Below are 272,697 nucleotides of genomic sequence, written 5' to 3' on the forward strand. Positions count from 1 at the left end.
AATATGCTGTGGCTATCTGTTGTGATTGCAGCTTACCGATGTCTAACTTTCGTGTTGTGTCTGTTCGTACTTTGTTTGCTACGTTTAAGCGGGTGTGTACCTTTGCTGCAACAAGGTAGTGGTCCGAATCAATGTTTGCGCCTCGGAACGATCGTACATCCAACACGCTCGATGAATGTCTTCCATCTATCACAACATGATCAATTTGGTTTCTTGTTTTCTGATCTGCAGACAGCCAGGTGCCCTTATGAATATCGAGATGATTAAATCTGGTACTCCTAACTACCATGTTTTTTGCAGCTGCAAAGTCTATCAGCCTCATACCATTGTCAGATGTTTCGCTGTGGAGACTGAATTTCCCGACAGTTGGGCCAAAGATATTCTCCTTTCCAATTTTGGCATTAAAATCGCCTAGAATGATTTTAATGAGATGGGCAGGGCAACGGTCATATGTTTCTTCTAAGCGCTCGTAAAATATATCTTTGGTCTGTTCCTACTACAAATAGTATATGTAAATTCAACAAATAAAAACCAAAATTAAAAATTAAAACATTTTATTTTTTTTCATGTGAAGAGAAAAAATATAATCATGACTCATATTTTTTTTATAAATAGGGGATTAATCTAATATAAAAGCTAGTTTAGCAAAAAGTGAGCAAACAGCGATGTCTAATTTCAATTTAATTGATTTGTTCAACTTCTTTAAACGTAAAAGAATAACTAGGATAAAGGACTTGGTGGAAAAACATGATTATTTAATCAGTGAAGCATACAAAACCATGACCAAATATGGAGAAAGAATTATATATATTATATACCTACCCGAAAAGTTTATGTCACTTGGAGATGAACATGTTCGAGAATTAGGTTCTGGTGGATATTGCATAACAAAGTTACCATTGCGAAATGATAGTTTGTAAGTAGAGCTCATGCTAGAAAGATGTCTTGTCTTAACAGAGAAGATGCACGCGTGAAATCTTTTAATAATTGGCCATTACCGTATCCAGATACTAAAACCATGGCTGCGGTTGGACTTTTTTTGTACCGGAGTAGCAGATGTAACCAGATGTTATTTTCGTAAAGTTGATATTCATCGTTGGAAGCAAACAGATTGTCCAGTAGCAGAACATTTACGTTTGTCATACCAGTGTACCTTAATGAACGGCGTATCCAACAATATTCTCATTGAACAAAAAGTTTTAGATTTTTTACTTCCTGAATTTCCACAAGATGTTTGTCGTAGTAAAACTGTGAATCCCATTGCGACAATTTTCATGCTGTGTTTTACATTTACTACCTGTAATTCCATAAATAAAATTTTTAAAAAATAAAACAATTGTTTTTTTATTTATAATTATTTATTTATTTCATAATATATGATAAATACAATGATTTTAAATAGATTATTTAAAGCACATCTAAAATTAAAGTCTCTATGTATAGAACATTTAGTATAATAATTTTGGAAATCATTTAAAATCATTTTAGACTCTAAATTTATAACATAGGAATTGATATATTTTTCTAAAAATATTTTCTTGGCTCGCCCAACAACAAAAATATATACAGTGGAGTGAGAATATCCTCAACTTCATTGTAGTCGTCATTTCCATCGTTCCAATCTAAGCCATTTATGTGTTTCTTACAATAACAATTTGTGTTCCTTGCTCGCCCTTTAAGTCCTTTTTCGTTGAAAGGTTGACGGAACAAAAAATAATTTAGAAGAACAGATGCACCACATATGTTATACATATGCCAGCTGCTTTATGAATATACTCTTATAGTTTCCATGAAGGTATTGAAAATCAAACAATGCAATTTGTGTCATCATCTTGGACGCTTAAAATTCGACTGGATGGAGTTTATGCTTTACATCTCAAATTTATTGTCCACGCTTACTTATCTCAATCAAAAATTTTAAACAAAGGTGTCCACAATTGTATGTGGAAAATTGATCTCTTTTATAATTATATGTTAGGTTTGTACCCAAATAGTCAATCACTTTCAATGGTAGTTGAAGATTCCCAAAACTATCATAATATTCAATATTATAATTATTTTTGTAATATGCCACCCAATGTGTTCCAGATCCACTGTTGTCATCTAAATTTATAATGCCGCACTCTTTGCCATAGGGGTTTTTAGGTAATGTATTCCGCAAAAACACACCCCTAAAGTGAGGTATATATTTTTTCCAAAATCATAAATATGTATATTAGTGGACCTTTGCGTAGCTGCTTTATCAGTTTTTTTGGAGTATCATTCACATAAATACCATAACCTTTTTTGTATGGTTTTAGTAGAGTCCTTTACCCACTGCTATGGCTTCAACTGTTCTGTTATGTCAAGTTTGCTCGCCCAATTGTTGTTTTGCTTTTTTAACATTTATAACCGCATTAGCAACTGATGAACTACCCGATGCTAATGCACGCAATGCTCCTAGCCCAGTTAGAAACGGTATAAGGGGGAGAAATCCACCAGTTTTAGGAACTTTAATTACTCTTGGTATGACTACCTTCGACTTCTTTCCTCGGAATGTTTTTTGAATTTTTTTGCTAGTTTAACAGAAGCATTAATATCAGTTGGCTTTGTACTTTTTAGAGCTGTTGCAGCATTTTTAAAAATCTTTTGACCTGCAATTTCTTTTATGTTTTTATTTTTCAACCCCATACCAAGTTTTGTTTTAGCCTTCTTGGCGTTTGTAACGAGATATGCGCTAAGTTTTTCACCAAAGCTACTATATTTTGCTTTCACTCTTTCCCAAGCTCTCTCAGCCAATTCACGATAATCGTAATGTCTTTATTTAACATCTTTGTTTTGTTCATAAGCAATATCATGCGTTCTACATTCAGCATCCAATGGATTTATTCCTTTGTCTCCCCTTTCCAGTCGTTTGGTAAGTTTTGTTCCAGGTCCACAGAATGGTAGCCAGGTAGATGAAGTTCTATGGGTAAAGAATTTATTATCTTATTTACAAGCCCTTTTCCTTTATTATAAACATACATTTGGTACTTTTTTGCTAGCACTAAACAAAAAATAAAAGATTGAAATAAATATTCATTGTTTATAGAATTATCTGTTAGTAGTGAAAATGCGATTAATTAAACAACACGCTAAAATTTCTGTACAAAATGTTGATTTTATACAAAAGAAAGCCTCCGGACATAGTACTTTACTACCAAACACTATACTCGCCTTAATTGTGGGACCCTCAAATTGCGGAAAGACTAATGTAATGCTTAGCTTGATAGAGATCCGTAATGGATTAAAATTTGAAAATATCTATATTTACTCAAAATCTCTATATCAGCCAAAGTATGAATATCTAAAGAAATTAATCACATCTGTAAAGGGGATGGGATTGTATAATTCACCAACATTGATGATGTAGTACAACCTGAAGAAATAAAATCAAATTCAATTATGATATTCGACGATGTTGCTTGCGATAAACAAAATAATATCAAAATTTTGTGTTTTTGCTGATGGCTTTTTGGTCAGTTTTGATTAAATGATAATAAAAAACTAGGATTTTATTTCATTTTCCAACCGACGTTTCGTTGGCTTTTTTCCAACTTTCTCAAGAGTGTGTATTGAAGGAATTCTGGTAACATTAAAAAAATAACATTCATTTAACATATTTTTTATAATTTCTGTAAATATTGTAATAGTTTTAACTTACATTATTCTAAATCATATTATTTTTATTTATTTTGTATATAAAAAACGGGACTGCACGCACAAAAATTAATATAGCTGCTTAAGCTTATATAAAAGGCCTTGATGCCAAACTCTGTTTAACATCCAGGAATACTGCAGAGCAATATTGTTTATTCTCCAAACATTCTGTAATTACTTTTACTATCCTATGGCTCAGGGGTACCATGCTTCTCTCTGAAACCGAACTGGTGTTCAGGTATAATATTGATATCTTCAAGAATTGGTAGAAACCTCTTTTACGTACGTGGTTTTCGGGTTTACCTTCGTAGAGTCGTGGACTTTACCTAATGAATCCTACGATATTCCTGGATTCACAGTTATGCCCAGAATGAGATTAGATTCCACTGATCATAGCAATCGCAGATGCAAAGGTGGCTTAATAGTGTTTTGTTAAAAATGAATTCTCTGGAGTTACTGAATATAAGTTCCATAAAAATTACATGATCACAATAAAACATTGGAACTTTTGGTATTTAAAATAAGAGATATTAATTAGCCCTGTATCGCAACAAGAATTATACTGTTCATTGTATGCATGATGATCTCAGCAATCCGACTTTGGTCTTTTCCTTACTGGTTTTTATTTTTTAGTCAATATAATTTCCTAACGTTGTGAAATACATGGACACTTGAATCAGTCGAAATGTAATTGACCTTTTTTTTTACAATGTTTACATGCCGTGGCGTTTATAAATTGGGCTAGATGTTTCCTTTGATCCCTAGCCGTAGGAGAATTTCGGAAATTTGCGATTGTGTTTTGTCATCCCATTTACTTTGAAGTTGCGTTGTGATCATATTTTTGATCCATAACCACTTTATGTATGGTTGTTATCTAAATATGTCTTATCTTTAAATTTTAAAAAATATAGTATATATGTATTGATTTACCGTTACACATGTTATTCCTGATATTTGGTTTTGACCTGCATTAGTTGGGTTGAATTCCTTAGGATTTTTCAAAAAGGATAATTATATAAAAGATGAACATGACTTGAAAACTATATTCAGTTTCAAAAAATCCATCAAAGTATCAAAAGTGAAATTAATCCTTAATTAAAAAAAAAAGAAAAAATAAAAACGACATAACGCATTCAAAAACAAGTAAAAAAGCATTAAGTTCGGCCGGGCCGAACTTTTCATACCCTACACCATAAAATATTCTGAACTAAAATGGAATAATTACTTTTCATTCCTGTCCCCAACTTTAAGTGGGTACGTTAAAATGTCAGATAATGTTTATGTACATTTATGCTTCATTCGGGAGGCCCTTTTTTATGGTGCCTATATCTAACTATGTATGTTGACAATTTTTGGTGGGCTAGAAATTGGGAGGTACTGTTATATAGGGGTTATAATAAAACACGGGCCTATGTTGACAGTTTTTGATGGGAGCCTTTCATGTCAAATAACTCCTAATTCGGTTAAAAAATTTAGCTAGAATCTTCAAAATATCGAAAATCGGTACATAACGTGGGAACTTCAAATGTCATTAACAGCTAGTTCGGAGGTATCTGGGCTATACGAAAATATGAACTTAAATGAACCGTTATATAAGGGCTATACCAAAACGTGGACCTATGTCCACAAGTTTTGTCATATAAGTTTATTGACATTTAAGAACTTTAAATGTCAAATTATAGCTACATCGATCTGAAAATGTAGCTACAAACGACAAAACACCGCAAATCGGGGGTACCGTTATATGGGGGCTATACCAAAACGTGGACCTATGTCCACAAGTTTTGTTATATAAGTTTATTGACACTTAAGAACCCTAAGTGTCAAAATATAGCTAAATCGGTCGGAAAATGTAGCTAAAACTGTCAAAATACCGTAAATCTGGGGGTACCGTTATATGGGGGCTATACCGAAACGTGGATCTATGTCCACAACTTTTGTTATATAAGTTTATTGACATTTAAGAACCCTAAATGCCAAATTATAGCTACATCGGTCTGAAAATGTAGCTAAAAATGTCAAAATACCGCAAATCGGAGGGTACCGTTATATGGGGGCTATACCAAAACGTGGACCTATATCCACAACTATTGTTATATAAGTTTATTGACACTTAAGAACCCTAAGTGTCAAAATATAGCTAAATCGGTCTGAAAATGTAGCTAAAACTGTCAAAATACCGTAAATCGGGAGGTACCGTTATATGGGGGCTATACCAAAACGTGGACCTATGTCCACAACTTTTGTTATATAAGTTTATTGACACTTAAGAACCCTAAATGTCAAATTATAGCTATATCGGTCTGAAAATGTAGCTAAAAACATCAAAAAACCGTAAATTGGGGGGTACCGTTATATGGGGGCTATACCAAAACGTGGACCTATGTCCACAACTTTTGTTATATAAGTTCATTGATACTTAAGAACCCTAAATGTCAAGTTATAGCTAAATCGGTCTGAAAATGTAGCTAAAAACGTCAAAATACCGCAAATCGGGGGGTACCGTTATATGGGGGCTATACCAAAACGTGGACCGATATATCCCATCTTCGAACTTGATCTTCCGACGGCTAAAAAAATGGTATTCCCCAATTTTCAGCGAAATTGGTCAACAAATGCGACCTGTACGTTGCGAACGGACGGACGGACGGACGGACATGCATAAATCGACTCAGAAAGTGATTCTATGTATATCCCTAGAAGAAACTATGGGTCTATCTCGCTTGCTTTTGTATGTTACATACAAATGCACTAACACATAATACCCCTTACCACATAGTGGTGTAGGGTATAAATATTGAACTTGATATGGACGTCGATTTTGAAATGGAGTGTGTTGAAGCTGCTGAGGAAGTAGAATTGGAGCTGGAGGAGGAAGCAGCATGTGTTGAAGCAGCATGTGTTGAAGTAGTGAATAACTTTGATGCCGATTTAGAGTTAGAGAGGGCAGCTAACTATGCCATAGAAGAACTAGGTCAAGACATGGAGGATGTTGATATGGATGAAATGGGAAATTACTCTGACGAAAATGTGGAGACTGAGTCAACAACGTTGGACGAGGAAGAATATGACATTGATGCCATAAGACGGAGTCTACCAGAGCGAGCTGAAATAATATCCGTTGAAAATGTTATAATAATAACATAACAATTTCTGTACGAAATGGAGTATATTATAAGTAGTAATATATTAGAATTAATTAGAATACTTGATAACTCGGAAAATACAACAGAAAATATAAAAAAGTAAAATGTACTCTTACTTTTAAGAGAATTTTTAAATCTTTTAAATAAAAACCAAAATAAAAAATAAAAACTTTTTCTTTTATTTATTGGGTATTACTGAGGGAAGAAGGGAGGGGTGGTAGGAGAAACATCAATTTTCAAAAATATTTAAAGTAAATTCAATAAATAAAGGACCAAAGAAACAAACAAAAACTTTTTCTTTTATTTTGGGGTTTCGTAAGCGATTGGTGGGTATGAAGGGAGGGAGTGGTATCTTTCCTACTACAAATAGTATGTATATGTAAATTCAACAAATAAAAACCAAAGAATAAAATTAAAACATTTTTCTTTTTTTCATGCGAAGTATGTGAAGAGAATAAATATAATCATGACTCATATTTTTTTATATAAATAGGGGAATAATCTAATATAAAAGCTAGTTTAGAAAAAAGTGTGCAAGCAGCGATGTCTAATTCCAATTTACTTGATTTGTTCAACTCCTTTAACCATAAAAGAATAATAAGGATAAATGACTTGGTGGAAAAACAGGATTATTTAATCAGTGAAGCATACAAACCATGACCAAATATGGAGCAAGAATTATATATATTATATACCTACCCGAAAAGTTTATGTCACTTGGAGATGAACATGTTCGAGAATTAGGTTCTGTTGGATATTGCATAACAAGTCACCATTGCGAAATTATAGTTTGTGAGTAGAGCTCATGCTAGAAAGATGTCTCGTCTTAACAGAGAAGATGCACGAGTGAAATCTTTTAATAATTGGCCATTACCGTATCCAGTGTCCCTTAATGAGAAGGCGTATCCCCAAAAATATTCCCATTGAACCTAAAGTTTTAGATTTGTTACTTCCTGAATTTTCTCAAGATGTTTGTCGTAGTAAAACTGTAATTCCATTATTACCTGTAATTCCATAAATAAAATTTTTAAAAAGTAAAACAATTGTTTTTATTTATAATTATTTATTTCATCATATATGATAAATACAAAGATTTAAATAGATTATTTAAAGCACATCTAAACTTAAAGTCTCTATGTATAGAACATTTAGTACAATAATTTTGGAAATCATTTTAGATTCTAAATTTTTTAACATAGGAATTGATATATTTTTCTAAAAATATTTTCTTGGTTCGCCCAACAACAAAAATATATACATATGTAATCCTTCAGTGGAGTGAAAATATCCTCAACTGCATTGTAGTCGTCATTTCCATCGTTCCAATCTAAGCCATTTATGTGTTTCTTACAATAACAATTTGTGTTCCTTGCTCGTCCTTTAAGTTCTTTTTCGTTGAGAGGTTGACGGAACAAAAAATAATTTGGAAGAACAGATGCACCACATATGTTATTCATATGCCAGCTGCTTTATGAATATACTCTTATAGTTTCCATGAAGGTATTGAAAATCAACCATTGCAATTTGTGTTCTATTAATTTCATACTGGACTGGATGGAGTTTATGCGTTACATCTCAAATTTATTGCCACCGCTTACTTATCTCAATCAAAAATGTTCATTTTCCTTTAATAACGTTCTTTTTATTATAAACATACATTTTGATACTTTTTTGCTAGCACTAAACAAAAAAATAAAAGATTGAAATAAATATTCATTGTTTATAGAATTATCCGTTAGTAGTGAAAATGCGATTAACTAAACAACACGCTAAAATTTCTGTACAAAATGTTGATTTTATACAAAAGAAAGCCTCCAGACATAGTACTTTACTACCAAACACTATACTCGCCTTAATTGTGGGACCCTCAAATTGCGGAAAGACTAATGTAATGCTTAGCTTGATAGAGGATTAATATTTGAAAATATCTATATTTACTCAAAATCTCTATATCAGCCAAAGTATGAATATCTAAAGAAATTAATCTCATCTGTAAAGGGGATGGGATTGTATACATTCACCAACAATGATGATGTAGTACAACCTGAAGAAATAAAATCAAATTCAATTATGATATTCCACGATGTTGCTTGCGATAAACAAAATAATATCAAAATTTTACTCTTTTCTTTGTCACTCAGCAGAATGACTTATTGTTGTGTTTTTGCTGATGGCTTTTTGGTCAGTTTTGATTAAATGATAATAAAAAAAAAACTAGGATTTTATTTCATTTTCCACCCGACGTTTCGTTGGCTTTTTTCCAACTTTCTCATGAGTGTGTATTGAAGGAATTCTGGTAACAACATTAAAAAATAACGTTCATTTAACATCTTTTTAATAATTTCTGTAAATATTGTAATAGTTTTAACTTACATTATTCTAAATCATATTATTTTTATTTATTTTGTATATAAAAAACGGGACTGCACGCACAAAAATTAATATAGCTGCTTAAGCTTATATAAAAGGCCTTGATGCCAAACTCTGTCAAAAGCCTGTTTAACATCCAGGAATACTGCAGAGCAATATTGTTTATTCTCCAAACATTCTGTAATTACTTTTACTATCCTATGGCATTGCTCAGGGGTGCCATGCTTTTCTCTGAAACCGAACTGGTGTTCAGGTATAATATTGATATCTTCAAGAATTGGTAGAAACCTCTTTTACGTACGTGGTTTTCGTGTTTACCTTCGTAGAGCCGTGGACTTTACCTAATGAATCCTACGATATTCCTGGATACACAGTTATGCCCAGAATGAGATTAGATTCCACTGATCAATCGCAGATGCAAACGTGACTTAATAGTGTTTTTTTTTAATTAATTCTCTGGAGTTACTGAATATAAGTTCCATAAAAAATTACATGATCACAATAAAACATTGGAACTTTTGGTATTTAAAATAAGAGATATTAACATATTAGCCCTGTATCGCAACAAGAATTATACTGTTCATTGTATGCATGATGATCTTAGCAATCCGACTTTGGTCTTTTCCTTACTGGTTTTTATTTTTTAGTCAATATAATTTCCTAACGTTGTGAAATACATGGACACTTGAATCAGTCGAAATGTAATTTTGAAGCAGTTTTCCGTCTAAGGTTATACCCAATGTCCATTAAAACGAAGAGTATTGCTGTTTAAATGATGTTTTATTTAACTTTGTACTTTGGTTGGTATCTTCCACTTGGTTTCTCAACTAGTGCAATGTCCGAAACTTATTAAAAGCTGGTTGACTAGTTGGTTTCTCAAAGGTTGTTATTCATTTTTATTCTACTAAGGTACTTGGTATGAGAAGCGCAAAAGTCGTCTAGACTTACATAGATGTGTATTTTAGTAGTAAATACAATGTTGTAATGAAATATTATGATAATAGAAATATGTACAGTGTTGCATAGAAACCGTTAAAATTTTAAAACATAGAAAATGTAAACAGATTTGTATGGAATATGTACAAACTTACATACTAAACATTGAATTCAAATGAGAAGATAAACTAAATAAGATAATTCATAAAATATAAATAATGGTTTGCTTCAGTCTCCCCCTCTGATGCTGAAATCGTCCCGATGATGCATCAGGAATGATGTGCTGTTGATTTCATCTGAAGGCTCCCCCTAGAGTAGACCTTCATCAGGGTTGATGGGTTGTTAAATTCTTCTGAGGCTCCCCCTAGAGTGTAGATACATATGTCGACGGAAAACAATGGCATGAAGACTGAGTCCAAATAATCATCTTGCTCCTTTTTGCTTATCTTAACAGGCGGTCCAAATAGTCTGGATGTGTTTCCGGGCGTTGTTTCATTTGGTGGAATCGCTCCTCGGAATATGCTCTGTATAGAGTGCGGTGAATAATCATTTGTTTTGTCAGTAGTGGTCGTCGTATTGGTTTTGTTGGAATTGGATCATCACAATTCATTTTATGTGGGGGTGGAAACAAGTCGGATACCAGCTGCGGGGTACTCTCTCCAGAATGCAAAGCTCCATGAAACACTTGTTGTATGGTATGCGGGGAGTAGTCGTTCGGTGGTACTACTGGAGTTGCTGGCAAGGGTGATACCAGATTCTTCGTCTCCACAAATTCTATGAATTTTGACATACCAGTCATAGCTTTATTGGCTGGTGAGTTCTCATAACCAATCACATCCAAAGAAAACAAACTCATTTCCAATGGGTTGGTATTCCTTCTTGGTTTATCGGCAAAATACCAAAGGCGCTGCGGCGCCTTTACCGGCTTTCTCCAAGAAATCTGTACCAAGCAACGTACGATTTCTGGTTGCGTTTGGTAAACAAACAAACCGTATCTTCTTCTCGCGGCCTCCAATGTTTACGTTACACATGGTGGATTTCACAACACATGTTGTAACTAAGCCGTCTGCCAAACACACATCTGCACACACATTCTCGAACACACATCCATTTTCTTCCAAAATGTTTTTCAAATTCAAACTCGCGACGTTTGCTTTTGCACCCGTGTCAAACACTGCTTCACCCAACAAACCAAAGATCTCTATCTATGTTGTTGGTAGAGTGCGACCGATGAGCGTTGGCGAAAATGAATTGAGTGAAAGGTTCTGTGGGCTACCTGCGTTGTTGTTGCTACAATTTGAGCAATTCGACCTGAAAACACCAGGCGCGCCACAACCATAGCAAGCAATTGTTGGTTTCCTCAATAATGGTTGTTGTTGTGTGTCGGTTGACCGTTGTGCATTGTCTTGTTGCTGTTTTGTGTGTGGTTGTTGTTGTACATCATTGCGCTGTACTTGTTGTTGTTCGCCCTCATTTTCTTCTTCCAGCACTTTGCAGTTTCATGTTTAAAAGTGCGGCACATTGTACATCGAGTAGTCTTAGCTTCTGCCTTCGTTTCAGCAATGGGTGTTGTTGTTGTCGTTTCATCATACTCAGCCAGCGATAGTTCAGCTTCTCTGCAGGCGGATAGCAACTCCTCAAACGAGGTAATGCTCTCTCGTTTTACGCGTTCTCTAATGTTCTGCCGGAGTAGACCGAATATCAAATTAAGTTGGATTTCTTCGTCAACTGCTGACTTGAGCTGGGAGAACAGCAACCGCTTCTTACAGATGAAAGTGTCTGTGTGTTCTGTTCTCTGCTGCTTGTGCTCGTAAATTTGTGTAAATAACCGCCAGTCTGGTACGGGAGGGGAAAATGTTTTTTTGATTAATGTTTTTGCTTGCTCGAAGGTGGTGACATTCTTCTTAACGCCAATCCACCAATTTGCTGCATAACCTTCTAGTAGTAACTGCAATTCTGTTACAGCATCGGCGTCGGAGATATTCTCGATGTCTTTAAACACGGTGATGGCAGTTAGGAATTCCTCAACAGCAGCAGGTTCTCTCTGTCCTCTAAACCGCGCAGTGCAATGGGCAAACGATCCAATACGCTTGTTGTTGTTTATTGCCTGGATGAGTTTCTGGAACTGAGCCTCACTAAGCTGTGCCATTTCTTCTCCTGAATCGTACTCGTCGCTGTTGGATGTTGCGTTGTTATCAGGTTCTTCTTCTTTGTGGTCGTGTTCCGTGGCCACTAAGTTGGGCGTCAATGAAGCAGTTCTCCGTCTAAGGTTATACCCAATGTTCATTAAAACGAAGAGTATTGCTGTTTAAATGATGTTTTATTTAACTTTGTACTTTGGTTGGTATCTTCCACTTGGTTTCTCAACTAGTGCAATGTCCGAAACTTATTAAACGCTGGTTGACTAGTTGGTTTCTCAAAGGTTGATCTCAAAGTGATTTTATTCATTTTTTATTCTACTAAGGTACTTGGTTTGAGAAGCGCAAAAGTCGTCTAGACTTACATAGATGTGTATTTTAGTAGTAAATACAATGTTGTAATGAAATATTATGATAATAGAAATATATACAGTGTTGCATAGAAACCGTTAAAATTTTAAAACATAGAAAATGTAAACAGATTTGTATGGAATATGTACAAACTTACATACTAAACATTGAATTCAAATGAGAAGATAAACTAAATAAGATAATTCATAAAATATAAATAATGGTTTGGTTCAATTTACCTTTTTTTACAATGTTTACATGCGGTGGCGTTTATAAATTGGGCTAGATGTTTCCTTTGATCCATAGCCGTAGGAGAATTTCGGAAATTTGCGATTGTGTTTTGTCAACCCATTTACTTTGAAGTTGCGTTGTGATCATATTTTTCATCCATAACCACTTTATGTATGTTGGTTATCTAAATATGTCTTATCTTTAAATTTTAAAAAATATAGTATATATGTATTGATTTACCGTTACACATGTTATTCCTGATATTTGGTTTTGACCTGCATTAGTTGGGTTGAATTCCTTAGGACTTTTCAAAAAGGATAATTATATAAAAGATGAACATGACTTGAAAACTATATTCAGTTTCAAAAAATCCATCAAAGGATTAAAAGTGAAATTAATCCTTAATTTAAAAAAAAAAAGAAAAAATAAAAACGACATAATGCATTCAAAAAATATTGAATTTGATATGGACGTCGATTTTGAAATGGAGTGTGTTGAAGCTGCCGAGGAAGTAGAATTGGAGCAGGAGGAGGAAGTAGTATGTGTTGAAGTAGTGAATAACTTTGATGCCGATTTAGAGTTCGAGAGGGCAGCTAACTATGCCATAGAAGAACTAGGTCAAGACATGGAGGATGTTGATATGGATGAAATGGGAAATTACTCTGACGAAAATGTGGAGACTGAGTCAACAACGTTGAACGAGGAAGAATATGACATTGATGCCATAAGACGGAGTCTACCAGAGCGAGCTGAAACATAACAATTTCTGTACGAAATGGAGTATATTATAAGTAGTAATATATTAGAATTAATTAGAATACTTGATAACTCGGAAAATACAACAGAAAATATAAAAAAGTAAAAAGTACTCTTACTTTTAAGAGAATTTTTAAATCTTTTAAATAAAAACCAAAATAAAAAATAAAAACTTTTTCTTTTATTTATTGGGTATTACTGAGGGAAGAAGGGAGGGGTGGTAGGAGAAACATCAATTTTCAAAAATATTTAAAGTAAATTCAATAAATAAAGGACCAAAGAAACAAACAAAAACTTTTTCTTTTATTTTGGGGTTTCGTAAGCGATTGGTGGGTATGAAGGGAGGGAGTGGTATCTTTCCTACTACAAATAGTATATGTAAATTCAACAAATAAAAACCAAGGAAAAAAATTAAAAAATTTTTCTTTTTTTCATGTGAAGAATTTGAAGAGAACAAATATAATCATGACTCATATTTTTTATATAAATAGGGGAATAATCTAATATAAAAGCTTGTTTAGAAAAAAGTGTGCAAACAGCAATGTCTAATTCCAATTTAATTGATTTGTTCAACTCCTTTAACCATAAAATAATAATAAGGATGAAGGACTTGGTGGAAAAACAGGATTATTTAATCAGTGAAGCATACAAAACCATGACCAGTTTGTAAGTAGAGCTCATGCTAGAAAGATGTCTCGTCTTAACATAGAAGATGCACGCGTGAAATCTTTTAATAATTGGCCATTACCGTATCCAGATACTAAAACCATGGCTGCGGTTGGACTTTTTTATACCGGAGTAGCAGATGTAACCAGATGTTATTTTTGTAAAGTTGATATTCATCGTTGGGAGCAAACAGATTTCCCAGTAGCAGAACATTTACGTTTGTCATACCAGTGTCCCTTAATGAGAAGGCGTATCCCCAACAATATTCCCATTAAACCTAAAGTTTTAGATTTGTTACTTCCTGAATTTTCTCAAGATGTTTGTCGTAGTAAAACTGTGAATCCCATTGCGACAATTTTCATGCTGTGTTTTACATTTATTACCTGTAATTCCATAAATAAAATTTTTAAAAAATAAAACAATTGTTTTTTATTTATAATTATTTATTTATTTCATCATATATGATAAATACAAAGATTTTAAATAGATTATTTAAAGCACATCTAAGCTTAAAGTTTCTATGTATAGAACATTTAGTACAATAATTTTGGAAATCATTTAAAATCATTTTAGATTCTAAATTTATTACATAGGAATTGATATAACAACAAAAATATATACAGTGGAGTGAGAATATCCTCAACTGCATTGTAGTCGTCATTTCCATCGTTCCAATCTAAGCCATTTATGTGTTTCTTGCAGTAACAATTTGTGTTCCTTGCTCGCCCTTTAAGTTCTTTTTCGTTGAAAGGTTGACGGAACAAAAAATAATTTGGATGAACAGATGCACCTCATATGTTATACATATGCCACCTGCTTTATGAATATACTCTTATAGTTTCCATGAAGGTATTGAAAATCAGCCAATGCAATTTGTGTTCTATCAATTTCATACATCATCTTGGACGCTTAAAATTCGACTGGATGGAGTTTATGCGTTACATCTCAAATTTATTGTCACCGCTTACTTATCTCAATCAAAAATTTTAAACAAAGGTGTCCACAATTGTATGTGGAAAATTGATCTCTTTTATAATTATATGTTAGGTTTGTACCCAAATAGTCAATCACTTCCAATGGTGGTTGAAGATTCCCAAAACTATCATAATATTCAATATTATAATTATTTTTATAATATGCCACCCAATGTGTGCCAAATCCACTGTTGTCATCTAAATTTGTAATGCCGCATTCTTTGCGATAGGGGTTTTTAGGTAATGTATTCCGCATAAACACACCACTAAAGTGAGGTATATATATATTTTTTTTCAAAATCATAAATATGTGTATTAGTGGACCTTTGCGTAGCTGCTTTATCAGTTTTTTGGGGTATCATTCACATAAATACCCTAACCTTTTTTTGTATGGTTTTAAGTAGAGTCCTTTACCCATTGCTATGGCTTCAACTGTTCTGTTATGTCAAGTTTGCTCGTCTAATTGTTGTTGTGCTTTTTTAACATTTATAACCGCATTAGCAACTGCTGAACTACCCGATGCTAATGCACGCAATGCTCCTAGCCCAGTTAGAATCGGTATAAGGGGGAGAAATCCACCTGTTTTAAGAACTCTAATTACTCTTGGTATGACTACCTTCGACTTCTTTCCTAGGAATGTTTTTTGAATTTCTTTCTGTGCTAATTTATCAGAAGCATTAATATCAGTTGGCTTTGTACTTTTTAGAGCTGTTGTAGCATTCTTAACAGCATTTTTAAAAATCTTTTGACCTGCAATTTCTTTTAGGTTTTTATTTTTCAACCCCATACCAAGTTTCGTTTTTGCCTTCATGGCGTTTGTAACGAGATATGCGCTAAGTTTTTCACCAAAGCTACTATCTTTTGCTTTCACTCTTTCCCAAGCTCTCTCAGCCAATTCACGATCATCAATATGTCTTTGTTTAACATCTTTGTTTTGTTCATAAGCAATATCATGCGTTCTACATTCAGCATCCAATGGATTTATTCCTTTGTCTCCCCTTTCCAGTCGTTTGGCAAGTTTTGTTCCAGGTCCACAGAATGGTAGCCAGGTAGATGAAGTTCTACGGGAAAAGAATTTATTATCTTATTTACAAGTCCTTTTCCTTTAACAGATTTTTTCTTAATAACGTTATTTTTATTATAAACGTACATTTTGATACTTTTTTGCTAGCACTAAACAAAAAATAAAAAATTGAAATAAATATTCATTGTTTATAGAATTATTCGTTAGTAGTGAAAATGCGATTAATTAAACAACACGCTAAAATTTCTGTACAAAATTTTGATTTTATACAAAAGAAAGCCTCCAGACATAGTACTTTACTACCAAACACTATACTCGACTTAATTGTGGGACCCTGCGGAAAGACGAATGTAATGCTTAGCTTGATAGAGAGCCCTTCTTCTTCTTCTTTATTTGCCAATCCGTATTCGGACGTTAGCGATCATACAATTACAATTTAGTGTTACCACATTTAACTTAACTAATTGTTAATATTATTATACAATTAAATGACATGTTTTCTTCAATTATCAAAAGGCTTCGGTTTCTGGCGGCATTCAGACCCGTCCATTCTTTAATGTTATTTATCCATGATGTTTCTTTCCTTCCTCTGGGTCTTTTTCCTTCGATATTAGTTTGAATAATGGTTTGGAGAAGCTTATATTTTTCATTTCTCATTTAATGACCCAAATAGGATGTTTTTCTGGTCTTTATCGTACGTGTAACATGAAGTTCGGCATTCATGCGTCTAAGCACTTCCTCATTTGAGACACGATCTGTCCAGCGAATTTTTAAAATGGGACGATATATCCACATTTCAAGCGAATTTAATCTTTTCTGATCTGATACCTTTAACGCGGGTAAACGTTTTTTTGTAGTTAAAAATTAATTTCGTGCCATTTCAATTCTGCACTTTATTTCTTTCGACATATCCCACTCATCGTTAATCTGGACACCAAGGCACATAAATGTTTTTACTCTTTCTTTTTCCGTATTATTTATTAACATAGGTACATTTGTTTCCACATTCTTTCTGCTTAAAATCATAAATTTGGTTTTTTATGGTGATACGTAGTCCATATACCTCACTTGTTTTCGTGAGTGCATCCAATAATCGTTGTAGCCCCGCAAAACTACTTGCTAATAATGTTGTATCGTCGGCGTAACGAATATTATTAATAAGCGTGTTGTTTACAGCAATACCAATGTTCTTTTTAATCTTTTCTGATCTGATACCTTTAACGCTGGTAAGCGTTTTTTTGTAGTTAAAAATTAATTTCGTGCCATTTCAATTCTGCACTTTATTTCTTTCGACATATCCCACACATCGTTAATCTGGACACCAAGGTACTTAAATGTTTTTACTCTTTCTTTTTCCGTATTATTTATTAACATAGGTACATTTGTTTCCACATTCTTTCTGCTTAAAATCATAAATTTGGTTTTTTATGGTGATACGTAGTCCATATACCTCACTTGTTTTCGTGAGTGCATCCAATAATCGTTGTAGCCCCGCAAAACTACTTGCTAATAATGTTGTATCGTCGGCGTAACGAATATTATTAATAAGCGTGTTGTTTACAGCAATACCAATGTTCTTTTTAGCTATGGATTCTGCAAATATTTGTTCTGAATATATATTGAATAAAATGGGAGACAGAACGCATCCTTGTTTTACTCCCTTTGAAATTTGAACATTGTCAGTTGTCTCATCATCCACTTTAATATTTGATAACTGATTCCAAAATAAATTTTCGATGCATCTTATATCCCATTCGTCCAGCCCAATAGAAGCCAAGATATTCATCAGTTTGTCATGCTTCACCGTATCAAACGCCTTCACATAATCCACGAAGCAAAGAAATACGTAATTTTGAACTTCGCGACATTTTTGTATTAATACGTTCAGTCCAAGTAATGCTTCACGAGTTCCCATGCCTTCATTGAATCCAAATTGCGTCTGCCCCATATGTGCCTCACATAGTGGGTATATTCTTCTATGTATTATTTTTAGAAATATTTTCAGGACATGACTCATTAAACTAATTAATCTGAAGTCACCACACGCCTTCGCATTATTTTTCTTGGGTATTGGTATAAACGTTGATTGGAGCCAATCTTGCGGATATTCCCCTGTAATATAAATTTGGTTAAACAACTTCAATAACAGTTGTTTATTGTTGCCTTCTATAAGATTGAGTATTTCGACAGGTATATCATCAGGGCCCGGTGCCTTTTTGTCTTTTATAGATTTTATTATCGATTCTAATTCTTCCTCATTGATTAGTCTTTCTGGAAAGCCGATTTGGTGAGTATTGTTTAGGAGCTGAGTTCGACTTTCGTCTGTGAATAAAGTTCTGATATATGTTTCCCATAGGTTTTTCTTATCCTGACATTCGTAGTGGGCTACGTTATTATCATCGCAAATAAATGTGGACGTTCTTTTTGTGTAAATACCGGATGCATCTTTAATTTTTTTGTGGAGATTGAAATCGTCGTGAAGAAGTTGTAATCTTTCAATTTCCTGGCATTCCTTGTTTATTTGTGCATTTTTTCGGCACGGGTTGCGGTTTTGATTTCTTGATTCAATTCCCAATATGTATTTTTCAAAGTTAATATTTTGTATTTGCTTCATTCTTCGCGAAGTGCCCGTATTTCTTCAGTTATCCAGTCGTTCTTCTTACGTCTAGTTGTTGTTGTACCTAATACAACTTTCGACACGTTGTTGATGGATTCTTTTAAACTGTTCCATTGCTGTTCAATGTTATTTCCAATGATGTTTAGATTGTCGTTTATTTGATTTTTCATTGTTTGCCACGTAAAAGGGTCGCTAAGCCTTTAAAAATTGATTTTCTTCTGGGGATTTCTCTTGCGTGTTATCGCCAATTTTAAACTTATTTTACAAATTAGAAGGATGTGATCTGAGGGAACGTCAGCACCGGGATATGTGGAACATCTACTCACACACGAAGAATATCGCTTATTTATTAATATGTAGTCAATTTGATTTCTGACTATGTTATTATTGTTGTCTTGTGGCGACTTCCAAGTATATAATCGTCTCAGATGGAGACTAAACATAGTGTTACTAATTTTAAACTTATGTTCTTGGCAAAATTGGATTAGCCTTTCTCCTCTTTCGTTTCGTTGGCCTAATCCAAATTTACGTGTAACATCAGTTGTTTCTTCCTTTCCAACTTAAAATCCCCCAGTATTATTGTGATATCATGGGGTTTTGTCATTGTCAATACTTTTTCCACATCTCTGTACAATTGTTCTACCTCCTCATTTTCGCCATCACATGTTGGTGCATAAACTTGTATTACGTTCAAGTTAACAGGTTTTCCGTATATTGTGATCATCATCACTCTATCCGAAATCGGGAAATATCCTGTCACACTTGGTGCAATATTATGTTTAACTAATATAGCAACACACTTTCTGTGGATTCCGTCAACATTGCCTGAATGATGAACCTTTGTATTCTCAGAAAAAGAACTCTGAGCTTTCATTCCACCATGTCTCACTTATACCCAATATATCCATTTGTAGCTGTTTCATCTCGCTTATGGTGTCGTCCAGTTTACCAAGCTCATAAAGACTTCGAACATTCCATGTTCCAATGTTAAGTTTAATGATTCTTAGCAACCTCGTTTGGCCGGAAACTGAGGGCCGATTATTATTTTGAGTTTCCATTTTCATTGTATGATTTTCATGGGATATTACTTCAGTGGTTTCCCGTTGCCTTCTAAGGGGTTTGGAGTTTTCCATCTCCGTATTCAGCCGCTCCACTGGAGTGCAGACGCTGTTTGCGTCTAATGGATTAAAATTTGAAAATATCTATATTTACTCAAAATCTCTATATCATCCAACGTATGAATATCTAAAGAAATTAATCTCATCTGTAAAGGGGATGGGATTGTATACATTCACCAACAATGATGATGTAGTACAACCTGAAGAAATAAAATCAAATTCAATTATGACATTCGACAATGTTGCTTGCGATAAACAAAATAATATCAAAATTGTACTCTTTTCGTTGTCACTCAACAGAATGACTTTTTGTTGTGTTTTCGCTGATGGCTTTTTGGTCAGTTTTGATTAAATGATAATAAAAAAACTAGGATTTTATTTCATTTTCCACCCGACGTTTCGTTGGCTTTTTTCCAACTTTCTCAAGAGTGTGTATTGAAGGAATTCTGGTAACAAAATTAGAAAAATAACATTCATTTAACATCTTTTTTATAATTTCTGTAAATATTGTATTAGTTTTAACTTACATTATTCTAAATCATATTATTTTTATTTATTTTGTATATAAAAACGTGACTGCACGCACAAAAATTAAATGTAAAAGTTGGTATTTTAGTATTCAATGTGGAATTCTTGCCGCCGTCAGATTGTGATGAAATTGGCTTTGTACTGCTAACGGGGTTGATGAGTCTCGCAAGCAGCTGTGTTGAATCAAACAACACACACACACAGAACAACGAACATAACAGTGCAAAGTGAACTTCGGAACAACGAACAACTTAAAATCGTGTGCGCGAGTGAACATTCAAGTATAAAAAAAAAAACATTCGTTTAAAAAGTGAAATTGTGAAAACATGGAAACCGAAACCAATAACAGCGAAATTGGTGTTGAACAACTTGGTAGTGATGACGGCAAAACCGCTGTTGAAGATTTTACCAAAGTTACTTCCAAGAAGCGAGGAAAGAAAAGGCGAGGCAGCGCTGGAGATGTTTCATCTGATGAAGTCGCACGTGTTGAACCTACTATCGCCAAATTGCTGGAGGAATTGAAAAGCCTCCAAAATGAAAAACAAGCTTTGTTGGCTGAAGTCTCAACCATCAAGGAACGTCTGGATGAAACATCGAGGCTACTACAAAGTGCTGCTGATCGTGAAAACAGCTACATTCGATTAATAAATGCCCATGAAAAGAAAGCTAAGACTGGTGTTGTCCTCAATACTGTGCCAGCCGTGAGTGTAAAAGGCAATATGGTAATGGAATCTGCTTGCCCTCAACCAAGCAAGCCAGCCATGATTACTCCACCGGTGCCTCGGATCAACGTGCTGGGCGGAAACCGTTCATCAGATTTGAAGCCGAGAAAACCGCAAGTGAAGAATGATGTCAGCCAATCAGCTGTCATTCCTGAACCTGAAAAGAGCGAAGCTGCACCACCACCAACCTCGGCTAAAAACGCTGAGAAGGATGCGGAAACTTCAGCAATGAGGAAGAAGAAGGCCAAGAGGAAAGTAAAGGTGATATTTTCCAATGAGCCAACCAGCGAAGCTATCACAGATGACCAAATGGATACATCAGATAACGCAGCAGCGACTACGAAGGGCGCCTCGTCAAAAGCCAAGGGTAAGTCCGTTCCTGTCATAACTGCTTGTAATATTAATGTAAAAAAATGACTGACCTAATTAAAACAGAATTAGGGCACGAACATTTTGAGGTAGATTTAGCCAATAGGTCAAATACGTCCTTTCAGCTATATTCCTTAGAAGAAAGGGATCTCTTTGTTAGAGAGGGTGTGCATCACTTTACGTATTGCCCAAAAGATCAAACGCCCCACTCAGTGCTCATCGAGAACTTGACGGGTGACTTTGACAAGGAAGATGTTAAGGCAGCATTGACTGAGGCAGTGCCAAACCTTAATGTAAAGCAGGCATATAGGCTTAGCTATAGAGTTGTGCCAAAGGAACTATATGGAACTATCTCGTTCACTTCGCAGTTCCAATGGCCCATATTTTTTCTTTGTGCAAACTGCGTATACTTAACAGCACACGTTACATTTCATGATGTTACTCATACGTTTTGAAACTAGTACAAGGAACTAGGAACTAGATTACCCAACTCTACTTAGCTATAATAAATGGCTGGTTCATGTTAGTAGAGATTCAAACCTATCAGGGCTCTACAAGTTAAAATTTCTTCTCTTTGCTAAAGTTAGGGTAAGGAAAGATAGGAAAAAGGGCTTAACGCAATGCAGAGATTGTCAGAGGTTTGGGCACACATCCACAAATTGTGGGTTACACTTTAGATGTGTGAAATGCGCTGGTTCCCATGGACCACGTAATTGCCATATTCCCACCGGCACCCCCAAACCAAAGCTGATCGAAAAAGTTAGTGCTACTGTGGAAAAGATTATGGTTCCTGAGTTTACACTTAAATGTGGAACTGTGGCAAGGAAGGCCATTCGGCTAATGCCCGACAGTGTCCTAAACGGCAAGAATTGCTAGCAAAAATGAATGCTGCAACAGCTGTAAAGGCTCAACCTAAGGCACAGAATAGATTTGCTCGGAATAGTGGGATTGTTAAACCAGGACTTTCGTACTCTTCTGCAACAAATAGACAAAGTCTAAATAATAGCTTAGCGTCAGCTAGTATTAGTGTTGCGCCAGGAAATCACATAGCTTCTGCTAAAGAAAATGTAGAAATGAGCGAAGCCTTAAAATCATTTGAGGTATTCGATGGAATATGTAAAGAACATTTTAACAATGATTTCTTTACATGTTTTTCTATTTACATCACTTTGTTCTAATGACAAATTAAATGCATTTTTGCCAACATCAACTCCTTGGTTTCGAGGTCCAAGAGACACTTTCTCCGAGCGTTTCTGGATGACCATCGGCCGGAGGTGATGATGTTGGCGGGGCATAGATTGTCTGATCACCACAACTTAGTGATGGACGGTTATAGATGTTTTGTCCAAAAAAGAAGGGGTAGTCCAGGGGGAGGTACTGCTATTCTTGTGAAAGATTACATAAAGTGTGAACAGGTGTCAGTTGATACTGGTTCCATAGAAAGTGTTTGTGTGAAAATGACTAGTATTTATGGATCTATAGTGTTTTTAGTTTCTATGTATGCGAGACCGAGGGGCCCTCGTAAACTTCCGCAAAATGTCCTTGACATGATTAGTGAGAAAAAAACGGTTACGGAGAACTCTTCATCGTAAAAGTAACCCGGGTAGATACGAAACATTAAGAGCAGAAATCAAAAATATGGATAGGATTATACAGGGTGCTATAGCACAATATGAAAGTACCCTGTGGACGTCATTCCTTAATGGTATAATAATGAACGATAGAGTATATGGGAATGTCAAGGCAGCAGCTGGCATAAGGAGTGGTGCTATTCCCGATCTTATTGATAACAGAGTAGCACCCATCATCCTTAACGAGTGTAAAGCAAACAAAATTGCTGATAGTATCGAAAATTCTGGCATTTCTCATGACATTTCGGATGACAATATCCAAAGAGAAATTGCAGCCTTTGAGGACAGATCACCCCTGTTTAGGTTTTCTGTAGATTTCACTGCTGACAATAGTACTCGTTATAATACTAGTCTTTGGCATCAGCATAACTTCATATCCACTTCGGATATAGCCTCGGCCCTCAGACACAGGCCAAGGAAAAAGTCCAGCGGACCTGACGGTATTCCGTACATTGTGTTAAGGGCAACAGATACTGTCGCATGGCAAACCATTTGCGTGCTGTTTAACCACTGCATTAATCTGGGATACTTCCCGATTGCATGGAAGACGGCTATTACGGTCCCTGTCCTGAAGCCAGGTAAAGACCCTTCCATAGCTGATAGCTACAGGCCAATAAGTCTTTTGTCGGTATTTGGAAAATTATTTGAATTTTTCTTATTGAGAAATATTAATAATGTAATCGAAGATAGAGATATCCTCTGTGATAACCAATTTGGTTTTAGAAGGGGACTCTCCACTTCACATGCTCTCACAGTTCTAGGAGGCTACGTGAGCAAATGTCTGAACAACAGGCAGATTACCCTAGCAACCAGTCTTGATTTCGGCAAGGCCTTTGACAGTGTTTGGCATGAAGGGATAATATACAAAATGAGTAGATTAGGTTTTCACCATAATACCTGTCGCTTAGTTGCCGATTTTCTAAAAAAATAGGAAATTCAGAGTAAGAGTTAAAGAGACCTTTTCCACGGTTAGAGACGTTACAGCGGGGGTGCTACAGGGCTCTCTTTTGGGCCCAGTGTTGTATAATATATATTTGTGTGATATTCCCCAACCCCCCATGGGAGATCTCCTCCTCATATACGCCGACGACATCCTAGTCGCAGCGGCAGGAACGCATGCTGAAAACACAAACAGTTTTTTAGTAGATGGAGGTTAAAACTTAATGTCAACAAGTGTGAAGACATTGTGTTTAAAGGGTTAAAGAAATATCTCTATCCCAGTGCTAGAGGTTTTGAGGCAGCGCTCTCAATTGCAGGGCAACCTATACAAACCTCAAATCAGATTAAATACCTCGGAGTTGTTTTCCACTCGAAGTTTCAATTCATAGGACATGTAGACTACGTTTTGGCAAAAGCAAAGAGAATTTTCTGGGCATACCAACGTATAATAAGACAGTCGGGCGGTCTTAGCCAGGAAGTGAAATTATTGATCTACAAGCAAATTATAAGACCTATAATTGCATACGCTTTCCCTGTATGGTATAGTATCTCTTCTCATCAAATGGAACGAATCCGACAATGGGAGAGAATGGTTCTCAGGTCTTGCCTAGACATGAGACCCCAGTTAAATGAGAACGGTATTTGGAGGCTTCCTCACAATTCTGATGTATATCATAACACCCCTTTCGACAGGATAGACGTGTTTTTAGTTAGAAATGCGTTAAAGCATCTTGAAAAGGCGGCATATTTGAGCAATAGCCTTGTAGCTAACAGTCTTGAGCAGATTGTAAATGTTGAACACCTAATGGAGTCCAACTATCAGGCACCCAGCAGCCTTATTACATTAGATAGGGAAGGTCTACTGTATCTGGATGGAAACCTACAGTTCTATCACCGCAGATATAAAACCTTTGATATCTACAATACGGTTTACCAGGTCGCCCAGTGAATGACGAGGCGCCTTTCCTATTGTAAATACTTTATATTAGTCTGTAAGTTAGATTTTAAGTAAATAATAAAAGATTAAAAACTCCTTTTCTTTAAAATGATTCGTTTTTTATGGAGACCAAATGTATCACTAATAAAATTTTTTGTGTTAAGAATATAGTGCGTATATGCAAATTAAAATGTATTATAAATGTAAACTTAGAAAAATAGAAATATGCTAAGTAATCTAAGAACTATTGTTTGATGTAAGTTATCACATAATTGTCTATGAATTTTGAATCAATAAAATTGAAATTGAATTGAAATTGAAAAATTCTCTCAATAATAAAGAATAATTATAAGACAAGTATCGTAATACAAAGTAAATAAGTGAACAAGTACATTGTGAATATCAAATGAAAAGTTAAAGTGCCAAAAATTCTGTTGAAGACACAATAGATGTCTTCATATGAGACAGGACTTTTGTCTCAACAACTCTTCAACTGGCAAACGTGTTCTTCCCAACGGCACCATGCAGTCGACAGACCTACCTGCCGCCGGCAAATCTCAACCAGCGGGAAGACAACCACCTGCCATCAAAGTGACTGCTTGCCCAACAGCAGTCAATGACAACAAAGCTTCAAGCAGCAACACTGCCGTGCCGATGGAGCGAAGTCAACAGACTCATCAGTTGACTGGAAGGAAGTCACATACAACAAGCCGTCGCTGAAACGCAAAGGCGGCTCACAGTGTGACCAACACCTGGAGGATCTAGTTAGCCAGCTACAGCAAAAAATTTCGCGTTTGGAGAAAAGGAACGAGATATTGGATGCTGAACTTGCAAAACTTAAAACCATGCAAGACGAATCGGCGCAAAAACTGACATCGGCATATTAGCGATAATCGAGCTACAAACGCCACATCGCTCTGTTGAAAAGCAACAAGAACAGCACTTCAAATCAAGGTAATGCCAACATATTGATGGAAGACGCTGTCACGCCACCAAAGCAGGAACCAGCCGGCATACCACCAGTACCAATACCACGACTTAATGTCCTGAGCGCATCCCAACCTCCTGCAAAGACAACAAGTCTGCCAATGCAGCCATACAACCAACCAGCAGCACTGTACCACCAGCAAGTAATACGGCACACAATGGTTCAGGAATCAATTTTCCTGGCCAAAAATCAAAATTTTGTTTTGTCAAAGATATTTAATTTCTATATGGGATTCGATAGTAAACATATTGAAACTAAGGAAACCAAAAAATTAGGCCCAAATATTGTAAGGTGTGGGCGTGGCGTGCCCCTAAAGACGAGCATTTTCCCTATTTTTGGGAAATACGTAATTTTTGCAAATTTCTGGAGATAGAAGCTATTTCTCTGAAACTATAACAGTTATTGTGTTTATTGTTTTTTTGTAAGGTAGGTAGGATTGTGGCCTTTAAAAATCGTTTCAGTAAATTACCGTAGCGTTTACACAACATGATCTATTTTATTTTTCCTCGGGTACTAAATTTTATGAAATTCCAAATTTAGTGGACTATAACTTTTGTGGAACAACATGGAACAAAGTTCTGTTTTCACAGAAAGATGCCCGAAAGTCTCCTCTTCCAGCCCATTTATACTTTTGTACCCGTCCCGTTCAGTCCGTTTAACACTTTTTTCAATTTATTGAAATTACATGGGTAAAAATGTGTGTTTTTCTATACTGTTTCCATATGAATTACAGTTTTTTGACACAAATTACAACTTTTTTGAGTATATGAGTTTTTATACTAGTTATATAAGTTGTATTAAAACCCAAGGAGAATTTTTTTAATTTTTGAAAAAAATTAATTTTTTTTTTGTAAATTTTTTTTACAAATTTTTGAAAAATTTTTTTTTCGAAATTTTCTCGAATGTTTTTTTAAAGTTTTTTTGGTAATTATTTTGTTTATTTGTTGGTGTTTGACCATCTTTAATACATAGGAAGATATAAAAACCCCAAAAACACTCATATTTTGATGAAAAATAGTTAAAAAACTCAAAAGTTTAACTTTGACCTTGTTTTTCTCTGCAACTACCTGAAAGCTGATTGTGTTATCTGTCCAACAAAAAAAGAATTATGAATATATCTCTATCCGTTCAAAAGTTACAGAATTTTGACCAGGAAAAAACCATTCTGAACCACTGTGCGGAGAAGAAGGAGCCGCTTCAGCAAACTCTGACGACACACAGTGGCAAAAAGTACTGATCTAGCGTGCATAAAATAAAGGTCGATGTTTTATCGTATGTTTATCCATAATTTGGAAAAGAAAAACTTTAGATTGAACATTTTAATTATTTTTTTAATATATTTGGTAAACTTTTACGTATTTAACAATATAAATTATTATTATTATTGTTATTATTATTATTACTATTATTATATGTATCTTAAATATTGCGCAACATATATTTTATACAGTGTATACATTATTTCTTAAATACTAATCACTTTCAGAATTCGAGTTTTGATCTAATTTATTTTATAGCATTGGATCCTGTAGCAAATTAAGGACTTCTTTAGATAGCGGCTCACTATATCGATGATTGATAGATGTATTGCGAGACAGACTCGATATTTTCGGATCAGAAGAAAATAGGAGCCTGTTGAAATTGTTTCTTTACGACTAATTTCCGGGTGTACAGTTCCTTGTAATTCCGAAAGTACTTATTTCTGGATTCCATGGCCTCCTCAGACAACATTCCTATAGGCAAATCTGCACATTTTATTATATCAGCACCATGCATGTAGAACCAAGGATATAATTCAATGAAAAGAAAAAATGTTTCCACAGTAAACTGTTTAAATGATTCAGCATTAATAGCATATCCACAGTTCATGGTTGAAAGGATGGTACTAAAATTTGTAATTAATTTTTCATCAACACCAGTTATTGATGATGCTAAGCCAGGTTGGCTGAAAAAAAACGCCTAGATGTATTGCCATCGTTTGTTGTGCCGGATACTGACTTTGGAGTGTCAACAATAATGTAAATTTCTTCCTTCAAATCGATAATGATTCGTGCCTTCCTTTCTTCAAGAAGTGCACTATCCGAGCTATTAACTTTCCTTTTGTTCAAATCCAGTCTACACGAAATGTGCAAAATGCATTCCAAACATGGAATCCTTGCGTGTGAGGTAGACAGGCCGTATTCGTATAAGTTGACATTTGGTGTAAATGACGAAATTTTGTTGTAATCATTCATTACTTTTGATGTTGCTCCGTAAATTCCACTTGATTGAGCAGATGATTCCGATATAGCGCTGAATACCTTACCGTCGATCATTGTTAAATAGAATATGTGGTTTACTTCTATGTCTGGATCGTCCACTTTTGTAATAACAATATTTCCAATTTGTTCCTTTATAAAATTCACTCCTGTTTGGATTAAAGATGTGGTTTCCTCTTCATAACAGATTTTAATAGGACGACAAAAGCGTGTAGAGCGAGGACGGGGATTTTGCCATGCTATTATTATTATTATTGTAAACAGATATTCACCTGTTGTATTGCCAGGAATTTGTTGTTTGTATATAGAGTGGCACCGAACTGCCATCGCAACCCCATTTGTAAATCATTGTAAATTTCCTAAGTGATGTTTTTTCCATTGCATTTGAAATACCTTCTCTTTGTTCTTCAACGGTTCTTGATGTTGTATAATCAGCTTATGCTTGTAAACTAACTTCAGCAAATACATCAGTTACCTTTCTGTCGGATTCCTTAGGATAGCATCTTTCCTTGGCTTCTCGTAAATGTTCGCATTTCTACCTTTGCGCCCGATTGCATGAGCATGTAGGAATTTTTAGTGTACCCGCCATCAACAAACAGTACCAGGGCTTCTTCTGGGGTGTATGGAGTAGAAAGAATTTGGGCGTGATTTAAATTTTATTTTAAATTTGTAGCAGTTGTTGGTGATTTTTCGATCGCATCTAGAATTTTGGCTGCATCCCTTTTACCGGACTTGTATGAACTCACTCTTGCAGGGAGTAATAATTCTTCTCTGGTAGTATTTTGGACAAGTGTGGATACCTTTTGCACCTTCGTTCGTGTAGACGCTTGACTAAACGATGGACATCCATCTAGTCCACGAAAGTTGATTTCACAATCTGATTCCGTCTCAGTCGGGTTTTCATTTAAATCAATATGTTTGCTTAACCAATTTCCATGGTGACGCTCCATTTGTTTTGGCTTCCTTCTGGCGGCAATCCATTTAATTTTAAATTGTGTGCATGGCGTCGTAACAATCTGACAAGTCTTTTTAACTCGTGCATCGTCGGCAGTATTGACTTCAAGTGTAAGTAATAAATGCCAGTCTAATCACACCAAAACATATACCGGTAAACTCTAGGGTGGAACCGATTAGTGCAGCTATGGATTCGTTCGATATTTTTAACGAAACTTGCAATGATACCTTCGGTAAATATTCCTTTACCTGTATTACTAAAGTCCGAAAATATTCCAAGGACATTCAAAGTCTAGATAAGGAGAGCCAAGCAAAAGTGGTGGGTGGCATCCTAACATCTCTGACTTTCGATTATTAGACAGCTTAAATGCATATTCGCTAATATCAACTATTTAGTGTCGAGGCGAAAAAAATTTTCTTACGCTTGTTTCTTAACGAACATCGGCATGAGGTGATGATGTTAGTAGAGCATATGATGCCTGTTCATCAGGCATTTTGCAGAGAAGAGGTGACGTTTCAGGTCGCGGTACTGCCATCCTTATCAAGGACGATATTAGACGTGAACAAACCGATATCGGCTCCGGTATTATAGGAAAAAACGTGTATCAGATTGTATAGGGCTAATGGGACTCTCTCCATTTGGTGAGCATGTATTGTAGAGTCACAGATATCTTAGAAACAGCTGATTTCGAACGTCTCCGATTTCTCGGCAGAAACGGCGATATGCTAGTGGGTGCTGAACTCAACGCGAGGTACATAAGCTGGGATGGTGCCACGACATGCTCCAAGTGTAGAAAGGTGCATGACTTTATTCTAGGTTGCCCGCCCTAATAGTCATCCCAACCGACGGACATGCCAGGGTTAGCAGAGAGTCTCAGTCCAACATCGCCATAGTCATGAAGGTCCTTGAGATTAGGCCAGAGCGTCGAGAAATTCAAACTTTCTACGACTATAAAGGCATAAATAAAAGGCGACTCAACAGAACCTTAGCAGAAGAAATACCATCGTGCACTCTGCCAATAGATAGAAATGTCACAACATCAGACACTGACCATTGAGAATTTGCAGATATCTTTAAAAGAGCCATGGAAGACTCGATCCCCAAAACACGGCCAGGTTAGAGGGGTTTAAGACCACTACCGCCCGATATTCTGAACCTTACCAGGCAGAAAAACAGGCTCAGGCGAACTCTTTTTCGCACGGGAAACCCTGGTCGATTTGATACTATTAGGGCAGATATAACAAATCTGGATAGAATCATTCAGGGAGCCATTGGGCAACATGAGAGCGAAAAATGGAAAAAGTTCCTGAATAATAACGAAATAAATGATCGGGTATATAGCAAAGTCAAGGCCGCTGCAGGTATAAAACGCAGCGTTATGCCCGATCTAATTTACGATAACGGTGTCCGTATATCCCTTGAAAATAATAATGAAAACAATTGCCGAATGAAACAGATTTTCTGAAATCAAGGAAATTAAAAAAAGGTTGGATAATCTTTCTACTCGTAAACCTCTAGAAATGTATTTACAGGAGTCCCATAGGGTTCCCTTTTGGGGTCTGTCCTGTTTAATATATTCTTAAGCGACATCCCCCAAGCACCAAAGGGTGATTTACTGCTTATATACGCTGACGATATTTTCATCACTGCGTCAGGAGCTCACTGCACAAATACAAACGTGCGTTTTAATGTATACCTGCAGGTTCTCCATAGGTATTTCTGTAAATGGAAAATTTGCCTGAACATTAACAAATGCGAAGGCATAGTTTTCAAGGGGCTGAGAAAGAACTTATTCCCTAACTCCATGGGATTTTATGCAACACTCCATATTGGGGGGTCAAGCAATTAGTGTGTCCGACAGACTCAAATACTTAGGGGTAGTTTTTACATCCAACTTCCAGATTGTCGTTCACATAGACTATATACTTGGAAAAGCCAAGGAACTGTTTTGAACGTGCCAAACAATAATTTGTAGTTCAGGTGGTCTTACCCACGCGGTTAAGGTACTGATATATAAACAAATTATTCGACCGATCTTGGCCTACGCCTTCCCTGTATGGTACGGAATCTCCTCTAGTCAAATGGAAAGAATTCGTATCTGAGAGAGAGGGGTACTAAGATCGTCTTTAGATCTGAAACTTATACAAGGTGGTGATGGAACATGGCGTTTGCCACCCAACTCCCGTATACCACGACACCCCTTTTAAAAGGATTGATGTCTTTTTAATGAAGAGCGTTCTCACTTTGCTTGATTAGTTCTCATATTCCGAAAATACCCTTATTATTGACAGCCTTTGGGATAGTTTCAATAGCATAGATGACCTTTTGGAGGCAAACCACCTCCCTCAAATTGCATTACAATGTCGAATAGGGAAGTTCTGTTATATAATAATGACCAACTCATGTTTTATCACCGCCGGTATAAAACTTTTGACATATACAGTACCGTCTACCAGCCAGCCCAGTGGCCGCTAGTGCATCCTGTAAATATGTAAATAAACAATATTTATTAGGTTTGTAATTAGTTGGTAAGACAAACAAAAATGAAAATGTTTATAGACTCCTTTATAAAAGACTCTTTTTTCGGGAGAATAATATTCTTGAATAATAGCATATAAAAGAAAAATAAATTAATTTAACTTTTTTAGTATTAAGGATATGTTGCATACGTGCTGCAACATATGTATTTATGTACCTGTATTACAAAAATAAATTTAGAAGAATAATTTTATGCTAAATAGACTTAAGAATTAATGTTAGACGTAGGTAATATGAAAATTTTAATCCAAATAAAATTGAATTAAAAAATTCTTCTCTTAATAACGAAACAATAACAATTTAATAGTACACATAAATTTGGGAGTATATTTGTTTTACAATAAGCTAAAAAGGGAAGTGACGATGGAGCAGAAATCAGCTGATACACCAGGTGAATGGAAAATGGTATCATACCCGAAGCCGTTACTAAAACGCAAAGGCGGCTCTCCGTGTGACCAGAAGCTGGAATCAACTATTACCAAGCTACAGCAAAATATGCAGAAACTAGAGAGTAGAAATGAGTATTTGGCAGCAGAACTTGCATCCATGCAAGCAGAATCAGCCAGGCAGCTTACTTTTGCACACTCTCTGGAAATGAGCAGCAAACGCATCATAGCCCGTCAAGAAAAAGAAGTCGCTCAGTTGAAAGGCAACAAGAGCAGCACATCAATGGATTATGAAAATGCTAACATTTTGGAGGAAACCGCTGTCACATCGCCAGTGCAGAAGACAGTGGACACAGCCAGTGTCACGCATCAATATCTTGAGCGCAAGCCGAACGCTATCCATGACGACAACTAAGAAGGATTCAACAAACCATCAGCTCGACATTCAACTGCTGCAGCTACATCATCTTCAACTATCTGAAGAACAAGAAACCCAGGCGCAAAGTTACGATCACCACAACTAATGATCAAATGGATACAAGTCCCGAAAATGTGATACCCATTAAGGACACTCCATCTAATTCACCTGGCAAAAGCGGTAAGTCGATTCCCTCTATATCGACATTTAATATTATCGTTAAAATCATGACACGATATATTGTAACAGTGTTACAACACGACGATTTTAAAATCTCGGTTATCAATGACAAAAGGTCTTATTTTCATTTCGTCCCACTAGAAGACCATGAGAAAATAAGGGCACTTTTTGTAGAAAAAGGGTAGCGTTTTATACTTTTGCACCAAAAAATCAATCCCCCCATTCCATTATCATGTCTAGATTGACCTCTACTTACGATAAGGCGGACAGTGAGGAGGCTAAACTTAAAATTAGACGTTAAAAATGTAGCAAAATTTGACTATCAGAAATGGATCATCCAAATGGGAAAAGGGTCAGGCATTAAAGGTATTTTTAAAATCCGTAAGTTTCTTAACTGCAACATAGGGCTGAAAAAGACAATATGAAAGGCCTTACGCAATGCCACAATTATTCGAACAATTATTGCATGACGTTTTGGTGTGTAAAATGTTGTGGGTCCCATGTCACCGCCAACTGCCTTATTCCAAAAGGCACGCACATACCCAAATTAATCCCTGTTACACATAATAAGATCACAGGTGAATCAGTTATAGATACCAAAACAGGTAAATTTATTATGAGGCCAGATTTCACACTTTTGTGTGTACATTGTGGGAAAATCACTTATTGCTAAACAAAAAATAGCTAAAGATGAAACATCGGAAAACACTTTCCCCGTTAATAGTGGGAAAGTGAACCTTAGTATGTCATATGCCAACATTTGCCTGACAGAAAAGGTCAATGCAAATGCTACTCAATCCCTACAGTGCGAACACCAGTAGGAGATGCTATGGACTTTTTTGAGAAATTCGATGAGATCTGCACACAGTTCTTTGGACAGATTTTTTTACATGTCTACACAAAGCCGTAGGTACACCAAGGATTTCAATTAAAATAAGAAAAGCCAAGCCAAGGTTGGCATCCTAGCTACTCTCAGTTTTAATGATTAGACAGCTTAAATGCATATTTGACAACATTATCTCCTTATTGTCGAGGCGTAAGAAACATCTTACATTTGTTCCTAGCAGAACATCGACCTGATGTGATGATGTTGGCAGAACCTATTCATCAGAACGTAGAGGTGGTCGACTACAAATCCTTTTTCCAGCGAAGAGTGGACGTGTCGCGGTACTGCCATCCTTGTTAAGGATGTCATTAGATGCGAACAAGTTCGATTCGACTCTGGGACTATTGAGAGCACCTGTGTAAAATTAAATAGGACGAACGGGTCTACACTCCACATAGTGAGCATGTACTGCCGATCCACAGATAATATTGAAAACACAGACCTCGCATTTCTACGACTGCTGGCCAGAGATGGAGACTTATTAGGTGATGCTGGCCTAAACGACAGTCACATAAGCTATAGTAATGAAAATCCTTGATATGGTACCTGAACGTCGAGAAAATAGAACCTTCTGCGACTGTAGCAAGATTAATAAAGATTTCCTCTACAGTAACGTTCATATACGTAGGTAATTCACAACTATCAAGACCTACCATGAGCTGGCGCTCTCCCATTCTTTTCTCGCCCATTTGTACATGAATTTGGATCGCTCTAAGGTCGAGCTCAAAGTCAAATTCGGTAGATGTATCTAACGCGGAGAAGTATGCGAATAAAAATATCTATGAATGAGCAGGAGGACTCGTTCAGCCTAGAAGGGATATCGGGTCCTATCACTATAAAGTCAGGACAATTACGTAATAGGTTATATAGGATCCCCCACTTGTATTTCTCGCGTTGACACCCACAAGTAATGTTTGCATTTAAATCGGAGCCTATAAGAACGTCTCCACTGTCATATAGGGTAAACATTTGATTTAGATAGTGTTTCTTAGTAAGAGACACTAGGGAATTCATGTCGACAAATATGACTTTAAAATTTAACATCCGTTTTCACCGTGACTCTCCAGGCGTCGAACACATCCAGATGACATTGTATGTAATATTTTAAATATAAATAAATAAATTGATAATTGGGGGTAATATACCCTAATCGCCGACAATTGAAACACTGTATAATGTCACGTCCGTGGTCTTTACGGATCGTGACATTCCAGTACCGTTTGCCTTTAGGAGCCCTAAAATATCCAAGCTCTTGGTTACACGTAAGAGCCATAATCGTAGGATACGCTGGTAAATCAAAAAATTTTAATATTGAGGCCGGATTTGTTTTCTAAAATATCGACACTTGGGTATAAAAAGTTTCTTGTTGAAAAACAAGAAACAAGGGAACTGATGAAGTTCTGTGGCGAGATCTGAAACTATAGTCTTCCCTGCCTTACCCCTTGGTAAACATCGCCAATGATGAAATAGAGTTCTAGGGCCTGAAAACGTTTAGGAAAGGATAATTTCAGTATCTTATAAGCGTTTCATACATTAACATCTTAGCACACTCGTAAATATTGAAAAACTAAAAATGACATCATATACATGCGAGTCTTGTTTCATTACCTTTGCTATTAAGCGTGACTATTCAAAACATGTTAACAAGCATTGTAATATTTGCAAAAAATTCTTCAATAATGCGTATGCTCTTAAATTTCATCGTAAGAACTAATTTAAGTGCTAATTTACACCAACAGTATGGACAAAGTGTAAGCAATTATATTCAAAATGTAACCCAACGTGTTCAACTTATATTTAATAATATGCAACAAGCAACACAAAATCATAGGGTGGACTATTATAATATAGCGCAGCAATCTTTACAAGTCCGTTACAGTTATCATAATAATATGCATGGACCTATGCAAAATCAATTTATTCATAATTATATGCATCAACATTCGCAAAATAAGTTTGGGGGGTATTGCAATATTATGCAACAACAATTAGAAACCCCATATATAGACTATAATTACATTATGCAAACACCTACCTCAAGTGTAAATGCACATCCTGAACAAAACAATTATGCATATAATATGATCCACCTACCTTCGTTCTATCATCCTTCCATCCAACTACCAACCATCCAACAACCTCTAATGGGACAACCCATCATCAATCAACCATACAACCAACAACCCTCCACACTACAACCTGTAACCCAAGAGCCCATCACCCAACAACCCATCACACAACCTATCATACAACAAGCTACAATCCAGCAACACCAGAATAATGAGCAAGTTAGTAACAGAAACTGCAATGAATGCAAAAAATAGTGCAAAATATGTCGGCTCATATTCGTAGTGATGATCACCGACATGTTGTTAGACAAATTTTTGGAGGAAATATAAATATTGTAAGAAACCCCTTTGGCAACAACATTGTCACATACGAATATATACAATAGTAGGATATTATTGCACAATGAATTTTTGTCAGAAGCGTGGAACCCGATAAGTAAATTGATCAAGGAGAATCAATCTAATGAGACCCCAATTAAATTTAATATAGAGCTTGTAAGTGAATACGTAAAGCCAACAAAAGAAGATGAGAGTACAACAAATAGAAACCAAGATGATGGTCCTTCAACAACCCGAAAAACATTTTGTCTCATCCTCCAAAATGTCGTTGTTATGTGGAAGTGATGATATTAATGATGCTTTGGTAAATCACCACATACTTAGCAAAATGTCAGAATTTCAAGAAAGAGATTCAGGCTGGGCTTTGGCGAAAATATTAAAGCTTGACATAAATACAAATAAAGCTAAGATAACACGTGGCTCACTATATATCAAGACACCAAATTCGTTATCTAAAAAGAATGCATGCCTGAACATAAGAAACAACGATGAATTTTGTTTTAAATTCGCTGTGGTGGCAGCATTGGGTAAACCGGCTATGGGGGATGAAACGAATCCTGAAGCATACAATATTAATGTAAGGCTGGAAGTTATCACTCTTCAATCAGGAATGATTGTAGATTTTAGAGGTCTAAGTTTCCCAATGGCTCTAAAGAGCATCAAAATATTCGAAGCCAACAATGAAAATATAAGTGTAAATGTATTTGGATACGAAAAGAAAAAGATTGCTAGACCTTACTACCTAACAAGGAAAGAAAAATGTCATCACATCAATTTGATATTATTGCATGAGGTAGACAAATACCATTACATATGGATTAAGGATTTTTCACGGTAATACAACATAATTATATACTAACTGAACATTTCTAACTAATAAATTTACATTTGTTTTCTTTCAGTTTAATACGATCACAATTAACAAATCATCATGGTGCTATATATTTTTGCAATGGGTGTGTACAACATTTTACAGTTAAAGCAGTATGCGATAAACATAAGGAGGAGTGTGGTGGCGTAGTGTCCGAAGTACCTGAACCCGGAAACAATATCCTCAAATTTAAGGATTATGATTAGCAAGAAAGATTGACCTTTGTTATATATGCGGATGCCGAGTGTGTTTTAGAGAACTGTACAACTGGGAGCAGCAATACTAAAACGGTAACTGAAAAGAAACATGTATATTAAGTGTAGTTTTGATGATAGATTAAGTAAATAATGTTCGTAAAGTGGCCCCAATGCGGCAAGAAACTTTTTAGAAAACCTAATTAGGGATTGCAAATTTATATACAATAAACATTTGTCTAAAACTGTAACTATGGCTCCTTTAACGCTGGAAGAACTAAATGAGTTTACAAGGAGCAGGGTATGTCATATCTGCAAACAAGAATTAGGTACTGACAGAGTAAGGGATCACTGCAACTGTAATATATAGTACCCAGATTTATACCAATTTTATTTCACAATTTTTCGAAATATGACTGCCATAAATAAATTTAGATGGCAACAGTGGATCTGGCACACATTGGGTGGCATATTATAAAAATAATAATAATATTGAATATTATGATAGTTTTGGGAATCTTCAACCACCATTGGAAGTGATTGAGTATTTTGGTACAAACCTAACATATAATTATATAAGAGATAAATTTTCCACATACAATTGTGGACACCTTTGTTTAAAATTTTTGATTGAGATAAGTAAGCGTGGACAATAAATTTGAGATGTAACGCATTAACTCCATCCATTCGAATTTTAAACGTCCAAGATGATGTACGAAATTAATAGAACAAAAATTGCATTGGTTGATTTTCAATACCTTCATGGAAACTATAAGAGTATATTCGTAAAGAAGCTGACATATATATGTGGTGCATCTGTCTTTCCAAATTATTTTTTGTTCCGTCAACCTTTCAATGAAAAAGAACTTACAGGACGAGCAAGGAACACAAATTGTTATTGTAGGAAACACGTAAATGGCTTAGATTGGAACGATGGAAATGATGACTACAATGTAGTTGAGGATATTCTCAATCCACTGAAGGATTACAAATATATTTTTGTTGTTGGGCGAGCCAAGAAAATATTTTTAGAAAAATATACCAATTGTTATAAATGTAGAATCTAAAATGCGTTTAAATGATTTCCAAAATTATTATACTAACTGTTCTATACATAGAGACTTTAAGTTTAGATGTGCTTTAAATAATGTATTTAAAATCTTTGTATTTATTGAACAAAATTGGCAAAATATTAGTGAAATCATATATGATGAAATAAATAAATAATTACAAATAAAAAACAATTGTTTTATTTTTTAAAAATTTTATTTATGGAATTGCAGGTAGTAAGTGTAAAACACAGCATGAAAATTGTCGCAATGGGATTCACAGCTTTACTACAACAAACATCTTGAGAAAATTCAGGAAGTAACAAATCCAAAAGTTTACGTTCAATGGGAATATTTTTGGTGATACGCCTTCTCATTATTGGACACTGGTATGACAAAAGTAAATGTTCTGCTACTGGACAATCTGTTTGCTCCCAACGATGAATATCAACTTTACAAAAATAACATCTGGTTACATCTGCTACTCCGGTATAAAAAAGTCCAAGCGCAACCGTGGTTTTAGTATCTGGATACGGTAGTGGCCAATTATTAAAAGATTTCACTCGTGCATCTTCTCTGTTAAGACGAGACATTTTTCTAGTATGAGCTCTACTTACAAACTATTTTATGAAGTTTATGTTTTTTTAATAAAATAAAAACAATGAAAGTTTTACTCGAAAAATATTTCTTTATTATTTATAAAATATAAACGCTTAATATGTAGGAAAAACATATTTAGTTTGCTCTAATTGATTTAATTCCAATTTGTACATGGTGTTTTCACTTTCATTTCGCAATGGTAACTTTGTTATACAATATCCACCAGAACCCAATTCTCGAACATGTTCATCTCCAAGTGACATAAACTTTTCGGGTAGGTATAGTATTCCATCTTCTAATTTTAAAACAATTCTTTCTCCATATTGGTCATGGTTTTGTATGCTTCGCTGATTAAATAATCCTGTTTTTCCATCAAGTCCTTTATCCTTATTATTCTTTTATGGTTAAAGGAGTTGAACAAATTATTTAAATTGGAATTAGACATCGCTGCTTTCACACTTTTTCTAAACTAGCTTTTATATTAGATTATTCCCCTATTTATATAAAAAATATGAGTCATGATTATATTTTTTCTCTTTTTTCACCCTTCTCTCCTAATCACTCCTCCCCTCTTTAGCATCACATGAATAAAAGAAAAATTTTTTAATTTTACTCTTTGGTTTTTATTTGTTGAATTTACATATTCTATTTGTAGTAGGAAAGATACAACTCCCTCCCTTCATACCCACCAATCGCTTACGAACCCCCACAATAAAAGAAAAAGTTTTTTGTTATTTAGTTCTTTATTTATTGAATTTATTTTAAATATTTTTGAATATTGATGTTTCTCCAACCACCCCTCCCTTCTTCTCTCAGTAATACCCAATAAATAAAAGAAAACGTTTTTATTTTTAATTTTTGTTTTTATTTAAAAGATTTAAAAATTCTCTTAAAAGTACTCTAAAATTTATATTTTCTATTTTATTTTCCGAGCTATCAACTATTCTAATTAATTCTAATATATTACTACTTATAATATACTCCATTTCGTACAGAAATTCTTCTGTTATTATTATAACATCCTCAACGGATATTATTTCAGCTCGCTCTGGTAGACTCCGCCTTATGGCATCAATGTCATATTCTTCCTCGTCCAACGTTATTGACTCAGTCTCCACATTTTCGTCAGAGTAATTTCCCATATCACCCATATCAATATCCTCCAGGTATTGACCCAGTTCTTCTATGGCATAGTTAGTTAGCTGCCCTCTCGAACTGTAAATCGGCCTCAAAGTTATTCACTGCTTCAACACATACTGCTTCCTCCTCCAGCTCCAATTCTACTTCCTCAGCAGCTTTAACACACTCCATTTCAAAATTATTATTTTTTGAATGCATTATATCGTTTTTATTTTTTAAATTAAAGATTAACTTCACTTTTAATCCTTTGATGGATTTTTTGAAACTGAATATAGTTTTCAAGCCAAGCTTATCTTTCATATAATTATCCTTTTCAAAAAATCCTATGAAATTATGCAAACACCTACCTCAAGTGTAAATGCATTAAATAATACACATCATGAACAAAACAATTATGCATATAATATGATCCACCGACCTTCGTTCTATCATCCTTCCATCCAACTACCAACCATCCAAACTCTAATGGGACAACCCATCATCAATCAACCATACAACCAACAACCCTCCACACTACAACCTGTAACCCAAGAACCCATCACCCAACAACCCATCACACAACCTATCATACAACAAGCTACAATCCAGCAACACCAGAATAATGAGCAAGTTAGTAACAGAAACTGCAATGAATGCAAAAAATAGTGCAAAATATGTCGGCTCATATTCGTAGTGATGATCACCGACATGTTGTTAGACAAATTTTTGGAGGAAATATAAATATTGTAACAACATTGTCACATACGAATATATACAATAGTAGGATATTATTGCACAATGAATTTTTGTCAGAAGCGTGCAACGCGATAAGTAAATTGATCAAGGAGAATCAATCTAATGAGACCCCAATTAAATTTAATATAGAGCTTGTAAGTGAATACGTAAAGCCAACAAAAGAAGATGAGACTACAACAAATAGAAACCAAGATGATGGTCCTTCAGCAACCCGAAAAACATTTTGTCACATCTCCAAAATGTCGTTGTTATGTGGAACTGATGATATTAATGATGCTTTGGTAAATCACCACATACTTAGCAAAATGTCAGAATTTCAAGAAAGAGATTCAGGATGGACTTTGGCGAAAATATTAAAGCTTGACATAAATAAAGCTAAGATAACACGTGGCTCACTATATATCAAGACGCCAAATTCGTTATCTAAAATGAATGCATGCCTGAACATAAGAAACAACGATGAATTTTGTTTTAAATTCGCTGTGGTGGCAGCATTGGGTAAACCGGCTATGGGGGATGAAACGAATTCTGAAACATACAATACTAATGTAAGGCTGGAAGTTATCACTCTTCAATCAGGAATGATTGTAGATTTTATAGGTCTAAGTTTCCCAATGGCTCTAAAGAGCATCAAAATATTCGAAGCCAACAATGAAAATATAAGTGTAAATGTATTTGGATACGAAAAGAAAAAGATTGCTAGACCTTACTACCTAACAAGGAAAGAAAAATGTCATCACATCAATTTGATATTATTGCATGAGGTAGACAAATACCATTACATATGGATTAAGGATTTGTCACGGTAATACAACATAATTATATACTTACTGAACATTTCTAACTAATAAATTTACATTTGTTTTCTTTCAGTTTAATTCGATCACAATTAACAAATCATCATGGTGCTATATATTTTTGCAATGGGTGTGTACAACATTTTAAAGTTAAAGCAGTATGCGATAAACATAAGGAGGAGTGTGGTGGCGTAGTGTCCGAAGTACCTGAACCCGGAAACATATCCTCAAATTTAAGGATTATTATTAGCAAGAAAGATTGACTTTTGTTATATATGCGGATGCCGAGTGTGTTTTAGAGAACTGTACAACTGGAAGCAGCAATACTAAAACGGTAACTGAAAAGAAACATGTACCTTGTGCTTTCAGCTATTATATTAAGTGTAGTTTTAATGATAGATTAAGTAAATAATATTCGTATAGTGGCCCCAATGCGGCAAGAAACTTTTTAGAAAACCTAATTAGGGATTGCAAATTTATATACAATAATCATTTGTCTAAAACTGTACCTATGACTCCTTTAACGCTGGAAGAACTAAATGAGTTTACAAGGAGTAGGGTATGTCATGTCTGCAAAAAAGAATTAGGTACTGACAGAGTAAGGGATCACTGCAACTGTAATATTAAATATATAGTCCCTAGATTTATACCAATTTTATTTCACAATTTTTCGAAATATGGCTGCCATAAATAAATTTAGATGACAACAGTGGAACTGGCACACATTGGGTGGCATATTATAAAAATAATAATAATATTGAATATTATGATATAACCTAACATATAATTATAAAAGATATCAATTTTCCACATACAATTGTGGACACCTTTGTTTAAAATTTTTGATTGAGATAAGTAAGCGTGGACAATAAATTTGAGATGTAACGCATTAACTCCATCCAGTCGAATTTTAAACGTCCAAGATGATGTACGAAATTGATAGAACACAAATTGCATTGGTTGAATTTCAATACCTTCATGGAAACTATAAGAGTTTATTCATAAAGAAGCTGGCATATATATGTGGTGCATCTGTTTTTCCAAATTATTTTTTGTTCCGTCAACCTTTCAACTAAAAATAACTTACAGGAAGTAAATCGCTTAGATTGGAACGATGGAAATGATGACTACAATGCAGTTGCGGATATTCTCACTCCACTGAAGGATTACAAATATATTTTTGTTGTTGGGCGAGCCAAGAAAATATTTTTAGAAAAACATATCAATTGTTATAAATTTAGAATCTAAAATGCGTTTAAATGATTTCCAAAATTATTATACTAACTTTAACTATACATAGAGACTTTAAGTTTAGATGTGCTTTAAATAATCTATTTAAAATCTTTGTATTTATTGAACAAAACTGGCAAAATATTAGTGAAATCATATATGATGAAATAAATAAATAATTATAAATAAAAAACAATTGTTTTATTTTTTAAACATTTTATTTATGGAATTGCAGGTAGTAAGTGTAAAACACAGCATGAAAATTGTCGCAATGGGATTCACAGCTTTACTACGACAAACATCTTTAGAAAATTCAGGAAGTAACAAATCCAAAAGTTTACGTTCAATGGGAATATTTTTGGTGATACGCCTTCTCATTATTGGACACTGGTATGACAAAAGTAAATGTTCTGCTACTGGACAATCTGTTTGCTCCCAACGATGAATATCAACTTTACAAAAATAACATCTGGTTACATCTGCTACTCCGGTATAAAAAAGTCCAAGCGCAGCCGTGGTTTTAGTATCTGAATACGGTAGTGGCCAATTATTAAAAGATTTCACGCGTGCATCTTCTCTGTTAAGACGAGACGTTTTTTTAGTATGAGCTCTACTTACAAATTATTTTATGAAGTTTATGTTTTTTTTAATAAAATAAAAGCAATGAAAGTTTTACTCGAAAAATATTTCTTTATTATTTATAAAAATAAAAACGCTTAATATGTAGGAAAAAAAGATTTAGTTTGCTCCAATTGTTTTAATTCCAATTTGTACATGGTGTTTTCACTTTCATTTCGCAATGGTATCTTTGTTATACAATATCCACCAGAACCCAATTCTCGAACATGTTCATCTCCAAGTGACATAAACTTTTCGGGTAGGTATAGTATTCCATCTTCTAATTTTAAAACAATTCTTTCTCCATATTGGGTCATGGTTTTGTATGCTTCACTGATTAAATAATCCTGTTTTTCCACCAAGCCCTTTATCCTTATTATTTTTTATGGTTAAAGGAGTTGAACAAATCATTTAAATTGGAATTAGACATGGCTGCTTCCACATTTTTTCTAAAGTAGCTTTGATATTAGATTATTCTCCTATTTATATAAAAAATATGAGTCATGATTATATTTTTTCTCTTTTTTCACCCTTCTCTCCTAATCACTCCTCCCCTCTTTAGCATCACATGAATAAAAGAAAAATGTTTTAATTTTCTTCTTTGGTTTTTATTTGTTGAATTTACATATACTATTTGTAGTAGGAAAGATACCACTCCCTCCCTTCATACCCACCAATCGCTTACGAACCCCCACAATAAAAGAAAAAGTTTTTTTGTTATTTAGTTCTTTTTTATTGAATTTATTTTAAATATTTTTGAATATTGATGTTTCTCCAACCACCCCTCCCTTCTTCCCTCAGTAATAAATAAAAGAAAAAAAATTTATTTTTAATTTTTGTTTTTATTTAAAAGATTTAAAAATTCTCTTAAAAGTACTCTAACATTTATATTTTCTATTGTATTTTCCGAGTTATCAACTATTCTAATTAATTCTTATATATTACTACTTATAATATACTCAATTTCGTACAGAAATTCTTCTGTTATTATAACATCCTCAACGGATATTATTTCAGCTCGATCTGTTAGACTCCGCCTTATGGCATCAATGTCATATTCTTCCTCGTCCAACGTTATTGACTCAGTCTCCACATTTTCGTCAGAGTAATTTCCCATATCACCCATATCAATATCCTCCAGGTATTGACCCAGTTCTTCTATGGCATAGTTAGTTAGCTGCCCTCTCGAACTGTAAATCGGCCTCAAAGTTATTCACTGCTTCAACACATACTGCTTCCTCCTCCAGCTCCAATTCTACTTCCTCAGCAGCTTTAACACACTCCATTTCAAAATTATTATTTTTTGAATGCATTATATCGTTTTTATTTTTTAAATTAAAGATTAACTTCACTTTTAATCCTTTGATGGATTTTTTGAAACTGAATATAGTTTTCAAGCCAAGCTTATCTTTCATATAATTATCCTTTTCAAAAAATCCTATGAAATTATGCAAACACCTACCTCAAGTGTAAATGCATTAAATAATACACATCATGAACAAAACAATTATGCATATAATATGATCCACCGACCTTCGTTCTATCATCCTTCCATCCAACTACCAACCATCCAAACTCTAATGGGACAACCCATCATCAATCAACCATACAACCAACAACCCTCCACACTACAACCTGTAACCCAAGAACCCATCACCCAACAACCCATCACACAACCTATCATACAACAAGCTACAATCCAGCAACACCAGAATAATGAGCAAGTTAGTAACAGAAACTGCAATGAATGCAAAAAATAGTGCAAAATATGTCGGCTCATATTCGTAGTGATGATCACCGACATGTTGTTAGACAAATTTTTGGAGGAAATATAAATATTGTAACAACATTGTCACATACGAATATATACAATAGTAGGATATTATTGCACAATGAATTTTTGTCAGAAGCGTGCAACGCGATAAGTAAATTGATCAAGGAGAATCAATCTAATGAGACCCCAATTAAATTTAATATAGAGCTTGTAAGTGAATACGTAAAGCCAACAAAAGAAGATGAGACTACAACAAATAGAAACCAATTGAATGGCACGAAATTAGAATTGAAATGGCACGAAATTAATTTTTAACTACAAAAAAACGCTTACCAGCGTTAAAGGTATCAGATCAGAAAAGATTAAAAAGAACATTGGTATTGCTGTAAACAACACGCTTATTAATAATATTCGTTACGCCGACGATACAACATTATTAGCAAGTAGTTTTGCGGGGCTACAACGATTATTGGATGCACTCACGAAAACAAGTGAGGTATATGGACTACGTATCACCATAAAAAACCAAATTTATGATTTTAAGCAGAAAGAATGTGGAAACAAATGTACCTATGTTAATAAATAATACGGAAAAAGAAAGAGTAAAAACATTTATGTGCCTTGGTGTCCAGATTAACGATGAGTGGGATATGTCGAAAGAAATAAAGTGCAGAATTGAAATGGCACGAAATTAATTTTTAACTACAAAAAAACGTTTACCCGCGTTAAAGGTATCAGATCAGAAAAGATTAAATTCGCTTGAAATGTGGATATATCGTCCCATTTTAAAAATTCGCTGGACAGATCGTGTCTCAAATGAGGAAGTGCTTAGACGCATGAATGCCGAACTTCATGTTACACGTACGATAAAGACCAGAAAAACATCCTATTTGGGTCATTAAATGAGAAATGAAAAATATAAGCTTCTCCAAACCATTATTCAAACTAATATCGAAGGAAAAAGACCCAGAGGAAGGAAAGAAACATCATGGATAAATAACATTAACGAATGGACGGGTCTGAATGCCGCCAGAAACCGAAGCCTTTTGATAATTGAAGAAAACATGTCATTTAATTGTATAATAATATTAACAATTAGTTAAGTTAAATGTGGTAACACTAAATTGTAATTGTATGATCGCTAACGTCCGAATACGGATTGGCAAATAAAGAAGAAGAAGAAGGGCTCTCTATCAAGCTAAGCATTACATTCGTCTTTCCGCAGGGTCCCACAATTAAGTCGAGTATAGTGTTTGGTAGTAAAGTACTATGTCTGGAGGCTTTCTTTTGTATAAAATCAAAATTTTGTACAGAAATTTTAGCGTGTTGTTTAATTAATCGCATTTTCACTACTAACGAATAATTCTATAAACAATGAATATTTATTTCAATTTTTTATTTTTTGTTTAGTGCTAGCAAAAAAGTATCAAAATGTACGTTTATAATAAAAATAACGTTATTAAGAAAAAATCTGTTAAAGGAAAAGGACTTGTAAATAAGATAATAAATTCTTTTCCCGTAGAACTTCATCTACCTGGCTACCATTCTGTGGACCTGGAACAAAACTTGCCAAACGACTGGAAAGGGGAGACAAAGGAATAAATCCATTGGATGCTGAATGTAGAACGCATGATATTGCTTATGAACAAAACAAAGATGTTAAACAAAGACATATTGATGATCGTGAATTGGCTGAGAGAGCTTGGGAAAGAGTGAAAGCAAAAGATAGTAGCTTTGGTGAAAAACTTAGCGCATATCTCGTTACAAACGCCATGAAGGCAAAAACGAAACTTGGTATGGGGTTGAAAAATAAAAACCTAAAAGAAATTGCAGGTCAAAAGATTTTTAAAAATGCTGTTAAGAATGCTACAACAGCTCTAAAAAGTACAAAGCCAACTGATATTAATGCTTCTGATAAATTAGCACAGAAAGAAATTCAAAAAACATTCCTAGGAAAGAAGTCGAAGGTAGTCATACCAAGAGTAATTAGAGTTCTTAAAACAGGTGGATTTCTCCCCCTTATACCGATTCTAACTGGGCTAGGAGCATTGCGTGCATTAGCATCGGGTAGTTCAGCAGTTGCTAATGCGGTTATAAATGTTAAAAAAGCACAACAACAATTAGACGAGCAAACTTGACATAACAGAACAGTTGAAGCCATAGCAATGGGTAAAGGACTCTACTTAAAACCATACAAAAAAAGGTTAGGGTATTTATGTGAATGATACCCCAAAAAACTGATAAAGCAGCTACGCAAAGGTCCACTAATACACATATTTATGATTTTGAAAAAAAATATATATATACCTCACTTTAGTGGTGTGTTTATGCGGAATACATTACCTAAAAACCCCTATCGCAAAGAATGCGGCATTACAAATTTAGATGACAACAGTGGATTTGGCACACATTGGGTGGCATATTATAAAAATAATTATAATATTGAATATTATGATAGTTTTGGGAATCTTCAACCACCATTGGAAGTGATTGACTATTTGGGTACAAACCTAACATATAATTATAAAAGAGATCAATTTTCCACATACAATTGTGGACACCTTTGTTTAAAATTTTTGATTGAGATAAGTAAGCGGTGACAATAAATTTGAGATGTAACGCATAAACTCCATCCAGTCGAATTTTAAGCGTCCAAGATGATGTATGAAATTGATAGAACACAAATTGCATTGGCTGATTTTCAATACCTTCATGGAAACTATAAGAGTATATTCATAAAGCAGGTGGCATATGTATAACATATGAGGTGCATCTGTTCATCCAAATTATTTTTTGTTCCGTCAACCTTTCAACGAAAAAGAACTTAAAGGGCGAGCAAGGAACACAAATTGTTACTGCAAGAAACACATAAATGGCTTAGATTGGAACGATGGAAATGACGACTACAATGCAGTTGAGGATATTCTCACTCCACTGTATATATTTTTGTTGTTATATCAATTCCTATGTAATAAATTTAGAATCTAAAATGATTTTAAATGATTTCCAAAATTATTGTACTAAATGTTCTATACATAGAAACTTTAAGCTTAGATGTGCTTTAAATAATCTATTTAAAATCTTTGTATTTATCATATATGATGAAATAAATAAATAATTATAAATATAAAACAATTGTTTTATTTTTTAAAAATTTTATTTATGGAATTACAGGTAATAAATGTAAAACACAGCATGAAAATTGTCGCAATGGGATTCACAGTTTTACTACGACAAACATCTTGAGAAAATTCAGGAAGTAACAAATCTAAAACTTTAGGTTTAATGGGAATATTGTTGGGGATACGCCTTCTCATTAAGGGACACTGGTATGACAAACGTAAATGTTCTGCTACTGGGAAATCTGTTTGCTCCCAACGATGAATATCAACTTTACAAAAATAACATCTGGTTACATCTGCTACTCCGGTATAAAAAAGTCCAACCGCAGCCATGGTTTTAGTATCTGGATACGGTAATGGCCAATTATTAAAAGATTTCACGCGTGCATCTTCTATGTTAAGACGAGACATCTTTCTAGCATGAGCTCTACTTACAAACTGGTCATGGTTTTGTATGCTTCACTGATTAAATAATCCTGTTTTTCCACCAAGTCCTTCATCCTTATTATTATTTTATGGTTAAAGGAGTTGAACAAATCAATTAAATTGGAATTAGACATTGCTGTTTGCACACTTTTTTCTAAACAAGCTTTTATATTAGATTATTCCCCTATTTATATAAAAAATATGAGTCATGATTATATTTGTTCTCTTCAAATTCTTCACATGAAAAAAAGAAAAATTTTTTAATTTTTTTCCTTGGTTTTTATTTGTTGAATTTACATATACTATTTGTAGTAGGAAAGATACCACTCCCTCCCTTCATACCCACCAATCGCTTACGAAACCCCAAAATAAAAGAAAAAGTTTTTGTTTGTTTCTTTGGTCCTTTATTTATTGAATTTACTTTAAATATTTTTGAAAATTGATGTTTCTCCTACCACCCCTCCCTTCTTCCCTCAGTAATACCCAATAAATAAAAGAAAAAGTTTTTATTTTTTATTTTGGTTTTTATTTAAAAGATTTAAAAATTCTCTTAAAAGTAAGAGTACTTTTTACTTTTTTATATTTTCTGTTGTATTTTCCGAGTTATCAAGTATTCTAATTAATTCTAATATATTACTACTTATAATATACTCCATTTCGTACAGAAATTGTTATGTTTCAGCTCGCTCTGGTAGACTCCGTCTTATGGCATCAATGTCATATTCTTCCTCGTTCAACGTTGTTGACTCAGTCTCCACATTTTCGTCAGAGTAATTTCCCATTTCATCCATATCAACATCCTCCATGTCTTGACCTAGTTCTTCTATGGCATAGTTAGCTGCCCTCTCGAACTCTAAATCGGCCTCAAAGTTATTCACTGCTTCAACACATACTGCTTCCTCCTCCAGCTCCAATTCTACTTCCTCAGCAGCTTTAACACACTCCATTTCAAAATCGACGTCCATATCAAAATTATTATTTTTTTAATGCATTATATCGTTTTTATTTTTTAAATTAAAGCTTAATTTCACTTTTAATCCTTTGATGGATTTTTTGAAACTGAATATAGTTTTCAAGCCAAGAATATCTTTTATATAATTATCCTTTTCAAAAAATCCTATGAAATTCATCCCAACTAATCCAGGTCAAAACCAAAATATCAGGAATAACATGTGTAACGGTAATTCAATACATATATAATATATTTTTTAAAATTTTAAGATAAGACGTATTTAGATAACCAACATACATAAAGTGGTTACGGATCAAAATATGATCACAACGCAACTTCAAAGTAAATGGGTTGACCAAACACAATCGCAAATTTCCGAAATTCTCCTACGGCTAGGGATCAAAGGAAACATCTAGCCCAACTTATAAACGCCACAGCATGTAATCATGATAAAAAAGGTCAATTACATTTCGACTGACCAACGACACGAGATTCAAGTGTCCATGTATTTTACAACGTTAGAAAATTATTTTTTATTTTTGCCTTATTAAGGCGAAGGCCATTTATAGTGATATTTAATTAAATCTCTTTCAAGTTGAGCTTATTAGACCTATTATATACATTGAAAAACTAGGAGTCTACCGAAGTCCCACGCATTCAACCATTACGCTACGTTTCTTCAGGCGTATTGAATGTTGTTTTTGTGGCAGACGAAGGCAAAGCTTGGGAACTAGTATATATATCGCACTTCATTAGATAAATGCATATGCGAAATTATGTCAGTTAATTGAAACTCCAAACTTTTCCTATAGTCCTGCTTGGTAATCCTATTTTTCAATGTTCACAAATACTATGGTATGTTTTGTTGTTTTGACAAGTTGATGGTGGCTCAGAACGCTAAGACGCCGGCAACCTTGACACTTAGTTGTCGGAGACCCAGGTTCGAATCCCAGCCTGGCTCAGGCCGAAATTATTTTTAGTTTTGCCTTATTAAGGCGAAGGTCATTTATTTATTTATTTATTTTATTTATTAGTCTATGGATATTTTTCCTTACAGACTATATAAATGAACAATTTTGTACTTAATTCTGTGAATTCAAATGTATTACAATTTTACTTTTTACAGTATTAATATCCATGGAAAAATCAAAAAGACTATACAATTCATTAAAATCTTTAGACATTCTAGTTAAGGGATCAGCATTTTCATAATTCATTCTTGAAAATTTAATAGCTAGTGGTACATAATTTCGAGTAAGTCGTTGGGGAATATTAAAACAAATATTGTTGACGAGAAAACCAGCTGTGACATCACCCATTATAACATTAAAAAGGAATGACACATTTAGCATTTTCCTACGGCTTTTCAGAGTAGGCAGCTTGATCAGGGAAAGTCTATCTATGACGGAAGACTATATAAAGAAAAGTTTAGGCTTCGTAAACAAGCAGGAATTGTTTTTGAACTGGCTCGATGCGATCGCTGTGTTTAATATATATAGAGTCCCATATGATCGAAGAATATTCCAGTATAGGGCGAACAAGTGTAGTGTATAAATTTTTTGTGACATAAGGATCATTGAACTCCTTACTCCATCGTTTAACAAACCCCAGCACAGACTTTGCTTTGTTTATTGTTACTGAAATGTGTGCATTAAAATTTAGTTTACAATCCAGCAAAACTCCAAGATCAACAAAGGTGTTAACTTTTTCCAAAAAATAGTCGTTGAGCGTATAACTAGTATCCAATGCGATTCCTCGATAATTTGAAACATCAGATTTATTTCCACATTTAAAAAGGGGAATAATATATGATGTTTTCATGCATCTGGAAAAACAGCTTGACTGATAGAAGCGTTGAACAATATGGTTAAAGGTAAAACAAAGGCATCAGCACATTTTATTAAAATACAACTTGGGATCTTATCAGGTCCATGATCGTAGCCATATTTTAATTTTTTCAATCCATTTAAAACCATTTTACTGTCCAATAGTGTAATTGAAATTGATTGGTTAGAGTTGAGTTCAAAGGGGTATTTGTTGCTAGAATAAATTCTAGTTGAATATGTTGTAGTGAAAAAATCTGCGAATAAGTTGCTAATAATAGTGTTGTCACATGATTCAGTGTTTCCATACCTTAAGGTTGCAGGAAGGCCACCGGCTTTACGTTTAGAATTGACGAATTTGTAAAATGATTTTGGATTTTGTTTGAAATTGTATTTAAGTTTTGAAATATTTTGAATAGCAAATGTTGTTCAAAGTGGTATATTCCGAGCGTGCAACTGAATATTTTCCGTAGTCGATAGCAGAGCCCGTACGTTTATAATGTTTGAATTGTTTATTTTTCTTATTCTTTGATCTTGCTAATTCTCTAGTGTTCCATGGTGGTCCAGAGAGCTTTTTATAAAATATTTTCGGTACGCATATATCAATGTATTCATATATTTTTTTACAAAAGATATCTATGGCGCAATTCAGATTATAAGTGCTTGACATGAGGTCATGCCAGTCAGTGTTCTGCAACAATTCCAGTAACTGTAAATAGTTTGTTTTGGAAAAACATAATGATTTTTCATTTCGATTTATAGGTTCTATATTATTCTTAGTTGGAAAGGAAACTCTTATTTCAACAGTTGGATGGTAAAGATCTTCTGGGAATGTTAAAGGATCAGTTCGTTTAATGTAACATTCATCGACTTGATTTACAAATATAAGGTCTAGTGAATTATGTCTGATGTTACGAATATAATTTACTTGAAAGAGACCAAAATCAAAAAGTGTATCAAAGAATTCTTCATAAGATTTTTGTATATTCGCTGGCATTAGGTATTTGTCCTCGGGTAAGAAATTCCACAAAATACTTGGTATATTAAAATCACCGAGTACAATAATCAAATCTTCTGGTTTAGCTTTTTGCAATACAGTCATGGTAGAACAAGAAAAGGTAGCAGCAATACCCAGCTGACTGAACTGGGCTGTAGTGTTAGTGTCAAATTCCATACGACATTTTATATATTTATTTCTATGTTCGATGTATAATAGGGATATATATTTTTTGAAGAAAAAAATTATTCATCTGAAATAAAAACAATTTCCCATAAAGACTCCTTCATATCAATGACATGTAACCTCCTCCAGGTCCGAACGACATGTCGCACACTAAAACACCACTTATAGAGGCGGTACAATATTTGTTAATATGTGTGGTATTTTATTAAACTTGAAAATAATAAAGCCCTAATAAACATGTGCTTTTTGTTTTCAAAAACAAAAGATTGAAACAGCTTCTCTTTTTTCAATGAATTACGAGCGACCCCAAACATTTTGGCAAGAATTCTACTTCCTGCGTGATATTGTGTATTTAGTGGAATGATACGGAAACATTCAAACTGAAAATCTAACCAGTTTTCATTCATGTTTTTCAAAATATTCAATCAAATGTGAAAAATTATTAGTTTTTTAAATTCCAATAATTTATAGACATTTCCTTATTTCGTTTACATTTATATTTGACACTAACGTTCCAAACAAAAACAAATTCCTTTGTGGTTGTTGTTCGAGTTGTATTTGTTGTAGTATTAACTTTACCTTGTATTTATTCTACCATGCAATACAGTCTTAAACGCTTGGCTATGCTTTTCATATATTACTTGGGGAGACGAAGGTGGAATATAAGAACATATTATAAACATTTTTTTTTTAAGTTGTGTTTAACTTCAACGGCAACAAACTCGATATTGAGTGAAGAGTCGAAATCCAATAATTCGGAGGTAAAAATAGTAGAGACAGCTATAAGTACGCCACCACCGTTGCTTCCACGGTCACGTCTGAAGATACTGTATTTGTTTGGCAGAATTTCTGAGTTCATAATTGTCTCGTTTAACCAGGTTTCAGTCATTACAATGATATGGTAATCCAGCACAAAGATTTCGGCATACAATTTCGATATCTTAGTACGAATACCACGGACATTTTGATAGGCAATGGATACTGTACTTAGTTTTTTGAAACATATTCGTTATATTGAGGGATGTAGCCAATATTAGCAGGTCTTTGTCTTTCCCTGTATATATATTCACGAACAACAGTGTTTTCTGGCCAAAAATCAGGATCAATAAGCTGGTGATATATGTCATCAGAAACAGTAACTTTAAATGAAGAAATTGAACGTTGTTGTGTGGAGTTGAATTTGTGTATTAAGATATCAGCATTTTGACCAAGTTTTGATTTAATAAAAAGATCAACAGATTCTATAGTAGTTTCAGCTGTAAGTCTCGTTAAAAATATACTTTTTTTCGGCGGAACGGCTCTAAGAGTAACTATACCAGCGTGTTCATTATTTGTAAAGTAAGCAGGAGGGTTGTTGGCAGATCCAGCGTAAGTAACTCAATGGTATGTTTTCACACTCCATATTAGAGTCATTGTTGGGAGGACAGTTTAAGGGTATGGTATTATTAAACGTAGAAGGATTTTTTGAATTTTGTGAAGAAATTTTGGACGATGTAGAAGGGTGATTTGCAGGTGAAGGCGCATTATTCTCGTTATCGTCACGTTTATCTTTATTTAAGTTCCTGGCTGACTTACGTCGCTTCGGAGATGATTGCGGCGATTTCATATTTTCTAGCAACTTGTAATTTTGAAACAATTTTCCATAATCATCTATTCGATTTGATAGCTTTGCGGTTTCATCCTGAATTTCCAGAAATATTTTCCTTTGCGATTGGAAAAATCGGTAAAAACTAACACCAATTTTTCTACAATCAGCGCAGCACCAATGAACTCCCCTGTTGTTTGAAATGGCGTCAGCAACTAGCCCAGAAATGTCATTATAGTGATATTTAATTAATTTTCTTTCGGGTTGAGCTTATTAGACCTATTATATACATTGAAAAATTAGGTGTATACCGAAGTCCCACGCATTCAACCATTACGCTACGTTTCACGGGTGGTTAAGGCGATCTTTAGGCGTATTGAATGTTGTTTTTGTGGCAGACGAAGGCAAAGCTTGGGAACTAGTATATATATCGCACTTCATTAGATAAATGCATATGCGAAATTATGTCAGTGAACTGAAATTATATTGACTAGTGAAAAGGGCAAGTGTTAAAATATTTGTTCCCATTAGTTCCAATACAAAAAAATCAAAAAGGTAGGTTGCACAGCATGGCACTAGGAAGCTAAACATCATCAACATACAAAAAGGGCACACATCTAAAAAACTACAACAACAAAAATGCAAAGAAGGACAAACATTACGACACATTAAACACACACACAACAACAACAACACACAAGGACGGACACACAGCCCCACAGTCGCAACGCAACAACAACAACATACAAGCAAGGACACACAGCATGACACGATCCTAAAAAAAGGTAAAAAAATCACTTTTCAATCTTCAATAACATTACGATGGAAAATGCGAACCAGTACCAATTACAAGGGACAAAGTTTTGTCCTGATAAAAAAACCCGACTATCAAACAAAAAGATCGTTCTACAAATGATGATGGAGGGAAAAATCGCAGACGGACAAACAAAAAGGACGCAAAAAAACATTCACATTGACGATCGCACAAAAAGACTCAAGATCATTTATTCGCGCTATTATAACGATATGCAAACAAGTGGATGGGGAAACAATAAAAAGGTCACTACGCATATTCAATACCAATGAACACCTGCATTCCCCCACCCCCTTCATTTTTTGAATACCTGCATATCATTAACACATAATTTACGACCTTCAACCTCATTAAGATTAAGACATGTTAACGGCTATTGACAGTTTGACAGGCTTTAGCCTCCTTGAAGCTAAAGATAATAAATTTTAGCTTAATTGCTTACCCAGTCAGTCCCTACTACTCTAGTCGACATGTCTCCACTTCATCTACTATTGTAGGGGCAAAGTCAACACGTTGTCAACAATTGATATTTTTACCTTTATAAGAAGAAGCATTGGTTATATTGACAGCTGATATCCCAACTAAGCATCTCCTTACTGTTTCATACTTTTTTTAATTGTTTGGTGTAAAATAATTTTGTAGGTTCGTGAATAAAGTATTGTTTTGAAAAAGTAATAAATTATCGTGAATTTAACGAGTGCTTGAATTTATTGTATATAATTTTAATAACAAGTATGAGCAAAAGAGAAATGAAAAGAAAGAAAAGACAAGTGAAAAAATATACAATTCTATATCAAAATACAACTTCTGAGGCATTTATGGTGAAAATTTGACATTTAGACGTTTTATACAACCTTTAGAAAAGATGGTGGATCGTGACGAATATATAGTTCCGCCTCGCTGGAAATGCTGAACGCAACTTACATCTGATATTTGGATACGACATAATAATGAGCTACAATGTTTAAGTTTTATTTTATTTCACAAAAATTTATTGCAAGATTTTTTCAATATTTATGCTGTTGTAATAGGTAAGCAAATTTAAGGACATTTTGCTTATTTATGTTTAGTTATAGATGTTTATTCTGTTCAATTCCTAGATGCTAAACCGTTAAGTGTAGCAGAAAAAGAGATATTTTAAGCAGACAAGTCACACCAAGCTTTTTGGTCAAGACAATAAAAAACGTGCGATGATATTTTAGTATTTATTTTATTTTAACAAGCCTTGAAGACATTGTCTTCATTAACTAATTTTGTGCTTATGTGGAATCTTGGGCTTAGCGCTTTATAAAGATAAAACAGGGTACCAATGTCTTCATCTGACCCTTGTGAACTATTGACTCACTACCTCCAATGTCTCTTCTAACTCATAACCTCCAATGTCTGTACTGAGTCACTATCTCCAATGTCAACACAAGCAACTACTGTCTTACTACTGACATACTGGTTCCAATGTTACTACTGACTTTCGAATGACACGTTCATACAAAATGTCTATAGGAAATGACATTAATTGTCTACAGTTTGTCAGTAGTACGGTTCACTATGTCAGTAGTTAGTATAGATTCACTATTGACTTTTCCTACAGGTTTCTTACACGTAACTACAAGTAAATTTTAAATTTTTACGATGAAACATTCTGTGTTGTGAAGTGGAAGAGCAAACATCAATCGGAAAAGTAAAACTTAAAAGTGAAAAACAAAGGTGCTTTAATATTGAAATAATAAAAATATATATAAACGTTTCAAACTTTATAATTCTCTATGGAAGTATTAAACGTACCGTCTCTTCCAGGCTAGAAGTTATCACTGCCTACAAACGGAAACATGGGAAAAATGCCTATTCAGCATGTACCAGCAAAAAAAAAAAAAAGCCGGTTGAAAGCCAAAATCCGGCGCAGGCAGGCAAGAAGCCAATACTGCCTGGGGATAAAAAAATGCCTAACGAAGAAGCAATAACATCTGTGAATATGCAGAATATTGAAACCGAATATAATAACGTAGTGGACAACGGTGCCAGGACGTAATCAGCCCAAGCGTAAACAAAAAAAATATCAAAAGTGGCTTAATGTGTTTTATCATCAGCCAAAATTAAAGCAAACACTAATAATGAAGGTAAGTCCAACCCGCCCTTTATTAAATTTGATGATATTAATATTAGGGATTTCACAATTTATCTCAAAAATAATCTCAAAATGTATGATTTTACAATAGATGATACAATTAGGCAACTCGTCCGATGTGGACACATTTAAATTCTAAAGTAGTCCGCCAGATCTGCTCGAAAATTCCAGAGCCCCGGAAATAATCTATCCTATCTATATAAGCTCTAACGTACGAAGCACGCAGCGAGAACTTTTCCTTCTCAAAGCAGAATTAAAGGCGTAGGAAATGGAAATTATTTGTCGATAAATCGATAGCTTGACTTCGGGTGAAAGACCACCCCACATCTTCATTAGCCCCTGATTGCTATAGAATTTTTGTTTGGTCCTGGACAAGATGAAGTCAGTATGCTTGTTGAAGTAAAATTTCTGGTGAAAAATGGCACCCGGGCACTTCATCCTGTCCTTCACCTCGACAATGTCCAATTTGAATTACTGGACTATTCCTCCAGAAATTAGGTAAAATATGTTGTGATTTACATTTAATAAGTATTGCAGTACATTTCTCGCCATTTAATATCAAACCCCAAAGGGTGAAATATCTATCGGGTGTCTCGATTCGGCCACATCTTCTCCAAGAATCCCCATGGGAGTACCCAATTTTCTATTATCTGCTTTGAATGAATGAGCACCTTATGTACTGTAGAAGTCATAGGCACAAAGAATATTTTTCCACCATTTTGTCCGCTATTTCATAACAATATATTTTAAACTTATTTGAATCCAAAGGAAACTGACATGATAATGAAATTTAAATTATTTTAGGCGAAATATAAGACTAACATCCACGCTAGTGATTTCAGAAAAGATCCCATGGTCTACAAATGCTGGACGTGCAGTTTTCCCGTCATTTATGCTATCATCTTTAAGTTTAGCGACATCGAGTCCAAGTTTGTCCTAAAATGTGAATTGTATATCTTCCTCTTTGAACACATATTTTGTAGTCTTCATTTCGAATTTCCATGTTCTATGCCCTGTGGTCTGTGTTTTGATTTTTCAGCAGCAACTTTCGCGGCATATGCGACAATATTGGTCCTTCTTAAAACTATAATCCAATAAAAATGCAATAAATTTAATATACGCCACATATTGCCCACTTTAAAAATAAGTATTTACAAAAGTGTCTTATTTTTTCATTTAAATTAGCTGGATGTTTTCTTCTCTTATTTGGGTAACAATATAATTATACAGAGCTTTTCTCTAGAGCGTGGTTTAACACAGAATTCACACAGATTGTATTTTGGAAAACGTGGTTGCCTGATAGAAATTATATTACTAAACTCCAGCAAATTTATGCAAAACAGCGTATGTTTTCCTTGATTCAGCTCAAATCAAAGAACCAACTTCAATTTTCACTTTCATTGCCAAACGTTGCGACAAAGCTCCGATTTGCTCGTTTTTACTCGCGAATGAAAAGTACCTGCGAAAAGTACTCTTTTGTTTTATTTGCGAGCACTCACACTCCTGGTTTAAAAATAAGAGTGGGAGTGAAAATACTCGAAATAGAGTACGAGTTTACTCGAAGAGTAAAGTCGAGTATGAAAAATGTATTTATTTTTTACCGTTTGTGTGTTCGTGTGTGTGGTAGCGAACAACCTCCTCTTAACCTCCGAACAACTTGCTCTTTCCATATTCAGTCCACAGGAACATCAACACCTGTTCGCTACTACACACGCAACAACACACAAACAGAAAAAAAATATTTTTTGCTCGATTTTACTCGTACTCTATGTCGAGCAATTTCACTCCCACTCGTTTTTTCTTGCAAATCTCGTACTCTTCAAGTACTCGTACTCACAAGCACGAGTAAAAACGAGCAAGTCTCAAATATGCTTCGCGAGTGACGAGTAAAAATAGAGTGTACTCGATTTATTTTTTCTACTCGCGCGAGTACTCCCGCTCGAACTCCCTCGAATTTCTCGCGCGAGTAGAATTCGAGCGAGTATTTCGGAGCTTCGGTTGCCAAAACTTTAAAAGCTTACATAACCCCAATTTTTAGATTAGCACAAGGCAATTAGCATTTAATGTCTATTAAACACAAAAAATTAAGCATTTATGATAAACAGATATCATATACTAACTTGTCAATTTGTTACTCGTATTAATATTTAGTGAATTAGAAACGTTTCCAAAGTTTACAAGTAAACACACTTTATCAAAAAAAGTTTTTATTGACACTTCAATAATTCACATTTTGCAGCTTGTCTAGTAACGGTATAACTGCGTATGGAACAACTAAATTCATTTTTAATTGCTTTGGAGTGTTTCTTATAAAAATGTAACACAAAGTAATTGAAAAGACAACATGCAAAATATGACTTTTGGCCAGTAAAATGGGCTGTTTAACCCATAGTGTAATGACCAGGACCCTTGGGCCCGACATCGCCACCCACACATCATCAGCATATGACAAAACCAACCCCTCTGCGGATTAGCTGGAATGTCGCTAACGAAGATGTTGAATAACATCGGACCCAAGAGCGAGCCCTGTGGGACCCACTTAAGAACAGTACTACGACTAGACAGTCGTTCACCAACATTAACACCGAAGCTCCTGTCGGCCAAAAAACTTCTGACGAGCCTGCAGGTATAGTAGGCGAAACCAAAACGGCGCATCTTAGCAATCAGACCCTTATGCCAGACTGAGTCTAATGCCTTCGAGAAGTCTAGTCCCACAACAGTAGTGCCTTCCCTATTGTTGAGACCCGAATCCACGTTAGACGAAAAGGCTGTTAAGGCATGGGTAGTTGATAAACCTACGCTGAAACCAAATTGGTTATCCTTCAACACCTTTTTGTCATTCACCACCTCTTTCCATGACTTGGGAAAGTATCCCAGGTTGAGGCAATGATTAAATAGTATTGCCAGGAATGCAAATAAAGCCTCCTCTGCCATTTAGGGCAATATCAGGTATTTTGTCAAGACCTGACGACTTACGTGCTAGCCTTTTGGCTAAGGCCCGTCACACATTGTTAACCCTTACGAATCCGCCCTCATTGCAACGTGAGGCGCTATCCACAAAAGCCCCATCAGCAGAAAATGATCCGGTGAAGGCAACCAAAGTGGACCGATCACTATCAATAGAGCTACGGAAGGTATGAAACTCCCTAGGGACCCGATTAACTGGGCCAACCGCAGGGCTGTCACCCGGTCCACCATCGGCACGCAATGCACCCTGAACATAATCCACCATTGCTTCGGCTTTTTTCGGTCGTCAGTTAGAGTACTCCCTGTGTTATCTACCTATCTGCTCGATTGGCTTCTCACCTCCTAGGCCAGATGGCCTTTTAACCTTACCAAAGGTTTTAGCATCCACCCTGACTCTACGTAGGTAGCTTTTCAACCGATTCTGTTCAAAGATACGGATGGAATTTTCAATGATGTGATCTAGGTTTCGGATGTCTGCACGTAGAGCAGGAATCTTTCCGGATCACGAGACCTTTAATTGATAAATCTGAGAATTCATGGAGGAAGGTCTCCAAGAGTCCTCGGACTTTCTGTGTGGGGACAGATGTGTCGATGGCCCGTCGAAAAACTTCCGACAGATCATCCACACACCTGTCTACTTCATCAACAGAAACATTCCTGTCGGTAGGCAATTTACATTCTTCTAGACTTTCTCGAATACGGCGCCTAAAGCGACCTATGTTTATACCGTCAATGTTGAGAAATTCTTTCCTAACTTGACTCGCTACATTTCGCATATTTATTTCAATTTGAATCGCCCTGTGAGCGGATTCAAAGTCTAAAGCCGTTGCAGTGTTTCCGCCGCCAACCAGAGGGAGTCCTGGTGTGCAACGAAACAAATCAGAGCCAGATGTCTCATTTAGTCTAGTCGGCATATTTGAACCGATTGCTATGAAATCTGGACAGTCTTAAAGTAATCTGTCCAGAATACCTCCACCTGTATTCCTGTTGTTGCCTTCCCATGAGAGATGTTTGGCATTTAGGTCAGCTCCACTGAGAACCTCCCCGTTAATGTATAGATTCAGGAAGAAAAAGAGAGACGAAGGCTACAGTTGAGTCATCATCCCTCCATACCCTCACCACACAGGACTCTATAGACCCTGTCTCTAAAGGTATGCGTTCACACCTTTAACATTCCCTAAAAGCAATCGGGGTGCAATGAACAATGAGGTGTGGGTGTGAAATTTGTACCACGGTCTGCCAAGATCTTCTTGACAGCTTCAAATGTCTTGAGACTAAAAGCTTCCACAGACACAACAGACTGACGGACTAGGGAAGTCAAAAACTCACCTGTGCAAAATGTTGGTTTAAGACGGCTGACATCTTTAACACCCCATATACAGTTATATTAGGCATAGTCCTGCGATCAGATATGATAACTATTAGTAGCATGTGAATTAGATACAGAAGCAGCTTTTTTTTCGGGTATATCAGCCATCTGCGGTGATGATTTGCTTGCATTTTTTTGGAACAGCCTCCTTCTGGGATGTTGCATTAGTGCCATCTGAGATGCATGACTACTCTTCGTGTCGGTGGATGGTTTCCGGACATACCGAATTTTTGGTGGAGTACATATAGCATCTTCCTTACCTCCTATATCAGTCGCTGGCTTTGCGACGCCTTCTTCTTCATCCGCCATACCGAGGTTTTCGGCTTCCTCGGCAGCCATATCATTACTGGTGATAGGGGCATTTTGGATATTCAAACTGTCATGTTGTCTTAAAGCCTCTTTGACAGCGTTTTGCTGCTCTCTTTTTTGTGCTCGCCGCTTGTTGTCGTACAGTGGCTTCTAATTCCATGCCTTTGTGCGACGAATCACCAACGTCACCATGCGAACTTTTCTTGCATGGTTTTCGTAGGTCATCACATGCGACAGACATGCCGCCATCGCTGGTTACATCCTCCGATGCAACATCAGTCATTTTTGGGAAATCAGCCAGTTTGTTTTTGCCTGATTTACGGCTGGTTACGGTTGTGAAGCCGGCAGAATCATCCATCGGCATATGGGTCTTCAATTGTCCATTATTATCTGCCATAGTTGTATTAGTAAAGAACAATGAAATTTTCTTATTTCGTTTCAAAATTGTTCGCACTAAAGTGCTAACACAGGAGTGCCCACGGCTTGCAATATACTCGCCAACGATGTTGTAGCGATTTTCCTGTAGATTTTCCAGAAATCTTAATTGAAAAATGTACGTCGTCAAAATTATTCGGCACTGGCTCAGTAGTGTCGATGGGCTTAATTGTACCACCAACTATGTTGTGTTGTTAGTTGTTGATTTTTTCTAGAATTAGCAAATATCGTCTTATTTACATTTTTGACGCCGTTAACATTTGGCATCGGCTGAGGAGTGCTGGCGGGGTTGGGTCTACCCGCCAGCAAGGTTGGTTTGACTGAAACAACCAACTCACGCTATTAGTCCTTATGTGAAAAGCCAATAACCAACAATAAAGGGGTTGCTGTCTTCCATATGCTTCTCTCTTAACTGCATACAATTTTTCAGTTTTTACGCGAACGAACCAAGGAGAACGAAGTGAACCTCTGAGCGACGAACATCTTAAAATCGTGTTCGCGGGTAAAAGTAAAAAAGTGTTAAGTGCAATTGCACACGTGTTGGGTAATTCTCAGATTCAAGTGTGTGTAATTGTGAACTATTAAACTGGTCAGTTTTAGCTGCCAGGTACAAAAACATTTCCCGTCAACGAGTTGAACAGATGACGGGAATACCAAACAAAAACATGAAGTTGTCCGCGAAATTAGTAATTTCGGACAAAACATTATCAGTGCGAAGTGAAATTGTGACAACGATGGAAACGCAACACAGTGAAAGTGTGAATATGAATGGAAGCCTTGATAACTCCGACAGCAATTTCACGGCCGATGTTTTTTTCCGAAGTCGTTCTTAAAAATAGACGAGGAAAGAAAAGGCGAGGCAGTATTGGAGACGATTCAACGGATGTAACTTTTCAATCAATTATTGCAAAGCTGGAAAGAGAAATAAAAAGTCTCAAAAGAGATAAACAAGCCGTGTCGGATAGGCAGGATGAAGTATCAAATCAACTGCGGACCGTTCATGGTCGGGAGTTGAGCTACAACCGCATAATAGAACGCTATGAGAAGAAAGCCAAGACTGGTGTCCTTACCGCCACTTCACCAGTAATGGCTGCCGAAGAAATCAAGAAAGTGGACCCCGCTTGCGGTGAACCAAGCAAGAAGAACCTGAAAACACCACTTGTGCCTCCAATCAACGTACAGAGTGCCAAACCTTCGCCAGATTCGAAGCCACCACATAGACGTGAAAAAAAAGATGCAGCTACATCACCGAATCCGGCTGGGAATTCCAATGCCAAGGAAGATAGTGTGGATTCTGTGACTACAAAGTCAGCCAAAAAGAAGCCGAAGAGGAAAATTCGAATCACAGTCGTCAACGAACCAGTGAATTCAGCCAAGCAGAGGGATACGACGGAATGTACATCATCACCTGTTAAGGGTGCCTCGTCAAAAACATCGGTAAGTCAGTTCCTGTCATTACAACTTACAATAATAATGTTAAGCAAATGGTAGAACTAATTACAAACTATTGCATTAAGATCGAAATTTGGAATCATCCCCGCTGGGTTTGTTGTTATTCATGGACCCTAATTTGCTTCCAATTTCTTCTCCGGTATTGGGAGTCTTCTAGGCGGACCTATGTTGTTGCCATTCGCAAACGCGTTTAACCAAACTGAACCATATGATTATGTGAATCACCAGAGTAAGTATCTGCGTTTAGAACCTGCGGTGTTGGGTGTCTGCGAACGTTTTTGTCAAAACCTTCGCTTTTTCTTTATTCAATACTATACTATTGTTATCATCCATAATATAATTACTATTCATAATTGCCCACATATGCTTTTCACTTTCCTAATCATATTATTTCCGGGTTTTATCTTTTGAAGCATATTAAGAAGCTCTTGTTCTTCAAAGTTTGTTATTCTTTGTTGAATAATACGGTTAATATTTTTTTCTGATTTACGTCCAATAAGTCTTGTGTTAGTTTGGCTAAGCTATTGCTTGTCGCTTCGATCTTTTTAATAGAAGAGTCCATTGCTATATGTCTATTGTAAATCTATTTCAATTGGCGATAAATTTCGATCAATTGGTGGAATATTATCTCTTAACTCCTCAGCGAGGGTGTTATTAAGCACATTTATTCTGATGGAGTTAAAGTCTTTAGGTTGCTGCCTTTCTATATTAGCCGAAATATATGTCATTATAGTCATGTGATCTGACTCAAAATCTAATACATTAAGTCTGTCAGGTGGCCAAAGCCCTACCGTTGACATAAAAATGTCAATAAACTGGGTCTTTTGGACCCTCTGTAGGTTTAATATATATGCTTTTGGATTGTTATCAATCCAATCTTTTAAACCTATGCCACTTGAGTTCGTGATAGTTCCGCCCAAAACAGGGTGTTTAGCTTTCAAATTGGCGTACAGAAATAAGGCCCTTTGAAATAACACCCCAAACGGAAATGAAAATGGATCCCAATTTTGTGGGTGTTGTTTTTTTTTTTTCAATTTGAAAAATTGCCCCAAAATAGGAAATTTGGCCCCAAAAAATATTACATTTATGCCTCAAAATGTCATTTGGGCCAAAATGCATTTTTGAAATTGGAGTGCATGTCGCAAATACAATGTCACCCCAAACACCGCAAATACAATTAGGCCCCAAACTATCCATTTATGCCCCAAAATATGTATTCACTTAAATGGATGTTAATGAAGCAACAAGTTTGGGGTGTATTTGCAAAAACGATTTTTAAAGATCTTAATGCAATAGTTTGTAATAACTAACTAATTGATGGCTATACTTTTTTTTATAATTTTAACATATTGAAACCACTCCTACTCTCCTACTCTCCTTTCTAATTCTGTTTGAATTGATTTGGAGAGTAGCAGGACAAAATATACATTAAAAAATTTTAGAGAATACAAAGTTTTTGTAAATATTTGCAAATAATGTTATAAAAACAAAAAGCGCCGTAGGCGAAAATTTTTTGAAAAAATCGCGCGATTTTTTTACAAAAATATTTTCACTGTTTTACTAAATAAAAAGTTTTTCTAAAAAAATGCAAGTACTTTTATTAAAACGAAAAGCGCGGCATGCGAACATATTTTTGAAAAAATCGCACGATTTTTTACAAAACTATTTTCACAGTTTGCCTAAATACAAAGTTTTTCTAAAATATTTCGAATACTTTTATTAAAATTAAAAGGGCCGCAGGCAAAAATATTTTTTTAAAAAATAGCTCGATTTTTTACAAAAATATTTTCACAGTTTTCCTAAGTACAAAGTTTCTCTATATGAAATTGCAAGTACTTTTATAAAAGAGAAACGTTTCACAGGAGAAAATATTTTTGAAAACATCGCGCGATCTTTTACAGAAATATTTTCACAATTTAAAAAAGTACAAAGTTTTTCGGTTTAATAAAACTATTTGCAATTTTTTAGAAAAGCTTTGTATTTAGTAAAGCCTTGAAAATATTTTTGAAAAAAATCGCGCGATATTTTTTACAAAAATATTTTTGCTATTTCAAAATACAGTTTTTTTGTAAAAAAATGCTAACACATAAAATTTTCCCGAATTATTTTTTTTTCAATTTAAATAATTAATATACTCTATATACGTAATGAAGCAACGAAAAGGCATCGTGCAATTCTTTAAAACATGACCAAAACCTTGACAGCTAAAGCACTGGATTATTTCCCGACCTTTATCTTTTGTTATAAAGATAATTATATCGTAATATTTTTTTAGGTTAGGTTTTTCAACGAAAATTTCTAAGTAGTGTCTCTTAGTTTTGGAAACTTAAGAATTTACATTAATCAAAAATTTTTTTTATTAATCATCTAGAGCCACACTGGCAAAAAGGTGATAAAGAGATATTTCTCTAATCATCCGTTTTTAAATTTCTATACACGTCAACATGAGCACTTATTTTCTTATAACATGTGACAAATGCTCTGTTCCAGAACCTGCAAGAAGCTACTATTTTTTACTACGATAACATTTTTTCCTTTATGTTATCGGAAAAAATAGTAAAAGTTAGAAGATTCTTGCAGTTCTGGAACAGACCAAAAGTAGTGCCTTTTAGTTTTGGAAACTAAAGAATTTACATTAATCAAAATTATTTTTTATTAGTAGACATCGGATTTTTGTATATTTTTGAAATTTCAACCAATTGTAACTAAGTTATTATACAGTGTTATATCGTTTCAATGACAGAAATTCGATGTCATATTGAAAATAATCAATAATACGTACAAAGCTACAGTTTCTATTGTTTAATAAACGAAATATTTGCATTATAATTTTCAAAAATATGCAAAAATCCGATGCCTATTTATTAGTCATTTAGAGGAAAACTCGCAGTCGGCGTTGAAAATGTTCATAAATTCTTCAGATTTACACTTTTGCTGGGTAGTGTTTGGGGCTTTGTTTGTACCTATTTTTGTTGTAAAAGCAAAAGAGCCTGGTGGCGCCAGGGTTTGTGGTGCTACTCTGTTAGTAACATTACGCTTTTTTGGCGTGTTGTTATACAATAATTTCCTACGTTCGAATTTTTCCTACGTTCGTTAGCTTCCATAAGGCATTCTTTAGAACTTGTTACGTGACCATATGTTTCACACTTGGTGCAGTATACAGGTAAACCGACCGTTTCTATAATTTCCCCTGTGTTTGGGTCTTCAAAAGTTTCAACTTCAACATTTAGTCCTTTTTTGTTTGTTATGGAAAACTGTTCTTTTTCATGGCCGCCAGGGCACATGACGCATCTTGCAATTGGTGCCTATGTGTCCGAAATTCTGGCAGTTTCGACACTGGATAAGTCTATTTTTCTATATTTTTGAATTTTTTCTTTTGAATTTATAATGTATTTTAGCTTTTTAAAAGAGCCTACTTCGGGTGTATTGCCCGTAATTATAGCCACCATCTTTAGAGTTTAGTATGTCGAATCATCGTCGGATTTATGTTTTCGTTTGCTTCTGCTCCGTTTTTCTTTTTTAACGTTAGTAGAACAGTCGCTATTTTCGTCGATGTTTTTAATAAATGTATACATACTCCTTTTAGCTTGGGCGGTAATGTCTGCTAGATATTTTCATTTTGACTTCACAACACAGAAGTAGAGTTGTATAGTTCATGAACGAACTAGTTCAATTGAACGATTCATCGAAAAGAGCGTATGAACTAGATCAGTCAATATAGTTCATTATAGTTCAATAGTTCACTGAGCGCCAACCGAAAGATCCACGAAGACCGATCAACGAACGAACGATTCACAATCTAGTTCAACATGTCGTTTACAAATGCATAAAGTGACGTCGTCGTCAGTGTTATCTGATGCCCTCGTAATGTGATGTGTTTGTTTATTTTTGGATCAAGGTAGTGGATCCGAATGATTGAACTGGATATTGAACTATGAACTAGGTTACTGAACTAGTTCAGTTAAAAGAGCTGAACTATTTAACTAAATCTTTTAAATGAACTAGATTGTACAACTCTACACAGAAGTAGTGAATAGTGATGATTTGTATGCGGTTAGCTTAAAGAGTGAGAACCGCATAGTACTCACCAAATACTATTATTTTTGGCTGTCTGTGCACAAACCCCTGTGACGAGTGGTGTTTAATACAGCTGTGTTCCTTTACTTACCTAAGGTTACTATTTGTTACCATTTTTAACCTGCAAAGCGTTCCTTAACCCCAAAAAGTGGTAAAACTGGCAGCAATTTTTAAGAGAGAGTAAGAGAGGAGAGAGCGCACATGCCTTTCGTTCTTTTACTTTTCTGGTAAAAATGTTCATATGAGAGCAATTTTGACACTCTTCTCTTTTTCCATTATTACCTTTAAAAAAATAAAGGAACAAAGATAAAAACAAAAAATAAATGCCGCTGGTGGAAATAAACAAACCCGCCAGCCCCCCGTAGTCAGTGTCAATGGATTTTGACGGCGACGAGGAAGTGAGATCGGGTTTATCTGCTACAATGGCAGATAAAATTGAAGATGTTAACACGATGCCGGCTTCAACAATGTTTTTGGTGGTATATCCGCAAGCGGTGTTAATACCATAGATATGGCTAGTGATTGGCGCAATACTCCGAAGATAGCAGCGGCATTCAGACTGTTATTTCTGATGGTCAACGCAAAAGAAAGAGACGTAAATCAGACAATAAGATAATGCCGTTGGAATGTTTGGTTTTTCAACTGCAAAAGGATCTGAAAAAAGCGCAAGGAAATAATCGGTCTTTATTGGCTAAGCTTGAATCAGTCATAAAGGCACAGGAAGAAGTTACCCAAAGCTGTCTTTGGCAGCCGGTCGAGAAATCTCCTGTCATCGCTAACCGGCGGAAAAAAAGTGGTCATTCATAAGGGTGTTCCGCCTCTAAAAAAAACACATAAAACTTTGTTGTTGTTGTAGCAGCAATAAAACCTGCATAGAACAGTAGGTTTGATGCTGGGTTGGCAGCCGCTGCCGAAACACTATGGCAAAACTTTGTTTGGCGAGTTCTGCTGTCAGATTGCCAGTGACGGCAAGCAGTGAGTCAACCGCAAAAAGAAGATTGGGCTGCCGGTGTAGCCGAAAATATCAGTATGGTGGTGAATAACGTCGCGTGGGATAGAGAAACCAAATGTGGCTAAAGGTGCGAAGTCGAAAAATATACAAAATCCCTTTGTAGCTGAGTCGACAAAGATTGCTGAAGCAAAGAATGCTGCTGGTGTTGAGATGGGTACAGTTCCTGAGACCTCAACTGTCGGTGCTCAATCTGCAGGTGTGATGGCACCAAACACTAAAAAGATTGCAGCCGGCAAATCCATGCCTGCTTTTACCTTTATAATATAGGAGTCCGTGAAATGTCGGGTATCCTCAACAAGTTTTTTCGCCCAGGTGAGTTTTCAATTACCGACTTAGGTCAACGTGTATTGTCCCTTAAGGTTCGGGCCTAACAAGTTATTGTGGGGTTAGAAATTTGTTGTTAGAGCGTGGGTATAAATTTCAGACGCAAACTCCCAGATCATTGTTGCCCTTTATGGTTATCATTAATAGGCTTCCTAAAGATTTTCCTCAGGCTAATGATTATCTAGAAAATAAGCTGCCGTTTTAAGTGGAAAATAGTAGGTATAGTTAATGTATCACATGACAAGTGGGTCCTTAGAGTTTCTAAAGATTCAGACATTGAGAGTACTTACATATAACCTAAAGAAATATTACCATATAAATATCTTTATAACGAAACATAAAGGTCGGCAAATAATCCAGTGCTTTAACTGCCAACGTTTTGGTCATGTTTTAAAGAATTGTACGATGCCTTGTCGTTGCGTCATTATACCCTACACCACTGTGTGGAGAGAGTATTATAAGTTGGTTTTGGCCAAAAAGTTTGTAACGCATCGAAATAATGGTCGTAGACCCATACTTATATATATCAAAATGAATGTCTCGACGAGCTGAGTCGATCTGGCATTGTGTGTCCGTCCGTCATTCCGTCCGTCTGTCTGTCCATCTAAACCTTGTAATCACGCTACAGGTCGCAATTTTGATCGGATCGTCACGAAAAAAAAACTTATGTGGATAAAAAGACAACGTTTTTTTTTCAAAGCGAATATCTCAGCTTCTATATGGGGTATACCAAAAGCAAAACCTGACAATGAAAGTATAAAATATCACCTTTCTAACGATGTAAAGTAGGTTCTCGTGGGTGATCGAACAACGAAGATATCACAATAGTCGCAAATAAAACCCAAATTTTCATGTTTGCGATTTTAGTTATAATGACGAACATCACAGTTTTGGCTGGGGACTTTCCAAAAGCAAAGCCTGGCTATGAAAGTAGAAGATTCCACCTTTACAATGATGCACACTAGGTCGGCGTAGGTGACCAAATAGTGGAGATATCATAATAGTCGGTAATTCATCCCATTTTTTCATTTTTTTTAAACCCAAATTTTCATTTTTGCGATTTTAGTTATAATGACGAATATCACAGCTTTAGCTGGGGACTTTCCAAAAGCAAAGCCTTACTATGAAAGTAGTAGATCCTATCTTTACAATGATGCTAGGTCGGCGTAGGTAACCAAATAACGGAGATATCGCAATATTCGATAATATATCCCATTTTTTAATTTTTTTGGAAATCACGCTACTGGGCGCAATTTTGATCGGATCGTCACAAAATTTCGAGGGTTAATGTGGGTCTCACAGAGGAAGAAGCCTATTGATTTTGATGCTGGTCGGATAATATTTTGGGGTCGGAATGAGCAAAAACTTATTTGGAGAAAAAGTCAACATTTTATTCCAAAGCAAATATCTCAGCGTCAATAAGGGGTCTACAAAAAGCAAAACCTGGCAATGAAAGTATAAAATATCACCTTTACAACAATGTAACGTAGGTTGTCGTAGGTGGTCTAACAACGAAGATATCGCAATAGTCGCTAATAAAACCCAAATTCTAATTTTTGCGATTTTAATAATAATGACGGATATCACACCTTTGGGTGGGGACCTTCTAAAAGCAAAGCCTGAAAGTAGAAAATCCCATCTTTGAAATTATGCAAAGTAGGTTGGCGTAGGTAGTCAAATAATAGAGATATGTATCGCAATAGTCGTTAATGCATCCCTTTTTTCCACTTTTTCTGCAATCACACTACAGGTCGGAATTTTGATCGGATCATCACGAAATTTTCTCACAGAGATAGAAGCCTATTGATGTTGGTGATGTCGACAGTAGTCAAATATAAAATTAAATATTAATTATTTTGGTTCAGTTCGCCTTTAGTCATTTGGTATAAAAGCCAGATAGGTGAAAACTTTCGCATCTCCATAAAAGAAATGTTTTCAAGTGAAAAGATTATTCACAGAGGTAGTGGTGTAGGGTATCACATAGTCGGCCCCGTACCGACTATAGCCTTTTCTCACTTGTTTTGTATATAGAGTATATTAATTATTTAAATTGAAAAAAATTAAATCGGGAAATTTTTATGTGATTGCATTTTTTACAAAAACTCTGTATGTTTTTAAATAGCAAACCTATTTTTGTAAAAAAAATCGCGTCTCCCAGCTGCAAAAGGTCAACTGTGAAAGTATGGTTGTAAAAAAACGCGCAATTTTTTTCAAAAATATTTTGACTGCGGCGTTTTTCAGTTTTGTAAAAGTATTTGCTATTTTTTAAGAAAAGTTTTGTATTTAGTAAAACTGAAAATATTTAAAAAAAAACGCGCGATTTTTTTACAAAATATTCGTTCTTTTGCTTTCGTGAAGTGATAAGTGATTTAAAAAAGTGAAAAGTGACTGGTCGTGGTAAAAACACCAAGTGCTGATCGAATATTTTTCAAATTTCAAGTTTGGAACAAAATTTTATCTCCGACGCATAAGCGAAAAACCTTAAATTTTCTTTATCCTTATTTCCAAAAATTCATTTGTCTACATAAGTCTTAAATTCTATTATTATATAACTAGTCCTAACAGAATAAATATTTTTCTGGAAATACATCTATTAGATTCATATGGTTTCGCGTAGGCCAGCCCCTCTATCACTTAAAATAGTTTTGACTAGGTCAAACAATTATTAGTTATTTTAGCACGAAACGGGAAAAAGCTTCTTATGCATTTAAACTCTTCTCTCTCATTCTTAACTCTATAACTTAACTCTACAAAAAAAGCAGAATTCATGTAACAAAAACTAATACTACTATTTACACTATGTACAGAGTGAATAACAGACAGTTAAAAATATTTTTCTGTATTATATACAGTGTCTTCCATATTAAAGCTGCCGTATGTTCTACAATAAAATAATATTTATCATCGTTATCAAATAACATGTTATTATTGAGATTTAATAGGCACATAGGAGAGAGATGACCATCATTTGCAGGAAGCTTTGAAATTCTTCTTCTTTATTAACAAAGCCATTTTGCACTAAGTCATTACTATGATTGGAGCATCCTTCAATTGCCTTTAAGGCTGTTTTAGTCCTATATTTATCAATTCTCATTAGCTTACTGGAATTATACAGCTCGCGACAAGAAGGCACCATCAGGTATTCGCTTGGTACGCATATTTAAACAATATCGCAACATTCTCCTCTCAAAGATGCGTATTTTCTCCATCTGTCTTGACGTTATGCCAAACCACAAAACTGGCCTTATGAGCTGCTTATACAGGCACATTTTTACAGCAGTGCTAAGGCCATTTTTTCTTTGCAAATCCCTGCAAATGTTATGAAAACTATTTTTTGACTTCCTTAGGACGTAGTCTACATGCTTCATAAAGCTGAAACTTTTATCAAGAATCACCGCAAATACTTTAACTCACTACAATTTTCAATTCGTTGACCATTTATATGAATGAAAGGCATATACAGTAGTGGTGATTTTGCTGCCAATCGGTTTAGTGCGAATTTGATTTTTCTGCAAAAAAATTAATATGTTAGCATTTTCCAAATTTTCAGTGCAAGTTACACTTTTAACTGCCAATCCTCTAAGTGCGAATTGTACTTAATTACCAGTAATATTTGGTAAGATTACAATTTTTTCACACAGAATTTTGTATTTACCAACCAATGGAATAAAAACTAACGGCAAGTCTTACGACAGTTGCCAAATACAGACATACATTTTTTTGGATGAAACACAGGAACCCAGCTTTCCTTAATTATATTTTCGCAAAAACAAGGCAATGTTTACATAGCGATTTTAAACATTATTCGTTAAACACATTGTTATATTGTGGAAAAATTAAACAAGCTTTTAGTCATGGGACCTCATTCTAGATCTCTTGTGTAACTCTTTTATTAGAACAAGAATTATAAGTGTTTGAAAAATGGTCGGTTTGATTAATTTATCTCAGCAGATTGTTGCAACAACACAACTAAAGTTTACATCACTTTCTGTTACATGTATAAATTCGCATTTAGCGTACAAAGTAAGTAAATTACAAAGAATTATATTTTGTTTCATCCTTCCTTTCAAACGTTTTCGGTGGCCATGAAAGGTTAGGTTAAATATTACAATTTATCGCTTTGCTGCCACAAAATGCGTGCAAAACTTGCTTGGCTGCTAAGTCAAAACTACTGTATTTCCATTTGCAAATAATCTCTTCTTTTTACCCTTAATAATTATTGATTTACACATGCTTGGATTAAATCCTAGTTTCCATTGCCTGAAATAAACGCTCAGCACCTGCAAGTATTTATTAATTAACTTGTTTGCTTTCTTGGCTCTAGGGTGGATGGCCGCTATTAAAATGTCATCAGCAAATGTTATTATAAGCTGACCTTCTTCTGGCTGGGGTATATCCGCTAGGTATATGTTGTGTAGAATTGGACCAAGGTGCAATGGTATGCACACCCGCCTTGCACGCTAAAGGTCGTGGGTTCGATTCCCCGGCCAGTCAACATCAAAACACTTTTCAACGGTGGCAAAATACCCCTCAGTAATGTTGGCGACATTTTCTGAGTATTTCAGCCTTGTACAACTTCTCTACAAGTGGTGTCTTGACACGCCGTTCGGACTCGGCGATAAACAGTAGGTCCCATATCATTGAGCTAATATGAATCGGGGTGCACTCATTGATATGAGAGAAGTCTCCCCTGTCCCGCCTGGGATGTTTGTGGAACAATTATTATTATAGAATTGGACCAAGGACCGAATCTTGGGGGACTCCTGCATTTATTGGTCGTTCTCTATATTAACTGAAAACGATCTATTGCAAAATTTTTCCCTCATTTTTCCAATTAGCCCTTCATGCCATACGGTGTCAAAGGCTTATTCGAAATCAAGGCTAACCGCAATTGTAGCACTCCTATTATTCAGACCCTTAGCTACTTTGTTAGAAAATTCTACCAAGGCAGGTGTTGTTGATAGCCCTTTTCTAAAGCCAAATTAGAATTTTTGTAGAATATTGTTACTATCAAGATGTTCCTTAACTACATCCATTATTAATTTCTAACAATTTGCCCAAATTAGAAAGGAGCGAAATTGGATTATAATTTTGGGGATGTGTGGGTTCTTTTCCCGGTTTAAGAACAGGGGTTACCCTGGCGTGCTTCCTTCTTTTCGAAAAGTATCCAACATTTAAACAATGATTGAACAATACTGAAACTTTTTTAAGAAACCTTGGATTTATTTTCTTCAGCATAAAGTTTGGAATGCCATCCTCCCCACTATTTTTGTTTTTTAAATTCTTAATGGCACTGCCTAAATCTCCTGCCGTTACCAGCTTAACAATTTCTGTTACATTAGAAGTAAATGTTCCATCCGCTAAAACGCCATTCCCAAAACGATATAATGGCACTTCATTCCCATTGTTAGCCATTGAAGATGCTGTATTGAAGTTAGCTTGAATTTTAGAGTACTCATCAGCAATTAAATCTGCCTTATCCTTATTATTGGAAATGTTCAAGCCCTGCTCGTTTTTTTAAAACTGAGACTTTCCTTCTTTTGAAACCGCTAAATCTTTTAACCTCTCTAAACATATCCCCATTACACTTGATATTATTAAGGAAATTTGTATAATAATCATTCTCAAATAATCTAATTTTTCTTTAATAATTTGTCCATTCTCTTCAGAATAGAGCCCAAGGTGTCGTATTCTTCCCGATTTAGAACCCTATACCTTCGTCTCCTAATATTCTTTTTCTGCTTTATTAGGTGGATAATATCTTCCCTCCAAATATTAGTGAGTGTATCTGCCTCTCTACCTATTTCCGATATGCTTAATGGAAGACAAAGCGTGTACTCATTTTGGTCCAAAAATTGGTTGAACTCATTGCTATTGAAGGTTCTGAAGTCAAATAATTCTTCCTGTACACACCTTTCCAATCTACTGGATTGGACAGCCAAAAATATCGCTTTGTGATCTGAATTATAGTCCAATGCTTTAACACAGTTAATTCCGTCCGAGGAAGCAATTCCAATATTATCTGTGGTGATGAATATATCAATGTACGAATGTACATTATAAGCACTTCTAGAAGGGCCGTCTATTTGCCTTATTATCATATTTGGTGACAGGTCTAACCATTCACTAAGTACCCTACCACTAACATAAGTACCCTACCACTAACCCCATAAAGGGTTCTTGGCATTTAAATCAGCTTCTATAATTGCTTCTCTATTTCCTACTATATTACCTAGGTCCTAGGTTATAAGGTCTTCCATTCTAATATTTTCACCTGGCTTTTTATATAAAGATATTACGATTAAGTTGTTATAGTGTCCCTTAAATTCCACAACTATCCCTTCAATTTCGCCCAAATCCACATGTATTTCCTCGGCCATCCAATTTCTAACCAGCACTGCAGTCCCTGCACCACGACCGCCTGCCGTATCTTGCCTGTGGCGCACTAGAGACATTTGCATAAAATATATTGGGATTTAATAAAATATATTGGGATTAACTGATGGAGATTGTTTTTCATTAATTTTTGCCTTAAGCCTATCAAGTAATTTTAGTCTAAAGGGACATTTTCTAAAACTAGCAACATGGTCACTGACCTCGCAATTAACACAATATACAGGTTGCCCTATTTACTTGATTACTTTTCCTGTAGCTAGATGTGTGCTGATCTGCTCAGCATTATATTGGTCCTTAGGTGGGATTGGACAGCTTTTGGGCCCATGCGATTTGCCACATTTTACACATCTGTAAGCCATATTGCAGTCTCCTGCAATATGCCCAAATCTCTGACAGTTCCTGCATTGCAGTATGTCTTCTCTTTTGTAGGCTTCGATTGATACTCCACATTGGAACATGAATCTGCTTTTACATCGCTATCTCTTGTGAGCTGTACAATCCAGGTGCTACTTTTGTTTTAATGGAATTTATAACTTTTACTTTTAGTTCTTTATAATAATATAATAACTGATAATGTCATCTCTATCATATGATCCTGTCAATCTTCTTACTAATACTGAAATTGGGTTTTCTTCCTTTAAGGTATATGTGTAGAATTCACTAATATTCTACTTTAAGAAATTTCTGACTTTTGAATGTTCCTCACTTTTAGTTAATTTCAACGTTTCTAAATTTATATTTAAACTATTATATGTAAAAACGCTATGTCCTAGCAAATTTCTTAATTTTTCCGTTAACTCTTTTACATCTACGTTGTATATTTTAAAAACCGGAGAAGGGCTGGCCTTACCTTTTTTCTCCACTTCATTTTTTGGGTGAGATTGTATTGTTGAATTATTGCTGCAGCTGGGTACTTCTTCTTCCTTTTGATCTGACGTATCCATCGCTATTTGATTCTCTCCTTATACAACACTCGGACGCTGACATTTCTTCTCTGCTTCCGCCTTGATTTAGATTTCACCAATGCGAATCCATCTCTTGCTTCCTTAGTTTGGCTAACTTTTTCAGTTTGCTGCTGCGGTACTTCAATTTTTTGTTGTGCTGGGATAGCTTCATGTTGCGATGTTTCATATGTTATGTCATTATGCACTTCTTTATTTTCATAACTCGGTTGCTGCAATTGGCTCAATTCATCAATTTTTTGCCCTTGGCTTCTTATGACATTTTCCAGTTCGAGAATTCTATTTATCATTATTTCGCGTTCCTTCATAAGTTCATCAATAATTCTTTGATTGCGATCACTTAGATTTACTTTGTCGTCACTTTCATGTTCATTAATAGTGCTTTTCATTGTCTTGCCTTTTTTATATTCAAACTCTTTCTTTTTTTCATTATTTTCACTCACACCTTTGTCAGCAAAGCTGCATTGATCACTACTGAGTTCATCGGTATCCATTTTGCGGCAGTTTTTTGGGACAGAGGCAAAATTGCCTTGCCCGATTTCACTTTGTCTTTTCTCAAATAGAGATTGTAATTGTTCGCACTTGGGTGACGACTATTTGCACTCCAGTATACTTATAGGAATTTTCAGTTTCAATTTTTTTCACTTTATTTTTTATAATGTACTTTCTACCTGCTATCACGATGTGTTCACTTTCACTGTTCAAACCGAACTCCGTAAAAACATAAAAATTGCTCGCAGTTTAATGTGAACAGTGAGAAGCGAATAGTAGGTAGCAGCCCCCATATTCTGTGTTATTGGCCGTTTTGCACAAGGACTCATAACGCCAATTCAACCCCACTGGCGGGCAGAGCCAACCCCGCTAGCACTCCTAAGCCGATGTCGACTAATTAAGCAATGCGGATTTTGCATATTCTACACCAAAATTAACATCAAAAACCACATCATCGTTGGTGGGTACTATTAACCCCATCGACACTCCTACGAAAAATTTTGACGGCGGCAAAAATTTTAATATCCATTTTTCTGTTGATACCACAATGGAAGACGAAATTGAAACCAACAATACTTCAATGCAGAAAGCAAAAAAACCTGCCGGCGGCAAAAAATCAGAAAGTGGTAAATCAGCAAACGAAATATTGGCTGGTCTAACTTCATCGACCAATGCTGTGTTTGATGATGCAGCGAGTGATGGCGGCTATTCGGTCGCTAGTGAAGGCAAGCATAAATGCTGCCATTGCAACATGGGCGATGCTGACCACCAGAACATCACACTGGAGGTCACCATTCGTCAGCAAGCGTCAACCATCGCTCAACTAGAGCAGTAACGAGAGAGCTTGGCAGTTGAGTTGGCCGCTGTCAGAGAGGCTTTAAGAAAATATGGCATTTTAACTGCAGAAAGTGCCCCAACCACCAGTGAGAATTCCGTTTTGGCTGCCGGGGTCGCCGATAATCCCGGTATGGCGTGTGATAAAGTGACTGAAGTCGAAAAGCAGTGGACTGAGGTCAAAAGTAATATGAAGAAAGTACGGTATGTGTTAAGAAAACCGAGCGTCAACCAACATCAACGATGGAGACAAATGAGGACTTTAATCAGCCACAACCCCTGATGGAGACAATTGAGGATGACAATTATTAACCAACATCCACGTGCTGCTTCCAACCTTAATGTGCAAGCTACCCATAAACCAAACAACTGATCAATGCCAGCGATCACAGTCTACGAGGCAGGTTCCCATGAGATCTTTGGTGTACTTAGCCAGCATTTAAAACCAGGTGAGTTTTCAACAACTCTTGTTCGAAATCGGTCGTAAATGTTAAGACAAAAGGTCTTGACGTTTTTCATTTAGTTAGACAAATTTAAACTGATCGTGGATATAAATACCACACCCATACCCCTAAGGAATTACACCCTCATATGCTTATAATTGAGAAATTGTCGGATGATTATACACACGCCGAAGTAATTGATTCCTTGGGGATGAAATCTGGGTTGAATATTAAAGTCGTTGGTTTAACTAATGTTTCATACAGACAGGCTTCTCAGAGTAACCAAAAACTGTGACATCTTAGGTTTGTATAATCTAAAAATGATTGTGGACTGCAATATTGTTATCCGTAAGGATCATGGACGTCCAATTACGCAGTGTTTTAACTGCCAACGGTGTGGACAAACTGCCAAATTCCATTCCGATGCGTCAGATGCCTCGAGAATCACGATTCTGATAATTGTACTGTTCCTCCCAAGGGACAGGAAACCTTTATTGAGTACAATGTTCCCCTTTCGGGAGAATTATTCAAAAAGGTAGCTAAACTACTATCTTGCATTAACTGTGAGAAGGTCGGTCACCCTGCCTGCGCACGGGATTGCCCGGTTCGCCTCGCAATCTTGCCTCTCAAAACACAGCAAAAGGCCCAAACAAAGGCAAAAGCTGAAGTGGGCTCGTCGCGACTATCAAACCTTCGCTCCGGCAATTCTTATGTTGCGGCATCCGGGGGTGGGTTAGACCACCCATTTCATACGCAGCTAGAGGCGCCCTAGCTCCAACCCTCCACCGTCTGTTAGTGTTGACAATACATATAGTATTGTTCAATACTTCGGTACGGATTTCAAAAAAAATGCGAAAAAGCTAGGCAATTCGGGCCTATCTTCGAACAAATTCGTAATTAATCAGGCATAGACGCCACACTATCGGCATGGTTGCTTTTTAAATAATATTTATTAATGCGAATTCATAAGTGTCTCACTCTAGAATACACTTTTTAAAACTTCTAATTGAAGAAGAATTGAGCATAAGCTCAACCCTTCACACAATTTTACTTTAGGGGATATAAAATATTCCTACACTATCGAGATGGGCAGTGCGCCGGTGGCACCACGGTTGCCAATCGAGATGGCTCCTCCGTAGCCTTCGTTTCTTTGTACCTTCGTCCGCAGGATAACCCTTTAGTACACGTCATGACTAATGTCATGAATCTTTACAATTCTGGGGAAGTCTTAATAGGGGCAGACCTTAACACGAAACACGATTCGTGGGGAGGATCAACTAGGAATACTAGTGGCAGAGTTCTGGGCTGGCTTTTATTTGACTGTCCAGACTTTCCAGTTATAGGATCGAATACACCGACAAGGCCAAATGATGCATCTGGCTCATATCTGGACATTTTCCTAAGTACACTAGGACTTTCACTGGTTGGCGAGGGAAACGTCTTAACAGCTTTTGACTATGAATCGAATCGTAGGGCGATCCAGATACAAATCATGATAGGAAATGTTGCGAGGCAAGAAGTGCAGTCTTTCCTGAACTTCAATCGCTCTAATGTTACACGATTTAGGCGGCAACTGAGACATGGGCTAGACGAGTGTCGTCTACCCTCAGATAGGAATGTCACCACTGAGGAGATTGACACTTGCGTAGAAAATTTAGGAGAAGTATTTCGTCATGCTATTTCTGTGCCGAAACCAGAGATGGTCTGTATGCCAATTTGTTAGGTTTCCGACGGTCAGAAAGTTGTAAACGTCGAAAACGTCATATACCCGTAGAAAACGTAAAAAAAGTAGTAAACGTCATAAACCTCGAAAAAAGTATGTTACGACCCTCTTTTTCACGTAATACTAATTGCGCAAGCCTGTTTTTGTAATTGAAGAGTCTCCGGACATTTTTTTTAATTTTTGAATTGTTAAAAATATTTTTATTACGAATTTTTTTACAAACTCAGTGTTTATGGTTTAGTTTCGTTGTACAACAAATTGCATATAAGCAAAACTTAAAAAAATATATTATAAATTGCTCCCACTATTAACAATACACAAAAATAGTAAATAAAAGCAACATAATGTAATTAAATGCATAAAATCCATAAAAAATGTCTAGATGTTAATTTTATTTAATTTTTAACATAACTAAAAAAATTGAACAATATGTTGGATAGCACGCCATCTACAAAACATTCTGAACACTACCACTACTTCACGTATGTTGCATCTGTTTAATTGATTTGACAGATGTCAAAGATTTTGCGGGTGGAATAATAAACAAACAAATAAACATTTAGCGGGAGAACAAATATTTTCCAACAGTAGAGAATTTAATAAAAACTTAAGAATGTTGCAACACCCAAGCAATGCGCAACAACCAATGGGGTTTGGGGAATGTTCTGGTGCTACAGGTGGTCGACCATTGCATTCCTTTTGGTATGGTTTCACAAAAAGACGCGAAAAAGGAAAAACAATTGCACAATGTACAAAGTGTAAGCAAGTTATACGCAATACGGCCATGAGTAGAATGCAAGCTCAGCGGTAAGTTTTCCACTTTACAGTGTTATTGAATGTTCCATAACTCAATTTTTTTGTTTCTAGGAATAAATGCGCCTTACAACAAGATACCGAAGGTAATGAAACCAATTTAGTTGAAGAAGGTGTGTCACAACCAGATGTAAGTGTTCATTGCGTACTAGTTTTTTTTATAAAGTTAATATATCATATATTTCTTTCCAGTTATCATGCTCGACAACATCAAACACTCAAACAAAAATTAAAGATTTTTTTCGTAAAATCAATAAGACGGATAAAGCTAAACTGGATATTCGGGTCGCAAGATTTTTTTTCGCCTGCAACGTACCCTTTGTTGCAGCAAGTAACAAATACTTCAAGGAATTTTGCAATCAAATGCAACCCTCATATAAACCACCAAGTAGAAAAAGACTTGCTGGACCACTATTGGATGCAGTGCACCAGGAGCAAATTGAATTGAACTCTAAATTTCTGAACGAGGGTGGATATTCTGTACTGCTCATTGATGGATGGAAAAATTCAGCCTCCAATACTAAAAATGTAGCAGCATTATTGCACAACTGTGATCACAGAATTTTTTTGGAGTCCTACGATTTTTCAAATACTAGGGAAACGTCAGAAAACCTCGTTGAAGTAGTGAAAAAAGCTATCAGTTTAGCCAAAGATCGATACAAAGTAGAAGTTTTCGCTGTAGTGACAGACAATGCTTCAAATATGTTATCAATGGGACGAAATGTTGGATTGATCCACACTACATGTAATGCCCATACTGGTAATTTACTATCCAAGGATGTAATTCGAAATTTCGGAATAAGTCGAGAATTAAATTATCTTTGTGCGCCTTCAAATAACCAGAGACGATCTACAAGACTATATTCTCAACAAAATGATGATACGTTTGGTCAACCGGAGGAGGAAGTTCACGAAAATGTCTCAATCCTTGGTAAAGTCCATAAAATTACACTGTGATACAAAAGTGGACAAAATTTTTTTGCAGGATTTCTGATGCACAAATTCGGTTTTGTGGGAGTCCATAGAAGACGAAAATACCTTTGGTTTCTTTGGGTCACTTCGGGTTTTGATTTTATAACGGCAAATGTAGTGAAAAATGGGCTTTCTTGGATTTTCAAATTTAAACGGACATTACTTCTTTTTTCCACAACCGATTTGCACACACTTTTTTTCATTATAAAGGGGAAAGTAATGCCTTTCGAACAAGCCACAGATTTTTAAAATCGGTTAACAAATGGCTAAGTAATAGTGGTTTAAGTGTGACAAAAACGCATTAAAAAACAGTAAAACATTTTTCCTTGTGCCCTAGGCTGCGTAAACGACACCTAACGGTACAATTATTTACTGTTAGCAAGTAGGAAATTTAGTTGGCTTTCCAAAACGGGAAAAACCAACGAAATCGGTTGAAAAATGAATGCATTATGGCATTTTTTGTGTTTCAACTTTTTGGTTTTTTTCATATTTTCCTTTATAAAAGATGGGTATCTTAGCATGTATGATTTTAATTGTGATTATCCTGCTTAACAATTACGCACAAGGTATCAATGTTTTATAAAGGAAAATATGAGAAAAAACCAAAAAGTTGCAACACAAAAAATGCCATAACGCATTCATTTTTCAACGGATTTTGTTGGTTTTTCCCATTTTGGAAAGTCAACTAAATTTCCCACATGCTAACTGTGAATAATTGTACTGTTAGGTACCATTTACGCTGCCTGGATCACAAGGAAAAACATTTTACTGTTTTTTAATGCGTTTTTGTCACACTTAAACCACTATTAATTAGCGATTTGTTAACCAATTTTAAAAATCTATGGCTTGTTCGAAAGGCATTACTCTCCCCTTTATAATGAAAAACAGTGTGTGCAAATTGGTTGTGGAAAAAAGAAGTAATGTCCGTTTAAAGTTGAAAATTCAAGAAAGCCCATTTTTCACTACATTTACCGTTATAAAATGAAAAACCGAAGTGACCCAAAGCAACCAAAGGTATTTTCGTATTCTGTGGACTCCCACAAAACCGAATTTATGCATTAGAACGCCTGCAAATTTTCACTGTAGCACTGTGTTATTATCGAGTTTAAAAAAGTTAATCTCGAAAAGAAGTTATTTTTGCTTGGGGGAACCAAACCAAAATTGCCTTGTTCAACAAGATGGTGTAGTGAACGTGATGGACTTTTTTGGTTGATAAATAATATTGGCAGAATGAAGCAAATATCTGCAGAGACTAACACCGATGGAAAGCCATTTATCAAACCGTCTATAAGTGAACTACTATTTAAGGAAGATTTCATTCAATCCGTTAATGAGCTTTTGGAACTCTTGAATCCTATAGCTATACTTATTAAAAACTGTCAAAAGTCGGAATATTCTATAGCAGATGCAACAGAGGAGTGGATAAAATTGTTAGAGACAGCAAAGCCAGAGTTATACAAGGTGGCGGCAGAAAGATGTAGGACTAGTAATGTTTTTAATAAATATAATCTCACAGCAAATGTATTGCATCCACTTTATAAAGGATTAAAACTGGATCCGGGACAAAATGAAAATGTGGAAGATTTTTTATTAGAAAATCTTGACGAAGATGGGCTGCAATCATTTTCTGAGTACAAAAAGGCTACAGGATTTTTTGCGTTGCTCTCAGAAAAAACTACTAAGCCTGCATTATTCTGGGATATGGCTACAAGCAGACACAAATCATTAGCGGCATTTGCTCAAAAACTGTTAATGATACCTGCTTCAACAGCTCAACTGGAGGGGATTTTTTCAAATTGGTCTCATGTCCATACTGACTTAAGAAACCGGCTTGACATAGAACGCTCTAAAAAATTGTTAGAAGTTTACTTTTCTTTAAAAGTTAATGAAAATAAGGACATCTTTCATTATACCGACGCCTCTGACTCCAGCGAAGATGAAAATAATTAATTTGTTACTCTAATTAAAATGAAAAAGTACAAGATAATTTGTATTTGCTATAATATGACCTGAAGTATACTAGTACGAAAAAATTTTGTACCTTTTTTTTTAAACGTATTTAATACAAAAATATATATAAAATGTATATTTTTATTTTAAAATGAATTTTCTTGTTTTGTTTTTGTTTTAATAAAATCTGATCTCAAAAGAAATAATATAATGAGTTTGATTTTTATAAAAAATACATAAATTGTTAGGTGAAAAAACTCGATTGTTTCTCTGTCAAAAACCTTGTTTTTCGGCTAGGTTTACGACGTTTCTGACGTATGTAATATACGTCAGAAATGTATGTCAGATACGTCATTATTGCAGACAGACCATCTCTGGCCGAAACAGAGAGAAATGACAAAGTTCTTGGGGATCTCCCTACAAGAATTCGCGGCTTTATACTCGGGCGTCGCAGGCTATGCCGCACGCTTCGGAGATCAGGTGATCCGGACAGATACCCAGCCCTTAGAGCAGATATCCGCAACCTAGATCACATTTTTGAATATTAAATTAAAATATATTTATTTATTTGTATTTATTTATTCCTGCACAACAAGATCAAGATACTATAAGTTACAGTGCAGGATTACAACTATTAAGAAATACATCCAACTTAACCTAATTACAAAAACAATTATAATTTTAAGTAGAATAACATTTATAATTTTATGAATACATATCTTTAATTTGAAAATTTTAATTAATAATTATTTAGAAAATCGTGAAAACTTATATTATGCCATTATTTCCCTATTCTGAAAATATAAATGAAGCCTTTTCGTAAAACTGTACACATTGCTGATGCACTGTAAGTCATATGTTAGGGTATTCAAGAGACGTATGGTTCCTATGAAGGCATGCCTTTCGGATGACCTGTTACGTCATCTAAGGGGTATAATTTTTTTCCTCTATAAGGCCTGTCAAATTTTATCCTATTAAAAGAGATATTTCGGTTTTTGTTTATAAAAAATCTTGTGTAGGTATATAGCTTTCATATGGAGAAAGAAATCGAAACTAATGCCATAAAAAGAGCATGCAAATTGGGACACACCCTGTGTTCTTCTCAGACCACACATATAACGAATGATGGTATTAAAAGCCAGTAGAGTTCCGATCCATATATCAAACCCGGTATAAGAAAGGTTTTCGCTAGATGTTGTCTTATTGCGAAAGGGGTAAACGACAGCGTTAACCATAAAGCGCGTAATTTTAAGTAAGTTTGTCCAACCGCTTGGCTTATGTAGTTTGACCAACTTAGAGTGTAGTTAAATATTACACCCAGGTTTTTTGCTTGAGAAACAATTTCAATGTTTTCGTTATTCACCAATATGTCAGTGTTTTCAATATGCATATTTTTTCTGGTTCAGAAGAAGGCCATTTGCGTTAGCCCACTTACATATTCTTTCAAGATCAAACTTTAGTTTAAGCATGGACTGACTTACATCTCTGACATGTGTGCTTATGTATCGAAGTTGTAAATAATAAATATGAGGTCATGCTTAGAAAAACATGACGCAGAAACCTGATCATATAAAAGGACATTTGCAGTACTATTGATAAAGAATAGATCAAGAAGTGTGTTAGTTGTGGAGGAAAAATGAGTAGGACAGATGTTATATACCCTAACGCTAGCATATTGTTTATCAACGTGGAATCTACCAGTATATTCGAATTGAAGTCGCCAGTGAACAAGGCAGGCTCCAAAAGTATCTTGGGAGTATTCGTGTGGACGGTAAAACCTACGGTAAAGTCAAAAGGGCGGCTCACTTCAAAAGTTCCTATTGACCAGTAAATTAATGACAATTGATCCATAATCACAGATGATGGAGCTAAGGCAGAAAGCTTTGCTGACCATGTACAGGGAGTGTCTCGGCCTATTGGTGCTTCGGTCGGCGTCCTCTCTGGTGGTCCGGTTTACCCGATCCCAGGGGAGTTCGATTGCTTTCGTAGCTCAGTTAGTCGAGCTATAGAGGGGATCGACAATCGGTCACCAATGGTTGAGTTTTCTGGGGCATTCTCTGCAGATGGGGCTGTTGTCAATGATGCCACTCGCTGGAACGAGGGCGGCTTTATAAAACCCAGGTGTGTTGGTGGGGCTCTAGCTCGTAGACCGGCACGTAAATCATGTGGTTTGCACAAAATCCCTGACGCTACCTTAAAAAAGGCAGGTGAAATTATATTTGGTTTTTTGGCGGTTTTTTTTTAACTATTGTTTGAACCTAGGGTACTTTCCAAGGGCATGGAAGGAGGCAATGCTGGTTATTATCCATAAGAAAGGTTCTCCACCTAACCAGTGCGCCAGTTATAGGCCGATATCCTTACTATCGGCGGTTGGCAAGCTCTTCCAACATTTTATTCTCGAAAGGTTAAGGAAACTCGTTGAGGACAAACGAGTTCTAAGGACAACCAATTTGGGTTTAGGGCAGGCCTTTCGACTGACCATGCACATACTGCGTTTTCGTCCTATGTCGTTAAGGGGCTGAGCAATAGGCAGGGAACAATTGCGGTCAGCTCAGATTTTTCAAACACCTTCGACACCGTCTGGCATGACGGGTTACTGGCCAAGATGGTGCAATTTGGGTTTGACCACCAAACCTGTAGGCTAGTAAGGAGTTTCCTCACAGAGAGGTCATTTAGGGTCAAAATTGGGTAACGACTTTAAAGTCGTAGACCCATCTTGGCTGGGGTGCCCCAGGGATCCTTGCTTGGGCCCATGTTGCATAACTCATATGTACGTTAGCGACATGCCACAACCTCCTCCGGAAGGTCTCGTACTGCCATATGCTGACGACGTGTTGGTGGCTAAGACAGGCCCTCTACCTCACCAGGCCGAAGCAAAACTGAATGACTAACTTGTAGTTAGTCCCCTTTGGGGACTCAAGCTAAATGGCTGTTACGTTTACCGGCCAAACACAGTACGTTCTGCCGAGTTTCAGGACTGTCCAGTTATCCAAATTGGGCTTCATATTGTGGAGGTAAAGGACAGGATGAAGTACCTAGGAGTAATTTTTCACAAGAGATTTAACTTCAATAGGCACATAGACTTCATCCTGTCCAGAGCCAAGACAGTGCTGTTCAGCTATCAAGGGCTGTTGAAAATGAGGAGGACCTTTCCCTGAACTTCTAATATACAGGCAAATTATTAGTCCCAGACAACGGGGTTGTTGAAAACGCCTTGTCGTGTAACCTTAACACTAACAGATTGAACGAATGCCGGCACCTGCCTCCAGGTGCACTACTGTGCCAGCTAAATGAGGGACTGTTGTTTGTGAATGAAGAGCTTAATTTCTATCACAGGCGATACAATTCCCAAAATTTATATAATATCGTGTACAATAATGCACAATAACTGTTTTGTATATATTGTAAATAGTAGTTAAGTTTTTAAGTCTTAGTTTAGTCTTTTAGTTTATAAGTACATATAATTTTTTGATATAGCCCTTTTTTGATGGATTTTTTGGGGTATGAACTGTAACGAATTTTTATTTACTTTGTCTAAATTGCTGCTAGTGGCAAGACCACATCGATAAATGTAAAGAAGCAGTAGGTAGCGGAGCAGCTACGGGATTACTTTTAAGTTAGTAGAGTAAGCCATTCTGTTAGTATGTAAGACTCTATCCAAATAAACATGGCCTTTGGCAAAATTGAATTGTATCCATACTCATTTTAGCTTGGGCGGCAATATCTGCTGAGTTTTCAGACAAATGCCCCCCACATCTCCTATATCAGGCATGTCGACGGCATACTACAGAGCTGCCGACAGTGATTACGCAGTCGAAGCCTCAATGATAACAAACTTTTATTTTAGTTTGAACAAAATATCTCTTTCAATATTAATTGGCACTTAACACTTTTACTTTTTCCTCCAGATGTTTTCATATTGACTTCACAACAAAGAATTCGTGAATAGCGACGATTTGTATGTGGTTAGCTGTAAAGAGTGAGAACCGCATAGTAGTCAGCAAATACTATTATTTTTGGCTGGCTGTGCACAAACCCCTGTGACGAGTGGTGGTTGATACAAACAACCAATAAACGCCGCTGTTGCGAATAAACAAACCAGCCAGCACCCGTAGTCAGTGTCAATAGATTTTCACGGCGACGGGGAGTGAGATCGGGTTTATCTACTACAATGGCAGATAATATTGAAGGTGTTAATACGATGCCGGCTTCAACAATGTTTTTGGTGGTATATCCGCAAGCCTTGTTAATACCATAGATATGGAGAGTGATGCTGCTAGTATTGCCTATAATGAAGGCTCATTGGCGCAATACTTCGATGATAGCATCGAAATTCAGACGGTTATTTCTGATGGTCAACGCAAGAGAAAGATACGTCAAAATGCAAAATAATCTGATTAAAGCTCAAGAAAGTAAACGGTCTTTATTGGCTAAGCTTGAATCAGTCATAAAGACCCAGGAAGAAGCTGCCCCAAGTTATCTTTGCAGCCGGTCGAGAAATCTCCTGTCATCGCTAACCTGGAGAAAAAAGTGGTCATTCATGGGGGTGTTCCGCCTCTAAAAAAACACCTAAACGTCTATTTGGCGTAACTAAAAAAACGAGTACTGCTGTCTCATGGCCGGTGGCAGAAAGCAGTGAGTCAACCACAAAAAGAAGATTGGGCTACCGATTGGGCCGAAAATATCAATATGGTGAATAACGTCGCAATGCCAGCGACTGGGATAGAGAAAGCACATGTGGCTAAAGGTGGGAAGTCGAAAAATATACAAAATCCCTTTGTAGCTGAGCCGAAGAAAACTGCTGAAGCAAAGAATGCTGCTGGTGTTGAGATGGGTACTGTTCCCGATACCTTAACTGTCGGTGCTAAATCTGCTGGTGTGATGGCACCAAACACTAAAAAAGACTGCAGCAGGAGTCCGTGAAATGTCGGGGATCCTCAACAAGCGTTTTTGCCCAGGTGAGTTTTCAATTACCTACTTATGTCAACGTGTATTTTCTTTTAAGGTTCGGGGCCTCACAGTTTATAGTGAGGTTAGAAATTTGTTGTTAGAGCATGGGTATAAATTTCAGATGCAAACTCCCAGATCGTTGTTTTCCTTTATGCTTATCATTGATAGGCTTCCTAAAGATTTTCCCCAGGCGGAGGTTAAGGATTATCTAGAATATAAGCTACCGTTTAAAATGGAAAATAGTAGATCTAGTTAATCTATCACATGACAAGTGGGTCCTTAGAGTTTCTAAGGATTCAGACATTGAGAGTCCTTATAACCTAAAGAAATATTACTATATAAATATCTTTATAACAAAAGATAAAGGTCGACAAATAATCCAGTGCATTAACTGCCAAGGTTTTGGTCATGTTTTAAAGAATTATACGATGCCTTGTAGCTGCGTATATAGAGTATATTAATTATTTAAATTGAAAAAAATTAAATCGGGAAAATTTTATATGATTGCAGTTTTTACAAAAACTCTATATGTTTTTAAATAGCAAAAATATTTTTGTAACAAATCGCGTCTTCCAGCTGCAAAAGGTCAAATGTGAAAATATTGTTGTAAAAAACGCGCGATTTTTTCAAAAATATTTTCGACTGATACGCTTATCAAATCAAATGATTTATTTCCAAAATTTATTTTATACATTTTGAATTATAAGTATATTATATATATGCTTTACATCTAAAGTGTTTTAACACTTATCTAGATTTACATCTTTTAAGGTATAATATATAGAATTTCGTGTAAGGCCAGCCCGTTTTTTCTTTTATTTGTTTTTATACTTTTACTTATAACTAAATAAACAATAAGCTACAAACTAAAATTAAAGATAACAATATTTACAGTTATAGTATACATAAAGTTTTTCTAAAGTTATTGGTCTATTCTGTATACTAAATTTTCAAAATTATGTGTTTTATATCTTCTATGATATAATACTAAATTACCTGAGGAGTCAAATATTTCACCACTGTTATTTAAATTTAGAAGACTCATAGCAGGCATGAATCCATTTACGTTTATTAATCGATTAAATTCGTCAGCAGATGTATTTAAATTATTAACAAAGTCATTATTATGAGTACTAATTCTATTAAGACAACCGATAGCAGTCCTTACTTTGCTTTCATTGTAGATTTCTTTAACCGAGGGGCTTATGTAGTGTCCCTGTGCTGTCAGGCGTCTTCCAAGCCCTAAGCAATGCGCCAGTATTTTTCTTTCAAATATTCTAATGCGCTCCATTTGGTGAGATGATATTTGTGACCAAACTGGATACGCGTAACTCATTGTGGGTCTTATAATTTGTTCATACAACATTATTTTAACCTTTTTACTGAGTCTCCTGTTTTTATTAAGTATCCATTGGTAGGCTTGGTATACTATCCTCCTTTTTTGATTAAATTATCGACATGTCTTATAAAGCTCATGTTTTCTTCGATAGATATTTAAGGGTTGATGAATTTTTGATTAAATCTCCGCAAATTGTTACATTTGGAATACATTTTTTTTGGCATTACCATATAGGTTAATTTCCTTTTCCCTTAAAGTATGTTGTTTGACATTTATCTATATTTAATTTCAAACGCCATCTATTAAAATAACCTTTTAATGCTGAAAGGTATTGTCATATTTGCTCATTGGCTATTCTCGCACTTACATGGGTAGAAGTGACATGGATGTCATCCGCGTATATTAAAAATTTGATATTATTTGGAGGTTGTGGCATGTCCGCCAGTTATAAATTATATAATACTGGCCCCAATGCTGACCCTTGGGTTACCCAGCAAAGACTTGTTGAGTCTCTGAAAATGTGTCTTCCAGTTCGACATAAAATTTTCTATCTTGCAAATAATTATTTACTACTTTTGTCAAAAAAGGAATAAACCTTTAATCATCTGCCTTTTTAATGACGCCTTCCCTTGGCACCGTATCAAAAGCTTTTTGGAAGTCTAATGCAACTGCAGTGGTCACGCTTCTATTTTGGAAACCATTAGATATTATGCTATTTAATGCTAGTAGTGCAAGCGTCGTTGAATGATTTTTTCTAAATCCAAATTGGCTATTATTGAGATTATTGTTATCCTCCATGTGTTCATTAATCCTATCTAATATTACTACCTCAAATAATTTTCCTATACAGGAGAGTAGCGAAATTGGTCGGTATCCATTCGGATCTGTGGGGTCTTTTCCGGGTTTTAAAATTAGAATAAGCTTTGCTGTTTTCCATTTTTTGGAAAATAACCTATGTTAAGGCATTGGTTAAAAAGTATAGCTAAAAATAGCCACATCCTATTGTCTGTTTTACTTAAGATAAAATTTGAGATTTTATCTTCCCCAGACGTTTTTTGTTATTCATCGCCTTTAGAATTCCCCCACTTCATTGGACGTTGTTAATCTAAGCGGCAGTCTAATTGACGGCATCATTGTTCTGCCATCAGCTAGAGTTTCCCTACCAAACTGTACTAGAGACACATCTTTGTCCCTGTAATCACTGAGAATTCTTCTTATGGTAGTTTGAATATTAGCAAATGTTTTTGCCATTAAATTGGTTTTACAATTTCAGTAACAGCTCTGCTGCCTGAGTCATTGAGGTGACTTATTTTCCTTTTTGTAAGTTTCCCACTTATACCCTTTATTTGGCGGAACATATCTTTTCCAGGTGATATGACTTCAAATTTCTTTATTAAATTATTTTCTTCAAACAAAGCTATTATTTGTTTGATTAATTTGTCCATGTTATTAATTATTGCCCTAAGAGTAGTTGCCTCTTGGGGGTCAACAATTCTATAAAGCCTTCTTCTTGCTGTCTTATTTTGGGCAATCAGATGCAAGATATGTGGTGGGAGTTTTGCTAATGTGTGACCTGATGTCACAAAGATCTTCATGGCAGAGTTCATGTCTATATTAATGGAAGCTGTCATTCCATTCATGGAATTGTCTATTTCATCAATATTAACATTTCTGTTTATTGGTAGCACATGTCCTTCTAGCTCATCGGCTAAGGTGCCATTAAGGATGTTTATTCGTAGACTGTTAAAGTCATACATTTTTTAGGCTGTTGCCTTTCTATGTCTGTGGAAATTTCCAGAGAAATTGCCCTGCGGTCAGACTCAAAATCTAATGTTGTTGGTCTTTCCACGCTCCATATACCTGGTGTTGACATAAAAATGTCGATTTAGGTTTCTGACGTCGGAGTACACCGACGATATGGCGATACTAAGTACATTATCTAGCCACCTTTTAAGTATAATTCCCTTAGAATTTAAGTTATAATCTTCCTAATCGGGGTGCCTTGCATTTAAATCAGCACCATTATGACTTCATTTGAAGCAATCAAACTACTGATGATATTTAAATCAAGGATATTTAATGTGGAACTTGGTCTAAGGTACAGAGCCATCAAAATAATGTCTCGTCCCTAATGTTCCTTATTGTGATAGCTATACCTTCCATATCAGTGAAGTTTGTGGCTATTCTTTCACTTTTAATATTGTCTTTTAAGCAGATAGCTGTTCCCCCTTTAGGACCGTTAATTCTATCCAGCCTATAAATTGTGTAACCCTTTTAATTAAGCGTATGTTTTGCGGAAAGTCCGAGTTCTGCTAATAATAGTATATACGGACAATCTTTTTGAGTGAATAAGTTTAAATAGTGTCTTCTATGTGTAGACACTATCAGAGTTAGTTGAAAGCTCTATGTGGAAAGACATAAGTGCAGTGCAAAGTTAAACAGCAAAAGTGAAATTAATAAAACTGACTAAAGTGAAGTGTTTGTGCAGAGTTGTCTCATCCCCTTGAGATAAAATTGTTTCAAGCTTTACAGGGGGGAAACTTTAAAAATGTCTGGTCACATCGTAAATGCTGTTGACGAACAGACTAAAACTTTTTGTGAACATTCAGAACTAAATGATAATTGTACAAGTACAAATAATAATATTAGTAAATAAAATAAAAAGAAAAAGAGGACATAAAAATTCGAAAACAATGGTCGAACAACTATTTGAACTTAATAATAAATATGAAAATGTTCTTAAAGAGAACATTGAACAGCGAGAACAATTGGAACAGTTTCAAACTGCAATGAATGAAGCCCATCAACGAATTAAACATTTAGAATCATTATTGCAACAACTAATAAATAATAACAACAACATAAGTGTTGACTTGCATCTACCCAATGACTGGGTCTACAACAAACCTACAAATGTAGACAACAATAACATCGCAATAAGTGGACTGGACCACTGAGGCAGCCGAAGACCTCATGTTGACGGAGAATGATGAAGATGTCACACTAAATCCGGGGAAAACCAACAACACCATCAATAACATTCAACAAATCAGCAGCAAACCTGAAACAGCAAAACAAGATAACAATAAGGCAAACAAGAAAAAAGATAAGGCCAGCCCGCCAGGGCTAAACATATACAATGTTAACGTTAAAAGCTTTATTTTAAAAATGAAAGAATACCTAAATCAGAACCCTTTTACATTAGATGTTATAAATAACAATCTAATAAGTTTTAAAGCAAGCACAATAGACGACTATGAAAAAGTCAAACAATATTTAATAAATCAAAATATTCATTTTTACACATATACTCCTCAGGACCAAAAACCTACTACTCTAATAGTTAAAGGAGTTTCTGAAACTTTTGAAAGAGAAGATCTCAAACAATTTATTGAGGATTCTGACCCTAAGTTAAAGGTAGAAAATGTAGTCAAACTACCAGTACGTAGATAGTTTGTGCAATTTTCTAAGGATATTGATATTAAATCATTCACAAAATTGAAATACATACTTTATTCAGGAGTTAAAATTAATAAATACAAAAAGGAGGGAGTAATCCAATGTAGAAAATGCCAGAGATTTGGCCACATTTCTACCAACTGTAATCTACCATACAGATGCGTGAAATGTGGTGAATCTCATGGCCCAAAAAATTGTTCAATACCCCCAAAAGAACTAAATGTAGAAGAATTCATATCCACCGATCCCAGTACTGGTCAAATAATAAAAACTATTGGTAAACCAATAAAATGTATAAATTGCAACGTAATAGGACATGTAGCCAGTGACAAAAAATGTCCCAAACGGCTCGAAATTCTTGAAAAAATTAACCAAAAAACGCTTCAAACATCAAATACCCAACAAAATAGACATTTTAATAGCACCAGAATTGAAAAGGGAATGTCATTTGCAAATGCGACAAGAAAAGATCAACCCGTACTTAACGTGCAAAATAATAGAAATAGCTCATTAGAACTATCACATCTAAACCAACAAATAATCCAATCAATGGGGATGTTTGACAAAGACTGTCAAAAATTCTTTGGCAAAAATTTATTTTCTTCCATGAAAAAAGTTGGCGAGTTTGCTAAAACTTATAAACAACTAAAATCAGAAGAAGAAAAATCCCAGGCCATGATGGGATTATTTGTAAGTTTAATAATGATTAATTTAAAAATAATTTTTTATCAATATAAACTCTCTGATATCTAGACAAAAACGACACTATTTCAATATATTTATAAATATATAATATAAATATATAGACAACATAGAAATGGTAGAATGGGAGGAGGTACTGCTATAGTAATAAAGGAAAAATATAAGAGCGAACGTATAGATGTTGACACAGGAAATATTGAAAGTACAGTAATAGAATTAAATAATATATGTGGGGAAACAATTTTTTTAGCATCATTATATCTTAGACCCCAGGAAATTTTGGCAAAAACTAGCTTAGATAAATTATCAGATATATTCGGAGCCAATGAGGCTATAATAGGAGCAGATCTAAACTCTAAGCATACAATTTGGGGTGGTTTACAAGAAAACCCAAATGGAAGGACCCTTTCTGATTGGCTGCTAACAACACCAAATATAAATATTTTAAAAACAAATGGCCCAAGCCGAAAAACGGCAACAACAGAATTTTACATAGATTTATTTATGATGACAAATGGTATAAACCTATTAGATCCAACCAAAGCAATAGCAGGGTTGGACACAATAGACTGCAACTCGGATCATAGGACAATAATACTTGATGTTATAATAAGCAATCTGGAAAATGAAAGTCCAAAGAAAATATTTAATTATAAAAGTTTGAATATTGGCAATTTTAATAGAGAATTGGAAAGGGTTCTTCCGGAAAGTAAGCTTCCCAGTAATAAGAATGTAACGCCGTTAGAAATTGACAAATCTGTTGATGACATGACGATTGCTTTTCAAAATGCCATGAATAATAATATTCAAAAGCACACCCAAAAAAAAAAATTTCTGCCTGAACTCCCTTCAGACATTAAAGCATTAATTTCTGAAAAAAAGAGACTGCGTAGAAGACGTTATAGAACTACTAGCTCTGAAGAGTATCACAGATTAGGAGCAGAAATCAAATATATTGATATTATTATTATTATTAAACAAAGAATTGCTATTTTTGAAGAAGATCATTATTAAATATTTAAATACAATAACATGTAATGGGAGCATTTTTAAGCAAATCAAATTATTTAGTGGTTTAGGCCAGAAGACTAAAATAAGCGAATTAAAAAACGCAAATGGTCAGGAGTTATGTTCAGAAGGTGAAATCGTTGAACTATTAGCTGACATCTTTGTACACGCGCAAACAAATACAAACAATAATATAAATGTGTTAGAAAATGCTAGCACATTCAATAACGAAGCTATTGTAAATTTTTCAAATAACTACACGGCAGATGGAAATAACACCCATTCCACAAGTCACAGTAGATTTAAACTAATAAAACCACAAGATATAGGGGCAGTCCTTAAAAAACTCAACAACAAAAAGAGCTCTGGAGAAGATAATATCCCTAATTATATTTTAAAACGTACAAGCTTTGCCACTTGGAATTACATTGCCTTAATATTTAACCATTGTTTGAACATTGGATATTATCCTAAAAAGTGGAAAAACTCCAAAATAATTCTAATCCTTAAACCTGGAAAAGACCCAACAAATCCAAATAGTTATCGTCCAATTTCCTTACCAAGTTTATTTGGTAAACTTTTTGACATTTTTATTTTGGAAAGAATAAATGAGCATATTGATGAAAATAATATATTAAAAGACTCTCAATATGGTTTAAAACAACATACATCTACAACACATGCTCTTATGACTTTCACATATAAAATTTTTAACGGACTTAACAAGAGGACACTGTGTGGCAAGAAGGCATCAAGTACAAAATGGATAGGATTCATAATTTTGATCCGGGAATAACAAGGTTAATTGGTAGTTGTTTAAAAGATAGAACATGTTTTGTAACTATGGACGATTACAATTCCAACAGACATACAACAACAGCAGGGCCTACCCCAAGGGTCAGTTCTGGGGCCTGTGTTATATAACTTATACTTAGCGGATATACGCGAACCCACAAATGGAGTAATGCTTTCAATCTTTGCAGATGACATTATAATAGCATTTACACATCACCGTGCGAAAGCAGCACAAAGAAAAGATAATCAATTACCTGCAAAACTTGCCAGAATATTTTGACAAATGGAAGCTTAGGCTAAATTTAGATAAATGTAGATCAATAATTTTTAAGGGTAGACCTGGGTCAGTATGTAAAAATGCTAGAAAATTTACACCAACTGTCAAAATAAATAATACCATAATTAACAACACCAATATTATTAAATATTTAGGTGTTGTCCTTCAATCGGATATGCAATTTACCCGACATATAGATCACGTATTAGAAAAAGGCAAAGCAGTTTACGGGAAACTGCGTAGAACAATAGGCAAGAGGGGAGGCCTGAGCCTAAATGTAAAACTATTAATATACAAACAATTAGTTCGCCCAGCAATGTCTTATGCTTTTCCAGTATGGTTTTCCATTTCGTCTGCGCAAATGGAACGCATACGAGTATTGGAAAGGAAAATGCTGAAACATTGTCTGGGACTTAGATCATTTTTAAATGGGGATGGTCGTATAACGCGTCCAAAATGTCGTCAATTATATGATGACAGCAAAATAACTAGAATTGACAGATATATGACAAATATAGCACTAACATATCTGGAAAAATGTAACAGTCATACAAATCCTAATATTTCTGAATTAACTGTATCAGAAGAACAACTAACAAATATAATGACAACCATTGTGCCTGCTAACACTACATCAAACCGGACAACTAATTAACAATGAAAATAAACTCTTCTTCTATCACAGAAGTTATAAAACATTCAACTTTCAAAATACGGTTTATATAACCGAACAATAAAAATATTAGATACATATATTTTAATCTTTGCAATTACAAATGTTTTTACAAATACATTCTCATTATAAGACGCCTTAAAATATAAATTACATAACTATTATTTTGCTTATTTTATTGTTTAGTTTTTGTTATTTATTATTAGTTTTTAGGGGCATAGCCCATTAGATATAAGTAGCCATAAGAAAATAAAAGTACCACGTTTTTTCATCCCTTTTTTATCGAGGAAATATAAACCAAAAGACTCAAACTATACAACAAAGGTTGGCTGGCCTTGCCTCTATAATATTAGAAAAGTATAGTATGTAAGAAATTACAAAACTTTATAAATAATTGAAAATGGGAAATAAAACTGAAACTGAAAACTGTAGATAGAAAACTATCGAATTTGTATTAATAAAAAAATTACTTTTATGTTATCCATTATAATTTTAGACTTGTGAAAAGCTGAAAAAGAGCACTTGTTTATTCAGCTTCAGTTTTAAGAGATCTATATGATTCAACATGAGAACCTATTTTAGTTAGGCAGGTAAATAAATCCTTACCGAAGAGCCTTCTACAATCTGCATAAAAGATTTGCATATCTTCGTTTGAGCTATTATTGCACCTAAACGGGTTAAATTTGCAAATGAATATTTTTTGTGTCTTTAGGAGTTGCCGCGGTATTAGTAATAGGATGAGAAGAATAGTGTTCTGTATTCTCTTTCACTAATTTATTCTCATTTAATTTTTGCAGTAACCTTAATATTATTGGGCACCGCTTGAAACTAGCTACGTGGCCTGTTACATTGCAGTTGGCGCAGTAAACAGGTTTACCAATTGTTTTTGTAATAACCCCGGTTGTAGAGTTAATAGAAGTTTCTACTTCTATATTGAGATCTTTGGGGGTAGAGGACATTCTCCTGGCTCATGCCTTTCAGTGCATTTGACACATCAGTGCACTTGACAGTTATGTTTTTTAATGGTTACCTTCGCATTCAAAAAATCTGGGAGGTTTTTAAAGACAGATAAGTCTGAAGCAGATTGGACTAACCATCGGTTACGTTTAAGTTTAATAACGTCGATGACTTAGATGTTTGGATTTTTCGGTTATGAACTTTTTTATGTTTTCTCGAGACCAACTTTCGTGAATGCCGTTCAGCACTAACGTTCTCGGTTTTAAATTTTTTGGAGTGTAATTTTAGTTCGGTCACGTCTTTTTTCCGAATATGTATTGTAAAAACATTATGTTTTAAGAATTTTATGAGATTTAAAGTTAATTCATTAACATTAACAATAGTTCTATCCAATTTTATAGTGGTTGGGCTGACCTTACATGTGTTTTCCACGGTTTTATATTTTTCCAATGACGTTGTTACTGTTGTGGCCTTTTCTTGTTCCCAGGCAGTATTGTCTTCTTGCATGCCTGTTCCGGATTCTGGCTTTTATCTGTCTTTTGTACTGGCGGTGTACAAGTTCTCATCCAATTTGCCATTAGAGTGTTTGATGGCGTTGTTAAATTATTGTTATTGTCGGCCAATTGAGCCTCCATGTTGGCAATAACTCTTTTATAGCTGTTCTCCTTGCTGTAGAAGTTAGATAACTGCCTGGCGGTATCGGTTAGCTGCTTGGCGGTTTCTTCTTGTGACTTGATCAAAAGTTTTCAATCAGGGACTTATTATTGTCCTCCAATTTTTTAACGGTTTGCTGTAGCATTGAAATGGTTGCCTCCATTTTCATATATTCATAAACTGCATCGTCATCACTATGATGCTTCCTCTTGCTTCTACTACGCTTTTCTTTTTTCGCCTTAGTAGAGCAGTCGCTTAAAATGTTGTCATCGACTGCGGGTGTAGCTGTTTCCATACTTCCTCTAGCTTCTGTTGCGAAGTCCGCTGAGTGTTCGGACATTCGCTCTTCTTCTTCGTCATTATCCATTGTCGACGGCAGAGTACAGAGCCGGCGACACCAAAATTCACTGCGTCAATGTAAACTTCACAGTTCCAGTGTGACAGCAAAGTTTGTAAACAAAATTTATATTATCTATTATATTTTGTTTAAATGCTACTTTTTTAACTTAAACGTTAAAACTTAATTTCAATTTCAATTTATTTATTTAAGTTCAATTCATAGACATTTGGTATAGACTTACATCTAACAATATTTCTTATATTCTACTTAGCATAAAGTTATTTCTCTAAGTTTATCTATTTACTACATGTATATACATACATATGTTGCAGCATTCATGCAACATATCATTAAAACTAAAAATTAAATTACTTTAATTTTATCATATTATATAAGCAAGGAAAATATTCCTTTTTCTACAAAAATCGAATCTTAAAAAAGGAGTACCTAGTCGTTTTTATATTTTGTGTCTTATATTCTACTTACAAACTAACTATATACATATTTACAAGAGGAGGCTTCATCGGCTACTGTGCTGTTTGGTAGACGGTGTTGTATAAATCGAATGTTTTATATCGACGGTGATAAAACAAAAGTAGGTCGTCGTTAAATAAAAGACCCTCCCTATTCAATGTATTAAGGCTGCTTGGAGGGTGACAAGTTATATTGGCAAAATTGTCATTAATATTGTTTGCAACTATGGCATTATTACAATAAGTTGACTTATGTAAGAAGGCGAGAGCTCCCCTCATTAGAAAGATGTCTATCCTTTTAAAAGGAGTCTCTTTGTATACATTAGAATTTGGTGGTAATCGCCAAATTCCGTCATCACCCAATATGGGTTTCATGCCCAGGCAAGATCTGAGAACCCCTCTCTCCCAGGCGCGGATTCTCTCCATTTGAGAGGATGAGATTCCGTACCATACTGGAAAGGCGTACGCCAAGATCGGTCTGATGATCTGTTTGTATATTAACAGCTTCACCTGGAGGGTGAGGCCGCCAGATCTACATATGACCCGTTGATATGCCCAGAAAAGTTTTTTGGCTTTTCCAAGTATATAGTCAACGTGTCTGACAAACTCAAACTCGGAGTGGAAAATTACTCCCAAATATTTGAGTCTGTCCGACACGTGTACCTGTTGTCATCCAATATTGAGGGTCGCCTCGAACCCTCTAGAGCTTGGAAACAGATGTTTCTTAAGTCCTTTAAAGACTATGGCCTCGCATTTGCTTACATTTAAACACATTTTCCATTTGTCGAAATATCTAGATAAATTATTTAGATATTCGTTCAAACGTGTGTTAGTATTAATCGCGCGCACCCCAGACGCAGCGACGAAAATGTCATCGGCGTAGATGAGGAGAAGATCACCCTCAGGGGGTTGAGGGATGTCGCTAAGGAAAATGTTGAATAGAATGGGCCCTAACAGGGATCCCTGAGGGACTCCCGTATATATTTCTCTAGTAGAGGAATATGACTCACCTACCCTAATTTTAAATTTTCTCGATTGGAGGAATTCATAAACGATTCTTATCATTATGTGGCTGATGTTTAGTGCGCGCATTTTGTAGATAATGGCATTATGTCATACGTTGTCGAATGCTCTGGAGAAGTCTAGACTTTCTCCAATGGTTATCTGCCTATTGTTTAGTGCTCTAGCCGCATGATCACCCAGGGCAGTGAGCGCATGAGACGTGGACAGGCCCCGTCTGAAGCCAAATTGGCTATCAGAAAGCACTTCCTTGTCCTCTAATTCGTTGGAAATATTTCTTAATAAGAAATATTCCAACAATTTTCCAAATGCGGATAGTAGGCTTATGGGCCTATAATTACTTCTATCCGTTGGGTCTTTTCCAGGTTTTAAAACTGGCACAGTTGTTGCAATTTTCCATTCATTTGGAAAATATCCCAGGTTTAGACAATGGTTGTATATAACCGCCAGATTTCTCCAAGTGGTACTGTTCGTTGTCCTTAAAACAATTTCAGGGACACCGTCAGGACCACTGGATTTGCGGTTAGGTCTTCGCTTAACTGCAGAACCTATATCCGCGGGGGATATAAGCCTGAGTTGCTGTATAAGACCACCACTTGTGCCATCCGCTGGTAGGTTCGGTGAGAACTGTACCAGTGGAGACCTGTTACTAAAGTCCATTTCAACGGCGTTAACACAATTGTCTTGGGGGTTGAAATTTATTTGGCTACCCTAAATACAATCGGCTATGGAGTTAGCCTTTTGGTCATCAAGGACGAGGACGTTTCCGCCTTCGTCTTTCAGATTGGGTATGGCGGGACGTTTTATGTCAGCAGCAGCCTTAACCTTGCTGTATACCCGTTCGTTTACTTTAATGTTGTTCAGGAAGATAGTCCATTGCGCACTTTCGTGCTGTGCAATGGCTCCCTGAATAATTATGTTCAGATTATTGATGTCTGCCCTGATGACATCATATCGACTAGGATTACCCGTACGATGGAGGGTTCTCCTTAATCGTTTCTTTTCCCTTATAAGGTTGAGGATGTCGGGTGGAAGTGGGCGGAGGCCCCTTGACCCGGGTGTAAACTTCGGGATGGATTCATCCGTGGCTCTTTGAAAGGTATCAGCCATTTTTCTAATACCTTCGTCTATTTCCGTGGTTGTAACATTTCTGTCAACTGGTAGGCAACAAGAAGCCAACTCTTCTGTTACGATTCGATTGAATCTGCGCTTGTTTATTCGTTTGAAATCGTAAAGTGTACGATTTTCTATGTGTTCTGGAAGTATTCCAAGAACATTCATAACGATGGCAAGGTGATCAGAGTTACAGTCAACAGTACTGATACCCTGACCACCGTTGTCATCTACAGATATACCTATAGATGCGAGACAAATGTCAATGTATGACGTTGAATCTCTGCTGATTCTCGTAGGTCCATCTGAGGGTACGACTATAAGGTCGGGGCAACCTAAAATAAAGTCGCACACCTTCCTTCCCCTGGTACATGTGGAGTTACCACCCCAGCAAGTGTGCCTTGCATTAAGGTCAGCACCAACTAGAAGGTCACCTCCACATGTCAGTCCGCGAAGATGTTCAAGGTCTGAACTTTGAAAGTCATCTGTTGGTCTGCAGTATAGACTTAACAGATATATTGATGACCCATCCACTCTTTTTAACTTAACACAAGTGTTTTCAATTATACCGGTATTGATATATATCTGTTCACCGTTAAGGTTACTTTAGTGAGGATAGCGGTACCTCCCCCGGAACCGTCCCTCCTTTTTTGTATTAAATTTTTGTAGCCCGTCATCTCCAAGTCTTGACGGATAGACAACTTGTGTTCCGTCAACATCACTACATCCGGTCGGTGTTCATCAAGAAACAAGCGGAAGTGATGTTTCTTGCTTCTCGACACGAGCGAGTTGATGTTGGCGAAGACACATTTCAGTTGTCTAGTCATCGAAACAGAGAGATGTTAGGATGCCAACCATAGCTTGTGATTGGCATTCCTCATTTAGACTGTGTAAGTCCTTAGCATAATTACGGTCTTTGATCATGCAGGTAAAGAAGTCTTTATCGAAGTTTTTCTGACATATATCATTCAGCTTATTGTATGAATTCATAGCTTCATTTGTCGGCGCAGCCCCTGTGCTAACCGGTAAGTGTTTTGCTACTGCATTTTGCGATGTAGCGGCGTATGAATGGCCAGGTCTTACTTTGCCACTATTTAGTGGAAAGCTATTTCACTTTCTAGCCTCGGCTTTTTTAGCTTTAGCCTCTTTAAGATTGGCAAGAAGTTTTTGCCTGATGGGGCACTGACGGGCGTTAGCCGAGTGTCCTGTCTTATTACAGTTCACACATGTAAGTGTGAACTCTGGTCGCATGACCATTTGTCCTGTTGAGGGCTCTTCAACAGAAATTATTTTGGGGTTGAGAGTGCCAGTGGGGATTTGGCAGTTGGCGGGGCCATGTGACTGACCACATTTTACACATCTAAACGCCATGCCACAATTGTTTGATACGTGCCCGTATCTTTGGCAATTGTGGCATTGCGTTAGACCTTTTTTGTTGTCCTTTCTCAATATAATATTGCTATTAAGAAATCTGCGGACTTTAAAAAATCGATTAATTTCGGATCCTTTACCAAAATGTATAAGCCATTTTTCGAATCCAAGTTTAGCTACATGTTTTGCATCGAGCTTCATATCTAATGCTGCCAGGCCTGCTTCTATGTCAGGCTTGTCATACGTAGACGACAACCTTTCCATGACAATGGGTGGGGGGATTCATTTTTTGGACAGAATGTAAAGAATTCTATTCCTTTCTCGACGAAGAGCGCTCTCACCTTGTCGTGGTCTTCAACTGAATGAAGCTTGAAATATGCTCTTTTCTTATTTATGACTGTTATTTCAAAATCATTATGCCCTAACAGTGCCCTAATATCCTGTGTTATATTTTTAATATGTACATTAAAAGCCGAAATGATGGGTGTCGACTTACCTGGTCTACCTTTAGCCGCTGATGAAGCATCCTCGGTGGCTGTTATTTTATCTTCAGATGTGTCCATGTTATCCATGATGTCATTCTGACAGATTATTGTTACCTTGCGTCTAGGCTTCTTCTTCTTGGTTGGAGATGTAGCTGAGCTGCCTTTCTTGTCTGCAGCACCATCTTTTGGTGGTGGTGCGGCTGTGTTGATAGAAAGTTTAGGTTCCCTAGAAACTTCCTTCTTTGTTGACTTGTCTGGATTGTTTAGCTGGTTTGCTGCCTTGGCTGCTACAGTAACATCCTTCTTTGTTGGCTCTCGGCTTGAGCTCAACACATTTATACGTGGCACTGGCGGTGTGTCCACGAGCTGCTGAACTGGCGGTGTGACAGCAGTATCCACCCCCATGGTGGTATCTTCATAACATTTTTTGTCGCTCTTATTACCTTTTAGCAGAGCAAGTTCTTTGTCCATTTGGGTTATAAGGCGCTTTGAACTCATATCTCTAGAATGAGCAAAAGTCAGCTGCTGGGCAGATTCTGCTTGCAATTTTTTTAGTTGAGCAAGTTCTGCCATTAAAGCGTAGTTTTTGCTCTCCAAATTTCTAATACTTTGTTGAAGCTGGGCGATGACTTTTTCCAGCTGAGGGTTGTCAACTGGTGTACCGCCTTTACGCTTGCCATACGTAACCTTCGTCCAATCATCAGTTGTAGCGGACGATTTTTGTTCCAGCGGCTCTGTACTTTTGCCGTTGGGAACTGCATTCTCACTGAATGTCCTTGGGCGGACAGTCGTAGTTAAATCGGATGAATTGTTTCCTACCAGCAGTGGTTTGGCGGCGGCGTTCACCCTCTGTTAAAGTTAAAACAAAAATTTTATCTCCCTGAAGACAGTAAGTTGCCTTCATTAACAATATTTTTTGGCACTTTATCACTTTCACTGCTAGATGTTTTGTTATCACTGGTAATCACTATAACACTTTTTTATTATTGTTATTCGTTGCGTTCCGTTAAAACTTAAAAATTGCTCGCAGTTAAGTGTGAACAGTGAGAAGCGAATAGTAGGCGACAGCCCCTTATTCTGTGTTATTGGCTTTTTCGCACAAGGACTCATAACGAGAGGTGGTTGTTGAGCCAATTCAATCCCGCTAGCACTCCTAAGCCGATGTCGAGCAATTATGACAGCGTCTAAAATATAAACTATGCGGATTTTGCGAATCTTACAGCAAAATTAACATCAAAAACCACATCATCGTTGGTGGGTACTATTAAAATTTTAATATCGATTTTTCTGTTAATATTGAGGTATGTTGAAGACGAAATTGAAACCAACAACACTTCAATGCCGGAAGCAAAAAAAAGCTGCCGGTGGTAAATCAGCAAACGAAGTATTGACTGGTCTACCTTCATCGACCAATGCTGTGTTTGATGATGCAGCGAGTGATGGCGGCTATTCGGCCGCTAGTGAAGGCAAGCATAAACGCTGCCAATGCAATATGGGCGATGTTGACCACCATTCGTCAGCAAGCGTCAACCATCGCTCGACTAGAGCACGAACGAGAGAGCCTGGCAGCTGAGCTGGCCGCCGGCAGAGAGGCTTTAAGAAAATATGACATTTTAACTACAGAAAGTGCCCCAACCACCAGCGAGAATTCCGTTTTTGCTGCCGGGGTCGCCGATAACCCCGGTATAGCGTGTGATAAAGTGACTAAAGTCGAAAAGCAGTAGAATGAGGTCAAGAGTAATAAGAAGAAAGTACGGTATGTGCTGAAGGAGACTGGTAAGAAAACAAGGCGTCAACCAACATCAACGATGGAGACAAATGAGGACTTTAATCAGCCACAACCCCTGATGGAGACAATTGAGGATAACAATTATCAACCAACATCCACAATGGATGATAATCTAGTAAACATGCTGCTTCCACCCTTAATGTGCAAGCTACCCATAAACCAAACAACAGATCAATGCCAGCGATCAAAGTCTACGAGGCAGGTTCCCGTGAGATCTCTGGTGTACTTAACCAGCATTTAAAACCAGGTGAGCTTTCCACAACTCTGGTTCGAAACTCGGTCGTAAATTTTAAGACAAATTTACTTAGACAAATTTTAACTGATCGTAAGTATAAATACCACACCCATACCCCTAAGGAATTGCGCCCTCATATATATGTAATTGAGAATTTGTCGGATGATTATCCACGCGGCGAAGTAATTTATTTCTTGGAGAAGAAATCTGGGTTGTATATTAAAGTCGTAGTTCATACAGACTATGGCTTCTCAGAGTAACCAAAAACTCTGACATCTTAGGTTTGTACAATCTAAAAATGATGGGGACTTCAATATTGTTATCCGTAAGGATCAGGAACGTCCAATATGCAGTGTTTCAACTGCCAACGGTTTTGACAAACTGCCAAATTCCATTCCGATGCGTCAGATGCCTCGAGAATCACGATTCTGATAATTGTACTGTTCCTCCCAAGGGACAGGAAACCTTTATTGAGTACAATGTTCCCCTTTAGGGAGAATTAGTCAAAAAGGTAGCTAAATCACCATCTTGCATTAACTGCGAGATGGTCGGTCACCCTGCCTGCGCACGGAATTGCTCGATTCGCCTGGCAATCTTGTCTCTCAAAACACAGCAAAAGGCCCAAACAAAGACAAAAACTGAAGCGCGCTCGTCGCTATTATCAAACCTTCGCTCCGGCACTTCGGTACGGATTTCAATAAAAAAAGCGAAAAAGCTAGGCAATTCGGGCCTATCTTTGAACAATTTCGCAATCAATCAGGCATAGACGCCAAAATGTCGGTATGGTTCCTTTTTATGTAATATTTATTAATGCTAATTCATAAGTGTCTCACTCTAGAAGACACTTTTTAAAACTTCTAATTGAAGAGAGAAGGTCGGATATAATGCTTATTATTATTATTCTTATTCTTATTATTATTATTATTGATGAGGTCGACTCCTTAACCTCATCACTAAAAATGCAGCCCAAGAAAAACTAAAGGAAAAATAACCTAAGAGAATGAAAACACCCGCGTTAGCGATGTTGTTCGTTTCGTTGCTTTAGAGAGACTCATTCTTTATTTAGTTATTTATTTCAACTATACCTTAAAATCTAACCCAAAAATAAATAGACGCACAAAATGCACGATGTACCTAAAAATGCATTATGCACCCAGCAGGCATAATGCTTCGTGGGTAATAAAAATACACAATTTATGGCCGACAGTTTTCTTATCTTTAAGTATAGACCCTAATCACACAATGACCTCATGCGTCGTTGAATAGAAAACTACCAAGACAGATAAAACAATTGTACAAAATTGTCCATACTCCCCGCCGTGAAAAGATCCTAATCTTTTAACAATTATATGTATGTATGTATATGGATCTTATCTTTTTATAACCTAAATAATTTTAGTACTATTACAATTACATTTCATTTTGAAACTGCTAAATATAATATAAAACGTTATAAGGACTTAAATCTAGGTGATGGCACCCAACACCTTCAGCAACCAGCTCGGACGTGGATCTCTCATCCATCGATGAATTACATAGTATATCCATTTTCGTTTGGTAGGATATTTCTTTTTGATTGTGATTGCTTTATTGATTATACCATTATAACCAGACCAAATTCGAAAACTACTTCTGGCATCATTTCCTTCTTCACCATCGGCATTATTCAGCGATATCTCTATGTTATCTGCACTTTGCCATCTTTGTGATACCATAATAACATTGGTGGGTGGTTCATGTGTTGCGCCCGTAACATAGGAAGAGGCGGCCGCCATTTTTTCGTAGTGAGGGCAATAGAACGTCTTGTCTTTACGTTTAATTTGCCAACCCTCGATTCCCACTTCATTGGTACCTTTGTTTTGTACCCTTGCGTTAGCATCACCCTTGGAAATTTTTATGTCATTCTCTCTGCTGATTACAAAATATTCCGTTTGGCTTATATCTTGTTCGCCACATAGTACTTTGTCGTCGACAGCACTTTCTTGTAGCTGTTGTGACATTTCATCTCGGCATTGTTGAAAGTCGTCTTCTATATTGGAAATGTCAGCAACATGACGTGCACGTTCACTATCGAGCAATTTTTCTAAGTCACAATTGCGGGCATTTAATACAGCATTTGTAGATTCCAATTCTCGGATGTAACTTTTCAAATCATCAATACGTGTACGAGAAGCACGTAATTCTTCAATAGAACTTGAAGCCGCAACGGACACACTATTGGCTTCTGCTTGAAGATCCTTCATTTTTTCCTTATACATCATTTCAATCGCATCAATAGTAGCACGCATTTGTCCTTCGTGTTGTTCACGCAAATCTTGCAACGACTGTTCCAATTCGGCATCATACTCTTGTTTCTTGACGGCACTTTCTTTAAGTAGACTCTGAATGTTGCTTTCCAAATCAATTCGGGTCTGTGTTTCATCTTGCAAACGTTTATGAGTCTCATCCAATTGTTTTCGTAGAAACTCCAACTCCTTTTGCAAGTTATTAAGGCCAGCGACGGCTTTTCCACAATCAGCATTGGCAGCATAATATTTAGCGTTAATGTCAGCCAACTGTGACTCATACTTCTGAGCCTTTTCTTCAGCAATTCGGCAGTTCTTGGTTGCTTCATTCAATAGCTTGCGTAGGAACTCCAATTCCTTTTGTAAATCATTTAGATCATCAATAGCCGTTTGAGCATTTTCCTCGGCAATTGAGCAAGCCTTGGTTTGTCGATGTAATCTGGACTTCAATTGCTCATTTTTCTCACGTATTTGGTTATTTTCGATTTTTAATTTTCGCGAAACATCACCGCGAACGTTTTCATTTTCAGTTTCCGTATGTTTCAAGATCTCAACAACTTCCTGCTGAATCCCTAGACTACCTTAAAACTGTACTTTATTTTTTATTATCATCTTCTTAGGTGATACTCTGGAAATGTTCCCATATTTCAACATGCGGTAACAAATTGTTAAAAAATTGAAATTCTCAATGAGAGCATCCTCTTTTGGAAAATCCCTCAAATATTCCATCAATACTGACGATGCAATATCGTATCTTTCTGTCATATATTCTACACTTGGAAAGTCAGTCATGATTTCAGTTTCCAAGTCATTCAACATATACTCAAACTTTCTAATTAAACCACCTTTTAATGTTTTAGAATGGCGCAGTATGTGTCTATTTTCATACTGTTCCAATGGACTTAAGCTGTCCATCTCAGCTATATATTTAAATCTAGAAGGAGTTCGCAACTCCGACGAATCCCTATTTGATTCTAAACCCAAATCTATTCTAATCTGACGATCTAAATAGTCGAACTTTTTTATTGCATATCGCACACCTGAGGCGAATATGCTATGCATTTCATATGGAAATTTTCCCATATGCCGGAGCTCCCTATCATTGTCTAAAAAATCCTTTCTGGCTTCCGTGAAAGAACTAACAATGACTTCACACTTTTCCCTAGTTTCTCTTGCTACACTTGTTTGAGCAATTTTGCTCATTTTTAAGTATAGCGACACAATATATTCGCCCAACATCTTTTGATGCTGAATGAATTCTCCAAAATTCATGTTGACGAAAAAAATATTGTGCGCCTTTAAGAAAACAAATTCAATTTTTTTTGTTTCTTTAAATAAACATGTTACCAACCTAACGTAGTCACTTTTTTTCGTTTCACTACGTGTCACTAACACTATACTAAATAGACGGATACACTATCACATTTCACTATGATCCTAGCCTATCCTAGCGGATAAATACAACGCAGTAACTTTTTTTCTACGCGCTTATCCCGCTATTATCTATCTACGCGAACTATTACGTGTCTTTTTTTAAACACGAAACAATCACGTCGGGGTCACCAAATGATGAGGTCGACTCCTTAACCTCATCACTAAAAATGCAGCCCAAGAAAAACTAAAGGAAAAATAACCTAAGAGAATGAAAACACCCGCGTTAGCGATGTTGTTCGTTTCGTTGCTTTAGAGAGACTCATTCTTTATTTAGTTATTTATTTCAACTATACCTTAAAATCTAACCCAAAAATAAATAGACGCACAAAATGCACGATGTACCTAAAAATGCATTATGCACCCAGCAGGCATAATGCTTCGTGGGTAATAAAAATACACAATTTATGGCCGACAGTTTTCTTATCTTTAAATATAGACCCTAATCACACAATGACCTCATGCGTCGTTGAATAGAAAACTACCAAGACAGATAAAACAATTGTACAAAATTGTCCAATTATTATTACTATTATTATTATTATTATTATTATTATTATTATTATTATTATTATTATTATTATTATTATTATTATTATTATTATTATTATTATTATTATTATTATTATTATTATTATTATTATTATTATTATTATTATTATTATTATTATTATTATTATTATTATTATTATTATTATTATTATTATTATTATTATTATTATTATTATTATTATTATTATTATTATTATTATTATTATTATTATTATTATTATTATTATTATTATTATTATTATTATTATTATTATTATTATTATTATTATTATTATTATTATTATTATTATTATTATTATTATTATTATTATTATTATTATTATTATTATTATTATTATTATTATTATTATTATTATTATTATTATTATTATTATTATTATTATTATTATTATTATTATTATTATTATTATTATTATTATTATTATTATTATTATTATTATTATTATTATTATTATTATTATTATTATTATTATTATTATTATTATTATTATTATTATTATTATTATTATTATTATTATTATTATTATTATTATTATTATTATTATTATTATTATTATTATTATTATTATTATTAGTATTATTATTCTTCTTCTTATTATCAAATTTATTAATCAATCAAAATCCCTATAAGGGCTACAAATTGATAGATACATATTAATAGTGTTACAAATTATAATGACACATAAATTTTCTTACATTCTAAAAAATTATTTTAACAAATAAAGGCAATTTCATTGTGAGATTCAAAAATAAATTAAACATTAAAAAAAAATTACTTGAGACATGAAGATTTTATCATAAAAAAGTATTAAAAAATATTATTAAAAATTGTTAACGCAAATTTCCCTAAAAGTACATTAACATTTACATGCAATGAGTGCCAGTAATACTCAAACAATAAAGAACTACGTTATACTTTGATAGTAAGAAAGTAAAGACTTTTTAAACTTGTGAGGGCTAATGGAAAAAAATTTTAATGACGAAGGCAATACATTCCATAAACGAAGTACATTATGAAATGAATGGTCCATATATGAAGTATTAAACCGTTCGATAAGAATATTAGAATTTCTAGTGGTATTTAAAAATGCGTAGGTGTCTAACAAATATGAGGGCTTGCTGTATTTAATAGTAGAGAAGAGGCACAAAGGCATCTAACACTAACTAAATGTTCAAAAGAGCAACCTATAAATTGGACAGAGAGTGATTGATAATCGATTCGGCTGTGATTACCATAAACAAATCTAAGTATCCTGTGGTAACAAGATACCAGTTTGATAAAATATTGAGAGTTTGTACTTGAGTAAATTTCCAGCCCATAAAGGATATGTGACATTAATAATGAATGAGCCAAAGTATATTTAATATGCATAGGCAATATGAAGTCCAAAGAGTACAGCGTTTTAAGTGAATAATTTACTTTAGAGATAACATTTGAGATATGATGTCCAAATTTCAGTTTTAATTCAATTTCAAATCCAAGACAAGAGATACTATCAGAGGGGAAAACTGTTCTATTCTGCACAGTGATATGTGAACAGCCAGTAGAAGTACCAAATAGAATACACTTAGTTTTAGACACATTGATTTGAATATTATTATTTGAGGCCCACGTACAAATGCGACCAACATCTTCATCAAGTTTGGATATACAATCACTTAATGATTGCAAATATGTAGATGTGAGAAGTTGAATATCGTCGGCATAAATGCATAAAGTTGAGTTCCGTACACAATCCCGTATGTCGTTCACATATAGCATGAATAAAAGAGGACCGAGTATAGAACCCTGCGGAACTCCAGAAGAGATATTGCAACTGTGCGATGAGATTCCATTAATTGAGACAAATTGTGATCGACGATTAAGAAATGATGATATTAGATTACACGAAGTTATAGAAAAGTTAAACTGTCGGTATAGCTTGGAAATAAGAATATTATAATTGGCAGAATCAAAAGCCTTGCTTAAGTCTAAAGCAGCCAAAACACACGGATGTTTACTGTCCAAATGTTTTCTAGCTTTATCCATTAAGTACAGTAATAATGTTGTGGTGCTGTGGTGTTTTCGGAAACCAGCTTGACTAGAATCAATGAGACGATGTGATTCTAAAAAACTTTGCATCTGATTGTTTAAAAGTATTTCCACAACTTTGGATAACGATGGAAGAATTGAAATTGGACGATAGTCTTGACAATTGAGTCCAGTTGTTCCTTTCTTGCGAAGAGGAATAACTCTAGCATGTTTCCAAAATACGGGAAAATGACAAGTTGTAATTATAGTATTTATAAAATGAAGAAGGTGATACTTGATAAATGGAAATAAAATCTTTATGAATCTAATGGGTAGAGAATCTGTCCCGTGGCATTAGATTTAAGTTTGAATATAGCATTGCACAATTCCAATTCGTCAACATTTCTAAAGGAGAAGTCATTATAACGCGGAGAAAAAATATGTGTAAAATCTAAGTAATAATTTGAATTAGAAGAGGAAGATGACACAGACATAGGAGACATAGAATTAGAGGAGGAAGATGACGAAGACATACATGACACAGAAGTAAAGTATTCGTTTGAAGTATTAACATTAATATCACAGTAATTATTATCACGGTTCAAATTAATTTAATTAATTAATATTATCACGGTTATCGCTGAGCATAAGCTCAACCCTTCACACAATTTTACTTTAGCGGGATATAAAATATTCCTACACTATCGAGATGGGCAGCCCGCCGGTGGCACCGCGGTTGCCAATCGAGATGGCTCCTCCGTAGCCTTCGTCTCTTTGTACCTTCTTCCGCAGGATAAGCCTTTAGCACAGGTTATGGCTACTGTCATGAATCTTTACAATTCTGGGGAAGTCTTAATAGGGGCAGACCTTAACGCGAAACACGATTCGTGGGGAGGATCAACTAGGAATACTAGTGGCAGAGTTCTGGACAGGCTTTTATTTGACTGTCCAGACTTTCCAGTTATAGGCTCGAATATACCGACAAGGCCAAATGATGCATCTGGCATTTTCCTAAGTACACCAGGACTTTCACTGGTTGGCGGGGGGGGAAATGTGTCAACAGCTTTTGAGTACGAATCGGATCATAGGGCGATCCAGATACAATCAAATGTTTCGAGGCAAGAAGTGCGGTCTTTCCTGAACTTCAATCGCACTAATGTTACACGATTTAGGCGGTAACTGAGACATGGGCTAGACGAGTGTCGCCTACCCTCAGATAGGAATGTCACCACTGAAGAGATTGACACTGGCGTAGAAAATTTAGGAGAAGTATTTCGTCATGCTATTGTGCCGAAACTGAGAGTCAGGAACAAAGTTCTTGGGGATCTCCCTACAAGAATTCGCGGTTTTATATGCGAGCATCGAAGGCTATGCCGCACACTTCGGAGATCAGGTGATCCGGACAGATATCCCGCCCTTAGAGCAGATATCCGCAACCTAGGTCACATTATTGAAGATTCAATTAGAATATTTGAACAAGATAGGCTCCAAAGGTATCTTGGGAGTATTCGTGTGGACAGTAAAACCTACGGTAAAGTCAGAAGAGAAGCTGGTCTGACTTCAAAAGTTCCTATTGACCAGCTTATTAATGACAATGGTTGAGTTAAGGCAGAAAGATTTGCTGACCATGTACAGGGAGTGTCTCGGCCTTTTGGTGGGTCGGTCGGCGTCTTCTCTGGTGGTCCGGTTGGCCGGATCCCAGAGGAGTTCGATTCCTTCCGTAGCTCAGTTAGTCGAGCTGTTGAGGGGATCGAAAATCGGTCGCCAAGGGTTAAGTTTTCTGGGGCATTCTCTGCAGATGGTCAACGATGCCACCGGCTGGAACGAGGGCGTCTTTATAAAACCCAGGTGTGTTGGTAGGGCTCTTGTTCGTAGACCGGCACGTAAATCCGTGGTTTGGACAAAATCCCTGACGCTGCCTTAACAAAAGCAATTCGCCAAGGGTTGAGTTTTCTGGGACATTCTCTGCAGATGGTCAATGATGCCACTGGCTGGAACGAGGGCGGCTTTATAAAACCCAGGTGTGTTGGTAGGGCTCTTGCTCGTAGACCGGCACATAAATCCGTGGTTTGAACAAAATCCCTGACGCTGCCTTAAAAAAGGCAGTTGAAATTATATTTGGTTTTTTGGCGATTTTATTTAACCATTGTATGAACCTAGGGCACTTTTCAAGGGCATGGAAGGAGGCAATGCTGGTCCATATCCATAAGAAAGGTTCTCCACCTGACCAGTGCGCCAGTTATAGGTAGATATCCCTATTATCGGCGTTTGGCACGCTCTTCGAACATTTTATTCTCGAAACGTTAAAGAAACTCGTTGAGGACAAACGAGCTCTAAAGGATAACCAGTTTGGGTTTAGGGCAGGCCTTTCGACTGCACATGCCCTTACTGCGTTTTCGTCCTATGTCGTTAAGGGGCTGAACAATAGGCAGGGAACAATTGCGGTCAGCTTAGATTTTTCAAAGGCCTTCGACACCGTCTGGCATGACGGGTTACTGGCCAAGATGGTGCAATTTGGGTTTGAACACCAAACCTGTAGGCTAGTAAGGAGTTTCCTCGCAGAGAGGTCATTTAGGGTCAAAATTGGGTAACGACTTTAAAGTTGTAGACCAATGTTGGCTGGGGTACCCCAGGGATCCTTACTTGGGCCCATGTTGTATAACACATACGTTAGCGACATGCCACAACCTTCTCCGGAAGGTCTCGTTCTGTCATATGCTGACGACGTGTTGGTGGCTATGACAGGCCCTCTAGCTCGCCAGGCCGAAGCAAAACTGGATGACTACCTTGCAGTCCTTGATTGGTACTTTACCCTTTGGGGACTCAAGCTAAATGGCGATAAATGCAGTTTGGTTCAACATATCGTCATACCAGATGGAAAGGCTTAGGAAATGAAAACGTAAAGTACTCGCCTCGTGCCTAGGTATGCTTGGAATTATGGGGTCGATTATGGATAGCAACTCAACTGTAGTTGCGTTGCCAGAAGAGAAAATCATGCAAATAAAATAAGTAAAAAGACGGAAATTTTTGTCAAATTCAATTGATATCAGTCTTTTGAACCTTCAGCTATTAATTTAATTGTAAAAAAGTATAAATTTTAATGCAGACATAGAAAATTATATTACATAATTTGCTGTGGGCAAAGCACCTGGAGTTGAGTTCCCATCCACAATCTACTCCTGTATTCAGTGATAATGGCTCTATTAGGAGACACTCTAAAGGCCTACGTACATAAGCTGCCTCAACTGGTTGCCTTGCTTGCTTCTGATAAAAGAATAAAAAAGGGCAACCCAGTTTAAAATTTGCTCGGCCTTCTTTATTCTTTTATTTTTATTATGTCAGAAATGAAGCAGGAAAGCAAGGCAATCAGGCGAGGCAGCTTATGTACCCAGGCCTTAATAGGGCCATATATGATAAAGCAGAGGGCGACAGGATTGACAGGGTGTTGGTGTCGGGTGCCCAAGATTTCTTGCACAAATCTAACACGACTTACAACGGGGTTGTTGAAAACGCCTTGTCGTGTAACATTAACGGATTGAATGAATGCCGGCACCTGCCTCCACGTGCACTACTGTGCCTGCTAAATGACGGACTGTTGTTTGTGAATGGAGAGCTTCTCTTCTATCACAGGCGATATAATTCCCAAAATATACATTATATCGTGTACAATAATGCACAATAACTGTTTTGTATATATTGTAAATAGTAGTTGTAGTCCTTAGTTTTTAAGTCTTAGTTTTAGTCTTTTTGTTTGTAAGTACATATAATTGTTTGAAATCGCCCTTTTTTGTGTTGGATTTTTTGGGGTATGAACTGTAATGAATTTTTATTTAATTTTTCTAAATTGCTGCTAGTGACAAGACCACAGCGATAAATGTAAATAAGTAGTAGGTGGCGAAGTAGCAACGGGAATACTTTTAAGCTAGTACAGTAAGCCATTCTGTTAGTATGTAAGACTAAATCCAAATAAACATGACCTTTGGCAAAATTTAAGTGTATCCATACTCATTTTAGCTTGGGTGGCAATGTCTGCTGAGTTTTCAGAAAAATGCCCCCACATGACCTTCTAAATCTTAAATCATAAAATCAAACAAAACTATTATAATTAAGTATTTTTTCATATTAATTGTTATTTATTCATTTTGTATGGCTTTAGTTGACCTTTGGACTTAGTCTTCCTTCTTAATTTAGTTTGGCTTGAGGTCAGTGCAATAAAAACAATTTATAATTTTTGTTTTTATATATTTTTATTTTCCAATATTTCGATCGACATCGTCGATCATTATCAGGGATTGTACTTTAAAAGAACAGAAAAGAAATTTATTCATAGTATAGTTACATGAACTTTGCCAGCTTGGGTCTAAAAGACCTAATGGCGCTGAGGCGTTTGTATAATGAAAGAATAAATAAATGAAATTAAAAAAAAATCAGGCATGTCGACGGCAGACTACAGAGCCGTCGACAGTGATAACGCGGTCAACGTCTCAGAGAAAGATTTTCTGTTTCTTTTAATGATAACACACTTTAGTTTTAGTTTGAACAAAATATCTCTTTCAATATTAATTTGCCCTTAACACTTTTATTTTTTCCACCAGATGTTTTCACTTTGACTTGACAACACAGAATTCGTGAATAGTGACGATTTGTAAGCGGTTAGCTGTAAAGAGTGAGAACCGCATAGTAGTCAGCAAATACTATTATTTTTGGCTGGCTCTGCACAAACCCCTGTGACGAGTGGTGGTTGTTACAAACAACCAATAAACGACGCTGGTGGGAATAAACAAAACCGCCAGCACCCCGTAGTCAGTGTCAATAGATTTTCACGGTGACGAGGAAGTGAGGTTTATCTACTACAATGGCAGATAATATTGAAGGTGTTAATACAATGCCGACTTCAACAATGTTTTTGGTGGTATATCCGCAAGCGGTGTTAATACCATAGATATGGAGGGTGATGCTGCTAGTATTGCCGATAATGAAGACTCTTTGGCGCAGTACTCCAATGATAGCAGCGACATTCAGACTGTTATTTCTGATGGTCAACGCAAATGAAAGAGACGTAAATCAGCCAATAAGATAATGCAGTTGGAATGTTTGGTTTTTCAACTGCACTGAAAAAACCGCAAGAAGATAATCGGTCTTTATTGGCTAAGCTTGAATCAGTCTTAAAGACCCAGGAAGAAGCTGTCCAATGCTATCTTCGGCAGCCGGTCGAGAAATCTCCTTACATCGCTAACCTGGTGAAAAAAAGTGGTCATTCATGAGGGTGTTCCGCCTCTAAAAACACCTAAACCTTTGTTTGGCGTAAATAAAAAAAAAAAAACGAGTTCTGCTGTCACATTGCCGGTGGCAGCACGCAGTGAGTCCGCCGCAAAAAGAAGATTGGGCTACCGGTGTAGCCGAAAATATCAGTATGGTGAAAAACGTCGCAATGCCAGCAACTGAGATAGAGAAAGCACATGTGGCTAAAGGTGCAAAGTCGAAGACTATACAAAATCCCTTTGTAGCTAAGTCGAAAAAGATTGCTGAAGCAAAGAATGCTGCTGGTGTTGAGATGGGTACTGTTCCTGAGACATCAACTGTCGGTGCTCAATGTGCAGGTGTGATGGTACCAAACACTAAAAAGACTGCTAATAAACATGGCCTTTGGCAAAATTGAATTGTATCTATACTCATTTTAGCTTAGGCGGCAATGTCTGCTTAGTTTTCAGACCAATGCCCCCCACATTTCCTTCTAAAGCGGGCATGTCGACGGCATACTACAGAGCCGCCGACAGTGATTACGCAGTCAAAGCCTCAGAAAAAGATGTTCTGTTTCTTTTAAATATAACAAAGTTTTATTTTAGTTTGAACAAAAATTTAATAACTTATTATCTAACATTAGTTCTTAAGTCTATAGCTTCAATATACTTAGCATAATTTCTTACTTTTCTATGTTTATGTAAATAATACTCGTGGGAGGCCGCAGTGGCGCTGCAGCCTTTCATTAATACTAAATTATGATAACAATAATACTTATAATGTAAACTAATGGTACATGATATATCCTCTTAAAAAAAAGATTAATAAAAAAGGGGACCCTAACGAATTTTATATTTATATTCTTACGTACTAAATTAATATCTAATTAGTCTAATTCTACAAACTATTATTTACAAAACTTGGCTTATTCCTAGATTAGCTATAATCGTCGGATCGATTTGAAATTTTACCATAGATAGATCTTGTTGTCCTGATTACGAAAATATAAAAATTTGGCGGCGGTCGTAACCGGTTATCCGGTTTTTTGAACCGAAACTTCGGGTAAAAAACTGGTTTTTTGAAATCGAAATGGGTATCAAATGAAAGCTTATGAAACCAACTATCCAAAAATGTAGTATTTTCTTCTGACTACTAACCGGTTATAAATATAAAGCAAAAAAAGGAATTAAAATTATTTCTTGGAACTCAAAAATCAAAGTTTTTGTCCGCGTAGCCGAAATTTGCACCTGTCCATAGGAGAATGTCTTAAATCCCCGGCCAAAGGCCGGTTACTTAAGAAAACTTACAATTATAAAGAAAAATTTGGCAATCTTTGAAAGATTATTCTTTTTCAGTATTTTAAATGATAAAGAAAAAATTAAATAGTAATAGTAACAAGATAATAGTAAGACAAAATTATAAATTTAAAGTTTTTTCTTCCTCATGTGTTGATTCGCGTAAGCGATCTCTTTCCTCCTCAGCAGTTGGATTGGTTGTGAATATGTTCAGTGAATATGTTTTTATTGTGCATATTGCACCAGCGGGAAAAAAACGAATTTTTGGATGTAGCCGTTGAAATACAAATTTTTGCGGCAATATTCGGGCAGGGAAGCTCTCAAGTGGCTCCACAGGCTTTCAATTGTATTGGTATGTTCCTTTGATTTCGTATCCACAAAGGCAACTGAGTGGTTAACTGAGAGGTGATCATATCCCTCTTCGTTTAACGTATTATAAGCCTGGAATGGAACATATTTTGTTTTAATTTGGGTGGTTTTGACAAATTATTCTTCTGTAATGTATATCTTTATAATGGGAATGAGGGTTTCTCTTGTTCGATTTTCGACGGGCACAATTAAGCACCGATTTGTGCCTCTTTCAACTCCCCACCACCCCCAAAACCCATTGTCCTTCAACTGGGTGTCCTCTGTGGAACTTACCCTTTCCGATTTTTGATTCGTCAATTTCCGGCAATTTTTATAATGTCCTGGAACGAACTGAAGATAACAACTTCTATGCAGAAGTTGTTCCAGTTCGGTCCAGTTAGTTTTCCTGTAATTTTGGCTTCTTGTATTATATATGTGATTGGGAGGTTGTGACACCACATATAGCTAAGTGCTAATATCTGATATGCGGAAAGGTGTGATTTGTCAAAAAAAAGTGCCTTTCCTAATGGATTGGTAGTAGTTACATCTTCCCGATTTTCATTTGTTTTTTGGGTAGCGATCGGTACATCTGTAAAAAGAAGAGTTGTAGTGATAGTTAGCAATAAATGTAAGTCTTACCTCCAAACCCAACCATCTATGCTTTGTGAGCATTTGCGAAGTTGTAGATGGTGACTTTTACTACATTTTAATGTGCTTTTCTGGGGAATTATTCCCCAATCCATTAAAATTTGTAGAACACGTTCTGGTATGGGGCCACAAATGTTGTTATCAAATAAATCGTATAGATCTGTTAAGCTATTTATACTCATTTTTACAATATTACTTTGATCTTTTCTTTCGTAACGGGTTTCACCTAACCGTTGTTAAGATGTTGCTCGCTGTATTTGTATATAATGTATAATTGATAGGTTGCCTCTTGTTTATTTATCACTTTATTATTCTATCACTTGTTTATCACAATTTACTTTTCTTTAATTAAAACGTATGGTATACTTACTTCTTGTGGGTTTCTTTTTAGGAAATCCTGTAATTCTCAAATGAAATTAACTTTGGCACAAATTTAGTTTAAAGTTATAGTGGTTATTACATTTACATATTCATAAATTGTAATAAAAATAAACTTATTATGGTTTCCAATAGGTAAAATTCATGAGTTTTGGAATTGTATTTGTAACTGGATAGTATTCAGAAGAAAATACTACATTTTTGGATGGTTGGTTTCATAAGCTTTCATTTGATACCCATTTCGATTTCAAAAAACCGTCTTTTTTACCCGAACTTTCGGTTAATTTCTAATCGGTGTTATTTACAGCTCTATTCACATATTCCCCTAAGACCATCAGGGCATGTGACGTTGAATGACCCTGTCTGAAGCCAAACTGACTGTCGAATAGGGTTGCTCTACTTTTAACTTCTCTCTTATTTCAGAGAGTATAAAATACTCAATTTGCTTCCCGAACGCAGAGAGTAAGCTAGTTGTCGGGTCCTTACCAGGTTTCAGGATGGGTACTGTAATTGCCCTTTTCCATGAAACCGGAAAATAGCCCAGGTTTATGTATACAGTTGTTGAAGATAATCGCAATATGTTTCCAAGCAGCACCATCAGTTCTCATTAACACAATGTCAGGTATTCTATCCGGTCCTGCGGATTTGCGATTAGATCTTTTTCTTTTTAAACCTGCCCCAATACTAGAAGCTACTGTCCATTCGTCTGTAGTCGAAGAACGTCCTTCTAGGCCTACGTTCAGGTTCGTCCCCGTAAACCGTCATCTTAAGCGCTCTGTGGTCGGAATTGCAATTGCAAAAGTTTCGACTCCTCGACCTCCATTGTCATCAATATGAATGCCAGATGATACCAAACAGATATCAATATAGGACTGAGATCCCATCCTGTAGGCATAACATTTAAACCAGCACAGCCGATTAAAAAATACAAAACTATCCTCCCTCTTAAACACGTATGGTCATCCCCCCAGCTAATGTGACTGGTATTAAGGTCTGTCCCAATAACTACTTCCCCAGATCTAGCAAAATCCCCAAGAGTTTCTAAACTAGCAATATCAAATCTATCCCCCGGCCTGCAGTACATAGCCACTACATATAGTGGTCACCCGCCGGCCCTATAGATCCTATTACAAGTACACTCGATTACTCCCAAATCAAGCGGTACCCGTTCATATCTAATATCATCCCTTACCAGTATACCTGCACCTGGTCCTTCCCGCCTATACTTTAAGAAACTAACATACCCGCCCATCTCAAATCTGTGATTTTGAGATAATCTGTGTTCAGCCAACATCATGACCTCCGGCTTATGTTCATCGAGGAACAAGCGGAGGTAGTGCCTCGATATAACGGAGTTGATGTTGGCAAATATAAATGTAGATATTCTATCCATTTATACCCAACATACCAACCAAGGATGCCATGGCTTTAGCCTGGCTCGCTGCGAGGGCCATGTCCACCACCACATTTGACACACCGGAAGGGCATTCCACAATTGGTTGACACGTGACCATAACGTTGGCAGTTATGACACTGTGTCAACCCCTTTTTCTGGTCCTTGCGAACCACTACGTCACTTGTAAACAAGCGCTTTAGCTTATAGAGTCCGTCCAAGCCCGAATCTCTTTCTAAATGGACTAGCCATTTACTACCCCCTAACTTGACTAAACGTCGAATATTTAGATGAATTGGCAGTGCCGCCAAACCTGCATCTGCCTGACTACCATAATTATCAGTCAATTTTGCGATGACAACAGAATACATCGATTGCCCTTTTGGTGTATAGGTATAAAAGTTTATACCCCATTCCACCAACAATTCCCGGACCGTCTGGTGTTCTTCCACAGTTTACACTTGGAAGTTGCTAATCTTTCTATTTACCCATGAAATAGTAAAATTTTCACGACCTAATTTTCCTATAACTAGGTCAGTCATGCCTTAACGTTAGCGTTATATACCGAAATAGCCGGTGGAAGTGATAACTTACCTGTCTTTTTCGGTGTAACGCTCTTTTGCTGTCTAGAGCCAGCATTATTAGTCATAGAGCTAGCCTTCTTGCTGGATATCGCCTTTGAACTAGCTGCTTTGTTGGTGGAAGTTGCAGCTTTCGATGTTGAAGCAGCTTCCTCCTTCTTTCCCCAGGTAGTATGGGCTTCTTGTGATGGCGCACGGCTTGCTACCATCGTAACCTGTGGTCCTGGCGGTGTGACCACGGAGTGCTCTACTAACAACGTAGTAGCACCTTCCACCTCCATGATGGGAACATCCATAGCTTTAGATGATACTGCATTAGTATCATCGATTTTTAGGGAGTTTTTCTTCTCCAATCTATCAATTTCGCGTTTATACTGGCCTGTAACGCCGACGAATTTTGCTCCATTTTATCCTTTAAGGCATTGAAGTCTGCCAACAGAGCCGCATATTTCTGCTCTATCGCCGTAAGAACATTTTGAAGCTGGATGTTACCAGCTTCCAATTTAATTATCTCATATGCTGAGTCGTTGTGGTCGTTTTTGTGTTTTTTACCTGAACGCTTTTTTTCTTTACGTTTGGGTGACAACATTGCTTGACCCTCGCTAATGTTGCCCAAATCGCTACCTACTTCTGGGCTCCAATTTTGCGCCATAGTGTCAGACGCAGCATCCATATCGCTGTCGTTGTCACGACTGCCTGTTTTGACGATTTTTTGGTCAAAAATTTATAAATGACGATCTGACGATTTTTACCCAAAAAATTACGATTTTTAGATATTTTGCTAATACGGTAATTTTTTATGAATTGTAAAATATGAATTTGTAAGAACTGATCAAATATTCGTAGTTGATTTTAAAAATTAATTTTAAAACAATAATCACATACATATGTTTGGGTGTATATGCAAAGGAATTTTTAACAAGAACCAAACTGAATTCAATGGAAACAAGCAATATACATATATATATATAATAGCACTGCTCCAAAGTCCATTTTTCGGCAAATTTATAAACGAACGAACATTTCAACAATAGTAGATTCTGTCGTTCGTTAAGTCCTACCGAAAGCAAAAGTGTTACCAATTTTATTGATATTTTCATTCATAATTTTGCGTTTTAATTTTACCGGTAACTCGAAAAAGGAGTTACAGAATTCCACTACAGGGGTTCAATTCTGTTTCTATGAAAATGTGAAATGAAAACTTTTATAAAGGAGAAAACTGTCAAATGAAAAAAATTATAAAGGAAATATTTTTCATTTCAAATTTTCATAGAACAAGAATCCAGGCCCTGTTCTGGGCAATTAACTGTGTTAACTTTTATATTGAGCTTTGTGCAGAAATTTGAAAAGTTTAATAGATTTGATTTGTAAAACAGTTTTATTGATTTGTTGACATTCTTAACGAATATTCACATTTTGTCACCAAGAAGGAAAAGTAAAAATTGGATTCAGAATTTCGTGAACTAAAGCTATAGGATTCTGAGGAAATGTTTGAAAATAATGAAACAGGGTTATTTCGCATTTAATAATAATATTTGATTTAAAACGTGTTGATGGTTCATATATTTTTCCAATAAGACCAAAACGTTTAAAGAAGATGATGGTAGGTATTACCACATTCGTCAGCAAATGTTAAAGGTGTTTTCAGCCAAGTAAATCTTCCTTACTTTACTTAGCTGGCCCATTACAGAACAAGTAAATCTTCACAAAACGAAATATGTATCGAAATTCTCTTCATAAGGATTCAATGTTGGGTATAATTAACAAAACAAATTGTTTGACACATTGATTAAACACGACATGTTAAGAATAGTAACTCAAATATAATACTGATTTGAAGTAAAAACATGTTTACTAACTTGAATAACCAATTTATGTTTATTTTAATAAAAAAAAATATATTTAAATATAACTGAATGTTCCCATTTTAATTTTTGACGATTTTATAAAATAGATTTGACGGCAGCCTGGTCGTTGTAGGCAGCATCCCCTTCGTTGTTGGAGGGTTGTTTGTCGGCAACGACGTCACCAACTGCACCACACCGCCAACGTCATCCATACCGACGGCAAATGAAGAAAATCAAATTCCGACGGCAAAACACAAAATCACTTCTTCTTTAGTGGCCAAAGTGTGAAACACTAAGTTTGAATTTTATCTCTTAATTCAATTTCAATTTTGCCAAGGGCCATATTTTATATCTTACAAACTAACAGAAACGGCTTAACTGTACTAATTTAAACAATATATTATTGCTAATTCGCAATCTACTACATACACACATTTGTAGCTGTGGTTTGGCCACTTGCAGCTATTAATCATGAAAAAATAAAGTGAATTCAGTTTAGGAATGCCCCAAAAAAATCCTACAAAAAAGGGCGCAATTAAATATGATTGTAACTAAAAACTAAAACTTAAAAACTATAGCTTAAAACTACAACTTAAAACTACTTATAAATACTAGTTACAATATGACCATTTGATTTATTGGTTATTGTTATAGACAATGTTATCTACATTTAAGGTGTTGTTTCGCCTATGGTGTGACGAGATGTCAAACCAGACAGGAAAGGCGTAGGAAATGACTGGTCTAATGATTTGCCGATAGATAAGCACTTTAACATCGCGTGAAAGTCCACCCCGCATTTTCATCAGTCCCTGGTAACTGAAAAATATTTGTTTCGCTCGGGACAAAATGAAGTCAACATGCCTGTCGAAGTCAAATTTCTGATGAAAAATTACCCCCATGTACTTCATTCTGTCCCTCACCTCAACAATATTTAGCCAATTTTGATTGTTAGGCTGCAATTTCTAAAACTGGGCCACACCAACTGGGGTTTACCCTTAATTAAAATTGCGGAGCATTTTTCTCCATTTTATCTCTTATTGGCCACTAACACTTTTATTCTTATTTTTATTTTTTATGTCTTCATTCGACCACGGCACAACACACAAATGACGTGAATAGTGACAATTCAATTTATTCAGGTTTCATTCTTAAACATTTGGGATAAGACTTAAGTCTAACAATAGCTCTTATAATTACTTAGCATAAATTATGTATCTAAGTTTACCTAAATAATACATGTAATATTTACATAAGTTGCATCATGTATGCAACATATCACTAGTACTAAAACTTAAATTATAATAATTTAAATTTATTTCAAATATCGCTATACAAGAAACTTGGTTTCTTATTCTCCCGAAAAATAATCATAAAAAGGGAGTCTTTACTCTTTATTTTTTTATTATATTGCTTATATTCTACTTAAAAACTAAATAAAAACTATATACATATGTACAAGGACGCTACATCGGCTACTGGGCAGTTTGGTAGACGGTATTATGTAGGTCGAAAGTTCTATACCTACGGTGATAGAACAAAAGTAGGTCATCATCGTATATGAGACCTTCCCTATTAAGCATGACGAGACTATTTGGATGATGATAATTGGCCTCCATAAAGCTGTCTATTTTGTTGAATGCTTCAATTAGGCTGTCGATGACAAGGACATTTTCAGAAAAAGAAGACTTTTCCATAAAACCAAGAGCACCCTTCATAAGAAATAGACCAATCCTATCAAAGGGAGTATCATGGTAGACTTGGGAATTAGGTGGTAACCGCCATATCCCATCATCACCCTGCACTGGCTTTAAATCTAAACAAGACCTTAAAATCCCCCTCTCCCAGATACGAATTCTCTCCATTTGACTGGAGGAGATTACGAACCATACAGGGAAGGCATAGGCTAAAGTCGGTCTAATAATTTGCTTATAGATCAACAACTTAACCGGGAGGGTTAAGCCGCCCGATCTGCAAATTATCCTTTGATAGGCCCAGAAAAGTTTCTTGGCCTTACCAAGTATGTAGTCTACATGCCTGACAAACTGAAAGTTAGAAGGAAAAACTACTCCCAAATACTTGAGTCTGTCCGACATGCTAATTAACTGACCACCAATGTGGGGGGTAGCTTCGAATCCCCTAGAGCTAATGAATAAGTATTTTTTTAGCCCTTTAAAAACAATACCTTCACACTTGACGATGTTAAGGCACATTTTCCACTTATCGAAATACCTGGAGAAGACCTCCAGGTATTCATTCAAACGTGTGTTCGTGTTTATGGCATGAGCTCCGGATGCCGCGACAAAGATGTCATCAGCATAAATGAGGAGTAAATCGCCCTCTGGGGGTGGGGGATATCTGCTAGGAAGATATTAAATAATACTGGCCCTAAAAGGGAACCCTGTGGGACACCTGTATAAATACTCCTAACAGTAGAAAACGAGTCCCCAATTTTAACCCTAAATCTCCTCAAATTGAGGAAGTCTGTCACTAGTCGGCAAATGTTATGACTGAAGTTCATTTCAGTCATTTTATAAATGATGGCATTATGCCATACACTGTCAAAAGCTCTGGAAAAGTCCAGGCTGTCCCCGATAGTAAGCCGACGGTTGTTCAGCGCCCTAGCTACATGGTCACAAAGCACGGTGAGCGCATGAGATGTTGATAGGCCCCTCCGAAAACCGAACTGGCTATTAGAAAGTAGCTCCCATCCTCAACAAAGTTTGAAATATTTCTCAAGATGAAATATTCCAAGAGCTTACCGAAGGCAGATAGAAGGCTAATGGGCCTATAACTTTTCCTATGGGTAGGATCCTTACCAGGTTTTAATACTGGGACAGTGTTGACAATTTTCCAAGCATTCGGAAAATATCCCAGATTAATGCAATGGTTAAAAATAACCGCAATAATCTTCCAGGTCGATCTATCAGTGGCCCTTAAGACAACCTCCGGGACACCATCAGGGCCGCTAGATTTGCGATTCGGTCTTCTCTTAACTGCAGAGCCTACATCCTCATAAGATATAGGTCTGAGTTGTTCCAATAGACCCGCATTCGTACCATCCGCTGGAAAATTTGGAGAAAATTGAACCAGCGGAGACCTATTATTGTACTCGAACTCAATGTCATTGATGACATTATCGTCTTGTACATAAGGTATTTCCCTACCTTGGATGGTGTCCGCAATAATGTCTGCCTTATCATTCTCAAGGGTTATGATGGTGCCATTTTCATCCTTTAGGTCGGGTATAGGCGTGCGTTTTATACCCGCAGCAGCTTTGACCTTACCATCTCTATGTTATTCATTAATTTTTCCCATTGCTCACTCTCATGTTGACCAATGGCTCCCTGAATTATCCTGTCCAAGTTATTTACCTCGGCCCTGAGAGTGTCATATCTGCCTGGATTTCCTGTGCGATGAAGTGACATTTCGGTCTATAGGGAGGCTACATGATGGTAATTCATCAGATAGAATCCTGTTAAGCCTCCGCTATTAATCTTACTGAAGTCGTAGAAGGTGCTACTTTCCCGACGTTCAGGTTATATACCAAGAATTTTAATTTCTATAGCCAAATGGTCAGAATGGCAGTCCAATGTGCATAAACCCTGACCCCCATTGTCATCTATTGTATGCCAGGTGAGGCAAAACAAAACCGTCTGCCCTATACAATTTTACGCAGGTGCTCTCAATAGTAATGTCATCTTTAACAAGGATGGCAGTACCGCGACCCAAACCGTCCGCTCTTCTCTGGAAAAAGGATTTTTAGCCTACCATCTCTACGTCTTGATGAATAGGCACCACATGCTCAGCCAACATCATCACCTCAGGTCGATGTTCTTCTAGGAACAAATGTAAGAAGTATTTGTTACGCCTTGACACTAAGGAATTGATGTTGGCAAATATGCATTTAAGCTGTCTAATCACCAAAACTGAGAGTTGCTAGGATGCCAAGCACAGCTTTGGCTTGGCTATCCTTTTCTAAACTGTTGAAGTCCTTGGTGTACTTGCTGACCTTATTTAGACAGGTAAAGAAATCTTTACCAAAAAACTCTGTGCAAATCTCATCGAATTTCTCAAATGAGTCCATAGCATCTCCTAAAGGTGTTCGCACTGACCTAGCCGGAGGGGGTTGAGGAGCCTTTGTATTGACCTTTTCTGTCGGACAAATGCTGGCATACGACATACCAGGCTGCACTTTGCAACTGTTAACAGGAAAAGATTTTTTCCTATGATATTCGGATACCTTCTCATTAGCTAACTTTGCCTTAGCAAGAAGTTCTTTTCTGATGGGGCACTGACGGGCATTTGCCGAATGTCCGGTCTTCTTACAATTTACACAAAAAAGTGTGAAATCTGGCCTCAAAATAGGTTTACCTGTATTGGTATCTTTAAGCGGTCCACCTGTGCTCTTATCTGTAGCAGGGACCAATTTAGGTATGTGTGTGCATTTTGGAATGTGGCAGTTTTTGGCGCCATGAGGCCCACCACATTTTACACACCTGTACGCCATGCCACAATTGTTCGAAACGTGACCGTATCGCAGACAGTTGTGGCATTGCGTCAGACCTTTCCTATTGTCTTTTTTTAATCTTATGTTGCAGTAAAGTAACGTACGGATTTTAAAAAGACCTTTAATATCTGAACTCTCCCAAGTTGATGAGAAATTTCTGATTGCCTAATCTTGCTACATTTTTTATGTCTAAATTTAAGTCCAGCTTAGACAGCGCCTCCTCAACGTCCGCCCTATCATAAGTAGAAGTCAGTCTAGACATGATAATGGAATGGGGAGATTGATCTTTCGGTGAACAAGTATAAAACTCTACCCTTTTTTCTACAAAAAGTGCCCTTATTTTCCCATGCTCTTCAAGTGAGGCGAAATGAAAATATGCCCTTTTGTCATTGACAACCGAGATTTTAAAACTTTCGTGTCCCAGCACTGATATAATATCCCGTCTCATGATTTTAACATTAACATTAAATGTCGATATAAAGGGAATCGACTTACCGTTTTTGCCAGGTGCCTTAGATGGAGCGTCCTTAATGGGTACCACATTTTCGGGGCTTGTATCCATTTGATCATTAGTTGTAGTGATCGTAACTTTGCGCCTGGGTTTCTTCTTCTTCTTGGTGGTAGTTGAAGATGATGTAGCTGCAGCTTCCATTCCTTCGGTGTTGTTACCTGCTGGTATGGTTGAACTGATGGGCTGTTGAGTGTCTCCACTAGCGACTGTAACATCCTTCTTAGTCGTCATCTTGGATGGCGCTCGGCTTGCGCCCAAGATTTTGATGCGTGGCACTGGCGGTGTGTCCACTGTCTGCTGCACTGGCAGTGTGACAGCGGTTTCCTCCAAAATGTTGGCATTTTCGTAGTCCATTGATGTTTTGCTCTTGTTGCCTTTCAACAGAGCGATTTCGTCTTCGAGCCGACCGATGTGGCGCTTGTAGCTCGATTCCCGCGAGTGTGCGTATGTGAGTTTTTGGGCCGACTCATCTTGCATGCTCGTTTCTTTTCTCTAACATCGACATTTTTTGCTGTAGCTGGCTAACGATAGCCTGTAGTTGTTGGTCACACGGTGAGCCTTTGCGTTTGAACGACTGCCTGTTGTGTGTGACTACCTTCCAGTCAGCTGATGAGTCAGTTGTTTTTTGCTCCATCGGCTCTGCAGTGTTGCTGCTTGAAGCATTGTTGTCGTTGACTACTGTTGGGCTAGCAGTCACTATGATGGCAGGTGCTTGTCTTCCCGCTGGTTGAGGATTGCCGGCGGCAGGTAGGTCTGCCGACTGCATGGTGCCGTTGTGAAGAACACGTTCGCCAGTTGAAGAGGTGTTGGAACAAAAATCCTGTCTCGTATGAAGACATCTATTATGTCCTCTACAGAATTTTTGGCACTTTAACTTCTCACTTTTTATTCACAATGTACTTGCTCACTTATTCACTTTTATTACGATTTTTATTTATTCTGTTCTCTACGTGAATAGTGACGATTTGTATGCGGTAAGCTGTAAAGAGTGAGAACCGCATAGTGGTCAGCAAATACTATTATTTTTGGCTGGCTGTGCACAAACCCCTGTGATGAGTGGCGGTTGTTACAAACAACCAATAAACGCCGCTGGTCAGTGTCAATAGATTCTTACGGCGACGAGGAAGTGACAAGGGGTTTATCTACTACAATGGTAGATAATATTGATGGTGTTAATACGATGCCGGCTTCAACAATGTTTTTGGTGGCATATCCGCAAGTGGTGTTAATACCATAGATATGGAGAGTGATGTTGCTAGTATTGCCGATAATGAAGGCTCATTGGAGCAATACTCCAATGATAGCAGCGACATTCAGACGGTTATTTCTGATGGTCAACGCAAAAAAAGAGAAGTAAATCAGCCAATAAGATAATGCAGTTGGAATTTTTGGTCTTTCAACTGCAAAAGGATCTGAAAAAAGAGCAGGAAGATAATCGGTCTTTATTGGCTAAGCTTGAATCAGTCATAAAGACCCAGGAGGAAGCTGTTCAAAGCCATCTTTGGCAGCCGGTCGAGAAATCTCCTGTCATCGCTAACCTGGAGAAAAAAGTGGCCATTCATGAGGGTGTTCCACCTCTAAAAACACCTAAATCTTTGTTTGGCGTAAATGAAAAACGAGTTCTGCTGTCACATTGCCGGTGGCAGCAAGTAGTGAGTCAACCGCAAAATGAAGATTGGGCAACCGGTGTAGCCGAAAATATCAATATGGTGAATAACGTCGCAATGCCAGCGACTGGGATAGATAAAGCACATGTGGCTAAAGGTGCGAAGTCGAAAAATATACAAATCCCTTTGTACCTGAGTCGAAAATGATTGCTGAAGCAAAGAATGCTGGTGGTGTTGATATGGGTACTGTTCCTGAGACCTCAACTGTCGGTGCTCAATCTTCAGGTGTGATGGCACCAAACTCTAAAAAGACTGCAGCTGGCAAATCCATGTCTTTATGATATAGGAGTCCGTGAAATTTCGGGGATCCTCAACAAGCGTTTTCGCCCAGGTGAATTTTCAATTATGTCAACATGTATTGTCTCTTAAGGTTCGGGGCCTCACAATTTAATGTGAGGTTAGAAATTTGTTGTTAGAGCGTGGGTATAACCCCCTGTTTATGTATGTAGACCGAAATGTTCTTGCGCTTCCGAAGTGAAAAAGTCATTTTCTGTTTATGTAAACACCTTCGAAACGAAAATCTATGCGACCGACAAGCCATACGAAATAACACGTAAACGTACACTTTTCTATGTAAATTTGGGTTTATGTATTTCGAAAGGAATGTATTTTGTAGAAGGAGAATGTCAAAATCACTCACTTGCTTTGTGGCTGTCGAGTAGAACGTAAACTCGCGAATGACATCGGTGTATTAAAACAAATTTATGCAACACAAAATAAATATTTTATAGACACGTTTTAAAGGCGCTTTCATTCATTATTTTGAAGAAATCAATTAAATAAAATAATTCAAAATACCGACACATTTTATTCTCTCAAAGATTATGTTTTTATTTCTCATTTGGCTCTCATTTATGGAACATAGTTGTACAAATGTACATTCAAATTAGTAGTATTTCGTATAGGATACGTAACGGCAGTCGCATGATAGTTTGCGAAATACATGAACGCCTTTTTAGGCGGAAGTGAGTGACTGATTTTCTTTCGAACAGGTTTTCGTGCGACATACATGAACAGGCTGTAAATTTCAGACGCAAACTCCCAGATCGTTGTTGCCCCAATGAGGAGGTTAGGGATAATCTAGAAAATAAGCTGCCTTTTTAAGTGGAAAAATAGTAGGTCTAGTTAATGTATCACATGTCAAGTGGGTCCTTAGAGTTTCTAAGGATTCTGACATTGAGAGTCTTTATAACCTAAAGAAACATTACCATATAAATATCTTTATAACCATGGTATAAGTAAAGAGGTAGATTTAAATGAAAAAAATCTATAGAACCCCTGTTTTTCTTGAATTCCTAAAACTTCAAAATAAAAGCAACAAGTGGGTTTGTTTACAATGTATTTTTTGAGCATATTATAAAAAACGCGAAAAATGAATGAAGAGTTAAGATTTCTCCACATAATCGAGTTGTTAATATGATAAACTGATTGTTTCAATGCAAATCTCACCAATTTCTTCCATACAAATGGTCTAAAAACAATTTTAAAAATCATTGAATTCGATTGTTTTTAAAATTATTTGGCACATTATTCAAACACCACACACACATGCACAGTTTGTTTATATTGTTTTGAAGTTTTAGGCATACTCGAATGAAAAAAATTTAAATTGACATAAAGCTTTGGCTAACCTTTCTTATTAAACCATGTTTATAACAAAAGATAAAGGTCGGGAAATAATTCAGTGCTTTAACTGTCAACGTTGTGGTCATGTTTTAAAGAATTGCACGATGCCTTGTCGTTGCGTCATTTGGTATATAGAGTATTTTTGTAAAAAAAACTCTGTATTTTTTTAAATAGCAAAAATATTTTTGAAAGCAAATCGCGTCTGCAAAATGTCAACTGTGAAAATATTTTTAAAAAAAAGAGTGAAAAGTGACTGGTCGTTGTAAAAAATCACCTAGTGCCGAACAAATTTGTTTTAATAGTTTGAAACCAGACTTAATCTCTTTGACGCAAAAACGTAAATATTGAAAGTTTCCTTGTGCGTAGCTGTGAATAGAGAGAACCGCCTAGTAGTAGCAACATTTCTGACTGACCAGCACAAGAACTGCTGTGATTTTGATTTGATTTTATTTCCCATATTCAAATTTTTGTACATAGTTTGTAATTTCTTACATGATAATTTTTATACCCTCCACCATAGGATGGGGGTATATTAACTTTGTCATTCCGTTTGTAACTCCTCGAAGTAATCATTTTAGACCACACAAACTGTATACAGTTTGTCAAGTAATTGTTTTCTAACCAAGAAAATTAGCACTATTTTGGTATTAATTGATGAAAAATAGGAGATAATTGTGATAAAATTGTCGGATTTCTTGCAAAACTTAGTTGGCCGACTTATTTCAGACAAGATAGGATGTATAAATAAACAATTAACACATTAACAAAAAATAACGAAAACCTATAACTACATTTAATGCATGTTGTCAAATAAATGTTTTCGAAAAATAATGGAGGTCCCAGAATACCGCATATTTTCGATAAATACTTGAAAATCATGACCTTTTTTGAATTTTATTCTTAACAAGGATTAGCTACTAACAATTATCAACAATATTAGGCATAGAGTATCCCTACTAGTAGGGTTACCAAATGGACCAAGGGAGTACCAGGTCATACTACATGTAAACAGGGTCCTATAGGTTTTAAACCGGAATTATCTGAGAACTAAGACGTTTTATGAGTTTTCTAGTTGACGAGTATTTTCTTGAAATTGGTCACTGAGCCCTAAATGATTTTCAGAAGATAGAAAATATACACGTATGTAAGTGCATATTTTCTGACGCATAGAAAACAGGGTTAACAACGTTTTCTTTGTTATTCTTGCTTACAGGGTTGCCATGGATCCATGTTACACACATTTTTTAATTGCCACAGAACCAACATTTTTTAAGTACATATTTGGTTTTTTGGATATTGGGCATGGGCTTCTAAAATACTGAGGTGTTATTATTGGTGAAATTGAAAACCCAATATTTTTGACACTCACTGTATAAGAAGTCATAATATCTAAAGTATAGGAACCCTGAAAAATGTCTTGCAAGTAGAGTGGGGAAAAATGCAGATAATTTGCACCGAAAATTTAGTTAAATCTTTGCCAGAAAGGCTAAAAGCTGTAAAGGATAACAAAGGATGTCATACCAAGCGCTAATACCCTAAGAAATCCTTTTTGTTTCATAAAACTTTTAGAGTCGATCCTTTTCACTGTGAGGTAAAAATCGATGTTGTTTAACAATTTTTATTTTTTATCTAAATTTACCAGAATGTCGTTAACATTATTTTATTATAATTAAGTTAATACTATGTTTACATTTACGAAATCCACAAGATTTCATCTGTCAATTCCTTTGTGTATACTTCAAATGAAAACTCATCTGAAATCGATTGTATTTCATTTGACGTTTGACCAATGGAATTGACAGTTGAAATTGAGTGGATTTCGTAAATGTAAACATAGTATAAGACCCTAATGTAAAAATAGCTTTGTTCCTTTACTTTTTTAATGGTAAGAGTGGTAAAAGAGAAAAGTGTCGAAATTGCTCAAAATTGCTCTCTCATGAACATTTTTACCAGAAAAGTAAACGAACGGAAAAATGGTAGATGTGGCAGCAATGTCAAAAAGAAACATACAAAAAATCAATTTTCGTATTTTATTTCACAGTTTTTAATTTAGTTTTGTCAACGTTCGACTTTTTCTTCTGTTTTTCGTCCATTTTCTTCTTCATTGTGAAATAATCGTGAAACAAAAGTCGAAAAATCAGTTCTGCCATTTTTTACGTGCAGAAATGTGTCTGGTAGCCTGTGGTAGAAGAGAAAACCATTTTCGCTCTCTCTCCTCTCTTAAAAATTGCTTCCAGTTTTGCCACTTTTCGGGGTTAAGGAACGCTTTGCAGATTAAAAATGGTAACAAATGGTAAAAATCGTAACCTCAGGTAAATAAAGGAACACAACTAATATAAAAAATAATGAAAACGCTATCATTAGTTAACTCTTAGCAATCGCAGTTTTAATGAAAGAAATTGAAGTGGATACTTTTGACTGTGATTCAATGTATGTATTTTAGGAGGATATTAAAGTTATTCACTGCCCTGGCATTTAATAGCAATTCCAAAATAATTGCAGCCGCACTATCGAACAATAAATTGGAATATCTGAGCGTATTTTTCTATATTTTTTGATATTTGAACCATTTTTGTAACACAATTGGGACCAATTTGCAGCTTGGGAGGTCTTCTTTAAAACTTATCTTTTAGTGGAATATCGCCCCCCCCCCCCCCCCCCATTTTATTAAAATACCCTCGAACAAAGTTTGGACACGCGGCATTACAAATAAAATCGAAAATGTGGAAAATTGGGATGGATTTGCGACTATTGCGATATGTCCGTTATTTGACCACCTTCTTTCCATAATTATAAAGGCAGATTTTCTGTTTAAATTATTGTTAAAATCACATGTTTTTCGTACTTTTTTATCTTGAAGATAATTGGTAATACTTTTTATCACATATGTATGTATATACATAGCTTGCAAAAAAATCATTCTAAAATAAATTAAAGATATTAGGTCTCTCTGGATGCTTTCCAGCAACAATTTTCTGGGAGAGTAAGGAGTTATTATTCCCTTTTGCAAGAAAAATGTAATGAAAAAAACTAGCAAGTGTAGGGGCCAATACGTTTAGACATATTGGCCTAAGAGGTTGGCAACATATTTTTTTTTATTACCCCATACACCTAAATGAAAGCATTAAGACAATATGTAAAAACATACGCGTTTGCCGTTGCGTTCATTTAGACACATTGAACTAGATCCGCGTTTTGTATGAAGTGGTTGAAACAGCTTACATTTTTTTCGTTCTTTTACTGAACTATAAAGAACGACTTTGTGTTATCTAGTTCAGTCGTTATTTCAGGTGAGTCGTTCAATTGAACTAGTTCGTGAGGGAACTAGAGATTTCTGCTGAATCAAGCGTAAAATCATCAAACAAGACAACATCGTTGGTGGACATATCAAATCCCGCCAACACTCCTGAGTCATTACCATTTTTACGGCGGTAAAGATGCAAATATCGTAAATTCTGCTAATATTTCGATGCCAGATAACTCTTAAAGTCCGTAGGTCAAGTAAAAAGGCTAAATCTCCTAAACCGAATAATAATGCTGCATTAGATGATGCAACCAGTGATGGTGGCAGTTCAGTCGCATCTGAGACTCAGCGAAAATCAACCACTAAACGCCCTTTATCTGGCGAAAATGACTACGAAGTACGAAAAATGGAAGCAACTATAAGACAACAAGCTGCAACCAATTCTCGTTTGGAGAAGGACAACCTGGCCGACGTCAAAGACGCTCTCATACAACAAGGCATTTTGCCTACTACTAATGCCCCTACCAGCAGGGTATCTAATTTGACTGCCGAGGTAGCCGATAACCTCAGTATGGCGAAGGATGAGATGGAAGTCGCACCACCGGCGACCGAGATGAAGAAAAAGGAAGCTTTTGGACGCAACATGCCCAAACTGATATATGTGCTGAAAGAAAACAACACTTCTAAAAGTCAACCAACAACCCAGATGGATACTACGGCGTTAAATGCTGATCAATCAACATCACAGACGATTGTCAAAAATAATGGAAATTCTGCTTCTGTTCCTAAACCACAAGCTACCCCAAAAAATTCAAATGGTAAAGCTATGCCTGCTATCACCGTCTACGAGGTGGGTGCCTGCGAGCTGTCTGGTATCCTAAATCCACATTTTCGTACAGGTGATTTCTCCATATCCCTTGTCCGTGAATCCGTTCAGTCCATAAAGCCAATTGCCCTCAATGTCTTTGAAAAAATTAAAGAAATCCTGACCGATCGTGGGTATAAGTATCATACTCATACCCCCAAGGAACTCCGACCGCACATGCTGGTTATCGAGAACCTTGGTGACGATCATCCTTTGTATATAATTTCCTTGAGAAACACTCGAGTTTAAAGATTGAAATTGTTGGCCTCACCAACACCTCCCCTAGGCTATGGAGACTGTAATGTCACAATCAGAAAGGACCGTGGTCGTGAAATCATATAATGCGTTTTGGTCATGCACCTAATTGTAATATGCCATTCCGCTGCGTGCGTTGCCTTAAAAATCATGCACCCTATGCATGCCCTGTACCTCCAAAAGGCCAGCAACTTAGGATCGAATATAACGATCCTGTTTCTAGCGAGGTAGTTAGCAAAATGGCAAAGCCACCGGCTTGCACAGACTGTGGCAAAGTTGGCCATCCTGCCGGTGCACGTGTCAAATATTCGAGCTGGCACGTCTTATGCTGCAGCATCGTGTTCCCACTTTAACCAAATCCCACCCCTAATCTCATATCCAACCTGATCCCAAGTCCCACATCCAACCCAGCCCAATGCCCCACATCGAACTCCACCCAAAGTCCCACATCCAGCCCCATCCCAAGTTCCTCATCCCCTAACCAGGTTGGAAACGGTTCCCGTAGAAATACAAACCCTTCCCATGAGGTTGGTTTTGCCTTCGCCCACAGGAAACATTACAGGTCCAGAATATTAATCCGATCTTGAGTCTGTGCAATTATTGCGAATTTCTCATAGGAGCTGATCTAAATGCGAAGCAACCGGCGTAGGAAGGTACCACGCGAAACACTAGTGGAGGTGTTCTGAACGGACTGCTACAGAATTGTCCCGATTTTGTCGCGGTTCGTTCGGACATAGCTACTAGGCCAAATGACAACTCTGGGTTTTTCCTCGATCTATTTCTCCGCACACCAGGGGACTCCCTCTGGCTGGCGACAGAGATACTTCTACAGCGTTTGATTTTGAGTTCGATCACAGTGGGGTCCAAATTCAAATGTGGATACATACCTCAATTTTGATCGAATGAACATTAAATTAAAGACGGTGTAGACGTATGTACATTGCCAATATATCGAAATGTTGCTGTTTTAGAAGTGGACAGATGTGTTGATGATATGTCGGAAGTTTTTGGACATACCATTGACGCTTCTGGTCCAAAACAGGGGATAAGAGATCAGACTCTTGGCGAACTGCACCAAGAATCTTAAGATTTATTCGAGAGCGCAGCAGACTATGTCGGACACTCAGCAGGTCTGGTAATCCAGATGGATATCCTGCCCTTGCGGCGGATATACGAAATCTGGACCAGATAAATGATGACTCTATCCGCATCTTCAAAAGAGATAGGCTAAAAAGTCACATTACCGTTTCTGGGGGGAGTATTCTGACTGAGGACTGACATAAGGCCGAAGAAATTGCGGATTATGTGCAGGGTAGATCGTTCTCTGATGGTCGATCGATCGACAACTTCTCAGGAGGTCCGACTAACCGGGTCCCTGGGGAGTTGGATTCTTTCCGCAGCACTATTGAAAGGGCGGCGGGGATCAACGATCGTTCCCCTATGGCTACGTTTTCCACAGCATATGCGCCAACGGAGCTGTCGTGGATGATGTCTCGCGCTGGAAAGAGGTTGGATTCCTGCGTAGCAATGATGTGGCCTGGGCAGTAGCTCGGAGGCCAGCTCGCAATTCGTCAGGGCTCGATAGGATACCTGACGTGGCACTCAAAAAGGCAGGCGATGTATTGTTTGGCTTTTCAACAATACTATTTAACCACTGCCTCAATCTGGGCTACTTTCCCAAAGGCAGTGCTGGTCCCTATATACAAAAGGGGTTGCCCTCCGGACCAATGTAGCAGCTACATGCCTATTTCCCCGTTATCTGCCTTTGGGAAATTATTTAAATCCTTCATTCTGGATAGGATCCGTAAAATCGTGCAGGATAAAAGGATGTTGAAAGATAACCAATTTGGTTTCAGGGCTGGTCTTTCAACGGTCCATGCGCTAACAGCCTTTTCACACTTTGTTGTATCGGGTCTCAACAGTAGACGTGGAACTATTGCTGTAGGCCTAGATTTCTCTACAAACTGCAACAGTTTGGGTTTGATTTCCAAACACGCAGTTTCGTAGCAGGCAGGAGTTTTAGAGTTAAAATTGGCCAGCCACTATCCAGTCGTAGACCCATTTTGACTGGTGTGCCCCTGGGTTTCCTCTTGGCCCGATGCTATACAATATTTTCGTCAGCGACATGCCATTTCCTCAACAGGAGTGGTTGGCATTGTCGTATGCTGATGATGTACTTGTCTCGATGTTGGGCCCTAGAGTACGAACAATTGAGGCAGAATTAAATGATTATCTCGCCATCCTCGACAGGTATTTTACCTTGTGGGGACTTAGGCTCAATGGCGATAAATGTACAGCAATATTGACTAAGGGGAAAAATTAATATATATTCCCTAATTTTTGGTACTACATACCAATTATACAAATTGAAAGTGATGCCGCCAAAATTTTTCGCAAGGCTTTATGCCCCGTTGTTAAGCGTTTAACGTGCTCATTAGTGATGCAGGGTCGCAACAAGGGTAAGAAGCTACTGCATTAGGATGCATTCATTTAATTCATTCACTTATTGACTGTTGATACCCCATTGCAGATCCACATCGACCCCTTTGAAGATTCCACACGTATCGGTCGTGCGGTTACTGTCCGTGTTCAATCACTCCTCTCCGCCATGTCAAACGAGCTATCTGATTTTTGTGACCTGTCGCCCGTTGAATTTTCGTCAGAAACATTAAGATCATCATAATCTTACCGATAAATTCTTCGTTTTTCAATATTATATGGATATAGCTCTTTATATGTTATCCTTTCTAAATAAATGAATGATTAAATAAATAAGTAATGGTTTTCGAGGTGAGACATAAGCCGTTCAACCAAATCTCTAGACTTTCGGCAGATATGTATTTACATATCTGACAAATATGTATTTACGTCAGGCATAAGTATATAAGCAAATGTGGTTTTGGTTTTTCATGCCATACTGTAGGAATGTTGGGTTGCATTTGACAGGCTAAATTACATAAAATGCCAGGGGTGCGGGTGTTAACTTAAAAATGAGGTTACCTTTTTTTATTCTACCATGAACTTTTTCATAGCACATTGAATACGGGCTGCTACATATGTATGTACGTATTTATATACAGTGAATCACAAAATGGTTAAACAACATCGATTTCTACCTCACAGTGAAAAGTATGCACTCTAAAAGTGAATCACAAAATGGTTAAACAACATCGATTTCTACCTCACAGTGAAAAGTATGCACTCTAAAAGTTTCATGAAACAAAAAGGATTTTTTAAGGTTTCAGCCCTTGGTATGACATCCTTTGTTATCCTTTACAGCTTTTAGCCTTTTTGGCAAAGATTTAACTAAGTTTTCGGGGCAAGATATCGGAATTTTTCCCCATTCTTCTTGCAAGGCATACTTCAGGTTTCCTGTACTTTAGACGTTACGATTTTTTATATTTGTCTCCAAAATACTCCATAAATAATCTATAGGATTCAAACACCTCCCCGATCCCCGGATTTGAATCCTATAGATATATTATGGAGTATTTTGGAGAGCCTCCCCAGTTTGAATGCTTAGCGTTTAGATCCATTCCTATTATAGTCGTTTAATTCATCTAGGGTTGCTTTTAAAAGCATTTCTTTTGGGTTCAAATAAAGAGTTACCAAGATTATTTTTTCACCACCGATTTTATAAAGTTTCACTAATGTGGATTCAATGTTATATAGATTTGCATCAATGCGTTCGGTTTTATATTTGTCCTTATTTTTATACCCTCCGCCATATGGAGGGTATAATTAAATTTGTCATTCCGTTTGTAACACATCGAAATATTCGTCGGAGACCCTATAAAGTATATATATTATTGATCAGCATAAAATTCTATGTCGATTTGACCATGTCCGTCCGTCTGTTGAAATCAAGATACAGCTCGAAATTTTAAAGATAGGGAGTCAAAATTTGGTGCAAAAGTTTTTATTACTTGCAGTATGGGTGGTATTGAAAATGGGATATATCGGTCAACGTTTTGATATAGCCCCCATAGAACGGTACCTTCCGATTTTCGGTATTTTTAAGGTTTTAGCTTCATTATCCTACCAAAATGGCTGAAATTTGGTACGTAGTCTTCTTCATGGGTATAAAACTTTCCCCCAGAACTTTGTCGGTATCGGTCCATGCCTTCATATAGCCCCCATAGAACGGTACCTCCCGATTTTCGGTATTTTGAACGTTGTGGCCTCAATATTCCACCGAAATGGCTGAAATTTGGTATTTATACTTCGTTGGGGTACTCAAACTTCCCCTTTAAATTTGTCGGTATAGGTCCACGCCTTCATATAGCCCCCATGGAAAGGCACATCCCAATTTTTCGTATTTTGAAGGTTGTGTCTTCAATATTCCACCAAAATGGCTGAAATTTGGTATTTAGTCTTCAATGTGATAAAAAACTGTTCGCCGGAAATATGTCTGTACAGATTCACGCTTTCATATTGCTGCCCCATTTCTGACTAAAATTCGTCGGTATTGGTCCACGTTTCGATATAGCCCGCATAGAACGGTACCTCCCGATTTTCGTAATACTGAAGATTGTGACGTCAAAATCCAACCGAAATGACTGAAATTCGTTATTTCGTCTTCCAAGAGTTATAAAATATTCCAGAAGAGTATTATCAGTATAGGTCCACGTCTTCCTATATCCCCATAGAAGCGTACATCTTGATTTTCGGTATTTTTTAAGTTTTTGCCACATTCTTTTTTATATTGAGCTTTGTGCAGAAATTTGAAAAGTTTAACAGATTTGATTTTTAAAACAGTTTTAATGATTTGTTGACATCCTTAACGAATATTCACACTTTGTCAACAAGAAGGAAGAGTAAAATTTGGATTCAGAATTTCGTGAACTAAAGCTTTTGGATTCTGAGGAAATGTTTGAGAATAATGAAACAGATTTCTTTCGCATTTGTAATATTTGATTTGAAACGTGTTGATGGTTCATATATATATATGTATGTATATGTATATGTATATTTCCAATAAGACCAAAACGTTTAAAGACGATAATGGTAGTTATTACCACATTCGTCAGCAAATGGTAAACGTGTTTTCATCCAAGTAAATCTTCACAAAACGAAATATGTATCGAAATTCTCTTCATAAGGATTCACTGTTGGGTATAATTAACAAAACAAATTGTTTGACACATTGATTAAACACGTCATGTTAAGAATGTTAACTCAAATATTTATTTACAAAATCGTTTAATTAATCATTTAATTTAATACTGATTTGAAGTAAAAACATGTTTACTAACTTCAATAATCAATTTATGTTTATTTTAATAAAAAAATATATTTAAATATAACTAAATGTTCCCATTTTAATTTTTGACGATTTTATAAAATAGATTTGACAGCAGCCTGGTTGTTGTATGCAGCATCCCCTTCGTTGTTGGAGGGTTGTTTGTCGGCAACGACGTCACCAACTGCACCACCACCGCCAACGTCAACCATACCGACGGCAAATGAAGAAAATCAAATGCCGACGGCGGAACACAAAACCACTTCTTCTTCTTTAGTGGCCAAAGTGTGAAACACTAAGTTTGAATTTTATCTCTTAATTCAATTTCCATTTTGCCAAGGGCCATATTTATTAGGAAAGACATCTTACAAACTAACAGAAACGTCTTAACTGTACTAATTTAAACAATATATTATTGCTACTTCGCAATCAACTACATACACACATTTGTAGCTGTGGTTTGGCCACTAGCAGCTATTAATCATGAACAAATAAAGTGAATTCAGTTTAGGAATGCCCAAAAAAAATCATACAAAAAAGGGCGCAATTAAAAATGATTGTAACTAAAAACTATAACTTAAAACTACTTATAAATACTGTATACAATATGTACAATTTTATTTATTGGCTGTTGTTGTAGACAATGTTCTCTACATTTAAGGTGTTGTATCGCCTATGGTAGAAGCGTAGTTTCCCGTAGGCGTACAACAGCCCTTCATTATTAAGTTAAAGTTAAATCCCCTGGAGGTAGATGCCTGTATTCACGTAAACCACCTGCATCTCAGTGAGGCCTCGACGACCCCATTATCAAGACCGCCAGATCTGCCAAGAAATTCCAGGGCCCCTGAAATAAGGAACCTGTCTAACCTTTCCACATTTGCCGTATTGGAATGACGCATAATAGAACCATCCTGATTAAATATCAGTCCACGCATTCCATAACGAGAAGCTAGAACCTTTCTTTCCCGTTTTCTAAGCCTCTCCATCTGGTGTGACGAGATGTCAAACCTGACAGGAAAGGCGTAGGAAATGACTGGTCTAATGATTTGCCGATAGATCAGCACTTTAACCTCGGGTGAAAGTCCACCCCGCATTTTCATCAGTCCCTGGTAACTGAAAAATATTTGTTTCGCTCGGGACAAAATGAAGTCAACATGCCTGCTGAAGTAAAATTTCTGATGAAAAATTACCCCCAGGTACTTCATTCTGTCCCTCACCTCAACAATATTTAGTCCAATTTGAATTGTTAGGCTGTAATTCCTAAAATTGGGCCACACAAATTGGGGTTTCCCCTAATTAAAATTGCGGAGCATTTTTCTCCATTTTATCTCTTATTGGCCACTAACACTTTTATTCTTATTTTAATTTTTTTCACTTTCCCATGTATGTCTTCACTCGACCACGGCACAACACAGAAATGACGTGAATAGTGACGATTTGTATGCGGTTAGCTGTAAAGCAAACCCGTTCGTGGGTATTGATTTGGTTACGAAGTTTTTCGGCAAATCACACACACGCGACCCGAACGCAAAGTAAGAGAGCAAATGTTTTGATTTTTTTACTTCAGTCTTGTACTGAATTTCATGCAAGCAGGTTGATGCCGCTTTATTTGTTTATTTTTGGGTACACGGAAAAGATTTTGCAGTTGTACAGCAAATATGTGGAGGGAAGAATTTGAAAATGATTTTTGTTTTGTATTAATATTTTTAATGACGCAGAATGCCTCGTCTGCAATGCAACAATAAAAAATGTATGTATGCTTAGAAAGTCTTAAAAAATCATTTTTATATACAATTTGTTTTTTTTTTCTCAAAAAAATTAACATATGAAGAAAAATACTTTTCAAATTATGAAGTTATTTATATTATTTTTAATTTAAGTCATACAAAGCGAACGCGCCAACAATATATTTTTCATTTCACACTCAATATGAAAATCATCAACCTGTTCTGTCAGTGTAATTTTACCCACACATAAACAATTTAAGCGCTCGCTCTTCCTGGTCGGCTATGCTGTAAAGCGGTGGTGCTCAAAATATTTTGTGCATTAGTCTCTCTGAGCGAGTCTTTAATCTGCTAAACCACGACAGATGAGAATAAAGAGAACATATGTTGTTGTAGTCACGTTAACGTATATGGGTGATCTTGGCTGCTGTAAAGAGTGAGAACCGCATAGTGGTCAAATACTATTATTTTGGCAGGCTGTGCACAAACCCCTGTGACGAGTGGTGGTTGTTACAAACAACCAATAAACGCCGCTGGTGGGAATAAACAAACCCGCCAGCACCCCGTAGTCAGTATCAATAGATTTTCACGGCGACGAGGAAGTGAGATCGGGTTAATCTACTACAATGGTAGATAATATTGAAGGTGTTAATACGATGCCGGCTTCAACAATGTTTTTGGTGGTATATCCGCAAGTGGTGTTAATACCATAGATATGGGGAGTGATGTTGCTAGTATTGCCGATAATGAAGGCTCATTGGCGCAATACTCCGATGATAGCAGCGACATTCAGACGGTTATTTCTGATGGTCAACGCAAAAGAAAGAGAAGTAAATCAGCCAATAAGATAATGCAGTTGGAATGTTTGGTTTTTCAACTGCAAAAGGATCTGAAAAAGAGCAGGAAGATAATCGGTCTTTATTGGCTAAGCTTGAATCAGTCATAAAGACCCAGGAAGAAGCTGCCCAAAGCTATCTTTGGCAGCCGGTCGAGAAATCTCCTGTCATCGCTAACCTGTAGAAAAAAGTGGCAATTCATGAGGGTGTTCCGCCTCTAAAAACACCTAAACCTTTTTTTGGCGTAAATAAAAAAACGAGTTCTGCTGTCACATTGCCGGTGGCAGCAAGCAGTGAGTCAACCGCAAAATGTAGATTGGGCTACCGGTGTAGCCGAAAATATCAATATGGTGAATAACGTCGCAATGCCAGCGACTGGGATAGAGAAAGCACATGTGGCTAAAGGTGCGAAGTCGAAAAATATACAAAATCCCTTTGTAGCTGAGTCGAAGATGATTGCTGAAGCAAAGAATGCTGGTGGTGTTGAGATGGGTACTGTTCCTGAGACCTCAACTGTCGGTGCTCAATCTGCAGGTGTGATGGCACCAAACCCTAAAAAGACTGCAGCTGGCAAATCCATGCCTTTATAATATAAAAGTCCGTGAAATGTCGGGGATCCTCAACAAGCGTTTTCGCCCAGGTGAGTTTTCAATTACCTACTTATATCAACGTGTATTGTCTCTTAAGGTTCGGGGACTCACAATTTAATGTGAGGTTAGAAATTTGTTGTTAGAGCGTGGGTTTAACCCCCTGTTTATGTATGTAGACCGAAAGGTTTCTTGCGCTTCCGAAGTGAAAAAAGTCATTTTCTGTATATGTAAACATCTTCGAAACGAAAATCTTTGCGACCGACAAGCCATACGAAATAACACGTAAACGTACACTTTTCTATGTAAATTTGGGTTTATGTATTTCGAAAGGAATGTCTTTTGTCAAAATCACTCACTTGCTTTGTGACTGTCGAGTAGAACGTAATCTCGCGAATAACACCGAAAAATATTAAAACAAATTTATGCAACACATTCTTGAAACAAAGTAAATATTTTATAGACACGTTTTAAAGGCGCCTTCATTCATTATTTTGAAGAAATCAATTAAATAAAATAATTCAAAATACCGACACATTTTATTTTCTCAAACAAAACAAATCACACATATTCCAATGTTAGTATGTATATGTAGATTATGTTTTTATTTCTCATTTGGCTCTCATTTATGGAACATAGTTGTACATTCAAATTAGTAGTATTTCGTACAGGATACGTAACGGCAGTCGCACGATAGTTTGCGAAATACATGAACGCCTTTTTAGACGGAAGTGAGTGACAGATTTCCTTTCGAACAGGTTTTCGTGCGACATACATGAACAGGCTGTAAATTTCAGACGCAAACTCCCAGATCGTTGTTGCCCCATATGCTTATCATTAATAGGCTTCCTAAAGATTTTCCCAATGAGGAGGTTAAGGATTATCTAGAAAATAAGCTGCGGTTTTAAGTGGAAAAATAGTAGGTCTAGTTAATGTATCACATGTCAAGTGGGTCCTTAGAGTTTCTAAGGATAAAGATTGAGAGTCTTTATAACCTAAAGAAATATTATCATATAAATATGTTTATAACAAAAGAAATTGAAATTGACAGTTGAAATTGAGTGGATTTCGTAAATGTAAACATAGTATAAGACCCTAATGTAAAAATAGCTTTGTTCCTTTACTTTTCTAATGGTAATAGTGGTTAAAGAGAAAAGTGTCAAAATTGCTCAAAATTGCTCTCTCATGAACGTTTTTACCAGAAAAGTGAAGGAACGGAAAAATGGTAGATGTGGCAGCAATGTCAAAAAGAAAAATAAAAAAATCAATTTTCGTCTTTTGTTTCACAGTTTTTAATTTAGTTTTGTCAGCGTTCGCTTTTTTCTGTTTTTCGTCCATTTTCTTCTTCATTGTGAAATAATCGTCAAACAAAAATCGAAAAATCAGTTCTGCCATTTTTTACCTGCAGAAATTTATCTGGTAGCCTGTGGTAGAAGAGAAAGCCATTATCGCTCCCTCTCCTCTCTCACTCTCTTAAAAATTGCTTCCAGTTTTGCCACTTTTCGGGGTTAAGGGATGCTTTGCAGGTTAAAAATGGTAATAAATGGTAAAAATGGTAACCTCAGGTAAATAAAGGAACACAGCTAATATAAAAAATAATGAAATCGCTAACATTAGTTAACTCTTAGCAATCACAGTTTTAATGATAGAAATTGAAGTGGATACTTTTGACTGTGATTCAATGTATGTATTTTAGGAGGATATTAAAGTTATTCGCTGCCCTGGCATTTAATAGCAATTCCAAAATAATTGCAGCCGCACTATCGAACAATAAATTGGAATATCTGAGCGTATTTTTTTCTATATTTTTTGATATTTGAACCATTTTTGTAACACAATTGGGACCAATTTGCAGCTTGGGAGATCTTCTTTAAAACGTATCTTTTAGTGGGATATCGCCCCCAATTTTATTAAAATACCCTCGAACAAAGCTTGGACACACATCATTACAAATAAAAGCGAAAATGTGGAAAATTGGGATGGATTTGCGACTATTGTGATATGTCCGTTATTTGACCACCTTCTTTCCATAATTATAAAGGAAGATTTTCTAAGAAAAAAATTGTGTATACCCCCCCGCAGCAGTTTTAAAGTCTGGGTACATAAGCTGCCTCGCCTGGTTGCCTGCTTTTTTGTTTCATTTCTGACATAACAAACATAAAACAATAACAGCCTGTTTCACTATGTCGAACGAAAAAAAAAACAAAAAAAACTCGTGTATGATTTTTAAATTTTGTAGTTGTTTTAAAGCAAACACAAAGTCAGTATTGCCATGAAAACCAAAGTTTAGGTGTTTTTCGTTCGCAATCATTTTCTTTCGACATAGTGAAACAGGCCCTAAAGAATAAAAAGGGCAACCTAGTTCGAAATTGGCTCGGCCTTGTTTATTCATTTATTTTATGTTATGTCAAAAATGCTCCCAGGCCTTTTTGCTAATTCCGACCTTTGACTATTATGTAACCATTTATGGGCCATTAATATATGTGTTCTTTTACTATCTGATGGATTTGAAAACGCAAAATAAACTAATTTGGAGACATTAAAAATATTATTTTTACATAGAAAGTTAATGCAAAGAAGCTCCTCCCTGAAATTCAATCATCACTTTCAACTTTAAGTTATCCGGAACGCTATAAATATGTTCGGTAAATCCAAACTATAACAAAAGAAGACTTATAATAATGGGGGTTAGTGTGTAATATTTTCTTTTAAATAACTTATGAATAAAGGGAAACAATTTTATTTAAAATTCAGAAATGTTTAATTTAATTCTTTGGAAGAAAAGGGAGAACATAAAATTCTGTTTAAATTATTGTTAAAATCACATGTTTTTCGTACTTTTTTATCTTGAAGATAATTGGTAATACTTTTTATCACATACATATGTATGTATATACATAGCTTGTAAAAAAATCATTCTAAAATAAATTAAAGATATTAGGTCTCTCTGGATGCTTTCCAGCAACAATTTTCTGGGAGAGTAAGGAGTTATTATTCCCTTTTGCAAGAAAAATGTAATGAAAAAAACTAGCAAGTGTAGGGGCCAATACGTTTAGACATATTGGCCTAAGAGGTTGGCAACATATTTTTTTTTTTTTTATTACCCCATACACCTAAATGAAAGCATTAAGACAATATGTAAAAACATACGCGTTTGCCGTTGCGTTCATTTTGACACATTGAACTAGATCCGCGTTTTTTATGAAGTGGTTGAAACAGCTTAAATTTTTTTCTTCCATTACTGAACTATAAAGAACGACTTTGTGTTATCTAGTTCAGTCGTTATTTCAGGAGAGTCGTTCAATTGAACTAGTTCGTGAGCGAACTAGAGATTTCTGCTGAATCAACGTAAAATCATCAAACAAGACAAGACAACATCAAATCCCGCCAACACTCCTGAGCCATTGCCGGTTTTTTACGGCGGTAAAGATGCAAATATCGTAAATTCTGCTAATATTTCGATGCCAGATAACTCTTAAAGTCCGTAGGTCAAGTAAAAACGCTAATCTACCTAAACCGAATAAAAATGCTGCATTAGATGATGCAACCAGTGATGGTGGCAGTTCAGTCGCATCTGAGACTCAGCGAAAATCAACCACTAAACGCCCTTTATCTGGCGAAAATGACTACGAAGTACGAAAAATGGAAGCAACTATAAGACAACAACAAGGCATTTTGCCTACTACTAAGGCCCCTACCAGTAAGGTATCTAATTTGACTGCCGAGGTAGCCGATAACCTCGGTATGGCGAAGGATGAGATGGAAGTCGCACCACCGGCGAACGAGATGAAGGAAAAGGAAGCTTCTGGACGCAACATGCCCAAATTGATATATGTGCTGAAAGAAAACAACACTTCTAAAAGTCAACCAACAACCCAGATGGATACTATGGCGTTAAATGCTGATCAATCAACATCACAGAAGATGGTCAAAAATAATGGAAATTCTGCTTCTGTTCCTAAACCACAAGCTACCCCAAAAAATTCAAATGGTAAAGCTATGCCTGCTATCAACGTCTACGAGGTGGGTGCCTGCGAGCTGTCTGCTGCTGTCTTTGAAAAAATTAAAGAAATCCTGTCCGATCGTGGGTATAAGTATCATACTCATACACCCAAGGAACTCCGACCGCATATGCTGGTTATCGAGAACCTTGGTGACGATCATCCTTTGTATATAATGTCCTTGAGAAACACTCGGGTTTAAAGATTGAAATTGTTGGCCTCACCAACACCTCCCCTAGGCTATGGAGACTGTAATGTCACAATCAGAAAGGACCGTGGTCGTGAAATCATATAATTCTTCCATTGTCAGCGTTTTGGTCATGCACCTAATTGTAATATGCCGTTCCGCTGCGTGCGTTGCCTTAAAAATCATGCACCCTATGTATGCCCTGTACCTCCAAAAGGCCAGCAACTTAGGATTGAATATAACTATCCTGTTTCTGGCGAGGTAGTTAGCAAAATCGCAAAGCCACCGGCTTGCACAGACTGTGGCAAAGTTGGCCATCCTGCCGGGGCACGGCACATCCAACCCAGCCCAAAGCCCCACATCCAACCGCACCCAAAGTCCCACATACAGCCCCATCCCAAATTCCTCATCCCCTACCAGGTTGGAAACGGTTCCCGTAGAAATACAAACCCTTCCCATGAGGTAGGTTTTGCCAATGCGAATAATATCGTTCAGTTTTTCGGAACGGACTTCAACGAAAAATACGAAAAAGCAAATAATGCATTCTTCAGGTATTGACGCCGCCATGTCTGCCTGGTTGCTATTTGTTGTTTGCAATGTCTGTTTTTAAAATAATATTTATCAATGTAAATTCATTAGTGTCTCAAACCAAGAGACACTACCTAAAATTACTAGTTGATGAGAGCGGACCTGATCTTCTGCCTATAGCGGAACATAGGCTGAACTCTGACATGAGCTTGAGTTTGGATGGATATAGGATATTCATCCAATATAGGGAAACGGGGAGTCGCGGCGGTGGTACAGCCATTGCTATTAGATAAGATATACGGTGTGAACAAATACCTTTATCTTCGGGGCTAATAGAGTCGTGTGCGGTGAGGTTGTGGAGATAATGGCTCTTCTTCTCGTCTCTCTATACCTTCGCCCACAGGAAACATTGCAGGTCCAGAATATTAATCCGATCTTGAGTCTGTGCGATTATGGGGGAGTTCTCATAGGAGCTGATCTAAATGCGAAACAACCGGCGTAGGGAGGTACCACGCGAAACACTAATGGAGGTGTTCTGAACGGACTGCTACAGAATTGTCCCGATTTTGTCGCGGTTCGTTCGGACAATACTACTAGGCCAAATGACAACTCTGGGCCTTACCTCGATCTATTTCTCCCACACCAGGACTCCCTCTGGTTGGCGACGGAGATACTTCTACAGCGTTTGATTTTGAGTCCGATCACAGTTCGGTCCAAATTCAAACGTGGATACATACCTCAATTGTGATCGAATGAACATTCGATACTTTAAGCGTTAAATTAAAAACGTCTAGACGTATGTGCATTGCCAATATATCGAAATGTTGCTGTTTTAGAAGTGGACAGATGTGTTGATGTTATGTCGGAAGTTTTCCAACAGACCATTGACGCTTCTGGTCCAAAACAGGGAATAAGAGATCAGACTCTTGGCGAACTGCCACCAAGAATCTTAAGATTTATTCGAGAGCGCAGCAGACTATGTCGGACACTCAGCAGGTCTGGTAATCCAGATAGATATCCTGCCCTTGCTGCGGATATACGAAATCTGGACCAGATAATTGATGACTCTATCCGCATCTTCGAAAGAGATAGGCTAAAAAGTAACCTTAGCAGGGTTGATGGGAAAACTTTTGTCAAGTCAGATTACCGTTTCTGGGGAAGTATTCTTACTGAGGATAGCCATAAGGCCGAAGAAATTGCGGATTATGGGCAGGGTAGATTGTTTTCTGATGGTCGAGGTCCGATTAATCGGGTCCCTGGCGAGTTTGATTCTTTCCGCAGCACTATTGAAACGGTGGAGGGGATCAACGATCGTTCCCCTATGGCTACGTTTTCCAACGGAGCTGTCGTGGATGATGTCTCGCGCTGGAAAAAGGGTGGATTCCTGCGTAGCAATGATGTGGCCTGGGCAGTAGCTCGGAGGCCAGCTCGCAATTCGTCAGGGCTCGATAGGATACCTGACGTGGCACTCAAAAAGGCAGGCGATGTATTGTTTGGCTTTTCAACAATACTATTTAACCACTGCCTCAATCTGGGCTACTTTCCCAAAGGCAGTGCTGGTCCCTATATACAAAAGGGGTTGCCCTCCGGACCAATGGAGCAGCTACATGCCTATTTCCCCGTTATCTACCTTTGGGAAATTATTTAAATCCTTCATTCTGGATAGGATCCGTAAAATCGTGGAGGATAAAAGGATGTTGAGATAACCAATTTGGTTTCAGGGCTGGTCTTTCAACGGTTCATGCGCTAACAGCCTTTTCACACTTTTGTTGTATCGGGTCTCAACAGTAGACGTGGAACTATTGCTGTAGGCCTAGATTTCTCTAAAGCCTTCGACACTGTCTGGCACCGGCGACTGCTCGACAAACTGCAACAGTTTGGGTTTGATTTCCAAACGCGCATTTTCCTAGCAGGCAGGAGCTTTAGAGTTAAAATTGGCCAGCCACTATCCAGTCGTAGACCCATTTTGACTGGTGTGCTCCTGGGTTTCCTCTTGGCCCGATGCCATTTCCTCAACAGGAGTGGTTGGCATTGTCGTATGCTGATGATGTACTTGTCTCGATGTTGGCCCCAGAGTACGAACAATTGAGGCAGAATTAAATGATTATCTCGCCATCCTCGACAGGTATTTTACCTTGTGGGGACTTAGGCTCAATGGCGATAAATGTAACGTAATATTGACTAAGGGGAAGAATTAATATATATTCCCTAATTTTTGGTACTACATACCAATTATACAAATTAAAAGTTATGACGCCAAACTTTCTCGCAAGGCTTTATGCCCCGTTGTTGAGCGTTTAACGTGCTCATTAGTGATGCAGGGTAGCAACAAGGGTAAGAAGCTTCTGCATTAGGAAGCATTCATTTAATTCATTCACTTATTGACTGTTGATACCCCATTGCAGATCCACATCGACCGGTTTGAAATTCCACACGTATCGGTCGTGCGGTTACTGTCCGTCCACTTACTCCTCTCCACCATGTCAAACGAGCTATCCGATTTTTGTGACCTGTCGCCCGTTGAATTTTCGTCAGAAACATTAAGATCATCACAGAAAATCCGTGTATTGGAACGTCAAGTCAACAAATCCAACAGATAAATTCTTCGTTTTTCCCCGATCCCCGGATTTGAATCCTATAGATAATTTATGGAGTATTTTGGAGACAAATATAAAAATCGTGACATCTAAAGTATAGGAACCCTGAAATATGCCTTGCAAGAAGAATGGGGAAAATTCCGATATCTTGCCAAAAAGGCTAACAGCAGTAAAGGATAACAAAGGATGTCATGCCAAGGGCTGAAACCCTAATAAATCCTTTTTGTTTCATGCAACTTTTAGAGTGCATACTTTTCACTGTGAGGTAGAAATCGATGTTGTTTAACCATTTTTAGTTTTTATCTAAATTTACCTGAATTTCTTTAATTTTATTTTATTATATTTAAGACACTAATGTAAAAATATAAAAAGGAATGAAATTGCTATCATTCCTTTCTAATTCTTAGCAATCGCAGTTTTAATGAAAGACACAGAAGTGGATACTTTTCACTGTGATTCACTGTATATACATAATTTTTTTATTTTATCTTTCATAATTAATTTATTTCGAGAAGTGCTCTCATTTGTTAGCGATGGGATATACATATTTTATCGTTGTTCGGAGAGTAGTTCTACCCGAACAACTTAGAAAAATCGTCGTTCGTTCACAAAATTTTGTATGGGGAAATACAGTTAGTCAACTATACTATTGCAAAACCAAAATTATTACAAAATTTTAAATAAAACATCATGTTATTGGTATAAATAAATATCATTATTATTATTTTTGTTAATAATACAATTCTTACACATGTTTATTAATATAATAAAAAGTAGCTAAATTTCACTAAACATTTTCTTAAACTTAACAAAAATGAGTACAACTCATTATTTGCACTGTCAACTAAAGAATTGCAAAATTCACAACTTTTCAGTTTTTCACGGTATTTTTCGAAAAGTTGGTTTTAATATTTCCTATGCCCACATTTGGCATCAAAAACAGCTTGTAAACGTATCTGAATTTAATAAATAATTTTCGGAATGTCATATTCCAATGGTATTTTTATCCATTCTTCTTTATTTTATTTAGTCCCCCAGGTTAGTGGGCGACCTATTCCCGACTTTTTTCTTCAGGTGTACCCATGAATTGTCGATGTTGGGTTAATATTTAGGCTTTGGACTGGGGTGTCAATGACTTTGGTGTAGTTGTATAACAACCAAGTCCTACATAAATACGATTTATGCGTAGGGTCGTTGTCTTGGTAGTATTCATATTGCATTTTTTTTTTGCATTTTCAGGGTCAACAGGTCCAAATTTCTTGACGTTTTTTGGATAAATAATGTTTAAACCACGTAAATAAACGTAGCCTGTCATTGTTTCCTTCAAAATCTGGATGTCACCAACGTCACTGCTTGGTATACAACCCAATACCATAATAGACAGTTTTCCGAACTTTGCGGTATGTATTAAATTCTTGTTTTCCATGGCTATAAAGGGGTTTCGCAGTACTTTTTGAGGCCCATCGTGATAGTACAACATAATTTTAGTCTTATCAGAAAATATAACGTCATCCCAATACTTAAGATGGCATGAAAAGTTGCCTGTAACAAGTCTGAATAGTTTCTATATGTCGTGCTAGGAGGGCAATATTTTTTACCTAGTCACTCATGATCAAGACTTGTTGTTATGTAGCACTTCTCCGACTTTTCCATGTAAAACACTTACTCCAAATTCTATTTTGATTAGAAAAAGCAATTATCTGGTGCTGATTTGGGGTCTTTCGTCAATTTCTTTAATCAGTCTCCTGCCAATTCGTGGATTTACTACTTTTGGCCTACAATGTGACGTCTTTAGTTTGAACCTGCCTTCTCTTTCCGTGCGGTATATGATGTTGCATATAGTTATCAGCTTATGAGAGGTGATTTTAGCGATTTCTCTGGCGGATTAAAAATTCAACGTTTGCAATAATATAGTTGACTAACTGTATAGTAATTTATTCGTAGTTATGGGTCGAACAACGAATAGAGAACGAACGACATACCGTGGAAACGGCACATTAGTCTGTTATGTAAATTGTGTTTACATATGACATTGTTGGCCTTACCAGTTGCTTGCAGATTACAAGCTTAACATTTTCAGTAAGAACTCTTTTTCCAATCATATTTCGCAGTTTTCCACAAACTGCATTTCCTTTCTGGAGAACATAGTCAACATGCCTTGTAAACTGCATGTCAGACTGAAGTACTGCTCCAAGGTATTTTAATACGTCAGTATTGGGAATGACTTTTTTATCTATTTTTATAGCTGGTACATGTTTCCGCACATTTATGTACACCGAGCCTTTTTACCCCTGAAAATTATAGACCAATATTTATCTATATTTAAATTTATTTGTCAGTCATGGAAATAATCTGTAAACTGTTGCAGTTATTTCGTAATTTTTTTCTCAGCTGTTTTTGCTTTATTATGTGAAGCAGCTATTATTATATCATCTGCAAAAATTTACAAAAACTTCTACACCCGATGGTTTAGGTATATCAGCCAGATATAAATTGTATAGAACTGGCCCTAATTCTGATTCTTGTGGGACCTCTGCTGTTAAAGTTTTTATTACTGAAGTAGCGCCTTCTAAGGATACATACATAAAAGTTCCTACCATTTAAATAATCTTTTATAAAGAAAACCTTCCTGCCAAACGGTATCGAAAGCTTTTGAAAAGTCTAGGCTTACAGCAATTGTTGCTTCTCTTTTATTAAAGCCAGACTGTATCTGGTTTGTGAGCGAAATAAGCGTATTCGTTGATGTTTGCTTCCTAAACCCATATTGGACATTTTTTAGGATATTATTACTTTCAATGCGATAACTTATGTGTTCTAGGATAATTATTTTAAATAGCTTTCCAAAAAACGAACTGCGGAGAGAGATTCGTCTATAATTGTAGGGGTTTGTTGAGTTTTTCCCTGGCTTAAGAATTGCTATTTTTTTAACTTTTCCATTTTTTGGGGATATATTTAAGCAATGGTTAAACATAAGTGCTAGATATTCCCACGTGGCGTAATTTGATCTTTTTAAGATATAGTTTGGCATGCCGTCATCCCCAGAAATCTTTTTGTTTTTAGTCTGCGAACTATTGACCCTTCTTGATGGGGCGTAATTAGTTTTAGACTTCTATTTCTGGGTTTTGCCTGCTATCGTCTGCAAAAATCCGCTATCAAATTCTTCTAGAGGCTGGTTATTTGGCACAGCTGTTGGTGTTGCTCTTAATATTTTAGCTGATCTAACAATATTCTGTGCATTAGAAATTGTTTTGCTAAAAGATTAGCTTTATCGATTTTATCGAAAATAAATGAAAAATCATTATAAATGATCTTCGCCCTAAAAGGCAAAATTTCAAAAAAGAAAGTTTTTCTTTGGAACACATTTCTTAATATTTCTATCCATTGCATTTGTTAAAGCTGTAGTTAATGCCTCAATTGAATCATCGTTTTAAGCGGGTGTTACAATCTGACCCTGTTGAACTGATTAATTTTCAAACTCTTGAAATCATATCATTTCAACTAGTATCTCACTAGGAGTATTTGAATCGATCTTGTTTAAGAATATTTCTAATATTACAGCCTTATGATCAGAGTCTATTGTGTCTAAACCTAATACCGAACGTCTGTTGTCATTTAATTGTATACAACTTGTTGTCATAAAAAAGTCTATAAATGACTCAGAATGTGGTGTTAGCCGGATTTTGAGTTTTATATATGTAGATATTATAAGTTCTAACTAGACAATCATTTGAAATTCTAACATTTGGGTTGCTTTGAGAGCCTCCCCAGTTTGAATGCTTAGTGTTTAGATCCATTCCTATTATAGTCGTTTAATTTATCTAGGGTTGCTTTTAAAAGCATTTCTTTTGGGTTCAAATAAAGAGTTACCAAGATTATTTTTTCACCACCGATTTTATAAAGTTTCACTAATGTGGATTCAATGTTATATAGAGTTGCATCAATGCGTTCGGTTTTATATTTGTCATTGATTAATATAGCAGTACCTCCGCCTTCCTTAATTTTTCTATTCTGTCTAAACATTTTATAACCTTTAAATTCTACTTTGTGATATACTTTTAATTTATGTTCTGCTATCATAAAAATTTCTGGTTTCTGCTCTTTTGAAAATAATTTAAAATAATGCATTTTTTGATGTGAGATTAATTAGTTTGTGATAATGAAACGGTTTTCAAAAAATCCATGATTATATGTATATTAAAACATAACATTAGGCCGAACAAGGCCTTCTTTTTCTCTGCATCTGATGGAGTTTGCTTATAAGTTACCGCAAATTAACCTATTTTATTCACATAAGATAAAAAGTCTTTCAAAATTGCTTATAGCCTCTTGGGCTAAGGCTGAAGTGTTAGAAGGAGTTTTTGCACTAACTGCACTTGTTGCCGCATTAGAGTTCGACACACCATTTACTACTTTTTGGCTGTTAAGTAGTAGTAAGTTCTCTAAAAATTTGGTCTTTAGAAGGTATGGGACAACTATGCGGAACGTGCCATTCGCCACACCTCACACGCCTGTAGGGTAATTTACAGTTCACTGCTATATGGTCAAATCTTTGGCAGTTTCTGAACTGCACTATGCCTTTCTTTTTGTATTTCATTATTTTAACGCTATAAGTTAATAAATAACGAAGCCTGGGAAACGACTTTGTGTCTGAATCATTGTAGAATTGTATTAACCATCTGTCTTCTTTTAATTTAATAGTGCATATTACTTTCACTTGAAGATTTGTTTCTTTTATAAACTGATCTACGTCTTCCTTATCATAGGTTTCGGAAAGATCTTTAATTATTAATGTGTTAGGTTTCAAATGTTTGGGGATATACAGTGACACAGAAAAGTATACATACACCCTACAAAAATGCAGTTTAGGCTAAATCGTTGGGTTTTTTACAGCAACAATTGCACTGTGTGGCTCCTCGGTGACAAAATAACCATAATTACACAAATTTATTTTAATCTAATGCGTATATTTAATACGATTAAAGAAATTAAATTTTCACAACACAGAAAATTATACGTACACCCCAAGGAAATACGAGTATTATCGTAAAATTTATTGAATTAGTAACATAATTTATAAATTTTTTAGTATAGTTATTTTGCACCAAGAAGCCACACAGTGCAGTTGTTGCTGTGAAAAACCCAACGATTTAGCCTAAACTGCATTTTTGTGGGGTGTATGTATACATTTCTGTGTGACTGTATGTATAAATAGAAATGCTTTGTTCTTCTAAGTATTTTCTTACAGGCTCACAATCTTCATTTTTAGTTAATTGTAAGTCCCAATTTACATTGGGCGAGTTTACTTGCGGCAATTGTCATTTTGTAGGAGAGAAAGGTGAGGCATATGGTAACCCTTTGCCTCTCAGTACCCTCTCTCACCTACAAACTGACAATTGCCGCAAGTAAACTCGCCTAATGTAAATTGGGACTAAGTGTATAAGGTTTTTGTTAATTCTGTGAGTATTAAACAAACGATTTTTAAGAAATTGTTGGTTGATGTTGTAGTGAGAACTTTCTAACATTGACATTATATACGTTAATACTAGTGGGCTGGCCTTACCTTTAGTATTTGATATGTTACTGTTGTTTATAAGTTCTGCCTTATTGTCTCCACTGCCTGCGTTGCTATTCTTTCATCAATTTCATCCATCCTAAGGTCGTCGGGTGCCTCATCTGTCCAATCTTTATGAAAGTTTATATTGTTTGTATTTTGAATTGCACTAATATTTACATTATTATTAGTTGTTGCCCTTTCTTTGGGTATATTACCATCAATTTTAATGTTTCCTTTGGCAATTGTGCCACGTAGTTGATTTATCGTCTCTTCAACTTTTTTAATTCGTTGTTTATATAATATGCTCTCGTTAAGCACTGATTCGTATTTATATATACATTTTTTTAATCTTCTTCTTCAGATTTAATTTCTTCACCTTTGGTTTTCAACGGTTTATTTGACATATTTCTTCTAATTTCGACGGAAACAATGCCGCCACAAGTTTTTCAGAATCATTATTTGCACTATTTATTGTAGCATTGTTTACATTTTGGTGAGAAATCTTAAGTTCTTTTAACGCTTGATTGTCATCGGCGTTAACGCCGTGGCCAGAGATTTTAGCGTCTTTGCACTTAGGCTACTCTTCTTCTTCTTTAATTAAATTTGAAACAATAGGTGTGTTCGTTTACTCAACAATTTGTACAAGTTCAGTAACATCTTGTAATCGGCCAAGGTCTTTTGCATTGTACTGTAGAGTAAACGAACAACATCCAGTAACGATTTGCACAAATTTTGAGTAAACGAACACACATAATTTTATCACCCAAAGAAGAGTATGTTTCACTGCACCTTCACTTTTTACCACGTAGCACTTTTACTTTTAACTTTCATCCGTAGTAAATGTTTACTTGACGAGATCAAAATGGGTCAATCAATTTAGAAAAATAATTTTATGCTAAATACACCTAATAATTAATGTTAGACGTGAGTCATATAAAACTGTTTAAGGATATGAATCTAAATCAAATTGAATTGATAATTTTTTCTTGTCTCCAGCAACCAAGAAACAAAACTTTATCTCTGATGAGAATAAACACATGATCACTTCGATATTTTAATTTTTAAAAACCACTACTCACTTTCATTTTAGTTCTTCGCTTCTCGAGAGCACAAGTGAGTGTTTTTTGTGCTTTTATGTGTTCTAATTGATCAAAATAAAAAATTATTTATTATTTGGAAAATTAAAAAAAAAAATAGTTATTTTAACAAATTAAAAAATTTAAATTTTTATTTACACAATTATTAATTACTCTATCGTTCTTCGTAAAACTCATATATTTATTTTATTTATTTAAACATTTTCATTTGTGTGAAAAATTCAAGCAGCGTCTCTATTCCATGGTCTTTACGAGCAATTCATGAAAATGGCGAGGCCACATGAGATCACGATTATTAAAGCCCCGGTCCACACTAAGAGTAATTTCACTGCATTTTGACATGAAAGTAAACGAAAAGGTGAAATAAAACGGACTGCTTGTTTCACACGAATATTGCAACAAAGCAAAATTGACGAACACATAAAACCGTTAGTTTCATGAAATTATGTGTTTTTCCAAAAAACGCTAAATTTCATGTCAAAATTTCAGAGAAATGACTCTTAGTGTGGACCGGGACTTAGATAATCGTGAAATGTTCCACATACCCCGGAGCTGGCATCACTCCGACCACAATTTTCGAACTTCGCGAAATAAACCTAAAAAATTAACACACTTAGCGCCAAGAATTTTTTGCGAGAAAACTTAAAATATTATATAAACATGATATTTTCGAGACTTTTTAAGCATTTTTTAATAAATAACTTTTTTCTCTAAAACGTATAGGCTTCTTTTTAAAGTCCCGAGAACTTAGAAGGGTAATATACATAGGTGTATTCTTCCAATGCCAATCCCTTGGTTTTTGATTGAGAAAATACTCTTACTATACTCCTAATAAATCCCTGCCTTTATATGAATGTAACATTTATGATTAAATTTTTATCGCATATTTAAATTTTTCATCAAAAGTCGAAAATTATAAAAAAAAATCTTTTGAATTGATTGCGTTTTAGACCAATTGCGAATTGGAATGACAGATAACAGAAAATACTATAATAAAATGCAAAAAAAAAAAAAAACACAAGAATGTACGTAAATTTTTTTGGTGTTTAGGGATACGCAGTGGAATGCAATAATCGGTTTTTCGATTATACGGTTTTCGTGAAAAACTTAAAACTCGATTTTCGGTTAGTCGATTATTTGAGAATGTACTAAAGTCGACTTTCGATTATTCCTTAACCGCAGAAAACCGATTATAATCGAATATAATCGACCATTTCCATTGATGCGATCCGTGATGTATATGTATAAAAAAGTACCGTCCATTACGCGGTTTTAGCACACCCAATAGTCAACTACAACTAATAGTCGTCAACGGTTAATAGTCGACTACGAATAATAATAGACTACGACTAACGGTCGACTACGAATAAAAGTTGACTCCGTCTTTCGAAAGTCGATTAAGAATAATCGATTATCCGGTTTTTCGCACAGTCAATAGTCGACTACGACTTTCAGAAATTTTGCGGCTAATAATCGATTAACGGAATCGATTTTACGTATCCCTAGTGGCGTTTAAACGACCAGTGGCTTTAAGTGGGTTAAAAACGTCACACGAGCTGCAAAGAACGTCTAGCTAAACAAACAATGCGAAGAAATTAAAAGGCTTCACCGCAAAATTCATCCGCATCAACTAATAGACGACAACAATTATATGAAAACGACCTTCTCTGATAACGACAGACCAGAAAATAATACTACTGCCGAATCAGAATCATGACAGGAAATCCTATTTTAAATCGGCAATTCAATCAATGAAAGATAAAAAGACCGCAGGGCCTGAAGATAACAGCATTCAATTACTGTTGAAACTATTGAATCATATCAAACAGGACAATACCCCAACGACTGGCTAAGCACACGTTTATAGCTATACAAAAAAAAAGAAATATTTCCGGTGATTACTGACTTATTAGTCCAATGTGCCATCCCCAAAAATATTACGCAAAAGAATTTACCCTAAGTGTGAGGCAAATATGGGGAAACACAATTTACATATTTTCTTAAGTCTAGTTTGATTACATATGTAATTTATTTCTAACGTAGTTTCCTACTTATCTAGAACTATAACATTTAAAAAATTATTTGAACTTTGTCTTAGGCCAGCGCTTTCGTTTTTGTATTTATTGTATTGAATTTTTTTTATTTATTTCTTGTGAAAAGGAGTAAAACACAAGTTGTACAATTATTTAAATTAATAGACACTAACAAAAGAAACAAAATAAAATAAAAATAAACTATTTACAAAATAAAATCAACTATTTACAATTGGTAATTTGTCTATGTTTATTGATCTGTCCTATAAACTAAATTATCTGTGTTATAGGATTTGTATCTTCTGTGGTAGAAAATCAAATCGCTTGCTGAATTATATAGTGATCCATCATTGGAAAGGTTAAGTAAGCTCATAGCAGGAAGGTAGCCTTTCCTTTCTTTTATCATATTTACAGTCAACCAAAAAAGTCTACATACACCCTATAAATCTCGGGTTTTAAGTGTAAGGAAGCATTTTTATGAAAATCAATGTACATAGTTCTATTTCATATCCTTAATAAACAATATTAGATACAACAAAAATATATTCCATAATAAGAATAACGGTAAATTCTATAAAAACTAAAAAATTAATAGGGAAAAAGTGTACATACACCCAATGAAATATGGATATTACCGTAAAATTTATGGAATAAACAATACAAATTTCACATTTTCTTGCTTTAGCGAATGCCTCTGGTTGTTCATGATATCTTTTAGGCAAAATAGGAACATATTTGTGGATTAATTGCCGTTATTTAAGGTCAGACTTCGCGTATAGCTCGTAAAAGCGGACCCTTGCAGATTTCTTTGAGTTTTTCAGTCTGGTAGTTTATGAAACCCCAGAAAATACAGTGGGACTAATAATGCGATCTTAGAGCGCTTTGAAGTTGTTCTTGTGGATAATATATGCTCCTGAGCTTCGCTAAATATACAAATTCCTGAGATTTCTCATAAATTTTATAGTTTTCACAGCATTCCAAGGGAAAATTACATGCAGAAGTCTTGGAATTACCTTGTAATAAGGTCTGATATAATTTTTGGACCTTAACTCAATCAGAAATGTACAATATTTTTTTACAAACCCGCTCCTAAAGCTTCCAAAGCATCAAAATAAAACCACCACCAAAGAAAGCATGAAATTTGTATGAAATTTACACTGTTAATTACTACGCTCTCGTATTATGATCGTTAGGGTCACTTAAAGCGCTATAAATATTGGATACTTTCACATTGCTGATTTAGTGGATGCTCGTAGATCGTACCAGAACTTATTACAAGGTAATTCCAAGGCTTCTGCATGTAATTTTCCCCTTGGAATGCTGTGAAAGCTATAAAATTTATGATAAAACTCAGGAATTCGTATATTAAGCGAAGCTCAGGAGCATATATTATCCCCAAGAACAACTTCAAGGCGCTCTAGGATCTCAAAATTATTAGTCCCACTGTATTTTCTGGGGTTTCATAAACTACCAGACTGAAAAACTCAAAGAAATCTACAAGGGTCCGCTTTAACAAGCTATACGCCAAATCTGACCTGAAATAACGGCAATAGTCCACAAATGTTTTCCTATTTTGCCTAAAAGATATCATGAACAACCAGAGGCATTCGCTAAAGCAAGAAAATGTACAATTTGTATTGCTTAATTCTTAAATTTTACGGTAATATCCATATTTCATTGGGTGTATGTACACTTTTTCGCTATTATTTTTTTAGTTTTTATAGAATTTACCGTTATTCGTATTATGGAATATATTTTTGTTGTATCTAATATTGTTTATTAAGGATATGAAATAGAACTATGTACTTTGATTTTCATAAAAATGCTTCCTTACCCTTAAAACCCGAGATTTATAGGGTTTATGTAGACTGTTTTGGTTGACTGTACTTCTTCTAGATTCATTTTTAGATTTCTTACTATTGGGTTGGAATGGTTAATACACTTTGTAAGACAATTGATGGCTACTTTAACAGCAAGTTTGTCAAAACGTTCTATTTTGCTTTCATTATATATTTTTTTATTGATGGACTTTTATAATACCCCTGCTCGGTCGACCCCAACTTAAGTCCAAGGCAATGTGGTAACATTTTACGCTCTAAAATTCTGATGAGTTCCATTTGATGCGAAGACATAAATGACCATACAGGGAATGCAAATTCCATTGTTGGTCGAACAATTTGTTTATATATTGCTAATTTCACGTTTTTACTTAGTCCAATACTTCTACCTAGTAGCCATTGGTAATAATGATAGGCTGAACGCCCTTTTTATTACGTAGTATACATGACGTATAAAACTCATGTCTTGTTCGAAGGTAACAATAAGATATCTTAATGTTTCGGCATTATTTTTTGATTTCGTATGTTTATACATGGAATGTGTTTTTGCATTTTTATATAAATTTATGCCTTTTCCTTTAAAAATTATCGCCATACATTTTTCAATATTTAGACAGAGTCTCCACTTTGCAAAGTATTCTTTTAATTTTGCTAAATATTGGCATATCTGATTGTTTGCTATCTGAAGTTGTGAGTTAGTGTCATCAATTGTGACGTCGAATTTTCTACCTTGCAAATAACCTTTTGTTATATTTGTAATTGATTAAATTTGTTTTTCAAGTATTCCCTCTATACTAACCGTGTCGAATGCTTTTTTAAAATCTAGACTGACGGAAATTGTCGCACATCTTTTATTGAATCCATTGCTTATTTTATTATTCAACGTAAGCAAAGCATGCGTAGTTGAATGTTGTATTTTAAATCCAAAATGGTTGTGTTTGAGCAGTTCACTGTCATCAAAATGATCATTTATTCTGGAAAGAATAATTATTTCGAAAAGTTTTCCTAAGCATGATAGCATGGATATCGGTCTATAGCTAGTGGGATCGGTGGTATAATCATTGAAGTTTTCCATTTTGTTTGAAAATAGCCTATGTTTAGGCAATGATTAAAAATTATAGCTAGAAAATACCATGCGCTATGGTCTAATTTTCGAAGCACAAAATTGGGTATTTTGTCTTCCCCGCAAGATTTTTTGTTGTTCATGGCTTTCAGATTTCTCCGCTTGTTGTGAGACGAATGGGCAAAGTTATCGTCAGACCTAAGCTGTTGCCATTCGCTAGTACGTCTGTACAAAATTGTACCATATGATGATGTAATTCATCAATTACGGCGTGTTGACAATTTGCGGTGTTATGGGATGTTGAGTGTTGGCGAAGGTTTTTGGCATGACGTTACCTTTTTCGCTATCAATGATAACTCAATTACTGCTATCCACAATATAACTAATATTACTTTTAGATAGTTTGCCATTTATACTTTTAACTTTTCGGAACATGTCATTTCCAGGTTTTATTTTTTGAAATTCTTTAAGTAGTCTTGTTCCTCAAAAACAGATATTCTTTTGAAGTTGATATTTATTTAATTACATTTCATTCATTACAACAATATACATAATAGCTAAAGTAAAATAACCATACAGTAAATAGATTTTCTCTTGAATATTATTCTTTACGAAATCAACAAAACTAGCGCTGAATGTTTTTATGTCAGCAATCAATCATTAAATAATATGGATGTTTAACAATCTTTCATTCAATTCATTTAATACAAAATCATATGTTTGGGAATTTTAAAGTCCAAAAGGATTTCTAACATACTAAAAATTACATAGCTTATAAACTAAACTTACATGCTAAATATATACAATATATACAAAAAAGAATGTTACTGATCAGTGTTATACACTGGACCAGTCCCCCAGTCAAAACTTTGGTACCTCCTATGGTAGTACATTAGTTGGTCATTGTCAAACAAGAGTCCCTCATCGCGTAGCTTTAGATAAGCTGCAGGAGGCATATGCCTCCTGGCGAGAAGGACTTCTATGTCCTCGTCTATATTTTCAATCAAAGAATTTTCGACGTATTCAGATTTCTCAAGGAACTTCTAGACTCCTTTTATCATGAACCCGTCTATTCTGTCGAAGTTTTTAGAGCCATAAAAGCACTATTGGATGGTTGTACAACACCGGCCCGAGGAGAGACCCTTAAGGAAGTCCCGCACAGACCCGGTGCTGCACTGACATCTTTTCCTCTACGCGAACGCTAAAGACTCTGCCTTCCAGGAAGCTTGCCACCAATCATGGTAGAACAAGAAAAGGTAGCAGCAATACCCAGCTGACTGAACTGGGTTGTAGTGTTAGTGTCAAATTACATTCGACATTTTATGTATTTATTTCTATGTTCGATGTATATTAGGGATATATATTTTTCAAGAACAAATTTATTCATCAGAAAAAAAAAACTATTTCCCATAAAGACGGCTTCATATCATGCCGCACACTAAAACACCGCTTATAGAGCCGGTACAATATTTGTTAATATGTGTGGTATTTTGTTAAACTTGAAAAGAATAAAGCCCTAATAAACATGTGCTTTTTTGTTTTCAAAAGCAAATGATTGAAACATCTTCTCTTTTTTCAATGAATTACCAGCGACCCGAAACATTTTTGCAAGTATTCTACTTTCCGCGAGAAATTATGCATTTAGTGGAATGATATGGAAACATTCAAATTGAAAATCTAACGAGTTTTCATTCATGTTTTCCAAAATATTCAATCAAATGTGAAAAATTATTAGTTTTTTAAATTCCAATAATTTATAGACATTTCCATGGTTCAATTATTAGAAGGTTGGTCAGGTTCATGAAATTATAAAAAAACAACTCTAATGCCGGTTTGCTTATAACTTCAAATGAGTAATAACAAAAGCAACAAGTTATTTTATTTGAAATATTTATTGTCATGGTTTGTTTTGTTTACATTCAATTGGAAATATTAATTGTTTTTTTATCATTTTTTAAAACGCATTCATCTTTTTCTATAAAACGCTTTTTTATACACTTTTGTCGCAAATCACGAGATAAATTAGCCTACAACAATGGTTTTTGATAAGCTTAATTTGTCTCCAAGCCTGCCCAAAAATTAGGATATAAACATGTTGTTTTTTGGTTGACCAGTCAACTAATTGGAGTGCATCGGAACATTTCCTTTACATGCACGTTGAAGTCTTGGTAAAACTTCGTCAATAACGTTGAAGTATGATTTGTTTCCAAACACCAAAATGTAAGAAACACTGGAATCTCAAAATGCTACTGAAGAAAGGAACTTGATGATGGTAACTAACAGCGGAAACAAGCCAAATAGGGGATGTTGTGAATATACAACGAAACTATATCAACTTGTGATAAATTTCCTTGGAAAAGTGAAACTTCCTCAGGTTGTACTTGATATGCAAATTTTTATTGATATGAATTGTTTCTCATACACATCTGTTGAAGAAAACTTAGAAATTTGCATAAACTAAATAATATGAATTATTTTTTATTTTATAATATGAATTAAAAACTAACAATGTATAGAATATGTTACATAAGTTAATAATTATAGAAACAATTTAATACAAGTATTAGATAACCAGCTAACTAGAGTTGCATTTTCATTAATTTCTTTCGATTAGACATTCTTTGTTTAGACTTTTCTATTTTTATGCCTTCATTAAGATTTCTTATGCGAAAATATATGCGACATTTGAAGAAAAACTTTTTTATGTTATCTGATAGATCTATATTTGCGCTCATTTTGCACATTCTATCGTGCAATTGCACATTGTGGTCAATACCATTTCCGTTTACATAGTAAAAAATTTCTTCAAGTTCTTTTATTTTCAGAAGAAACTGCTTCGACGGTTTTTTTAAGAACCCTTTTTAAATTTGGTCGATCCATGTCATGGTATTTTCATGGCTCAGGTACTGGTTAAGATGTAGTTCACGAATAATGTAACCCGCAAAATACTCAATAGCGTCGTCTTTAAGTCTTCCTACGTCTTTCAAATTGGCTGTCGGGAGGAAATAAACTTCTTCTTTTTCATATTGATCAGTACCCAAGATGTCACTGCATTCAATTTGTATTTCTTCAAAATGACAGTTTTGCATTTCTTTCTCATCATTCACTTGAAAATTATTCGACATTTGATCTGATCCAAGCCAAGGTGTGGAATCTTTGCACACATTACCAGTACCATCAAGAATTTCAGTGTTTCTAGCTAAATGATATATCACAAAGCGGTACAATATTTAAAAATTTAACATTAATACAAACCAAGAATATATTTTCGTATTCTATACATAAATTCTTTTGGAGATGGGTGGTCATTGAGGCCCCCTTTGCTTCGCATAGCCCCGAAAAAATGTTCCAATATGTCTTGGTTCAGCCGATTTGTTAGAACATACTTCATGTCATAATTTGTTTGAAGATATTCGTAAAGCATGAGAAGAGCCTTGTTTGTCATTAATATACCTTTCTGAAAAGGCAATAGACATTTCTTCCCCGGAATCATAGGCCGGCAAACGGCATCGGACATTTTTTTCAATACTTCGTTTTGTTGTTCGTAACGAATTCCATATGGCTCCTAGATGCAATTATTGTTGATTATTATTGTTACTAACATATCGCCCAGACGAAACCGCTGAAGCTAGAAATTTTGAGTGTGGGTTGTTTTGGTGTGTAGGGGTGAGATGAGGCTTCTACAATACATTTCAAAAGAAAAAACAACCTTAATATATGGAGTTGGAGGTTACAAAAACAAAAGATTTAAGCCACAAACACACACATTGTACGATGAAAAAAATACCCTAATTAAATGGGCACGTTGTGTTTATGTTTACATATACAAATGTAGTTTGTATTTGTAATCTGAAGGTCGTCGTTATATTGGAGAAAAATTAGGGCGTGTTTTCTTACTTTTGTTGTATATGCTTAAAACATACCTTTCCTGGGTAAGAGAATGTGCTTAAATTTGAATTGTGCACATCGAACCAGTTATTTACCAACTGTATAAATTCGGCTGTTATATAAGGTTTATATACTTCTAAGCCATGAGCATCACAACGGATAATAGCGTTAGACGTTGTATTAGAAAAAAGTTGTGTCGCCAACTTCACTTTTTGTTTTCCTATGTATAAATAAATATATGAATATATACTATATTATGTAGCTCAGAAAAACCGACCTGGACCATCCACAGTTAAATGGTCTTTATTCAATTTAAAAGTTATTGATAAATCACTAGTTGTTGTGTGTTTCAACACATCAACTATTGTCTGGGTAGTAATTACTTCACCTTTATATACCAGACCAGAGCTTAAGTAGTGGTTTCTCAATAACTTTATTAAGTGCGGCACATCTGCAAATGTGAAAACTTTTCCTTTTTTATTCGCAGGATTTTGAAACCAGGGTTTATCTTAAAATAAAAAAAATTACATGGAATAATTATATATTTATATTAAAAATGTTATACCATAGGAGACGTCCAAACTGTTCCACAACTTTTGGTTTGTGGGGCTCATATCATTCACGATCGCTACGACTGTGTACCCAGCATCCTGCAATTCTCTTATTATTTCAAATAATATTTCTTTGCTCATTTCCCGGTCGAAGTCAAAAAATAGTGGTTGCTTCCATGAGCAACGCAGGCCACGAGCCATTAACTCCTGTACATTACTTGCAGGCTTTCGTACAAAGTCTCGCACAGCGTCATACTCGAAGGTTTCCAAAACCTTCATTTCATCGAATACCAATGTACAAAGTTTATCTTCCTCCGAGAGGTCACAACGCCTCATTACTTCCAATGCAGGTGACACAATACCTTCCCTTATATCGATTTTACGAGCCCATGCTTTTAGTGTAGATACGCTGGGGAGAGGATAACCATTATTGTACATATGTTTATAGGCACGTGGACCTGCTGCGTGAAGACAAATTGCTTGCGATATATCATTGCTCTTCCATTGCAATGCCCCAGGTGAAGTAATTTTTCGTACTTGGCCCTCTGTAAATATTTTTTTAAAGTGGGAAGTGCATTTTTCTGATTCGGCAAGTTTAATTCGCAACTCCTCATTTTCCAACTTCAATTTCTTAAGTAAGTCTCTATTTTTAGAATTTTCTTTTTGCATTTCTTTATACAATAGTATATGGCTAGGAAATATAGAATACAACCACTTCATACAATGTGCACAACAAAAGAACAAATATAAATGGTATAAAATGAATATTTCGTGTAAACACATATATGCATATACAAAGAATAATGATACATAGATCAATTGTGAGGATCTATATAAAAATAATTTGACCAAATATTCTACAATACATAATAAAAACCACAGCTGTAAAAACACACCAACTTCGAGAATCACTGGGTCTACAACCAATATTTAAAATCGTTAGAAATGTTTGTGATTAGTTAGGTAGTTATAGTATTTATACTATTTTGTATTAAACATGTATACATTTCTGAAGCTCGAGGTCATGTTTAATACCAAATAGAAGGTCGAAAAAAAACCAAATACAATATGTTTTACTATTTATTAAATAAAACCACACTTACTCAGTCTGTACAGCTGAATCTGCCATTTCAACAGTATATTCAAACGATATGTCTCTGCAAATTGTACAAAAATTAAATACATGTAGTAATTGTTCATTTGCAATATTTATCTCAAAATATGTAGAAACAGCGCGCTGTTTCATAACGCTGCAGCGTTATGGAAGACGAAATCAGAAAACACGATATTCCGAATAGGCAAAATAAAGCAACAAATGCAGAGGAGGAATGGAAATATTTTCCTAGTTATTCTTACGGCGATCAAGAATATAATCAAGATGTTTTAAAGAATATAAGAACTTACACTTTCTGAGTTTCAATTTCATGCTGGTATTCTTCCAACTCCATTACATTGATGCTAATAAAGAAATGCTATTAGTGCAATTTTAACAAGAATGTTTACATCTACAACTTACTCAGTGCAGGTTTCCATTAAGCCTTCATCCTCGGCAGTGCTAGAAAGGATCATACTAAAATATATTTATATGTATTTCAATTCAAGTTTTTATTGTTTTACTTACTCTGTCTCGTTTGTAGAAACAATAAATGGTACAGCATTTGGCATTAACGCATATCTTGTGTTTCGCACTATAATGTCTTCAGGAAGAAAGTGGTCTTCACAGACCACTTGATTTATTTTAAACGTTTTACCACATGCTGTTGACCACTTTGATCTCCGTGTATGGTCAACTGGTACTTTAAAGAAGTGCCCGTTTAGGGCGCAATAGAATTTCTTGCATAATACGCAAGTTTTCATTTTTATTTTTTTGTTTTAGTTTTTATTTGAGTTGAAGTTAATTTTTAATTAATTTATTTTGTCAGTTGTCAGTTTACAAAAGAAAATGTATACACACAAACAAACTCAAATTTATTTGACACAATAGGCGGACCTCGGAAAAAAATTGTAATCATATGTTTGCTGTGTCCTACCTGTAATGATTGTACCATGGCTATATCCTAACTGGGTTCGTTATGGTCATTCATGATACAGCTATTTATGTCAATTGCTATGGTTAATTTTTCAGATCCACACAAAGACACGCATGGTCAATATACAGTGAGTGTCAAAAATATTCGGTTTTTGTAACTTATGTTAAATATTTTGCCAAAAAACAGGTCATAATCGAACTTTTTTTGCAATATTAGAATATTAGTATAGATTTTAATAATTGTGAACATAATGTGTATTGAAACTACGGCAACGCCAGATTCATTATGTTTATGATTGAAAACTGTATTTTTAAAACGAAATAAAAATAATCAAATATGTTGTGATTTGTGTTTTAAATCTGAAATATAATGCGTGTTATATGCGGCTTAAAACAATTTTAATATTGAATTTGCACTGACATGTATAAGCACACAAGAAAACTGCATGCCAGTCGAACACTTTTACGGCATTTTGGAGTATAATAAGTATAATACATGTACTCAATTGGCATCAATTTACTGGCATGTGTAACTGCAGCATTAGGCCAAATGAAATGGACAAATGAAACTTTTTAGGAGCGAAATGACAGACAACAGATAATACTATAACTAAACTCCCAGATGAAGAGTGTAAGTCATCGGCATCAGGAGTTTAGGATACAAAGTGTTGCTTACTCGATAGTTCCTGCTGACATGCTATCTGAACCACAATTCACACCCCGGCACTCCAGCTGAATTCGAACAATCCCTATTAAAGAAAACCAGAACCATCTAAGCGCAGCTCCGAATAGGCTGATCAACGACCATCAATACCTACAAGACAAAAACACTTCCACGGAGGCTGGTTCTATGCACCGGAATGCCCGGAGGAATCATCGACCAGGGCCGTTACCTCAACAATAATGTGTCTGTCTTCGTACATTTTTTACCTCTGAGCTCTTTTGGTCCGTGAAGGGATAGTGTCGTCGGAATACGAGATATCCCGTAGTCTCCCAAACAACAATTGCAACGATCTGCACAACAAAGTCATTGAAAACAAAAAAAAGCAAACCTTGCGATCATTACAACATTTTATGAAAGGATCGTACAAAAAGCGAACGAGGATTTACCTTCCTTATACATTAGTCTATTCAGTACAGACCTATCGCACTTCAGCTTGACGCTAGCGACTCATAGGTCGACTTCCGTATTGTCAGTTGCTTTGTATTTGTGCATGAAACTAGGGGTTCTTAAATCGATTTCCCCAACACTGCCATTTCATAAAATTACTTTAGTATGGAACTCGATTTAAGAACCCTTAGTTTCATGCACGAATACAAAGCAACTGACAATACGGAAGTCGGCCATACATGGAATAAATGGGCATAGCACCAAAGTGTGGGACTACGGGGTAGAGTTGCTTTATGTGTACACACCGCCGATGAATAGTTTTGCCCTATGTAATATGACCGACATCAGTTGACTTTTGAAGGTCAACAACCGTTTGGTGCTAGGGGACTTCAATGCTCATCATTAGCTTTGACATTCCGTCGTAGAAAATGGGATTCAGAGAATTCTCCAATTACCCTTTCAGAAGCCTTTGATACCGTCCATCCAGACAGCATAGAGATCGTATGCGGATGATTGTAGGAATTTGACTTCGGGTCCTATCCTCGATGACAAATGAGGTAGGTTAAACATTTACAAAACTGACTTACTGAAGTTCTTTCATCTGTTCACAGAAATTGGTCTCCACCTGAACATATTGGTCGATGCTGTCCTAATTTCGACCCCATCATATTGAGTGCAACGTTCGGCAACCTGTTTATGTCGTCCACGTAAGGCACGGCCAGTGGCTTGTGGTGCTGATAAAGTAACTTAGTTTACATCTTATAAAGCAAGAGAACTGTCTATGCGAATGTTAGTGGAAGAATATTCAAACCAGCCACAATGCCGCCCTGAGGACTACAACAGGGAGCCTGCTCAGGACACCAGTGGATCCTCTTCATGAGGAGGCAAAGTTTTTAACGGTACATTAGCACAACAAAATGTTGGGTGTTACTGCCGTGAAAATCCGTGACGAAATATAGTGGAAAGTCTTCCCCCACCCAGGCATGTCAGGAGAAACTCTAAAAATACTTGGAGTTACATTCGACATGTTATTGACATTCTCCAAATATGCTGTAGTTCTCAAAAATAAAGTCCAGAAACCCAACAAGGTGATCAAAGCCATCTCGGGTAAGGACAAGGAGATACTATTGGACACCCAGAAAACGGTAAGCCGATCTGTCATTAATTAGGCGGCACACGTACGGACTTCTTTCATTAGTGGCAGCCAATGGAAAGAGTTGCAAACAATTCCTTTTGCACCAGATATATGAACTGCATTATGGTGGCTAGGATACCGTAAATGCCACAATTTGTTGCTCACTCGACATTTCCTGCTGGCATGTGGTTAAAGATAAAATCTCTCGACATATCCAGAGGGACATCAAGCCTCGACATACTGGATGGTATACCATCCAGCTACCGCACATCTATTCGCTTGTCGTAATAAACCCACTGATCTTCGCTGTTAGATTTGTGGCTTCAGCCAATAGGAGTTTCCATCCTATTTCATTTAATAACCAATCACTATATCAAGCACTCCCTACCAGCAGCAACATCATCCATAAACACACCCTCCACACATAATCAATCAAATAGTACACCATCTCTCACCCACCATCTTATCATTTTTTTCTTTAAGTGTTACAGTCAATCCACAGGAAAAATAATACTACTCGTATTTTCTACGACGATTGGATCTATGAAAAGTATTTCGAAGATTTTAGAAGCGTTAATGCTGAACCGAATTATGGGTATGGGTATCAATGATAGCTTATTAAAATTCCTGTGATGATTTTATTTTTTCGTATGTGTACTGTATACACCGTTTCTTTAAAAGATATTTAAAAAATGTCCTAAAGCTTGGAAAATCTATCATTATTTACATATCATAGAGTCTACAGTTTTGAATCTATGCTTTCTACTGCAGTGTTTATTATGGCGGTGTCGTAAACGGAACCAAAAATAATACACGTGGATCGCACCAGAAATTGTCCAAAACCATTGGAGTAACATTTTTCTTCTAAGATATGTCAAAAACCTGCTATGAGATCCGAAAGACTTGGAGCAAGTTGAGCTGACTCGCTAAGCTCGGATCGGGATCTCGTCTACGCGCCCAAAGGTTTCTTTTAATGAGTAAATTTTTCTCTAACTATGCCGCCTGATCAAATATTTGCAAATGTTGCAATTTATCTAATAAATATGAAACTCTTACCATATCAATCGGTTCAGTATAAATAAAATTTTTTCAGAAAAATCGGAGAGTTTTTACTAAACTAGAGTTAAGCCGATAAATCCTGATAACGGCAATATATATTTGGATAGAGAATTGGGTTATACTGAACCGATTGATATGGTAAGGGTTTCATATTCATTAGAAAAATTGCAACATTTGCAAATATTTGATCAACAATCGGTTCAGTAGATCCGGGTCTAACACGGGTTTTGTACCCGGATTTTCGGGTCCAATCACTGGGCAACCGGGTCCGTCCCCCAAGAAAATTATACATTTCCGTGATCAGCGCAAAAATGTCTACCTCTGGAAAAAATTTCAGAAAAATTGGAGAGTTTTTACTAAACTAGAGTTAAGCCGATAAATCCTGATAACGGCAATATATATTTGGATAGAGAATTGGGTTATACTGAACCGATTGATATGGTAAGGGTTTCATATTCATTAGATAAATTGCAACATTTGCAAATATTTGATCAACAATCGGTTCAGTAGATCCGGGTCTAACCCGGGTTTTGTACCCGGATTTTCGGGTCCAATCACTGGGTAACCGGGTCCGTCCCCCAAGAAAATGTTACATTTCCGTGATCAGCGCAACGGAGCAAGTTGAGTTTAAGCATTAAGCTCGGATAAAATTATAATTTTTTCTATATAGCCGGCCTTCGGCCGGGGATTTAAGACTTTCTGCTATGGACAGGAGCCAATCTAGGGAACGGGAACAACATTTTCTTTTAAATTAAAATTTTTCTCTAAGTAGCCGACATTTAACAAGGGAATTTTCGGAACTTCGGAGGCCCATATCTCTGGAAGTATGGACTTCCGCAATAAATGTTATATATATTTGTGATCAGGGTGACGAGACCTACCTGTGAAATAAATTTTGTCCCGATCAGAGCTTAATGAAAACATTCAACTTAAGCCAAAATGCAAAAAAATCGGAGAGTTTTTACTAGAGTTGTTTCGATTTATCTATGGTAAATGTTTCATGTCACTCCTAGACCAGATCACCCTACATTGAAATTCAAGTATCTGCTCTCGGTTAATATAATCGCATGTTGTATTATTGCTTCGACATCTTGATTCCAATACCTTCATTCTGAGATGCTAACCAGTGCACCCAACAAAAAAACATAGCTGCTGCAATATCATCATAGCGATTATGAATCTTCACGTAGGAAGCTACTCACAAGAGAGTTGCAGTTCACTTTCACCTGCTCGAGCTATTATGATTGAGCAGGGAGGAGCACAAAAAGTGAACAAGGGTTGACAAGTCGGAAAATGGAAAATAATGGCGCGACTTGTGAACCCTTGAAATAATAATTTGTGTTGCCATACCGTCATTTTTTGCACAAATAACTTTGAGATTAATTAATTCTTATTTTTTGTATAAAAAATAAATAAATTTTCAAATTAATAAACATTTCTAGCAAGAAAAATGTCAGTTATTAACAATCCACTGTAAAAGAACATGGATATTGGTAAAAGAAAATACAACATTAAAACAACATGGCAACATCTGTAACAGCTGTTCTTTTGTTTTGGCAGATATGTGAAAATTGTTTATTTACACTGAAGAATTCGTGAAATTTATTGGAAAATCGTAAAAAAGTGAACAAATGTCGTTTAAAAACGTCATTAAATGGCTACAATAAGTAAATGTTTAATGTTGCATTTTGGGTGATAACAGAAATGGCAAATTCTGAGGAATACCAAGGAAATGAAGTGGAAGTTGTGTTTAGCACCATCTCCCATTCTTTCCAAGACTGCGACCCCAAAAGATCCAAATCGTGTACATTACTCTCTCTAGGAATAAAGGCCTGCGTACATAAGCTGCTTTGCCTGATTGCCTTGCTTTGCTGCTTCAATAAAAAAATAAAAGAACAAGGAAGGTCGACCCAATTTCCAACTAATGGCAACCCAGTTCGAAATTTCGTCTTTATTCTATTATTTTTATTACGTCAGAAATGAAGCAGGTAAGCAAGGCAATCAGGCAAAGCAGCTTATGTACGCAGGCCTTAACAATTGCAGACATGGGTTGCTCCTGATTGGGTCCTTGTATAGTTGTGAGCCGCTTTATGCAGAATGTACCTTTTTGATCTGTCCATACCTGAAAACTCGATTTAGGCCTTCCTTCACTGATACATACCACGGGCAACGTTTTAGTTACAGTACTTGCTCGGGCATTACCGTGAGATAGGGATGGCTCTCACGGTAATGCCCGAGCAAGTACTGTAACTAAAACGTTGGGTGGGTTGGCCCGACACACTAGGTCCATCAAGAATGATCTTCACGTTCTAGAGAGGGAAGCCCAACCATACTGGATAGAATCCCTTGCTCAACAAGCATTTCAAGTAGTTTTGAATAGCTTTCACATAGTCGCAGGTTCTAATGTAAACAAATATAGTGTGAATAAAGTCCACAACAAACCAGAGTAGTTTTTGCTCAACTATACTTGGGATATTGCAGTCGTCTAAATTCTTAGGCAAATATTGATAGCACCATGCACAGCACTCTGCGTCTTTTAATGGTGCGATGCCAAACCTAGTCATATAACTCCAGTGGATAGTTACATGCCATTCTTGGAACTGAAGGTAGACCCAATTTTGTACCAAATTCTGAAAGAATTCAGAGATTCAGACCGAATTCGTAAAGAACTCTGAAAAAATGTTAGCGGTCAATGTCCTAAGCTTTAAAAAACAAGAACATTCGTTTTATGCAACTATAAACATTATGGTAGAAATTTATAATAATGATATTTCTTCCTTTTTATAAGAATAAAAACAAAAACGCCCATTTGTTTTTAAATTTTTAAGTTGACCTCAAGCCAAATTAAAACCAAAGAAAATAGCGTCCAAAGGTCAACAATAACCTCACAACATAAAAAATCTCTTATTATTTTTTGTTACTTTCAACCTAAAATACAATTAATTATCATTACAGATACAAAATATTCGTATTTTTTAAAATAAATGTTCACACTTAAATTTTTTTGTTCAACTCACTTTGATTTCGGTAGTGAGAAATTTCAGCAGAAATTTGCCTCTTTTTCTCACTTTTTTTACATTTGTAATAGCTAATTTTTTCACGAACGTGAGTTTTGCTCACCCTTTTGTTGTTTATAATAAGGGAACAGTGAGAACATAACATCACTCACGGCGATATGATGTTTATAATAGGGGAGGAGGCGAGAAAGAGAAAACTCACGGTGAGAGGCCGTTCATAATTGGGCTGCATATCAAAACATATACACGCCATCATTGTTTTAGTCAATCTTTATTAATACTTACAAAATTAAACTTTACAAACTTAAGGCCCTACTCACTCCTATTTATAATAATAATGGCTTCAAGGCTTTCCTAATGGAATAATAAAACTCATATAGTCTGCCGTCGCTCCCCATTGTGCTCTTTGTGTTTGAAATATTATAATCCAGACTGTTAGAGCCACCGTCCAGATGAAAGTTCCAATTCCTGAATATATGACGTACTGCTTGATTTGTTTCTGTTCTGGATACGAGTTTCTTCCAAACGCCTCCTTGAAAAACCAAAAGAAATTCACCGCCCATAAAAAAGGCAGCAATGCAAATCCAGCACGAAAGTATGTACGGCACAATTGTAATTTTTGTTCTCCTGTTGCTTTGGATATATTCATTTTTATTTTCTATATTTTCTTCCTCACAAAACAAACAAAAAAATAAACAGATGATACATCGATTAAAGGGTGACGTAGTTGCCACTGTCTTCGGAAATGATAACTTATTGTATTAGTTAGTGAATAACGCGAGTACGTAACGTGAAGAGAGTCGTGATTCATTGTGAATCATACATCTTACAGTACGTTTGCATATAACAGACTGTTTCACTATGTCGAACGATGGTTTTTATAGCAAACACAAAGTCAATATTGTTGCCATGAAAACCATGGTTTAATAAGGAAGGTTATGCTAAGTTTACATTTACGAAATCCACTCGATTTCAACTGTCAATTCCATAGCTCAAACGTCAAATGAAATCACATCAGGATTTCATATGACGTTTAACCTATGGATTTGACAGTTGAAATCGAGTGGATTTCGTAAATGTAAACCAAGCATTAGCCAAAGCTTTATGCCAATTTAAATTTTTTCATTCCAGTATTCCTAAAACTTCAAAACAAAATACACAAAATGTGTGTGTGTGGTGTTTGAATAATATGCCAAACAATTTTAAAATAGTTTTTAGGCCATTTGTATTGAAAATTTTCGTCAGATTTGCATTGAAACAATCATTTTATCATATTCACAACGCGATTATGTGGAGAAAACTTAACACTTCATTCATTTTATCGTTTTTTATAAAATGCTCAAAAAATGTATTGTAAACAAACCCACTTGTTGCTTTTATTTAGAAGTTTTAGGAATTCAGGAAAAACAAGAGTTCTATAGATTTTTTTCATTTAAATCTACCTTTTTACTTATACCATGATGAAAACCAAAGCTTAGTTTCGACATAGTGAAACAGGCCCAAAGTCCCGGTCACACTAGATCGATTTCAATGAAATAACTTCACGTTCTTAGATCGAGTTCCCCACTACAGCAATTTCATAAAATTACTTTAGTATTGAACTCGATCTAACAAAGCCTAATTTCATGGAATTATTTCATTGAAATCGCTTTAGTGTGGACCAGGACTAACGGGATTTAAATGCACTTTACATTTGCATTTAATGGTCTGTTCCTTTACTTTTGAAAGTGGTAAAACCGGCTAAAGTAGCAAAAGTTGTAATCTGCTTCCATATGAATTGTATCGTGTCTGAAGTAAAGGAACGCTTTTCGAGTAAAAAGTTGTAAAACTTGAAGATTCTTGCACATAAAGGAACAGAGCTTAAAAGAGGTGTTTTGGTTATTTACGTCACTTATTTGACAGATACTCTATGTCCCGATCCATTTTGAGTAAATTTCATTAAAAAAATCACAAATATTGCGTTCTTAGACTCGTTCCACACTAGAGTGATATCAATGAAAGAATTTCAAGAAATTAGGTTTTCTTTTATCGAGTTCCTCGTTACCAAGACCTATTTATCAGGTCACGTAAGTAGCACAACAACAACTCATTCTTGGCGGAAAATTCTTCAATATGTCAAAATGTTTGCTTACGTTTTAATACAATTTATTCAAAACAACAAAAAAATTGACAGATTTAAACCAATCAGCTGGTCGTTTTACGCCACCTTATTATTTCATCATGCTCATTACAGCAACTTCGTAAAATTACTTTAGTGGAACTCGATCTAAGAACGCCTAATTTCATCAAATTATTTCATTGAAATGGCTTTAGTGCGTATCGGGACTATGGAACTTAAATGAGGCATGTTTTATAAAGTCTATTAGATATGATGACCGCTTTAATGAACCCACCGGGTTTCAAATATCAATTCCATGTTGTTGTAACAGTGTTTTTATTATGTTTATATGTTCGTTCCTCTGTTCAATCTGGCTCTGGGTCTATCTAAAGTTCCAGAAAAATGGCTGCTTCGATGGGATGTAGCCACAGATCCACTGGGGTTAGATGGGTAGGTTTGGCGGGGCAGTTAAAAAGGTGTTGTGTGTCGTGCGGGCCCAAGCCGCATACTGGGCATATGTCTTGAACGGCGCGATCGATTTCCGCCCAATACGAATTTAGGCAACTGCAATATCCCGGGCGTAGTTGAGCCAAAACTACTCTGGTTTGTCGTGGCAGCTGACGCGCCTCAGCTGCGATAGATGGAGGATGTACTCCGAGTACTTTATTCACACTGTAATTGCTTAAGGCCTTGGCAACTGCGTCCGTGTGAATGCTATTCAATCCTGCTTGATATGCTTGTTGATCTAGGGGTTCTCTCCTGTATCGTTGGACCTCTCACTCTAGAGCATGGATAGATATCCTTCCTGAATTCCCTGAATGGGACGGGCCTACCCACAAGATGATGATTTTGATGGCTCACACGATAACATCCAAGCAGGTACTGCAACGAAAGCATCTCATTGTGTTGCTTTACAGGAAGAATTTTTGCTTCCTCATGTAGATGGTCCACTGAAGATTTGAGGAGGCACCCTGTCGCTGTTCTCAGGGCGGCATTCTGGCAAGTTTGAATCTTTTTCCAGTTCGTATCACACAATGTCGGGGACCAGACTGGAGCCGCATAGCTTACCACAGACCGACCTATCGCGTTATACGTGGCCAACAAGGTTTCTTTATCTGCACCCCAATTGCTGCCGGCAAGGGACTTGAGGACCTTGTTCCTACTTTTCAACTTGTCGCAGATAGCTGTGGCGTGTGCGCACGACGTGAATGTATTGTCGAATGTGACCCCTAAAATTTTAGGGCAGTTTGTGGTCGGAATTCTGCTACCGTCGACCACGACATTCAACTCACGTCCAAACTGCGCTGTCCATGTGGTGAACAGAGTGGCTGTAGATTTTGTGCCGGAAATCATTGTGTATTCTTATGTACGCAGGCCATCTATTTTCATTCAATTTGTATTAAAATGTAAACAAAAATGTTGACAACTTGTAGGACTTTAGCTGAGTACACATTGCCAGTTTTGAATGACAGCTTTGTTGGTGCTTGCTAGTGTGGCCGTTCATTTTTCTCATTCATCATGCAACCACAAAATATTTTGTGGTTGCTGGACGGTTGGACAGTTATCGATAACTGCAAAATATCGACATTCAAAACTGACAATGTGTACTGCACTTTTCAGTCAAAATAGCACCATCTATTTCATCATGCTTAACATGTTGTGTTTGTGTAATAGGGGTTTTACATTTGCGTTTAATGCTTGGTTTACATTTACGAAATCCACTCGATTTCAACTGTCAAATCCATAGATTAAACGTCAAATGAAATCCAGATGAGATTTCATTTGACGTTTGAGCTATGGAATGGACTGTTGAAATCGAGTGGATTTCGTAAATGTAAACTTAGCATAAAATGGACTGGTTTTAGGTAATCCTAAAAAACATTAAGTGTTTTACAGTTGTTTTTGCGTCATTTTCCTACACACACAATAACACATAAGAATTGCACAAAACAAATGTGTATCAAATAACTTATGCTAGGTTCACATCAAAGAAATCCAATTGATTTAGATGAGATTTCATTTGACGTATACCTAAATGAACTGACAGTTGAAATCGAGTGGATTTCGTAAATGTAAACCAAGCATTAAATTGATTCTAAAACAAAAAACATAGTTTTTGCAAGTTTCTTCAACCATTTATTTACACGTTTTTATGCCCCAAACACATCTAACGTTTGTGTAAAGTTTTAGGTCATTTCTGGTAGATGAATAAAGGACAAAGTGCTGCCAAGTTTCAATTTTTCTTTATTCTATTATTTCTTTATAAAAAATAAAAGGGCAGCCCAGTTCGAAATTTGCTCGGTCTTCTTTATTCTTTTTTTTTTTATTATGTAAAAAATGAAGCAGGGAAGCAAGGCAACCAGGCAAAGCAGCTTAGTTACCCTGGCTATTACATCAAATCATACAAAACGTCAAATTTGCTCACAATAATGCATTACTCGTTAAAATTTTGGACCAGAGGATATACAATCAGCTGGGATTGAAATTAAAGGACACTTTTTAAAATTTGTATTAATGAAATAATATTCTTAATATCTTAATAATATTCTTAATATTCATGTTTTAAACAAATGATGAATTCATTTTATTTATTCTGGATATTTTGCAATGGCTTGCAAAAAAGCCATATCTTATTATTGAAAATATTCAGAAAAGGTTCTAGAAAGTGTCATGGTGCAAGAACATGATACAATAATAGGTACAAGTACAGTAACTTCTTGTAAACGACTAAACCCTCGTCACATAAGAAGATTTCTGGCTAAATTCATTAAGTTGCATGTTCTTCCGGCTTTAAGTCAAAGCATGCGTCAGCACACATTCAGCCGCGTAGAGATGCGGACTTTTGCATTGTAGTGTAGAATAAACGAACAACATCAATTAACAATTTGTAAAAATTTTTTGTAAATGAACGCACAAATATTTCATTTGCTGTAACAAATATTTCGCTTCTATCAAGAATATACGTGTACAACTTCTTTATTTAAGCTTCTCGAAGAATATTTTATCGATTTCTTCTATCTTTTGTAGGTTCTTTGCACAAACATTTTTGACAGCAAATGCGGACAAAAAAAGACTGAATTCGCCTTTTGGATCACCTTCTTCAATTTGTCTTAGTATTTGTTTTGTATTTTGCTGCTATGTATACTACCCTGTATATGCTGAATTAATGTGTTGCCCTGTGTTTATGCAAGTACATGAACCAGGTGTTACATTTCATTGTTATTAGCATTCGGTAGATGGCGTTCGAGACTAACATAATGCAAAGATATCAAATTGTAAACAGAACTTCTGAACTTCTCTGTAACAAACTTTTCTGTAACGAATTTATCCTTGGAACGAATAAAAATTAAAACACAATTTTTCCCTTTCCCATCCGTTGGTCTGTTTCAGAACTGCAAGAATCTACTAATTTTTACTAATTTTTTCGCAGTCATCCATAGCTCAGCCCACAGATGACATACAGGTTAAATTTTTCGTAGATTAGTTCCATATATAGTTAAGAATTCCTCATTTAAAAATCAGGGCTCTACATTTACTCTAAGGCGAGTAAATCGATCTACAGAATTTGACAATTCCTGTGAGAAGAATGAAAATCTTTACAAAAACAGGGGGTTAATGTGATTGAATTAAATATTCTATAACGAATCGAATTTTAAACATTCATTATTATTTTTGTCAATTTGCAGCGGTAGTATGCCAAGTTAAGTCGAAGAAGTGGTGTTGCCTTAAAAACGTAAAATACATCTGCAAAGCATTTGTAATTTCTGAGTCAAATTATTAAAAAGGAAGAGGTAAATGTACAACCCGAAAACACCTTCGACAATGCAGTATGCATTGACATCGAGGGTGCTTTCAATAACGTCAGCACTGAAACCCTTATCCAATCCTTACATAAATTTTATGTGGACCGGGCCCTTAGGAACTGGATAAGCAATATGCTAAGGATAAGTTGCTGAGGGGAAAGAACCCAAATTTGTTATGCAGAAGGCCTAAAACTTGCGTATAACTGGGCTAGACCAAGAGGTCTAAACGTAAACCCGGAAAAAAACAGACATATGTCTTTTCACTAGGAAAACAAAACGAGGAACCTGTTTTCCTTAACAAGACTATTAAGATTTCCAATAAGGTCAAATATCTGGGAGTAATCCTGGATAGGAAACTTAAATGGAAGGATCATATCCAAGAACGAGCCAACAAAGCCTACAGATGTTGGTCAACCTGTAGAAGGGCCATTGGCTCTAAATGGGGTCTCAATCCAAAGATGACACACTGGCTATTCAAAAGCGTAGTTAGACCCATCCTAACATACGCATCAGTAGTCTGGTGGACAGCGATGGATAAAAAATTTTATATACAAATTTTGCAAAATGTCCATAGAATGTGGTGCTATGAGGACAACACCAACGAGGGCACTAGAAATTATTCTATAGATACACCCAATAGAAATTCAGATAAGATAGGAAGCTGCTGCAGCAATAACGCTGAAGGCGACAGCCGAGTGTATAGAAAAGGACCACGTAACATACCATCAAAAAATTCTACAGGTAACAACGGGGAGTCAATGGATAACGTTAATTCGGACCGTATACCTGAAACAATTGTAGTTGCCTCGTGTGAAACATTAATATCTGACAGAGACTCGTGGATCGGCGGGACTCTAGCTGAAAAGCCTTCTGGAAACTGCTGTTATACAGACGGCTCGATGTTATTGAAGAACCAGAGACCGAAATCTCACTTCGGTTGCCGGATCACAATACGGTCTTTCAAGCGGAGATCAGGGCGATCACAGAATGTCTGAACTGGTTTAATGCTAACTCGAGACCAACTACCGTTAACGTCCTTACGAACAGTAAAATGACAATGCAATAACATCCAAGAGAGTAAAATCAAAAACTGTACTGGACTGCATAAATACGATAAACAATTATTCTCAGCAAGGAATAGTGTGTATCATATGGGTACCAGGCCATGCGGGGATTAAAGGTAATGAAAGAGCAAATTCTCTGGCAGGGAATTAGCAACAGTAAACATAGACAGCGCAAAGCCTCTAAATGCGTCACGTCTAGAGTTAAAAAATTGGGTAAAACAGGTCCATACATCCCTATGGAATAGAGAGGAGATAGGGAAAACCACTAAGATTCTCTGGGGAGTCCCAAACGAGGATAAAACTAAAAACTTACTATTACTAGGTAAGGCAGACATTAGTAGGCTAACAGGTATACTTACGGGTCACTTGGGCCTACAAGCTCATCTGCATAAAATTAAATGCGCAGATAACAGCTTATGCAGGGCATGCGGAGAGGACGACGAAACGTTGGAACACTTTTTTTTGCCAATGCCCAGCTTTCGCAAATATCAGGTCCCAGTCTTTAGGGACCGACACTATACCGGGACTTAATCAGATAACGGTAAATGATGTTAAACAGTTAAGGGATTTTGTTAAGGGCACAGGATTCCTAAAATAATAAAGAGACCAAATATGACCCTTTCTTCAATTAGTCTAGAGTGCACAACAGGCCTATTCTGGCTTAAGTGTATGTCCATTGGACATGTGGCGACTTGCGCCCCGTACAACTTTGAAAATGAAACAGTTTATGACATTGATGTTTTTACGCATGGTAAAATAAAAAATTTAACCTTATGCAATCATATGATTATATTTTTTTTTTTTAATTAAACCTTTGACAACATTTCATTGTCAAAACGAGTTTGACAAACATTGCTTATGTATGTGTTTATCATCATGCACATACATTCATATTTGACATTTGCGTCGAGTATAAAATAAAATATTTTTGATATCAATAATAATAAAAAAGAATTTATTTTTTTAACGTCCCTAAACCGAATGAAGCAAGTGAAGAGTGCTAAAACACAATTTCAACACGATCCCAGATGTGACCTTGAAATGGATGGAAGTTGTTTTCGTAATCGTTCATCTTCGAACCTCATTTTAAGTTGAGAGAAATATTAGGATGTGTAAAGGTTTGACTAATGTCAGACACTCCTTTCGGAGTGGACACTCTTTTGCAAGTGGAGATTTTGGAAACATGGATTTGCTCACGAAAAACTTTATATCGTTGCAACAGGACCACAAACTATTTTCCATTAACAGGAAGTATGAAATTGTACCGATATAGGGGCGCGTGGACAGCCTAATGCAAACATTTTTAAAACCATCCAACCATACAGGTTTAATTACCGACAGGTTCAATTGCAGAGAAATGCAGGGATGTATCTTCTTTTTTTTAAATGAGGTTACCTTTTATTATTCTACCATGGTTTTTACGAAAACACGTATTCATAATTAGTTTTTAAACTTTCTTAAAAATAAATTCTTTGTAAATGACTTTTTCTGGCATTTTTAATATCATTACTATTAAAAAAGGATGAGTTTTACTAATGTTGTGAGCATTTTAGAGATTCCATATTTTTTGGAATACATGGGAAAGTCTCTAGCTTATGTTTAAAAAATCCAGCTACCCGCATCCGCCATCCGGTAAGTTATTTCCCTTATAAACGCCTGTAAAAAATAGTCAAAATTCCGAAAATCAAGGAGGTATTTTGTTCATTCAGAACTCAAACTGCAATAGCATGATATAAAAGCACACTATACCTAAACGTACATATATTTTTTGCAGGGAGGTATTTTGTTTAATTAGAATTCAAGGGGCAAAGTTACGGCGGCTGGAAAATTTTGCTAAAATCGTCAAAATACCGAAAATCGGGCGGTACCTTTATATGGGGGCTATACCTAAACGTGGGCATATATTGAAAATTTTTTTGCAAGGAAGTATTTTGTTCGCTCAGAACTCAAACCAAAATTACAATTATAAACGTATGTTTCATTTCGAGGAGGTAGCTTGATTAGAACTATTGTTGGCACTCCTTTCCATACAAGTGGGAGCTGAATAACGTATAGAAACTTTTTACACAACAAATTTGGGCGAGTAAAAGATAGCAACATAATTGCTGGCTTCTGACTGGCTGATACGTTGATTTTCATATTTCTTATTTTTTAATTTTCTGCGATTTTTTGGTTTTTCTCATCTTGAACATTGTAATTTCAGAATCCGCAAAAACTTGTCAGGTGTAAGCACCTTCATTTAAAGTTAGTTCATGCGCACCGAGGGGATTAAACATTGAAAAAAATAATATTTCAAGGTATTACGTTACTTTTTACCAAAGCTACCACAAAAATTTCAAAACCTCGTATAGTATTGCAGTTTGCACAGTTTAAAAAATGAAATTCCTCTATCAAGATTGAAAAAATTTTCTATCATGATTGCGACATTATGTAGCATGGAAGGTAAACGTAGTTCTTTAAACAATTTTCATACAAAAGTTCTGGTCCATTAAACCCACTAAATATTATCTGATCATCACGTTAAATTGCAAGCTATATACATCATTTTCATAAACCCAAACCTTACATAAAATTTTGCGCCGATCAGACTATCATTGCGACCTACATAGCCTCTACAAAATTGGATAAAAATTTTGTTTTTGGTCCATTACACCCCCTAAATATTACACGATCATCTCCAAAAACAATAGGGGTCTATTCTGGTCTAAACCGAACCTCCAAATATGGGACTGGTTACAACAAATATATGTTTGCAAAATTTTGTAACATATCCTTATTTTATTTATTTGGGTACCAACATATTTTTTATGGGTGGAGAGAGGATTTTGTCAAAGAGCGTAACAACAGGGAAGTATATATGGTGCAATAGAAGCAGTGTGACCATTTTAGCATTTTTGCAGCTAAATTTAGCATTATGTTTTTGAATTTAGCCTCAAATTTTCCATTTAGCATTTTCTTTAGCATATTTCAATTATACTTAAAATCCCAAATATTTTAGTACTTTTTCAAATATTTTACAACATATAATTTAGTAATTTATGCATAATATAAAATATGGCAGGAAATGAAAATAAGAAAATAAAATAAAAGAAGCAAACATGTTAGGTTTGGCCGGGCCGAACTTATACCCTCCACCATGAAATATTCTAAACTCATATGGAATAATTAGTTGTTCTTTTTGTTACGAAAGTACCAATGCCATTACCTTAGATGGAGAAGTTTTTTGACCATTGGGAACTATAAATATCAAATGACACCCAATTTTGCCCGAAAATGTAGATTTAACACAAACAACTAAAATCAGCTGAGTCGTTATAAGGGGTCCACCGAATCGTGGTCATGTGTCCGCGATTTATGCTGAAGAAGTTTTATAACCACTTTGAACCCAAGTACCTTAAATCAGCCGGTACCAGTTTATAAGACATATTCCAAAACCTTGACCTATGTCCACAGCTTTTGGCGGTGACGTTTGTTGATCACTACGATATTTCAGCCAATTTTAACCGAAAATGTATATAAAAACTTAAAATACCTAAAATGAACCCATGTCCGCAGTTTTTTGTAGATACGTTTTTGACCCTTATGAACGCTAAATGCTAAATTACAGGTAATTCGGTCTGAAAATGTCAAAATACTAGAAATCGGGTGGTAACGTTATATGGGGGCTATTCCAAAAGTGGGCCTTATGTTCACAATTTTTGGTGGATCAGTTGTTTGGAATCTTTAATACCAAATCATAGCTAATTCTTTTCTATCTCAATTTTTGTGATTAATACAGATGGGCATGCAAAAATCGATTAAGATATATCGTCTGCTCCGTCGGAAAAGGTCGTAAGTCCCTCTCAATAAATTTTTCAGGAGGAAGAAAAAACATTACAGCGCTTTCAGTATTAAAGATTTTATTATGGTGGTAAAGGCAGTATTCCTCGTTTATTTATTCCGCTTCAATACCTGTACTTTGTTTGATAAAATTCCGTCGCGTTTGGGAGATCTTGGATGTCTTTGGACTTACGACCTTTTCCTTGTACAGTTTTGTATTTTTGTAGGGACTTACGACCTTTTTCTACAATTTACGGACGTTTTTAAAATAAAATATTTATACTTTACAAAACAACGTGGAAAGGGTGTTATACGTTTGTTTTGTCCAATATTCGTGTAACATCGCGAATTATTCGTCGTGGACCCCCTCTATATTTTGTTGAATTTTGGAGGAGCGGGTTACACCTGTGCCCTATTTTTTAAATGCGCTATATAAAACTTACGAACTATTCCGTTTCTCCAATCCTGGGTACATATTTTAGCAATAAGACCCGGCCAGAGTAAAATTCTAAGTCGGTATAACCATGACCGTCTGTCCGTCTTTTGAAATTAAGATACAGCTCGCAATTTTTAAGATAGATTTTCGTGATTTGCTATAGAAGTTTCTATTACTTCTAGGATGTTTGGTATTGACGCATTCATATAGGCCCCCTTAGAACGGTACCTCCCGATTTCCGGTATTTTGAAGGTGTGGCCTCAATATTGCTCCGAAATGGCTGAAATTTGGTACGTAGTCTTCTTTAGGGGTATAAAACTTTCTCCCATAAATTTGTCTATATAGGTCCACGCCTTCATATAGCCTCATAGAACGGTGCCGCCCGAATTTCGGTATTTTGAAGATTAGCCACATTGTTTTACCGAAATTGCTGAAATTTGGTATTTAGTCTACTTCATAAACGAAAGGAAACTAATTGAAGTAAAATTCAATACAACTCATGGTGGAGCGTATAACAAGTTCGGCCTGGCCAAATTTAACGACGTTCTTACTTGTTATTGATATTCACTTGCATATCCCAACTAATTTGCGATGCAAAAAATTTAATTGACATAAGAAAAGGTAACATTTACTGTTTCAAGGGCCAGCAATGTGGACCGGTTCGGCTAATATTTAATATAAAACATGACACTTTGTACTTACGCCCTTGTATTTTTGCCTTACGACCTTCTCCTTCAATTAAATTTCATGATTAATTCCGTTAATGTACGTGGTTTCTTAGCTACATTGTAATTCCAAATAGTGTCCTTTTTTGTCTTCCCAAGTATTTCTGCCCCAATTCACTGCATCTTTTGTTTTTATCTGCAAACCATGTAGAATCTTCCGCATGTAATGTCTTCCTGCGTTTAGGAAGTTCATCATCAGAGCTTTCAGAATCACCGTGAAAACCATAGGGAACTAGACTCATGACACCATCGTCTAATTCCATTCCAAATTCATACTGCTCTTTGTTAGCAAAAACATGACGTATTCTTAGTTTAACAACATTATAATTAATTATAATTTTAGAATCATTTAATAATATAAACATTGCACTTACCCGTCCGTTAGTAGGTATTACTTTATTGAATTCAGAATACAAATTAATCTCGTTATGTGAATAAATGTCCCTAGAGAAACCACAAATTACCAGTTGATAAAGTTAAGTAAGATATACGACAGTAAAAACAGTAAAAATTTTGATTTTTTTTACAAATTTTTCAATATATGAGGTATTTGAATACACACAGCATCCCAATTTGTATCAATGAAAAGACCAGAAGTCCATCTTTCATAATCAGTTCGCTTATAGGGGAAAATAGATTTCAAATGTAAGTTTTCGTTGCAATATAGAAATAATCACATTTTTGTTCAAAAGTTTGGTCCACAGGCTCCGCCAAATATCATCCGATTATGATCCAAAGGTGTGGGCTAGTTCCTTACATTGTACCCCAACCATGGATGACGTTAAACATTGTATCTGAACTACATTAGCTGTAGTATTCTTTTAAAGTATACATTTTGCTGTGGACTTACGACCTTTTCATACTCAAATTTGTACGTTTTGTGGACTTACGACCTTTTCCGACAAGGGCAAAACATATAGAAAAACGCGACATACTACCATTTTCTTTGTAGCATACGACGTGTTTTGACTTGTACTATCATCCTGTAACAAAAACGCGATTTTCCAAAAAAGTGGACTTACGACCTTTTTCGACGGAGCCGACGATATACTTTATAGGGTCGAAAATGATTATTTTTAATCGCTTTAAAAGGAAAAACAAAGTTAGTTTACCTTCCATATTGTGGCGGAGGGTATATATTATTAAAAAGGACGTTTTTAAATTTAGCATTATTTGTTGGAATTTTAATATTTATTTTAGCATTTTTTAGCATAATTTCAAAGCAGATTTAGCTGCAACACTTTTGTAGATCTAGATTCTAGTCACAATGTATAGAAGACGTAGAAACGATGACGGGAGGTTGAAAAATTTTGTTTTTGCTTTGGTGGTGTGTATGCGACCAAACACGTGTGTTTCGTTCTTTGTTTTTGTTGTTGCTGCGATTTATTCATTCACAAGCAGTCATTTTTTTTTGTAACTCACAGTTTCACCTAGCAAGCGAAGAGGAAAAGAAAAAACTGGTATGAATTAGTTTTGTTATTTTTGGGAGAAAGACAGAGAGCATTTTTCTTCATTTCTCCAAGGCAGTCGTTGATTAAAGACGGTAAAGTTAGTGGATAAATCAGTGTTTTGTGTTTTCTTAAACTAAATTAAATGTCCAATACATTTTAAAAATGGAAATTTTACAATTGATTAAAAAAGGTGAATGGAAATATTTTACTGGGCAAAGAAGAAATCGCATTTAATGTTGGTAATAACATTAATACATTTTTCATACATACATGCATATACATATTTGAAATATGGATGTACCTATTTATTATATTATATAAACATTTGATTCCAGAAGTGCGATTCTCCTACACCATTTTTGAATTACCGACAAAAATTGGTAAAATTAAAACGCAATATTGTGAACTAAAAGTTCAAATAAAAGTTGACAACACTCTTGCTATCGGTAGAACTTTACGACTGTTTTTTATACGTCGCTAACTTACCGAAAAACATCGGTATTTACAGAAATTATAAGCTTTTAAATTTTAGCGACAATGGTAGGTAATTAAAAAAATGAGTTAGAGAATCGTACTACAGATGCCGATTTCTAATTGATGATATCAATATTGAGGAGAATGGGTTTTATTTTACAACTAACGAGAAGCGTTCAACGATGTATCTAAATTTTATAATTAATAGTTTTTATTGGTTTCTTTCTAGAAGTGTGACACTATTTCTTGTATTTGGAATTTTGTTGTTGCTTCTGTGTTTGGTATTTCTATGTATTTCAATGAAAGAAACAACAACCACCATTTATAAAAGTGTGTTTATGACTCTGCTTTTGCGGTTTTTGGATTTGAATTTATATTTCATCCAAACAAATACTTGTTTGCAGCCAAAAATATATTTCTTTGCACCTAAACATATTTGTTTGCACCCAAACATATATTTGCTTGTACCCAAAGACAGTCTTGAGTAAAGATGGTAAAGTTAGTGAATAAATCAGAGTTTTGTGTTTTCTTAAAGTAATGGCGCTTCTAGTAAATTTAATGTCCAATACATTTTATAAATGAAAATTTTATAATTGAATCCAAAAGGTGAATGGAAATATTTTACTGGGCAAAGAAGAAATCGCATTTAATATTGGTAATAACATTAATACATTTTTCATACATACATGCATATACATATTTGAAATATGGATGTACCTATTTACATATTACATTATATAATCATTCCAGTAGCGCGTTTCTCTAACACATTTTTTGAATTACCGACAAAAATCCGTAAACATTAAAACGCAAAATTATGAACTAAAAGTTCAAATAAAAGTTTAAAACACTCTTGCTTCGGTAGAACTTTACCAATGCTTTTTATTCTTCCCTAACTTACCGAAAAACATCGGAAATTACCGAAATTATAAGCTTTTTAGTTTTACCGGCAATTTTCGGTAATTAAAAAAATGAGTTAAGGCCTCGTCACATAAGAGGATTTCTGGCTTAATTCATTAAGTTGCATGTTCTCCGGCTTTAACAGCGTGTTTTTGTAAAAAGTTTTTGCCCATTCGTTCGTCGATTTCATGAACGAAGACACAATTTGGTTTTCATAGTGGTTGACGTTTGTATTCGTGTGACAAACAAGCGAAAGCTTTTTATTTTCGTAATTTTTTTGGTTTTCGTAACAAAATCAGACGAACGAATACGTCAAAAATAAACGAATGGAAAAGACCCATCGTTTTGAATGAAAATGAAATAATTTGAGTAATAAATGGCACAAAACACACGAAAACTGGAAGGGAATGCAATTTTATTTATTTCCATAGAAGCACACGCGTATATGTACATCCGTTTCTTCATATTATCACAATTATTTTTGGACAAATTTGATTACATTTTTTTCTTATTTTTTGTTTGTCATCTGTTTATTGGGGTTGCCATCAAGTAACAAATTTTACGTGTAGATGCCTATGCAAAATTCACAAAATAAGTATCATGGAAACCCTGAAATATAAAAGCTTTTACGAAATAGACGAAAGCTTTCAGATAAAAACGAATGGTTCGTAAAATTTTACAAGAACCAAATTTTGAACGTATACGTTTTAGTACGAACGGTTCGTGTGACAGGCAAGCATTTTTACAAAAACACCCTGTACGTCAAAAGTCAAAGCATACGGAAATCGTGTTTCAGCACACATTTAGCCGCATAGAGATGCGGCAACTCTACGTGGCTAAATGTGTGCACTACAGATGCCGATGTCTAGTTGATAATAGCCCTGTTCCTTTACCTTCAAGAATCTTCAAGTTTTAACACTTTTTACTCGAAAAGCGTTTCTTTACTTCGGATACAATACAATTCATATGGAAGCAGCTTACAACTTTTACTACTTTTCCCGGTTTTGCCATTTCAAAAGTAAAAGAACAGACCAAATATCAATTTTGAGGAGAATGTGTTTTATTTTACAACTAAAGAGAAGCGTTCAACGATGTTTCTATATTTTATAATTAATAGTTTTTATTGGTTTCTTTATAGAAGTTTGACACTATTTCTTGTATTTGGAATTTTGTATGTACCTATGCGCCTGTTGTTGCTTCTGTGTTTGGTATTTCTATGTATTTCAATGAAAGAAACAACAACCATCATTTATAAAAGTGTGTTTCTGACTCTGCTTTTGCGGTTTTTGGATTTGAATTTATATTTCATCCAAACAAATACTTGTTTGCAGCCAAAAATATATTTCTTTGCACCTAAACATATTTGTTTGCACCCAAACATATATTTGCTTGTACCCAAAGGCAGTCTTGAGTAAAGACGGTAAAGTTAGTGAATAAATCAGAGTTTTGTGTTTTCTTAAAGCAATGGCGCTTCTAGTAAATTTAATGTCCAATACATTTTATAAATGGAAATTTTATAATTGAATCCAAAAGGTGAATGGAAATATTTTACTGGGCAAAGAAGAAATCGCATTTAATATTGGTAATAACATTAATACATTTTTCATACATACATGCATATACATATTTGAAATATGGATGTACCTATTTATTACATTATATAATCATTTGATTCTAGTAGAGCGACATTTTTTGAATTACCGACAAAAATCGGTAAAAATTAAAACGCAAAATTATGAACTAAAAGTTCAAATAAAAGTTGACAACACTTCGGTAGAACTTTACCAAAGCTTTATATTCTTCGCTAACTTACCGAAAAACATCAGTAATTACCGAAATTATAAGCTTTTTAATTTCACCGGCAATTGTCGGTAATTAAAAAAATGAGTTAAGGCCTCGTCACATAAGAGGATTTCTGGCTTAATTCATTAAGTTGCATGTTCTTCCGGCTTTAAGTCAAAAGGCAAAGCATACGAAAATCGTGTTTCAGCACACATTCAGCCGCATAGAGATGCGCAACTCTACGCGGCTGAATGTGTGCACTACAGATGCCGATTTCTAGTTGATAATATCAATTTTGAGGAGAATGTTTTTTATTTTACAACTAACGAGAAGCGTTCAACAATGTTTCTATATTTTATAATTAATAGTTTTTATTTGTTTTCTTTCTAGAAGTGTGACACTATATCTGTTCTTGCTTTTGTGTTTGGTATTTCTACGCATTTCAATAAAAGAAAAACGACCACCATTTATAAATGTGTGTTCGTGAATGTTTTTTGTGGATTTTGGGTTTGTATATATATATATATATATATTTCATGTAAACAAATATTTATATTTCATCCAAACAAATATTTGTTTGCACCCAAAAATATATTTCTTTGCACCTAAACATTTATTTTTTTGCACCCAAATATATATTTATTTGTACCCAGACATATGTTATGTTAGGGACTGTCGTAAACATGAATTTGTGTTAATATTAATATTAACACATTACACAGGGAATATTAGTTGCGGTAAGTTTTGAATGCATCGAATGCATGCATATTCTATAAAATCGTCATCTGGAGCAGTGAGCGGAAGTCATCTTTTCTTAATGTGAATTTGCATTTGTCAACATAATGTTGGCTAATACGAGTGACCTTGAAGATCAGCGGTTGCTATTGTCAAGGCTAAAAATTATGTAATATCGCCGTCTGCGTTTACTTTTCGTGTGTTGTAATACCAACAAACATGCATACATACAAGCATATTTTGATTAGCAGTTTTAACAAATATTTCAAAAGAAAATTAAATGCTACTTTACGTGACAAAGAGGTGCCCAACAAGTTCGTGTTTATATATGCAAAATATACAAATAACTATTTTTGGTGTCATAAAGTAATGAAAATGTAAATATGATCATATCATAAATGCCAAAGACGTTATCATTTGTAATTCGCGTTATTTGAAATTTCGCTTAGAAAAAGACTAGCAGCAAAAATCTGCATTAAATGTCAAAGTTATCACAGAAAAAAAACTCGCCCATAAACTGCATTACGTGTATGCAAACATATACATTCCGGTTCAAATGGACAAAAACAAAACATAAAAACAAAGTAATAATTTTATTTCGAAATGTTAAAGAGTAGTGTTTCAAGTCAACTATTTTCTCAATTTATATTCGTATTCTCTGTAACTAAAGCTTTGATATTGTGTCATATAACGGAGACTATAATAAAGAAAAATAAACAGACAAAAATGCTGTGAGTGATGGTGAATTAATTAAAATGTGACAATAACAGTTTTACTTATTTTTGGAATTAAATATACCTGGGCCACGATTATGCGGAAACGATTAACCGTGAACCTGCATTATAAGGAAGCGAAAGATGCAGGTTTCTGATTATTTTGAAAATCACCATTACCGAGGTTTATAATTTAATCGGTCACATAACAGAGGACAAACATAATGCAAAGTTAAATATTTGGTCTGTTCCAGAACATGCAAGAAAGAATCTTCGAAATTTATACTACTTTTCTTACTCTTAATAAATTTGAAAAGTTTTACAAGTTTTTGTGTACACGCAACGCTTTATCTTTCAATCTCTAAAAGTCCACGTTAACAATTTTTTTTAAATATGCAGATTTTTTTTACTCGAAAACGGTTCTCGTGCACTAAAAACCAGCAAAATTTATATGTCGTTTCCGCTACGGTTGAGTTTATGATTAGAAATGGACCGAGTTTAACTCCCACAGCGAAAAGCAGCTTAGTCTGTTCTGTAATAAAAGTAGGGCTGTTACAACAACAATTTATTTGAGGTCAATATTTACCTTCACTACTTTAACTATTTAGGAAGGTAAAAGCTATTATGTCCGTATTAAGATGTATGATGAAATATTTACTTTGTCAAGAACTCAATTAACCGGAAAATCTATAACCCGTAATGGCTTCGGCCCGGTTCTAAACAAAACAGATACTCAAGGTCGACAATTGGAATAATTTTTAAAAATCTTTATTGGGGATGAAAGTACAAAAATGATGATTACCATTAATACAGGCAAAACATCGAAAGTATCCGAACAAAGTTCCATTTGGATTGGCAATCTAGGGCAAATTAATGCTTGCAGATTGCATTAGTAGCATTCCTAAAATTTCGCGTTACAAACATATTGCAAAGTTTTTTTGTAAACATGTTGAAGCGTTGACGCTTTGTAAAATGTGAACAGCTTCACTTTACCACAAAATTTTGGTGCGTAACTCATTCTGAATAATATTTTTTGTTTCAAAATTTACTACTGTCAATCAATTGCCTTGAAATCTCCTACATATTGCGTTTTTTACGCTCTAATAAAACTTGTTGAATAAAGCATCACTGCAAACATTTGATAAGATTATCCTTCTGCGCTTCTTTCCGGCGATATTTTAGCGAATTTTTACATAAAATTCACCCACGCGAGTAATTTGCCATTTGTAGACGATTCTCTACAATTATTGTTTATTATCAATCGCTACAACGAATATTCTACTATGCATCTCGGCGATCTTTCCGCGAATTTGTATTATGTTTCGCATGTTGTTAGTGCAGGCGAATAATATATTATTCTTTCGAACCCCGATCACGCGATTGTTACGAAAATTTTTGTACCATGGACATTTCCTTGTTTTGTTTACATTTACGTTGACACTAACGTTTACAAACAAAAACAAATTCCTTTGTGGTTGTTGTTCGAGTTGTATTTGTTGTAGTATTAAGTTTACCTTGTATTTGTTCTACCATGGCCACCAATCTACAGGATTGGTTGTTGGTGCATTTTGTACAGTATGCCCTTTTGCCAAACCCTGTCGAAAGCCTTGGAAAGGTCAAGACTAAAGGCCTCGTCACATAAGCATGGCATTCTTGCTTAAGTCATATCTGGTAAATGACTAAAGACCAAGTTAGACCTAATTCAAATGTGATTCTGAAATCTTTTTATTAGGTCGAACTTGGTCTTTAGCCTTTAATCAGATATGCTTCTTACGTGTCGAGGCCTTAACGGCAATAGTGCCCATTAGGGTTATAACTTTTTTCATTTTTTTGCAAATATCAAAAATACCACCACATAGCCGTGTAGAGCATGGAAAACTATTATGAAATACGGCGTAAATTTTTCTCTATCGCGAAAAAAGTTTCCGCACCAAATGCATTGAAGTTCAGTAATGCATTTTTTAATTTTAGCTGTTATGACAACATATTTGCTTTTAATTAAAATTTTTATTTTTTTGTAATCTAATTTAAAATCATTATCAAAGCGTTCTGGACCAATTTGTTCTCAAATCGCGCCATTTCGGAGCATTTTATGAATTTTTTACACTATTGCAATTTTTGTTTTTTCTTTATAAACTCGCGAATTTTATGTTTATAATTATTGTACCTATTGGACAAGAGAATATGGTGTCATTTGCAACAAATTCGCGAAAGTTACAGACAGTTTTTAATGACTTTGCCTGTGAGAATAGTATTTTTTTCTATGAATATTTATTCAAACAAAGCAAATTTAAAATTATAAGTAGAAAAAATATCAAAAGGGTTTTAGTAATTACAGTCGGCGCGGAAACTTTTTTCACCGAATCGATCTTAGAAACGCGTTTTCATTATTAGGACAAAATTCCCCACGTGGTACTGGTGTTGTATTTTTGTAAAAAACATATACGATTCTCACAGGCAAAGTCAACAAAAACAGCCTGTAACTTTCGCGACTTCGTTGCAAATGACCCCATATTCTTCTGTCCGGTAGGTACAAAAAATATAAACATAAAATTCACGAGTTTGTAAAGAAAAGACAAAAATTGCAATAGTATCAAAAGTTCCTAATATGCTCCGAAATGGCGCAATTTGAGAACAAATTGGTCCAGAACGCTTTGATAATGATTTTAAATTAGATTACAAAAAAATAAAAATTTTAATTAAAAGCAAATATGTTGTCATAACAGCTAAAATTAAAAAATGCATTACTGAACTTCAATGCATTTGGTGCGGAAACTTTTTTCGCGATAGAGAAAAATTGACGCCGTATTTCATAATAGTTTTCCATGCTCTACACGGCTATGTGGTGGTATTTTTTTGGTTATAGCCCTAGTGCCCATCCTTCTTTTAAAACCACTGACTACGTAGTCTGTAAATGCTGCTAAAGCATGCGTAGCCGAATGTTGGAACCTAAACCAAATTGGCAATCTCTAAGGATATGCCTGTCATTTATAATTTTGTTAATCCTGTGAAGGATTACATTTTCAAAAACTTTCCCAAATGGGGAGAGTACGGATATGGGTCTACATCCCTCAAATTTTGTGTGATCAGCTTTTTGTTTTGGGATGGGCGCCACCACTGCCTCCTTCCAAGCCGAAGGGAAATATCCCAAATTTAGGCAATGGCTTATTACCAAAGCCAGAAATATTGCTATAATATTGCCTTCTTGTTTAAGGTCAACATCAGGAACTTCATCAATGCCAGAGGCCTTACGGGAAGTTCGGCGTGATATGATATATGAGACCACAATTGGCTCAATAAATCCACAATCGTTCCAGCGGGAAAGATCCCCCACGAAGGAGCCATCCATCAAGCTTGCGAGAGGCTCATGTTTGGCAACACCTTCCACGGCCTCATGAATGAGTCCGCTTAAAGTGCTGTCAACCAAAAAACGCTCGGCTTTTTCAACGTCGTCGGAGATCTGTCCCCTCGAATCATCTACGATCGTTTCTACAGGCTTTCTTATTGAAAGTCCGGCTACTCTTTTGACCTTCCCGTAAGTCTTAGAATTGACTGTAAGTTTTTTATAACGATCTTGTTCAAATTTAGTTATTAATTCATTAAGTATGACATTAAGGTTCCTGATATTGGCCCTTAATATATTGAATCTTTCGCGATCAGCTGTTCTATTCAGAGCTAGAGTTGTATAGTTCACGAACGAACTAGTTCAATTGAACGATTCATTGAAAAGAGCGTACAAACTAGATCAGTCGATATAGTTCATTATAGTTCAGTAGCTCACTGAGCACTGACCGAAAGATAAAAGAACGATCAAATCAAACGATTCGATTCAAGAACGAACGATTCAGCACGTCATTCACGTATTATAATGTGACGCCGTCGTCAGAGTTAACTGTTGCCTTTGTAAAGGTAATAGTTTTGTTTACCTTTTGAATTTTACACAGATACCCACTCACATCTTTATTCATCGTAATTTTATAATTTTAATAATATTTTCATTTATTTTTAACTTAATTACAAATTCAAAGTTTAAATAAAAAACACCAATATATATATATATATATATATATATATATATATATATATATATATTCTATTATATAATATTCTTCTGTTGTTTGTTCCTTATCGGTATACATAAGTATTTGTGTTTGTACACAAATGAACAAACTTGCAAGCGAACGAGTCAGAGCCGGTGAACGATAGAACGAAAAGACAGCTGACGACAGAGCTTTTCGACGAACGATTGAACTACTGAACTAAAAGAACGACCTAGTTTGTTGAAAAGAGCTGAACTAAAAAGAGCGATCAGCTAAAAAGTACAACTCTATTCAGAGCCCGCTTCATTCTTTTTCGCTCCTGTATGAACCGGAGTATATGTGCTGGTAATTTCCCCAATACAGTATTTCTATATTTAATTTTCGGCACACATGTTTCAATAGCTTTGCGGAAAGTAGAACTTAAGCCTGCAACGCTATCGTCTATTTCCTCAATTGACACATTGTTATTGTATGGAAGAATATATTGCCCTATATTTTGCACAATATTTCTCCTAAATCTTATATTGATTTTATCATAATTATAAAATTCTTTCACGGGTTCTTGTAGAATGCTACCAACACATAACCGAATCTCAACCGCTTTGTGATCAGATTCATAATCATGTGTTGGCAGCTATCCCTCCTACTCTAGTGCTATACCGACTGATTTTATGAAATAATCAATAAATGAATCCTCAACTTTGTTCGGTTTGGTTGCGTTCGCTGTGGGGCACAGCGAAACATTGATATTTTTTAATGCGCATAAGAAGACCTTCCTTCAGTTTTTAGAATTTCATGATATCTATTATGATATTCCTCAAGATCCTTTAATAATTGTGTTAAACTTTTACCAAAAGTATTTCTATAAGTATCACCAATTATTTCAGCCATTCCCTGGTCTTGAGGTGGCCTACGACTAGGTAATGTAACGCCTGCACGCATTTCAGCTAATCGTTCATATTTAGCTTGCATAATAGCTTTTTTGTCAGCAAGACGTTCAGTCATTTTTAATAATATCGATTGGCGTCTGGAACAATCTGGTGAGCTTCTACGTGACAATTTGCATATTTTAAGATGATGGGTGGCGCATCTTTAGACAAATTTTCTTCGGCCTCTTTAGGTGGAAGGGGACAATAATTTGGACCATGGCCTTGTCCACATGTCACACAGCGGTATGGCATGCCACAATTTTGTGAGACATGACCATATCACTGGCATTTACTACATCTTTGAAGAAAGTTACGACATTATGCATAATTTTCTTGACTTTGTAAAGCTTATGGATTTCCGTGGATCTTCCTAGTTTGAGAATCCATATTTTATGTCCAATATTTATGCTGTCAATTAGATCGGCTTTAAATCTTAATTTTGAAATGAAGTCGGCAATTATTTCTTTGTGTACATGCTGGATATATCCTGAGCCACCACCGAAAAAGGTACCGAAAGTTTAGGGGTGTGAGTATGAAATTTATAGTTTCCTTCTTTTAATAATTCCATAACCTTTTCAAAATTATCTAAACCTGTTAATCTAAGGGACATTATTGTATTGTTGTTAAATAATTTGATTTTAAAATAATCTCAACCAATATGGTGGTATAACAAATTACAAATTTCTATAAAGCCTACGTTATACAAAGTAATTGCAGGAAAGTTTTTACCTTTAGAACCGGTTTTGTCTTGCTTTGGTGGTTGCTTGTTGCTTCCAGTAGTTCCTTGTGATGTAGCAGCAGTCGCTGTTGATGCTGCTGTTGTCTTTGTTGATGTTATGGCTGCTGTCGTTGTTGACGCTGCTGTTGTTTTTATGGCTGCTGAAGTCATCGTCTCCGTTGGCTTAGCATGTTTTTTTGGCTTTCTTGTCTTTGATTTAAGCACAGGTCGTTGCTTTTAATGTTCTATTTATTTAATTTGGGAATTTAAAGCAAACATTTTTCTTAAATACTAAAAATACATAACTTACATAGGGTAAGTGCACCAATAGTCGGCACTTTAAGAGTTTGCCTAACTTCAATCCTTCGCCATTCCGAGACATTTTGGCCTATTGCAATGAAATAAATCTTATTTGCTTCGAAATTTAGTTTACTTTCCGATAACATAAAGAAATGATGAATTATTTCCTTTAAAACTTGTGAAATTTGCGAATTTGTTAGAATAGTGCTTTTTTGCTAGTAGTCGGCACCATTTTCCAATAGTCGGCATAACATGTTCAAATAGTCGGCACCTTTTATTTTTGTATATACATGTTCTTTTTATAATTTTAAATAACAAAAAGCATACTTTTACACAAATAATACATATTTTAACCGATGTTGCTTTTAAAAAGCAAATAAAGATTTTGCTAACATTTGGAATTCATTGAAAATTGTTCGTTTTAGACTTGTTTTTAACATAAATTAAATTACTTGAAAGGTCAGTAGTATATACAGCAAACATTTTTCTTAAATACTAAAAATACATAACTTACAGAGGGTAAGTGCACCAATAGTCGGCACTTTAAGAGTTTGCCTAACTTCAATCCTTCGCCATTCCGAGACATTTTGGCCTATTGCAATGAAATAAATCTTATTTGCTTCGAAATTTAGTTTACTTTCCGATAACATAAAGAAATGATGAATTATTTCCTTTAAAACTTGTAAAATTTGCGAATTTGTTAGAATAGTGCTTTTTTGCTAGTAGTCGGCACCATTTTCCAATAGTCGGCATAACATGTTCCAATAGTCGGCACCTTTTATTTTTGTATATACATGTTCTTTTTATAATTCTAAATAACAAAAAGCATACTTTTAAAAAGCAAACAAAGATTTTGCTAACATTTGGAATTCATTAAAATTGTTCGTTTTAGACTTGTTTTTAACATAAATTAAATTACTTGAAAGGTCAGTAGTATATACAGTGTTAGGAAATTGTAAATATATTGCTTAAATAAATTAGTTGGTGCTATAGTCGGCAACTATTACCCAATTGCCGGCATGACACAAATGTACGCACTTCAAACCATGCCTAAATTCACTAAAAAGTCATTTTTTAATCAAACTATTTTTATTAATTACACCTTAAAGTATTTATTTAACATTATTGTACAATTTTGAGCTAAAAATAACGGATAAAGCGGGTGTATTTCACCCCATGCCGACTTCTGGCATTTTGTTGTCGCTAAAGTCGGCATCGGCAAAAAGGACAGAATTAAAATTATTTTAAAATAATCTATTTTTCTAAAGTGTTCTTTTGACTATTCTCTACGAACACAACAATTTTGTAAACGTATATTTTGTTTTAATATAATTACAGACATTATTATGTTGACGTCTCCACTAATTTTTTCTTAAGAGACATGCATTTTCGGTTGTGGTGAAAAAAGCTCACTAACAAAAAGTTTAATTCCGATATAAGATATGGTCTTAGCTCAATGAATTGTTGAAGCCTTTTTGATATCATTTTCATATTTATTTACAGTAATTTTGAGTTATTTAAACTTAAGTACGAAAGATGCCGACTACTGGTACATGCCGGAGACAGGAGCACTTACCCTACTAAACTCATTTACTAAAAATATTTACACTATATACAATACAAAAAAGTGTTCACTGTTCAGTGTTATACACTGGATCAGTACTATGGTAGTACATTAGGCAGTCGTTGTCAAACAAAAGTCCCTCATCGCGAAGCTTAAGATAAGCTGCAGGAGGCACGTGCTTCCTGACGAGAAGGACTCTTGTGTCCTCACCTAATTTGAGAAAATTTTCAATTATATTATTATCAACGTGTTAAGATGATTCAAGGAACTTTAAAGCTCCTTTTATCATGAACACATCAATCCTATCAAAGTCTAAAGAGCCGTATATGCTTCTATTGGATGCTCTTCTGGGGACATAGTCGGGACCGGGTATACGGCTCAATCCAAGAGCAGATGTTAGGACTAACCTCTCCCATTTCCTAATTCGCTCCATCTGGGCAGATGAGATATCTGCCCATGCGATGAACGAGTAGGTCAATATTGGCCTTATAATCTGCTTATAAATAAGCAATTTTATATCTTTTGAGAGCCCACCTCTCAGAACAAATAAGCGTTGGTAGGCAGAATATATCGCTTTTGCTTTTGACAGAATGAAGTCCACATGAATAATGAAGTTCAATTGGCTATTGAAAACCACGCCTAGCTACTTCATTCTGTCAGATGTTCTGATTGTACTATCCCCTATTTGAATTTTTGGAGTAAATCTTCTTTCCCTTGAATAGCACAGAAATAATCATAAAGTCTAGCCATATAATTATTCACTCTTACCTCTAGGGGTGAACCATATTTTCTTTTGATGGAATGGGGCAATTTCCTGGACCGTGGTTTTGAGCACATTTCACACATCGATAGGGCATGCCACAGTTGCGTGAAACATGCATATATCGTTGGCTTTTACGACATTGGATGACCTCTCGTCCTCTGTCTTTAAAGAAAGTAACATCGTTATGGACGATTTTCTTAACTTTATAAAGTTTTCGTAAATCAGTGGATCTGCCTAATATAAGGATTCACCGATATTCAGCAATATTTATGGAGTCGATTAGGTCGACTTTGAAGTTGAATTTTGTCATAAAATCGGGTATTACCTCCTTTGAATACAGATGGGACAGACCCTGAGCCACCACCAAAAATGTAATTTCTATCTTTCAATAATTTTACTACTGTTTCGAAAATAGACAATCCTAACAATCGCAGGGACATTATATGTTTCTTTGCTAACTTAATTTTAAAATTATCTCTACCAATGTGATAATCTAATAAATCGCAAATTTCTTTAAATCCTGCCTCGTACAAGGAAATAGCTGGCAAGTGTTTATCATTATAGGTTAATTTACCTTCCATTGGTGGTTGTTTATTGCTTCCACTAGATGCAGTTGATGTTGCTGTAGTCTGTTTTGATGTTGTGGCTGCTGTCGTTGTTGACGCCGCTCTTGTATTCATTGCTGCCGCCATCTCAGTTGCTTTAAGCACAGGTCGTTTTGCTCTAAGCACAGGTCGTTCACTCCAGGTGTTAATTGTATTTGCTGGCTGTACAATTTCTTCCTGTCTCGCAGTGTTGGGGTGCTCTGCTACCCCAGCCGACTTGTTGTTGTTTACAGTGTCGTTTGTACAAATCGACATGCCTCGAAGGGCATGTTGTTGTTGCTGACTGACATAAAGTGAGCCAGTTTGTCGGTTAAAATTTTGTTTTGTTCCATTAATTCATTAATAGTTTTCTTTAACTCATATATTTGCGCATCTTGCTTGATAACCTCATAGTCACTTTCACCACTATTAGTTTTCGTTCGTTTTGAACCTTTTTTCTTGTCTTTATTTTTGTGCTTCTTTTTCTCAGACTGAGAATCAGAGGTAGCACCATCGTCATTATTTATATCAGACATTTTTTAAAATAGTCAATGTTCATTACTTTTTTGTTTGAAATTATTGATTTAGGGGAACTGTCATTGAGGGTACCCAATTTTAAGGCTTTTTTTGAATCTTCTTCTTCACTAAAAATGTCTACATTATTGTTAGACACATTTTCATCATCACTAGTGCCATATGAGATAGACTCATTAGGTACATTTGTAGCTGACACCTCATTTCCACTAAAAAGTTTATTAATTTCTTTGTCTATGAATTCAGAATTCATAGAATTTACTACTTAAAGCCTGGGTACATAAGCTGCCTCGCCTCCTTGCCTTGCTTACTTCTGATAAAAGAATAAAAAAGAAAAGGGCAACCCAGTTCGAAATTTGCTCGGCCTTCTTCATTCTTTTATTTTTATTATGTCAGAAATGAATCAGGAAAGCAAGGCAACCAGCTTATGTACCCAGACCTTAAGAGCTTTTTCACTTTTTATTTTTGAATCACAAACACTTTTGACACTATTCACAAATGATGAAGCACAGGTCGATCATTCCATGTATTAATTGTAGTTTCTGATTATACAATTTCTTCAGACATCGCAGTGTCGGGGTTTTCGGCTACCCCGACCGACTTGTTGTTGTTTACAGTATGGATTGCAGGAATCGACATAATTTCGGTATTTGCCTGTAAAGGCATATTGTTGTTGCTGGCTGACATGTAGGCAGCCAGTTGTTCATATAGAATTCTATTTTGCTCTATTTGATCTCTAATAGTTTTTTGCATTTCCTGGATCTGATCATCTTGTTTAATGATCTCATAATCACTGTCACCACTATTTGTTTTGGTTCGTTTAGAACTTTTTCTTGTCTTTATTTTTGTGCTTCTTCTTACTCTTTTTCTGTCATTGAGGGTTCCCAATTTTAAAGGTTTTTGTGAATCTTCCTCTTCTTCACTAAAAATGTCTATATTATTGTTAGACATATGCTCTGTTCCAGAACCAAGAAGCTACTATTTTTTAATAAGATAGCATTTTTTCCTTTATGTTATCGGAAAAAATAGTAAAAATTAGTAGATTCTTGCAATTCTGGAACAGACCAATACTTTCAATATCACTTGTGTCATATGAGTAAGCCCCATTTGCTACATTAGTAGCTGACACCTCATTTTCACTAAAAAGTTTATTAATGTCTGTTTAAGTTAGAATGTTTCTTTGCATTATTATTGTTAATCTACAACGGTCAATCTTTGGTGACCTACATTATGATTAAAATCTGCATACTCCACAATATTACATCCTTGTAACATGGAAAATGCAGATTTTAACTATAATTGTTTCGTTAAGTTTTTTGACATTTCCCCACCTCTCATCATCTATTTTTACTTACTATCGGATCGTTGAACGCTATCGAAGCTTTTTTGTAAGCATCTGCAAGATCGTTGCAAAATACTAAGGTAATATCGTTACCAAAATCTTTTTATTTATTTATTAAATAAAGCGCATTTGACTTCTAGTCAAATACAAATTACAAACATAAAAACTGCCTTTTATTTTTCTCTTCTTTTCTTTTATTTACATTGACGTAAACATTTGGTCCTTCGAGCCGGATTGAGTCGGTGTTGTTGGTACCATTTCTAATTGGTTTGCTTGTTCTCCCTTCAAAGCAAACAACACAACAAAAAGCCATCCTACAGTCCATCCATCCATCCATATCTCCATCTATCAATCCACTCCTTTACACTTTTACCTCATCAACAAAACAGGTACGTAAAGTGTTTAAGTGATAATCGAAAAATACCTAAAAATCAAAGTGATAAATAATAACAATTCTTTGTGTCGTGATCGCTGTTTGGCCGTCTTACAACGCGTCGCGCATCCCCCCTCCCGTATCAATCGATTTTTCGTGTGCCTTTACCACTATTACATATTTACAAGTGAAAAAGAAAAAAAGTTCCAAACAAACAAAAAGGGATAAGTGACATTTATTTTTTTGTTATTTTTTATCGAAAAAATATTTGATTTTTTTCCTATTAATTGTGGCGGAATAGTGCTCAAAATTAAATAAAAATAATTGTTAAAAAGTGCCTTAAAATTATTGCAAAAAGAACCACTCTATTCGATATTTTAATTGTGCCAAAATTACACTTATTTATTCCCCACATAATTTGCATAAAAATCCCTTTACGTTTGTTTGGTTATTAGCAAGCGAACAGCATACATTCGTTTATACGTACATACGGGCATAAATATACATACGTACACTCATATCGTTGAGTCAGTCGGTCGGTCAGTCGCTTGGTCGTTTGCCTGTTTGCTTGCTAGTTGATACACACACACACTGTATACCCCCATACCAGCTGTGCGGTGTTTTTGTCCTCTCTTTTTTCTTTTTCGTTAAGTAGTGGTATCCCAGCAAACATTTTTTGGGAAAACATATTTAGTACACGCAAATAAAATAATTTAATATATTGAAATATTTTTTGGTAAATATTTTTGATTGTGATACGGGAGTGTTGTTCGAATATTTTTTGAAATTAAAAAAATCGTGTACACCCTACACTCGGTCAATTCGACTTTTTAATAAATAAAGTGATTTTTTGACCGTTTTGTGAGAAATCAATTATTTTTATTAAAATTTTCGAGAATTTTTATTTTGATTTAATTTGCTTTTGTGGTTTTTTGGTCCACATTCACCCTACAATCGGTAGTAGTGAGCCTAATTGAGGTATTTTCGCAAATTAAATCATAAAATCTCGGTATTTTCGGTTGAAAATAATAATTTTTTGTAAATATTTTGAATTTTGTACGATTTCGGTACGTGAAATTACGGTTTTTACAATTTGAGAAGAAAATATTTGAATATTTGAAATTTATATATAAATATTTTTTGATTTTTATATATATTTTTGATATTATATATACCATTTTCGACCATTTTTATATATTTTTGATTTCTATTCGATATTTTTTGATTGTTTTTCGATTCTTTGAGTTTTCATTCGATTTCTTTGGAATTTCAATCAATCTTTTTGAGTTTTTTCCTTGAAAATTTTCGATTTTTTTGTGGTTTTTCAGTTTTTTGGCAAAAACTTCTTGGATTTTTTGATATTTTCTGTATTCCTTTGGTGGAATTTTTGAAAGCTCGTGCGTTTAGATACTAATTGAGTATTTCTAAACCGCTTTCTAGTGAAAATTGTTTCCTGTTTCGAGATTTTATTTCATTTTCGGGTATTTTCGTGACTCTATAGTGAGTTTTGAAGTTGATTTTTGGAAATTCAGTACGAATTTCAAAATATTTTTGGCAGTTTAGCGATTTTTGTGCTTCTTTCGCTTTTGAACTTTCTTTTGAGTGATTTTTTCGGACTTTAGTTGAATTTTTTTTTGATAATTCAAAATGTCAGTCACTCCACTGTATCTTTTTATCAGAGCATCGGACGCTATAGTAACATTCGAGTCTCATTACAGTGCTCTTAAGCCTGAAGAGATAGACGAATATGGGTTAGAAGTCCGTAAAGAAGAAATTCAAAAGTTATGGGTAAAGACACAGGATATGTTTGAAAAGTGTCTTAATTTTGTGATGTCTTCCGGTGATACGAAAAAGGAGGATATTGAATCGGTTGACAGTAAGTATGATGTAGCTTATCAGACTTACTTGAGATGTTTGTCCGCTATACGAAGTCAGTTAGGTAAACTTAAAAGGTCGCATAGACATTCGTTGAACTCGACAATGAACGATTCGGTTGCCTCTTTAGCGCAGCAATCGGTTGCTAGTCCACTTGAAGCGAGAGGTAATCTTAGTACTTCTACTCAGGCTTCACGTGAAGTGGGAACCCAAGTTGATCCTCCTAATACTTTCTCTTTTAGGAGTCTTGGTTTAGATGATATTCCCGGTGATAGCGTTCATAACCTCGCACTTCCACCGTGTGATGTGGATGTTTTTGAGGGCGATTTTCATTCTTGGCCCACATTCCGCGACTTGTTCACAGCCATTTACATTAAATCTTCTCGGCTTAGCGATGTTGAACGTTTATGTTATTTGGTTCGGAAGACTAGTGGAGAGGCTCGTGAGATAGTTTCTAAATTTCCATTAACTAATAGTAGTTTCGTTCTTGCGTGGAAATCTTTGAAGGACACTTACGACAATCCTCGTGTTATAGTACACAATCAATTGAAAATCCTTTTCTCTCTTCCTGTACTTGATAGTGAAACTTGTTCGAATTTGAAATCGTTACAGCGTGGCATAAATGGATGTCTGTCGGCCATGTCCATTTATAATATTTCGACGGATAATTGGGATCCGATCATAGTGTTTATGTGCCTGCAACGGCTTCCTAAGCTCACACAAACCTTATGGGAACAAAGTGTGAAAAATAAATCTTCCTTGTCCTCGTGGAAAGATTTAGATGCGTTTTTGTCGGAGCGGATCCAAACGCTCATGTGTCTTCACGACATGCGCGGAAATGACGCAAAGCGCACAACTAAAAAAGTGCAATCGCATTATACTAATGCAGATTCCTCGGCATCCTCTCAACCTTCTCGCATTTCTAGCGATCCTAAATCGTCGAGAAAATCTGGTTGTGTGCTTTGTCCAAATAAAGCTCATAGATTATTTGAATGTCAGCGATTCCAAAATCAGTCCTCTACGGAACGGTATAAAATAGTTAAACGGTTCCAATTGTGTGTGAATTGTCTACGTAGAGGACATGGAGTAAAAAAGTGTGATAGTAGTCGTCGTTGTTCCAAATGTAATCAACCTCATCATACTTTATTACATCGCCTAGATACCCAGTCAAATACTTCGGCTCCGGGTAATACAGTCGCGACAAACAATAGGTCGGGCAATCCCTCTGCCTCATCTGAGCAACCTTTACCATCCGCCTCGGCTGGGTGTGTTCCTCGTCAGTCCTTTCATGTAGCTCAAAACAAATCTGTTTTGCTAGGAACAGCCATGGTTATTATTGTTCATCATGGTGTTTCCTATTCGGCTAGGGCGCTTATTGATCCTGCATCTGAGTCGTCATTCTTGTCTGAGCGACTTCAGAATCGTTTAAAACTTCCTGTGCATTCCACTACTGCTTCTATTTCGGGTGTGAATTGTACTGTATCGGCCACTTCTCGAAAAATTTGTTCATTGAAAATTGGAAGTCCTCTCGATAGCCGCGTTATTTTGGAAACGACAGCGTTAGTTTTGCCTCTGATTTCGGGAAATATTCCCTCATTTACTGTGAGGTCGGATTTAAGAGCACAACTACCTGATTTGCGGCTTGCCGATGTCAATTTATTTGACCCTCGACCCGTAGATCTTTTATTAGGTGCTGATCTCTATCCGAAGATATTATTAGATGGTTGTCGACCCATTCTTTCTGGTACTTTGCTGGCCCAAAATTCAGTGTTTGGTTGGTTAGTTACCGGTCCTGTTCCCACGACCGAGGTTCGAACATTCGCGACTAAAATTGACGTGATAGAAGAAGACAACATTAATAGAACTCTTTTGCGTTTTTGGGAGCTAGAGGAACCTCCAAAACGAAATATGATGTCTCCTTCCGATCGTTTTTGTGAAGAAAATTATATAAAAACCACGCGTAGAATGTCGGACGGTAGATATATAGTAACACTGCCAATTAAACCTGACATTAATCCTGAAGAATTCTTGGGTAGGTCGCGTGAAACCGTTTTAAAGCAATACCTTAGAAATGAATCGTCTTTGCTGAGAAAATTGGACGTTAAGGTTGTTTATGACGCGGTCTTAAAAGAGTATTTAGATCTTGACCACATGAGGTTAGTATCCCCCAGTTCCTCTACTGATACTTTATCTTCCTATTTGCCTCACCATCCCGTCATAAATCCTGAAAAACAGACCACTAAACTTCGGGTAGTCTTTAACGCTTCCTTCAAAACGTCTAGCGGGAATAGTCTGAACGACTTGCTCTATGTCGGACCCACTTTGCAGCTTGATTTAGTCTTGTTGATACTGCGGTGGCGTATTTTTAAATATGTTTTCAATTCGGACATTACCCAGATGTATAGGCAGATTCGAGTCGATCCAAAACATGCTTCGCTTCAGAGAATTCTCTTCCGTGATTCCCCCACGAAACCGGTCCAAGACTATGAATTACATACGGTGACTTTCGGTGTAAATTGTGCACCATATTTAGCAATTCGAACGCTATTAAAACTGGCAGAAGACACCGAGACCGATTTCCCACTCGCAGCGCACATTTTGCGCAAATGTATGTACGTTGACGACGTGTTGGCGGGAACACATGACCTGGAGACAGCTATAACTGCTAGGGATCAATTAGTTTCCGCGCTTTCTTCAGCGAAATTCGAACTTCGGAAGTGGACAGCGAACAATAGATCGATTCTCGAAGGAATTTCTCCTGATCATTTGCTAGATAAGAAAATATTGTCCTTTGTAGAATCTAGTGGATCTAAGCCGTTAGGCATAAGATGGAATGCACAGTTGGACACATTTTACTTTGAGGTAGCTCCAATCACGAAAAAGGATTCGTATACTAAACGGGAAGTTTTATCCGCCATTGCAAAATTGTTTGATCCTGTGGGCTGGTTAGGACCAGTTATTGTCGTTGCTAAAATGGTTATGCAAAAGGTGTGGTTGGACAATATTGGTTGGGATGACTCCCTTTCGTCAGCCACAGATGCCGATTGGCGCAAATTTGTAGATTCCTACACGGATGTTAATTCGGTTAGGATTCCCAGATGGGTTCAGTATACTCCTGATTGTTCGGCTGAACTCCATGTTTTTTCCGATGCCTCGGAAAAAGCATACGCGGGGGTAATTTATATTAGAATTGTGTCCCCTAGTGGAGATATTTTCGTCCATTTGCTATCGTGTAAAACTAGGGTGGCCCCCATAAAATCAATTTCTCTGCCACGTTTAGAACTCTGTGGTGCTGTTTTGGCTTCTGAGCTTCTAAAAACTATAGTTCGGGAAATTGATATTGAGTTTCGTCAGGTTTATTGTTGGACGGACTCAACTATAGTCCTCTCCTGGTTACGAAAAACTCCTTCGACTTGGACAACGTTTGTAGCTAATCGCGTTTGTCGTATCCAAGAAAACGTTGGTAATCACAATTGGTACCACGTTAAATCTGAGGATAATCCCGCTGATTTGGGAAGTCGCGGTCTTGCTCCTTCTGATCTAGCCAATTCCTCTCTTTGGTGGCATGGGCCACATTGGCTTAGTGATCAAAAATCTAAATGGTCAATTCGTGATCTGTCGGCACTTGAAACCAATACTGAAAAGCGTTCGGTAAAAAGTCATGCCTCTTTCATTACGGGCTCTGAGGACTTTCTTGCTAGGTTCTCTTGTTTGGGTAGAGCTTTTCGTGTTGTCTCGTATATATTTAGATTCTTCCATCGTACTCATCCAAGACATAGAAGTAATTTTGTTTACACCGACACCACTATTGCTTCGTCGGAAATCGATTTCGCCCGTACTAGATTGATAATTTTCGCACAAAAAATGTACTATGCTGACGAATATAAGGATTTATTAGAAAGAAATCCGTTTAATAGTAAGAGTCCTTTGGTTCCTCTTAACCCCTACTTGGATGATTATGGCATAATTCGTATGAATGGAAGATTAGTTAACTCACCTACTCTTGCGTATACGGAAAGGCATCCGATAATACTGCCCTATCATTGTCGCTTTGTAAAGCTTTTAGCGGAATTTGTCCACAAGATTTCGGTTCATGGAGGAAATCAATTGATGTTGAGGATTCTTAGAATTGAATATTGGGTTCCTCGATTGAAAAGTCTGATTCGTTCGGTAATTAATCGGTGCAGAATTTGCATTTTAGAAAAGAAGCGTTCTAGAAGTCAAGTTATGGCTGCGCTTCCACCGGAACGAACCGAAATTAATAGGCCTTTTACTACAACTGGTGTAGATTTCGCTGGGCCTTTTGATGTCAAATCCTTCACTGGTCGTGCCTGTAGAATTACCAAAGGGTACGTTTGCGTTTTCGTGTGTTTCTCGACGAAAGCGATTCATTTGGAAGCAGTATCAGATTTATCGACTGCAAACTTTCTAGCAGCATTTCATCGATTTGTTGCTCGTCGTGGTTGTCCTCGGTCCGTATTTTCGGACAATGGTACGAATTTTGTCGGGGCTTCCAGGGAAATAGAAAGAGATTTTAGGTCGTTTCTTCGAGAATGCTCAGGAACTGTTTCTTCAAATTATGCAGTTCAAGGCCTATCGTGGCAATTTATTCCAGCTGGGGCTCCACACATGGGTGGACTCTGGGAAGCTGGAGTAAAAAGTTTCAAATTGCATTTTCGAAAGCAGGCTCGTACTCTCCGCTACACTTTTGAAGAATTGGCTACTGTCTTAGCGAGAATCGAAGCTTGTCTGAATTCTCGACCGCTTTGTCCTATGTCAGATAGTTCTACTGACATCGTTGCCTTGACTCCAGGACACTTCTTGATCGGTGCCCCTTTGCTCGCTCCTCCAGAACCCCTAATCACTGAACAGCCCTTGTCAATAGTGAACAGGTTTCGAAAAGTTCAGGCTTTAGTTCATCAATTTTGTTTAAGATGGAAGGAGGAGTACTTGAAGAGTCTTCACATGCGGTATAAATGGAAATTCCCGCAGCGTGACATTCAAAAGGATGATATCGTCGTCATTAGGCACGAAACTCTTCCTCCAACGTCGTGGAAACTAGGTAGGGTCGAGAACGTATTTCCCGGCCCCGATGGGCATGTTCGCGTCGCCGACGTTCGTATCGAGAATGGCGTTGTAAGGCGGCCTATAACTAAATTGGTCGTTTTGACCGAATAAATTTCGATCTTTTTAACATAGCTTTCTTCTTTAGTAATATGGACAAAATGTCATTCTTCGCTGATGGACTGAAGGACTATGACCAATTAATTGCTGAAATTGATCGCGCCACGGGTTCCTCTGATGCCGTTTCTGCTGCTACGGGTTCCTCCTCCACTGCTTCCACCGCCTCTATCGTATCGGGCCCCAATGATACAGAAGCTATGGATACATCGGCGAATGAAGCGGTTTCCACCCCTCCGGTTGTCGTCCCTTCGATTAAAGAGTCTGCCTCGAATCCGTCGTCAAAGCCCTCAGCTGTCACTGAAGCCCCTTCGTCCAAGTATTATACGTGTAAGTTGTGTCATGGAAGGCACCCACTTCGTTTCTGCGAAACATTTTTGGAATTTGCCTTGGAGAAACGACACAGGGTAGTCATCTCGCATGGCTATTGTACCCGCTGTCTGGCGCACAGTCACTTGGCAAAGGATTGTCGTAGCAAGAGTAGTTGTCGCATCTGTGACGGCAAACACCACACTCTGCTCCACGATGGTCCGAAACCCACTCGAAATAAGTCCGAGTCTTCTGACAAGCGTCCTGCTAACAAGCGTCGTCCGACTAAAAAGCCCAAGGTCCGTCCGCATCCTCAGTCCGATTCTCGTCCGTCCGAATCGGTCAGCCAACTGACAAGCTCAAATGCGGTTGCATTGAGCAGTCTTCCATTAGTGGGAGTGATCTCTGTCTCCCCTAGTGTTGTGGTCCGTTTATCCACTCCCACTGCAAGTATCCAAGTCCGCGCGATCATAGATCAGTGCGCTAGACAGAGTCAGGTGTGTACGTCCTTAGTACATGACTTGCGACTACCCTGCTCGCAAATAGATGGTACGCAGTATAGTCGTTTCTCCATCACCTCCACGTATGATCCATCGCAATCGGTGACAGTGACGGCTCGAGTGAGCGACCTGACTCACGTCTCTACGCCAGCTGAAGCGATTCCAGAGAGGGTAAGGGAGTCCTATCTGGGGTTGCCTCTTGCGGATCCACATTTTTATGTTGTTGGACGTGTGGGTTTGTTGCTGGGGCCCGAATTGTATACGAAGGTGATGACGAGCCGTGTCCAAGTATTTCCCGGATTGCCGATGGCCCAGTACTCCATATTTGGTTGGGTACTCTCTGGGGTATATACAAATTAAAGGTTCCCTAATGATCCTTTAGTGCTGGGTCCCTAATGGCCCAGCATAAGAATGCTCCCTAATGACCATTCTAATTTGTATATGGCCCAGTCGTTAAATGGTCCCTAATGACCATAGCAATATATGTATACATAATATATAAGGCTGGGTCCCTAATGGCCCAGCCGACCAAATGGTCCCTAATGGCCATTTTTATCGCGGGGTCCCTAATGGCCCGGGGTCCCTAATGGCCCATCGTTTAGTTTTAAGTGTTTTTTGAAAAAATGAATTAAAAAAAAAAAAAAATTAAATTAAAAAACAAAAAAAATGTTGGTTATTTGTACATATATATTTCGTTTCAACATTCTCATGATGTTGAAAGGTGGCCGCCAAATGTTTAAGTTAGAATGTTTCTTTGCATTATTATTGTTAATCTACAACGGTCAATCTTTGGTGACCTACATTATGGTTAAAATCTGCATACTCCACAATATTACATCCTTGTAACATGGAAAATGCAGATTTTAACTATAATTGTTTCGTTAAGTTTTTTGACATTTCCCCACCTCTCATCATCTATTTTTACTTACTATCGGATCGTTGAACGCTATCGAAGCTTTTTTGTAAGCATCTGCAAGATCGTTGCAAAATACTAAGGTAATATCGTTACCAAAATCTTTTTATTTATTTATTAAATAAAGCGCATTTGACTTCTAGTCAAATACAAATTACAAACATAAAAACTGCCTTTTATTTTTCTCTTCTTTTCTTTTATTTACATTGACGTAAACAATGTCTTTGTCAATGAATTCAGAATTGACCACTTAGTTTCTTCACTTTTAATTTTTTGAATCACACAAATGATAAATACAGATATTCTTTTTCGGATAATATTATTCATATTTGTAATGATTGCTTTAAGAATTACAGCAAAGAATCACACAAATGATAAAAACAGATATTCTTTTTCGAATTAAATTTTTCATATTTTTAATGATTGCTTTAAGAATTATAGCTTCTTGAGGATCGGTAACCCTTTATAATGTTCTTCTGGCGGTTTTTTTCTGGGCAATTAAGTCTAGTATATCTTGAGGGAGTTTATATAGACTATCGTTTGTTGGTGTAAACTTTATAATGGATGAGTCCATTGCTGTATTTAAAGCAGAAGTAAACTTCTCTATTGCATTGTCAATTTAATTGACGATAAATTACGATTAATTGGGGGGAAACTATTTCGTAATTCCTCAGCGAGGGTGTTGTTTAACATACCTACTCTAATGGATTTGATATCAAATATCTGTTTTGGTTGCTGCCTTTCAATATTGCCTATAATATGTGTCATTATGGCTTTGTGGTCTGCATCAAAATCTAACACTTTAGGCCGGTCAATAGTTGACATAAAAACATCAAAAATGTCTGTCGTGGCACAGGGTCTTGTTGGACCCTTTTTTTAAGGTACCAGTTTTTATTTATTCAATTTAATTCATTTTACATTTGTTACAGAAAATAGCTTAGAAGCAAAAAAATTTTTAAAATTTATTTCCTTGTATTTATATATCCTTGCAGAGACTACCAATTTACATTTAAAGTGTGCTGCAATATACAAATTGTCAGCTAATCAATTATTTCCATATATTTCTATATTAAGTTTTGCAATTTTTGGCCCCAAAAAATATAGATATAATTAAAAAAGGGCAATTTTTTTTAAATGCTTACATACTACTTAAAATCTAATTTAAAAATACTATATACATATTTACAGATAATTTGTACATAGGGTTATTATATACATATGTATGTATATTGCATATTTCAATCTGAAATAATATCTGATTAGCCATGCTCCATTTTGTAGACATAAAGTTACAACTTACCAATAAAAAATTAATTCAAATTTCAAATAATAATAAGCAACAATGATCAATGTTTTCCGATGACGTTTCGGATGCTGAGCTTTTATAGTTGGATGGTTCCGATATTTATGGGGTGTATGTAAACTTTTGTCCCTAACTGTATATTTAGTATACATAGATTGGTTTGTTCCAGAACTGCAAGAATCTACTAATTTTTACTATTTCTTCCGATAACAGAATGGAAAAAATTTTATCGTAGTAAAAAATAGTAGCTTTTTGCAGGTTCTGCAACAGAGCATATATTATATATTTCAATCTGAAATAATATCTGATTAGCCATGCTCCATTTTGTAGACATAATGTTAGAACTTACCAATAAAAAAGTAATTCAAATTTCAAATAAGCAACAATGATCAATGTTTTCCGATGACGTTTCGGATGCTGAACTTTTATAGTTGGATGGTTCTGTTTGGTTGTGTTTTTGCTTTGGGTTAGGGTTTGGTTTCGGTTCCGGGTTTTTTTCTGCAAAGAAGACTTATTAAGACAAATACATAAGTAAAGTAAGTTACCATTTCTTACAAGAATGTGCTAAGGAATGACTCCTTTCCCTGCCTAGCACTAGAACATTTTGTATTAAGAGTGCTGATGGGGACTTGATAGGTTTCGGCCGCTTCCGTAGGATACATTCGCCTTAACATGCATGCATTTACTGCATTTGTCATTGCCTCATCCGGGTACTATTTTCTTTGCACCATTTTTCTTTTGGTTGGTTGAGCTGGAAGACGTTTTTTGTTTTTTTGTCGGTTCTTTTCTTTGCTTCCGGTTCATCTTCTCCTGCCATACCTCCATCCATCTGCGGTTCATCATCAATTTGTCCCATTAAGACGTCTATTATGTCTGCCTCTCCATCCACTTGCGTTTCCAGCTTTGCCTGTAGTGAGTGGGTCTCGGACGGTCGGACTGAGGTCTCGGACAGCTGCCAATTGGTATATTGTGTTTCCAATGTTGATGTTTCCTTCACTTCGGTATTGAACGCATTACAGTGCGGGCAATATGTTCTTGTTTTTTTGTGATGCTTGTTTCTGTTGCTGTAATTAGAATCAATGGTTTGGTAAGTAAGAGATAGAATGTGTTCGATTTACCTTAATTGGTCCATATGACCAAAACGGTTAAAGTTATCTTCATTGATTTCATTGTTTTGGTCATATGGACCAATTAAGGTATGTCGTAGGGCAAATACCGCCTTGGACCCCAAACACACAATTTCAAAAGTAAAGCACAGAGGAGACTCTGTTGTGGTATGAGTGCTTCCGGTGTAGGAAATCGTGTCTTTATCGAAGACATCCTATAGATAATTTATGAAGTATTTTGGAGACAAATATAAAAAATCGTAACATCTAATGTATAGGAACCCTGAAATATGCCTTGCAAGAAGAATGGGGAAAAATTCCGATATATTACCCCGAAAACTTAGTTAAATCTTTGTCAAAAAAGGCTAAAAGCTGTAAAGGATAACAAAGGATGTCACACCAAGGTCTGAAGCCCTAAAAAATCCTTTTTGTTTCATGAAACTTTTAGAGTGCATACTTTTCAAGGTGAGGTAGAAATCGATGTTGTTTAAAAATTTTTATTTTTTTTATCTAAACTTACCGGAATTTTGTTAATTTTATTTTATAATATTTAAATTAAGGAACTAATGTAACAATATAAAAATAGAATGAAATCGCTATCATTAATTAACTCTTAGAAATCGCAGTTTTAATGAAAGAAAGTGAAGTGGATACTTTTGACTGTGATTCACTATAAGTACATTTTCCTGAATGAAAAAGTCGTCTCATTCGAAAGTAATACAGCGGAAGCATTACACATCGCACGCATTACACTTACGAGTATCATCAAGAAAAATGGAAAATCAACAAGCCGCCATCGCCGATCACCCATATACGCCACAGGAAAGAAGACGCTTCATCATAAGAGGGTTGATGGGTATTAGGACCTACCCATTTCATCACGAGATCTTACGTGAAACTCAACCTGATATCGAAATTGTCGAATGTTGGTGGCAAAGATGTTCAATGGGGTTTTCGCCTTCAACAACGAGGAGGCTGCGGGCATTTTCCGCCAACAAAGAGCCGATGGACAGGATGGCCGTCCTAAGTTTCGATGCAATCAGAGTCGAGATATGAGAACTCAATATGGATTCATGCTTAAAGGCGTTCTTGCGAATTGGGTCATTTTCATTGGGTCCGTGGGCCTTCAAGCATATACCGTGACAGCTATTGCAGATATGATATCAACAATAAATGCTGCAGCCCGAACTATCCTTGCACATTACACAGTCTGCGATGCTGCCACGAGTCATACATATGTCAGTTCTGACAAATTATGTAATAGATCCAATGTACCAAGGAAATGCAGCTTTTCGGGTACGACGCAACGCATTTGCTTATGAACATAACGAAACACATGAAATTTTCAGGAATTATGTACGGCGATCAGACACTCAATTTTGCCTACGTCGAAGGGTACAGCAGGAATCCAGGCCATATGACTACGATTCTTTCAAAATTCGAGATTATCAAGCAATTTATAACAATACAGTTGTGAATGAACTTATGGAACTTATGAATAAGTCCAGAACCAACTCCAAGAAGACTTAGTACCCACTATTAAGTTTGTGTCTGCAATGGCAGATTTCCTAACCCTGTTCACAGAAGAATTTTCTCCTCAGGATAAAGAGACGCTGCTACGTGAACTAAAAATAATTTTAAGAAGAATCACCACACCTAGGAACAATACCCGCAATCTTTTTATTGGCACCTTAACATCGTGGCTTCGTTTATTGGCAATCTATGATGATATAAACGTTGAAAAAATTACAGCCCACCATAGCATCGAGAAATTTTTTGGTACAATAAGAAGACACACATGCGGTAGAGTAACACCGCGTACAACGATATACGCCAAATCTCGATATGATGCGGTTATTTAGAAGATAAATAGTTATTAAACTTTTTTTTTAAAATCATTTGATTCAATTTTATTTTAAACTAGCAAAATGCCCGCTACATATTATGCGGAAAGGACATAAAAAATAAATAAACAATATTTAATATGGAAATGTATTATTTTTGTAGGTTTTTTCTATTGTTCGTACCACTTTAGTTATATTTAAAAATCTTCTTCCACTGCTTGGCGTGGATCGAAACTTGTCTTCCCTGCCTTACTCCTTGGCGAACAATGCCATACTTTTTCCACTAATAAATTAGTTGTTTTATAATAATAAAACAACAAAAATGGGATTAAGACAGGCTATTTTGAAAAAACAAACTTGTATTAGCTATCCCAATAAAAAAACGACGCCGCCAATGTTCGATTTGAGAAACAGTGGCACCAACATTTTGTTATGTGCATTCGTCGAAATTCAACGACACATAGCAGTGGATGAAGGTTTGGTTTGTTTCGCAAACACTTTCGTCGGTGTTGTGTTAGGTTGCCAAAGAAAAACTTCTCATTGAAGTTTTTTCTTTGTTCACCTTTATACGTATTTTTCCAAAACGGATGGTATGTAACTGTCCAAAAGTGATTCAAACACCTCCCCGATCCCCGGATTTGAATCCTATAGATAATTTATGGAGTAGTTTGGAGACAAATATAAAAAATCGTAACATCTAAAGTATAGGAACCCTGAAATATGCCTTGCAAGAAGAAACATAGTTAAATTTTTGCCCAAAAGCTAAAAGCTGTAAAGGATAACAAAGGATGCCAAAGGCTGAAACCCTAAAAAATCCTTTTTGTTTCATGAAAATTTTAGAGTGCATACTTTTCTCTGTGAGGTAGAAATCGATGTTGTTTAACCATTTTTATTTGTTATCTAAATTTACCTGAATTTCGTTAATTTTATTTTATTATATTTAAGTTAAGACACTAATGTAAAAATATAAGAAGGAATGAAATCACTATCATTAACCAATTCTTAGCAATCGCAGTTTTAATGAAAGAAACTGAAGTGGATACTTTTGACTGTGATTCACTGTATATTTACATTTATTGAGCAGTATTGTATACTGGATTATCTTTGGGGTCAAATATGTGATATCTCCTGTGATCATAGATGAGGGCCTCTCCATCGTATAAGTGCTGCAGGAGGTAGATGTTTTCGCGTTGTTAGTGCGCTTATATTTTTATTATATGCTACAGACTCCGCAATTATTTTGTTGTCTGTATAATGACAATTTTCTAAAAAATTTTAGTGCCGAGTCTACCATGAAGGCATCAATTCGTTTAAATTGAATACCTTCATATATCCTCTTATTGACAGTACATTTGTAGTTACCGTCCACCAAGTGTCTAGGCTTGATGCCTAGACTGGCGAGGAGTATACGTATTTCCCACACTCTCAACCCCTCCATCTGAACCGAAGATACGTCCGACCACGTTGAAAAAGCATATGAGATCATGGGTCTATCTACTTGTTGGTAAATGAGTAGCTTTATATCAGTGGATAGCCCACCCCTCATTTTAAATAGTTTTATGTAGGCGAAATATATACGCTTGGCTTTGTTTAGTGCATAGTCAACCTGCCTACATACATAAATATTTCATTCTGTCTGAGACACATTTAAAACTTTGCTCAATTTTAAACGTTGGCACATATGCTTTCATCTGTTTATATGACGTTCCTGTTTTTCCATGAAAAACAACAGCCACAAATTTTTCCACATTTAGTTTTAATTTCCATTTTTTTAAATATTGGTTTAAATTGTCAAAGTATTCATGCAAATTTCTCTGAATTGTTCTCCCATATCGGAGAGCAAACAATACATCGTCAGCATAGGTTAGCAACAGATCCCCTTCCGGGGGCTCAGGAATATCGCTGACATATATGTTGAACAGCACCGGCCCCAGCAGGGATGCTTGTGGGACTCCCGCTTGTACCGGTTTCGGTTCAGACATACACTTATCAAATTTTACCCTGAAGCTTCTCCCCTTAAGAAAGTCTGCTACCCACGTACATATTTGTGCATCAAATCCAAAGGTTCGGAGTTTGTTGCCAAACGGAGTCAAAAGCCTTGGCCAAGTTAAGGCTTACCGCTTTTGTCCCCAGCTTGGTTCTAAATCCAGAGGCTACATAGTTGGAAAAAGCAACTAGAGCAGGTGTAGTTTGAAATCAAACTGATGGTCTTTTATATTTCTTTGATCCAAAGTTCGCCTTAGTTTGGCCAGAAAGAAATATTCAAATAATTTTGCAAATGGTGAGAGTAGTGAAATAGGTCTATAACTACTGCAAAAATTGGGATTTTGTTGTGGCACTACCAACGCTTCTTTCCTAGCTTTTGGACAGTAACCAATATTTAAACAATGATTAAATAATATTGTCAGGAAAGTATCACATTAACTTACCCGCTTTTTAAAGGGCTATGTCGGGAATGCCGTCCATTTCACAGGATTTTTTGGAAGGAAGTTTCGATGCAATCAGAGTCGAGATATGAAAACTCAATATGGATTCATGCTTAAAGGACTTCTTGCGAATTGGGTCATTTTCATTGGGACCGTGGGTCTTCAAACATATACCGTGACAGCTATTGCAGATATGATATCAACAATAAATGCTGCAGCCCGAACTATCCTTGTACAGATAAAGTACACAGTCTGCGATGCTGCCACGAGTCACATGTCAGTTCTGACAAAATATGTAAGAGATCCACTGTACCAAGGAAGGCAGCTTTTCGGGTACGACGCAATGCATTTGCTTATGAACACAACGAAACACTTCCAATTTTCAGGAATTATGTACGGCGATCAGACACTCAATTTTGCCTACGTCGAAGGGTACAGCAGGAATCCAGGCCATATGACTACGATTCTTTGAAACTTCGAGATTATCAAGCAATTTATAACAATACAGTTGTGAATGAATTTATGGAAGTTATGGATAAGTCCAGAACCAACTACAAGAAGACTTAGTACCCACTATTAACTTTGTCTCTGCAATGGTAGATTTTCTAACCCTGTTCACAGAAGAATTTTCTACTCAGGATAAAGAGACCATGCTACGTGAACTAAAAATAATTTTAAGAAGAATCACCACACCTAAACAATACCCGCAATCTTTTTATTGCCACTTTAAAATCGTGGCTTCGATTATTGGCAATCTATGATGATATAAACGTTGAAAAATTGACAACCCACCATAGCATCGAGAAATTTGTTGCTACAATAAGAAGACACACATGCGGTAGAGTAACGCCGCGTACAATGATATACGCCAAATCTCGATATGATGCGGCTATTTAGAAGATAAATACAGTGAATCACAGTCAAAAGTATCCACTTCAGTTTCTTTCATTAAAGCTGCGATTGCTAAAGTGGGGTTCAGACGATCAGTTTTGACTGACAGGTCAAATATCGATTGCTTCAGTTTTGTTGTGCTGTTCGTAGCGGCCAAACAGTAATTCAAGTTGGATGACAAACCAACAGTCAAGTTGAAAAATTACTGTGTTCACATATCTATAAAATCATACATTTAAATAACAACTTTTATTAATAAATATGGATGACAAAAAGATTGGATGTGCATTTTTGATCATTTCGCTTTTAGAGGAAGAAAGTAAAGTGACAAGAAGAAGGAAATGGGTAAAAAAATGGATAGCCTCCCGAAAACAATATTCACCTGTGAATATTTTAAAAGAAATTCGAGATCCTGAACCAAACGCTGTCCACTCCAGCTCCAGAAGATTCAAATTGCTTTATTTTTTTCAATTCCCTTCTGTACGATGAGCGGATTACGTTTATTTTCTTCTTGACGTCGTCAATAGAACGATCATTCTTGTATTTCTTCATAAAATTTAGTAGTTCTCTGGTCTGGTTATGTCCCAGAGGCATCTGTGCATTTCGTAGCAACATAAAAATTCCTTTAAAAATTCATTTTCGTTGTCCATGTTTGTCGTTTTGTTTGCATTTTTTTGCTTGGCCGATATTAAAATGAAAGAGAAGATTTTTGTTTGCTATTTTTATCTCTTACTAGCTGAACCCAGTGCGCTTCGCTACCCCGACTAAGGTATAATATAGTTTGACACATTTGTTTGTAGGCCAATTTTCTTCCAAATTTCATTAAAATCGGGTATACATAGCGTGTTTGGTGCATCAAATACATGAAATCGGACGAAAATATATATGGGAGCTATATCCAAATCTGAACCGATTTGGATATAATTTGGCACATTAATTTCTATACCGAATTCCGTAACACATTCCAAATTTCATTGAAATCGGAGATATATAGCGTGTTTCGTGCACCAAATACCTAAAATCGGCCTAAAATATATATGGAAGCTACACAGTCTTACATAAGTATACGTACGCCCCATAAATCTCGGGTTTTAGAAAAAGTAATGATATTTATGAAATTCCAAGTACACAGGTTTATTTCGTCTCACTAATAAACAATATTTAATACAACAAAAGTATATTCCATAATATAAATAACGGTAAATTTTACAAAAACCAAAAAATGATACTTACAAAATTATACATACGCCCCAAGGAAATATGAGTATTTTCGTACAATTTATGGAATTAACAGCAAAATTTATACATTTTATTGTTTTGGTGAATGTGTCTTGATGTCCGAGATATATTTTAGAGAAAAAAAAAAATAATTTTGGGGTGTTAAATGCCGTTATTTAATGCCAAACTTCTTGTATAGCTCGTTAAAGCGGACCCTTGCCGATTTCTTTCCGTTTTAGGTATTTGAGTACACAAAATCCACAATATTAGTGTCAGATTATTGATTTTGGTATCCTAGAAAGCTTTTTAGTTGACCTTGTGCATAACACACCTTCCTGGGTGTCGATAAATTCACATTTTTCCTGGGATATCTCAGGAAGTTAATAGATTCCTCGGAATTTTTGGCTCAAATTACATACAGAAGACCTTGAATTGTGTTTTAAGATGGTGTTATATAATCCTTGGACACCAATTGTATTAGAAATGTACCATTATCCGATACTTTCCGACCCTATATTGACGGTAATGGTCATAATACGAAAACTACGTTGTTCACAGTGTAAATTTCATGCTTTTTTGGTAGTGATATATGTTGATGCTTTGGGAGCAGGTTTTTAACAGAATATTTCACATTTCCAATTCAATTGGTGTCCAAGGATTATATAACACCATATTAAAACACAATTCAAGGTCTTCTGTATGTAATTTGAGCCAAGAATTCCGAGAAATCTATTAACGTCCTGAGATATCCCAGGAAAAATGTGAATTTATCGACACCCAGGAAGGTGTGTTATGCACAAGGTCAACTAAAAGCTTTCTAGGATATCAAAATCTATAATCTGACACTAATATTGTGGTTTTTGTATACTCAAATACCTAAAACGGAAATAAATCGGCAAGGGTCCGCTTTAACGAGCTATACAAGAAGTTTGGCATTAAATAACGGCATTTAACACCCAAAAATTATTTTTTGTTCTCTAAAATATATCTCGGACACCCAGACACATTCGCCAAAACAATAAAATGTATAAATTTTGCTGCTAATTCCATAAATTGTACGAAAATACTCATATTTCCTTGGGGCGTATGTATACTTTTTGTAAGTATCATTTTTTGGTTTTTGTAAAATTTACCGTTATTTATATTATGTTATGTAAACTGTGTATATCCAAATCTGAGCCGATTTCAATATAATTTGGCAAATGTATTTCTAGACAAAATTTATTCACACATCTAAAATTTGGAGATGGTAAAAGATACCATTCTATAGATATTTGCATACAACATCTAAATTTTTTTAGGTACCTCCGATTCTGATGCTATATCTCCGGATCAACGCGGAATTTCAAAGCATTTTATAGCCTATGTTACTTTCAGGCCATGTAGTGATATACTCTGAAAATTTGAGGAAGATCGGTTTAGCGGTTTTTGAATCCATAAACTTCAAACAAACAAATAAACAAACAAACGTACAAACATTTTTCTACTTTATATATATAGATTTGCAATAATAATCAATCAAATTAATTGGCCGATTCCGTACAGCGAGGCGAGTCATGTCGCGTCGTCTATCGTCTCTGTGACAAAATTTAAAAAATGTACTACGTACAGCGATAGAAAATAATCGTCGATAACAAGTTATTTTTATTTTATTTTTATTCGTTAGTAAAAATGTACGGCGACAGCTAATCTTGTCGCCGGAAAATGAACATTTCGGCGACAAAATTTGACGACGTCAGGCGATATTGCCATACGGAATCGAAAAATTGCATTTGGCGACGCGACACGACTCGCCTCGCTGTACGGAATCGGCCCATAATAAAAACACACGACTTTTTTTAACTTTTATTTGATATTTACTCTGCTAATTTATTCCTTGACTGACGTTGCTTCGTTCACACGGTCAAACAAACAACCAACAGCTGACTGTCCAACATCCACAAAAAGTTTTGTTGTTGCCTGATGACTGACAAAAATGAACAACCACACTGGCAAGCAACTGATTATTTGAGCAAAGCTGTCAGTAAAAACTGATCGTCTGAACCCCACTTAAGAATTGGTTAATGATATCGATTTCATTCCTTTTTATATTTTTACATTAGTGTCTTAACTTAAATATAATAAAATAAAATTAACAAAATTCAGGTAAATTTAGATAAAAAAAAAATGGTTAAACAACATCGATTTCTACCTCACAGTGAAAAGTATGCACTCTAAAAGTTTTATGAAACCAAAAGGATTTCTTATGAGTTTAGAACTTGGTATGACATTCTTTGTTATCTTTTACAGCTTTTAGGCTTTTTGGCAAAGATTTAACTAAGTTTTCGGGGCAAGATATCGGAATTTTTCCCCATTCTTCTTGCAAGGCATATAAGATGTTACGATTTTTTATATTTGTCTCCAAAATACTCCATAAATTATCTATAGGATTCAAATCCGGGCATCGGGAGGTTTTTGAATCACTCTTTTGGACAGTTACATAGCATCCATTTTGGAAAAGTATGTGATTTGTGCTCGGGCTCATATATATTGATAAAATTGGAATGTTGTCCCAAATCCGATTTTTCAGCGCCTAAATTTCAAATTATCCTTTCAGAATGTTTAAATAATACATCTTATCCTTAATTCCTTCGCTAAAGACACGATTTCCTACACCGGAAGCACTCATACAACGCCATACCACAACAGAGTCTCCTCTGTGCTTTACTTTTGAAATTAGGTGTGTACGATAACTTCGCAAGTGAAAAGTACTTGCAAGCACTCAGCAAGTTCTCAGTAACCTCTCTCCAACAATTTTACTCTCTCGAAGCAAAAAATTTGCAGGTTGTTATCGAACAGCAATTTGCAAAAGTTGGCGGAAAAGATTAAATTTAACAATTGAAGGTGTCTACCATTTTTTTTATTTTCCATTTTTTTACCCTCAGCCTTTAGGCTAAAGAGGGTATTTACACTTTGATACGACCAAAATTGTGCCTCATCGAAATAATGGTTTTAGACCCCAAGTATGTGTACGATATCCGTTTCAGACAATTTTGAGTCGATCTAGCAATGTCCGTCCGTCTGTCTGACTGGTGTGCACGATAACTCTCGAACGGATCAATCGATTCGGTTCAAATTTTGTTTATCGAAATATTTTGTCCAGATTTGATTTAAGTTCGAAGATGGGCCATATCGGTCCACTCCTTCAGGTATCTCCCCCACAAAAGTTCAAAAATGTTCCGAAAAATTGTCCGCACGATAACTTTTGAAGGGAGTAACCGAATTAGTCCATACTTTGCACATCGTGACATTTCTACCAGACATACATAGATGAGGTTCCAATATGGACTCTTTCGGGTACCTCCCACACAAAATTTTGTATAAGTGCAGTTAAAGGCCTGCTCTCGATTCGCTTTGATTTTTGTTGCAGCCACTTGTATTCACTACCCCCTTTACGACGATACAATTTATTTCAGGAGCAAGTCCATACATCCTCAGAAATCAGCACAAAAACTGCAAACAACCCATATAACGCCATGTGTCGTAGTTGGAGCGCACGATAACTCTCGAACGGATCAACATATTTGGTTAACATATTCGGTCTTTCAATATTTTATCCAAACTTAGTTTAAGTTCGAAGATAGACCATATCGGTCCACTCCTTCCGGTACCTCCCCCACAAAGGTTCAAAATGTTTCGCCAAGATTGCGGGCATGATAACTCTAGGAGGAAGTAACCGAATTGAGTCAAACTTTGCTTTCAGCCATAGATCGGGTTCTAATATGGACTATATCGGTCCACTCATTTGGGTACCTCCCACAGAAAATTTTAAAAAAGTATAGTTTAACTCCTCTCTGATCTTATTAATTGGTGATGCAGCAGATTGCACTTGCGGCCCCTGTTACGACGTTGTATTTTTTTCGTGGTCCATACTTCCTGAGATAATGACCCAAAAAGGTCCAGAAAATCCTACCGGCACCACCTAAACTGACTAATGTGTAAAATAACACTTTAAGAGAGAAATCGATTTAGCTCAAACCTTGTAAATTGAAAAGTAAAATTGTAATATATTTAAATTCAGAAAATTAAGTACAACATTTTTAATTACATACAGTGACACAGAAAAGTATACATACACCCTACAAAAATGCAGTTTTGGCTAAATCGTTGGGTTTTTTACAGCAACAACTGCACTGTGTGGCTCCTTGGTGACAAAATAACCATAATTACACAAATTTATTTTAATCTAATACGTACAGTTAGGCAAGAAATGTATTGCAAAAACCAAAATTGTAGAAAATTTCATATTAATTGTTCGTTTATGGCAACAAATTATGTAAAAACTATACGGTTTTTTGTGAAAATCTCTTGCTATAGGTCCTTACAACAATAATCCGTCAAAATATGCAAAGGTTATTTGCGATTTATAACAAATACGGTCAAAAATAAGAATTAACTACTATTTGGGGGTGACAATAAAAGTATTGCAAAATCGATGGTTTCTTCGAGAATTACCAAAGGTGTGTTCCTTAATGAGTTGTCTATCCACTTTGGACATTCATTGGAGCATTAATGAGCTTAGTTAAACCAAAAATTAAGGCTCGGTATGTTCCACTCTAAGGATACTGGTTTCCCAATTTTTAGTAAATCTTGATCCTTCGTTGGAGGATGTTTTTGGAGTTTTTTGTTAAATTGGACCCAAACATTTTATGAGGGTTGATATCAGGATATTGGCCCGATGTATTTAAGAGTTTTGTGTTGTTATATTACATCGGAAATTTACACAAATAAGATTAACATGTCATGATCTGGTCTTTGGAATGGTGTTAGTTGACTTTGTTTGAGCTTTCGGGATCGATTTTTCTGACTTTCAGACTAATGACTATTAAATATTTCTTAATGATGTCAGTGGGGATGACTTCCGAATCATTATTATATCCGTGAACCCAATTTGGCATTTCCATGTAAAAAATATAGTACCCAAATATTCGGTATTCCAGCTTCTCCAGTAGCGGTTTAATTTCCATATTTGATGGGTTTTATTGGTTTTGGCGCAATTTTTTGGATTTATTATGATAGCAGAGGATAATATCTATCTACTTAGTAAAAATTAAATCATATCAATACCATTGAGAGACGAAATAGTGCTCTGTCGTAGGTCGTTTCAAAATACTACACTAGTGTCAATTTTTTCCATATACTTTCCAGAGGTATTTCGATGTTCTCAAAGCCAAAATCGGACTGTTTTGCATTGTTCCATTATCCTACAATACATATTGAGTCAAATATTCATTCTTGGCATACTTGCCTGTGGCCGATTCGTCATTGTTTATTGTTAATATGGTCCCATGAGTTTTTTACCTGTCTGAAGACCCTCCATGACCGCATTTTTTATCACTGAACTTTATTGCATTCAATACTGTTAGTCTATTATTAGCCGCAAAAGTCATAAAAATGCATAATGACCCCAAAAATTGCAAAAATTTTATAGTTTTATAGTACTGATTTTTCCCGTTGCAATACTTTTATTGTCACCCCCAAGTAGTAGTTAATTCTTATTTTTGACCGTATTTGTTATAAATCGCAATCAAACTTTGCATATTTTGACGGAATATTGTTGTAAGGACCTATAGCAAGAGATTTGCAAAAAAAAACGTATAGTTTTACATAATTTGTTGCCATAAATGAACAATTGATATGAAATTTTCTACAATTTTGGTTTTTGCAATACATTTCTTGCCTAACTGTATATTTTATACAATTAAAGAAATTCAATTTTCACAACACAGAAAAGTATACATACACCCCAAGGAAATGCGAGTATTATCGTAAAATTTATGGAATTAGTAGCCAAATTTATAATTTTTTTAGGTTTGGCGAATGTCTCTGGGTGTCTGAGATATATTTTAGAGCAAAGAAATGTTTGGGGGTCAAATGCCGTTATTTAGGGTCAAATTTCTTATATACCTCGTTAAAGCTGACCCTTGCTTAATTTTTTGCGTTTTTAGGTATTGCACTTTATAAAAAGCACAAAATTCGTATCAGATTGGCAAATCTTGAGACCCTAGAAAGTTTTGAAGTTGTTTTTGTGCATAATATACCTTCCTGAACGTCGATAAATGCACGCTTTCCCTCAGATTTCTCAAGAAGTGAATAGATTCCGCGGAATTCTTGGTGCAAATTACATATAGATGGCCTTGAATTGCCTTGTAATATTGTCGGATACAATCCTTGGGCATCAATTGACTCAGAAATGTACAATTATACGAAACGTTTCGCGCCTATAGTATCGGTAATGATCATAATACGAAAACGACGTTGTTCACAGTACAAATTTCATGCTTTTTTGGTAGTGCTTATATTTTGTTGCTTTAGAAGCTTTGGGAACAGGTTTGTAACAAAATATTTCACATTTCTGATTCAATTAAGGCCCAAGGATTGTATCAGACCATATTACAAGGCAATTCAATGCATTTTGTATGTAATTTGCGCCAGGAATTCCGCAGAATATATTAACTTCCTGAGAAATTTGAGGAAAAACGTGCATTAATCGACGTCCAGGAAGGAATATTTTGCTCAATAACAACTCCAAAGCTTTCTTGGGTCTCAAGATTTGCAATCTGAAACTAATTTTGTGCTTTTTATAAAGTACAATACCTAAAAACGCAAAAAATTAAGCAAGGATCAGCTTTAACGTGGTATATAAGAAATTTGACCCTAAATAACGGCATTTGACCCCCAAAAATTATTTTCTTTTCTCTAAAATATATCTCAGATATCCAGAAACATTCGCCAAAACGAAAAAATTTATAAATTTTGCTACTAATTCCATAAATTTTACGATAAAATTCGTATTTCTTTGGGGTGTATGTATACTTTTCTGTGTTGTGAAAATTGAATTTCTTTAATTGTATTAAATATACGTATTAGATCAAAATAAATTTGTGTAATTATGGTTATTTTGTCACCAAGGAGCCACACAGTGCAGTTGTTGCTGTAAAAAACCCAACGATTTAGCCAAAACTGCATTTTTGTAGGGTGTATGTATACTTTTCTGTGTCACTGTATATAGTATTCTAAAACTTCAATACATTTAATGTCAAATATAAAACGATACTTGCGATTTTCACCAAGTAAAAACCAAAAATGTGTTTACTTTACCTAAGCCCGGATTACGTTTCTTTGCATTTCCATGCGCTGACAACATTTATTTTCATATTAGACCTCGAATATTGTTACAGAAGAGCTGCTATTAGCTATTTTCGTCCAAAAATGCGGGAATAAATTGCAATAGTTAATCATATCTAGCACATTTTTCTTAATTATTTCAAACTAGCTGACCCGGTCCGCGTTGCTGGCCCGTTGTTTGGGTTCTCCGTGTAAACTTTAATTATCTATCCAGTATTGATACACCCATAATTAGGCATCCCTCTAGAAACTTCATTTTTATTATACCCTTCACCATAAATCGACAGTTTAAAGAACTTTGTGACCCACATATAATGGTCGGTGCACGTCAATTGACATTGCTATATATTGTATTGTTGGTCTCGGTTGGGGTCGTAATTATTACTGCAAAGAATTGTTGGTATAGGTCCACGTTTTGATATAGCTCCCATAGAACGGCACCTGCTGATTTTCGCTATTTTTGAGGATTTAACATCATTATCACACCGAAATGGCTGAAATCTGGTTTTAATATATTTTAAATATATATTTTATTTGCGCTCGGTATGTAACAGTAATAGGTTCACGTTTTGATATAGCTCTCATAAAACAGTACCTCCCGATTTTCGATAGTTCAGACATATAGCCACTGTTCAGTATACGTCCTCGTTTTGATATAGCTCCCATAGAACGGTGGCTCGGTGGCCGATCGAACGTAACGCTTTTTTTCTTCGCGCTCTATATGCAATAGTGGTAAAATACCCCTCAGCGAAATGTATGTTCCTTCGGGATATGTATGGCAACATTTATATAATTCATAAAAAATTACTTCTATAAATTGTAGTTGTTATTATCGAGATTTTGCTGTATTTAAAAAATGTATCTTTACCTAGCTATTCCAAGGACTGAAATCAATGCTCATGAAGTTTAACTTCCCACATTTTGAGATTTTATCCGTAATTATAATATTTTCAAACATCGAACACGATCGCGGTATTCTGATTCCAATGATGATATTGTATTGTATATCAATAACTTTGTCTGATTTCCAATTGATCTTTCGGGAATTTCGATCTTGTGACATCTCAAGTTATCCGGATTTTACTGTGTTCCAAAATGTGGAGTTGATCCCGCTGTCCCACTTATTGTTTAGTGTTCAGCGTTTATAGCGTTTTTTAGGCATGCTTACAAAATTATGTGTATTATCTGAAATAATAAATGTTTGCAAATTTTGTGATGACCGCGATATTTCACTTTTCGCGATATGTCACTTCCGCGAAGACCATTCAGGGTCAAGACAGTAATTACAGTAGTAGTGCAAACAATCTGTAATCAATACGTTCAAAAATATCATGGACTTCAGATTTAAAAAAAAAAATTGAAGGAGAACCTCCGGTCACTACACTTAGCCGTATTAAAATAGCTCACGACCGCGCTATCCCACTTGTTCAAGCTAGTGTTAATATCATTTTTGTGTCACGCTTACTAAAGTTATGTATATTAATTGAAATAATACATTTTTGAAAACTTTGTGATGACCGCGATCATTCAGGGAAAATATTCTGTAAACAATACGTTCAATAATATCAAAGATTTCAGATTTTCTTAAAAACATTGTGGGGGAGGACCACCGGTCACTACAAAAACAGCTTACGACAGTTCTAATTAATTGAAATAATACATTTTTGAAAATTTTGGGATGACCGCGATTTTCACTTCCGCGACGACCATTCAGGGTCAAGACTCTAATTACCATAGCATTGCAAACAATTTGTAAACAATATATTAAAACGTATCTTGAATTTCGCGGTTTTCTTAAAAAATTGTGGGGAGGACCACCGGTCACTACTCTTAGCGGGATAAAAAATAGATTACGACCTATTCTCTGACCTAAAAACTCCACATACAAAATTTCATAAGATTTCCCAATCGATTTTTCGGAATTTCTATATATTGACATCTCAAGTCATCGGGATTTTACTGTATTCCAAAATATGGCGTTGACCGCGTTATCCCACATATTGAAGCCAGTGTTTTAGCGGTTTTGTAGTCACGCTTACTAAAATTAGGTATATTATCTGAAATAATACATTTTTGAATAATTTGGGATGACCGCGATATTTCACTTCCGCGACGACCATTCAAAAATATATATAGCCTATTTTCACCACCGGTGTTCCCAGTACATTATCTGAAATTTTCAAGAAAATCTATTCAGCCGTTTTTGAGTCTATTCGGAACATACAAACATACAAACATACTAACATACACACATTGCCTTTTATATATTAGATATTCGTCCGACTTTTTATTCATGCAAAATTTTTAATAAAATTACCGTTATTTTTACATATTTCTATAGCAGAGGCATTCCAGAAGAAGAAAAGAACAAAAAAGTGCGGTATTTTGCTTTGACAATCCTTAAAAACTCCAAATATATAGTGCTTATAGGTGTACGAATACGAAATTTGCCACCTAGACAGGCGCCATCTATACCTAAATGCCGAAATAAATAAAAATTTGTTTTGTTATTCTTGGTAATTCCTAACAATTATTTCATATTTGCACATAAAATATGGAATTAATAACGATATTATTAATTTTTTAGGGGTGTACGAATATGAACTTTGCATACTGTAAGTTATTTTACTTATCGTCGTTTTCCATAATTTATTTAATATTTTTTTCCTTTTTTATATCTATTTATTTTTATAGCCAAACGTTTATGTTTTTGCCAAGAAGTCCGCCACAAAACATTCGACTTTAAATCAGCTGATCAAACTTGCAAATTCTTACAAGAAAAATTTTCCTTGCAAAAACTTGTAAACAAAACTCTCCAATATTCTCTCACAATTGTCTCCAAATTCTCTCTCTCTTGTACTTTGCAAGTTTGTTATCAAACAGCATTTTGTAAAAGTTTGTGCAAATTTGCAAGGCCTTTGCAAGGCCAAGGCATTTGACTCCGTTTGGCAAGGTGGTTTGGTACAAACTCCGAACCTTTGGATTTGATGCACGAACATGTAGGTTGGTAGCAGACTTTTTTAAGGCGAGAAGCTTCAGGGTTAAAGTTGATAAGTGTATGTCTCAACCGAAACCGGTACTAGCGGGAGTCCTACAAGGATACCTGTTGGGGCCGGTCCTGTTCAACATATACGTCAGCGATATTGCTGAGGCCCCGGAAGGGGATCTGTTGCTAACCTATGCTGACGATGTATTGTTTGCTCTCCGATATGGGAGAACAATTCAGAGAAATTTGCAAGAATACTTGGACAATTTAAACCAATATTTTCAAAAATGGAAATTAAAACTAAATGTAGAAAAATGTGTGGCTGCTGTTTTTCATGGAAAACAGGAACAACATTTAAAATTGAGCAAAGTTTTATACATATGTCTCTCGGACAGAATGAAATATTTAGGTATAATATTTCACAATAATTTTGATTTTTGTAGGCAGGTTGACTATGCACTAAGCAAAGCCAAGCGTATATATTTCGCCTACATAAAACTATTTAAAATGAGGGGTGGGCTATCCAATGATATAAAGCTACTCATTTACCAACAATTAGTTAGGCCCATGATCTCATATGCTTTTTCAGCTTGGTCGGACAAATCTTCGGCTCAGATGGAGAGGTTGAGAGTGTGGGAAAGACGTATACTCCTTCCCAGTATAGACATCAAGCCTAGGCACTTGGTGGATGGTGTATACAATGTACTGTCAATAAGAGGATATATGAAGGTATTTAATTTAAACGAATTGATGCCTTCATGGTAGACTCGGCACTAAAATTTTTTAGAAAATTGTCATTATACAGACAACAAAATAATTGCGGAGTCTGTGGCATATAATGAAAATATAAGCGCACTAACAACGCGAAAACATCTACATCCTGCAGCACTTATAGAGTTGTGAGATGAGGAATTACTCTACGATGGAAATCACAAATTTGATCCCAAAGATAATACAGTATACAATACTGCTCAATAAATGTAAATATACAGTGAATCACAGTCAAAAGTATCCACTTCAGTTTCTTTCATTAAAACTGCGATTGCTAAGAATTGGTTAATGATAGCGATTTCATTCCTTCTTACATATATTTTTACATTAGTGCTGTTTAGGTGAGGGAGGGGAAATCCATAGGTATTTTCTTCAATTCAACGACAGCTCAGGACACCGTTTGATGAGCAGTGGAGAGAGAAAAGAAACCAAAGAAAATAAAAACAAAGCAGTATCAGTTTTAATATTAAATAATATGCTTGAAGTTTATTGATCGTATTTCTTTTCAAACAACAAAGATTACCTTGTAATCTGGGGTGGCGACAGAGGCCGGTTAGTATTAACGCGTAGACGTTAGTTAGTTTGTACAAGTGTACTATCCAAAGGTTGATCGACAAGTGAACGCAGAGGTTCTTGCAATCGCAGAGGATTGCAGCGATCGCAGAGGATCTAAGTCGATTTATACTACTACATTTACATATTCCAATGAGAGAAAACTCAACAACCTCCGCTCGTTAGCATCAACACTCTACGGTCTCCGCAGAGGGAACTTGCTGAGGTGATGCACGATGATGTCAATCAGCATCCGTGATCGACTGAGCTCGGGAAGTTGAGTTGGAATGTATCAAACCTAAACATTCCGCCTCCCATGCTAGACCAATTGTCTAGCATTTTATTACAAAATTGGAATATATTCGATTCAAATGTTAGGAAAGAACGTAAAGTCAGATTCCTAAGTGAGCTATGTACAATATACCGATATTAATTTTCAAGATAGTGTGCGAGCGATTTAAGTTATTATGTTTAACAATTATTCACTTGGTGATTTTTAAAGTGGTCGATTTGAATTTCGTGTGCGATTTGCCATTGTTAACTATATTCACATTCGCAGTTTCCAGGAGCACATTATTATCTATTGAAGGGATAGGAACCGGATTTAGCTTGTTTTTGTCGGCAGTTTCCCGACTTTTGACATTTGTAAAAGCCGGAGATGTGCATGGGCGTGACAAAGAAGAAGTAAACACTCGACTTTTGACCTTAGTAAAAGCCGGATCTGTCTTCGTTGAAGAAGCAACAAGTTTTCTAATTTGCAAAGTATTAGTATCTGGAAGATTGCTTTGGCATTTATTAGAAGAGCGGGTCGATATATTACACTTAGACTCTCGACTTTTGACATTTGTAAAAGTCGGAGAAGTGCATGGCAAAGTAGAACTGCCTGTAGGGTGTCTGGGCTGCGACAAACCATAACTGGGATCTCCTCTTTTGACATCAGTAAATGAGGGAGACAGTTTGGAAGTGTCCGGAGCAAGTACTCTTCTAACTTGTGGCCGGTGGAGAAGACTATGATGCCTTTGTTTACACCAGTTGCAACTATGTTTGCTCTGGCAAGATTTAACTACATGACCACGCGATAAGCAATTTATACAATACTTATACTTTTTTACCAACGAGAATTTGTCCTCAAATGACAGTTTAGCAAATTGGGGGCAGAGACGCAGAACATGGCTCTGGTTAGGACAAATTGGGCAATAAGTGTTCGACAAATTAGTGGATCGAAGGGGTGATACATTTTGTGATTTTTGTACCGACAACAATTTTTTGGATGAGTTGGATGAAACCACATTCGTGGCTGATGATTTTGCGACCGGATTTCCATACAGGCTTTGGATACACATAAGTGTTTGTATCCTCTCTGTGAGGAAAGCATCTAAGTCTTTCCAAGAAGGCAAAGACGACTTGTTTTTGATACTTTGCTCCCACAGAGTCAAAGTTAACCTTGGCAACCTTTGCAAACAAATATAAACAACTATTGGATCCCAATGATCCGTAATGACGTCATAGACGGCCATTGCAGCAAGGCAACTATTAATCCCACGCTGGATAGTTTTCAAACCCGAAACTGTTTCTTTATCGAAAGAGGGGAGATTGAACAATTGATTTAAGTGGCTATTCACCAGAATGCGCTTATTGTCGTACGTATTCGACAAGGCTTTCCACGCTAAGGGGAAACTACAATTGGTGAGTGGAAATCTCGACACGATTTCGCGAGCCTCACCGGAGGTTTTCTGCACTAAGTAGCAGAGGCGCTCAACGTCTGAAAGGCGTGAGTTTTCAATATATAGAGTGGTGAACAGATCTCTAAAAGATGGCCAGGATATAAAATCGCCAGAAAAAATATCAATGTCGATAGGTGGTAAAGGCAGACTATGGGTATCGACAGTTGACTTGGAGCATTGATTATCAGCAGGGTCACTACAAGTTGTGGTGGAGGAAGTTTCTGTTGGAACAATTACATCAAGAGGAGTAGACTGCACAGAAACAGGGGCTAGAAACTCGCTAGAAAGCAAACTGGGAGATGGTGTTTCCTTTGAAACGAACAACAATTCATTTGGAGGAGGTGGTGAGATTGCAGAAGCTATAGCAGGTGAAGGAGTTTCACTATCAGGAGTTTTAAGGCGCTCAAGATGACGACTAATTGTGCTAATGCACCGAAGGTACGCAATGTAGGATGTGGCGTACTTTTCCTCAACGACATCAATATCATCAGTCTGTGCAGTCTCGGATGTCGTGAGGCTATTTTTGCACTCCTCATAAGTGCATTGAACTTTGTTCCACAATTTTCGAAGCTCTGAATTGTGGATTTCGAGATAATGTGCGTTATAGTTGGTTTCACTTTTCTGTTCAAAGGAAGCCACACGTTTCAAAACGATGTCTGAAGCTCTAATAAACCGAGTAAGCGGGGTGACAGACATTTTGTAAGTTAAATCTGCAATAGAATTTGCAACAAACAACAAAGAGAGGTGAAAAAATGAAATTCAAGTTGAAGAATAAATGGCTATAGCTCACAGGAAATTAGGAATTTCCACACAAAACCTCCAAAATTCTAAGAATACAACAGAATCTTAGCAAGGTGTAATTATATTTGAAATTAAAGTTGGGGGAAATGGAAGATAACTTCGAGAAACTTTCTCAAGGCGAAAAACTGCTTTAATTTAGCCAAAATATGCTAAAAAGTCTCAATTATACAAAAGTGTATATGGCGCTACCAAGTGTAGGGTGTATGAAAAGGTGAGATTTTCCAATGCTGGGGTGTACTTGTCCAAATTCCAACGACAAATAAGCTATTTGTCTGAAAAAGAAATGTTTGCCCAAGAAAATCAACGCAGATAAAATAATTTGCAAGAAATATATCTTATTTGGTTGATACGTTGGTGCAAGATATGCCAAAAGTAGGGTGTATGTTTCAAAAATCCAGTGACAAAAAAGCTATTAATAAGAAAACACTAATGATTGCACCAGAAAATCAAAGCAAATCAATTAATTTGTCTGAAATATATATTGTTCGGTTGACAAGTTGGTGCAATGTATGCCAAAAGTAGGGTGTATTTGTCCAAAAATACCGAACCCCTACGGAGACTCAAATATTATTCCAAAATGTTTAACAAATATTGCCAAAAACAATATAAAAAGAGTCAAAAAACAACTATTTTTCACTTATATTCTCTGCTAGAAATTGGTGCAATAAATGCCGAATGTAGGGTGAATTTGTCCAAAAAATCCAAAAACCCTACTGCCAATTAATTATATTTCCAAAAATTATCGAAAAATAATTTTCAAAATTAATTATTAGAATAAAAACTTTTTGTGCTTTTACCCCACTGTACTATTTGTACTATTTTCCCCACTGTGCTAACGACACAAGCGACGCTAGCAGAGAAATGGCTGTGTGTGAACAGCGAAATTCCCACTGAACAACAGACGTTGCAAACGACCAAGCAAGTGAGTGCTGAGGATCAGCAGAGTTTTTTAAGGTACGCTTAAAAAGGCGGGAATGTTGTTGGTATAATTACCATGTAATTTCTCGAATTAGAATACACTTCAACCCGGTTATTTACCTCTCTGCTTAACTGCCTTTACCGTTTAATTGCCTCATAATCTAAATCCCCAAAAGTTTTTCATATAAATGAGTTCAAACTGTCCCGGTTAATTACTTTTCTATAAGTACCCAATTCGGATATTTACCTTTGAAATATTTTCCAAAAAAGAACATTTATTAATACTTTTCTCGGTTTATTACCCGCAATGGTATATTTCTGGGACAATCGATTTCGATGACTACGTGAATTGTCATGAAGATGTCCAGTGTTGTTATGGTGTTATGATCACAGATGAAATTTATTCTTATTGATTTAATAATATAACTTGCATTATACTCTTAGACTTGGTTTTATTTTTTGACTTATTGTTTTCTAATTGTTGTCATTTTTTGTAAGATTGAGATGAGATTTTTGTAACTACCCACATGAGGTAGATATGCGAGATTTTCGTAACTGCCTTTCCCGCATAACTACCCCAATTTTTTGGAATTTTATGAAAGGTAGTTAACCGGGGTACAGTGTAATTACCTATTAGACAAAGGTAGGAGAATAAATAGAACAGACGAATGTGTTTGGTTGGCGATGGACGATCGCTACAACAAATAAACCAATGGAATGAGAATTTGGATGGAGTGTTGTTGTTGCAAATTTGCCGATGCAAATATTCAAAGAGTTTTAAAATAAAACAAGGAGAAATAACAACGCCAAATATTTTTTGGTTGGAGATTATCGTAATAACAAAGTAAACCAAACGACAATATGTGACTGTAGGCAATGTGTGTTGTTTTGTAAATTTGCCAATGCAAATTCTCAACAAAAGGGCTTCGATAAAAAAGACCTTGGGGAATAACAACAACAATAACAAACTTTCAAATGATCAACAAATAAGAAGATCGATGTAATGATCAATGTGTGTAATAATTTAACAACTCGAGAGCATGAGTTATTGGAAGTTAACGATGTTGTTATTGCAAATATTACAAAATATATTTGCAAGTTCTCAGTTAAAATGAGAATAGCCACAATTAATATTTTACGAAGTAACAACACCGAATGCTCCGTACGATCAACGCGACGTTGGATGATCAGTACAACGACAAAGTATTTGCATTAGCAACAACTAAGATGTTTTGTAGTGGGCAAATCAAGTATTAACACAAGAAGTGCAAATATGAGTCGACCAATATGAACTTTTTAATTTTTTAACAACAATAAAACGATTGGAAGGATTGTGTTCGTTGTTATGGTGAGAACTAATGACTTCGAGCAAATCGAACAAGAATAACAACAACACGAATAGTGATTTGTATGATCAACGCGACGTTGGATGATCAGTACAACAACGATTTCAACAAGTTTTGTGTGGACTGTATTGTATGGTGGGGGAATGAAGGCAACGAATTTAATGCACTCGCGTATGGAGACTGAAATTCGACCAACGATTTAGGTATGTTTATATTAATGCTCAAACGGTAAACGAAACGAAAAATACTAACACTCGCGGTAGCTCACTTTTTATGGAAATCTGAGTTTACGTACCTGGTGTTAGTATTGTGATTTGTTGATGTAATTAATGTTAGCAATGATATGTGACGTGAGAATGATTTCTCCGTGCAAAGCAACAACAAAAGCTTCAATTCTCGTTCAAGAGAGGGAGAACAACAACAATACTGGCGTCTATCTGGCTCGATGCGACCAATGAATTTTTATACACGAGAGCAAGAGTGAACGCGACAAAGAAGGACGAAATATTCGACTTTTGACCTTGGTAAAAGCCGGGGAGGTATTTGAGCTCGACAAAGAAGGGCTAAATACTCGACTTTTGACCTTCGTAAAAGCCGGAGTTGATTTCATCAGAGTTGAAGCTAATACTCGACTTTTGACATATGTAAAAGCCGGAGGGGAATTCACAGATGGCGAAGCAAGAACTTTACTATTGCTCAAAGTATCAGTGTCTGTATGATTGCTTTGATGTTTGTTAGAAGAGCTGGTCGACATAGTACACTTAGACTCTCGACTTTTGACATTTGTAAAAGCCGGAGAAGTGCAGGGCAATGTAGAAATGCCTGGAAAATGTCGGGGCTGCGACAAAACACAACTGTGATCTCGACTTTTGACATCAGTAAAAGACGGAGACAGTTTTGATGTGGCCGGAGCTCTTCTAACATAACGAACATAACAAACGAACAACAATTCATTTGGAGGAGGTGGTGAGATTGCAGAAGCTATAGCAGGTGAAGGAGTTTCACTATCAGGAGTTTTAAGGCGCTCAAGATGACGACTAATTGTGCTAATGCACCGAAGGTACGCAATGTAGGATGTGGCGTACTTTTCCTCAACGACATCAATATCATCAGTCTGTGCAGTCTCGGATGTCGTGAGGCTATTTTTGCACTCCTCATAAGTGCATTGAACTTTGTTCCACAATTTTCGAAGCTCTGAATTGTGGATTTCGAGATAATGTGCGTTATAGTTGGTTTCACTTTTCTGTTCAAAGGAAGCCACACGTTTCAAAACGATGTCTGAAGCTCTAATAAACCGAGTAAGCGGGGTGACAGACATTTTGTAAGTTAAATCTGCAATAGAATTTGCAACAAACAACAAAGATTACCTTGTAATCTGGGGTGGCGACAGAGGCCGGTTAGTATTAACGCGTAGACGTTAGTTAGTTTGTACAAGTGTACTATCCAAAGGTTGATCGACAAGTGAACGCAGAGGTTCTTGCAATCGCAGAGGATTGCAGCGATCGCAGAGGATCTAAGTCGATTTATACTACTACATTTACATATTCCAATGAGAGAAAACTCAACAACCTCCGCTCGTTAGCATCAACACTCTACGGTCTCCGCAGAGGGAACTTGCTGAGGTGATGCACGATGATGTCAATCAGCATCCGTGATCGACTGAGCTCGGGAAGTTGAGTTGGAATGTATCAAACCTAAACAAGTGCCTTAACTTAAATATAAGAAAATAAAATTAACGAAATTCAGGTAAATTTGGATAAAAAATAAAAATGGTTAAACAACATCGATTTCTACCTCACAGTGGAAAAAGGATTTTTTTATGGTTTCAGCCCTTGGTATGACATCCTTTGTTATCCTTTAAGCTTTTAGCTTTTTTGGCAAAGATTTAATTAAGTTTTCGGGGCAAGATATCGGAATTTTTCTCCATTCTTCTCTCAAGGCATATTTCAGGGTTCCTATACTTTAGATGTTGCGATTTTTTATATTTGGCTCCAAAATACTCCATAAATTATAGGATTCAAATCTGGGGATCGGGGAGGTGTTTGAATCAATTTTGGACAGTTACATAGCATCCATTTTGGAAAAATACGCATAAAGGTGAACAAAGAAAAAACTTCAATGAGAAGTTTTTATTTGGCAACCTAACCAACTCCGACGAAGGTGTTTGCGAAACAAACCAAACCTTCTTCCACTGCTATCTGTCGTTGAATTTCGAAGAATGCACATAACAAAATGTTGGTAGGTTGCCGCAGCCAACCATACAAACAGTGTCACTGTTTCTCAAAGCGTCGTTTTTTATTGGGATAGCTAATACAAGTTTGTTTTTTTTCAAAATAGTCTGGCTTAATCCCACTTATGTTGTTTTATTATTTTAAAACAACTACACAGTCTTACATAAGTATACGTACGCCCCATAAATCACGGGTTTTAGAAAAAGTAATGATATTTATGAAATTCCAGGTACACAGGTTTACTTCATCTCACTAATAAACAATATTTAATACAACAGAAGTATATTCCTAATATAAATAACGGTAAATTTTACAAAAACCAAAAATGGCACTTACAAAAGCATACGTACGCCCCAAGGAAATATGAGTATTATCGTACAATTTTTGGATTTAGCAGCAAAATTTATGCATTTTATTGTTTTGGCGAATGTGTCTGGGTGTCCGAGATATATTTTAGAGAAAACAAAAAATAATTTTTGCGTCTTAAATGCCGTTATTTAATGCCAAATTTCTTGTATAGCTCGTTAAAGTGGACCCTTGCTGATTTCTTTCCGTTTTAGGTATTTGAGTATACAAAAGCCACAATATTAGTGTCAGATTATAGATTTGAGACCTTATAACATACCTTCCTCGGTGTCGATAAATTCACATTTTTCCTGGGATATCTCAGGAAGTTAATAGATTACTCGTAATTCTCGGCTCAAATTACATAAGGAAGACCTTGAATTGTGTTTTAATATGGTATTATATTATAAAATCCAGAAACGTACAATTATCCGATACTTTCCGACCCTATATTGACTGTAATGGTCATAATACGAAAACTACGTTGTTCAAAGTGTAATTTTCATGCTTTTTGGTAGTGATTATATTTTGATGTTTTGGGAGCAGGTTTTTAACAGAATATTTCACATTTCTGATTCAATTGGTGTCCAAGGATTATATACGACCATATTAAATCTATTCCGGATTCCGAGAAATCTATTAACTTCCTGAGATATCCCAGGAAAAATGTGAATTTATCGACACCCAGGAAGGTGTGTTATGCAAAAGGTCAACTAAAAAGCTTTCTAGGATCTCAAAATCTATAATCTGACACTAATATTGTGGCTTTTGTATACTCAAATGCCAAAAACGGAAATAAATCGGCAAGCGTCCGCATTAACGAGCTACACAAAAAGTTTGGCATTAAATAACGGCATTTAACATCCAAAAATTATTTTTTTTTCTCTAAAACGGTGGTGCTCAAAATATTTTATGCATTGTCTCTCTGAGCGAGTCTTTGCTTTGCTAAAACCACAGCAGCTGAGAATAATGAGAACATATGTTGTTGTTGCAGTCACGTTAACGTATATGGGTGATCTTGGCTGCTCTAAAATATATCTCGGACACCCAGACACATTCGCCAAAACAATAAAATGTATACATGTTGCTCCTAATTCCATAAATTGTACGATAATACTCATATTTCCTTGGGGCGTATGTTTACTTTTGTAAGTATCATTTTTTGGTTTTTGTAAAATTTACCGTTATTTATATTATGGAATATACTTTTGTTGTATTAAATATTGTTTATTAGTGAGACGAAATAAACCTGTGTACTTGGAATTTCATAAATGTCATTACTTTTTCTAAACCCCGAGATTTATGGGGCGTACGTATACTTACGTAAGACTGTGTAATTTATTAGTGGAAAAAGTATGGCATTGTTCAGCAAGGAGTAAGGCAGGGAAGACAAGTTTCGATCCACGCCAAGCAGTGGAAGAAGGTTTGGTTTGTTTCGCAAACACTTTCGTCGGAGTTGTGTTAGGTTGCCAAAGAAAAACTTCTCATTGAAGTTTTTTTTTGTTCACCTTTATATTTCGAGCTGACAATTGTTGTTTGGGTATAAAAAGTTTCTTGTTGAAGAAGTTATTGAAAAATAACTTCGGTGGATAATATCCACAAACAAGAAACGAGGGTACTGATGAGATCCAGTGGCGTGGATCGAAACTAGTCTTCCCTGCCTTACCCCTTGGCGAACAATGCCAAACTTTTTCCACTAATAAATTAGTTGTTTTAAAATAATAAAAGAACAACAATAGGATTAAGCCAGACTATTTTGAAAAAAGTTGTATTTTTATTATTTCTGACTTCTGAAATATGGCCTGGTGTATTTTTTACAGAAATCCTGTAATTGTGGCTCGCTTTTGATGTGTTGGGGAAATATTTTTAAATATAACTAAAGTGGTACGAACAATACAAAAAACCTACAAAATAATACATTTCCATATTAAATATTGTTCATTTATTTTTTATATCCTTTCCGCATACTACATGTAGCGGACATTTTGCTAGTTTAAAACAAAATTGAATAAAATGATTTAAAAAATGAAGTTTAATAACTATAGTAAATCACAGTCAAAAGTATCCACTTCAGTTTCTTTCATTAAAACTGCGATTGCTAAGAATTGGTTAATGATGGCGATATCATTCCTTTTTATATTTTCACATTAGTGTCTTAACTTACATAAATATCAGAGATCTTCAATGAGCCACAGGCAAAAGCGAGCCACTTAGAGCGCTTTAACAGCGAGTATGTTTTCCACTCGTGTATTTTTACCACACAACAAAAACCAATTGGTGATTTTACGACCGATGCTTGAGCATTAGAGTGTGGAATGAGTGTGAATCCAATTTTGACTTGTGTGTAAAACTCACAAGTGCTCTCTTGATAGTTGGTGAGTGGCACAACGTACATAATACTCACGAAGAATATGGGTGATATCATATCACCAATAGTGCACAAGAAGAGAATGCTATTTTGGGTTTTTGTATGGGAAAGAGAGTTGTAGTTAACTTTTTCGTAAAGACGCGTGCATGGCTGCATATCACTGATATGTATGATGATTGTCTTTTGGGTGACTTTGTATGTTGTGTGTTCTTTTGTGTGCTTTTGTTTTGTTTGTAAAATTGAGTGTGCTTTTGTTAATACCTTACAACAGGGCATTTTGTTAGAAAATGAAAATGCAATGTTTTTATACCCTCCACCATAGTATGGAGTGTATATTAAGTTTGTTTTTCCGTTTGTAACGCATTGAAAGTCCCATTTGCGACCCTATAAAGTAGATATAATCTTGATCAGGGTAAAATTCTGAGTCGATCTGTGCACGTCCGTCCGTCTTTGGTAATCATTTAGCATCCACAAAAATGGAGATAGGACGCTGAAATTTTGGAAAAATGCGTCTTTTGTTTGCAGGTCAATGTTTTGCTATATATATATCGGTCCATATATACCGGTCCATGTTTTGGTATGGCCCCCATATAACAATTTTCACGTCCAAACAATTTTCCATTTTATTACTTTTTATTTTTCAATGCTCTACACTGATTCTAATGCACGACTGAAGATGATCAATGATTCAAATTAGAGTTGATAAATCTAGTGAACTAGTTCAGTACCATAGTTCGTTTGCGTATGATTTATTTTATTAAAACAAAGAGATAATATAACTCATTCGCAGTTCGTTCATGGAAACAACCGGTGTCCACTGAACTATATTTTGAACTAGGTCGTTCAAAGGAACTAGATTTTAACAACTCTAATTCAAATTAGCTACCCAAGATAAAAACACAAAATAACGGTAAAACTTCGTAGCGAAGAACAAAAAACTGTGTAAAACAAACTTGCTATCACAAGTGATCGAGCCACATGAGCCAATTATGCCTCTCACTCTCTCTCACACACACAGAGCACAAAACAATCGACTAAGTGACAAGTGTTACTAAAAAACGCTTGATGTGCAATGAGTAAGAAGGTAAGGGATGAAATGTTATCGAGTGGGCAAAACGACATAGCAAAGTATAACCGAATGTCTATGAGTATGTATTTTAAAAGAACTTGTTTTTTGAGTGACAATCAATACGTAGGCATATTTTTTAGCAAGTGGCTCGTGAGTGGCAAATTGCATTTCTCTGTTAAATATAATAAAATAAAATTAACGAAATTCAGGTAAATTTAGATAAAAAAAAAATAAAAATGGTTCAACAACATCGATTTCTACCTCACAATCGCAACATCTAAAGCAGGCCTGCTCAGACACATACAAACACATTTTGTAATTGTGTTGGTTTTGAAATACACAAATTTCAATTTTCCTTTGTCTCTCTGTATACTGTGAGAAATATCGTAACAGTTTTTTTTATTTTATATTTCAAAATATAAAGTAGAATAATTATTTTATTTTGACCAAATGTGACTGTTGATGTTATAATTTGTTGCAAATCAAGTTCGTGACAAACCAAAGTGCGTTGACAAACCAAACACTCTAATTTGCCGTAAAAATTTTAGGCAAATAAAAATTCGTATTCAGTATCTTCATTTTTTCAGTGTACGCATATACAGAGACACAGAAAAATATACATACACCCTACAAAAATGCAGTTTTGGCTAAATCGTTGGGTTTTTTACAGCAACAACTGCAATGTGTGGCTCCTTGGTGACAAAATAACCATAATTACACAAATTTATTTTAATCTAATACGTATATTTAATACAATTAAAGAAATTCAATTTTCACAACACAGAAAAGTATACATACACCCCAAGGAAATACGAGTATTATCGTAAAATGTATGGAATTAGTAGCAAAATTTATACATTTTTTAGTTTTGGCGAATGTCTCTGGGTGTCTGAGATATATTTTTGAGAAAAGAAAATAATTTTTGGGGGTCAAATGCGGCTATTTAGGGTCAAATTTCTTATATACCTCGTTAAAGCTGACCCTTGCTTAATTTTTTGCGTTTTTAGCTATTGTACTTTATAAAAAGCACAAAATTCGTATCAGATGGCAAATCTGGAGACCCTAGAAGGCTTTGAAGTTGTTTTTGTGCGAAATATACCTTCCAGAACGTCGATAAACGCACGATTTTCCTCAGGAAGTGAATAGATTCCGCGGAATTCTTGGTGTAAATTACATATAGATGGCCTTGAATTGCCTTGTAATATTGTCGGATACAATCCTTGGACATTAATTGAATCAGAAATGTGACATATTTTGTTACAAACCTGTTCCCAAAGCTTCTAAAGCAACAAAATATAAGCACTACCAAAAAAGCATGAAATTTGTACTGTGAACAACGTTGTTTTCGTATTATGATCATTACCGTTACTATAGGCGCGAAACGTTTCGTATAATTGTACATTTCTGAGTCGATTGATGCCCAAGGATTGTATCCGACTATATTACAAGGCAATTCAAGGCCATCTATATGTAATTTGCACCAAGAATTCGGCGGAATCTATTCACTTCCTGAGAAATCTGGGGGAAAACGTGCGTTTTCGACGTTCAGGAAGGTATATTTCGCACAAAAACAACTTCAAAGCCTTCTAGGGTCTCCAGATTTGCCATCTAATACGAAATTTGTGCTTTTTATAAAGTACAATAGCTAAAAACGCAAAAAAAATTAAGCAAGGGTCCGCTTTCACGAGGTATATAAGAAAATTGACCCTAAATAACCGCATTTGATCCCCAAAAATTATTTTATTTTCTCTAAAATATATCTCAGACACCCAGAGCCATTCGCCAAAACTAAAAAATGTATAAATTTTGCTACTAATTCCCTAAATTTTACGATAATACTCGTATTTCCTTGGGGTGTATGTATACTTTTCTGTGTTGTGAAAATTGAATTTCTTCAATTGTATTAAATATACGCATTAGATTAAAATAAATTTGTGTAATTATGGTTACTTTGTCACCAAAGAGCCACACAGTGCAGTTGTTGCTGTAAAAAACCCAACGATTTAGCCAAAACTGCATTTTTGTAGGGTGTATTTATACTTTCCTGTGTCACTGTAAATTCATAGACAAATTCGAAAACAGAACCTTCCTCATTGAATGTTCAATAGAGACTGATTTTTAATTTTGAAAATATTCAAAACAAAAACAAAAGCTCTCTTTTTAAATTGTGTGTGTGAGAAAATTGACACACACCGACAGCTCAGGTGCGCACCTTGAGCAGGCCTGATCTAAAGTATAGGAACCCTGAAATATGCCTTGAGAGAAGAATGGAGAAAAATTCCGATATCTTGCCCCGAAAACTTAATTAAATCTTTGCAAAAAGGCTAAAGGCTTAAAGGATAACAAAGGATGTCATACCAAGGGCTGAAACCCTAAAAAATCCTGTTTGTTTCATGAAACTTTTAGGGTACATACTTTTCACTGTGAGGTAGAAATCGATGTTGTTTAACCATTTTTATTTTTTTTTTATCTAAATTTACCTGAATTTCGTTAATTTTATTTTATTATATTTTAGTTAAGACACTAATGTGAAAATATAAAAAGGAATGATATCGCCATCATTAACCAATTCCTAGCAATCGCAGTTTTAATGAAAGAAACTGAAGTGGATACTTTTGACTGTGATTTACTATAGTTATTAAACTTCATTTTTTAAATCATTTGATTCAATTTTATTTTAAACTAGCAAAATGTCCGCTACATAGTATGCGGAAAGGATATTAAAAATAAATAAACAATATTTAATATGGAAATGTATTATTTTTGTAGATTTTTTGTATTGTTCGTACCACTTTAGTTATATTTAAAAATCTTTCCCCAACACATCAATAGCGAGCCACAATTTCAGGATTTCTGTAAAAAATACACCAGGCCATATTTCAGAAATCAGAAATAATAAAAATACAATTTTTTTCAAAATAGTCTGGCTTAATCCCATTGTTGATGTTTTATTATTTTAAAACAACTAATTTATTAGTGGAAAAAGTTTGGCATTGTTCACCAAGGGGTAAGGCAGGGAAGGCTAGTTTCGATCCACGCCACTGGTTCTCATCAGTCCCCTTGTTTCTTGTTTGTGGATATTCACCACCGAAGTTATTATTCAATAACTTCTTCAACAAGAAACTTTTTATACCCAAACATCAATCGTCAGCCCAAAGTATAAAGATGAACAAAGAAAAAAGTTCAATGAGAAGTTTTTCTTTGGCAACCCAACACAACTCCGACGAAAGTGTTTGCGAAACAAAGCAAACCTTCTTCCACTGTTTGGCGTGGATCGAAACTTGTCTTCCCTGCCTTACTCCTTAGCGAACAATGCCATACTTTTTCCACTAATAAATTAGTTGTTTTAAAATAATAAAACAACAACATGGGATTCAGCCAGACTATTTTGAAAAAACAAAATTGTATGGTTGGCTGCGACAAGCTACCAACATTTTGTTATGTGCATTCGTCGAAATTCAGCGACACATAACAGTGGTTGGTTTGTTTCGCAAACACTTTCGTCAGAGTTGTGTTAGGTTGCCAAAGAAAAACTTCTCATTGAAGTTATTTCTTTGTTCACCTTTGTACATATGTATTATTCCAAAATGGATGCTATGTAACTGTCCAAAAGTGATTCAAACACCTCCCCGATCCCCGGATTTGAATCCTATAATTTATGGAGTATTTTGGAGCCAAATATAAAAAATCGCAACATCTAAAGTATAGGAACCCTGAAATATGCCTTGAGAGAAGAATGGAGAACAATTCCGATATCTTGCCCCGAAAACTTAATTAAATCTTTGCCAAAAAGGCTAAAAGCTTAAAGGATAACAAAGGATGTCATACCAAGGGCTGAAACCATAAAAAATCCTTTTTGTTTCATGAAACTTTTAGAGTGCATACTTTTCACTGTGAGGTAGAAATCGATGTTGTTTAACCATTTTTATTTTTTATCCAAAATTACCTGAATTTCGTTAATTTTATTTTCTTATATTTAAGTTAAGACACTAATGTAAAAATATAAGAAGGAATGAAATCGCTATCATTAACCAATTCTTAGCAATCGCAGTTTTAATAAAAGAAACTGAAGTGGATACTTTTGACTGTGATTCACTGTATATTTACATTTATTGAGCAGTATTGTATACTGTATTATCTTTGGGATCAAATTTGTGATTTACATCGTAGAGTACTTCCTTATCTCGCAACTCTATAAGTGCTGCAGGATGTAGATGTTTTCGCGTTGTTAGTGCGCTTATATTTTCATTATATGCCACAGACTCCGCAATTATTTTGTTGTCTGTATAATGACAATTTTCTAAAAAATTTTAGTGCCGAGTCTACCATGAAGGCATCAATTCGTTTAAATTAAATACCTTCATATATCCTCTTATTGACAGTACATTGTATACACCATCCACCAAGTGCCTAGTCTTGATGTTTATACTGGGGAGGAGTATACGTCTTTCCCACACTCTCAACCTCTCCATCTGAGCCGAAGATTTGTCCGACCAAGCTGAAAAAGCATATGAGATCATGGGCCTAACTAATTGTTGGTAAATGAGTAGCTTTATATCATTGGATAGCCCACCCCTCATTTTAAATAGTTTTATGTAGGCGAAATATATACGCTTGGCTTTGCTTAGTGCATAGTCAACCTGCCTACAAAAATCAAAATTATTGTGAAATATTATACCTAAATATATCATTCTGTCCGAGATACATATAAAACTTTGCTCAATTTTAAATGTTGTTCCTGTTTTCCATGAAAAACAGCAGCCACACATTTTTCCACATTTAGTTTTAATTTCCATTTTTGAAAATATTGGTTTAAATTGTCCAAGTATTCTTGCAAATTTCTCTGAATTGTTCTCCCATATCGGAGAGCAAACAATACATCGTCAGCATAGGTTAGCAACAGATCCCCTTCCGGGGCCTCAGCAATATCGCTGACATACAGTTAGGCAAGAAATGTATTGCAAAAACCAAAAGTGTAGAAAATTTCATATTAATTGTTCGTTTATGGCAAAAAATTATGTAAATACTATACGGTTTTTTGTGCAAATCTCTTGCTATAGGTCCTTACAACAATATTCCGTCAAAATATGCAAAGGATATTTGCGATTTATAACAAATACGGTCAAAAATAAGAATTAACTGCTATTTGGGGGTGACAATAAAAGTATTGCAAAAATTGCCAAATCGATGGTTTCTTCGAGAATTACCAAAGGTATGTTCCTTAATGCGTCGTCTATCCACTTTGGACATTCATTGGAGCATTAATGAGCTTAGTTAAACCAAAAATTAAGGTTCGGTATGTTCCACTCTAAGGATACTGGTTCCCCAATTTTTAGTAAATCTTGATCCTTCGTTGGAGGATGTTTTTGGAGTTTTTTGTTAAATTGGACCCAAACATTTTATGAGGATTGATATCAGGATGTTGGCCCGATGCATTTAAGAGTTTTGTGTTGTTATATTACATCGGCAATTTACACAAATAAGATTAACATGTCATGATCTGGTCTTTGGAATGGTGGTAGTTGACTTTGTTTGAGCTTTCGGGATCGATTTTTCTGACTTTCAGACTAATGACTATTAAATATTTCTTAATGATGTCAGTAGGGATGTCTTCCCAATCATTATTATATCCGTGAACTCAATTTGGCATAATATTTTCCATGGTAAAAATATAGTACCCAAATACTCGGTATTCCAGCTTCTCCATTAGCGGTTTAATTTCCATATTTGATGGGTTTTATTGGATTTGGCGCAATTTTTTGGATTTATTATGATAGCAGAGGATAATATCTATCCACTTAGTAAAAATTAAATCATATCAATACCATTGAGAGACGTACTAGTGCTCTGTCGTAGGTTGTTTCAAAACACTACACTGGTGTCAATTTTTTCCATATACTTTCCAGAGGTATTTCGATGTTCTCAAAGTCAAAATCGGACTTTTTTGCATTGTTCCATTATCCTACAATACATATTGAGTCAAATATTCATTCTTGGCATACTTGCCTGTGGCCGATTCGTCATTGTTTATTGTTAATATGGCCCCATGCGTTTTTTACCAGTCTGAAGACCCTCCATGACCGTATTTTTTATCACTGAAATTTATTACATTCAATACTATTAGTCTATTATTAGCCGCAAAAGTCATAGAAATGCATAATGACCGCAAAAAATTGCAAAAATTTTATAGTTTAAAATACTGATTTTCCTGTTGCAATACTTTTATTGTCACCCCCAAGTAGTAGTTAATTCTTATTTTTGACCGTATTTGTTAAAAATCGCAAATAACCTTTGCATATTTTGACGCAATATTGTTGTAAGGACCTGTAGCAACAGATTTGCACAAAAAACCGTATAGTTTTTACATAATTTGTTGCCATAAACGAACAATTGATATGAAATTTTCTACAATTTTGGTTTTTGCAATACTTTTCTTGCCTAACTGTATACGTTGAACAGGACCGGCCCCAACAGGTATCCTTGTAGGACTCCCGCTAGTACCGGTTTCGGTTGAGACATACACTTATCAACTTTAACCCTGAAGCTTCTCACCTTAAAAAAGTCTGCTACCAACCTACATGTTCGTGCATCAAATCCAAAGGTTCGGAGTTTGTACCAAACCATCTTGCCAAACGGAGTCAAATGCCTTGGCCAAGTCAAGGCTTACCGCTATTGTCCCCAGCTTGGTTCTGAATCCAGAGGCTACATAGTTGGAAAAAGCAACTAGAGCATGTGTAAGCATGTGTAGTACAATGTTGTGGTTTGAAATTAAACTGATGGTCTTTTATGATATTTCTTTGATCCAAAGTTCGCCTTATTTTGGCCAGAATGAAATATTCAAATAATTTTGCAAATGGTGAGGGTAGTGAAATAGGTCTATAACTACTCCAAAAATTGGGATTTTGTTGTGATTTCATTATTGGCACTAACAATGCTTCTTTCCAAGCTGTTGGAAAGTAACTAATATTTAAACAATGATCAAATAATATTGTCAGGAAAGTTAATATTACTTCACCCACTTTTTAAAGGCTATGTCGTCCATTCCACAGGTTTGGAAGCTGCTATTCTTTTATTTTGCACATCTTTTTTATTCATATGCTTATTTTCCAATATTTTTTGTCGAATAGGACAGTCGGGTGAACTGGCCACATGACGATTATCATTGCAATTTATGCAGTATATTGGGTATTCAGTAGAGATACCTATTTCACTATTTACCTCACGTGTTTCTTTGGTGGGTATACTACACTCTTTTGGCGCATGATTTTTACCACATTTAACACACAAATCTCTGACAATTATAACATTGTGCTACCTCTCTTCCTAAATATTTTTTCCAAGTAACATCACATCTGAAAATTTTCTTCAATTTATATAATTGCAGAATATCTGTGGTGCGACCAAGTCACACAATCCATACTTTATAAGCAATGTTGGTGCATTGAAAGTCATCTACCTTCAAATTTAAATTTTCAAGAAAAGTTTGACATCTTCTGAGGAATGTTGATTGGAGAGACCTTCAACTTTAACACTTTATGGGAGTAAAGATCTAGGAGTTTTTGTATGAAATTTTAATTCATTACTTATTAATAAATTTTAAACATTTTCAAAGGTTTCAAGGCCAACGACTCTCAAGGATATTATAGTTTGATTAATTATTTTAGGCCTATAATCGATGTCTTTACTCCCATTTTCAATTAAATCAGTAATATATTGTTCCCCTACATCGTACACAGTAATGGCTTGAATATTTCTTTCACTGTTGGGTTTTTTGCTACCTGTGCTTTACTTCCATCTACAGTTTTCTTTGCTGCTGCTAATGAAGTTGACGTTTCAAGATTTGCTTGACGCTGTTGTTGTTGTGACAGATGTTGGTCTTGTTTTGCGCCTACTGTCAATACCTTCGTTGATGTATTTGATGCTGCAATTTTCATTTGCTGTTGTTGATTATGTTGACTCTGTTGAGTACTAAATTCTGATTGTTTTGCTGCTTGATTATTCTTCTTCTTCTTCTCAGGCAATGTGGGCATCTTGAATGCCTGCTGCGCTGGCATTAGGCTTGTGCTCAGCGGTAATTTTGGTGTGGATGCGGCTCAGGACCGTTGTGCTGGTTCGCCTAGTACAACATCCAATTCTCCTTCAATGTTACTGACTAACGGCGTAACATTATTATTCTCATACGTTGCAAGTTTACCTTGCAATTCCTTAATTACCCTTCTAAAATTGTTTTTCTTAGAAGCGGCGTTGGAAAGTTGCCTGGCAGATTCGTCTTGCAACTTTCTCAATCGGGTAATTTCATTTTCCAATGCTTTAAAACGTTCACTGGAGGAATATCCATTAGTACTATTCCTCTTCTTGTTATCTGTGGAACTAGCGTCGGATTCAATTCTCTTTTTTCCACGTGTTATGTGGATTACGGGGAATTGGCCTCCTTCTTTATTTTCATTTGTTGTGCCTTCACGATTATCAGCCACTAAAATGACTTCATCGACACAAATATTCTTTTCCTCCTTGTTTGTATTGCCTTTAGGCAATACTTCTACTGCTGACGCCATGCCATCTCAATACAATTTTAATTTTCCACTTGAAAACTCACTTTTTACTTATTGTTTGATATTCACATCACAAGCACTGTTTCACAAATGATGCCTCTTGTTGGACCCTCTGTTGGTTTAATATTTTTACATTTGGATTGCTATCAATCCAATCCTTTAATACCCTTCCACTTGTGTTTGTACTATGTCCACCCCAATCGGGGTGTTTAGCGTTTAGATCACCTCCAATAATGGCGTCATCAGAACCAACTACACCGCTTATTATCTAAATCTGATTGTCTTATATTACTTCCAGGTTTACAATACAGGGACATTGCTATTATATTCCAACCTCCTATTTTTTTAATTTTTATCACATTGTAAAAAGTTACTGAAAGTCTTTCAGAATTAAAGGTTTCTCACACGCAGTTAGCCGTTCCTCCCTTTAGGCTATTTTCCCTATCCTGTCTGTGTATTTTGTAACCTTTGCGATCAAATTTGCGATTTGATGAAAATCCATGTTCAGCCAACATTAATATGTCGGGCCTGTTATCTTCTACAAAATTTTAAGGTAACTTTTTTAGTGTTAGAAACAAAGTAATTTGTGTTAATAAATATGATTTTTAAGTTACCCATCTAAAGCAAGACTAGTAAAAAGTTGGAAGACAGAATTAGTTCTCTCAGCATCTGTTTTTAATTGTCTATATGTGTCGGCATGCAACTGTATTTTTGTAATACTGGTAAATAAGTTTTTACCAAAAAGTCTTTGGCAGTCGGAGTTAAGCATATCCATGTAATTTTCCGGATTAGAGTTTGGTGGGTAAGAGTTAAGGTTGTTTTGTACAGCTGGTCTAACTGTATTGTCATAGAAATATGCTGCGCTTGATGTGTGTGGTGTTACCCTGATGGCTGCTATACGCAGCATTTGAGCATTGTTTACATTTAACGAATTCTTTCGTTGTTCTTTGGCTTCATTAAGTTTTTCAGTAATGCTAACCCTTGCTGGATATTCCTTAGCGCTTGCTACATACATTGCCATATACACTGCAATTGACGCAGTATATAGGCTTTCCTACCGTATGCACGCTTTCGAGCGAGATTGGGTCTACGATTATTTGTACTTCGGTGTTTTGTTATTTTTTTGGAATGGGGCATTGGCCCTTTTCGTGCACCCCAGGGCACTTTACGAATCTAAATGGCATGTTGCAATTCCTGCCCAAGTGTCCGAACCGCTGGCAGTTTTGGCACTGTATAAGACAATTTTTCTTGTATTTTTCTTTTTATAATGTATTTAAGTTTTTTAAAGTTGCCCAAATCTGGCGAGCTACCTAGTTGGATAAGCCATCTATTGCGATTTAAGTTTAAGATGTTTTTAACATCAAGATTTAATTTTTCTTTTTCTTCTTTTTTATAAGTTTCAGATAGATCCTTAACTAATATTGTTTTTGGTTTTAACTCTTTTGGAGTATATGTATAATATAATAAGTTATTTTCTTCTAAGAATTTTTTAACTGTCAAAGTCACTTTGACTTCTAAGAATTAATTTAATCATTTTTCCTCTTGCGAAATCCTTATGTTTCAGAAAATTTCTAGGATTAATTGTTAAATCTCTCATATTTACATACTAAATTTTGATAGAGGGCGACCTGGCCTTACCTTGATTGGTATTATTTGCTCCTTTTTTTGGAGTATTGTCGTCATGCGTTAATGTTGATGTTACTTTTTGTTTATTATTTGGCGGCATACGTCCTGGCACTGTTGTTCATTCAGATGTATCCATATCATCTACGTTGATATTTTCGGGTTGATTATTCTGCAGAGCAGTCTACCTTGTCCCGTATGGGATGTTGTGTAACAATTGTTGTTATTCTGCAACTTTTAAGCTGTTATCGCTTGTTGATTAGGCACATTTCCATCCCCATCTTCTCTGCCTGAACCGGTTTTTGGCTTATAACCGGCTTTGATATTTTAGTTGTACGATCATTCTATTTTGTGAAGTGCTAGTGAAAACAACTAAGTAAAGTGAAGTGAAATAGAAAAAGTAAAATAAAAATGTCATTTAAACAAAACAAAAGAGATAATATAAATTTTGTTCAAACTTTGCTGTCACCCTGGAACTGTGAAGTTTACATTGACGCAGTAAATTTTGGTGTCGGCGGCTCTGTAATCTGCCGTCGGCAATGGATAATGACGAAGAAGAAGAGCGATTGTCTGAAAACTCAGCGGACATCGCAGTAGAAGCTAGAGGAAGTGCGGAAAAAGCTACCCCCGCAGCCGATGACAATATAAGCGACTGCTCTACAAAGGCGAAAAAAGAAAAGCGTAGTAGAAGCAAGAGGAAGCATCATAGTGATGACGATCCAGTTTACGAATACATGAAAATGGAGGCAACAATTTCTATGCTGCAAGAAACTATTAGAAAATTGGAGGACAATAATCGGTCCTTGATGGAAAAACTTAATTCTGTGATGAAGTCACAAGAAGAAACCGCCAAGCAGCTAACAGATACCGCCTGACAGTTATCTGACTTCTACAGCAAGGAAAACAGATATAAAAGGGTAATTGCCAACTTGGAGGCTCAATTGGCCGCCGGCAACAATAATTTAACAACGCCGTCAAACACTCTAATGCCAAATTGGATGGGAACTTGTACACCGCCAGTACAAAAGCCGGATATAAGCCAGAATCCGGTACAGGCAGGCAAGAAGCCCATACTGCCTGCACCGGATTCTGGCACGACAAGCACACTTCAAATACAACCAACAACATCGACCGCAAGCAAGCAGCAGGCTGAAAATCCGAGTGAAACCGAAATGGATACAGGTGACTGGACTCTAGTTAGCCGCAAACAACCAAATAAAAAGGCAACAACAGTAGAAACGCCAACATTGGAAAAAGATAAAACCGTGGAAAACACAGGTAAGGTCAGCCCACCCACTATAAAATTGGATAGAACTAACGTTAATGTTAAGGAATTAACTTTAAATCTGATAAAATGCTTAAGACATGAAGATTTTACAATAGATATTCGCAAAAAAGATGTGATTGAACTAAAATTTAAAAAATATGATGATTTTAATACTGTGAAAGAATTTTTAGAAAATTCACTTATACCGTACTTAAAGCCTAGAACGCTAGTGCTCACAGGCATACATGAAAGTTGGTCTAGGGAAGACATAAAACAGTTCATAGCCGAAAAAAATCCAAACCTCGAAATTATCGACGTCATTAAATTAAAACGTAACCGATGGTTGCTCCAATCTGCTAGTGCTTCAGACTTGCCTGTTTTTAAAAACCTCCCAGAATTTCTGAATGCGAAGGTAACCATAAAAAAACATAAGAAAGGGGGGCTTATACAGTACCGTAGATGTCAGCGGTTTGGACACATATCTACGAACTGTAAAATTCCGTATAGGTGTGTCAAATGCCCTGAAAGACATGAGCCAGGAGAATGTCCTCTACCCCCCAAAGAGCTAAATATAGAAGTAGAAACTTCTACTAACTCTACAACCGGGGAGATTACAAAAACAATTGGAAAACCTGTTTACTGCGCCAATTGCAATGTAACAGGCCACGTAGCGAGTTTCAAACAGTGCCCAATAAGATTAAGGCTACTGCAAAAATTAAATGAAAATAAAACAATGAAAGGGAAAACAGCACCCTCTTCTACCATTAATACTTTGGCGACTCCTAAAGTCACAAAGAATTACTCATTTGCAAACATAACTGGTTTGAGTTCAGGGAACCAACCTAAACCCCCTTCCAATAATAGCTCAAATGATGATTTCCAAATCTTTTATGCAGACTGCAAAAGGCTCTTCGGTAAAGATTTATTTACCTGCCTAACTAAAATAAGTTCCCATGTTGAATCATATAGATCGCTTAAAACTGACGCTGAAAAAACAAGTGCACTTTTTCAGCTTTTTACCAGTCTTAAATTATAATGGCTAACCTAAAAATAATATTCATTAATACTAACTCGATAGTGTCAAGGCATAGAAGACACTATCTTAATCTATTTACCCAAAAACATAACCCGGACATTCTGTTATTAGCAGAACACGGGATTTCATCAAAACATACCCTTCAATTAAAATCATACAAAATTTACAGGCAGGATAGAATTAATGGTCTTAAAGGGGGAACAGCTATCTGCATCAAAAGCACTATTAAAAGTGAAAGACTAGCAATAAATTTCATTGATATGGAAGGTATCGCAGTAAAAGTAAGGAATCTTGGGGGTGGGAACATCATTGTGATGGCCCTGTACCTTAGACCAAGTTCCACCTTAAACTCAGCTGACTTAAACAATATCAGTAATTTAATTGCTTCAAATGAAGCCATAATCGGGGCAGACTTAAATGCAAGGCATCCGGATTGGGGAGATAATAATACTAATTCCAAGGGCATTACATTAAAACGGTGGCTAGATAATGAACCCAGCATTGCTATTAGGGCAACAAATGGACCTACGCGCTGTACTCCTACGTCACAAACTTTCATTGACATTTTTATGTCAACATCTTGCATGTGGAGCTTGGAAAGACGAAAAACATTAGATTTTGAGTCTGACAACAGGGCAATTTCTATGGAAATTTCAACAGATATAGAAAGGCAACAACCTAAAAAAATGTATGACTTTAATAGTTTACAAATTAGTACTCTCAATAACACCTTAGCGGATGAGCTGCAGGAGCATATACTTCCAATAAACAGAAACGTAGGCATTGGAGAAATAGATAATGCCGTTAATGGCATTCGTGACGTCAGGTCAGACACTAGCAAAACTTCCCCCAGATATTTTGCATCTGATTGCTCAAAAAAAGACAGCCAGAAGAAGACTACACAGAATTATTGACCCCCAAGAGGCAATAATCAAAAATATGGATCTTATAATCAAACAAAAAATATCACTTTTTGAAGAAAATGTCTTAATAAAGAAATTTGAAGCCATATCTCCCGGAAGGGATATGTTTCGTAAAGTTAAGGGAATCAGTGGAAAATTAACAAGAAGAAAAATTAGCCACACAGGTAAAAGAGCAGTTACAGAAATTGAAAAAACAAATCTAATGGCAAACACATTTGCCAATAATCAACTCACTACGGCAAGAAGGATTGTCACAGATTACAGAGACACGGATGTGTCTCTTGTTAATTTTGGCAGGGACTTCATAACCGATGGTAGGGCTCTTACGCCGGCAACACGGCTGCCTATACGATTTACGACGCCTAATGAAATAGGGGAAATTCTAAAGGCTATGAACAATAAAAAGACATCTGGCGATGATAAAATCCCAAATTTTATTTTAAGAAAAACTGACCACAGAACTTGGCGATTTTTAGCAGTGATTTTTAACCACTGTCTTAATATAGGTTATTTTCCCCAAAAATGGAAAATAGCAAAGGTCATACCTATACTTAAGCCCGGAAAAGACCCCACTGATCCAAATGGTTATAGACCAATATCACTACTTTCTTGTATAGGAAAACTATTTGAAGTAGTAATACTAAGCAGAATAAATGAACACATTGAGGATAATAATATTCTAAGCATGGTTCAATTATTAGAAGGTTGGGCAGGTTCATGAAATTATAAAAAAACAACTCTGATGCCGGTTTGCTTATAACTTCAAATGACTAATAACAAATGCAACAGGTTTTGTTTATTTGAAATATTGTCAAATATTTAAATTGAAATATTTTATATATGTATGTATGCCCACGTTTTGGTATTATAGCCCCATATAACGCGAATTGTCGCTTTCAGGAATTTTGAATGTATTAGCCCAATTTGCCCTTGTAATTTAAGATTTTGTATCTGTAGAGGTTAAAACACATTTCTACCAAAATTTTTTTATAAAGTCCATGGATTTTACTTCAGAAAACTGGAGGGTATAAAACGTTCGCCCGGCCCAGTGGACACTAAGATCACCTTGGTGCCACCTTCCGAGCTACCTTTACTATCTGTTAAGGTTAATGAGCTAACATGTTTACTCAAAAGAACGTTAAAAACTTGAGTTGGGCATTGGGCTAATAATCCATCCCTCCAAAAGATCGTATTACGCAAAACAAAAAAACAGAAAACAACCTCCCTCTTAAGTTGACGACCTCGCAAATGTTTTATGGAATATAAACAGCGAATCTGCACCTGGAATGTTCGGAATCTTTGTAGAAGGCGCAGTTTACGCTTTGGAAGGTGTACTTAAAAAATACCAATATTACTGCCATACAGGAAATACGATGCATTGGGGAAGGCGTCAAAACAACACCTAATGGCCCCGGCACATACGGTCCGAACAGACCAAAGATATATTTTTTGAGCGCTTAGGAGAAACGCATAATTGTTGTCCTACACATGACATTACATTTATTTTATGCTATTTTAATACCGAAATTGGAAAGGAGAATAACTTTGGTCCAACAATCCGACAATTCAGCCTTCTGATAGTCTTCGCAGCGACAAAAACATTGCAGTTAGCAGTACCGGATTTAAGCATTTCGACATTCATCGTTACGAGGAGCTAACATGGACTCCGATCACCATATTGCTACGAACGGACACAACACGGAAGTTGAACATCGGTAAGCTGCAGTCCCAACACATAGCCACAGCATATTCCACTCATCTGGCCCCATTGTAAAATGCAAGTACACGCCGACAATGTTGAAGTCATTACTGTTTTCAAAATTGTACATCTTCTATATTTGTTTTTGTACGTATCCAATTTGATTTTGAATAAATTTATTTTGCCGTTTGTCAACTTTGTCAAAACTGTTTTGACACAATAGGAGGACCTCAGGAAAAAATTGTAATCAGATGTTTGCTGTGCCCTACCTTTAAATGATTGTACCATGATTCTAAGTAACAGCCAATTTGGGTTCAGGAAGCACCACTCAACAACGCATGCCTTATTAGCACTAAACACTATAATTGCTAATGGTTTCCACAATAGAAGTGCAACCATTGCAGTAGCACCAGATTTTCAAAAGGCTTTTGGTACGGTACCTAGAGAAGGTATCATACAAAAGATGTCAGATGATTATAGGTTCAGTCCTTTTTTAACAAAATAGGTCAATAATTATTTACAAAATAGGAAATTTTACGTCGAACTAGAAGATACTATTTCGGAAATTAAACAAGTACATGCTGGTGTACCCCAAGGGTCGGTATTGGGGCCAGTATTATATAATATATATTTGGCTGACATACCACAACCTCCAGATGGTATTCAGCTCCTAATATATGCGGACGACATACTCGTCACTTCCACTCACGTAAACGCTAGAGTAGCCAATGAAAGGATATGCCAATACCTTTCAAGGTTAAAAGGTTATTTTAAAAGATGGCGTCTGATGTTAAACTTAGATAAATGTAAAACAATAATCTTTAAAGGGAAGGGCATAAACTTGTATGGTAATGCCAAAAAATATACCCCAAATGTTACAGTTTGCGGTGACCTTATTAGAAATACGCCAACACTTAAATACCTAGGGGTTATATTTGAAGAGGACATGAGTTTTATAAGACATGTTGACCACCTAATCAAAAAAGGTAGGGCTGCATATCATGCATACCATTGGGTACTTAGTAAAAAAAGAAAACTTAGTAAAAAAGTTAAATTGGTTTTGTATAAGCAAATCATAAGACCTACGATGAGCTATGCGTTTCCAGTTTGGTCACAAATATCCTCTCACCAAATGGAACCCATAAGAATATTTGAGAGAAAAATTTTGACGCACTGTCTTGGGATTGGTAAGCGTCTGACATCTCAGGGGTACTATATAAGCCCCTCAATAAAACAAATCTACAACGAAAGTAAAATCGAAAGATTTGATAACTTTGCTGTTAGAACTGCCATTGGTTGCCTTAATTGAATTAGCTACCATAATAATAACTTGGTTAAAAACCTAATTATACCTAATGATGAATTTAATAGATTAAGAGAAGGTAATAAATTCATGCCTGCTATGAGCCTTTTAAATTTAAATAATAGTGGAGATATATTTGACTCCACAGGCAATTTAGTATTATATCATAGAAGATATAAAACATACAATTTTGAAAATCTCGTATACAGAACTGACCAATAACTGTGTCATATAAAATGTATATATTGTAAATATTGTTATTTTTGTTTAGTTTGTAGTAATAATTAGTTTGTAGTTCCTTATTATTTTAGTTTTAAGTAAAAGTATAACTTGTGTTTTTTATGAATTTTCACAAGAAATAATTTAATAACTTTATACCCTAAATACAAATAAAAATAAAAGAAAGAATGGGCTGGCCTTACACGAAATTCGAAATATCATACTTAAACGATGTAATTCTAGGTAAGTGTAAAACACGTTAGAAGTAATGCATATATGTAGATAATAGACTTATAAATCAAAATGTAAAGAAGAAATTTTGAAAATAAATGATTCTTGATTCTTAATTAGTTGTATGATCGATTGATGGTTTTATGCCTGGATGTTTCGGTTTTTGAGTTGTAACTGGTCTAATAGACTGTACTGCAGCCGCCTGTAGTATAGGCTGCGCACTGAGTTGTCCCATTTCGGACTGTTTTGCCAATAACATTTTTGATGGCATGTTTGCGTTGGTTTTAGCTTCTGCCAGTTGTGCTTCTAAGCTGGCAATAGTTCGCTCGTAGCTGTTCTCTCTGCCAATTAAGTAATTTAATTGCTGGGTAGTGTTTTCTTGATGTTTTCGCAGAGAAGTTAGCTCCGCTAGTAAAGACTTATTGTTGTCTTCCATGCTCTTCAAGGCTGTTTGGAGGGTTGTTATTATCGCCTCCATTTTTATATAAAGGCGATTCCGTCTCATTAACGGAATCATATTTGCGCTTGCTACTGCGGTATCTACTTCGCTTATTGTTTTTAGCCAAATCACTTTTCTGGCTGTCTTCAATTGCGTGGTTCATTTTTTCCACACTTTCTTTATGCCACTGTTACACTTACCCGGATTAACCCAGTGGGGTTGGTTTTCAAATGTCAATTCCATAGCGACAATGTCAAATAAAGCCTCATAAAGTGGGTTATTTCGTGCTGCTATATCATCTGAATTATCAGGTAGTAGCTCATCATCATCTCCTTCAACTGCTGGCATGTCGACGGCAGAGTACAAAGCCGCCGACGGTTGCTTTTTAACACCGTCAAAAACTCATTGAAAGTTTTTTATTACTTCCAAAGAGAATTATAAAGTCCTTTTATGTCTATTTTTCAAATTTAAAGCACTTTAATTTTTTCACTATTCCGATTGATGTTTACACTTTCACTTCACAACACAGAACGATAATATTTAGAAGACATGGGGACACGAGAAGCACTGTTAAGTATTCAAGTTCTTATCCAAAAATGCGGAGATGTTCAAAGAGGTATTTACTTACATATGTTTCATCGACACCGTTAGGCATGAAACTGAAATCTTGGTTGATAGCGGTATAGCAGAAAAGGAAATAAGACACATCAACACCCTATTTTGGTTCCAAATTGCAAATATTCAAGTGCATGGCACTATACCAATATCCAATGGCGAAATATAAAGATAAAATATTTCAAGAAGCAGTGAAAAACGAGCAAACTACTCTGAAGTAATAAACAATATACGGTACACTGACGACACAACATTAATTGTCATGATATATAGAGACTAGTTATCTTACTCACTTCAAAAAGCCAATAATACGGTCTAAAAATATTAATAAACATTAAGAAGACGAAATATACTCGTATGGTAATAAAATATATGGTAATAAGTAGAAAAATTGCCAAAACCGCACATGGCTCAAAATAAAAAATTATTTTATAGAGCGGGTAAGATGCTATAAATACCTCGGGTTCCTCAAAAGAAATAATGTGCCCAGTTGAAGTAGCCAAGCAATCGTTTAACAAATATCATAAGACACTAACAAGTCATGACATTAACATTGCAACAAAAATTAGATTTGTCAACTAATTGAGCTAACATGATCTAAGGAGTTTGTATTTGAAAAAGAGAATTTTAGTGAAGTCCCACACACCCAACCAATACACCCAACTGACGAAAATAAATATAAAGCATTTCAAATATGGGAAGTGCTAAGAAGAATGCGCACAGATCGACAGCTTTTTGACGTCTTGATGCAAAAATTCTATTGTTTTTGGGTCCATGGATAACGAAAATACCTTTGGTTCTTTTGGGTCACTTCGTTTTTTTGTTTTATAACGGTAAATGTAGTGAAAAACGGGGTTTCTAAGATTTTCGATTTTAAACGGGCATAACTTCTATTCTGCACAACGGATAATATCTTTCGAACAACCCATTAAATTTTGCCCCATGCCCATAGTTTTTGGTGGAGAAGTTGCGTGATCACTGGAAACCCCAAATGCCAAATTACAGCACATTCGGTCCGAAAATGTATCTAAAATCGTCAAAATGCCTGAAATCGGGCGGTACCCTTATATGGGGGCTATTCCAAATCTTAGAAAACCCCTTTTTCCCTACATTTACCGTTATAAAACAAAAAACGAAGTGACCCAAAAGAACCAAAGGTATTTTCGTTATACATGGACCTACACCCACACGGTGGGTAAATACCCATTTGTGGGTATTTATTTGGGTAATTACTATATTGAATCGCCTATACTACATCTTACACCCAATTCTTGGGTATAGGTTGTGAAATCGTTTCAAAATGGACAGTTTTACAATATTTTAAACAAGTGTTTAAATACTTGGGTAAATACCCGAGTATTTACCCAAATGTTGGGTAAAAACTCTTTAACTGTCAAACCACTTGACATAGGCTGACGAAATTTGGCACAAATATTTGCAAGGATATTTTATACTCATTGAGGACTCATTGTGCCAAATTACAGCCAATTTGGTTGTAAAATGTGTCTAATAGATGAAAAATACCTTAAATCGGGACGTACGTCTATATGGGGGCTACACCAAAACATGGACCCAGGGACTCCATTTTCAATACCTTTAATACTATTGATATAAGAAAGTTTTGAGCCAAATTTGGTCAGCCTAGGTCAATTGGTTCCGCAGATAACGAGTTTTTACCCAATATTTGGTTAAATATTCGAAATCGGTGTACCCTTATATGGGGGCTGTAAGAAAACGTGGACCTACGTTGACAAAATTTTGCAAAGATATTTTGGGCTCATTGAAGACTCACTGTGCCAAATTATAGCCAATTTGGTTGTAAAATGTGGCTAATAGGTGAAAAATACCTTAAACCGGGAGGTACGGTTATATGGGGCTATATGAAAACATGGACCCAGAGACCCAATTTTCAGTACCAGATGTTCTCTTGATATAAGTAAGATTTCAAATTTCGCCAGGCTACGTCAAGTGGTTCGGCAGTTAAAGAGTTTTTACCCAACATTTGGTTAAATACTCGGGTATTTACCCAAGTATTTACCCACTTGTTTAAAGTATTGTAAAACTATCCATTTTGAAACGATTTCACAACCTAACCCAGAAATAGGGTGTAAGATGTTTTATTGGCGATTCAATATAGTAAATACCCAAATAAATACCCACAAATGGGCATTCACCCGGTATTTACCTAATTTACCGGGTATTTAACCACTGTCAAATTCCATATCTACATGGACCCGACGATAGAATTTTTGCATTCTGATGCTTGAATATTTTTATACCCTCCACCATATGGAGGGTATAATTAAATTTGTCATTCCGTTTGTAACACATCGAAATATTCGTCGGAGACCCTATAAAGTATATATATTATTGATCAGCATAAAATTCTATGTCGATTTGACCATGTCCGTCTGTCTGTTGAAATCAAGATACAGCTCGCAATTTTAAAGATAGGGAGTCAAAATTTAGTATAGAAGTTTTTATTACTTGCAGGATGGTTGGTATTGAAAATGGGATATATCGGTCCACGTTTTGATATAGCCCCCATAGAACGGTACCTCCCGATTTTCGGTATTTTTAAGGTTTTAGCTTCATTATCCTACCAAAATGGCTGAAATTTGGTACGTAGTCTTCTTTAGGGGTATAAAACTTTCTCCCAGAATTTTGTCGGTATCGGTCCATACCTTCATATAGCCCCCATAGAACGGTACCTCCGGATTTTCGGTATTTTTAAAGTTTTAGCTTAATTATCCTACCAAAATGGCTGAAATTTGGTACGTGGTCTTCTTCAGGGGTCCAAAACTTTCCCCCAGAATTTTGTCGGTATCGGTCCACACCATCATATAGCCCCCATAGAACGGTACCTCCCGATTTTCGGTATTTTGAAGATTTAAGCTTCATAATCACACCGAAATGGCTGAAATTTGGTACTTAGTCTACGTTGGTGGTATAAAACTTTCCCCCAGAACTTTGTCGGTATCGGTCCATGCCTTCATATAGCCCCCATAGAACGGTACCTCCCGATTTTCGGTATTTTGAACGTTGTGGCCTCAATATTCCACCGAAATGGCTGACATTTGGTATTTAGACTTCAATGTGATATAAAACTGTTCGCCAGAAATATGTCTGTACAGGTCCACGCTTTCATATTGCCCCATTTCTGACTAAAATTCGTCGGTACAGGTCAACGTTTCGATATAGCCCCCATAGAACGGTACCTCCGGATTTTCGTAATACTAAAGATTGTGACGTCAATATCCAACGAAGTGGCTGAAATTCGTTATTTCGTCTTCCAAGAGTAATAAAATATTCCAGAAGAGTATTATCAGTATAGGTCCACGTCTTCCTATATCCCCATAGAAGCTTACTTCTTGATTTTCGGTATTTTAGCCACATTCTCTTACCGAAATACAGGAAATTTGGTATTTAGTCTTCTTTCAACCTAAAAACTTTCCGTCAGAAATTTGTCGGTATAGATCGACGTTTTGAAATAGCCCCCATAGAATGGTGCCTCACATTGTTTTACCGAAATTGCTGAAATTTAGTATTAAGTCTTCTTCATACACGAAAGGAAACTAATTATTCCATTTTACTTCAATACAACTTGTGGTGGAGGGTATAACAAGTTCGGCCCGGCCGAACTTAACGCCGTTCTTACTTGTTTTAATCCATGGTTTAATAAGAAAGGTTAGCCAAAGCTTTATGTCAATTTAAATTTTTTCATTCGAGTATTCCTAAAACTTCAAAACAATATACACAAACTTTGTATGTGTGTGTGGAGTTTGAATAATATGTCAAACAATTTTAAAAACAATCGAATTCAATGATTTTTAAATTATTTTTGGAACATTTGTATGGAAATAATTCGTCAGGTTATCATTGAAACAAACATTTTATCATATCTACAACTTGATTATGCGGAGAAACATTGGTCCTTCATTCATTTTTCGCGATTTTTATAAAATGCTCAAAATTGGTGTTGTAAACAAACCCACTTGTTGCTTAATTTTGAAGTTTTAGGAATTCAGGAAAAACAAGGGTTCTATAGATTTTTTTCATTTAAATCTACCTCTTTACTTATACTATGTTTTAATCAACTTTTGTGGCACAGTGTTATTTTTCCAAACTAATCCAATTTCATGAAACATTCAGAAAATGTTCGGGAAATTCCCGTGATCCAAAATGCTATATATTCGTTGATGAATTTAGGAGGCCTATTGTTTTATGGGAAAGAGATCAAGATGCCTTTTGCAAGCAATTTTAAAAGGAAAAATTTATGGTATATTGGTAGGTAGGTTATACCGATGAAACTGATCTGCTGAATGCTGCAAGACTCAGAGAGCTGACAACCACTATACAATAAGATAACTATAATGCGATAAATATTAAAAAAAATTAATTGTACGACCACTTATATTCAGATAACGGATGAGTAAATAAAGAAGATAAGAAGATTGTTTTATAATCGTTATATTTGCTAGACGTATGAATGTATCGGATTGCAAATTAATGAATTTTGCATGCATTGCATTACGAAAAAGAAGAAGAAGAAAAACGATATATTTACAAATGTCTTTAAATGGAACCAACTAGAACAATATACCTAAGTCTCAATAAGCGGGAAAATTCGACTTTACCATTTCTTTAACTTTTATAATTCGATCGTTTTAGGATAAAGAGCATCAATGGGCGAAAAAATCCGACAAACTCCATAAGAGAAAAGAAAGTTACAGACAAAATCTGTTGATAAATTTAAAATCCTCAAATCAATCAATTCAATTGATATTCAAGGATTGTATCAGAACGTATTACAATGCAATTCAAGGTCTTCTGCATGTAATTTGCGGCAAGAATTCCGCGGAATTTATTAACTTGCTGAGAATTCTGAGGGAAAACGTGCATTTATCGACGACCAGAAATGTACATTATGAACAAGGACCACTTCAAAGCTTTCTAGGATCTAAAGATTTACAAACTGACACTAATTTTGTACATTTTATAAAGTATAATACTTAAAATGCAAAGAATAAAGCAAGGGACAGCTTTAACCAGCTATACAAGAAGTCTGATCTTTAATAACGACATTTAACCCCCAACAATTATTTTTTATCTCTAACATACATATATCTCAAACACACAAAGACATTCGCCAAAACAATAAAATGTATAAATTTTGCTACTAATTTCATAAATTGTACGGTAATGCACATATTTCCTTGGAGTGAATCATGACACAATCACACAGGTAGTGGCATCGTAAAATGTTGAATATGTTATGTCAAAATGTTCTTAATGTTGTTGGGGAAATTACAACAAAATATTTTTTTATAAAGGGATTTGACTTTTCATATTCGATCATCTGGTGTGATACCACTACCTGGGTAATTGTGCCATGAACCTTTCATTTTTTGGTTTTTGTAAAAATTACCATTATTTGTATTTATTATGGAATATACTTTTGTTCTATAAAATATTGTTTATTAGTGGGAAGAAATAAAACTGCATACTTGGAATTTCATAAAAATTATCATATCATATCTTTCCCTAGAAAGTAAGAGTAGGGTATCAAAATAAATTGTTTGCAAGACATATTTAAAAAGAATTTAAATATTAATCTACTTAATATTACGAATATAATTTCTAGAATCAGAAAATAACCTTGATTTTCAACGGCATCTTGTAAAAAATAAAATTTAAAACATATCAAGTTTCATTAATAATACAAATTGTGTGTATTTGGCCTAAAGCAAATATTGTATGACTTGCAATTAACACTGTTTCCAAGCAAATAATATTTAACAGTTAGCAACACACTAACCTTTCGTTATAACGCTTTATTGATTTAACAAAATGCTGAGACAAGCATTATTAGTTGATTTTTGTTTATGTCGTTGCTAATGTTAACGTCTTTGTGGCATGGTAGCAAACAATTACTCGCGCGTCATACAAACAATAGACTGTTCTGTTTGGTTATTACTTTTGTTAGTTTCGGTTATTTGTCATATATTGTTTCAGGCGTTAATTGTATCGAAAAAATTCAATGTCATTGAAAGTGAAGTTGTTTGAAATTTATCCGCATTATATGGTGAATACGAGCAATAATAGGTGAACAATAATACAACATAGATACTTTTGCGTTTGGGAGGTATTTTTGCAGTTGGTATTGTGTTTACCATCCAACACACGAAATTCACATCTATTAACCTAAAAGTTTAATATTAAATTACATACAAATCTAATAGTAATCTGTTTGTATGAAATACGTACATGTTGTATTTCAATTAACATTTCAATAGATTTTAGTTATTTAAATTTAATTATTTGGCTCAAAAGTATGTAAGTCTTAATTTTTTCATTTATTATACCTGTTCTAGTAGCGAACAGAATGAATTTCTAATAAATATAGTGAATGTCTTGGTGAAGTTTGCTGTTTAGAGCAGAGAGATTACTAGTTATACAGGGATCTATTTTTCATACAGCCAACTTGAAAAAGATAAAGATATGCTTAGCGACCGCCTTCTCGTAGGAGGTCGATAGAATAAAACAAGTAAGAACGGAGTTAAGTTCGGCCGGGCCGAACTTGTTATACCCTCCACCACAAGTTGTATTGAATGAAGCTAAAACCTTCAAAATACCGAAAATTGGGAGGTACCGTTCTATGGGGGCTATATCAAAACGTGGACCGATATATCCCATTTTCAGTACCAACCATCCTGCAAGTAATAAAAACTTCTGTACCAAATATTGACTCTCTACGTTAAAAATTGCGAGCTGTATCTTGATTTCAACAGACAGACAGGCGGACATGGTTAAATCGACATAGAATTTTATGCTGATCAATAATATATATACTTTATAGGGTCTCCGACGAATACTTCGATGTGTTACAAACGGAATGACAAATTTAATTATACCCTCCATATGGTGGTGGGTATAATTAGAATTACTATTGCCACGTGTGGTATGTCTGAGTTCGTTTGCTGTATACACTGCAGACTGATAACCATGTGTAGCATGTTTTCTTGTCACATGTGAGATAACGAAGTGTGATTATGGCAGGGACGCGCTTCTTTGCCTAGACAGTATAGTGAGGCCGCCCACTGAGTTGTTTTTGCATTTGCTTCTCTCTCACGTACAGAGTACTGTACGTGTACATAAACAAACGATGAACATCATGCGGTTGTTGTTTTTTTCACCCATGCATACACACATGCTTTAGTATTGATGGAAATATTGTGGGCGACACTGGTTTATGGCCTCTACATATAATTGTATGGCAGATGCGTTCGTAAACATTTGTGCACTATACTTCTCTTTTTTACATACTAGTCTAAGTTAGTTTACGTTATATTGTAATACTTAGTTCATAAGAATGTATTTGCTTTTATAAAACAGAGACTCACAATCACTCGTAAAAGAATGACATCTCGTCTGTTCCCATAAAAAAAGAAAAAAAACTGAGAATTTCATTCAATAGGCAGGATATTCTACAGCACTTCAGTGAAGTCTTAATATTTAAGTGTGGATATTGTCCTTAAGGGAAGGGATATTCACCATGCTGCGTCAGAAGGAGACGGTGGCATGGTGAATATCTTGTTCTCAGGTTCTGAGGAGTACAATAAAGCGACTATGAGTACGTTGATAGTCAGCGGCCTGAAGCATCGACGATGACAGTAAAATATAATGGTTAACGACAAAATGCTCCAATTGTTTACAAAAAAGAAAACGGTTCCAGTGATACAAAGGATAATGCACAAATGTAAATTTCCCATTATGCCCCTGTCATGGGAGGAGAAGTAGAAAGCCTGCATCTGGAGGACAAAATATCGCAGGCTATAAAGGCAAAATAGAGAGAAACTTAAAATTGACTGGAAGAAAGCAGAAGAGGCTAAAGACTTCAAGCTAATGTGAGCGCTCAGTGTTAGGTGAACAGAGACTTACACATTAGATATAAAGAGGTCATAATGGAAGTCCTTGGTCTGAAGAAAGAATTGGACGACGCTGAGGCCAAAGCAATGAAAGAGGCCATGATTTGGTACATGCCAAGACATTGTAGGAACAGCTCAATGCTCTGTGTGCAGCTGATGAATCTAAGTTAGCCAAGGAAGAATTAATAGCGGCTAACCTAGAGGCAGAACGCGAAGTCCAGACTTCGAGGGCGGAAAGGCTAACATTAAATGAAGAATTGACTAGCTTAGAGTGAGCTCGTTGTTCAGCAGAAACGGAGCGCGGTGAATTGGTTGGAATTCATTTGGCCAATGAGAATGCAGGGTTTGAGGTTAAAATCTAGCCTCTTCAGGAGTATTGTGAATTATTGGAATAACGGATAAAGAAGACGAAAATTAAGGGCTCCGAAAGGAAAAATCAACCAAGCGTGCTGTAGCAAAGCAAACCAATTGCTTAAGAGAATGCAGGGTTTGAGGTTAAAATCTAGCCTCTTCAGGAGTATTGTGAATTATTGGAATAGCGGATAAAGAAGACGAAAATTAAGGGCTCCGAAAAGGAAAAATCAACCAAGCGTGCTGTAGCAAAGCAAACCAATTGCTTAAGAAGGAAGAAAAGGAATCCAAGGTTTAGATTAAGGTAAGTAGGACGGTCCATCCAGAGAGCCAGAGAAGGATGACACGTGGAAGAAAGTCATGAAGAAGCAGCAGATAACAAGGGACAGAAAAGTGAAGCCGCCACAGAAGGATTACTTTCTTCACTGGACGAATAAGATGTCCAATGCATGTAAGAAGAAACAGTTAGAGAAAGATGGTAAAAGTACCCCCAAAATGAAGACGCAACCCAATGAAGATAAAACAGTGCATATAAAATATTAGTGAAATACAGTCGTTTCGATAGATAGAGTGAAACAAGTAAAAAACTATCAGTCGGCTTTGCCGACAGAGATATACCCTCAGCCTGTGTGGATTGAAATACATTTTAACGAATATTTTCAAACTTTTGTGTGGGAGGTACCGGAAGGAGTGGACCTATAAGCACCACATTCAAATTTGATATAATATTCGAAGAAATATTACAAATGGACTTGCCCCTGAAGAAAACTTCAAAAAACTGCCATCGTAATTGAGGCAGCGAATGCATGTTGCCTCATCAAAAATCAAAGTGATTCGATATCACGTCTTAAAGTGAACTTATCCGAAATTTTGTGTGATAGGTAATCGAAGGAGTGGACAAATATAATGCATATATGAACGTAATCTATATCTGATTTGATTTTTGAACTTTTGTGGGGGAGGTACCTGAAGGGGTGGACCGATATGACTTATCTTTGGACTTACACTAAGTTTGCACAAAATATTACGAAGGCCACATTTTGGACCGAATCGGCAGATCCGTTCGAGAGTTATCTTGGGCTCCAACAAAACACGATGTCATAGAGGTTTTTTGTAGCTTTCAGGCTGTTTTCTCAGGAAATATGGACTTGCCCCTGATGAAACTGATACCGTCGTGTGGGGGGACGTGAATACAAGATGCTACAACAAAAACCAAAGTGATTCGAGAGCAGGTCCTAAACTGAACTTTTCCGAATTTTTGTGTGGGAGGTACCCGAAGGAGTGTGCAAAGTACGGACCAAATCGGTAACTTCCTTCAGGAGTGGGGGAGGTACCGGAAGGAGTGGACCGATATAACCCATCTTCGAAGTTAAACTAAGTTTGGACAAACTATTACAATAGCCAA

The 272,697-nt window shown here is 35.8% G+C and overlaps 6 protein-coding genes across 15 annotated transcripts; 3 read left to right on the forward strand and 3 right to left on the reverse strand.

The window, feature by feature from the left end:
* Positions 1-7,870: 7,870 nt before the first annotated feature.
* On the reverse strand, positions 7,871-12,608 carry LOC141394145 (activity-regulated cytoskeleton associated protein 2-like). Of its 2 annotated transcripts, none has more exons than XM_073968080.1 (2): positions 9,931-12,608; positions 7,871-8,504 (listed from the first exon to the last, which is right to left on the reverse strand). In XM_073968080.1, the coding sequence occupies exon 1, from the start codon at positions 12,415-12,417 to the stop codon at positions 11,491-11,493; it is 927 nt and encodes a 308-aa protein (XP_073824181.1). In that variant the 5' UTR covers positions 12,418-12,608; the 3' UTR covers positions 7,871-8,504; positions 9,931-11,490. The 2 variants fall into 2 exon arrangements, with proteins under 2 accessions (XP_073824181.1, XP_073824180.1); XM_073968079.1 differs by having other exon boundaries at positions 9,825-12,608.
* Positions 12,609-14,697: 2,089 nt separating this feature from the next.
* Positions 14,698-157,856, reverse strand: LOC141394146 (uncharacterized). 8 transcript variants are annotated; one of them, XM_073968084.1, is made up of 3 exons: positions 157,472-157,856; positions 157,301-157,422; positions 115,377-129,708 (listed from the first exon to the last, which is right to left on the reverse strand). In XM_073968084.1, exon 3 carries the CDS (start codon positions 128,856-128,858, stop codon positions 127,992-127,994), a length of 867 nt encoding a protein of 288 aa, XP_073824185.1. In that variant the 5' UTR covers positions 128,859-129,708; positions 157,301-157,422; positions 157,472-157,856; the 3' UTR covers positions 115,377-127,991. The 8 variants fall into 8 exon arrangements, 3 of the variants coding, with proteins under 3 accessions (XP_073824185.1, XP_073824183.1, XP_073824182.1); XR_012410263.1 differs by lacking the exon at positions 115,377-129,708 and adding an exon at positions 14,698-16,307 and having other exon boundaries at positions 157,301-157,856; XR_012410265.1 differs by lacking the exon at positions 115,377-129,708 and adding an exon at positions 16,403-16,419 and having other exon boundaries at positions 157,301-157,856.
* On the forward strand, positions 32,746-38,944 carry LOC141394147 (uncharacterized). Of its 2 annotated transcripts, none has more exons than XM_073968085.1 (3): positions 32,746-32,854; positions 36,017-36,982; positions 37,051-38,841. In XM_073968085.1, the coding sequence occupies exons 2-3, from the start codon at positions 36,336-36,338 to the stop codon at positions 37,223-37,225; spliced, it is 822 nt and encodes a 273-aa protein (XP_073824186.1). In that variant the 5' UTR covers positions 32,746-32,854; positions 36,017-36,335; the 3' UTR covers positions 37,226-38,841. The 2 variants fall into 2 exon arrangements, 1 of the variants encoding a protein (XP_073824186.1); XR_012410268.1 differs by lacking the exon at positions 32,746-32,854 and having other exon boundaries at positions 35,525-36,982; positions 37,051-37,309; positions 38,497-38,944.
* LOC141394148 (uncharacterized) lies at positions 62,714-88,947 on the forward strand. The gene is made up of 2 exons (XM_073968086.1): positions 62,714-63,700; positions 87,622-88,947. The coding sequence occupies exons 1-2, from the start codon at positions 63,032-63,034 to the stop codon at positions 87,634-87,636; spliced, it is 684 nt and encodes a 227-aa protein (XP_073824187.1). The 5' UTR covers positions 62,714-63,031; the 3' UTR covers positions 87,637-88,947.
* An 18,513-nt stretch (positions 157,857-176,369) lies between the features above and the next one.
* On the reverse strand, positions 176,370-176,835 carry LOC141392852 (gamma-secretase subunit pen-2-like). The gene has a single exon (XM_073965828.1). It carries the CDS (start codon positions 176,762-176,764, stop codon positions 176,459-176,461), a length of 306 nt encoding a protein of 101 aa, XP_073821929.1. The 5' UTR covers positions 176,765-176,835; the 3' UTR covers positions 176,370-176,458.
* A 30,407-nt stretch (positions 176,836-207,242) lies between these two features.
* Positions 207,243-211,794, forward strand: LOC141392279 (uncharacterized). The gene is made up of 2 exons (XM_073965228.1): positions 207,243-210,311; positions 211,723-211,794. Exons 1-2 carry the CDS (start codon positions 207,243-207,245, stop codon positions 211,792-211,794), a joined length of 3,141 nt encoding a protein of 1,046 aa, XP_073821329.1.
* Positions 211,795-272,697: the final 60,903 nt, after the last annotated feature.

The sequence above is a fragment of the Musca autumnalis genome, unplaced genomic scaffold (assembly GCF_047663935.1).
Source record: "Musca autumnalis isolate F117 unplaced genomic scaffold, ASM4766393v1 scaffold_2, whole genome shotgun sequence".
Classification (NCBI taxonomy): domain Eukaryota; kingdom Metazoa; phylum Arthropoda; class Insecta; order Diptera; family Muscidae; genus Musca; species Musca autumnalis.

Bases quoted from the DNA above. Each gene is read 5' to 3' on its own strand.
- LOC141394147 (XM_073968085.1), top strand. From the start codon at position 36,336: ATGAGAGTACAACAAATAGAAACCAAGATGATGGTCCTTCAACAACCC. The intron at 36,983-37,050 runs GTAATACAACAT...GTTTTCTTTCAG, and splicing joins TGGATTAAGGATTTTTCACG to TTTAATACGATCACAATTAA.
- LOC141392852 (XM_073965828.1), bottom strand. From the start codon at position 176,764: ATGAATATATCCAAAGCAACAGGAGAACAAAAATTACAATTGTGCCGT.
- LOC141394145 (XM_073968080.1), bottom strand. From the start codon at position 12,417: ATGAACATTGGGTATAACCTTAGACGGAGAACTGCTTCATTGACGCCC.
- LOC141394148 (XM_073968086.1), top strand. From the start codon at position 63,032: ATGGAAGCCTTGATAACTCCGACAGCAATTTCACGGCCGATGTTTTTT.
- LOC141392279 (XM_073965228.1), top strand. From the start codon at position 207,243: ATGAACGATTCGGTTGCCTCTTTAGCGCAGCAATCGGTTGCTAGTCCA. The intron at 210,312-211,722 runs GTAATTTATATT...CAAATTATGCAG, and splicing joins CGGAAAAAGCATACGCGGGG to TTCAAGGCCTATCGTGGCAA.
- LOC141394146 (XM_073968084.1), bottom strand. From the start codon at position 128,858: ATGCAAGATGAGTCGGCCCAAAAACTCACATACGCACACTCGCGGGAA.